The sequence below is a fragment of the Marmota flaviventris genome, chromosome 12, assembly GCF_047511675.1.
Source record: "Marmota flaviventris isolate mMarFla1 chromosome 12, mMarFla1.hap1, whole genome shotgun sequence".
Classification (NCBI taxonomy): domain Eukaryota; kingdom Metazoa; phylum Chordata; class Mammalia; order Rodentia; family Sciuridae; genus Marmota; species Marmota flaviventris.
Genome location: NC_092509.1, coordinates 14,033,841 through 14,322,198, shown reverse-complemented (window position 1 = coordinate 14,322,198; position 288,358 = coordinate 14,033,841). Strand labels below are relative to the sequence as shown.

The window sequence follows — 288,358 nt, the reverse complement described above, 5'->3', positions numbered from 1 at the left end:
CTGAGCAGTTGGAAATGGAGGAAAGGGTGCACCAAACAGGAGGAATAATCCTCAAAGGGACTCAGAAAGAGACAGTTTTCTTTGCCATCATCCTTACAAAAGGATCGCCTTTCCATAGAGTTCACGGTGCGCCTATGACTATCCAGTCCAAGAAGGAGCACTATACTGACCCCTCACAGCCCAAGTCCAAGAAGGAGCACCATGCTGACCCCTCATGGCCTGCTGTGCTCCTGTTCAGGGCTGCTGCAGCAAACATCCACAGCCTGGGCCTGTTACACCACGAGAGCTGTCCTCTCACAAGGTTGGAGGCCAGACACCTGAAATCGAGGTGTCAGCAGGGCCATGCCTCCCCCAAAGGCTCAGATGCCCTTCGTCTCGGCCAGCTCCCCGAGCTCTGATAGTCCTTGGTTGATGGCAGCAGAGCTTCACTCTCTGCCTTTTCACCTGATCGCCACCTGACTTTTGTGTGTCTCCCTGAGTCCTCTCCTCAGAAGGACCCCAGTAGTTGGACTGAGAGTCCCCCAAAGTCCAGAATGCATTACTACAAAAACCTTAGCTAATTACACCTACAAAGACCAAATAAGGTCACATTCTGAGGTTCCAGGTGGACTTGAATCTGGGGTCTGGAGAGCACTCTGCCACCTGCCACTCCTAAAATTCTGAAAATGTACAAATAGCATCCAAGGAATTTAGAGTTTTACTTTAAAATTGCACATGCACACATACACACACACACACACACACACACACACACACATTCCTACATTTCAGTGAAGTTTGTCATATTTTCCAACCATCCCCTTATTGAATAAGCACTTTCTGAACGTTTGCCATTGCTCTAGATGGAGGAGTGTGGGCCCTTCAGTAATCTAAGCATTGCTACGACTTCACACTGACTTTGTCTCTCCTTTCCAAAGGAAGGAGAGTTTCTTCCAGGCTGGGGTTGTTTTCACGCCTTCGGTTTTAAATTGAAACACTCGTAAAGGGCACTGACATTGTCCCTGGAGCGTGTGGAGTAATATTTCTATGGTCACTCTGGCAACCGCAGAGGCAAGAGTGGCAGGAGGCGAGGAGCAGAAGGGCTGGCACCGACACCAGGAGGTGGAAGGAGCCCCTCTGTGGCAAGCTGGCTCGGGGCCCATTGGGATAGGGCCCAAGTGCAGCCACTGCCCAGAAAATGGTCTGCATCCGTGGCCGGACTCATCATCGCAGGACTGAAGGACATGCACAGATTACTCTCTCCAAAACCCATGCTAACCTAAGGGCAGTAGGGTTAGGGACTAGCTCTAAAAAGAAAATGCTTATATAGGGCCAGACCTCTCCTCAGCACACAAGGGCATGAGCTAGCATGAGCTAGGACTCATGGACGCCCAGCACGGGTGTGACCAAGTCTGCCCCTGCCAGAGTGCCACAAGGACTTGATTTTGCCAGTGATTCCAGATTCGAGGTCCATGCTGAGCTGGGTCCTATTGCCTCTGCCAACTCCCTTTAGTGCCATGACCTGCCCATCATCATTCAGCACACAGCTGTTGAGGACCCACTGTGTGCTCAGTACTGAGCCCATATGATGTGGACTCTGATCCAGGCTAAGACACCATGCAAATGAGACACATAAACTTATGTGATTCACACATTTCCCCTCCTGAATCTTAAAAAGAGAAAGGTAATTGTGGGAAAAGAAGAAAATCCAAAGTCCTGCAAGGATCCCCAGGTCCTGGTGGTGGAGTGGGAGCCAGGCTCCGGCAGCCCTGGATCTGAGCCTCAGCCTGAGCCTGCAGCTAGGCAACTCTGCAGGTTGACCTTCACAGGGGACTTATGTTACCCACCGTGTTCTCTCATTTGTAAAAAGGAGGGGGGATTCCTGCCTCATGGGTTCCTCGTGAATTCAATGACAAAATGTGTGAAGAGCGCTACGGTAGTACGTGGCATATCACCGACGCTCAGCAATGGGCACTGCCACGTTGCTGTCACCATAGGTCCAGGTTCAACCGGGTCATAACTTGGGACACAGGCCTGAGGCATCGTGGCTGGGGACACCAAGAGGCTGCAGAAGCTCATGTCTGAGGCCCAGGCCTCCTGGTGATGCCACCATCTCAGGGACAGAGGAGGCACAGTAGCCTGGCCACCCAGGGCAGGGAGAGCCTGAACACCTGGCCGTCCACTGAGACATGCCTGATGAGGCAACAACTCTAACCACTTAGCATGGGATTGACTAGGTCCCAACTTCTCTACTACACACCTCGTTTCAGAGTGGGGACCACCGTCTGGGGAAGGCCAGGACTTGGAAAAGTCAAACCTACTGCATGATACTTTCTAACATCAGGAGAAGGTTAGGTCCAGGAAAGAACTGCTACCTGTGGACACTAGGTTTCCCTGGAGCCCTGGGGCCTCCTCCTGTGTCATCTTAGAGAGCATGCATCTTAGTACAGCCTTGGTCCACCCGCCCTGGGTGGGTTCATCAGGAAATCAAAGCTGGGTTGGGCCTTCAGGAGAACCACCTGGGCCCAGTGGTGGAAACCAGTGAGACCAAGAGCATTGTGGTGCTCGGCCGGCTGCAAGGTGACAAATCAGCTTGGTGAGTGAGAAGCCGTTTTACCCCTGTTAGATTAGTCACCCAATTAAAATTACTTTCCAGATTAGGCTCTATTTATATACCAAGGAACTAAATATGGAACTGCATGACTCCACAAGCATTCCAAAATACTCCACACACACTACAACATGAATTACGAGCCAGACCAGACTGCCTCAACTTTCAGACAATCATAACCAGAAGGAAGACAATATCAACATTTAAATGCTTCCAACCATAATCAGAGCCAGAAGACAGTTTTCGATTTATCAATCCTATTAAAAAAAAAAAAAAAACACCTCAAATCTTTGTCTGTATATGAAGTGATTGCAAATGTGGTCAAATTGGTTATAAAAACAACTAAAACCACATTGGCTTTATTTTGTTTCCAGCAAGAAGATGTAGCGCTGACTTTCTCTGACTAATGAACCTGTCATGTTGTCTGGACAAACATAGAAACTGTCACAGAATTAGGACATCAGTGCAGTGACTCTAGAACAATGGTTTAACAGAGAGAGAATTGGAGACTTGGGTCCTGGTCATCTGGCAGAGCAGGGCTGGGCATTTGCTACAGCCCAGCTCCAAATGAGAGGCTTGGGAAGGGAGGAGGCTGCTTCTTCCCTCAGCAGTTTAGCATCCGGTTGGTGTCGCCGAATTAAAACCAACAGCATAGGGGGCCCAGGTGACGGTTTACAAGAGGTTGACGTCAAGAATGAGGAAAAAGTAAAATCTTCAGGACGTGGGGCAGCCTGGGAGGGCAGAAGCTGGGCTAGCCTTAGGCTGTCAGGAAGCTGTGGATCAGGAAAGAGGAAAGTGTGGCCCTGGTGATGAGCAAGCTGTGGGGAGGGTGGACACTTGCCTCCTGGCTGGTGAGACCCGAGGTCAGGAGTAGGTGGAGAAGTGGGTGAGGCAGGCCAGAGAGTTGAGCCTAATGTGACAGTGATCCTCTTCACCCAGGGTTTCATCCACACCTACTGTGTGTCGCGCATGACAGGGCCTAGGATGACATCTCAGCAGCACAGAGCTGGGACTGAAGAAGCCCCAAAGAGTGAGGCCTCAGCTAGGAGGACAGTTAACCAGAAACCAAGCCACAGGAGTCTGAGCTGGGGAGGAAGTGGTGACAACAGGGAAGAGGAGCCTGGTGTCACAAAAGACATGGGAGATCACACCCAGAAATGCCAGACCCAGAATCCAAGTGGCTCAGAAAGGAGCAGGTTCCCAGCCCAGGTGAGGGGGAGCCTGTGGGACCACAGACAGACGGACAGACTGATCTACTTGTCATACGAGGGTGGCAACGATTCCCTGCCTACATTTTAGGACTGTGATGACATCACGTGAGACATTGTTTTTGAACTTATTTAAAATAGGTCCCCAACATAGAATTAGCCAACTTCCCCCGTCTGCCCACTAGTGGGCTGCTGCTGTCCCTCTGCCACGCTCTTCAGCTCATCAGTATTCATTTCAGGCATCTAGTCATTTTCCAACTCCAGATTATACCGTTTTTAGAACTATTATCCCCAAACGCCTGCACTTCAGCCTGGTGCTGACTCTTCTTGGCGTCTTGGCCGTGGTGGCTGGGCACGCACGCTCTCCATTTGCAGTGTTCTCTCTCCACCTTGTGGGTTCCTGATCCCGACAAGGGCCTCTCCAGGGCTGATTGGCTGGGTCGAGTTGTTCTGTCTGCCTCGGCCACTTGCTGCAGGATGAAGATAACCACAGGATGGACGCTGCCCGCACCCCCGCAGCACTTCCACCTTCCCAGCATACAGGCCTCAGCTGGTGAGAGGCGGGGCCTCCTATTCATTTTGTAGACCTATTTTGCATAGACAAATTGATTTTCTGCAACTGGATTTTTGATGCTGAGTTACAGTCCTGTGGCTGTACTTTCAAGAGACAGGAAAACAAAATGGACCAGAAAAAAAGGAGTAGAGAGAGGAGGAAGAACCAAAGTCCTGTGCGTAAGAACCAAGGCCCGTCCCCTCTGCCCCCTCTGCCCTGGTCCCTCAGCCCTCCGCAGCCCTTTTAGCAGCCTCTGTCCTGAAGCTGAGGTGAGGCTTGTAAAGGAGAGGATGGAGGAGGACCGGGGCATCCCACAAGCTTCTCCCTGCCACCTCAAGCCGTGCTCTCTCCCCACCCGTTTACAATGAAGCTGTAGCTTTTGCTCAGCTGCTTCAGCCCTTAGAAAGGGATTCAGTGAACCCCTGCGGCATTGTGGAGTTTCAGCAGGAACTCAAGGACTTAACAGGCCCTTTCAATTCTCTCTCTTCTCTGGCATCCAGAAGTCCCAGAGGGACATCCCAGCTTCAGAAAGACTGAGACTTGTGCCTGAGGCGGAAAACCCAAGTTCCACCTTGGAGCTACAGTCAGAAAACACACACACATTGCTTGATGAAGTGCATGGGGTAGAAATTCAAGTATTTTCAGAGCAATTCATATTAGAAAACATTTGTACTTTTCCTCAATTTTCATCCTTTTCTTTCATGGCAGTTAGTATCTGAAACATTTGCTACCTCTGAGCTACAATGTTCAGCTCCCAACAATAAGGACCAGCAACATGTGCTCACATAGATCCATTAGAGGAGTCACCTAAAGTCATCTAAAGTCACCAAACAACATTAGTCACCCACATGGGGATAACTGGCATCACTAGCACCGTTGGTCATTACACTGCCTGTGCCTTGCACACAGCCAAACATCCACTACTTTTTGTATCCTTCTCAAAATAATACATTTGAAATTGCTGTGAAGATTCTAAAGCATTAATAACTGTGCAAAGACAGTTCCAGCACTTTCCTCTGTTATATACTGCAAACATAGTTATTAATCATCTTCTAACCTGCTCTGCCGAAGTCTGGCTGGGCAAAATAACCAGGGGGTGGGGGTGGGGTGACAAGCAACTTGTGAAGGTTGATACAGCGGGAGCCTCTTTATTACGGAACAGAGAAGTATATATACCCAACTAATTACACACAGCTTAACTTAATTAACATAAACTAGATACAGCAGTCAACCAATAAGGAATCCTCATCATCTTAATGATTACACACAGCTTAACTTGATTGACATAATCTAGACACAGCAGTCAATCATTAAGGAATCTCCATCATCTTCATGGCTGGCTGGCATTACTTCTCAAACCACTCCTCTTGGCAAAGTGCCAGGAGCCATCTTGACTTGTCTGTGGCCCTCATCACTGCTCGTAAAATTGAAAATATACAACACAGTATAGAAAAGAAGAATTAACTGGAACTGTAAAGCAGCTTGGAAACCAAGACAGCCGTCCAAAGGATGGGAGAAAATGCCATCAACAACAGCTCACAATTTCGGTTTGGCATTAGCAAAGGGAAGCTGGCTGGGAGCTAAAGGTGCTGGGGCTGGGGCGGAGCTCCGCAGGAAGGTGTGTGCCGGCAGCCCTGGGTTTGATACCCAGCACGGAAAAAAGAAAAGAGAAAGGAGCCAAATGTTCTGACAGGTTTGAATTTCTTTACATGTATCTCTCTTTGGCAATAAGCCAAAAGCAACTCTGTGTGTGTGTGTGTGTGTGTGTGTGTGTGTGTGTGTGGTGTTGTGTATTCAGTTAATATTGATTGGACATTTAGTTTGTAAAAGAAGCACTGGGGGCCTGGGGAGTGGCTCAGTGGTAGAGTATTTGCCTAGCATGCATAAGACCTGGGTTCAATCCTCAGCACCTCAAAAAATAAATAAATAAATAAAAATAAAAAGAAGCCCTAGAATAATGAACAAAATGGACAGAATCCTGCCTTCACAAACTTATATGCTAGTTAATATTACATGAACTAATTATAAAAATCACCTGCTTATCTACACATGGGCTCAAAGTATATGTTATGTACATATATGTGCATTGTATTACAGTTTCTGCTGTCTTCCCATCTGCAATGACATCTTAATAGCACAATAGTTACAATCTATTGCTTCCTGTTATTTTCTGCTTCCATAAACCCTTTCTACTCATTCTCAGTGGGGACTCAAATAAGGCTGTAAGTTACCCAAAAAGAAAACTTTCAAAAATGAATTCTTTGCTTCTTGAGGCTCAAGATGGTGAACAAATGGGACATACATAATTACTGCTCTTCCTTCTCCAGGCTCCATTTAATTGATGGAGAAAAAAAGATACAAATAGAATAAACCTGAAATAGTACAACAAATGGGAGAAGCTGGCTATCAGTTAAGCAGTTTTAAAACAAATTCTGGAATGTGGAAAACGAGACATTTTAACAGAAAAAGAAAAATAATAAAACAGAGTAGAGGAAGCGATCTTCCAAAACTTGCATGAGAAGTGAGGTGGAGATGCTGGAGAGGGACTCCGCCAAGGCTAGAGACACAAGGCGGGCAGGAGGAAGAATCAGAAGTAAGGGTGGGGGGTTATCTCTCAGGTCAGGCTAGAGTCTGCTATCGTAACATAAGCCCAGATCCCAGTGTTTTGTCCCCATGGATGGTGATCTGAGAGCTCCACTCTGCACCATTCCTGGCCGGGCACTCAGGGTGACAGGTTAGCTGGTAGTGAAACATTACCAGCTATGTGCCCAGGAGAACAAGAGGGCCACCCTGCAGCAGCCAGTGGCTCCCTTTCATTAATCAAAGCAAGTCACATAGTCACGTCTAACTCAAAGGACGGGTGGTATATATGTACAAAGCCAACTACAATATGGTGTGCTTCTGAGTATGCTGGAGAATGTCATGGAGAGTACTGGTGTTCACCCTTAGGTTCCCTTTCCCTTCTTCAGCATTTAGCTATGCTTCATGCTTGAATCACAAACCGCTCCTCACCCCACAGCATGTCAGTGGAACAAACGATGGAGTTCTTAGCCAGTGGAATGTGGTAGAAGCACCATTTCCAGGCTTGCCCATGAGCTTCCCTTAAATTCTTTCTTCCCTCTGAGGAGCAAAATTGAAGGGCTCTGATGCTCTGGAAGTTGATGTTACAACAAAATGGAAAGAGCAGAAACTCTTAAGTCATTGCTGGAAGAAGAGTCCCCATAGGGAACAAACCAGCCAAGAAGAGCGATTCTGGATTCCAGTGAGAGAGAGAGATAGTTTGCGTTAAGCCATTGAGATCTGGGAGCTGTTTGTTATAGCAGCTAGATTTTATTAAACTTAGTAAACCAGAATGTTAGAACACAAAATCCAGTTGACCTTGAGATTCTGAACCATTCCACTTTGAGGCACAGGATTAGTGACATAAAATACATTGCTTTCTCTATGGGTTCAATTACACTATTTATTTCTACAGTGAGTAACAATTATATAACCATATTATAAATGTTTCTTTTTGAATCAACTAGAAGCAAAGTACAAAAGATAAAAATATTAATTGTGGTTTATGGAACAAAATGTAAATGTGAAAGCTCTTGACAATTTATTCATGCGCTCAGATGCCATTTGCCTTGCACCTACTGGGTGTTGCTACCTTTCTCAGTCCTGGGGATGCTCTAATGAGTAGTATTGTAAGGGTAAAAGAAATTGAAGTTAAAGCATAAAGGTTAAAGGGTAAAAGACCGGGCGTTGTAAAGTTTCTAAGCTGCAAGGTCTGAGTTAAAGTGTAAAGGATTAGGTATTGTTAGGTTTCTATGCTACCTGCAAAACCTGAAATTTCTGTAGCTGTTAAGACAATGCTTAGAACTGCCCAGTAAATATTTCCCCTGACTACTTGGTTGTTTAATAACTGAAGGGCTCTGTGTAACTGGTCACGTAGTCCTTTAGGCCCTAAAACCAATCAGTTTGAATGCGTACCCCGTTTAGAACTGACCTATCACCCCCGCCCAACCTGTTCCCGCCAATGAATGAACTAATCATGTTTAGGAGTTGTTGCTTGATTTTCCCGTGGTGTATGATGATTTGTTAAAGGAGACTGTGATGTATGTAAAATCCCCGCCCTCCCAAAAAAAGTGTTCTTAAGCAGTGCTCAGCCCCTGCTCGGGGCTCTGGGCTGCTTTCCCTTCTTGAGTGGGCACGGAGCCCCAGCATGCTGGTTCAATAAATCCCCCTTCTGCCAATTGCATGAGTGGTCACTTGGTGGTCTCTTTCTCCGACGTTTCGCGGGACCCTTACAGTATCAAGCTAGAACTAAAACTGGAGCTGAGAGATGAGCTGAGAGCTCTTCTCACACCAGGAGGAAGTGGATGCTGTCTAAAGCAGATGGAACGAGGACCAGAGGTTCATGGGTATTCATGTAAACCAGCAAAATTCCTGCAAGTCACAAATGTGTAAACAGGATTAAGAGAAGGAGATAAGAGAGAGCATAAGTGGAAAAATTACCCTCTGCGACACCTAGGAGCCAACAGGTTCTGTCAAAGGTCAACCGCTTTGGAATTCTAGGCAGAATGTTTAAAGTGAAGGACACCAATAGTGGGAGAACTGAACAAGCAAAGGCGACAGTGATTTTCCCTGAGCAGCAGGTCGAAGGGTGGATGGGGATGCTGTACTTTGCCATTTCCCTTCAGCATATGGACGCATTATGTGGATTAAACAAAGCAACAGCAAAGAACTTTTCTGGTGCCTGTCAGGATAAAACCTGCATAATTGACAGGATTTTGATTCCATCTTGCAACAAAGATCATTCAAGTCCACTCGAGGAGGTCTGATGAGAGACATAGGGCAGCTTCCCGGGACAGAAGAACTTCCCTGGTTGATCAGCTCCTTAGCTGAAACATTGGCAGGTGCTCCCCTGTTAGGGTCTGTAAACAAGTCAAGATGGCGCCTGGCATTTTGCCAGAGGGAGTGGTTTGTGAAATAACGCCAGTGAGCCATTAAGTGTGGAGATTCCTTATTGGTTGACTGCTGTATCTAGTTTATGTTAATTAAGATAAGCTGTATGTAATGTATATATACCCCTCCTGTCCTACAATAAACGGCTCCCACTCCTTCTGTATCAATGTACACAAGTTGCTCGTCACACCCCGGTTATTTTGCTGCAGCCGGACTGCGGCACTCCCCCAAAGCAAAACTGCCTTGAAAGCCTGCTGAAGGATCCCTTTGCCCATCCACTCCCCTCCTGGGACAGCCACGGACATGGTAATGGAGCAGGATCCCTGGGGAGTACATGGACAGCTTGGGCATAGCAGGTGTCAAGGGACAGTCCTTCAAAGTTCACACATTTGTGGGGAGAAAACAGTCAAGGCCAACAGCAAAACAAGACATTAAAATGCTAATTCAAACATCATTAATGCTGATTTTTAAGACATGTCCCAAGGCAGAAAAGAAAATTAAGCTGTTGGTTTCTGTATTGGAAGTTCTGAGGCTACAGTGTGGCGAAAGCTATCTATTGTAACAAAACGCCCCAAACTTGGCAGCTTCCTAAAGCAACCACCATTCCACTGGGTCTCACAATCTGTGAGGCATGATTTGGGGCAGAGCTCATCCAGTTATACAAATCTCCTGTCCACGTGGCACTGACGGAGGCCACCCAGGGTGTGCAGGTGACAGATGACAGGCTCCGAAATGGCTTCCTACACATCTAGGGCTTTGGTGGGGACTGTGGGGAAAATGGGCTCATCTAGGACCAAGAGCCAAGCCCTGACACATCTCCACGTGATGGACTTCTCACAGGGCAGCTGGGGACTGTCAGAAAACAGGACACTCCAACCCATCAGAGAGCATAGCTGGGGCCTGGAGGTGGGCTGAGATTCATGCCTAAAGTTCTATCCAAATGTGGGACCCCAACCAAGAAGAAGAATGGATTGGCAAGAGCAAGACAAAGGGCGTAAGCTGAACTGCAGAGCCAAATGGGTGGGAGTGGGGGTTTTAAAAAACTATTATTGTAGGGCAGGGGGCTGGGGCTCAGTAGAGCACACGCCTCACACATGTGAGGCCCTGGGTTCGATCCTCAGCACCACATAAAAATAAATAAATATATTGTGTCTATCTACAACTAAAAAAATATTTTAAGAAAACTATTATTGTAATAAAATGTACGTGGCGTTGAATTAGCCATTTTAACTACTCTAAGTGCACGGTTCAGGGGCCTTGAGTATGTAATTGCTATGCACCCATCTCTAGAACTAGTTCATTCTCCCCAGCTGACACTCCTTACTCGTTAGACACCATCCCCCATCCTCCCCTCCCTCCCAGCCCTGGGCAATTGTGCTTCTGTGTCCTGTCTCTATGCATTTGACTCTTGAGACGCCATGCAAGTGGGTCGTATGCTATTTGCTCCTTTGTGCCTAGCTTATCTCACTTAGCCTACTGCCCTCCAGGTTCGCCATATCAGAATGCCCTCCCTTTTGAAAGTCTGAATGATGTTCAGCGTGTCCATGAGGAGTTTTGCTTGCCTATCCCTCCGTTGACAGATGCTTGGGTGGCTTCTGCCTCTTGGCTATTGTGAATACTACATTATGAAAATGGGCATTCGAATCCATGTTAGAGCCCCTCTTTCCCCAGAAGTGAGAGTTTTTAGGACCAGAAATTGGAAAACATGGGTGAAAAACTGCAGAGCAGATAAATTAGACCTGGTCTGGAAGAATCCCCAAGAAAGAACATCGATATCTGCAGCTGCCTGCTAGACGTTCCCAGGGCAGGCTCCTGAGGGCAACCTCATATGTGTCCAGGGAATGGGCACAGTAAGCAATCTGCTCTCTTCCTTAACACATCTATAATATTTCTCCCAGTTCCTTTATGACCAAAGATAGACATTCAAGAACCATCTGGCTGAGATGAGCAAGTGCGATCTGTGGCTAGAGCCTCAGACTCATTCATCGTTCAAGATGTGTTTTCTGAGTGTACCTCTATGTACCAGATATTGTGCTAGGTGCTTGGGACACACTGTGAACAAATCAGAGGGCACCCCTGTCCTCATAAGGCCCTCATCCCAGTGATGGGAGATAGAAAGTAAGAAATAGGCCCCATGGTAGGTGAGTTATGGGATGTTATACATCGGCTCATCTGATAAATAAGTTCATCCATTTATTTAACTGTTCTGCTATATTTACTGGACACCTGCCATAAACAGGCACAGCAACAGAGCTCCACACAGCTCTGCAGAGCTGAGCCAGCCAGCACGCTCCACATGGACTCCATGTGGGTTGCGTTCTACTTCCCAGCACTGGTGTTTATAATGCGGAAAATGTGAAATAAAGATATGAGCCCAAGGAGACTAGAAGATATGGACATTCTATTGTAAAATCAATTAGGACCTCTGCAAGCCCTACTAGCAGAGAATTTGCCATCACAATCCAGGATAAAATAGACACAGGGCCGTGCTCCAGGCATCCTTGTATAACTTCAGATCTAATCCTCAGTTATGTTGCAATTAAAGACTAACAAGCAAGCATTCCCAAAAGCCTGACAAACTCACTAGATTCTAAAAGTGTGTCTATATAAATTTAGCATCTCAAGGGTGACAACTCTCTCTTACACATTTTACTTCAGAATATTCTTAATATCTGATTAGAAAGCATAGCCATAAAATTGCATGAGAACTTATATGTCAAATGGTGAGAAATATTCTTTTGCCTACAAATCTCATTTGACATTCTTTCAAGAAGGGTCTACAGTTCAAAGCTGCAAAAAGAAAGAAAAAAAAGAAACATTTACAAATTACCAAGAAATTCAAAAGCAGAAGCAAAGGCCCACCACTGGGTTTGGCTAGTAAGTATATTTATCCTCCAGTCAAGCAACCTGCGGTGGCAGGGCTTTGGGGCCACCTCTACCCTCCCCTTGGACATTCTCAATTCTCAAATCCAATGTCAAATCCAATGTCAGGATTGGGGTTAGTGGCTACCTGCAGGAGCACAGCCTGACCCAGGATCCAGAGCAGAAACTGAACCAGGCTCACAGGGCCAGTATCACACATCCTCATCTGCATACCTGCTCCCCTCTTGGGGACCAGCCACTCTTTTGTGTCCTCCAGTGGCAAGATGCCACCATTTGCATTACCACTGGGTTGAGTCTGGACTTGCTTGCTTGAGAAAACAAGGACACATTAAATCTCTAAAGGAACTCAGATGACCTCTAAAGATCATTTTGGGACTTTCTCAGCTCTATCAGAAGGACTGGAAATGAAGCACTGGTCTTTCCACACTCAGAAGGTCTGTCACAGACCCCCTTCCCTGGTTCATACACCAGTTCCTACATATGTAATCAACTTCTTTAAGAATGCCAAAGCCTGGGACCCCAGGGAAGACAAATCCAGGGTCATCTTTATATTCCTACGTTTCCTGCCCATTAGACACCCACTTACTCCTGAGTGCCTGGCTCTGGATGGGACCCTGTCTCTCCAGAGCATTCACAAGCCTCTGGCAAGAGAGACACCAGCAAGTCTGTGGCAGTGTGACACGTGCTTTGTTTCTCAAATTTAGAGAGGTATGACAGTGACGCATGTTGCTATCTCTGTGGCCCTTTGGAAAGGTTGAAAATGACCTCATGGCAGAAGACAGCTCTACTCACCAGAGGAAACCAATAGAAGTTCAATTACAACTGCACCCTTTACTACAGGACAAAGCCATAGGGCCCCACCTTGGACTCCAGCATTTCCCTGATGGGAGATGATGACCATGTTCCCATCTCAGGAAGGACAGCTCTGAATTTCTCTCTCTCTCTCTCTCTCTCTCTCTCTCTCTCTCTCTCTCTCTCCATCCTTCTCCCCAAATTCCTCTCAGCCACACTGTCACACAGAAGGGACAGCTGTGGCCCCTCCCCAGGCACCCACGGGGGCTGCGGGACTGACAGGAAGGGGGAATTCTACAGACATCTAAAAAGCATCAGAGCAGCTGCTGTTCAGCCTGCTCTGGTTGTGGAAGCACCAATGGATGAGGAACATGAAAAATTAATTAGGAGAACATGAGTGCCTGAGCTTCCTTCATCCCCAGACCAAACCAAATCAATACAAAATGCAAAAACCTAATTGTGCACAACCCATGGACTGCCAGACAGCCACTAAAATGGCAGACTATTTGCAACGGGAAGACCCCTAAAGTTCCCCAAATCATAGAGTCTATAAGATTTACCCCCAAGCACAGCGGGTCCCTGGCAGGGCCGGTGGTTCGCACCTGTCTCTGTTGACCTCTTGAGTCAGAACCTAGAATCATTCCCGGCCTCACAAGCGATGGAGAGGAAGGTCAAGGGGATTTTAGGTGGCAGAGAAGCCCTAACCCCCTTCCCTAAAACTAAACCTTCACTGGGAGTGAACAGAGAAGAATGTCCCTGGGCTCACCCGCGGCCTTGACCTGCCTTGACCTGCCTTGACCCCAGGCCCCCTCTGTGCCTGTAGAGTAGCTGCAGAAACAAGAACTTGAATCCCGAGAGCATTCCTGGTGGCCAGCGAGGGCTGCAGGGAGCCACGATGCAGCTGCCACCGGCCTGACAGGGCCAGAAGCCCTGTGCGTGGTGGGCAGCGGGGCTGGTCCAGGGCCCGCCTGGGTTAACTAACTCTCGGATGAGGTAGTGGTGACACAGCACCTCTGGGCTGGAGCAGCGTTCTGAGCCAGAGTCAGGTGGCTTGTTTAGTCCTATTGTTCAGACCGTTTTGTTTCAATCCCTGCTGGGAGTTTACAGTGCTCTTCTCAGGCTTTTTATTTCACTGGTCGTGTTAGCTTCCTCCTTCCCAAAGCTGTGAGTTTGGAGAAAACTCTTTCTGGTGTTGGAAGATCAAGCTCAGTGTTAGGAAAACCTTGGTGCACCCAGCCCAGCCCTGTGCCCCTTCTGGTCGCATGAGAAGTCACTGAGTGACTCAGCATATCAGTCACACATAGGGGACATGGGGACACTGGCGTGTGAAAGTCCAACAGCCAGGGAGGGGAGAGAAGGCCACCCTGCATAGGTGCTGCCTCCACATCAGGGTGACGAGGAGCCCATCCCTCCTTGCCAGCTCTGACAAAGCTCATGAGCACAGTCCTGTCAGCAGGTAGGGGCGAGAGAAGACATGGAGCAGCTAGTCAACCACGTGAGGGGCAGGGTACCCGTGTGACCATGCTCTGCGTCCCCATTCCAGGAGGCGGGACAGGGGTCATCTAACTGGTGCGACTGACTTGGCCACCCCAAAGCCATCACAGCAGAGAGAAGGACATCAAAGATCACAGAGGCGCCTCACAGTCTGGATTCTCATGATATTCTGTTCCCAAAACCTCTGCCTAGCCAAGGTCTGGTCACCGGACAGAATGAACTCTGAGTTAATTAGCTTGAGTTTTATGTTGGTAAAATTTTCCAAGGTGAGGAGAAGGAATGAAGAAAACCACCTGTGTGAGTGACATCTGCAAGGCATGTGAGTGGGTGCCTGCACTCATGTGCCTCAAGCAGTGACCACCCAACCAACGGGCTCTGGGTGGCAGAAGCATTGCTTCAGATGTACAAAAGCACCTGCCCCTGTTCTGGGCCCCACTCCTGCACCTGTTAGAGCACCCTGAGGTGCTGCTTCCACTCCATGTGCTGGCTCCAGGGACACCTCCCCCCCTCCAGGCCCCTGCCAGCTGAGGGCTCCAGTGGAGATTGGTGAGCCTGGAACACCCGTGCCTGTTCTGGTGAGCTTGCTGCTCCTACAGCAGAGAGCCGTGGCCCAGAGACTCCATAATGGCCTAGATGTTAGACTTACCTCCCACCAAAAAGGGCATTGGAACTGATGCTATCAAGTCCTCAGCCCTGTCCCCACCAGACACCAAAGATCAAACCTCCCCTCAGCATCACTGGACTCCTATTACTAATGCAAGCTGGTCCTCCACTCCCCCAGCCCTCCCAGGGGGCCTTTGGCAATTGGAGGAAAGTCAGCAGAAAACCCCATCTCTCAGCTTCTCTGAACTGTCCCTTGGCCTCTTGCTCTGGATGTAAGCTCTACGTTTCATTCTCTGCAACAGAGACTGATGTAGCCACCTTGAGAAGGGCCCCCTAGACCCCTTATAAAAGGGCTCTATCACTCTTACCCCAAGACTCTTAATCATGTACCCTGTTTTATGTTCATCCCAGCACTTACTATGTGAAGTTGTCTTGATTTTACATGTGCTGATTTATTTGCTCTTTATTTCACCATGTAGTACAAAAGCATCATGAAAGGATCCTATATGTCAGAGTCAAAGTTATAGCCCTATCTTATAGCCCAGAACAGAGTATAGCCCATAGTGAAGTGGCACCCCCTTTCTCTACAGAAAAACCCTCTTCACCATGGCTGATTTTAGGACTATCAGCAAAAGAGTCTCTGCGAAAGAGTTCAATGTAGATAAACTTCCTATTTTCGTGTCTCCTTATTTACTTGGCCACTGGCCGAGAAGATACCAGCACTCCAGGTGCTGGACACTCCCATACTAGTTTTTCACAAACATATCCAGTATAGTACTTTGTAGAACTGTGCAAACAAGGCCTCTGGCCTTGAGCTGGGCTTCACAGAGATGTATACATTTTTAAGATAAGTTACAATTGGGCTCCATGGTAACAGCTGGCAGGGGGAGGAAAGAAAGGGGAGAAGCTCTCCCCTTATCAGGTGTTGTCCTTGAAGAGTTAACTTGCCCAGAACAGTGAAAGAAAAAGCTGCTTTTATGTGAACTTCTGCAGACTGTGAACTTCTGAGCCCCTCCCCTTATATGCTGGATATAAAACTCTGAAACTACCTGAACTTGGGGTTCAGGGGATTAATTGATTACAGCAAAAGCTGTGCCCTCTGAACCTGGCTGCAGCCAAATAAAACTGTTTCCTGCTATCTTCAGTGCCTTGCCTCGGTTGTCCCTACAACAATAGTACATGCTTAATAAATATTTGCTGAATTGAAAGTAGCAATATACAAAATCAGCACATAAAAATCAACAGCTTTCTATATACCCATAATGAATCCACTGAGGAAAAAATAAGGAAAACAATTCTATTCACAATAGCTTCAAAAAATAAAAATAAATACCTAGGAATAAACCTAACCAAAGAGGTAAAAGACCTCTACAATGAAAATTATAGAACACTGAAGAAAAAACTTGGAAAAAAAAAACCTAGAATATAGAAAGAGTGCCCATGTTCATGGATAGGCAGATATTATTAATAGTGTTAAAATCACCTTGTTAGGAAAAACAATCTACAGATTCAACAAAATCTCCATCAAAATATCAATGATCTTCTTCACAGAACTAGGAAAAACAATCCTAAAATTCCTATGGAGGAACTAAAGACCCAAAGACCCAGAATAGCCAACCCCCACCTTTTTTTTTTTTTTTTGGCACTCGGTATCAAACCTAGGGCTTTATATGTGCTAGGCAAGTATTCAACCACTGAGCCACATGCACAATCCAAACAGACATTTCTCAAAAGAAAAAGTACAAATAACCAACAACAATATGAAAAAAAATGTTCAATATCTTTAGCCATCAGAAAATGCAAATCAAAACTACACTGAGATTCCATGTCACTCCAGTTAGAATGGCAACCGTCAACAATGCAAATAACAATAAATGCTGGTGAGGATATGAGGAAACAGGAACTCTTGTTGGTAGGAATGTAAATTAGCTACTATGGAACTCAATATAGAGGTCATTCAAAAAGCTAATAATAGAATACCCTATGATTAAGCTATCCCACTCTTTAGTATTTACCCCAAAGAATTAAAGTCAGAATACTTCAGAGATACATGCATACCCATGTTTATTCCACACAATTCACAATAGCCAAGTTATGGAATCAGCCCAGATGTTTAATGGTTGGAACTGGAGACCATAACTGTGAGCTAAATAAGTCAGACTCAGAAAGAAAGTATGTTTCCCCTCATATGTGGAAGGTGGAAGGGAGAAAGGGGCACTGGGGTAGAGGAAAGGAATCAAAGGGAGGGAGGTGAGGAGGTGGAGAAGTAGGGGGACTGAAATTGATCCCATCACCTTTTTCTGAACATGCAAGTGTATCACAAGGAGACCCACCAGTCTGTAGATATAGGCACCAATTTTTTTAAATGTGAAAAAAAAATGCTGAATTAGACAAATGGAGGTGCTCTCCAGAGTGCACTGTGATGTCATGGGGCATGCAGGGGGACTTCTGGAGGAAGATGACCTGGAATGGCAGAGGAGAAGGGAGAAGAATCCTAGAAGGCAAAAGGCAGCAATACAGAGGCCGCAGGTGAAGACGGGCACTGGAGACTGCCGCGTGGAGAGGGCAGTGTGACTCTACACACTTACTTGTGTTCCCACCAATAATAATAGTGAAAGAACCTTTTAGAACACAAGAAAAGAGGATGGGGGAAGACAGTAGCCTGAAAGCCACTGGGAAAGTGGTAAGTCATTAGCAGACCCAAGGAAGCTGGATCCTAAGCCAGTACCTCAGAAAGCCAAGGATCCACCCAGCTTGCACCAGAGACTCCCCGCAGGCTCAGGAACCTGTGGCAGTCATTACTTCTGGAAGATGTGGGATGGATGGGAAGATCTAAACTGTGCTAAGTTGTCCTGAGATCTGCCCCTGACACCCTACAACCAGAGGCTGGGTGCACCCCCATCACAGTGAAGGACTAAATGTTGGTTCTCTGAGGAGGGTCCCTGGAGGTCACAGGCCCACCTGGAAGTGAGGACAGCACTCTGATAGCGACAGGATTAAGTGGACTCTCGTATAAATGTATTTATAGATGTCAGGAGCCCCCCAGCTCAGCTTCCAGAATGCTGGAATTGAGCCCCATCTCTCCAGGCAGGGAGTCAGACACACACCCATACAAGACACTTGAGGCCACTGACATAGTTACCAATGTGGTAGTCCAGCTGCAGTCCCCACAGTGAATCTCACAAAACCACGAGCTCCCAAGTCCACTCAGTACCCCACTCTGAAATCTAAGCAGACCATCCAGCACCACAGACATTTGGGAAAGCCCCTAACATAGGTGCTAGGAGCCAAAATAACAAGAAGTAAAAAAGATATTTGAAAGAAATGAAGGCCATGCAAGAAGAAAACAGAGAAAATTCTCTTTAATGTTATCATAAAAAAAAAGATATTGCTTCCATAAGACAGGAGGCTTCCAAGAAGGAACACTCAAAAACAAAAAACTCAGAAATTAAAAACATGGGAGATTTAGCAGAAGTAATGAAAGATAAAGTCGAGGCAGCCTCTCAGAAGGGGAAGGAGATTATAGGAGAAAAATGATAAGAAAATTTGAGCACCAATTTAGGAAGCCTAACACTCAAAGCATAGTTGATATGAAGGAAGAAGAGAGAAAGGGGAAGAAATTATCAACAAAAGAACACAATTTCCTAGCATTGAAGAACCTGAGCTTCCTTTCGAAAAGGCCCGAGAGGCACTCAGGATGTTGTCATAGATTTCAGAATACCAGGAACAAACAATGACACAGAAATCTAAATGACACCAGAAACTAGATGTGATGTCAAAATGTCTCCAGATTGAGAAGGCAATATTATGTCCAACAGGGAACGCTATATCCTGTCAATTCGCCGATCCACTGGCAGGGCAGGATAAATGCTTGGATGTTAAGATGTGCAAAGCCTTAAAATTTACCTGTCATGAACCAAGGGAAACTTCAACTACCAGAGGAAGCCCCATATTCCAACAAAACAATGAAATCAACAAAAGAAAAAGGCAACAGCTACAGGAAACAGGAACTCAACAGGTTGATAAAGAAGCCAGATCCATGGTAACACTGGGCACCTGGCATTGAAGACAGACTGGAGCCCTTTAGAAAGAAGACAAAGTCATGAAAACCTGTTGGTTCTGAACGTACTGGGGAAAGACCAAGAGGCTGGCATGGAGTGTGAACTAGCACGTCCACGGAGAAGAACTAGCAAGCAAACAAGATGACCACTTAGACCAGAGAAAGCAAAGCCATCTTCAGGAAAGGTGAATATGGTGGTAGGATCTGAGGTCTCTGGCAATTCTGCAGACAGTTCCTGGGGCAGAGGGGGTAGAATCCGGAATCCCCTCCACAATGGAGCCTAAGAAAGCTGAGTGCTGGGACCCTGTGACACGAAGGCTCACTGCTGCTGACCTCCCAGGACAGCAGGGCCAGAAGAGCACTGTTAGGCAGAAGAGCACTGTTAAGCTCGTGTGTTCCAGCGTGACATTCCACCAGCCACACTCCACGGAGTTGGCCAAGCAGAGCTGGACTGAGAGGCTGGCAGGTGTCCCCCTTATGGCATAGAATGTCCTTGTTAAAGAGAGCCACGTGGGAAATTTAAATTTCCCACGCTTGGTTAGATGACTCTCCTAAGGACCTGCAGCCTTTGGATTGCAGAGGATTCTATAGGCAAGGATGACTGACACCTTCACTGTTGTTGCACCTCCCAAGAAAATATCACCTGCCTTCACGAAACTCTGGTGCCCCTTGAAAAGTGACAGGGAAGCGGCAGAGCCAGGTGATAGCTAAAAGCCTCGGCTTCCTCACCGGGCCCAGGGAGACGCGCTGTGAGGGAAGGTACCCTTGGCTCTGTGGGACTGGGTGGACCCAGTAGAGGCCCTTCCTTTCCTTGTCCCAGTGATTCCTGCTGCAGGGTGTCTGTCCTCTGGGGTGCGGTGGAATGGCAGCACTGATTCCACACTCCGTGGGATCAGCTGTGGACGCTCCCACGCTGGGGGAGGCAGGTGTTTCCTGAGGAGAGAGCTCTGCCTCCACCACCAGCTCAAGACAGCTGCTGTCCTCTGCAGCACAAGAAGGGATCTGCTAGGTTTCCTTGCCTTCATTGTTTCAATGTCCTCATGAGACACACTTTACAGATCACACAAGTCAACCTCTTGAGGCACACAGGTTAATGGATTTTAATACATTCCCAGAGTCGTGCTGTCAGCACAATTTGACGACATGTTCATCACCTCAAAAAAAAAAAAAAACACACACACACACACACAGGGGCTGGGGATGTGGCTCAGCAGAACACTTGCCTACCATGCTCAAAGCTCTGGGTTCCATCCCAAGAACCACAGAAATAAACAAACAAACAATCACAGGGTAACCAACCTAAAAGAAAACAGCAACACAGACTTAGTGCTTGTTCCCCTATTCCACCCACCCTCGGACCTAAACAACCACTAACCCACTTTCTGTCTCCATAGACTCTCCCATTCTGAACTTCCATAGAAATGAAGTCACATGTCCTCCTGTCTTTCGTCCCTAGCTTATTTCATGATTTTTCAAAGGTCATTCATGCTACAGCACGTGTCAGGACTTCACTCCTTTTTATGGTCATGTAACGTTCTGTGGTCTGAAAACACTGCATTTTGCTTATCCATCTGTCTGCGCCTGGACGTGTGGGCTGTTTTCACCTTTGCCTATTAGGACAATGGTCACCGAGAAGGTTTATACACACGTTTGTTTGCATGCGAATCTGGAGTCCTGATACTTTGGTGGGCAGGGCCTGGGCTGGCCTCAGCACCTTCTGTCCTCCTGTGGGAGGAGGAGAGAGCCTATGAATGCACTCCTTCTAGGTCACCCGTCAAGTCCATCTGTGTAGTTAATATTTTCCCCACTTTCCTAAAGCACCCGACAGCTTCACCAGCTAGCGGATCTTCTCCCTCTGGCCCCACAGCACAACGGCATGTGTTGTGAGGATCGGAGCAGCAGGGCTGTTTTTGCCCCATTTCCCGCCGGCCAGGCAGAAGGGACCAGCTCCCAGGACCACCCAACCCTTGTGGTCTATTTCCTGGACCACATCCAGCACCAGGCATTGTGGATCTCCTTCTCCAGGAAGCTGACCTGGGTGGAGTCTAGCAGGCAGGAGAGTTGCTAGGGCAGGTCCTGGAGCCAGCTGCTGTGTGAGGCAGGGGACAAAGCAGGACCAGGCAGAGAAAGAAGTTGAGACATGATGTCAAGCTAGCGTCAAACTCAGACGACCTATGGGAAACTCTGAGCTCGTTTGGCCCATGTTGGTCCATGTTGGTCCATGTTGGTCCAACTGGTCAGGCCTCTGAACCCCTGCTGTGATCAGTCACTGCGTGGGGCCACACAGGAAGGTGTGACAATGACCAAGGCCACAGATGCCGCTGAGGCTGTGGTCCTCCCAGAAGCTGGGGCCACAAATCCTTCTTCAGGGGTCCTCTGTGGTGCACCTCCAGCTCTAGCCCAGTACTTTACTAAAAGGTGTCTCTGGAACATTTTTGGAAGCAGAAACTCTCTACCCATCCTGGGTCCTCTCCATGGGAAGGATGATGTTTCACCTCTGGGCTTCCTTAGCTGGGCTTGATGACCGCCTAGGCCAGGGCCTCTGCATGTCCAGCACTCCCCTCTGACCATGGATACCTTTCCTTCTTCAAAGCACTGACTGCTTGAATCTGAGTACAGAAGCCAACACTAAACTGCCAAGGCCAGAGCTAAGCACGGGGAGCACGAGGTTGGAGGAAAAAATGGAAGGGCAACTTTGTCTCAGGAAAGCTGCGGCCTTTGGAGGGAGACGAGATATATTAGCTGGTGGTGCTGATGCCCACCAACACCACACCACCCCTTGTCAGTTTTCTTCTGCTACTCATAATCCCAGAGTGTGATCTCTCACGCGCACACATGCACGCCACATGTGTGTATTTTTAGCTTCATATCTCAAAGCATTTGTCAACCTAACATTCAGGCGCCAGCCACCTGCAATCACAACCTCGTAGCTGCAGAAATGCAGCCTACTGTGAAACAGCAGCTTCTCAGCAGCCCAGAGCAGTGCCACAGAGGAGCCCAGGACAGGACCCAAAGCCAAGGGACATAGCAGGTGAAGCAGCAGGTGGGACTCTAAGGAGCAGGAGTGAGAAGCAACAGCAGACACTGAGCTCAGAAGAAGCATCATGGCCTCATCTCTGTGCCCACCATGCTCTGGTCTCTTACCTGACCCCAGTGCCTGAACCCTGAAATAGAAGCCCCTTGGATCCAGACATCAGGGAATGAAAATGCTTCACAGAAACACACATCCCCAGCCATCCTACGCCAACAGTAAAATCTTCAGTCGTCTAACACTGAGGTGACTTCGGTATTGCAGTCGTCTGGACGTCATCTACAGGATTCAAGAGGGTGTGTGTAGGTTCCATGCAAGCCCTCTCCTTCTGCAGAAGATGTGAGCATCAGCAGATTCTGGTATGGGGGATAGTGGGTCCTGGAGCCAACTCCTGGTGGATGCTGAGGACAACTGTACCTCTTTTGAAACAAAAGAGTAAATGTCAAAAACCTCAGATGCTGTTCTCCCATTTTGATCTAAATATTGCGCGCACGCGCGCACACACACACACACACACACATATACACACACACACTGGAACAATAAAGGAAGGAAGATCATTCAGAACATCATCCAGTCAGCTGTCTTTGTTGGTCCTTATTTGTTCTCAGTCCTTGTTCATAGAACCCAACACACTGAATGAAGAGTCATATCAGACTTATGATTTTTCTCCTCTGCATTTTCCACTTTATTCAGAGGCATCTTTTTCTTGCAGCAGCTGCTCGGCTCCACCCTGCACATGGAGGGTAAGCTGGAAGCAGGGACTCACCTGTGCCTGGCTTGCTGCAGGCATTCAGTGAACTCTTGTTTAGCAGACCACAGTCTTCATCATTATATCTTAACAGCTGCTTCCATTGCCTTGCGTAGATGGTCCTGTGGCTGCTGTTGTGTGCTTAGGTTACCTTCAACTCCTTGCTTACACAGGTTTAATCAAATTACAGCCCTCTCCGTATCCAGCGTGCCTTCCTGCCCTTTAGTTACCTGCCTACTAAGAAATCTCAAGAGTGGGGTCTATGGTTTAAGTGGTTTTCCATTTTTATGCTTCTGGATATGTATTTCCAAACTACTTTGTAGAGAGAGATTTTTCAACATAGACTGCTACTAGCAATGCCTGGGTGCATGATCAGCAGCCCAAGTCGACTAATGGGGGTGGAGACCAGACGCAGGGAGCAGGCAACATGCTGTGACAAGAGGACCACAGTTTGTAAATCCCAGGAGCTCATGCTGCCTCCCACCCTCTGTGCCCTGTGCCCGTGTGCTCCCAGGGCTCTGTAAAGCTGTCCCCTCCCTCTCACTTGGTCTAAATCATTAAGAGAAAGCTCATGGCTGGATCCCATCTAGAAACCTGTTCTGACGGAAAGTTGGACAGCGGAGATGCCTCTTGGAGCTCTCGGATTCCACGTGGGCTGAGCTCAGCCTTCACACATCTGTAGCCTCCATCTGTTCCTCGGCTGTGGGACACCATCCTCTGTCTGGGCCCTGCTTAGTTTGCACAGACACGTCTGTGCAAGAATTTTACTTGGCCACCCACTCCCCCTCCACAGCTGCCTGTGCTCAGCCTACAGCACCCATCACCCTCTCTCCATCTGCTGGGAGCACATGGGGCATCGCACAGAGAAGAAATGCAGACCAAACTCATAGCGCGGCTCCGTCTATGAGTTGCCAGTAGTCCTGCAGGTGCCCGCTGGAAAGAAGAGTAGAAAAGATACTGGGCTCCCATGTCAGAAGCCCTTGCTCTACTTCCAGCTCTGAGAAGCTGCAGGGCCATGGTGACTCCCTCACCAGCCACAGTCCACAGTTCCCCTCTCTGTGCAGGAAGGACAGCCATCCCGGCATCTCTCACATGGTAATGGTAAGAAGGGGCTGGAACCGTGTGCAAGAACATGGCACACTGTGAAGTGTCGTGAGATGCCAAGGCCGTCGTCACCACCTGGGCACTGAGCCAACTCTAAAGTGCACAGAGCACCTGGTGGCAGGTGTCACTGTCTGACTGCACAGTGGCTACTCCATGCCATACTCCTTCCTTGCTAGAGGAACCCCAGTTGTGTTCAGGTGGCAAGTGGCTTTGTGTCCAGCATGCCAGAGCTGAAGGAGCGGTGGAAATTCCACCTCTTCCTAGCTACTATGAGGCTGGCCGGATGACCTGCTCAGGCTGCTGAGGGGGCGCTGTGGAGCCTGGCAGCTGGCCTCCTGGGAAATCCTCCCCCTCATAGAGGAGAACTGCCTGCTCCTTTCTGCTTGCCTGGTCCCTGTGAGGACCCATTGCCAATGAGGAAGCCAGGAGCAGCCCAGGTTGCTGACCCAGGGCTGCTCGGGTGAACCTGCAGCACTGCCCTTCTTAATGACAGGAATGCAAGACTGGCATCCACGACTTGACAGATCATGTCATTTCTGAGCATCACTCCCTTTTGAAGTACCTCTTGATGGCTTCCAGGCTTGGGCAATTAAGAATGAATGCTCGGGGCTGGGGATGTGGCTCAAGCGGTAGCGCGCTCGCCTGGCATGCGTGTGGCCCGGGTTCGATCCTCAGCACCACATACAAACAAAGATGTTGTGCCCGCCGAAAACTAAAATAAATAAATAAATATTTAAAAAAAAAAAAAGAGTGAATGCTCATAAAAAGTCACATGAAGGGTTTTGTATGGGCAGTCAAATTATTTGAGTTAATAATTAGGAGGGCAATTCTTGGATTTTATGGGGTGACCATTTTCATCTTTGCAAGAAACTGTCACTCTGCCTTCCAAAGTGGTTGTTCTGTGTTTCATTCTCACCAGCAGCAAATGAATTTCTGTTTCTCTGCATCCTCATTAGCATTTGGTATTGTTGGGAATTTTTCATTTTGGCCATTTTAATAGGTAAGCAGTAGTATCACATTACTGTTGTAATTTATAATTCCCTAATGAAAAACAAGGCTGAGAATCTTCTCATGTGCTTATTTGACAGTTGTAGATCTTCTCTTAAAGGTGTCCATTCAAATGTTTCGCTCACTTTTTGTTGAATTATTTTCTTAATGTTGAGTTTTCAGTAATTTGTATATTTTGTATGCCAGTTATTTATCACATATATTTTACAAGTATATTCTCCCATCTTCAAATCCTCCCAATAGTATTTTTTTCAGAGCAGAAGTTTTAACTTTTTTAAAAGGTGCAATTTAGCTAGGGTTGGTGGCACATGCCTGTAATCTCAGTGACTCGGGAAGCTGAGGCAAGAGGGAGGCTTGCAAGTTCAAAGCCAACCTCAGCAACTTAGCAAGGCCCTAAGCAATTTAGTGGGACCCTGTCTCAAAATAAAAAAGCAGAACAGGCTGGGTGTTGCTCAGTGGTTAAGCACTCCTATATTCAATCCCTGGTACAAAAAAAAAGTACAACTTGGAATTTGGCATATTAGCCCTACTAAATAGAATATAGTATCTTTTATATGGTAGAAACCAAAAAGGAAACTTTCTATTGACTCCCTTTTTACGCTTTCTGGTAAGTAGCGGGGGGTACGTGCATTTATAGATCATTTCTAGCTAACGACCAACCCATCTCTACCTATATTCAGTCTCTTTATTTTACTAAAAAAAGACATTATGGCCTCTTAAAGAGAGAAAAAAAATCACTATTCTGTATTCAGCTGTATTTACATATTACATTTCTATATTTTTTGTTTACATGGTAAAAAAAATCCCATAATAAACAATGTTGTGATGTAAAACAAAAAATGTAATTTATCAATTTGTTTCTTTCATGGGTTGAGTTTTTAGTGTATGCAAAAACTCATCCCCAGGGTTGGGGATGTAGCTCAGTGGTGGAGCTCTGGCCTAGCACACACAAGGCCCCGGATTTAATCCCTAGTACCACAAATAATAATAATTTGTTTAAAGTTTTTTAAAGTTCTTTTAAAAAACAAACAAAAACAACCTCAATTCAAAACTCAAAGTCATTAGGTCTTCTCCTCCTTTCTTGCATTTTGCATTTAGGTTTATGATAGATTCACAGTTGACTAGTGTGAAAACTGGAAGGTCTTTGTTTGGGTTTTTGTCACAGGTGGTGGTTCTGACTTGATTTGTTGGAAGGATTACCCTTCTCCATAGATACTTTGTTGCAGATGAGCTAACTGTGTTCTTGTGGTTCTATTTCTGGCTTTGGTATTCTGTTCTGTAGATCTGTCACTTCTTGCCCTGATGCCACACAGCCTGATCCCTGTTGTTGATAGAAAGTCATGAATGTGGGTGGTACTCATCCTCAACTTTGTCCTCCATCAAGACCACATTGGCCTCCTGGGCTTCTGCCTCTTTATATACATTTTAGAACTAGTGTGTTGATATCCATGAAATTACTTACTAGAATTTTGGCTGGGGTTGTACAGAATCTATGGCTCAATTTGGGAAGAACTGATATTTTGACAATATTGAGTCTTCCAATTCATGAACACAGAATATCGCTCCAGTTAATTTTATGTATATGTATATGTATATGTATATGTATATGTGTATATATATATATAATTATATACACATACACACATGTATTTATATATATATATATATTTTTTTTTTTTCCTTAAACAACAGAGCACGAGGTACAAAGAAGCAGCCACTGAGATGGTGACTCAGAAGAGGTAATGGGCAAATCCCCTTTTCAAATACAATTTAGGAAAAATACCTTCAAAATAGGGAAGAGGCAGACCTCAATGTAAACAATGCACAAATAAAGAACCAGGAGTTCTTTTGATATTCAGACAAACATTTACTCTATTAACAGGATTACTTCAGCCTCAAAACAAAAGCTCTCTCTTTTTTTTTAAAGAATTTAGAGCACATAAACAGTTGTCTAAAGTACATAAAGAGCCAGGAGCATAAATGTAAGTTCTCTTTTTAAAAGGGAGAAAACGGAAACCTCATTTACTTATCATTAGTTAGGCCAGTGATCCATGACTGTGTTCAGCTACAACCTAATTTATTTCAGCAAACTAGGGCGTGGCTGCCACTGACAGAATAGGAAGAAAATGGAAGCAGTTCTTGTTATATTTGGGTCAGAATAGAGTTTAGTCTCAATTTTCTAGGTCATGTAGGTAAAAGTGGTGCTTGGGACTGAAGGACCAGCAATGCTGTGTTTCTCTGCTCTCCACGACAGAAGTGCACACAAGCACAGCCCACATCCACTTCAGCAGGAATGGTGAAAGGTCTTGGTTATTCACTCACTGACTTAATCAACAAGTCTGTGTTGTGCACCGTGCTCCAGGCACTAGGCACAGAGGGGAGACGTGTCTTGAAGAACAGTGAACAGCATAGGGGCAGAGATGAGAGGTTCTGTTTCCAGGGGCAGGAAGGTTCAGGAGGGCGACATGAGAGCAAACACAAATCCAAAGGGGCTCCGCGTGAGCTTCTGGAGGAAAACAACTCCAGACAGGAAGGCAGGTGCAGAGGCGGAGCATCCTTGAGGTTTCTGAGGAAGAGGAAGGCTGGGAGTGGAGGGGCAGGAGGCCTGGGGACATCAGCTCAGAGGGGACACCCAGACCCTGGAGGGCTTTGAGCCGGAGAGCAAACTGATCTGATTTCCTTTTGTTAAACATCTATTTTTTTTCTTTTTATTGTAGAATAAAATGAAGGTCAAGGAAAAAAAAAAAAACACAAAAGAATCGTATACCTTTGAATTGTTCTAAGCAAGTACTTTTGCCTACCACCAAGGCCAAGTTCAAGGCTTGCCAGCCATTATCCAAGCCCCTCCAAGCTACCTGTCCCCATCACACCTGTCCTCTGGAGAAGTTTCCCTGCTGATCACCTCCTCCTTCGTGGGCGCCTCACGGAGGTGTGCAGTCTGACCCTCCTGCTGACGCCGGCCACCTGACATGTGTGGACAGTGAAGTCAGAGGTCCAGGGGAGAAGCAGCAGACCCGGGAGGAGGCTCGTGCTGCCCGGGGAGGTGATGTCTAAATTTCTAGAGGTGAAAGAGGAATGGGATTGGAGAATCTTGGAAGGCAGAGGCAACGGGGTTTGCAAGTGGCTTCAGCAGGAGAGCGCATCAGAATGCAGAGTCACCCACGAGGTGTGCTGGCTTCCATAGCACAAGTAGACCCAGAAAGCAGGTGTCCAACTTCCTCTACTTCCACAGCCTGCGCCGTGTGGCTGCCGACCAGGAACAGGACACACCCAGACATGCCCACTATTTCTTAGTTATCTTATTTCCTTTGTTTCTCATGATAAATATCCATTTTTAAAATGTTTAGAAATCTACATGTCCATTTTTGAAAATTTAGAAAATAGAGAATAAGAAGAAAGATGGAAAGAAAATTAAATAAGGACCACTTTTCCCCACAGGCCAGCACAAGCCCTCTGGCACTCAGTGTGGGCTACAGCAGGCATTGGCAAATCTCCACTCACAGGGTCACCACCAGGATCGTGGTACACATTCACCCTGAGTTTCATTTTCCCTTATAGCAACCAGACATTATCTTCATTTAGTCCTCCATATGTTGCAACTTTGCTTGGACTCATCTCTCTCTCTGTCTTCCTCAGCTCCGGCCACCATGGACCACAACAGACCGGAGGCTTAGACAACAGCAATGGCTGAACAACAGGATGGGAGCCCAAGGCCAAGGTGTCACCAGGGCCCCTTTGCTGGGAGGCCTTTCCTTGGCTGCTTTCTGGCTGTGTCCTCATGTGTCCTTTCTTCTGTGCACTCAAGGACAAAGAACGCTCTGGTGTCTTTCTCCTCCTATAAGGACACCAATCTATCTGATTAAGTCCCCACCCTTACAACATCATTTAACCTGAATTATCTCCCTCAAGGCCTATCTTCAAATACAGTCCTCCTGGAGCATCAGGACTCCAACTATGAATTTTGACAGGGTGTGGGGTGGGGAGGCAGGACACTTTTCAGTCTATACGCTCTCCCAAGGTATTCACAGACTAGAAAACTTATTATATTCTCATTGATCAGCTTAAAATACAATACCGATACAAACCTAATAAATTTTCTTTTCCACTCAGTCTTGAAACAGAGGGAATGTCATCATCTCATGGGAGAACAGGTCAGTGCTCTTGAAAGTGCCATGGACCCCCAGATTCACCTACTATGTGTTGACTTCCGGACCAAAGAATATTTACTTATTCACTAAGAGCTGGGGTTTTGATATGTTGGCCAGGACAGTCCTGAACTTCTGAGCTCAAGTGATCCTCCTGCCTCAGCCTCCCTATGGGCTGGGAATGCAGGTGCACGCCCCCACCCCAGCTCAAGAATCTGGTTTTAATAACATGGTATTAGCACCAAAACAGACATGGAGACCAATGGGACAGAATAGAAGACACAGGGACAAACCTACATGAATACAGTTGTCTCATAGTAGACAAAGGCATCATAAATAGACATTGGAAAAAAGATAGTCTGTCTTCAACAAATGGTGCTGGGAAAACTGGAAATTCATGTATAGCAAAATGAAATTGAACCTGCATGAAACTCAACTCGGAGTGGATCAAGAACGTAGGCATTAGACAAGAGACCCTGTACCATTTGAAGAAAATGTAGATCCATCTCTTCATCATGTCAGCTTAGGAATCGACTTCCTCAACAAGACTCCTAAAGCACAAGAAATAATCAAGAATTGATAATTGGGATGGCATCAAGATAAAGAGCTTCTTCACAGCAAAGAAACAAACAATCAAGAACACGAACAGACAGCCTATACGATGGGAGAAAATCTTTGCCACCTACACCTCAGAGAGAGTATTAATCTCCAGGATATATAAAGAACTCAAAAAACTTAATACCAAAAAATAAGTAACCCAATCAATAAGTGGGCAAAGGAACTGAAAAGACACTTCACAGAAAAAATACACTCGGTCAACAAATATATGAAAAAATGTCCAACATCTCTAGCAATTACAGAAATGCAAATCAAAACTACACTGAGATTCCATCTAACTCCAGTCAGAATGATAATTATCAGGAATACAAGTACACTAAAGAAAGAAGTTGAAGAAGACCTTAGAAGATGGAAAGATTTCCCATGCTCTTGGATAGGCAGAATTAATATTGTCAAAATGGCCATACTACCAAAACTGTTATATAGATTTAATGCAATTACTATTAAAATCCCAATGACATTCTTCAGAGAACTAGAAAAAGCAATGAAACTAGAATGAAATTCATTTGGAAAAATAAGAGATCCAGAATAGCCAAAGCAATCCTCAGTAAAAACAGTGATACCAGAGCCACAGTAACAAAAACAGCATGGTATTGGCACCAAAATAGACATGTAGACCAATGGTACAAAATAGAAGGTACAGAGACAAACCCTGTAAATACAGTTATCTCATACTAGACAAAAGTGCCAAAAGCATACATTGGAGGAAAGATAGCCTATTCAACAAATGGTGCTGGGAAAACTGGAAATCCACACGTAGCAAAATGAAATTAATCCTCTATCTCTCACCCTGCACAAAAATCAACTCAAAGTAAATCAAAGACCCTAGAACAGAGACCTTATTCCTAACAGATGAAAAAGTAGGCCCAAATCTTCATCATGTGGGCTTCACACCTGACTTCCTTAACAGGACTCTTAAAGCACAAAAAGTAAAATTAAGAATCAATAAATGAAACTGATCCAAGCTAAAAAGTTTCTTCTCAGAAAAGGAAACAATCAGTAATGTGAAAAGAGAGCCTACAGAATGGGAAAAAATCTTTACCACGCGTATCTCAGATAGAGCACTAATCTCCAGGGTATATAAAGAACTCAAAAAATTTAACACCAAAAAAAAAAAAAAAAAAAAAAAAAAACCAAGTAACCCAATCAATAAATGGGCTAAGGAACTGAACAGACACTTTACAGAAAAAATACAATTGATCAACAAACATATGGAAAAATGTTCATCTTTAGAAATTAGAGAAATGCAAATCAAAACTAAGATTTCATCTCGCTCTAGTCAGAACAGCAATTATCAAGAATACAAGCAATAATAAGTGTTGGCGAGGATGTGGGGGAAAAGGTACACTCATATATTGCTGGTGGGACTGCAAATTGGTGCAAAAACTATAGAAAGCAGTAGGGAGATTCCTCAGAAAACTTGGAATAGAACCACCATTTGACTCAGCTGTCCCACTCCTCAGTTTATACCCAAAGGACTTAAAATCAGCATACTACAGTGACTCAGCCACATAATTGTTTATAACAGTTCAATTCACAATAGCCAAACTATGGAACCAACCTAGATGCCTTTCAACAGATGAACAGATAAAGAAAATGTGGTACATATGCACAATGGAATATTACTCAGCCATAAAAAATGACATTGTGGCATTTTCTGGTAAATGGATGGAACTGCAGACTATAGTGCTAATAAGCCAACCCCCCCCCCCCAAAAAAAAAAAACAAAAACGGAAAGTTCTCTTTGACACACACAATAAGGGCACACAGTAAGAGCAGGAGGAAGAATAAAAGTTCAGTGGACTAGACAAAGGGGAACAAAGTGAAGGGAGGGAGATGAGAATAGGAAAGAGAATAGAACAAACTAGGCATCACTTTCCTATGTTCATATATGAACACATGACCAGTGAAACTGCACACATGTACGACAATGCAATGTTGCAATTAGAATGTTACGCCGCATGTATGTAAAATATGTCAAAATACACTTGACTGTCACGTGCATCTAAAAAAGAACAACAACAACCAAAAAAAGAATCTGGTTTTAAAATGCACCCAAATAAGTCTTCCTCTTTCATTTCTCCCTATATAACAAATTTACATAAAAAGCACTTATCTTTAAAATGAGAAATTTAGGAGGGAAATTTTAAAAAACTATATCCTGATAAGCAGTAATAGCAGCTTCCCATCCAACAGCATGTGCGTGTGGGTGGCTCAGGTTGACATCTCTCCTCTGTGCTGCGGTAGAAGCATCGTCCAATAACTAAAGCTGAACGTGAGCCCAGCACCCGGCTCTGCCAGGTGACCTTTATACTGGCAGGACAGAGGAAGAGCCAGAAACCAAACCACGTAGTTTCACCCCAGCCCTCAACCACAGGATATTGACGAACAATTTCCCAGTGAATGAATCCTTCTTTTCTAGTCTTTATCATTTTATTCTGACTTAAGAGGAATTGGATGCTCTCTTTCTGATAAAGAACAGTGGTGCTTATAGAGTGGCCACAGTGGTTCTGAGCAGCTCTGTGGATGTGGGCTTCCACATTGCTCAGGGATTTGGGAAATCAGATCAGAGGAGCTCAAACCCTCAACGTGTAAGAGCACCAAGTCAAGAGCTCTGAGGGCAATGCTATAAAATATATCCGGATGGGCCATGCACACTTGCTAAACCAAGCGATGGCTTTCACAGGAAGGCAGTGTTCTCTACACGTAGCCCAAAAGTCCAGTCTATGGAACTCCACAGATCTGAATGGCTTACCTGGGCTCTGCCACTTATCAGCAGGGAGCCCCAGACTAGATGACTCAGTCCCTCCAAGTTTCAGTTTTCTCCTCTGTAAAATGAGGAGCTTCAAGTTCATGAGCTGGGAACCTGCCTGTAAAGTGCTTAGCACAGTGGTGTGCTAAGATGCGATTATTCTAACCTTACCATTACTGTTGCTCATCTCCTGCCGTTCCCTTTAATCCGTGCTCAGTGGCAATGGTTGAAGCTGGCTTGTCCTTCAGCATCTGCAGGGGCCATAGGTCAACACAAGACTACTAGATCTTTTAGTCTTTCTACAATGCAGTCTATTTCCAGCACTGCTTAGCTACGTCCTTCTTGGCCAGCCCCAGTAACCCACACAAGCCCTCTGGGTTGTGCCTCCATGCCCTGAAAAGAGTCTCTGTTGGTGAGTCTGATCCTTTGGGAGGGTTAAACTGGTGCAGAATGGAGACTGGACTTGCAGGGAAGATATCTGGGCCCTGTGGAGAGATCTTCTCTGAGTCTTAGAAAGGACAGGCAGCGGAGTTCTCTTAAATAGCAGAGATCTGGGCCGACCAAAGCTAAATGCCAAGACTCGGAAATTTCCTTAATAGATCTGTGCCCTCCCTTTGAAACGGACCATATGTTTTTGGGACAGTGTTGCATCTCAATAGCACAAAAGCAGGCTGAAAACCTGATCTTTATGGCAGGCCAAAAATTGCTCCTGGAAGAACCCATGTCAAATCCCTGGGACCTGTGAATGTCACCTTATTTGGGAAAAGGGGGTTTTCCCACCTCTGGCCATAAAAGAATATATTTTATTTCTAACCCTAACTAGGTGTTCAATGTAACAATTAATCATCATCTATGAATTCTCAACATATATCAGGCATATGAAGGGCACGGAGAGATGAAGCTAAGTTTTCTATGGTGTAGACATCAGTGAGTAATCCATTTCTCCATCTTTCTCTAGAAATCACTATCTTACACTATGAAACTGTGGAAGGATCAGAAACTGCTTTTGTTTGGAGAGATGGGCACATGTGGCATTGGCTTGGCCACTGGAGTCTGTGGCTAAGAGTGGGTGAGAGGTAAGGCCCAGAGGCGCCCAAGGTAGAATTCAAGGAGTCACTTCTTCTGCAGGGCTGACGGTGCTCTCCCTCAGGCCCCGTGGTCAAGACTTGGTCCCCAAGGCAGCATCGTGGAAGGTGGCAAAACCTCTCAGAGGTGGTCCTACTGGGACTTCTTTAGGCCATTGAGGATATGTCCTGAAGGGGACCATGGACTCTGCCTCTTCCTGGCTCTATCTCTTTTGCTTCCTGGTTTGTGACATAAGTTTATCCCATATATTCTTTTCCAATTGTTCGAAAAAGTTCCATTTTTCTCTACTGGGTCACTTTGCAATTAGAGCAAATTAAGATCTGGACTCCATGAAGCCAGAGAGAGAGCTATAAGGTACAAAACTAAAGAGATCCACATTCAGTTGTGTGAGTCCTGAGAGAGTTCATCAGTGTTCCTCCACTTTTACTAAATGCCCAAGACAGTTAACATGCAAACACAAGTACCTTGTCTTATCTCTCAGTGTTGGAGTTTCCCATCTGAGGAGCCATTGCTTTTAGGCCCATGGTAAGCGGCGCGCTATGGCTGAGGTCTATGTGGACAGGGTTTTTGCAGGTGTGGTTAGTTGAGGGTTCAGATGAATAGAATGGAGTATGCTGCCTTACGAAAACCTAGACTTCTAAAAATACAGCAAAGTGTCCCTTCATGGCTTCATTATTGTGGAATCAGTCCTCACCCGCTGCGTCTGCTGGTTCTAGGAATTGGTTGCTCTTCGCCTCATCTACCCGCCTGCATGGCTGCTGAATCCCCAAGGGAAGGATAGGAATGGGGAGGTGCTCTCTGCACTTCCCTTAGGGCAGTGTGCACCTTCTCAGAAGATCCATGTCTTGGAGAAATCAAGAACAGCTCCTCCTGCCCCAGAGGGCCAGGCTTCCCACGGGGCAGCCATGGGCACACAGCTGGAAAGCCACTTTGCAGCCCATCTGGGTTCCAAATCCTCATAGACCATGATCCACCAGCACCTCCCTCTCCAACTCAGTGCAGCCTGGAGAGAGCACTGGGAGTTAAGGAGCTTGTGCCCGATTCAAAATCTGGGCAAAACCTTCCTAATTTGCTAATTTATCACTGTCCGCCCGCACTCTCCCCATCAAGGATGCATTCCACACAGAGCTTACAACTAGATTAGTTTTTGTGGTTTTCTCCCCTCCTTGTTCACTGTCCAATGACCCCACCTGAGCCAACCTTCCCTAGTCAGTGGTGAGCATCCTACGGAGTTGGTGCTTCCTACATCACCTCTGCTGCCATTTCCCTTCCCAGAGTTTTTCAAGTTCACCTAGACCAGGCCAGCCTTTGCAGCAACCTCATTAAACCAGGCTGAAAATCCCTTTCTCACTTGAATTCCTTTGAACCAACAGGCTGTCATCTCAGTCCTCATAGCTGACTGGCTTTCCTGATGGGAAGATCATCACGCACGTCCAAGCCATCCTCTCTCCCCAGAGCTCTTCAGCAGATCTCACCATGAGATCAGGAAACCTAATCGCCTGCTCATTGACAGGCTTTAACCCTTGTCCGACCACAGGATGTAGAAAAGGACAGATTGCTCGGGCACACTTTTCCTCCTGTAAGTGGAGAGCTCTTAGAATTAACATGGGGAAAGTTGATACAGGTAAAAGGACAGGCATGTCAGATCCATGTGACTGTTTCCTCCCTCATCGTCCCCTGACCCAGAGGTCACCAGTAGAGAGCTCTACAATAAAGGCAGCAGAGAACAAAGACAGCCACTGACTTGTAACCAATACCATTTTTACAAGATGACTGTGCTTCGTAGATTTTGCTAAGGATGTGGGGTTGGGCAGGACTCTCCACTGTGATCCAGTTTACCAGGTAACCTAGGGTAGGATGTTAGATAGCTTTTCTCCAGAGCTCTCCCACTCTTCCCACCATTGGGGATCCCTCCTGTTCAGGTTGAAGCACCCTCCCAAGCCCCCTCCTTAACACCTCCCACCAGCTCTCTTGGTCAGAGAGGTCTCTGGGTCTGTCTCTTAACCAATAACACTCTGAGGGTAAGCTTTCCACTGGCCCAGAGGTTGATCATGCTGCTCTGCTAAACAACATCTCCTCCCCTTGCTCAGGTAAGGGTGTCTCCACTACATGGTCTCTGAGGAGGGGACCTCAGCAGACACCGGATTTGTGAGTTCCCTGATGGTGGACTTCCCAGCCTCCAGAACCATGAGAAACTAATCTCTGCAGTCTGATTCACTCAGTCTGTAGCACCCTTACGTGGCTACTTCCCATGTCCACACTGGCCTCCCTCCTGCTTCCTAGATCTCAGGCTGTCTCTGCAGGCTAGCTCCACCTGCAGGCCACTCTTGTCCCACAATTCCCGTGGCTGGTCCCATCCCTCTCTTCCAGCTTCTGCTCAGTGTCAACCTCCACAGGGTGGTCCTCCCTGGGTGAAACAGCAAGCCCCAGCCCAGCCCGTGAGTCCTGGCTCAGCTTTGCTTTCCTTCCGACATCACACTATACTTCCACATATCCTGTGTTGCCCGCCTCCTCCCCTCACACACGAGCTTCCTGAAAGCAGATATGTTCGAGCTGTTGCTGGGGCCAGAGTCTGGAACAGCCCCTGCAGGATGGAAGGAGGGAAGGTTATGGAAAAGCTTAGGGTCAGGAGTAGCCATGATAACTGTGAAGAGGAAGTTTGGCTGGGAGGGTAGGCTTGCCTTATAAGGTGGGAAGACATTAGAAAGCTCTAATAATCCATCTATAATGTTACGAATTCCCATTCAAAGTCCCCCTGGGGAACAGCTTCAATCCAAAACAGGCAGTAAACCAAGCAAGTTGAACACAGAGGAAAATAAGGCTCGGAGCCACAAGAGACCAGAGAAAACCAAGCAGAGGGCCCAGGGTCCCCAGGGGAGGAAGGCAACCAGAATCCATGGAACAGGGATGCATGGAGAACCCAGGATGATGGCTGGCAGCCCCTGGAAACTGAAAGAGGCTGGACATCCAGGAGAGGGGCTTCTCAAGCAGGTCAGATGGCAAGGACAACTCCTGTGGGTAAATGCGTCAGCAGGAGATTCGGATGGCTGTCTGTGGAGGTATGAGATTGGACTCCTGAAAAATACTTAGGAAAAAAAAAAAAAGCAAATGATCAAAAAGCATTCAAAATGATGGTTAACTGCACGAAAAGGTTTGCTAGAAAAGCCATCCCACAGCCTACATCAATGGTTCACATTTGAAGAGTCAGGCCGCTGCAGTACTGAACAACGCTTTAGGCAAAGTACGCCCAGAGCATATTTTATGATCTATTCATTCAAGATTATTCCATAAGCATCTACAGCACGCCGAGCACCTTGGCTCTTGGATTAAAAAATAATAAAATGCAGAAGCATGCACTCTCCTGATGAAAAAGGAATTAAGTGTGATACAAAATAAAACAAAGACACAGGTATCACAGGTGCTGGTAAGTGGAGAAAGAAATCAAGGCACCAGGGCCCTTAGTGATGGGGGAAGGCAGCCTCTGACTGGCTTTCCTGTGGGGACTGAGGTCCACAGGGACACGTGAGCCTCAGCGCTGTGATGGAGGAGCCTGTGGGGGTCGTGGAGGGGAGAAGTGGGATGAGCCAGAACTCTGGGCTCCCCTCCTCACTTTCTGTGCATGGAGAGGCAGTAGCCACGGAAGCTCAGCCCCAGGACGAGGGGCTCAGGGCTCACAGCACCCTTGGGCAGGGTGCTCAGAGCTCCAGTGCCTTCTTGATTCTTGTTTTTTGGTCCATAATTTATTACGGATGTTATTACTGCCTTTATCACTTTAAGGAATCAAATATACTGAATTTTAGCTCTTTCAGAAATTGGCTCTATTATTTGAAGTGCTTTTAGAATTAATTTTCCTATTTGTTCAGGGTTTTGGCTATTTTTAATTAGTTTGGCTTTTGTACTTTGGAATTGTAACACACAGGCTCATCTTCAGCAGGGGGCTGGGGAGGTGATCCCTCTCCCTTGCTTACACCTGGTTACTTTAAATTGCACCCACCCACTTCAAACCAGGCCTCAATGAGTGACTATAACTCCCCACTTCAAACCAAGGCTTATATGGGTGTCTCTGGGTCCTCTTTGGGCAGTACTGCAGATCAGCACAGCCAGAGGCTTGACACAGAGTCCCTCCAGGTCATCCCAGGACAGAGCTGATGCAGGACAGGTGCCTCAGGAGAAGTGACAACTCTGGTTCTGTGAAGAACTGAACAACTCAAGGCTGCCTCTGCCACATAATGGCTTCAGAGCCAGGATCCTAGAGCCCCCGATTTAGTCCACCCACCTCAGTGTGTTTGAGAGCACAAAGGTATTATTTATCTTATTTGGGGCACTACTTAAATCGTTGTATGTTGTTTCATGTTTGGGGTCTCCGTTAACTTTATAATGAATGTAAGAATGTATCATGGCTTGGGTTTAATGGAACTGCGTTTCCCACGAGTATGATGCCCTCCAAGGGGTGATTCAGACAGGACCTAACTCCCTCTGTCTGTGGCTCTGCCGTTTTCAGCACAAGGACCCTGGGGAGCTACTTCTACTCCAGTCCATTGGTGAAAACTAGCCACCTAGCTCCACCCAGAGGCAAGGTCACCAAGAGGCGAAGCTGTGGAGGAAGTGGTGGGACCCTGTCTGCCCCTGCTACCCCTGGTGAGTGTGAGCTGGAGCAAGGATGGTTTAACACACCAGTGCACAGCACGCTGGCCAGAAGGGTCTGCCTTTAGGTCTCAACACACCCCTCCACTGCCCCATGGAAGTGGCTGTGTACCAGGATCACCAGGAGTCTCTGTCATACAAGAACTGGCACTTTTCTGTCCCATGCTAACTGGCCTCCCAGCAGCTCTCAACCCAGAGGCCCCCACTCTTCTTGAAATGCCATCCTTTTGGCCTCTGTGAAGTTCTGTTCTCCTGGGTTTTTTCCCACACTGTTGGCAATCATTGCTGCGTAGGTGACCCCTGAAGATCCATTTCCTGATCCCGTATCTGTGGATGTGCTACCTTATGGCAAAAGGGCCTGTGCATGGGTGATGGAATTGAGGATTCTGATATGAGGGACTGTCCTGGATTGTCTGGGTGGCCCTAATTGCAATCCACGAGTCCCCCAAAGAGGCAGCCAAGGGGATCTGACTGCAGAAGGAGGAGGCGGCAAGGGCAGCCTGAGCAGGATGTACGCTGCTGGCCCTGAAGAGCGGGGAGGGCCCAAGCCAAGGACTGCAGCCCCAGAAGCTGGCAGGGACAGGGACATGCATTCACCCCAGAGCCTCGGCGGGCACAGCTCTGCCCGCACCTCCACGGCAGCCCACTGACCTCCACGGCTGTAGCTTTGTTGTGTTGAGCAGTTTGCTAATTGACCCAGTATGGCAAAACTAAGCGTAACGTGGTCATTTGTTACAGAGCAATAAGAAACAAATATACAAACCAACATCCTCATCTGGAAATCTAAAACCCCACATGCTCCAAAATCTGAAACTTCTTTAGCACCAACATGACCCCACAAGTGGAAGAGTCCACACATGACCTCATGTGATGAGGCAAAACACAGGCACACTCAAAATATGGTACTAACCTACCCTCAGGCCATATGTCTGAGGCGCCAGCGAACACAACTGAATTTCATATTTACACTTGGTTCCATACCCAAGGTGTCTCTTTTTGCATGTGCAAATATTCCAAAATCTGGAAAATTCCAATCCAATATATGCATTTTGGGTGAGGAGTACTCGGTCTGCACGTGCCTGGTACCTGTGGGCTCCTCTTCCCTGTAAGGCTTGTAAACTCTGAAGCACCATCATGCCCAGGACCAGTACCCCCTGTCCTGGCGAGCTGCAGTTTCCCTCTCCTCCTGGAGGACTGGCATCTGCTCAGACCTGTGGTCACTGTTCCCCTCCTATCCAGCCCAGCCCCAGGAGACCCTGGCTTGTTTTGGACAGCAGAATCTCACTTTCCCTTTGGGACCTTCTCTCTCTCTCTCTCCCTACTTTCAGCTCTTCCTGCTGATGGCAAGGTCCTCTTCCTTCCTGAGAACACCCCTGATATCTGCTGCCCTCTTCCAACAGCTGCTGCTGTGCACAGCAGGGAAGGTGTCCCTGGCAGACCAGCAGCTGCAAGAACTAGGGAAAGACCAGCTCCCTCACTGGAGGCCAGCCTTCCCTGGGCTGCACTTCAGGGGTGCAACTCCACTGCAGGCAGAGGGGACGCTGCCCTGGGCTGGCCTGATGGACCCTACTGGCAAAGGCCATAGCAGGCTCTGGGTGCAGGGCCATCTCCAGCAGGCTGCTGGCAGTGTGTCCACACAAACAGACAGACAGACAGCAACCATTGGGGAGAGGCTAGGAGCTGCTGAGAGCCAGGAGCAAAGCCATCCCTGTGCAAGGGCCAGGGTTGGGGCACAGTCCTTCAAGTCTCTCCACGCACAAAACCCCTGCGCGTGTGTGGGTGTGAGGATGAAAGGACATCCCCTCCAGTCGCCAAGATAAATGTATTTGGTGTTTGTAAAGCATTTTTGTTTCTAAGAGCTCCAGCAGTTTTTAAATTCAAATTCACCTTGTTAAGACATCAGCACCTCCCCACAAACCTACTTGCTACAAGCAAGGGGATAACGAAAGATGCCTCTGTCCTTCCCAGGCAGAAGATGCATCCTGCTACCATTTGAAGGAGTCCAGTCCCTTCCCAGGGGACAGGGGCAGCTCCCCACACCCTCCTAGGAACGCTGCTGCTACCTGCTGGGCTGCTCTCTCTGTTTTCTGCCAACGACATACTCCATATTCCAGCCAGGAGTCTGAATTACCCCAAGCAGGAGCCCTGCTCTTTTACAGAAAGCTAAAAAGCCCATTTCTCTCTTTCTTCCCCACAGAAGCACAGCAGGTCATTTATCTCTCTGTAACTCCCCACAACGGGAGCAATACTGGCTTCAGGCCAGAGGCGGCTGCCCTTTGAGGCTATGCCCCCAGATGGGGGTGTTGGCAGTGTGTCTTTCCTGGGAGCCAGGGCACCCCTCCCTGTGCTGCTCCACAGGTGGCCAGGCCAGAGGCTAAATTCACCAGGCAGAGCTGAAGCAGCTGCCATATGAGGAACTATTTTAAAAATACCAGTGTTCCTTAGAGGCAAGAAGGTGAAACTGGCTGATTTCTTTGAAATCCAAAAAGAGAATGAAAATGTGGTCCTTCTCCTGAGAGCCAGACATTCAGGGGCCGAGCAGGTGGATGCCTACATGTTGGTACCTGAAGGGTGCCAGAAGGTCCCAGCCAAAAATACCCCACAGATCCAACTGATGACCAAATGCTAAATCCTCCACATGGGATTTAGCTTCTCTCCCTTCGCATCCTCTTTACAAATGCAGAGGATTTCAGGAGGGGACCCTTCATCATCCTGTCCTTGTTTGAGGCTGAGCTGTGGCCCTCCAGATCTCACATGTTGAAGCCCTAACCACCCATACCTCAGACCGTGATGTTGTTGGAGATAAGGTCTCAGAGATAATTAAGTTAAAATGAGCCCCTGAGCATGGCTCCCATCCAATCTGACTGGTGCTCTTATAAGAAGGGGAGGTCAGGACACAGATGCACACCAATGGATACTCACGTGAGGAAAGGGTGAGGAGAAACGAAAGACATGGACCTCAAAGGAAGCCTACCTGCTGGCACCTTGGTCTTGGACGTCCAGCAGTCGGATCCATGAAAACATAAATGTGTCATTCCCCACATCTGCGGTGTATTCTTAGGGTGGCTGGCAAAGGCTTCCTCCACGGAGGAAGTAGTTTACGCAATGCTCTGCTCTTTGCCAATGGATTGGAATAGAAAAGGGGATAGATGCTTCCCAAAAAAAGGAGAGATACAGAGAGGATTCTCAAAGAACAAGGAAGCAGATTATTAAAAGAGAATAAAATTATGGCATTTGCAGGTAAAATCATGGATGCAGCTGGAGAATATTATGCTAAACAAAGTAAGCCAGTTCCAAAAAACTAAAGGCCGAATGTTTTCTCTGATTAGTGGATGCTGATCTATGATGGGGGTGGGGCATGAGACGAATGGAGGAACTTTGGATTGGGCAAAGGGGAGGGTGGGGAGGGGTTACAGGGGTAGGAAAGATGGTGGAATGAGGTGGACATCACCACCCTAGGTACATGTATGATTGCACAAATGGTGCGTCTCTACACCGTGTACAACCAGAGAATTGAAATGTTGTGCTCCATTTGTGTATGATGAATTGAAATGCATTCTGCTGTCACATGCAACTAAGTAGAACCGATAAAAAATTAATAAATTAATTGATTTTTAAACAAAGAATAATGGAGCTGACTGAGCGCATGGATGTGTGATGATGGTTTAGACTGGAGGGGGACACAGTGAAAGGAAGGAAGAAGGTCCCCATGCCACTAACATCTGCTATTTGTGTAGGATCCCAGGGTTCCTAAGTGCCATCATGCAGCATTTTGTCCTGAAAACGGTGTTTGAGGGAGACACTGTCTTCAATTCGTAGAGGGAGAAAACAGAGTCTCAGAAGAACTGTGAGTTGCTCAAGGCCACCCCAGAGCCAGACCCCAAGCCCAAGCCATAGACTCCCACTGAAGGTGAACATCTTTGGCTTCCCCAGCGGGCTGTGGCTGATCCTGTGATCTCACTCGGCTCCTCCACTGTGCAGCCCTGGACCTTGCTAGCAACAAAAGACCAAACCACCCCTTGACCCAATGGTTTTATGTCACAACCTGCTATCACAACTGCCACCCCACAGGAAGTCAGGACCATGTCTTGGTCTCTTTCTAACCCTCATGACATCTGATACAAAGCTTTGCTCAGACAAGCAGAATATTTGTTGATTTTACAATATGACCCCGTCTGTTTAGTTCCTGCAGAATGATGTGGATTAATCCAAAGTACACACAAGGATTTCTTCCTGATATCCTTCCAACACCTTGGCCAAATTCCCAAGGTGTCCCCTGTTGCCCATCTGGCCAGTCTTATGTTCTTCAGGAACATAGGTGACTGCTTCCCAAGCCCCTGAATCCACGCCAGTGAGGCTCCTCACAGTCCCAGGACCTGAGGGCTCTTCAGTGCAGGGCCCGAGAGCAGGAACAGCAAAGCCGTTCACTCAGGTCAGTGTCTGCACTGTACAAAGAGCTGAATGCAGTTTGATAAGTCACTCAGGTGTGTTGTCACACAGCCAGCATCAACCATGATCAACCGAGGACCACAGTGTGGGTAGAAGCAAATCCCACCCCTTCTCACACCCACCACTGGCCCAGCCATCTGCTCTGACCCAGACACCCAGTTCTGAGTTGTGCCCTGGACTCTCCCTCGTGCCCCTCACTCAGCAAGGCCAGGGTGGGCTCCGTGGTCCTGCACCCATAGGAGCCTGTGCCAGCTTAGGCTGTGCTCCACCCATCTGGGAGCTCTTGATGCTTCTTGAACCCGGGGCCCCACAGAGCACGAGTAACAGGCAGCCTCATTGCTTTTCTGTCTCAGGGCAGCTGCATGGGCTGCCAGGAACTCTCAGGCTCCCTGTGTGTGATTTATAACAACAGTCCGGGATTCCTTCAAGGGGTTGAGGGATGAACCAGGTGGGGACACTAACCTGAACACAGGGCCTCCTCAACAAGCAGGGCCTGCTGGTGCTGCCACTGTCCAAGGCTGTCCCTAAACCAAAGTCATGATTGAGGCCACCATCAACACTGACATCTGACAGGGGTTGGGAAGAGCAGCAATGGGCAGTGGAGTGTCTCACCGTCGTAAGAGAGCTGGGGTCTGGAGCCAGAAAGTCCTGTCCAAATCTGCTGCAAGGCAGGAGCAGAGCTCAGGCCTTAGGGAGCAGGTGCCAGCAAACGTAGCCAGGTCCCGGCCAGCGAGGCTGTGGCCAGGAGTAGGACCCTCTCCCAGCTGGGACTCAGGCCCCAGCCAGTTCCAGCAGAAGAAGAGGGCACAGAGCTGGGGCATTGTGTCTGCCAAGCAAGGCCGAGCACCTCCAGATGCCACTCCTTCTGACACCCATACAATTCCATTTGCTGCAACAGCTGGTAGCAGGGAGAGCCCAGTGAACAGAGCCCACTTCACAGGTGAAAGGCCTCACGTGGAATCTAGAACTTTCATCAAAAGCATCTCTGTAGCTCTGGCTCTATCTACTCTTATCTGCTACTGTATAGTTTTGCCAAAATCCTAGAATTTAAGATGGTGTGGCTCATCCTGGGTGTTATACTGAGATTTCTTCCCCAGCTGGGGAAGCAAAAGTCCTTTCTCTTCCCCACCCTCTCCCCCTTCTCCTGCCCATATTGATCTTGTTGGTGATGGACGCTTAGCTTCTGGGCCTGAATGCAAATCCCCCATGACTCAGAAGGCTCAGGCCCCACAGAGTCCTGTGCTGACCACAACCACACACCTCCGCCAGAGCAGCAGATTTGAAATCTCTTCTCTGCCGCCTTGCTGGGACTTGCTGCTTGACTATTCCAGCTCTGTGTAGATAAAACACCCACCACCTGAGGTGGAGGAATTGCCTGGGGCATGCATTATATTCTGGATTCTTTCTGGAGGTTAGCCTAAATGACCTCGGAGATCCCTGCCAGAATCTAGTATAAATAACCCCAAAGCAGATGGATAAAAATTCTACCTGGAAACTGTCTGAGATCTAAAACCTCTAATCTATGCAGACACATGCAAATTGTGAGTAAGTCTAATAATAAGATTGAATCGGGGCCACCAGACAGTGACTTCCCTGCTCCTCGACGCTATATTCAAGCTGTTTTTTCAGGACTCAATGCTGAACACGAGTAGGTCTGACCTAAAATGATCCTGAGAGTCTGGTGGAACCACAAACCCCATGAGCAGAACCTGAGGAAGAAAACTATGCCTCTCCACCTGGAGCAGGAGCTGCAGGATGAGCCAGATTAACGGGAGGCAGAGTGACCTGATTCGCAATTTTCCACGGTCTCACCTGGACTGCAAACTACACCAGGTGCGGACTGTTCCACCAAGATGCCCAGCTACACGGCCATCTCCATTTCCTCCTTCAGTTCCTTCACTACTGGGGGATCTGGGAGAGATTTGAGTGTGCCTTCTGTCTATTTGTAGGTCAACCTGCAATAAAGCGCTCTCTCTCTCTCTCTCTCTCATGCAAAAAACCAGCCATGGTACTGGTTTCTGTGTATGCTGGGCCACAAGCCCTGGCCTGGGGTCAAGATGACCATAGCTGGTGTCTATTAAGCACTAACTATGTGCCAGGCACTGTCTTCCTGTACCATCTCATTCAGTGCTCACAAGGACTCCCTGCCAAAAATGGCCCTTAACATTCCTGTCAGTGGCTCGTGGTATAATGCCAGATTCGTGGGACCCCAGTAGACCTCCAGAAGCCGAATCCGATGCAATCACACAAGAGTCTTTATTGCAAGCTCGAGCCTGGACTCAAAACTGTTCCCGACGCAGCAGTCCCAGGGAGTAAGTCCTGGTCCTTTGTCCAGTGAGATTTTATAGGTTTTGGGGGGATACTCTATGCGTCACAACATCACACAGCAAATCATTCCATATCCATACCGCAGGAAAATCAAACAATAACTCTTAACATTGATTAGCACATTCACTGGCGGGAACAAGTTGGGTAGGGGTGATTGGTTAGTACAAGAGGGGGATTCGTTTGAACTGACTGGTTTAAGCCACGAGGGGTGTATGTGCTAAACTACATGGTTTCCCAACATGTTATCAACCACCATAAACTACTGGGGGAAGCAGGAAGCAGACCTGGCATGGGTGGGAGTGGTGGGTCAACTGCAGGAACTCTCATTTGGTATCTCTGATATTTTCCCTGTCTCATGCTGATTGGTGGTTGCTAGGGGGTTGCTATGAGTCTTCACCTAGCCTGAGTCAAGGACACCTGGCGCCACAGACCTCTCCTGCTATTTGCAGACAAACAATCCAGCAGAGTGGGTATGTGCTTAGGAGTGCTTTGTGGGTTTTTCCCAGGACAAGGGTCATGCCCCCTTCCTTAGGACAGGCCTTGAGGTAGAAGCTAGTTTCTCAAAAATGGAGTCACATCAGTTTCTCAGTGGCAGTCACAGGGCTAGTCAGAGAGGGAGCTGGGTTCTGACCACTTCACTCCAGGATGTGCTCAGGACGACGTGGGTAGTGAAGCCTGGTTCCCAGGCCGCGGTGTGGCTGTGCACAGTGACAAGCACCAGGCGTGGGTAGGCGGTGGAGCCCACAGATTTCTGTACCTTGATTCCTGCAGTTGACCCACCACTCCCACCCGTGCCAGGTCTGCTTCCTGACCTTGACTGCACTTAGGGCTGGAATTCTTCCCAGTCCTCTGGAAGCCCGCTGCTCACCAGACCCTCTGCAGTCGGAGGAACAGCAGAGGCGAGGTGGGAGGCCTGGTTCCCAGCAGCCCCAGCAGCACTTCTGTGAGAACGTGCCTGCCTCCTCCTCACATGTGGTGACGGCCCACGTGTTACAAGCTCTGGGAGGGTGACACCTGGCCAGCTCTGCTTTCCGTTTCCCAAATCTGCTGAGCCCCTGTGTGTGGAATCAGATCTCACTGCCTGCACAAAGCCAGCAAATGACTTTCTGAGTAGCATCAGACAGAGACAGGGAAGCACCTGTCCCATCTGCCCTGAGCTGTGGGGAGAGCGGCCCTCAGCTCAGCACCCACAGGCCAACGTCCCTCCCTCAATCTGCAGACACCGTCCTTGCCCAAGGTCTCTCTCTCCAGAAGACTCTGCCTGCCAGGCTCCCACCTCGCTGATCCATCACTCACTCCAATGCCGCAATCAGCCTCCTTGCAGAGGCTGGCTACAGCTCAGGTCTTCCCAGAACCCACAGGAGCGGGGCATTCAGTGGCACACCTTGGCATCACATTCTAAGACCTGCAGAACCCGCTCCAAATTTACCCTCCAGCCTCCTCGCCTACTTATGGTTCTGGAAACTATGTGTGAAGCCAACATTTATTGAGCTTTCTGCCGAGCCAGAGACTCTGCCACCTGCTGGGGAATGGTCCTAAGCAGGACCCAGCCTGCCAGTGTTCCCCCAGGCAGTGCCACCAGGACTGTGCCCGGGGCTCTCTCCACTTGGAAGGCCTGCTCCTTCTCCAGCCTGCTAAGATAATCCCCACCCCAATTGGATGTCTCCTTGCTGTGATATTGCCCTGATCCCCCAGGACCCTCCTGAGTTTCAGTGCCGGCCTCACTAACTTGTTGTCTTAACTTTCCAGGATCTCGGTTTCCTCATCCTGAAAAGTGAGGATAATGATTATAAAACACTTGATGTGTCGTAGAGGCACCAAGTGAGGTTTCGTGGTCACTGTGGGGTGGGGAGGGCATTTCAGCCTTAGGCTGCTAATTACACCCAACTCTTCTTTCTCCTCCTTCTCTTGGTTTCCTCCCGTCAATTTCTCATTTCTTAAATCAGGGATGGTCATTTATCTTTGCATTCTAGAGTCACCAGGCAGACAGCTTTGACCACAGCCCATGTGTGATAAATATTGTTTTAGTCAAGTTCGATTGCTACACCACCATAGGGATATTGGGAAATTTAAGGTTGTTTTACTCATTCTGCTGCCTTACAAGCGGGACTTTCTTAATTCTCTACAGATGAGAATCTGGCACACTAACAACCTTTTGGGCTTGCTGATTTATTAAAAAACAAACAAACCAACAAACTTGAAAGAGACTAAAAGATTATTCCCGGCAAGGATGAGAAAGAGATGCCATTTTGTGTACCAACCCAAATCAATTAATAATGCCTTTCCCCAGTGCTGGGAGTGCTATATTCCATTAGTAATGTCTGCTCTGTGCATGAGTTAGGTAGCTGGTAAAGTGTGTCTTGCATTTGCCGCTCCCTACATGGTCCATTGCTGTCTTTTGTATGAGAGAAAAAGAGTGCTGGGCTCAAGGACACAGTGAGTGGCAGCGTACAAATGGGAAGTCAGACAATCTGAATGCTGGTTCTGTACTTTTTGGAGAGATAAATTAGGTAGAGAAGAAGAGAGTCCAATTGTGAGCCTCTGTTCCGTGTGATTTAACTGTCCCTGCTCATCACCCCATGGTTTGGGAATGGTGTCTTTGGAGCACAGCTCATGAGTGGCAATTCCCTAGGGGAGAAGTTGCCCCTTCCAACATTGGGCATATCTTCCTCTCAGGAGCACCAGATGGTGTCTGCCCAAATCCAGGGGATGGAGGGCTGAGTCCTGGGCTGCTTCAGAAGAGGGGACATCTTGAACAAGTTCCACAAAGTTTAACCTTGAACAAAACAAGAATAGATGCCTGGTATACCCCGGGGGCAGGGGATAGCCTCTTCCTCCTAATGTTGAATTTGTGACTTTAATTCAAAATGGATGCACTAAAGGCTTTCCCTGGGGGAGGAGAGAAAATTCTGCAAGATAAAACAGAATTTTCAAATAAGTTGAAATTTCTGAAGAATTCAGAATGCATAGCTTGTGTCAATAGAATTCAGACTCAATTGTGTGCAGGCTAAAATCAGGTGGGAGGAAGCCGGGGATAGAGAGACAGAGAGACACTCCAAAAAGCACCAAGGGGCAGGATCCACTGAGCCAGACAGCTCCTCTCGGGAATGACTCCCCCAGCGTCGAGCTGTGCAGGCCCATCACGGAGACACCGCACAGCACAGCCCACCAACAACGCAGCCTCACATCCACTGGAAGAGGGAACCTGGCTGAGAACGCTCACAGCAGATCCTGGCTCGCAGGGAAACAGATTGGTACGATGGCAGCCAATACCCTCTCTCCTTACTGGTAAAACCAAAAGGTGAATGACTTCCCTGAGACCACTCTGCCAGTTAGACAGAGCCACCCATAAACTCCAGAGCTTCCATTCAAAATCTTACACGTCCTGGGATTACAGGTTTTCCACGGAAACTGGGATAGAACATTGGAAGAAAGTATCCAAAGCCCGTTATTCGTTCTGAATATTTACATCAATTTACATCTGAATGTTTACACTATGTACATCTCCTGAGTTAATTCCATTGGTTGTTATCCTTTCCCTTAATACAGCCAAATGATTTTCATGGCTCTGGAGAACGCTCCTGGCTGCCCTGCCTTTCAGATCTGGAGAAAATCAGTACCGTGGCTGACCCGCCAGGTGCCAAGCAGTTGACCCTCCGGGTGCCGAGGGCCGCCTACCTTGTCTCCTAAAACATCACCATTTGGGGCTGGAGCTGTGGCTTAGCGGTAGAGTGCTTGCCTAGCATGCATGAGGCACTGGGTTTGATCCTCAGCACCACATAAATGGAAAATAAAGATATTGTGTCTACCTAAAATTAAAAAATAAATATTTTTTTTAAAAATCACCATTTATTTTTCTTGTTTGTTTGTTTATATTTATTTTTTAGTTGTAGTTGAACACAATACCTTTATTTTATTTATTTTTACATGCTGCTGAGGATCCAACCCAGTGCCTCATGCATGCTAGGCAAGCACTCTACCGCTGAGCCACAACCCTAACCCCCACCATTTGCTTTTAAGAAACTGATTTTTTGAGTTTCAGTTACTGATTAATGGCGGAGCTGGCATTCAAAGCCAGCTACCTGTCTCCAGATCCTGTGGGTTTCTGAATCTGCCCGAGCTGCTGTAACAAAAATACCATCAACTGGGGCTTAAACCTCACAAGTGTTTCTCACAGTTCTGAAGGCTGGAAGAGGTGCCTGCAGGGCGGCTTCTGGTCAGAACTCTCTTCCTGGCTGGCAGATGGCCACCTTCTCCCTGTGTCCTTACATAACAGAAGGACCAGAGAGCTCTTGGGGGTCCCCTGTAAAGGACACTAGCCCCATTATAGGAGCTCCACCCTCATGACTCAACCCCCTCCACAAAGTCCCCACTCCTAAGCCCATGGTGTTAGGGGTTAGGATTCCAACACATGGATTTGGGGACATGAATCTGTAGTCCAGCTGTTTGAGGTTAACTTTGTATAACCTCAAGTAGCTCCAAATACTCATGGAGCTAGAGAACGTTTATGGTGTTGCTTCAGAAAAAGGTGGAGGTGGAGAGGGAGGCAAAGTCACATACCCCTGGTACTAGGGACCCTTGAATCATCCTCCTGGGTGCTGCAGCCCTGGCGCTATATGTGGTGTGTGGGAAGCTCCTGGCTGGCCTCTCCCCTGATGGACTGGCCCTGACTCTGGGATGCTGGTTAATTCTACATGTCAACTTAGCTAGGCCATGGTACCCAGATATTTGGTCAAAGTATAGTCCGGATGTCACTGTGAAGGTGTTCTTTTTACATGAGCCCAGCAGTCAAATCAGCAGACTGAGTTAGTATAAGGTAGGTGGGACTCATCCCATCAGTTGATGGTCTCCAAAGACTGAGTTCCCTAAGGGAAGAGGGAATTCTGCCAGGATATTGCCTTTGGACTCAGGCTGCAACATCAACTCTTCCCTGGATCTCCAACCTGGGAAAATTTTGGATTTGTCAGGCTTCACAATTGCTTGAGCCAGTTTCCCAATTCCTTAACACACACACACACACACCACACCCTAGAGATTCTGTTCCTTAGGAGGACCCTGACACACATGGGGACCCCTAAAGCACCCTTGGGTCTGGGAAACCAGATGCCTCAGCAGCACTCCCGCCTGGGCCTCTTTTTCCCCAGGCCCAGCCCTGAGCTCCATCTGGCCTTCTTTGGTTGGAGTGGGGTATGGGGCCCGAGAGCCACCTCTCTCCAAACCAGAGCCTGTCCCTGCCTTGGCTGTGAGTTGGGGCCATGCAAAAGCACAGGACGCAGGGTGGACAGCCCCTCGCCTTCCAACCTGAAGCTCTCGGTACTGGAGGAGCGGGGATCATGCCCAGGGCCGCCACACCTGAGCTTGCGCCCCCTTGGCGAGCAGAGGAGAGTGAAGAAGCCCGTGCAGCAGGGTGTGTGGTCAGCTTACCCAAGAGACATAACTGTACCCAATCTCCACTGTGTAGAACTTTCTGGCTACCAAGGAAGGAACTCCAGTGTCCACGTGGGTGGCTGGCATGAAGCTCCAAGTGCCAAAAAATGGCACCAGCGAGAGCAAGAGACCAGGGAGGCATGAACTGGAAGGAGCCAGGGCTGGGTGGGCATGGTGGGTGCTTGCACTGACCCTTGGCTAGGTGTCTTGTGGCTGCCTGGCGTTTGCCCGCTTCCTTTTTGTCTTAAAGTTACCTTGGCATCCTGGGAGTCAGGACAAGGCCAGGGTTCCCATCCGGAGCCACCTATTGGACAGCATTGTGAAAAGCTCCATCTTCCCCCTGGGTTGCAGACTCTATTCTCTTTTCAACCTCTTGTGGATACCTTTATAGATTAATCTGTATCTATTTGGTTGAACTGCATTAAATTGCCAATATCAAAACCATTAAAAGAAAAAAAACAATCATTCTATGTGGTTCTACTGACCCAGCCTCCCCTGATGCCTGTCAGGATCCCTAACACATTTTTTATTTCCTTCAGTTATACATATTTTCAACACCCACTTCTTTCCCCTTCATATATCACATTGATGTCATCTGCAAATTTAGGTCCATATTTAAAATAAAAGCCTTTAAACAATAAAAAACAATTTACTTACTTTATCTCACTAGTACACCTTGTATAACACTCCTTGCTCCTGGATTCTTGTGCCTTCTAGCTAGGATGCATCCTTTAGTAATTTCTCAGGCAGAGGCTGTGAGTGAGAAACTCCTAATGATCTTACATGACTTAAAATATCTATTTCACCCACACTCTGTAATGATCATGTGGCTAGATATGATAGGTTTATATTTTCCCCTTGAAACTTTAGATATCTCTCCCTTGTGTTCTGACTTCCAACTTTGCCAAGGAATAAACCGTTGCTTTTGCAAAAGTATATTTTCTGTTTCTGACACAGCCAAATAGTCTTTTTTCAAAACTATGTGTTCTTGTTTCACAACTACTTATTCTTATTTATGGATATGACATCCCTCTCTATTTCTTTGAGAATTTTAGGCTTGATTTTTAAAAATCTTGTTCTAATTGTTTTATTAACTTCATACCCTAAAGTGTGAATTCATTTGTTATCTCCCTTGTGTGGGACTTGTTTTCCTCAAGCATTTGGTGATTTTCACTTTTACTCTCATTTCTGTGGTGGAGAATCCCACAGCCTGCTCCAGAGAGGAAGACCTTATCCACTGCTGCCCCAGCCTGCCCTGATTTTAGCAGAGAAGAACAGATGGCTGTGTTCATGGGGCTCTGTTTTCCCTTCACCCCAGGCTCCCACAGTCACCTTTCCTATTTGGAGAGCAGAACCCTGCTTCATCAGGGGAAGAAAATGGCCTTTTGTCTTGGACAATGGACAAAGCTGTGAAGAAGTTCCCTGTGGCTTGAGCTGTGTCAGTCTTGAGAGCAACTGTTCGGATTACGGGTCTCACTGTGCAGAGCTGAGCCCTGGAAACAGGTGCCATTGTGTGTATGCACGTGTGAGCACTTGCACGTGTATGGGATGCAGACTTTCTAGCTGGTCCACCAGCTGAGCTTCCCTACATTTTCTCTTGAATATTTTCCAAGTTTCCACATCACTGTAGAACCTCTTTCTTGTATTGGGGTGTGTTATGATTTAGATGTGAGATGTCCCCCAAAAGTTCAAGCGTGCAACAGTGCAAGAAAACTTAGACGTGAAATGATTGGGTTATGAGAGACTTAACCCAATCAGTGCAATAGGAAGTAATTGGGTGGAGACTGTAGGCAGGTAGGGTGTGGCTGGAGGAGGTGGCTCGTTGGGGGTAGTGCCTTTAGTATATATTTTGTCTGTAGAGGGTAGACTCTCTGCTTACTGGTGCCATATTCCTGCTGCTCTCCTCCACCACACCCTTCCACCATCATGTTCTGCCTCACCTTGGGCCCAGAGCAATGGAGCTGGTTGTCTATGGACTGAGACCTCTGAAACTGTGAGCCCCCAAATAAACTTTTCCTCCTCTAAAATTGTTCTTATTCGATTTTCTGGACACAGTAGCAACAAAGAGGACTTTTTCAAAAGATGGTTGATTGTTTTTCAAAATATGTTTTCTGTTATTTCTATGGATTTGACATGGATATGAAGAAGTGCAGCTTGTGCCTCAGGATCCTTGGGAAACACCCTGAATTCTTGGGAAGATATGAGTTAATCAGCACGCAGCACAACACCTGACAGGCATCGGTGAGAACCATTACTGAGTGCTGTTAATACACATGACTCAGAGCTGATTTCAGCACAGTTTACAGTATGCATGAGCCCATTGCCATCCCCACCTGAAGCACTTCTGGAGTAAAACATGGTCATTTGTTGTTGTTGTTGTTGTTGTAGTTGTTGTTGTTGAGAGAGGTTTGTATTTCCCAGCCTGGCCCCCAGCTCCAGGGCCACCAGAGCCTCCTGCCTCAGCTACCCAGCAGCTGGGACATGGGCAGATGCCACCACATGCAGCTAAACATGGCCACTTCTGTAATAGGACCAAGCCCCATCTCATCACCTACCACATCAAGACAAGTCGTATTTCTCTCCTTCCACAGCTTGACAGAAAGCAGGGACTGGGCTGCAAGTCTGAGCTCCCGCCTTCCACCAGCCATGGGCTCCTGTGCTGGCCGCCATGTTGGCTCCATCGCAGTTGCCAAGGCTTAGGAGAGGGGAGCTGCCCACATACTGCTCTGCAGAGGGTCCTGGAAGCTGGAACTTTCCTGTGCACCCCCCTTCAAGTCCACACATTTTGTACTGAAGTGTGCAACATAAAGTTGGCTCTTCGCTTAAATAAAAATGTCTGGTTGTTTTTAAAAAAAGGAAAGAGAAAGATTCAAAATGGAGGAAGGGAAGGAGTTGGGGAGAACAAAAAGAAAGAAGAGAGGGAAGGAGGGAGAGAGGGAGGAAAGGGGCAGCCATTTCTGTCTCCCTTCTCTTTTGAATTCCTCTCCAGACACATTCGTTGGCAGCTCTGCCAGCTGTTAAAAGCATCTGCATTGGCAGCAGGCTCCAAGGAGAAGATCAAATCTCCGTTCCTCCACGGAGAACTCCACTGGCAACAGACTTAAGCAGTGGCTTCACCTGAGAGAGGAGAGACAGCAGCCCACACCTCCCATCTCCCCAGGGAGCTCTAAGAAGCAGCTGCGTCCTGTTTCTCGGCCTTGACAACACTTCCTACTCCTTCCGCCTACAGGAATGTTCTGGAGAGAGACATTAGTACAGCAGAGTAACTACCTCCCCTCCCTTGCTCCACCTCACACAGCAGAATCCAGACAGATGCATTTGTTAATGCTCTTGGCAGGCGCAAGAAAGCCCTAGGGACAGAGGGGAACAGGCACCCTGCCCTCAAGCAAGATAGTGTAGCTCTCCAAAGCTAAGAATACACAGCCAATTCCTAGGAAGACTGATAAATTTGGTATATTTGCACTCAGAAGTCTAAATTTATACAGTAAATGTAATAAAGAATGGTCAGCTCCAAAGCTTATTTCATTTCCCTTCCTCCTTCCCTCCCTCCCTCCCTTCCTTCCTTCCTTTCCCTCTTCTTTCTTTTGCAGTACTAGGGATCAAACCCAGGTCCTCAAGTACACCAGGCAAGTGCTCTACCACTGAGTTATAACCCTTCCCCAAGTTCCAAATTTTCAGCCAGCAATGGGATACCATTTTGTTTGTGTAGAATTTTGTTTGGGAAACTCAGAATTCATTTTCCCATGAAATAAATGTTATAAATACATAGCAAAAACATGGATGTGTTTAAAATTGTTGACCCTGGAATCCACTTCAAGGAATGTGCCCCAGGGGACCAATTCAGTGGGAAAAAGAACCAAAGATATCCAATGATGTGTTGTGGTCAAGCCCAAGAACTAAGTATTAATTGTGTCACAGGGAAAATAGTTTTAAAAATTTAAGATAGAGGGCTGGGGATGTGGCTCAAGCGGTAGCGTGCTTGCCTGGCATGCGTGCGGCCCGGGTTCGATCCTCAGCACCACATACAAAAAAAAAAAACAAAGATGTTGTGTCTGCCGAGAACTAAAAAATAAATATTAAAAAATAATAAATATTCTCTCTCTCTCTCTCTCTCTCTCTCTCTCTTTAAAAAAAATTTAAGAGCGATTACTGCATTATAACACTAGGCAGATATCAAAAATGGTCATTGTTATGGTTGAGATCTGGAATGTCCCCCAAAGTCTTATCATGTGTGCAGGCTTGGTCCTCAGTAGCAGTGTCCAGAGGTGGGGTTTTTAGGAAATGATTGGGCCTAGCCCTCATGGGCCTTAACCTTATTAGTGGGTTAATCCCTTAATGGATTAATAATTTGAATGGACTAATGGGAGGTGGTGGGAACTGTAGGCAGGTAGGCCATGGTGGGAGGAAGTAGGTCCTGGGGGCAGCCCTGATGGACTATATCTTGCCCTTCTTCGCATGTGTGAGTGTGTGGGGGTGTCCTTCTCTCCCCCTCTCTCTCTTCCCCAGCTGATAGGCATTGAGCAACTTTCCTCCACCACACCCTTCCGCCATGCTGTTCTGCCTCACCTCAGTCCTGGAGCAAAGAAGCTAGCCTCCATGGGTGGACACCTCTGTAACTCTGAGCCAAAGTATATCTTTCTTTCTTAAGTTGTTTTTCCTCAGGTATTTGGTACAGTGACAAAAAAATAAATAAAAATAAAAAAGTAAAAAAGCTGACTAACACAGTTATGATGCCAATGTATGCCAATGGCACAGTATGGAAAGCGTTTGTGATATAATATTGGATGAGGGACTCAGATGATAGGTTTGGCAGGTGCTCCACACAACCCCAAGGAAATCCCATGAGTGTGGGCATGCCAAAGGGCATTGTAGAAAAATGAAATTAATTGTACTAAAAGAGTAGAAATATGAGTAAAAGTGTTTTTTGATGGTGCTGTATTATTTTTAAAATAAAAATGGAAACATAAAACAAGGGAAATGTTAGATCTCTACATTAATGCATACAAGCCCTTTTAGCTCATATGCAGTTGATCTAAGTTCTGATAGTTTCCCCCTGAAATTCCAGGGCCTGAAACAAGCTCCGCAGAAGGAGAATTAAAGACAGAGATGGGGCAGGGAGAGAAGAAAGGACGGGGAAGGAGGGAAGGTGGGTGAAGACCGCCGAGCACCTCATCTTCCATCTGTGTGAGACATTTTGTCTAAATCTGGTCTTAACTTTCAGAGCTTCCTGAATCAATTCCTACCCTGAATTACATTTTTTTCTGACATGATATCTACCCCCCTCCAGTCTGAACACCAGGGACTCTGCAATTAATATTATCATTAACCATGAGCTACAGGTTTCAATAAATACTCTACCAAATGCAGCTTGGCAAACCGATGAGCAAGAAGCTGGTTTCTTCCCTCCAGAGCTCACTGCCTTTGGCCCTCAGTTTATCAGAACAGAGATGATCTGGAAGTACTTTATTTCCTTCCTGATTGCCTGGCCTCTTCCTAGTTGGTTCCAACCATCCTTCTCCTGGAGTCAGGCACAAGTTGGAGGAGGCAGGTGGATGTTGGGAAGATTACGAACATCACAGAAAAATGCAAAGAGAAAGATGTACTCAACATTCAGCTTTGGACAGGTGAGGCAGAATCAGCACCAGGATGCAGGCTTAGCAAGGAGTTTCCAAGCCCCCCTCTCTCTTCTCTCCCATCATCTTTACCACAAGCCCAGGTGACACAGGTTACAGATCACTCCCATCACAAGGGGACAGTGACCCTTTGTTCATGCCGCATGGTAGAGGCAACTATGAGCTGAAGTCCTCTACAGCCTGAGGAGTTGAATTCTGCCTACTCATCCACATGTTGTAGTGCTGACCTCTACACATTCTGAGTGCCTCAGAACATGGCCTCATCTGGGGACAGGGTGACTAAGAGGTGATTATGTTAAAATGAGGCCATTAGGGTGAACCTTCGTCCAATACAGCTGGTGTCTGTGTAACAAAGGGAAATTTAGACACAACCAGCCCTAAGGAGAATCCAGTGTGGCCGGGAAGAGCTGTGACATGAGGAATTGGTCCTGGAGCAGGTTCTGTGCTGCAGCCCCATCTCTCAGCCACAGCCATTAATTCAGAAAACCGGGGGGGAGTGGGAAAGGGAGGATGAAGAAAACACAGGCAGACACACATAGAGAGAGAAAGCTGGGACCAGGTGGGACACTGTCCTCTGATGGAGGAACGGTGACCCAGAGCTAGCTCAGCACATTTATTGTGTGTGGGAAAGTTTCAGCAAAGCAAGCAGACTGAAGGACACAGCACTGGCAAGACATGAGGGTCATCTTGTTATGCTCAGAATTTCCTATGCCTGAGCTCAAGGTCCTGACTGATACAGCTCTTCACTTTTGCATGGAGCCTCTTGGGCCGGTGTCATCATATCATCTTGACTTGCACTTTGCACAGGAAGTTCCCAGCATGATGAAGCCATAAAGCAGTCAGGGGACCGTGATTCAAATCGCCACTCTGCACAGTTCTTCCCAACCTCAGAAGGTGCAGCCCTGCCCGCACCTTGAGGGTACACAACCGTCAGTTCCTCTTCGAGGTACAGGGAAGGGAGCCTGCTGTCCCTCTCCTCCCTTGGGACTCTGGAAGGAAGCCACTGCAACAGCCCTCCCTGAACAAACCTGGATGCCTCTGTAGAAGTCCCCTTGGCCACATGAGGAGGGCCATGAGCAGGCTGTGGTGTATCCCCTCAGCTCCAGTGGGTCTCTGTGTGATGCCCAGTGATCTGAAGGCTGCAGGGAGCTGGCAAACCAGAGGAGGTCGCCGGAGCAGGGCTGAGGTGGCTTTGGCAGGCTGCAGTGGGTACTCAGGTCCAGACCAGTGGGAGTCCCAGCTGGGCTTCAGAAGGGATGTGGTACACAGGCTGGCGTCCAGGAAGAGAGGCCCACTTCCAAGTTGCACACCGGCGGGTTGCAACTGCAAATGCCAACAGTGTGGGCAGTCCCAAACAGTCAAGGGAGGTCGACCCCAAAGACCACAGCAAGCTCTGCATCCCCCCTCTTCCCCATGGCAGGAGATGCATGCAGAGCAGAGCAGGTCCAGCCTGCTCCTGAGCCATCTTCAGGAGGGAGGGTGCAGAGGTGGGGAGGCGATGGGCTAAGCAACTGAGTCTGAGACCTAGCACTTCTGGTCAAGAGCAGCAAGGCACAACCAAAGTGTCAGATCAGAGTGAACTTTGAACATTCAGTTGACTTTTCCACATCAACAAGTTGTACCATGTGTTTAAATTCTACAGCATCTACCGGACGTACTGCAGGATCACGGGAGCTCAGGGCCGCAGGGGCAGCAGAAGAGGGAGCATTCACCATGAGGGCCACTATTTCAGTAAATGACTTCCAAACCCCTCAGGGCTCCTCTGTGTTTTCTAGAATCTATTGGACATGTCCCCAAATCCCCACAACTGGTGGTGTCACTAGCTTCAGGAAATGCAGCTTCACAGCCTGAGGGTTGCTAATGAGTCCCCAGCCCCATGGTTCCTCAGAAAACACAACCATTCCTGGTCTGTCAGCTGCAGCAGCTCATGGAAAGTGACAGAGTTGAGTGAAAAGTCACCAGAGAAATGCTAACGTGGGCAGAGGAGAGCTGGCAGGGCTAGGGAAGGGTGTGCTGGACAGAGCTGCCCTTTCCACATGGCCTGTGAGGCAGGACTGCTCCATCTTCCTTGGGGTGAGAAAGCCACCACCCACCACCACCACGGAAGAAAAAGCCACCAGCCAAGGCCCCTAGAGGTGTGGGTTGCTGGCTGTGACTTTAAACTGTCACTGTGAACTAGCGGTTCCTTAGATGTGAAATGCATTGACAGATGGCCCACCATCGCTAAAGGAGCCCCAGGAATCACAAACTGTCACAAAGACCTTTCCATCAAGGGCTGTCAAAGGACAGAATTCCAACAGCTTCATTTGAAAATCTTAATTGGCTTTATTTTTCAACTTTAGAACCAGACACCACCTACTCCATGAAGTAGGAGCCGAGCAGACAGAGGGCTGGACAGGAAATGAAGATCATCAGTGGACACAGTGAATCCCAGGAGGAGGGCTGACCACTCCAAAGCCACTTTCCTTGTCATTTGGGGACAGGCAGACAGTACAGAGAAGTAAGCCATTAATATCAAGCCATTTCAGGTTTCTTCTTCCTTGTGTGAGGTTAAGGCAGAGGGGTCTCTGCCGAAGTGCCAGCTGAAGTTGGACTGTCTAGGCAATGTGACTGTTTTCTCTGATTCCTTCTGGCTTCTTGGGAGGTCCAATAAACAGCTCGGTCCCAGTTGCTGGTGTGGAATGCTGGCATGGGTGACTCCATTTTTATTTTTACTCTCTTCGGTTAAGACCAAACAATGGTCTCCTGTAATGTGCACCTAGCAGGATCATCAAGACCTGCGTCCCTCTCCTCCTTTGGGACTCTGGAAGGAAGTCCCATCTCCTATCAAAAGAGGAGCCTTCGACATGATGCAGGCAGTCTTGGAATGACAGAGTGTAAAGTGTCTCTCTTAGTGACATAAAAGGACCAAATTGAGGTGACAGTAGCTTCTCTTTCTAGTTGCTGGAATTCTCCCAAATGTTAGGTCCCTTCGGGGGCAGAGGAATGATACTAAGACAAACACTGAGGAACTGGGCCGCAAACATGTACCCATTCCTGTTACACATTCACGTGTCCCTTCACAACATTTATTGAACCCTGGTTACGTGCTGGATATCATCTAGGTGTTGAAGACCCAACCATTAAAAACAAGTGCTGGGGGGCTGGGGCTGGGGCTCAGTGGTAGCACACTTGCTTGGCATATGTGAAGCACTGGGTTCGATTCTCAGCACCACATCTAAATAAATAAAGTTCTATCTGAAAGGAAAGTGACCACAACACTCAGAGCAACCAAAAGATCTTTATTGCAGCAGTGCAACAAAGAGAAAGGAAAGAGAGAGAGAGAAAAGAGAAGAGATGAACAGGGAGAGAGCAAGAGCAAGAGAGAGACAGAGAGCGCGCGTAAGAAAGATAAAGAGCAAGAGAGAGAGAGAAAGAGAGAAAGAGCAAGAGAGAGAGCAAGAGAGAGGGGGGCCTGGCAGGAGGGAGTTTTTATAGCCCAAATCTAATGGGGCCTCTGGGTCTGCAAGCTGCCTTGTTGGCCCAAGGGGGGGTTAAGTGTTCAGCCTTAAGCAGGGTTGAATGTTCAGACTTGAGGCAAACAGGTGATAGAGGACCAGATAGAGGGGGGTTTGAGTGCGTGGGCTATCTTGCAGCCAACATCTGTTCAGCCTGCCCTGCAGACAACACAGTTCAGCCTGCTCCGTACCCAACACTATCAACAACTAAAAAATTAAAAAAAAAAAAGAAAGAAAGAAAAGAAAAGAAAACATATTCTGGCCTATTGACTGACTCTCTGCCGGAGGAGACAGACCACAAGTTAACATGTAAGATGAGGTGTGGGTAGTGGTGTGTGACCTGGAGGAAGCGGTTTGGGGGAAGCAAGGAGTTGCAGGTAACTCCAAGAGATGACTTGTAAGGAGGAGCAGCATCGGGTTGGGAGGGTGAAGGTTGGATTTACTTGTCAACTGGACAGACGTGAGGGGCTCAGATTGAACATCATATCGGGTGTGTGTAGAGGAGTTGGTATATGGACAGCATTCGAGGTGGCAGTTGTGGTAAGGTACATTGACTTCTCCAGTGTGGGAGGGCTTCCTGCAATCCTCTGAGGGACTAAACAGAAGCGGAAGTGAGTGGAACTCCTGCTCCCTCCCTGCCCAATGGTTTGGGCCAGGATGTCCATGTGTCCTCCCTCTGTGCTCCTGGTCCTCAGGCCTCTGGACTGAACTGTGTGTGCCCGTGTACAGTGGTCTGGGTCTCCTGGTGGCAGCCAGCAGGCTGTGGGACTCCTGGACCTCTATCATCAAACATCAAGCGAGAGAGCTGCTCATGGGCAATCTCTTCCTAGATCGTTGGTTCCATTCCTCTGGAGAACCCCTCCGTGGCGAGCAAGCCATGGACACTGTGAGGAGAACATTCCAGCAGAGGGAGCAGCGTACTGTCAGAGAAGCAAAGAGCCAGGCCCAGGAGGCTGGAGCAGAGACAGCAGGTGGGAGCTGGGCACAAGCAGGTACTCCGACCACACGGGCCACACACTGCAGCCATGATGAGGTCTTGGACTTTGTCCCAGATGAGAGAAGCTGCCAAAGGGCTCTGGACTGGGGAGCAATAAGACCATTTTAAAAGGTGTGTTGTGAATGCCATGCGGAGAGCAGGCTGTGGGGCAGCAGTGGACACATTAGGAGGTCATCACGGTGACAGGAACACAGGAGGCAGGCAGGACGAGCAACAGTCAGGTTTGGGACGTATGTGCTGGAAGAGGTGACTGTATCTCCTGATGAATGGAACGTGGGTGAAGAGAAAGAAGGGGTCAAGGACGGGGGTCTGTGCAGACAGACGGATGTGAGGGCCTTGGTGCCTCACAGTGTCACTGTGCCCCGCTCCCCACAAGTTTTCTTCCGTCATCCACCCCTTCATTCCCTTCCACTTTCCGTCCTGTTCACTTGCTCTTTTCCTGCACATCTCCCTCCCCAGAACTGGAGTGAACACAGCTGCCCACCTGTCCCCCCACCACTGGGCGCCTCCTCTGGTGTCCTCAAGGTCACTTAGAAGATTTTCTCTCTCTGATGAGATCCAAATGTTGGGGTTTGGAAGAATCTCAGTCAACATTGTACACGGGCGCACACAAACACACACCTCCCCAGAGTGTTCCAGACTTGCTCCGGGTCCTCTCAGCCTTTGAGGAGGCTCCTCTCCAGTGTTAGTGGGTACAGCTGAGGACAGGGTAGACCAGGATCCCGAGCACCCCTGCCCCACCCCTGTGATGGACCTTTTGATTTCCTTTCTCGCCCCTCCGTTTGCTCCTGTCTCCAGGTTAGCACTAGACAGGAGCAAGAGAGAATCATGTCTCCTTCCATTTCCAAAACAAGCCTTGAACTTGGAAATGAAGACAAGGATTTTTTTCCCCCTAAATCAAGGACATAGCTGAACTGTTTTGTGAAGTGTCACTCCACTGGCTGATCTCAGGGCACCAGATGAGCTTCCTGTCCCTATCCCAGAGGCTTAGGTCAGTCTGTGGTACCTAGCAGTGGGGGCTGTGCCAGTGTTATTAATGGTTACCTGACTCTGTCCCCTCACAAGGTCTCAGACAGGAAAGTCAGGTTCCCAGGTGTCAGCTGTAGCTGCGGGTTGGATATGTAATTGGTCATGTGGCTGAAGAGGCACTGAGTGACTAGGATGGGAACTGACTTATGAGCCTGGGCTTCCAGGCTCACTGGGCCTGGAGTTTCATACTCTGAGTCTGGAAAATGTCCTTGTTGCTGCTCTGGTAATGCTGAGCCTCGTTGACAATGACAGCCACTTTTGTCACTCTGTGAAGGACGCAAGACATGAGAGCTCCATCCACAGAGCCTTGAGCTCAAGGAATCCACTCAATGCAGGGACACTAAGCCAGCAATTGGGATGCTTCCTGACTCTCCCTGGACGTGTCCCGTGATGTCGGGCCCACTAGTGTCAGGGAGCTGTTTGCTGTGGCTCTGCCGGGTCTGAGCCAAACGGAATGACCCACAGAAATATCTCCCTTTTGGGGTTTCTGGTGAGAGACCACATGACCCATGGGGAGACTGGAAAGACACCCATCCAAGAGTCTGTCCCCTCCAAGGGAGGTCTCTCCACTACAGCTTGTTCCTTCACAGAGGAGAGATTGGCACCCTTACTCACTACTGTGCATGAGGGACCATTCTGTGCCAGACATTGTACCACACCCTGGGATGCACCAGGAGCTTTCATCTAGCATATTATATTTTAATGATTCTGAATTAGGTTAAAGAGTATCAGTTATCCATAGCTTTCATTAGTTACACATTAATTTATTCTATAAAAATTTATTGACTAGAAGTTACAGTCTAGTAGGGAGAAAAACCCAGATAAATCATTTTAACAGGACGCCACCAGTTCCCTGAGAGAGCACAGGCTCCTTCCTTGATCCTGCTTAAGGCAACTGGCCAAGGAAATCTTTCAGAGGTATTGAGGCAAAAAACTAAAAGTGCAAGAAGGACCTGGTATTTTCTCCTCTGTGCAAGGCTAGCCAGGCATGTGACAGCTGATTGACGACAGGGGTCCTTGGACAACACCTGTAATCATTCTTAAGCACTCAGGAGGCATGGCTAATGAGAGGTCTTGCAGTACCAGCTTAATGAGTTGAAACGATTAAAGTGTAATTAGCACATTTATTAGGTTAATACGAGTCAATGCTTCTAAAGCCCCTCAAACAAATTTAATCTCTAAGATAAATTACGCCCTTCCCACAAGCTCCTTCAAACTATTAACGTGCCTTTTTTTGTATAAAAATAAACATCATCTCCCAAATAGTTCTAATCATGGTGGATCTCAAGTAGGCTAAAAGTAACGAAGTTTTATTGTAAATTATTCTCTGAGCTTTTCTGAAAATCACAAGGAAAGAGGAGGAAGAACAGCTCTCCAGCTGAGATCGAATTCTAATTGATCCCGAATGAGGATGTGTTTCTGGTAAAAGCAACAGTTTCCTGGCCAGAAGTCCCGCCTGGTGCAGGGCATGGGCAGCCCAGGCTGTGCATTCCCCTCATTGTCACTCTTGGGCCTCCATCTATCAGGCGAAGCACAGAATCGATAGCTAGGTGCCTGGTAGGAGTTTTTAAGGTTATCACTCCCAATCCTTCACTTGATGGATGCAAAACGTCTATTGAATTGACTGGGAGTTGAAAAGTTGCCTTCTGTTGCAGGTTTGATGAGTTACCATTTTCTGCCAGATAAAGAAGTTTCTACAAAGCAAGAAAAATTACTTTTCTGGGATCTGCTCTTGCTCTATAGAAACAGAAACGTAGCTAAGAGGCTTAAAGTGAAAACAGCAGACAATTCAGGCTTCACCAGGCACTGTGGTGACTTTTGACAGAGAATGCCTGTGTTCTGTGCATGTATTTTTAAATCCACTATGTCTTCTTGTAGAAAAGGGTGTTTAAAAGGCACTCATTGGATCCTATTAAACCAAAACAAAACCTAATAACACATAGGGTACAGTCTTAGAATAATGTTAATGAGAACAGACATATTTCTAAAGATTTAACTACCAAGGTTCTGATTTACTTTACAATGAATCCCCGTGTTTCTGGATTCTGGGACTTTTTAATTTTTTTTCCCCCAGGTTAAAAAAAGAGAAAACAGGGCTGGGGTTGTGGCTCAGCAGTAAAGCACCCGCCTTGCACGTGTGAGACCCTGGATTCAATCCTGAGCACCACATAAAAATAAATAAACAAAATAAAGATATTGTGCCCATGTATAACTAAAGAAATATATATATATATATATATATATATATATATATTAAAAAAGAGAGAGAAAACAAAGAACAGTGGCTTTGGCAGTAGTCTCCTCCTTCCATATGTGTAACTACTTCGCCAACAGCAAGAAACATAATAATAGCAGTGTTAAAACTGCTAAGCTAAATCACTGCCAAAAGCAACCTCCTAGCTAGGGCCTGATCATAAGGTGACTCCCCCACCCCCTGGTAAAATGTGCACATGGTGCAATGCAGGGACCTGGGTGTGCCATCCTCAAAGGCTGGGTAGATACATACCTCACAGAATCCTCACCCTGCCCTTGTGCCTTCCTTTCACCCCCAGTCCCATTGGATACCCCGATTCTCATTTCTACACCATAGAGTACTGCAGCCTTGGACTTCAGATGAACGGGACCACAAACCTGTGTGTTTTTCTGTCTCTGGGCTCTGGGCTCTGCGGCTCAGAGGAACGTTTTGTAAGGGTAAAAGAAATTGAAGTTAAAGCGTAAAAGTTAAAGGGTAAAAGACCGGGTGTTGTAAAAGTTTCTAAGCTGCAAGGTCTGAGTTAAAATGTAAAGGAGGTATTGTTAGGTTTCTATGTTACCTGCAAAACCTGAAATTTCTGTAGCTGTTAAGACAATGCTTAGAACCGCCCAGTAAACATTTCCCCTGATTGTCTGGTTGTTTAATAACTGAAGGGGTCTGTGTGGTTGCACGCAGGCCTTGCAGGGCCTGAACCAATCAGTTTGAATGTGTACTCTCCTTAGGAATGACCTATCACTCCAGCCTGACCTGTTCCCGCCAATGAATGAACTAATCATGTTTAGGAGTTGTTGTTCAATTTTCCCGCGCCTCATGATGATTTGTTCTGATGTATACAAAGCCCTCCGCCCTCCCCAAAAAGTGTACTTAAGCAGTGCTCAGCCCCTGCTCGGGGCTCTGGGCTGCTTTCCCTTCTTGAGTGGGCATGGAGCCCCAGCATGCTGGTTCAATAAATCCCCCTTCTGCCAATTGCATGAGTGGTCACTTGGTGGTCTCTTTCTCCGACGTTTCGCGGGACCCTTACATTTTCTGATATTTATCCACACCGTGTATCCATCCACAGTTCATTCTTTTTATTGCTGACCAGTACTCCATAGTCTCAATAGTTCACATTCTGTATGTTCATGTTCCTGTTGATGGACATTGGTGAAGCCAGATTTAAAGTTAGGTAGTCAGTGTAGTTAGGTAAATCGTGTCTAATATCATATCGAGTGAAATCTAAAATGGAGGCCATGCTGATAATGATTCCTGAAATGCAGGACAACTTATGGAATGTTAATGAAGTCCCGGAAAGGCCCTAGGCCAAAGTCCACCCCAAAGAAATGTTAATGGAACCCAGGAAACAGCCCCCAACAGATTTGGAGATATCCCATCCCAAAGAAGTGATAATGAAGTCCTTCCTGCCCAGATTACTTGTTTGGCCCACCTGTGTCCCAACACTTCCCCCAAAACTATAAAAAGGGGAGACAACCGCACTTCCACGATTCCACCTCTTGGGTCCCCTTCTTCCTCCAGGAGAAGTCTTTTCTGCTGTCCTTTAATAAACTTCTAATTTCTACTCTGACTTTGCCTCGGCGTGCTCTCTGGTGTTATTCTTCAACATTGGGGAAGCAAGGACTCGTCCCGGTCAACAGCGGTAACATTGGTTTTATTTTTGTTTTCATTGTGCTAAGAACACATAATGTAAGATCCATATCTATCACAATTTTAAGGGTGCAAAGCGATATCCTTAATGGTAAGCACAAGTTCTCCAGAACTTAAGCTCACCCTGCCGCAGTCTGGCTGGGCACAAATCACGAGCCACTGAAGCAGGAACAAACTTTATTTCTGAACTCCACCAGCACACTCCACACACGCTCCCGGGAAAAATGCCGAACGCCAGGCCACAGGCCACTTGGCTCCTCCCGGGACACACTACTCCAACAGGAAATCCCTCCTCCGAATTCCCTCCTACCGCACTTCCCCAACCAATGGGAACTCTCCTGGAGTCCCGCAGAGCTCCAAAATAGCAGGCCTAGGCAGACAGCAGGGGTCTAATCTCCAATTGAATGCGCATCTTAACATAATCATTATCATCTCAATGGCTTGCTGGAGTCACCTTTCAACCAAAAATGCCATGCGTCATTCCTACTTGGCTATGGCTCTCAGCACACCCTGTAAATTCCTGCCCCTAGAAAAGCCTCCACCTCCACTCTCCCCTCAGCCTCTGGCAACAACTGTTTTCTCCTCTCTGCTTCTATGAGATTGGATTCCATGCCCCGGAGATACTGCAGGTTTGGTTCTAAACCACAGCAAACAGTGGGAAAAGTAAATCACATGAATTATTTTGTTTCCTGGTGCATACAGTAGTCTATCAGGTGTGCAATAATATGATGTCAAACAGTACTTAACTTCATTGAGAAGTACCTTATTGCTAAATAATGCTAACGACCAGCTGAGCCTTCAGAATCCTCTCCTTTCTGCTGCAGAAAGTGAAGGGCACCACATTCATTGTTCCTTTTTCAAAAGATTTCTGTAGCATGCAATGCTGTTGGATAGCATTTTACTCAGAGTAGAACTTTTTTCCCAACTAGAGTCACGCCAGGGGCAGTGCCTGTGTCCCAGCTACCTGGGAGACTGAGGCTGAAAGATGGCTTGAGTTGGGGCTGTAGGGCACCATGCCCATCCAAAGTTCACATGAAGCATCAGTGGGACTGTGCCTGGGAACAGCCACTGCTCTCCAGCCTGGGCCACAGGGAGACCCCCATCTCTCCAAAAAATGGAGTCAGTCCTCTTAAACCTTGCTGCACCTTTTCAATTAAGTTCACCCAGTGCTCTCAATTCTTCATTGCTAATTCATCAGTATTCATAGCATCTTCACCTGGAATGGATTCCATCTCAAGAAACTACTTTCTCTGCTCACCTTTAAGGAGCAGCTTCCCACTGTTCAGGTTTGATCCCGAGGCTGCTGCAGTTTGGTGGTATCTTCCAGTCCCAGTTCTCTTGTTATTTGCCCCACACCTGCAGTTGCTCCCCTGGCTCGGATCTTGAACACCCCTCAAAGTCATCCATGAGGGTTGCAATCAGCTTCTCCCAAACTCCTGTTCATATTTTTACCTCCTCCCACGAATCATGAATGTGCTTACTGGCATCGAAAATGGTGAATCCTTTCCAGAAGATTTCCAATTGATTTTGCCCAGACCCACCAGAGGAATCGCTATTTATAGCGGCTGTGGCCTTATGAAGTACATTTCTCAAATGGTAAGACTTGAAAACTGAAATTACTTCTTGATCCAGGAGCTGCAGAACGGATATGTTCGCAGGCACAAAAACCACATTAACCTCAAGTGTTCTCCACCAGAGTGCTCGGGTGACGGGGTGCGCTGTGAATGAGTAGTAATAGCTTGAAAGGAATCTTTTTTCTGAGCAGTACATTTCAACAGTGGGTTTAAATATTCAGCAAGATGTGTTGTCACCATAGTTAGATGCGTTCCTCCATAGTTCACAGGCAGAGTGGACCAGTGGGATTCTCCAGCGCCTGGGGACTCTCAGGACGGTGAGCGAGCACTGGCTTCCACTTGAAGTTAACTGCCACATCAGCCCCTAACAGAGGCTCAGCCTGTCCTCTGAGGATGAAGATACGAAAGCAAGGCACTGACTTCTCTCTTGCTTCCAAGGTCCAGGATGGCATCCTACTCTCATAGTGAGCTTTTCCCCTACACTGAAAACCTGTCCTTGAGTGCAGCACCTTCCTCGGTCACCTCAGCTGCATCTCCCAGGGAACTGGCTGCAGCCTCGGGGTCAGCACCTGGTGTTCCACCTGCACCTGTATCTTAAGGACACAGCTTCTTACCTCAAATGAAGGCACCTCTGCTGGCTTCCACCATGTCTTCTGCCGCCTCCTCACCTCTCTGGGCCTTCCTAGACTGAGGAGAGAGGACCTTGCCCTGGGTAGGCTGGGGGGATGTTCCACCGAGCCTTTCCCACCAAGCTTAACACTCCCACCCTTGGATTTAAAGTAAGAGGCATGTGACTCTTCTGTCATTTTCACACTTAGAAGCCACTGTAGGATTATTAACTGGCCCAACTGCAATATTGTTGTGTCTCAGAGAATAGAGAAGCCAGAGGGGGGCGGGGGGGAGAGAGAGAGAGAACAGCCCCTTGGCAGAACAGTGGGAACATACAGTTATTGCTGCCTAAAGCACAATTTTGGTTCTCCAAATCGGTTGTGATAGTATCATCAAAGATCGCTGATCACAGATCACACAGGAGACACAGCCACGCAGGGAGAGTCTCAAGTACTGTGAGAATCGCCAAGACACGACACAGAGGCACAAAGAGAGCCGTTTGTTGGAAAAGGGCGCCAACAGCTCTACTTGATGCAGTGAGGTCACAGACTTCAGCATGTAGAACCACGATTTCTGGGAAGCACAACAAAGCCAGGTGTGTCTGTGTGCCCTGCTGGGGCTGGCTAACTCCTCTTGGCATACTGTCCCTCTGGCCTCGTCCACGTGGCCACACTTGCCAAGATTTCCTTCTTTTGACAAACATTTTTTTCCTCTGGTTTGGTTATTGTGAATATAGTGTGGGGGTATGGATTGGTGCAACCATTGTGGGAAACTATCCAAAAGTTTTTATAAGGTTAAGATGCACCTTTTCTGTGTATAAGATAGTGTTCTACTGCTAGGTGAACATACATTCTTATGGAGAAGCTTGTATAAGAAAGTTTATAGTAGCTTTATTCAAATTTGGGAAAATATATCAATGAGCCCAGATAGATTTCAATATCCAGTTCTCAAAGGAACTCTGCAGCTGGGTGTGGTGGCACACACCTGTGATTCCAGCAGCTCAGGAGCCTGAGACAGGAGGATCACAAGTTCAAGACCAGCCTGCACAATTTACAAGGCCCTAAGCAACTTAATGAGACCCTGTCTTCAAATAAAAAACAAAAAAAGGCAGGGGATGTAACTCAGTGGTAGAGCACCCCTGGGTTAAATCCCTGGTATCCTCACCCCTCAAAAATGGAATCCTCACAGTGGCACGTGCCTGTAATCCCAGCAACTGGGGAGGCTGAGGCAGGAGGATTGTGGGTTCAAACCCAGCCTCAGCAACAGCAAGGTGCTTAGCAACTCAGTGAGACTGTGTTTCTAAATAAAATACAAAATAGGGATGTGTCTCAGTGATTGAGTGCCCCTGAGTTCAGTCCCTAGTACAAGCACCTCCCCCACCCCCCGAAAAAGGAATCCCACTCTTTGCTCTTTGTCATTAACATCCATCTCTGTGTTAAATCCAACAAGTGTACTGCCATCTGTATGACTGTGTGTGTTGTCTTTTTCTCCCCTCTTTATCTGCATCTTGATGATTTTGCCTCTGTCTATGGCTTTGGATCAAGTCCTCACATTCCAGAGAAGGACCACCTTATTTTCCAGGAAGCAGATGAAGTGGTAGCTGATCAGAGATTCTACCTACATCGACACTCCCCACACCTGGGGTGTAGCTCTCATAGGAGTCCCAACTGAGATTCTGCAGTGCTGGCCACCATCCTGACACTGTGCACAGGACCTGCTCTGCCCTTGGTGTATAAATTCACAGAAAAACAAGAATGGGTAACAACAGAAAAGGGTGTTGGAGCAGTGGGAATCGGGAGTTTGCCCAGGAGCTCTGGGAGATGTTGTCTACTGTAGTCTGCCTAGACTTGGGACAAAATTGAAAAAGCAAGATGAGTTTGGTGTTTTGGAGAAAGTGAAAGCTGCCAGTGAACTTTATTCTCTTTATCAGAAGTAACTAAAATCAATAAAGTTCTTTTAGCATATCCTTGTCAATAAATTTTGTTATGAAGAGGCTGGCTGATCAAGTTGGCACTTCAACTTAGTTGAACAAATAAATGCAGAAATACTTAAAATCCTTTGAGGGGTAAAGATGGAATCCCTAAATAAATTAGTATGAAATAACCTTAAAAATCAAGAATTCACAAATGTCTTAAGGGAAAAAGAGCAGTCAGGCACTGTTGATCTAGGCCTCCTTTATTCCCAGGGTCTTAACGCCAAGCTCTGAAGACTATCAGCCCTGAACTCCAGTTTCTGTCATTCTGTTCTGCAAGATTTCCAAAACTTCAGCTGGTATCCCTACTTACTAACAATAGCTTCCTAACTCTACCTGGAACTTCATTTTCCCCATCCTACTACCAAGAACTGGCAAACAGTTGGAAGGAAGAAGACAGCATGATACTGGCTTCCTCCACATGGAGTTCTTCTCTAAGGATCATGGCTCAGTGGGTCCCGTTTGCCTCAGTAATTCTGCCATGCTTTCAGTTATTTTTTAAAAAAATGACTTTTCTAGTTTTTGTTTTTTTTAATGGAAACTTTAGTCTACTGTAACCTAATTCAGCCTAGCAAGAAATACAAATTATGGCTCAATTATTTTTTTTCTTACCTTATTACATTGGCTAGGACCATGAGTTTGATATTTAAATAATTTGATTTTCATTTTAATGGAAATGTTTGCAAGGTTTTTCATTAAGATTGATGTTTTGTGTAAATTTTTTCAAAGAAATCAAGGATATTATCTACTATTCTTAGTTTTCTACAATTTTTGTCATTAAAAAGCATTGAATTTCATCAAATGCTTTTTCTGCATCTATTAATATGAGCAATGATTTTTCTTCTTTCATCTTTTAATATCATCAAATATATCTCTGTATATGTGTGTATCTATATTTGTGTGTGTGTGCACGTGTGTTTCCTGGATGTTAAACTATCTTGTCATCAATGGAATAAATCCATATTGATTTTGGTGCACTATCATTAATATATACATGATTAGATTGTTATCATTTTGCTCAGAATTACATCTTTGTTAAGGTTGCAACTAATATTTTTATTTTCTTGTGCTGGGTTTGTCTGATTTTGCCATCAAGATTAAATTAAGAAAAAAAAATGAGCTGTGGAGTACTTTCTCTTTTCTAATTCTCTAGAAGAGTATTTCTAAAGTTAAAATGACTTCTTCTTTGAAAACTTGTTACAATTGCCCATAAAATAGCATCTGAACTTGATGTTGTCTATACTGGACAAACCCCCAAAATGTAAAATTTTAAACTACTGTTTCAATTATCTCCTTACAGATACTAGGCCATTCAGCCTTACTATTTCTGTTTTGAGACAGTTTCAGTAGGTTATATTTTTTCTGAGAACTTGTACATTTTGTCTAATTTTCCAAATGTATCAGTATGGAACATTTATAATACTCCCTTGTTTTCTTTTAATTTTGGTTGTTTCTGTAGTCATATCCCTTTCTCAGTTCTAAATATTACTATTTTTTCTTTCATCAATCTCACCAGCAAATTGACATTTTATTAGTCTCTTCCAAGAACTAAATTTTGGCTTTGTTGATGATTTCTAAAATATGTTGTTTTTAAAATTAAAGCTGGGATTGTGGCTCAGTGGTAGAGCACTCGCCTAGCACAGGCGCTAAAAATAAAGGCATTGTGTAGTGTCCATCTACAAAAAAGATTCTCTCTCTCTCTTTCTTTCTTAAAAAAATAAAAATAAAAATAAAATAAAATTAATTTATGCTCCTACTTTGATGCTCTCTCTCCTTGAAAAGTTTTTGGACTTATTCTATTGTTTCCTTTTCTCTAAATTCTCCATATTGACACTTAACCTTTCTTCCTTTGTAAGATAAATGTTTAAAGCCATATATGTCTTCCTAAGTACCACTCACAGATAACTATATTAGCGATCACACCTTTCCTCATTCCAGGAAGGATTTGATGAGGCCCAAGAAGATTTAAAAATGAGAATGAGGAGATTCTTCAAAGACAGCAGTGATGAACAAATAATGGTGCTATAAGTAGATATGCCACATTTTCTTTCTCCATTCATCACAGGTCCTTTGGATTGTTTCCACTTTGAGCTCCTGCAGATTAGGCTGCCGTGAGCAGGGGTGACGGAGCTGCCTGTTGTGGGCGTCTTCTGCCTGTTGTGGGCGTCTTTTCCCTTCTCTCGGCTGCAGGCCTAGGAGTGCAGTTGCTGGGCCACTGGGGAGCTCCTTGTCTAACTGGTTTCTACAGCGGCTGCCTTAGGTTCCTTCCCAGCAGAAGTGTGTGGGGCTCCTGCTAGTGCCTCCTCAAGCACATCTGTCCCCTTTTCTGGGCTAGTTCTTCTGGTGTTCTAGCAAGGTAACCATTGCCTAACCCAGGTCACAAAGACCTACGCCTGTTTCTGACAGTTTTCTGGTTCTCATTTCTACATTTAGGTGTTTGATCTATTTTTGGCTGAATTTTAGGTACGGTGTAAGGTAGGGATTCAATTCGATCCAGTTGTCCCAGCACCATGAGTTGAAGAAACTGTTCCTACTCCTAATTGAACAGCCGTGGCACCTCTGTAGAAAGTCAAACTGACCGTAAGTGTGACGGTTTGTTTCTGGCTCTTAATTTTATTCCACTGATCTATACATTCATCTTTATCTGAGAAAGCATTAATTAATTGTAAGACACAAAGTTATTGGTTTTTATGCACCAAGTATCACTTCTCAGCTTTCTTAAATTGAAAACTGTAGAAGATACAAATAGAAAAATAATAAAAATAGGAGAATTTAAAATCTTCTAATAGTGCAAGACCAATCAAGTAGATAAAAATTAATAAATACAGAGAAAACATAAACAATAATCAATAAGAGATTCCATAGGTACATATCAAACTCTGAACCTAGTAACAGAGAATACACTTCCATTTCAAGCACTCATGGAATCCTCAACAAAACTGACTACAGGTCACAAAAAAAAACCCTTAACTTTTTGGTTCACAGTGGAATAATAAAATATTGTGAATTTAAAAAATAACAATGACAAAAGCAGTATATCTCAGAATCTGAGACACCAGTAAAGCAATTATCAGAGAAAAGGTCTTGCATTAAGTATTTAACAGGAAATATTTTATAAAATGAATTAAATTCCAAGTAAAAAAGTTAGAAAAATATCATAAAGGAAAACTAAAGAAATCAGAAGTACTTGAAACTCTAAACAGCAATTAATGGAAAAACAATAGAACAACAAATCAAAAACTGAATCTTTTGAAACTCAACAAAGTAGACAAAAAGCAATAGCATACAAACATATAAATCTATTTCTGACAAGAGAAAATAATCAACAAACAGAAAAGTAAGAAAAAAATATAAGCAAACTTTGCCTAACCTTCTACAAGTAATTTGAAAAACCTAGATGAAAAGTATCATTTTTAAAGGTACATTTTTTAAAAAAAAATTGGTTTCAATAGATACATGAATTCTTTTTAAAATTTTGATGGACCTTTATTTTATTCACTTATTTATATGTGGTGCTGAGAATTGAACGCATTGAACCCAGTGCCTCACACCTACTAGGTAAGCGCTCTGCCACTGAGCCACAACCCAGCCCAGATACGTGAATTCTTAATAGACTTATTGCCATAGAAAAATTAAATTGTACAAGAGCTTCCCCCCCCCCTCTCTCTCTCTCTCTCTCCCTCTCTCTCTCTCTCTCTCTCTCTCTATATATATATATATATATATATATATACATATATATGTAAAAACAACAAAATGGTTATAATGAATGTGTGCGCCCCCACAATTTTTACCTTTAAATTCTAATGCCCAACATGATAGCATTAGAAAGTAAGGCCTTTGGGAGGTGACTAGGCCGTGCCCTTATTAAAGGGACTCCAGGGAGCTCTCCCTCACCTGCTTTTCACCAACGAGAACACAAAAAGAAGTGGGCAGTGTGCAACCTAGAAGAGGGCCTCACCAGAACCTGACCACACGGGCAGCCTGATTCAGACCCCTTCTCCAGAACAGTTAGAATTACATTCCGGTTGTTCATAAGTCCCTCTGTCTTTAATACTTTCGTGTAGCATTCCAAACTAAGACACACACGCACACAAAGCCCTCAATGGTTTCTCAAAGAACTTCTACCAAGTCTTCAAAGTTCAGAAATTCCCTATTAGGCTTAAGCTACTGTAACACAGAAAAGTATTCTGTTTCACCAATCAAGTATGATAGTGATACACAATCCCAAAGAAGACTATGCCAAAAAGGAAAACTACAGAACAGTTTACTTATGCATGTTGAAGAAATGCTCTGAAATAAAACTAGTAAATACAGAAGGGTTTCAGCATCAGGGGTATTCAAGGATTTGCAAATTAAAGCTACAATGATACATCCAAAAACTGCAATTAAAGAAATAAAAAGGAAAGACAGAAGGGAAATCCATAGATTAAAAAAGATGCAAGACACACAGGTCAATTGCAACATATGGGCCTTATTTGTATGCCAACTCAACAACTGACTGTAAGACAGTTCATAAGAGTCAATCATTTTTAAATTTGAGATAACATAATGAAGGTATGATTGTGTTTTCATTTTTAAAATGATTCCTTTTCTTTTAGTGGTACATACTGAAAAATGTACACATGAACTAATATGTCTGAGAGTTGCTACAGAACAATGTAGAGTCCGTGGGAATAAAGATGAAGACAGATTTCACTATGTTCTGACAACTATTGAAACTAAGTACATTCATTTGCTCGGGCTGCCAGAGCAAAATACTATGGGCTTAAAGGCTTAACCAACAGAAATTTATTGTCTCACAGTTATGGAGTCAAGTTCTGGCTCACTGTGTTGGCAGTTTAGTTTCTTCTACGACTGTCCCCCTTGGTTAACAGATGGCCACCATCTCCCTGTGTCTCCACATGGTCTTCCTTCTGTGTCTGTGTCCTAATCTCTTTTTTTCTTTTTTAATTTTTTAAATATATTTTTTCAGTTGCAGATGGACACAATACCTCTATTTTGTTTATTTTTATGTGGTGCTGAGGATCAAACCCAGCGCCCTACATGTGCTAGGCAAGTGCTCTACCACTGAGCTACAACTCCAGCCCCCTAATCTCTTTTTATAATGACACTCATCATATCAGATTAGGGTCCATTCATCTGACCTCATTTTACTTCAATTACTTCTTAAAAGACAATCTCCAAATATAGCCACATTCTGAGGTACTGGGAGCTAGGACTCATCTTGTGAACAAGGGGGACACCACATAACCCCTCACGCTGGGCAGTGAGGACAGTGGATTTATTATTCTATTCACTCTATTTTTGTGTAAGTTTGAGATTTTTCCATATAGAAAGTTTTAACATTTTTTAAATTAGAAAATCAATGGAAGAGAAAAATAAGCCTTAGCTCAGTGTAAACTACTGAAATAGCTCTAGATAGAAACTTAAACACTTACCTTTTATTTTCAGTCAATGATATGATAACCCATACCAACTAGCAGACCATCTTTTACCTGACTAAGGCACTTCCATGTCCAATGGCTAAGAAACCAAAGACCACATCTAATGAAACACACAGTCAGACCCTCCACAGTGTTGGGCGTAGATAGAACTTGACTCTTGCTTACATACAATATTGCTGGTTAGGTTTAATCCTTCCCAACATGGCAGACCTACTTGGCTAGAACAATGATAAATGTGACTTTAATAACCTATATCATGGCTTAGCTGAAATGTTTGAAGGACACATGGTTTTCATGCTAGGGTCAGCCACACACTTATGTACCAAAGTTATAACTGTTGGCTTTCAGCTTTTTCAGTTCCCTTATGAACTTTCTTTTTAAGATGCTTCCAAGAGAATAGTCAGGATAGGCTCATCACCTGCATAAATGTGTAGAGGGACACCCGCTGAACCCACCACATCACAGACTGAGAATACCCAGTTCATGAAGACAAAATAGGATAAAAGTCTCATCAACTCAATGAAAGAAAAGTGGTTAATCACCACAGTCAGAATTTCGAGACAGACTTCCATTTTTAGCAATATGGCAAATTGTTTACCTGGGAACTTTTCTATCAAAAGAAATGGGAATGATGGAAAAAATATAACAAATGTCCTTGTAAGTATATGACCAAGAATGCAAAAAAAAAAAAAAAAAAAAAAAAAACCCAAAGGGAAGCCTCTAGGGACAAATCTAGGAAGAAACTGAAGAGCAGAGGTTCCAGCTGCCCTGCAGAAGCTTGAGGGACTTGATAATCAAGGGGTGGTCATTTCCATAATCATGTCAAGGAGGAAGATGAGGCAGGTGTTCTTGTCTAGAGTCAGGCCCTCACAGGCTTACAATCTCAGCAAAGGCTGAACTAAGAATATAAGCCACTCATTGGCAGAGGTGACAAGAGAGCTTTCTGGTCTCACCCGGAGCGCCAGTTGTCTTGAATCAACACTACTCTGAGAAGTCTAACCATGTGCCTTTCCTCTCCTGTGTCTGCTGCTCAAATTTGTACTGCCTCTGTGGTTCTCAAATCTCCACACTGAAACATTCACATAAAAACGTCACTGCGAGCTGGCAATACCTTTGGTATACCTGAGAGAAATGTGTAGAGGGACACACCTTGAACCCAAGCCTACAAGATTCCACAGATAAAATACCACTGACGCCAGCTCATGAGGTACAATCACAGGATACACAAGAAAAGCCAAGAATTGAACCCATTGGGACAGGACCGAACCATCTGAAATCCAAAGATTTTTAATGACTTGCCGAAACCTCACATGGCAGTTAGTGCTGGAGCCACACCCAGAGCACAGGTCCCATGAGGTGCTCGCAAGCTAATTTTTCTCTTCCAGCCATCTGCCTTTTTGCACATGGGGCTTCTTTCTCCTGATAATCTAAGGGAAAACTGGATCAACTGTCTTTAAAATCCACATTCTAGCATTGGAAAATGAACCTATTTACCCCCAAATAAGCAAGTGGATTCTGCTACTGTGGTTCTTCAAGGCTTCTGCACTCTCACCTGCGGTCTCGAGATCCTCTGGCTCTGAGAGAATGTGCCTCCAGCCCTGGCACCCTCTAGGAAGGTGGTTGGATTCAACACACCAAAAATTGTAAATGCAATGCTCCTCTGAGAAGTTCATTCTGAGGAAATCTTCAGACACAGGAACAAGGGTCCGGAGTCCAGCTATCCTCACGTTATTACAACCCACCATGGGGAACATGGGAGATGCCCCGTGTTTCATGAGAAGGTCTGGTTACATACAGCGCGGGTTTTGAATAGACCGTCATACTGTACAGGCATTTAAAAAACATCTTTGAAGGCTTTTCTATAAAGCTGAGTGAAAATGAGTTAAAAGACGCACAACCACAATGAGATGCCACTTCACGTCCACTAGGATGGCTATCACCAAAAAGGCAGAAAATAGGAATCCCTGTGAGGACGGGGGACTGGAACCCTGTGCACTGCTGGGGCGGGGGTGTAAAATGATGCAGCAGTTGTGGGAAAGGGCGTGCATGCTCCTCAAATGCTTGGACAGAAATGCCACATGGCCCAGCCATTCTTCCAGGTGGGCACCCCAACACTGGGTGAGCGTGGACTCCAGCAAGTCTCTACCCTCCCATTCCACAGCAGCATGAGAGATGGCAGGGAGCTGTTGTGTAGGGGTGAGGCGTGTCCACTGGGGAGGATGAGCAAGTTTGGCAGGTGGATATTATAGTTGGTGGTGATAGTTGTAAATGATGTAAAATTCACAACATTGTGAACACCCTTAATATCACAGAACTCTACACTTAAAAAAAAATGGTTAAAATGGTTTAAGGTTTATTGTGTGTGTTTTACCACAATAAAATATATATACATGGATATACACACATATAGTGCAAAACAATCAGTCATCTTTCTCATGGAATGTGGGTAAGTAGGTTTATAACAAACTGACAGGTCTGTGGTACGTTTACTTCCTGCTAAGTAACAACTTGTCACAAACATGGTTGCTTAAAACAACACGTATGTATGCTCTTAAGGTTCTGGAAAAATGAGTCATAGATCAAGGTGTCAGCAGGGCTGCCCTCTCTTGAGTGCTCTGGGGAGAATCTGTCCCCATGCTTTTAGAAACTTCTAGAAGTTTCCTGTGCTCCTTGGCTTACAGCACAGCATCTTGCTCCAGATGTGGCAACAAGGCCTCCTTCTGCCTCCACTCTCCTCTGAGAACACACTTGTGATTGTATGTCGGCCCCACTGGAAGCCCCACATAAGCTCCCTCTTGAAGATTTTTTAGTTAATCACATCTTTTACCATATAAGATAATGTTCTGTAGATCCGAATCCCTTTGAGAACCTGCCCGTGCATGGGTGGGACAAAAGAAGGAATGAAGGACAATGAAATGAAATATAATAAAACATTGAGTAGCTGTGTGGATTATAGAACTATAGAATTATCCCTCCAAATACTTTTATGTAGTTTACATTTTTTTTGCAGTAAGAAAATTTTATAATGGGAAAAGCAACATATTTGAATGGAGATCAGTGATGTACATACAGTTTAATGTAGCTGATGTGCATTTCCAGGTATGTGATGAGTGCCCCCTAAGCCACAAGCAGTTCTGGTTAATTCTCCTAGGGACCAGTGGGAATCCACTGGGAAGATGTGAGTTCTACAGCAGGCATGTTGCTTACAGTTGTACAACCAAAACCCACAGCCCACTTAAGACTCTGCTCAGGAATGAGCCCAAATTAAAATCTCTATACAGAAGGTTAACATAACAAAAACCGCAACACTAGAGTCACCACAGGGTCCTGGGCAAAGCCCAACAAGCACCTTGTCTTCGTTGGTGGCACAGCCCTGATTCCAGGATTGGCTCACCTACAGAATTCACAGCTCCCTCTGGAAAATCTCCAGCCTCTTTAAAGTTGATCTCCTGTCCCTAAGCTTTCCTTGTGATACTGGTATTCATAATCAGATCTATTCACTGACTCGAGGATCCCCTCGCCTTCAGGTAAGGCTGTTAGTTCCCAAACATCTAAGCATCTTCTCTCCCCATACTAGTCAAGATTCTGAAACATACAAAGAAGGTGGAAAAGATAGTTCCAGCCCTTTTGAATATCCCACAATCTAATCCGGGAGCTAATACATACACCTATGCAAAACAATCAAGTACCCTCAAAAACTCAATATGGGGACCAAGGAAGGGCCAGAACAACAAACAGAAGGGCCACGAGGACAGCTCACTGCTGTGGGAGCAGACTGGAGCTGACTTGGACTACTGCTGCTGCTAGGACATGAACGCCCCTACTGGGTAAACTGTAAATGAGAGAACTTTGTTTGGCTAGTGGTTCTGGAGACCAAGAAGCCGGAAATCAAGGGCCACATCCGAGGAGGGCCTCTGTGCTACCTCAAAATGTGGCATAGCAAGCATACGTGAAACACAGGGAGGCAATCGACCCCACTGGTCCTTCTAACCAGGAACCTGCTGCCACGTCATCAACCCCACTCACTCGGTAACAGCAGTCATCCATGAGGACAGGGCCACTTCTAAACACTGTCACAGAGGCAATCACAGTCACCATGGGATTTGGGGAGACATGCAGACCATAGCAGGTGGTTAAAGGCCTCTCTTTGGGGGCAGCTGAGGTACAGCACTGTGGCTTAATGTAGATTTTATGCATCAAAAACATCCCTTAATGACTGAGGGGAAGGTCATTTTCAAGTGAGTCAGGAGAATTTCTTTTTTACTTATGTTAAAGTGAAATTGCTGATTTCTTAGAAGTTGCACTTATGCTCAGAGAGCAAATTTTTAGAAAAGAATGAAGGAGGACAAAGAGGAGAATCATGACTTAAAGCAGTGGCAGGAAGGCAAGCTGCATCTACACATCTTTAGAGAGCCATGTGTTCAATCAGTGGCTTCTTTTGGAAGGCAGATGTTCACCAGGAAATAGTCTTTCAGAAGTGCAGCCTGTTAATCTACAGGGGGAGATGTCTGGGCACTTGCATTCCCAGAGGTTGTGATGCACTAAGGGGAGGACACACCATTGCTCTGATTTGTGCTCATCAAACTACACTGCACTGTATTTATGCTCACCAGTTGGAGACCAAGACTTCACAACAGGAGCCTTTGGGGCCATTCCATACCCAAACTATAACAGGAGGCCAAGAGAGGCCCTCTGCTTTGAAGTCCACAATTGAGGATGAGTTTAGACCCTAGCAACCCAAGGGACAGGAGGGAGTCCAGTCACTACAAACTGCAGAGAATGGTACTCTCTGGGAGGGCAAGAAATTTTACTCTCTGGCTGTCCTTATGGACCCAGCCCTAGCACAGGGTCTGGCCTGATAAATATCTGATGAACACTTAAATGAGTAGATATGAATGCACACATTCCATATAATAGCGAATATTCAAGTTCCTGGGGATCTCAGCCAAACCAAAGTAGAGGGAATTTGCTCCGCTAGCATTTCCTGTCTCTGATACCATGACCACTGCTCATGTTCACTGGAAAATTAGTTTAAAAGGTACATGTAGATGTTTTTTTCCTATTGCTGGAAATCTTGGTCCAGCCCTGATAACAAGATACCCATCAAATCTATAAGATAATAGATTTTCTAATTTTTAACTCCAAGAAGTAATAGAAATGTTCATAATATCAGAACAACTGGCACCGACACACCTTACCCCCTGGAATAAGCCCATGCATCCTCTGCCTGCAGAAGGCATGCTTTATCCCTCTAATGCTGTCAGGGGGAAAAAAAAAACTTGGGTGAAGTCCTTTCCACCCTCTCCCCATATTTAGTGTTGTCATGACTCCACTTCTCTTTCCTCCTTTCATCACCCCTCAAAACATGACCATAAATGTTTGCTACTCTTATTACCAAACTCTTTACAAATAAAATCTATTCTTGTTCTCACCATCCAAAAATCTGTTTCCCCACCCTCCAACCCCACATACTTTGAGTAAAAATTAAAAGGTGACATCCAAAACCAAACCTCCCTTCACTTGGTAAAACCCAATAATTACTGTCTTAAATCAGATAAGAGTGCTAATCTGATACAAACCATCCCAAATTAGCACTTTCCTTCCCCCTCAATGCCAACGGCATTAAATGACTCAACTTTGCCATGCACCGTCGCTCCAGCTGCCAGAGTCTGTGCTGACACACACTCCCTCGCTTGGAACCCCTCTCCTCTGGTATCTTTTCACCCACTCTGACAAGCCATCTTCTGTACTTGGGCATCCCTCTCCCTGGGTTAGATAAGGTCAGGCTGGGCTCTTTTGCCACATGGTGGTAAGCAGTTGAAGATCTCTGCAGTCTGGCATAACGGGGAAGAATTTTAATCTATATGCCACTTCATGGATAGGAAATATTTGTCAAATTTAGGTGGCCAAACTTCAAATGCAATAATTCACATGGTAAAATGTACTTAATACTGAGGTTGCGTTGAATTTTAAGGAGTCTTTGATGATTTGGAAGGTACAACAAGAATACTGCAATACTTGAGTCATTGTGATGACTATTGACCATCAATGAATTATATAGGTTTTAGGTGGACTGAGTTGTTCCCATGCATTGGCCAATTTAGATCCCTGAATTGCCTGGAAAAGCTCCAGAGCACTGGTTGGCTTCCTGATCAGCCCTCCAAAATGATTTCACCCACTGAATAAATATTTATGCTCCTATTCTGTGCCTGGCAGGATTGCTAACTTTAGGTTCTGGTACTAACTATTGCATGTGATGTTCCTCCTAAGTACTGTAGCAAGTGGAAAGGGACCATGCCTCCCTGTTTCTTAGCTTTTGGGTAAAATTTTGTTTTCCCCAATTGATGGTCAATTTTAATCAATGGAGAAGTTCCATAGGGTCTTTCTCTTGGTTAATCTGAGCTGTTGTGTGATAATGCACAGGGTATGAAGACTAAGTGGGCTTCTAAATCATATGCAGGTTTTTTGTTTGTTTACATTTTCCTAATTACAAGAAAATGTAATTCACTTCTGTTAAGCTGAGATGGAATAAATAACATATAATATACATGCTCCTCCTTCCATTGTCCAATTCAACAAGTAGAGTACGTGATTGGTAAAAGAGCCACTGATTGGTGGTTTTTTAATTTTGACTCCTAAATTTATTCAAGATTTAATTCATCTAAAAGCTTAGTGGAGAGATGAGATCTGCAGACCCAAAACTAGTCCCAGCTCTGCTGGTGACCAAGCCATCACTGAAATTCACTGCACATACTTCAGCTTTCCCAGAGATTTTTAAATGGATGTTAGGACTTGCCTAGAGCAACTGAAGGAGCACTCAGATGACGGGAGAAAACACTTCATGTAAGATCAGCACTGAAATATGTCTTGGAACAATTGCTCTTTTCCTCACCACTGCATTATTTTTAAAATAACCAAGCATGTTGACACTAAGATGTTTTTCCCTGGCATTCTTCAACACAATTAAAAAAAATGTTAGGCTAAAATATTTTTAACAAATAATGTTTAGCACTACTTTCATTGAAAACACAGATAAGACAATTTTATGTGATTGAAGATAGGTGAGTACTGTGATTCTTTCAAATAATCTGAAATGCAATGTTGCTTTTCTTGAGTTGCTCTCTGGGTGAAAGAACAAATGAACTAAAGAAATTCAAAAGTTCCTTGCTCAGCCGTTGCCCATACCTGCCTGGCAAGTCACTCTGTGGATTTGCATCATGGAAGACAGACTGACAAACATCATTTGCATGTTTGTGTTTTATTTCTTTCATTTCATAGAATATATAATCTCAAATCCAAAATCATTTAACCCAAGATCCTTTCTTCAGCAAGAACTGGTTTGCTTGTTTTTTGAGTGTCTTAACAGGCTAGAGTGTCACCCTTATCCAAGGCTTGGCTTTCTACAGCTTCAGTTATTATGGCAACAGTGGTCTAAAACTATTAAATGGAAAATTCTAGAAACAAACAATTCATCAGTTTTGTGCTCTATGTCATTTTAGGTGACATGATGAAGACTCACATTGTGCCCACTCTGTCCTCCATGGACACACATGACCCCTTTGTCCATTGTATCCATGCTGTATATGCTACCACCTGTTAGCTGCTTAGTAGCTGTCCTGGTTATCAGATTGTTACTGTATTACAGTGCCTGTGCTCAACTAGCCCTTATTTTACTTAGTAGTGGCCCCAAAGAGTAAGAGTAGTGATGCTGGCAATTCAGATAAGTCAAAGAGAAGCTGTAAAGTTCCTTTAGGTGAAAAGATTAAAGTTTTGAACTTAAGGGGGAGAACAAACCAATAACTAATAAGAACAAATCTTCTGTGAAACTGTGACAGAAGAAAAGGATATTTGTGCTAGCTCTGCTTCTGCACCTCAAATGGCAAAAGATACTGCCACAGTATAAGAGCCTGGCTAAGATGGGAAAGCACTGCATTCGTAGATGTATGTGTAAAAAAAAAACCAGTGCATTAAGATTTGGTACTATCAAAGGTGGGGATGGATATCCTAAAAAATCAAAGGGAAATCAGTAGGGGAAAAGGACCAAGGGGTGGGAGGGGGAAGGAGGAAAGCAATGGGAGTGATATTGGCCAAATTACACATATCCCATCAATATTACAACTGTAATGCACTCAAAAAAAAGATCTAGTACTATCTGTGGTGTCAGGCATCCATGGAGTCCTGGAGTGTGTCCCCAGGGATAAGGGGGCTACTGCATTAACACTTAAAAGTTAAAGTTGAGGAAAATCTTTAAAATTACATTTGAAGAATGGCAAACGTAAATAGAATTAGACAATCTGCCAACCTTCCTTGTGCACCTGAACCAGCACTATTTTAAGACACTATAAACAAAAACACGGATAAGGTTCCAAACCTGCCTGCCTCTTCTCCTTTTCACCAAAACCTGATTTCTGGGAGCTATTGGCAGGTGCACAAATGCACCCGTCTCTGATCCAACTACTGTCCATTCTGGCTAAAATACTTTTCCTTTCTTCAAAAAACACATCTGACATACAAACACACCAGACTTAGGAATCTTGTTTCACTTTGCTTTTATTTTTTACAATATACTTACTGCATCTTTTCAATATAGCATATTTCAGATGTACAGAACTGACAGTTATAAAGCGAAACTGTATATAGCACACACCCAGGCCCTCCCACCCAAGGACTAGAATGTTATTCATTTGACCTTAACCTGCCAGTGTTTCTAACTGAAATGCAATGTTGCTTTTCTTTACCGAGTTGCTCTCTGGGTAAAAGAACAAATGGAACTACAGAAATTCAAAAGTTCCTTGCTCAGCTGCTGCCCATACCTGGCAGGTCACTCTGTGGATTTACATCACAGAAGACAGACAGTCTCCATTTATTGATCCTCCTGAGCTAAATTTTGGTTTATCACTGTTACCTTTTTTAATAGTACAGTTTTGTATGCATGCTCATACAATATATTCTTTGGTTTTGCTTATTTTTGAGCTCTATGATAATTGTATCTTACTATAAGTAGTGTCATGGAAATTGTTTTTTCCATTAACATTTTGAGATTCATTCTTATTACCAGGTATAACTACAGATCATTCACTTTCATTACAGATAGTATCACTTAGAGTAAATATACGTAATTTATGATATCCTCTACAGATGTTTCACTTTTTTTAGTTACAAACTATTACACGTTACTATGAACATTCTTGCACATTCCTGCATATACTAAAGGGCAAGACATTGTTGAACATGACTGCGAGGTGAAAGCTAGATCACAGATCTGCAAACATTCATGTCAGCAAGTGTAACTGTTTTCTACAGGAATGGTGACTTGCACAACGTGTGCGTTTCACAGATCTTCTCTAACCCCTCCTATGATCAGGCCCGATTTTTGCAAATCTTAAGGATATACAATGGAATTAAGACTGTGGTCTTAATTCATACTTGCCGAATCAGTAATGCTAGGGACATCTTCCTATTCATTTATAAGCCCCATGCGAAATGCCTTTTTAAGTTTCTTCTATTTTTTCAAAATACAAACTATATAACTAATCTTTTGTTAGTTATTTGTATTGTGAATACGTCTTTCTCAAGTTCTGGTCTGTTTCTTCACTTATTTGCTTAATATAGCCCTTGGTTTGGTTGAATTGATTTAATCATCTTTTAGGGTTACTGCCTGTGCCTCAAGAGATTTGTTCCTGCCTTATGGAGGGTTTCATGTGAAGTTTAAAACTGCTGCTGTCTGCACTTTGCACATCTGGAATCGGCTGTTGGGCAAGAGGGGAAGCAGCACTAACTCTCCTTCTTTCCCAGATGGACAGCCACACTCTAGCACTGTACTTCTTAAGCTGGCCCTCCTATCCTCACTCGTTGGCCACACCATTCCTGCTGGGCCACCAAGGCCAACACAACATATCCATGGACTGGTTTCTAGGCTCTCATTCCACTGCTCAGAAAGTCACCTCTGCACCACATAACACTCTATGATAAAACTTGATGTACTGTAAAACAAATCCCCTAACCCTCTTCATCTTCAGAAGCATCTGGCCCTCTTAACCCTTTGCTATTCTACATAAGTTTAAATATTTGCTTATGTTTAACATAACCTTTGTTTGATTTTCTATTGGAAACAGTATTGAATCTACACTCAGTTTGGGAAGCTTTAGTATCTTTATAGTCTTTAATTGCCCATTCTCTGTGAACAAACAGTTCTTCATTTGTTCTTTTTTAAAATATTTTTTAGTTATACATGGACACAATATCTTTATTTATTTTAATGTGGTGCTGAGGCTCAAACCCAGTACCTCACACATGCAAGACAAAGTGCTCCACCACTGAGCTACAACCCCAGCCCTTATTTGTTCTTTTGATACTTCTTTAGCCTTTAAACTGTTTTTAATTAATTAATTTATTTATTTACTTACTTACTTTTTTATTTATTTATTGTACCAGGGATTGGACCCAGGGGTACTTAACCACTGAGCCACATCATCCTTAGTCTCTTTTTATTAAGACAGGGTCTCACTAGCTTTGAACTTGTGATCCTCCTACCTTAGCCTCCTGAGCTGCTGGGATTACAGGAGTGCAACACTGTGCCCAGCTCTTTATTCTTCAAATGCTAAACCAGGACTCAATCACTGTGTTCCTGAATAAATCTACCACCATCCAACTCAAGTAGGATAAGTGCATCTTTAAGTGCAAAGTTCTGAGAAAAGATTATGGGTAAGCCTCAGGCTTGTGGCTTAGGCAGAAGCATCTCTCCCCATCAGTGAATGTGCTGGGATTAAGACGAGAGGCATCAAAGACAGGGTTTGGGACACAGGGTGAGACCCAAGTATGTCCTTGGGAAGGAGCTGAGCATCACCATGTCCATCAGCATAGGGAAGTCTGGATGGAGAGAACTGCAGCTATCGACTGGACAGCCTCCCCTCTCAGATAGCACTGCCTGAGAGGCCACTGCTGACCAACTGCTGGGGACATGAGAGTTTCAGTGGGCAGAGAGTTATGAAAAGGGCTGATAAATTATCATAAATATAGAGGGTTAACCAGAGAAGGAATGTCAAGGGGGAACCAGTGTAGAGAAATTTTTTGAAAAACTGGTCAATACTGTCTAAAACCAAAGAAGAGAAAACCTGTTGGAAAGGCCTCTGGGACTAATAATCACAAGGTCCCTAGTGGCAGGAGTAATGAGAAAGCACAGGGCAGGGGTTTGTGTATGTGTGTGCACTACACAGAGAACATGAGGAGAAGATGACTGGAAGGGGCGAGGCACCCTAGGTCTGCTGACGGCATGCCTGACTGTTCTCCATGAGTTCACTGTATGAAGGGTGGCGGCTAGCAGAATGGCTCAAAGGAGAAATAGTATTTAAGACCTGAGCTCAACCACCAGCCTCCTGCAAACCAGCCTCCTCAGTAACAGCAGAACCAGCAGCAAAATGGGGACAATTCTTTAGAGGGAAAAGTTAACATGGAGCCTTGGTGAATGTGGAGGTGCTAAGCGCGTGGTTCTCGTCAGTCCCAGATGCTGACAATGGAAGAGGTTGTGGGTTGAGTAAGCCACACAGGGAAGACCTGAGTCTAGAATATCACTAAACTCCCTGCCTTTAAAGTCCTGCTTCTCTGGCACCTGAGATAAACCCAGGAGGGTGCCTTCAGGTTGTATTTTATATTCTTAATGATCACAGTAGGTACTTGAACTTACAAAATTTTTGTCTTTAGAAACAGATTTTTCATGGGATTAAACTGATATCACATTCAAGAAAGCCACTCTATCTCAAACCAGCTGAGAGAAGATATGGCAAGTATTTAACAATCAGGAGACTCTTAGTAACTATTCAGATAAAATACATTAAGATATTTGAAGGAGGTTTCTTTTTCCCACAGAAGAATGTCCCAGAGCCTAAATAATATACCTGCTATGGAACAGGAAGTAAGTCCTCCAACTAGGTGGCTCAGGACACCAAGTGCTATTCTCAATCTGAAACAAGTTAAGCGTACCTAAAGAAAGTACACAATCACCTTCACTTCAGGGGTAAGCGATGCTGGAAATGTATGTTGCTCTGCAATAAACACATACATGCTATGGATGCTATGCAGAATTATTACCCAAGTCTTTTTATTTTCCCCCTTTCACCTCCAACAAACCTGAACATACCACTGCTTTAGGGGCATGGCCTGCTGATATGCAGTGAGATAAGGGAGGATGTTTGGCTCACAATGAGTGAGTCCCAGTGGAGCACATAACATAGGAGGCAGATTCTCTTTCCCAGTCAAATGAGGTCTGAACCCCTGATCTAGCAGGTTCAGTCCAGTCATTACCATGCACATTTCCCCATTCTTTTGCCCTCTGTTAACCTCTTGTTCTCTTTCCAGGAGCACCTGCTACATGATGAGTCTGGGGGCTACCTACAGAACTCCACAGAAGTTACCATTTATTAAGAACTTGCTGTGTGCCAGATGTCATGTGAACTGTCCCACATGTGTCATCTCCTTTAGTCTTCATCTCATGTCAGTGAGACAAAAACCACTCTTTATTCTCACTTTACAGATGAGAAAGCAGTATTGGAAAGCCTAAGTAATTTACTTATATCACACAGCAATTAAGTAGCCAAAGCTGAAATTTGAGTCCACGTATATCTGACTTTGAAGTCCATGCTCTTACCATTTCCCCTAAAATGACCCAGAACAAGTCAATAAGCTATTTCTAAACTGTATGATTTTCGAGTTGGATCAGTATAGAAAAAGAAGAATTGAATGACATCAGACTGTCCACAGTCCAACTCTGCAAAGGTCACTGCAGCTGAGCTAAGAATCTGCTCAATTCTGAAGACAACTAAAAGACATGAACCACCCTTAACTGCCACTCCTTCTCCATTTCCTTTTATCCCCCCTCAGGGAAGAGATTAGGAAATTGTGGGAGCACAAAAAAGCTTGGAGAGCGTGACTGCACTCAGCCACACCAGGGCAAACAGCTCAATATTTCTGACAGGCGAGCAGTGAGATGCCTTTGCCAAAAGGAGTTCTGCAGCCATTTAGCTGAGCCTTAGAAAATGAGGTCTTTCCAAGAGAGCAGAGATACTCCCTTTCCTGTCAGAGTCTGCTGTTGGGACCATTTAGATTAAAACACCCCATTTCTCACAGTGGCACTCTGCTCCAAGGTTACATTTCTCTATTTCTCTATTCCAACCAGGCTGCAGGCTTCTTTTCTAGGAGAATTAAGTTCCCTCCTAGATCCAAGGTAAAATGGAGAAGAAGCAGGCTGACTTGCTTTGAAATGCAAAAGACCTGTCTTCACTTGTCCAGTCCCCAGGTACTAGGGACACCATGAGAGCCATGGAACCTCACTGCTACTCATTCAAGGTACCTAAAAACAGTGATGTCTTCCAGAAATCCCCGGAAGCCCCATTCCTCCATAGCGTCTCCAGGATAGTTTCTAAAGCTAGAAGCAGGGCCGTGCTGACCAGATGCATTCAGGCCTTTGTTGTTAAAAGGCACTTTGGATTATCTTTCTTTGGGGTCAGCAAGCATACAGAAGGTTAAGAGGAGGAGGGCGGGCAGGAGGAAAAGTTAGTCTGTATCATATCCCAAGATGGGTCCAAGCCATTTCTCCACGTCAGCCACAGTCATGTTCTTCCTCACAGCATAATCTTCAACCTGCAAAAGATAGAAGCACCCAAGTAAATCCAAGTGTTAAAGACTTTCTGAACTAAAGTTTCCTCAGGTTTTGTCAAAAAACATTAAGTACCTCCCATTTCTTATCTTAGTAGCAATCTACTAAGTTAAATGCAGATAGATATTTATCTGTCTACCTAGCTGCCTTCATCTCTGGGCAGAAAACAGTACTTAATAAATACCCGCTGTATGGAAGCAGGCTGTGTATGCTCCTGGTAGAGGGAGGGCTGGAATGAGGTAATGGGCTAAGATCAAATTCAGACATTAATGGGGAAAATATCGTCATTCCCTTCCCTTCCTTTATTCTCATTCACATGTAAAATAAAATAGGTTCTAGAGTTCCATTTAGAACAACAGGCATCCAAGGAAACCACATACTTACCTGATCCTTGGAAATTTTCCCCACAGCAAAATATCTGGACTGCAGATTGGAGAAGTAGAGGCCCGACACCGAAGAGGCGGGTGCCATTGCCAAAGACTCTGTCAACCTGATGCCTAGAGAGAGCAATGCAGGAAAACGCTCATTCACTGGGGGCCTCATGCGGGGTACTCAGTAGACTGGATGGCACTCAGTAGACTCGCTGAACACATAAATGAAAGTAAACTTATACCTTCTAGGTAGACACATGGCCCAGCAAGAAAGCTGTGACCAGAAGGGTCTAGCAAATTCCTACCGGACAGAAAAACAAAGTCAGAACATACAAGAGACTGGGAAGAGACTCTCTGTACTCTTCCCCTGTTACCAAAGATCAGTGCAGAGGCCGCGACCTGCTGCTAAGCCTGGGGAAGACAGAGCCATCTGACAGCTCCACATAGCTCCAGGGGCCAGGAACACGAGCAATGACTGACAGCTGGTGCCAGTGAGGAATAAGCTCACAACAGCACAAAAAAGAAGCGATACTTTCTCCTGGGGTCTGGGAACCCAAAAGGACTCCCAAGGCTATCTATTCTAAGCTACTCAGGTTATGGACATGGAAAGAGAACAACTCAAAGGTCAAGTGCCTTGCCATAGCTGGCTTGTGGAAAATAGGACCCAAATCCAGATCCCAGGACTGCTTGCATTTTGCAGTTTCTCACTTCAACCTGGATTCCTTTAGCTCTGCCAGCTTGGCAACATGCCTTTCATTATTCCCACTGAAAACTGCGAACTCTGGGGCTGGGGATGTGGCTCAAGCGGTAGCGCACTCGCCTGGCATGCGTGCGGCCTGGGTTCGATCCTCAGCACCACATACAAACAAAGATGTTGTGTCCGCTGAAAACTAAAAACAAAATAAAAATATCAAAAAATTCTCTCTTTCTCTCTCTCTCACTCTTTCTTAAAAAAAAAAAAAAAAAAACTGTGAACTCTGTCTCAGTCTTGTCAACCACGTGATCTGTGGTAAGGGCTAGAACCTGCATAAGGATGGGGCAATGCACAGCCACAGAACCATGGCAGATTCTACCCTGGGCCAGGGACGCTGACACTGGGTGCCCAGGGCTCCATCTCAAGAGGACATGTGCCAACTTTCCATTTTAACTATGAGAATCAAAACACAGATAAAACATGAGTGAATTATGAATACAGAAGAGCATAAATGTTCATCCCAGCATGATAGGAAAGAGGAGGGAGCTGGGAACTCTGAAAGGCTGGTGTCCAGAGATACCACCAGCAAACAATATGGGCCTGAAGCAGATAAAACCACCAACAGGACATCATCTGTGGGTTGCTAAGGAGGGATGAAAGACACTATCACACCAGCAAGAGAGACCTGGGGCAAGAGGGGAATGGGCCAGCAAGGGGTGGGAGAAGACATCTCATCCATGATGGGTCAAGAGAAAATAATTTAAATTGATCAGTCTATAAAGGTGATATAAAAAGACAATACAGTAGTATGAAAATAAAATACAATGAATAGCTAAAAGTGAGAAAGGGAGGAATAAGAGTTGATTTCATCATAACTCTTCTATTTTTAAAAAATCTCTAACCATAGATGCCATTACCCTGGTAAAAAGCGTAACTGAGTGAGGAAAGACAGGCAATCACCCTTCCACACACACACCTGTGCACTGCTCGATGTCGGCCAGTCTCCACATGGTGAGTTTCTCAGTGTGGTCAGGCTGGCTGGGGTAGCCGGGAGCTGGCCGGATCCCCTCATACCGGAGCTTGCGCAGATCTGGGACGCTTAGCTGCTCACTGCTGCAGTAGGCCCAGAATTCTCTGCGAACCCTCTCATGCAGCTCCTCTGCAAAGGCCTAGGAACCAGAGCAGAGGCACGCTCAGGCAGTGGCTGGAGCGTGTAGCATGCCAGCAACCTCCCTCCCGGTCAAAGCCACATGGAACAGCCTCCCTCGGCAGGCCCACAACCCAGGTGAAGTTGCCAAGAGGGGACAGGCTGCGTTCTTGAGACTTTATCCTTTCATTAGCTACTCTGCTGCTCTACAGCAACCTGAACCTGGACTCGGAGTGTCATGTTTAATGATCTGAGAATTCCAAGATTTTTAATACTAATATTCTCTGAAGGTCAGTCTATAGTACCACTCCCAGAAAGAGCAGCAGAGACCACACAGCTGCGTTCCTCCATGGCTCACCACAGGGAAAGGGGGCAGGCTCTCCCCACAGCCTTGGCTGCCCTATCCCATATAACAAGATGAAGAATCTATAGAAGATACGAACATCAGAAGGGGTTCTAAAACAAACATGTTTTGTTTTGCAGCAGCAGGGGGTATCAGGGATCAAACTCAGAGGCACTAAACCTCTGAGCCCCATCCCCAGCCCTATTTTGTATTTTATTTAGAGACAGGGTCTCACTGAGGTGCTTCGTGCCTCATGGTTGCTGAGGCTGGCTTTGCACACGCAATCCTCCTGCCTCAGCCTCCCCAGCCACTAGGATTACAGATGTGCGCCACCACACCTAATCTGGTTTTTAATTCTGGGGGGTTTTCAGAAAAACATCACACCACAGCAAGCAAAAGAGGCATCAGACATAAGGCAAGAGGTCAAGGTTCTAAGGCAATGGCTAACTACAGCACCACTGAAGGTTTTCCTTTGCCTGAAGGACGATACGTGAAAACTACTTAAGGATTCGTGATTTCTAAAACATGTTGTAATGTTAAAGCCAGCACAGCATATAAATCAAGGAAAAAAAGAGTGGTTTTAATAGTGGTATCTTTCTGATACTGTTGTGGTTATCTCACCCAGCTGGACTCCACTTCAGTGCCCAGTACACCACCGTTGCCTTACCTCTGCCAGCCGATCCCCCAGAGCCTTGACCATGATGCTGCTGTAGTCATCGCCCTGGTCCTCATAGGCCTTGCTCAGCTCTTCCACCCCAAAACATGCAACAGCAAACAGGCCCAGATAGTCCCGGATCCCAGAATGCAGAGGAGCGATGAAGTCCGAGAGGCACTGGTACGAGTCTGTGCTGGCAGAGTCCTTCTCAGCCTTAAAACCCAAGCAGCAGGAATAGAGGTTATTAGCATGGATCTGGCACCAGGACTGGCACAGAGGAAAGCAACTGGGGATCTTCAAATAATTAAGCTTCGTAGCACAGGGATGTTACCTATTTTGCTCACTATTAAACCTGTGGCACTTAGAACAGTACCTGACATAGTGAGTATTCAATGAATATTTGATGAATAAACAAATTGCTGTGGTTTGAGTGTATGCCTCAAAAAGTTCATGTGTGTAATTCCTCAAAGTGGCAATGTAGGGAGATGGGGCCTGGTGGGAGGTATCTGGATTCTTATAAATGTACTACTATCTTTCTTACAGGAATGGTAAACTATGGCTGGTAAACTATGGCTCAACCATCTTTTCTTTTGTGTGTGTGTGTGTGTGTGTGTGTATGTGTGTGTGTGTGTGTGTTGTGCCCTCTCCCCATTTCTGCCACGTTATGAAGCAGTACATGACCTTTACCAGAAGTGGCTACATAGCTTGAACTTCCCAGCCTCCAAAATATAAACAGAAATAATTTTTTTCTTAATAAATTATCAGTCTCATGTATTCTGTCATAGCAACAGAAAATGGAATAGGACACAAGTAAAATAAGATTTTAAAAACCCACTTATTTGTTCACTCACACACTGACTGCACTGTGCTAGGAACCAGAATCTTAAACAAGCATACAAAAAAAAAAAAAAAAAAGTCCCCCCACTTCTTGTTTTGTTTTATTGCTGGACTGGACTGGAGATTGAACCCAGGGCCCTCTACACTGAGCTACATCCCCAACCCTACTTATGTTAATGCAAGGTCTTACCAAATTGCAGAGGCTAGCCTCAAACTTCCAATATTCCTACTTCAGCTTCCTGAATAATGTGCACATGCCACTGCACCCAGCTTGTCCTCAATGTATTTTTAATCCAGATCAACATTAAGTCCTGGTGCTATGTTTGCATGGGGACCACTATATGTATAAGCTCCACAAACATCATCAGATGTGGTTCAGCAAACTATTAGGGTCAACATTATATTGGCCATGCGCTGTCTGCCACAGGGGACACTGCAGGAGACAGCTGGGTCACCCCAGGACAGTCTGAAACCAAAGAGCTCAGTTGGGTTTGCTTGTGACTCTCCTCATAGCCCAGGTGCCTATCCTTGCCCATTTTCCACTCTCACCTGATGACTGACTCTCCCAGGTATTAAGGTGACAACTAAGGTCTTATGAACATTACATAGTCAATAAATAACTGAAGAGACAAACAGGTTGCAACGAATATTAACTAACATTAACCACACGCTCGCTAGATGCCATCCTTTATATGAACTGCTAATTTAACTCTCTAAACAGCCTAGGGAAGTGACACTACTGGCTCCACCTCACAGGTAAGACATCTGAGGCTCAGAGAACTTGGTCAACCAGCCCAGGCTCAGAAGAGTCAGGGCCAGGGGCCGGGTACCAACCCTCCCTTGGTACCATCCACAGATGCTCCTGTATACGTGGTATAGCTTGTGACTGATCAATTAATCCATGAGTAGCCACTCAGAAGCTTCACAAGCTATCTGCCAGCCATGAAAGCAAGTACAGCCTGACCCTGGGCAGAAAATCAGCCAGTGCTGCAGGCAAGATGGTGACTAAACTCCTCAGCAGGGGCCGGGGTTGTGGCTCAGGAAGCCATGCTTCCTGTCCACCTGCAGACGCTTCTGCTGGTGCCCAAGAGGCCTTGCCAGGTCTACCCGTGCTGCGCCTTCTCCTGCCATCCTCACAGGTGCTGTGGGCCTGGGCCCATGGAGGATGAGGTGGAGCAGATGCTATCATTTATACAAAGCTCAGATTTAATTCACAGTAATGTTGTAGTTTAGTGACTGAACCCAAAAGTAACAGCAGTGTGTTCACTGTCCCTGCGCCCTTCGTACCTGTTGCCTCAACCCATGAAAGGTGGCTATGGGCTCCGCAGCCTGAGGCACCACACCCTCTGCATACAGATGGATGTCGTCCTGGACACTCTGCGCTGGCCAGAACCCAACCACACCCCTGGCCTGGAGCTTTCTTTGACCAATCAGTGCGTTCAGCATACTCTGGGCATCATCATATACCTTTCTGGCCTCTTCACCTATTAGAAAAATACAGAAAGAATTCACTTAAAGATGCCAACAGTAACCAGTAAGGAATGCTTGTTTTAAAAACCACTACCCCTGGGCCGGTTTCCCCTTCACCTATCCTCACTCCCCTCTAAGCCTTCTGGTATTGGCCACCAGCACAGCTGAAAGGAAGCAGCCGGGGCTGATGGTTCCCGTGAAACACAGCTCCCAGTCTGCCTCCCCCAGCTCAAGCCACTTGCATTTTTCCATTTCACAAAAAGCTGAGAGCCAAAGCTATGGCAGCCCAAAGCAGTCTATCAGAGGGCAAGAAAAGCAGGCTGAATCCCAGGCTCCCTGATATTTCTGTGCCCCCATGACTCCCCTGGTTCCACAGTGATCTTAAGGCGTGGGACAGGGTAAGGAGGGAGGAGTGGCTCCAAATGCTCCTATGTGGCCTCAGTGCTGTGCCTGCACAGGGGAGCCAGGCCCCAGAACACCCTCCCTTGGTTTCTGCATCTGTAACACTGAGGTCCCAGGCCCATGCTGGGGCCAGTCCTACAGCCCCATGACTGCTTACCTGTGAGGCTGAGGGGCAGCACAGTGAGAAGCCCCTGCCAACCATCACCCTCCTGGCTACCTGGGAGCTGCTGAGTCTCAGCATCTTAACACATGTGCCCAGGACCTCTCCAACAAACTGGCAAAGGCTGGCTTCTCAACTCTTCCCAAAACTCACCTCATATTTCTGAGTCCACCCTCACTGAGTCTCACTCTGATCTGGCCATTTCCTAACCCTGACTGGCTCTGCACTGTGAGCCCTTGTGTCGAGGGTAGGTTTGGGGGTGAGGCTAGTTGTGAGAACTGGGGCTAAATTTATCAACTCACCCATTCTCTAGTTTATCACCCCCAATCCCTCTCTGCTCCCTAATGCTCTGGGCACAGTGGGCTCCTGGCAGTTCCCCACACAGGACACCTGTCTGAGCCTTCTCAGATCTGCCTCCTCTGCCTGGAATGCCCTTTACTTCAGTGCCACCTCACATCCCCAGGCCCAGCCTCAGTAAATCCCACTTCCAAAAAACAGTTCGAATACTGCCTCATCCAGGAAGCCTGGTCTGAGCTCCCCATCTGAGCTCTAGCTCTTCCTGGGTCTGCAGGACCCGCAGGAGTAGTGTAGCACTTCCAGTATTCTCAGCTGTCCCAGTGAGTCAGGTACTGGATGGCAGGATTAACTGTCTCCTTCTGTTTATCCCTAGTGCCCAGCACAGAGTCCAGCATGTAAAAGATGTCAATAAACATTTATCGACAGGGTGAATAAATGAAACACCAAATTTAGTCTCTGTAATAGGACTGACCACGCAATTTAAAAACCATCTGAAAGTTAAGCAGGTTAACAAAATGAAAGCAGCTACACTCTGCATAATTCAAATACATGGCTTACCAAATACTCCTGCCTTCAAAGTCATAATACTACATCTTAAATATCAGGCAGTAACACAGGACCTACTGAACTAACCTACTGTTTTGTCGTTAAATATCTTGGGAAAGCCTCGATTCGGGTACTTGCCACGGAGCTGCCAGACATCAAAGAAAGGCTTCCAGTCAATGTAGTCCACCAGCTTCTGCAGGTCATAGTCTTCAAAGACCCGGGTCCCGATAAACATGGGTTTCACTACAGGAGGGAAACACAGCGGGCAACTCTGGTTCAGGCTGAGTCCCTTGCGCGGGCGCAGAGCCTAGAGGCCTGTTTCCCTGAGCCTCACTCTGTGGGCTTCCACGCTCTGCCTCCTGCCAGTCACCCGTAGGAGTTTTCATACAAAGAGGGGAACTTTAAATTACCCTGGGGAAGGAGTCATTCTGCACTAAACCTTAAATAAAACAATTCTTCCCATGCTAGTTCCACCACCCTGGAAACACTGCCCTCAGCCCTCCATTCCCACCCCAGGAAAAAGGAGGATTTGTGTCAATTTACCCTTATACAAATGAAAACAATACAAAATAAAGACCACCAGGGGTGGGGTACAGCCCACTGGTAGAGGGCTTGCCTAGTATGTGCAAGGCCCTGGGTTTCATTCTCAGGTCCACAAAGTAAATAATAAACAAAGGCCACAGAAAAACAAAGATAGTAAGCTACTTGTATATAAAGTCTGCAACGATGAAACAAGTCAGTACTGCCTGCTAACACATATGCACAAAGTATAAGGACATGTACAGAAATGAAATCCCAAATTCAGCATTGTGGTTATTTCCACAGGGGAGGAAGGGACACAGGGCACTATGTCCTATTTATACAGGACAATCTCTTCTTATAAACACCCATTATGTCAGTTTGTTTGGTAACAAGTCATACAGTCCCCTTAGGGGTTGCATGACTACTACCCCCATTCTCCTGATTACAGTGGCCTCTTTCCAGGGAGGCAGGGAAAAACTTCTGCTGCAGAGTCAGAGGACAGGCTTACTCTCGATCAACCTGGTCACCCAGAGATCAAGAGTTGCCCCAAACTCTACCACCCAGGCCCTTGAGAGGAAACTTTCCTTTCTTCCTGTAGCTCCTGAAACGCTACGCTGTCCTCACAACATTTCTGGGGTTATCTTAGGGCCCCACATTTTGGACAGCAGGTCAGAGCCCTGTAAAATGGCCACTTGGAGAGTGTCCCTATTGCTGTCAGGAACAATGGGACCTCCAGGGACTATTTCTATCAAAGCATGTTTGGAATGCCTGACAGACCTGCCCTAGGGCTATTAGCCCCACTTCGCAGTGAGACAAAAGGCAAAATGTTACAGCAGGGACTACACAGCAATGGATCTGTTTGCTCCAAGGTTCTTACATGTCTCACATTAGCCTCACAGGACTTCCTTTCTACACCCTGGAAACTGTCAGATATGGAAGACAGACACTCAAGGTCACTCAGAGAAACAGCCAGCAGCGAGCTGGCATTGAGAACCCCCCTCCTCCCAATCTGGCATTCTTTCCACCAAACTACACTCAGCAGGAATGAAATTAGAACCAAGCACACCTACATTTCCAATTTAATCCTCTCAACTCTGCTGAGCATGTGTACAACACAGATGTCATGAGCACTGAAAGCTGATCTGAGATATTACTTGGAACTATGACTTCAACTAACACAAGCCCTGCTCACCCTGCCTAGGTTTGCATTTGTAGCTCAAGCCTCTCTAAGCCTGTCAAACACCTCATACATTCTATTCCCTTGGGAACACCTATGTGAGCAAGAAGGTAGCTAGGAAAAAAACAAAAGGAAGAAACCAAATGAAACAGAAAGAAAGGGAAGCATCCAGATAAATACAAGGTGAGCAAGAAATAGGGGCTGAAGCTTTGCTGCACTGTTTCAAGACCTGAGAGTATAAGGAGTTTTCTATTTCAGACCTTCCCCGCCTGTCCTTGGGCCTGCTCAAGACACAGGTCAGGCTGAGGGACAACCACTCAAGCACAGCTCAGAGAAGGCACAGTCCTGCAGCTCCCTGAACACTTAAGAGACAAATCCAAACTGGAATCCTAGGAACCTTTCAATTATTCCCTGAAACTCAGTTTCTTCTTCAAAATGGAGTCCACACCCATGCTCACTACAGAGCTGTCTGAACTTCACCTCAGGACAGTGTCTAGCAGACGACAGGTTTTCCTTAAATACTGCCTGTTTACTTTCTTGTCAGTCACCAGGGCCACTTGTTATTATGCACAACTGAGAGTCACTAGCTGCTGGTTTCATTCTGTAGCCACAAAATTGCAAACATCTCCTCAGCATATTGTCAGTTATCACACCCAGCTATCTCCACACAGACCTGGGTGAGGTTCCATCAACCAGTCAATATGGAAACCATTTTTTCTGGCTTGACTTAAGGGTAAGTATTTCCTCTCCTGTTGGGGGAAAAAATAAAGTTATTTAGGCTGAGACTCTTACTTCTTCCACATCTATTATAAACACATGACCAAGAAAGTACAGAATCTTTGCAAGAAAATGAATGCCATTTAGTGAAAATCCTTATCCTAAAAAGGTTCTCCTCTTCTATCCAACATGGCTTCAGACACTGGAACAGGAGCAGAAAAAACTAATAACTTTCTCTTAGCTACGGATATGTAATTATAAGGCTACCCTGCAGCCCCAACAGTCTTGCATGCCAGTGCCTTCAGAATACCTGAGGCCTATCATCAACCACCCAGGGGACCAGAAGGTAAAACCAAGGAACTGTCACTGTGGACAAACCTAAGGGGAAAGAAAAAGCCACTCACAGTGAGCCAGGCTTGCTGGCAACTCAAAAACCAATCCACGTCCTTTCTTCATGCAGTCTGTTAACTGATTCACTTCCCTAACAACTCCCAATGCCACTCCCCCAACCAAAATCCCAGAAGCAAATAACCAGGAGGAAATACCCCAAAGATTTCAAAAGAGTAATTATAGATTCCCTGACAGAGGGCAGGACAGTTACTGACACAGTTCTGCACAGTCAGGGTGAGTTCATCAGGGAAAGAGACTCAGGAAGGTCCTGACTAACACCTCCATTTTCCTTCACTATTCCCTCACAGCAGAGCTCTATGGGTAGTGTGCAGCTCCTATTTGCTGGCAGGTATGAGCTCATATTAATTCATTCTCATAACTCTGGCATCTAGCACAGCACCGACCACCTGTGGGGGACCCAGCACATGTTTGCCTCAATAGATTAAGGTTCATTTTAATATAACCAAAAGTGCTTGGGAACTTAAGACAATAGAGAACTCTGATTTGAATTACAAAGCAGGACTTCTCTGAAAGGACCCTAACTAAGCCTTTTCCTTCCTTAAAGTAAAGGAAGATCACCACAAGATCACCTTATTGCCCAAACAAATAAAATCCTGTTTCTGTCATTTACCTTGAGATTCTCATAATGGTCCTGTCTAATATCTTCATATTCTTCCATGATTTCTTCGAAGAATTCATCTTTTAGATTTTCATCTAACAGTTGAGAACACTAAAATGCAAAATAAAGTCAGTAACCAGAGAACAGCAAACAATAAAAACTCTGGAGACACCTCCCTAAGAAAGGCTCCCCTAACAACGTTCTCTCTCACTTGGCCAACTGTGTTCACTCCTGCCCAGGTGTGCAGTACCAGGTGAACTCAGTGAGCTTTAGGTACAAAATCCTGTACATGCCAAAGAAAGTCCTAATCCTGGACTCCTCCCCTGTAGATAAGCTCTAAGCCCCTGGGATATCCTGCCTGATAAGAGTGTCATTGTATACCTGGGCTTTGGGCCTTGCCAGAGTTGATACCAACAATATCATTTATGGTGAGGGTTGTGGTTCAGGCTGTATCTGTTTGACCTTAGAAGGGTTGAAGACTAAGCTGCTAAGACCAGACACGTGGGCATATGTGACAAGTCAGCAAGGTCTGAGTAAGCGTCCTCATTGGCAATGCTCCTTGAAAGCTGACACACATCACTAGCGGAAGAGTTAAGTGCTGTCTGCATGACTCCCTGGGAGACAAACTGAAACTTGTGCCTGTCACCTGCAACACACCTTCTATGCCTTCTGCCTTTGCACATTTTAAGCTATATCTTTCTATGGCAACCACTGTGATCATGAGTATACAGTGTTTCTGAGACCTCCAAGTCCTTTTGGTGAATCACTGAATTTGAAGGTGATCTTAGGGATCGGGAGACAGTGGGTTCAGTACCTTCTTCAGTGCTTCAAATACACCCAGATCACCCACAGGCTTTTAATACCTGGTCACATCTACTCCCCTTATAGAAGTAGATTCCTTGAGAACCAAGAGCATGTCAACCACCTCTGCACCCCTGATGCCTCACTTACATCTGGAGCATACAAGGTATGCCCTTATGATGTGTTTAAGAATGAGGCTAACCTTCATGCTCAACTGGGAGCTTTTACTAAGATATGAAAGAAAAATGATAATCTAAGAAAATGTGAAATTACTCATTAAATTATAAAACCAAGATAAGCTAAAAATTATTTGTGATTATGACTATCAAGCTAATAGAAGACTAGCTTTCACCATAGCTCAAAATAACATTACAAAGAAAGAAGAACTGCTAATGATTATATCAGTAGAAAACGACAGCACTATCCCTCCCTCATTCTCTAGCAGGATTTTCTCACACACAAAAAGACAAGGAAGTTCAGCACCTTCATCTAAAATTACACAACTTAAGACTGGATGATGGCTGATGTGCCTCCCAGTTTAAAAGTCTGTAAACTATGGGATTCCCTAAGTATCTCTATTAACAATCCCATCACCTATGGGATAGCTAAAAAAAAAAAAAAAAATCACTTCGTTAAGAAATATAATCAGAAAAGACCATTGTGGCAGGCCTAAAAAATAGTTTCCCAAATGAAGTATTTCACTGCCTTACACAAACTCACCCCCGCAGAGTTCTCACTTAGGAAACCCAGTGAGGCAAATGAAAACAAGAGAGCGATGCACACCTCAGCTCCCCAAGTACAAGGAACCAACATCTTAACAGTGCTGCATTCTGCTAAATCATGTACCCTGAGACCCATCTCTGGATTTTTCTAACATGCAGAGCATTTATAATCCCCTGGCACAGGTGCTAGCTGGTAGCCAGAATCTACTACTACAGTTTGCTGGCACCTTCCATATTTCAGAGAACCCCCTGCTCCCAGTGGCCCTTCCTGCCCAGTATGACTTATTGACTAAAGAAACAAGCTCAGCCAGGCATAGTGGCACACCCCTAAAATAATCTTAGCGACTCAGAAATGTGGGGCAAGAGGAACACAAGTTCAAGGCCAGCCTGGGCAACTTAAAACAAAAAAGGATTAGGGATGTAAGCTCAGTAGTATAGTACCCTTGGATTCAATCCTTACTTGAAAGAAAGGAAGAAAGGAAGGGAGGGAGGGAAGGGTGATGGAGGAAGGGGGAGGCACATAAGGGAAGGAAAAAGTTCATAGCCAACGTGCTGCTAATCTAGCAATCTGAGGTCTATCAGATGTTTCATGCTAACCACTAAGACATATCACAACTTTTATTTACCTCCATTTGTTTTTTACTTTTTATGGTAATACTTGTACAATGAAAGAAAGTAAGTTGAAATTTTTAAATATAATTTAAAAAGAACTAACTTTACCCTTCTTAAAGAAAGGAAAGAAAGCAAAGGGAATCCTCAGGCCTGACTGTAATATTTGCTACATCTTTAAATCTTTCAAATGCACAAGATAGCTACTAAAGCATGGTGCTGTCCAACGTTCAACCTATCACTGGCTCCTAGAAAGAGTCACTAACAGTTATCCAAATGACCTACCATAGGACATATGTTGAGTCACCTGGAAGAGTGGTCAATTCGTTGTACATGAGGAGAGCTAAGCATAGCTGGAAACCCCAGCCCAGGGAGTGCACTGCCATGAATACAAGGCCTGCCCACTCCTTATCTCCCCTGCCTGGCTCCCAGCAAGGCCTTGTTTGAAGGAGTCTGTCCTCCAGACCTAGACTCAAGGGCCAACACCCCCCAACACACACCCACCTGCAGGGCAAGCACTGAGCATTCAAGCTGGTCCAACAGCCTTATCCCCAGATGGAAAATGTTCAGCACCATTCACAGTACTTGCAAATAGCCAACAGAGCTTAAAAATGTGAACACTGGTCATTAAACTGGATTTAATATAAACTCTGAAGAAACATGATCCGAAATTAAGACACAAACATTGTTTTTAAAATTGAGTTTTAAAACTATAGATTATTTGCACATTTTTCTATGTCAATGAAAAACTTTTTAAAAGGGCAATTTTATGATTTCAGCCTGATTTAATTTTATCCTTTTAAATAAAAAGTTGTTGAATATTTAATGAAAACAGGTTTAATTTAGGACAGTATAAGGAGGATTGCATTCAGTCAGTTCCACACCTGCCATCTGATGGGTATGTGGCCTCAAGAATTACTAATCCCTTTCTTCCCATTTTCTCTTCTCTAAAATGGATAATAAAAGTATCTCCCTTCTGAGCCCACTCTGGAGATTAAATAACCTCTGTGAAGCACTTACTTCATCACCTGGTAGTCCACAAACTTTCAATAATAGCAATTACTGTATAATTTCCATGTAAAAAAAAATTCACAGATCTGAATTTTTTCAGATTCATAGGAATTCCTTCAGAAGATGGCTCAGGAAACGTGGGCACCCTGGTCCAGGTTGCATGATACCACTGGAAGTCCTCCCAAACCACCAGGCCTCCTTGGTGGCATTTCTCCCCTGCCAAGTGTGAAGACTGGCCTACACTGGCAATTGTCAAACCCTGCTCTCCTGATGAGAAACAGGAGTGGGGTGAAGGTCAGAAGGGTTACTTGGCTCTTTTCTGTACCACACTGAGTTTCTAGGTCAAACATCACTTATTGGCAAGAATTCTACGGCTCAGAATGAACTTGGAAACTAGTCGGCCACATGGTCTCAGATGCCCTCCAACTGTTGTTTCCTATTATTCAGTAAACACAATGAAACAGGTAATAAGATGGGATCTCTTATTCACTGAAGGAGAAAAGCAGGGAAAGACACTTACACAAGCTGTTTATTATATTTGCTAAGAAAGACAATCTATTATTCTGTGATTTTAATACCTAGTCAATGTTTTTCTGTCCTTGCTTCGGTCAACTGACCCATTCTTGAGTGTTCTTCTATCTGGAAAAAGGTCATTCTTAAAATCCTACATTCTGCTTAACTCTGGCAGTGGTCAAGGCGTGTCTATTCATGTGTGTAAACTGGAAAATTCTGTCTGTCAGCGCAGCTGTATAGGTCACAGGAGTCTTGGTGCCATCCCTCTCTATCTGCTGCTCGGCTGTCTTTGAGAACACAGGACATGCTCACCAGGACCTCCTTCCAAAGCAGCAGATGCTCGAGTGGCACACCGTAAGCCCTAGACTGTTTCTTTAGCAGAACTGGGCAAAAATAAAAGGTCCTGGGCACTCCCCTGGCTCTTACTGCTTCCTTTGTCCTCTCTTTGAAACATACGTGAAATGAAAAGGAAAGCCCGACACGTACCACCACCACACTCTTGGATGCATCCAGGACGTGGATCACAGGTGCGCTGTATCTTGGAGCTATTTTAACTGCTGTGTGGGTTCTGAAAAGAAGGGTCAGGAAGAAAAGCACATCCATCAGTACTGATAGTTCCTACACAACTCCTGTTCAGAACCATTAGAGATAATGTCTTTCAACAGTGTTTTCCAGAGAAAGATTTCAAGGTACTTACTTACAAATATTTAATTTCAAATTTTCCTTGTGAAACAAGAATGACTTTTTCCTATCCTAAGATGGGGAGAAATGACATGAATGAATAGGCTCAGGTTACAAAGAAGTCTGTGACCAAATGAAAAAGACCTTGTCCTCAGCTTCTGCCAACAAGGGCCGAGCCCCTGGCCTGGCTCTTCGTCAGCCTGTGTGAACCAAAAAGCAGCAGTCCCAGGCCACTGCATTTTGATGTCATCAAGGTCGAGCTACCTCCCTTTCTTCAAACGAGCCAGGCATCCAGCCAAGGTACCTGCAGAACCAGGAACCAGGCAAAGGACACAAGACACACTGCCTAGCTGCTGCCACCTCTGTGTGACCAGCATCAATACCCCATGGTCCCAGTCCCACCTGTAGTTGTAGTAAGGAACCCTACTCCCAAAATTCAACACAAAATAAACAAATGTACAAGCAACAAATTTTGTACTAAGATTGATTCAGCCCCAAATCCCTGCTGTCAAACTTGAAAATGTTGGTACTGGGAAACAACAATTAATCCTTAAAATTACCTAATTAACTAAAATGCAAAACAAATTGCTCTCTGATTGCTTGATGTTTAGCACAGGCTGCATATTTGCTGTTTCATTCTAGAATACACTAAATTCATATGAGAATTGGAAACACATGTAGCCTCCCTAGCCTCCCTACAGAGCTTGCAGAGGCTAGGAACCCATCAGATGGTGGCAGCCGCACCCTGGAGCTTCCTGCTCTTCCCTGGTACCCTGAAGCAGCACACTCACCCAAGTCAGGAGGTTTCACATTCTTTTCCTCAATTAAAGTGCATTTTTGTTTGGAATGTTGTCCAGAATATGCTATTATATGAGAAAGAAACCAACTAATAGAACACAAAATTTATGCAATTCCATTTTTAAAAAACACAAATACCACAGTCAACCTGCCCCAACCAACCAACCAGATAGCTAAGATTCTGAGTACTGAGAAAACTACAAAGGGGCACACACCAAGTGTCCACACAAGGAAAAGGTGGGAATGAAGGGGCAGGGAGAGACTGGATTTTACTTCACAGCCTCTTTAATTGTTGACATGTTCTCATGAGGGGATTACTGGAGTAATTTTTAAAGACCTGGAGAGTATTATTATATTAAAGGTGTAATAAGTATACATATTTTTATAGGCTTCTCTGGGAAGGCACTCAGCACCCATGCACAGTGAGACAGGACCAACAATCCCACACCTGTTCTTGCTTTCTAAGAACATCTCCATTTGTAAATGAGAAGCAAAAAACTAAAGCCTTAGGCCACAAGAATTGAACTATACGAACTATACGGGGGTCCCTTCCAGCACAAGCCGGCTGTTGCAACATTGCTTTTGTGCTAGGAGGCAGGGCACAGGGCAGCGGAGGCAGCCAAACCCTGGAATGAACTCCACAGCCTCCTGTGTCTTAGTCTTGTGCCTAAGGGTGCACTCAGGCAACAAAGGTTTGAAGACATCTTGAGTATTCTGCCAAGGGGAGGATTTTCAAACAGTAGAAAAAGTTATTTTTAAAAAGCTGCTCCAGTTTCAAAACAGACTACAACTGAGACTAACCTTGCTTCCTCCCCTTCAGTTGGCAAGCTCCCTGAATGCATGGAAATACTTCTCTACATTCTGCTTGACATACGTATCCTGCAAGAAAGTGTTACTTTAAGCCTGGTAACACTCAGACAGACTTTTCCTTAGAGAAAACAAGTACGACTTTTAAGTTTTAAGCATCCAAGGGTCCTCAGTCAATTTGAGCCCACTCTCTCTTTGATGAGCTTCTGGACAGAGAATAAACCCTGAATTCTACTATTAATAAATAAAAAAAAGCAAAGTGCTGCTTTCCAACATAAAAATGGCAAGGCTACATGATCGAAGGCATGACATTTGAACTTGCTTAGCCACTAAGAGTACTTCCTGTTTCCTTATAAAATAATTTGACATCAATTCCACTTTTTTTCCCCACAAGCTTCTCTACCTAGAAGAAGCCGTCCTTCTAAAGCCTGACAAGATGCAAAACACCAGAATCTCCCTGCCCCTTCTGCCCCTTCCTGCACACCAAGAGCACAGTACTAGAAGCTAAGGTGGACTCTCAAATTCTGTCTCTGCCAAATCATTCAAGACTACCAGGATCCAACAGGTCTTCTCCAATGTTTGCAAATGTTTAAAATTCAATGACAAAAATGAGAAAATAAAGACAAGGAGATTAAGATGGGATGGAGTGATATTAGCATATAAATCTATTCCATAAAATCCTAAACACACATCTAAATTCTAAGCTTCTATATGGTCAGTGCACAGAGAAAAATAAAAGCACTTATGTGTGATTTAGCACATGACTTTCTAGCAATTAAACACACATACACACACACTCGGAAAATTATCTCTACCTTAGAGCAATGTGACTTCCTCTTGAATTCTCCAAGCTACACAAACAATAATTGAAAAAGACATTTTGCAGTAATTAGCTAAAATTTTGTTAAAATGTGAAAGCTAACTGCCACAACATATACCCTTTGGAAGTCCTGCTTTTAAGAGGACCAGATTTGCAATAAGTTTTCTATTCTTTTTATAACAACAGGTTAAAAAGACTACTCCAAGTATATTTCCACTCATCTTTGACCCCAAATGAGTAACCGCCTTTCAGCCTCTGGACAGCCTTAACCCCCAGTCAAGTGTCTAGTTCTGTTCATGCTACCATAAGCCACTGGGGCTTAGAAAAGCTGTGAACTTATATCTCTTCAGAGATCTGTCCTAGTAAAAATCTGCAAGTCCTGGGGCTGGGATTGTGGCTCAGTGGTAGATCGCTCGTCTAGCAAGTGCGAGGTCCTGGGTTCGATCTCAACACCACATAAAAATAAAATAAATACAATAAAGATATTGTGTCCAGTTACAGCTAAAAAATAAATTAAAAAAAAAATCTGTAAGTCTTGAGCTATTATCTATACAACTGCAGCTAGCAAAGGCAAGAACTAACCCTGATAAGCCCTCAACAGGTCTGAGGAAGAAATAACCAGGGGTCTGCGAGAGGCTTCTGAGACATTCAGGCTCCTGAATGCTCTGTAGGCCAAGCAGCCTAAGAGAAAATGATTCTATTCAGACATCAATGGCATTAACTGTAAATGAAAATAATGAAAAATCAGATCTCATAAACATTAAAAACTTTTATGATCCAAAGACTCCACTAAAACAGCAAAAGGCAAGCAAGATTGGAAGAATCTACTTGCTGTATTTCTGATAAAGGGCTTATAGCCTAAAACAGTATGAATAAGGCAGAATATCCAACTTAAAAAAAAAAAAAAAACTTAAAGAGTATATGTTCAATATACACAGAAAGGGTGTGTTAGCATCACTAATCAGCAAAGAAATGTAAATGAAAAACATATCAAGAATTACTGCCTGGAAATAGTCAATGAAGATGGTTGTACACTGTCCTGGGATCTAGTTCTTCTCTTCTGGGCAGAAGCACACACAGATATACTAAAACTCAGTTGCAAAAATGTTACAGCAGCATTGTTTGTGAGAACTCCAAACTGGAAAAACCCAAACGTCTATGAACAGAGGCATGGATGTCTGAATCATAGTACATGATACAATGAAATGGGGGCAAAAAACCTCTAAAACTGGGTTGGGGGTTGTGGCTCAGTGGCAGAGCACTTGCTTTGCACAGGTGAGGCACTGGGTTTGATCCTCAGCACCACATAAAAATAAATGAACAAAATAAAGATATTGTGTCCATGTATAACTAAAAAAATTCCCTAAAATTATTTTAACAACAATGTTGGGCCTTCATACACAGTACTGTTCCATTTTATATAAAGTAAAAATGCAGGCAAAACCAACCTACAGGGATAGAAGGCAGAAGAGTGGTTACCTCTGTTGCAAAAGATGCCAGGATAAGTAACCCAGTGAGGCTGCTAGGTACCAATGACATTCTATTTCTTGATTTGGAGGTGGTTACATAGATGGATTCGCTTTTGCAAACACTCATCAAGTCACACACCTGTATGACTTGCATACATTCTGTGTGATTGTTACACTTCAGTAGAAGTGCTTATTCAAACAGGAGAGCTCAGTGAAGCCAGACTCCAGGTCTGTGACCTGATCCACAGTCACTATTCAGATGGGAAGATGAACTGGGAATTTTCCATGGAAGCTCAAGGATGCTACATGAGAACCTTCTTTTCAAAGGTTGCTCCAGGCCCACAATGGAGAACAGGAATGTCTCCCAGACTTTTATATTCCAAATAAAGTTCCAGAGACTTCAAAGAACATGGAAGAGAAGAAAACCAGAAAAGAGAGTTTATGGAGAAACAAGGCACTAGAAAGTTGGAAGAAACCTTGTGAGGTCATGATATCCAGCTTTCTACCTTCAAATATTGGCAGACAATTAGAATAGATAGTGAATGATTTCCCATGTCACCATTTGTGCATCAGGATATAACTGTAAAGAGCCACCAATGATTCTAATTTTGCCATCAATGATGAATCCCAAGAAGCCAGTCCTGTTGTTCTGAAGGTTTTTTCATAATAAAACAGACTATTGATCAAGTTCTAATCCATACAAGTATCAAATTCCTGATATTAAGCTTCTAAGAAGTTATTATAAAGAAATTTTAATTTTGAAACCATTGTCATATCAATATAAGTGGCAATGCCCTTTAATACATCTGCCCAATTAAGTATTTATCCCATTTTACAACTATGGTTTTAAAGGTCTTTCATCCTCATCACAGTCCAGAGATCCCCTCACTGTTCTTGTGCTCAGCTTTCATTCATTACACAAGACCAAGCTCATCAAAACCCCAGTTAGCGATGGCTGGTCATATTCTTTGACAATAATTCTGCCACTTAGTCTAGCAGATAAATCATCTGTGGCAAAACAAACCCAGTTTTCTAATGTGAACAATGACTATCAAACTATAGAATCTTTCAAATACGAAGAGTCCTTAATTGAACAAAAGACACTGTGGCTACCCATAAAAATGATCCACTCATATTATACATGGTATGATGGTTAATTTTATGTGTAAACTTGGAAGGCCATAGTATCCAGTCTCCACTCAGACCACAGTCTAAATGTTGCTGTGGACGTATTTTTTAGATATGATGAACATTTTACTCAGTAGATCCTGAGTTAAGCAAGTTACCATTCATAATGTGCATGGGTCTTATTGATTCGGTAGAAGGCTTTCATATAAAGAACTAAGGAACCTCTCTACTTTCTGCCCCTTCTCCACAAAGAAGAAATTCTGCCTTGTCTATCTTCAGACTCAAACCTGCAACATAACTCTTGCCTGGGTCTTCAGCCTGCAGATTTCAGACTTACCAACTTCCACAGTCACATGGGCCAATTCCTTGAAATACACTTCTCGCTCTTTCTAAGGATCTCTTGAATACTTATGACAGACCACAATTATATTTTTGTACCAGAAAAACAAACTGCATACATCAAGTTTAATGCTGCAGCTTGATGTAAACAGTTGTGCAACATAAGGAATGTTGCAAAAAAGTCTCCTATCCAAAATTAACACATCTCTGAATAAATCACACAATCAAGACCCCAAGAAAATACAGTCCATGCAACCAAATGTAAATTTTTCCTCTTTACATCTTTTATCCTAAAAGTTCTCCTTTCATAGATAACTCTCCAAAATACCCTTTGGTTCTTTCTAGCTAGAAGAATTTTCTAACTCTAAACCACTAGAAGATTAGAGTTTCTTCAATAATTATAAAAACTGTCTCTCTTTAAGACAGAGAGTGGGCAGAAGTTCAAGCAACAACTTTATGCCAAAAAAACACAGTTTGGGCATCCAATTTGATTTCAAGAGAGGTAACAGTTCATTACAATTCTCAGAAACTGAATGTGAAGTGAGAGAATTAAGGAAAAGATAACTGTAATCCAAAGGAACCCCAAAAAAGCAAGGGGTAGGGAGTCTCAAAGTTTCCTATTCATAATGTGCTCTAAAATTGTTCAGGCTCATCAAAGTAAAGACCAGAGAGTTTATGTAATAAGGAGTCAATGTACATGCTTCAGGGGAAAAAAACAGGTTTTAACACTGTTTATGAACACATATTTAGCAAAACTCAAGGCATAAAGCTCATTATTAGGACTTACCTAGAAGTGGTTGCTCCTCCAATCAACAATGGAATCTTTATAGCTAACCTCTCCATTTCCTTGGCAACAAAAATCATTTCATCTAGGGAAGGAGTGATGAGTCCTGACAGGCCAATTATGTCTATGATTTTTAAAAAGAAAGGGAAAAAAAGGACAATGAGGAGGATAAGAGAAAAAAAGGAAAAGTATTAAGACCCATTTTAAAAACTTTATAATACAGACCACAAGACCTAACATGAACTGCCAGTTTCTAATTCTAAGACACCTTTTCTTTCTGGGGGATTTTAATGTATTATTTGCTTTTGGTAGCAAATAAGATTTATAACTTGAAGTATTTGCCACAGTTTTAGGAAGCCATACAACAGAAGATTTTATTTACTTGGTGATTTTTCAGATTCAAACAACACAGTGTTTTATAAAAACAACTATATCCAGAAAAAAAAAATAAAATAAAATCCAAGTGTTTGCTTTTAAGAAGCTGGTCTCCATTCCATTTCCAGAGATCAGAAGCAGCTGCCCGGTTGCTCACACACCTCTATCAACTCCCAGTGCAGATGGCCAACCCAGCAGCCCCTTGCAGAAGCTGGACTTGACAGTTTGCATGTCTCTTAGACCCCACATGGAGTGAGCTTTACTACACTGACACACAGACTCTTGGGGAAGTGACACTGAGAGTAATCCCCAAAGGACAGTTGCACAGTACCTGCTTTGTGGTCAAGAGCAGCTTTCAGTATCTTATCGCAGGGAGTCATGACTCCTAAATCAATCACTCTGAGGCACAGAAGTGAGTTGGGGGGGGCGGGGCGGGGAAAAACAGTAACAACCCATTAGAGACAAAGCTGCATGAGCATTTTCATTTCAGGCATTAACACTGTTCTAACATAAAATGGAATCACACTGAAATGATCACTAAGCACTGACAATCACCACCACAACTATCACGGGTCAGGCACTATGCTAAGTCTTTTTAATACAGCTTTCCTGAAATATAATTCCCATTTCATGGAATTGGCCCATTTAAAGCATACAATTCAGCTGGGCAAGGTAGTGCATGCCTCTAGACCCAGCTGCTCAGGAGGCTGGGGCAGGAGGATCAGTTGAGGCCACAAGTTTGAGACCAGCCTAGGTAACACAGAAGACCCCAGCTTAACCACAAAAAAATAAAAATTAACAAATTCAACAGTTTATGGCATATTATTTTTTAACCCTGGTAAGACATATGTAACTTTCCACTGGAATTGGTAAGTGCACAATTCAGGAGGATTAATTTCAGTTACAGTGTTGTTCAACTATTAACACTATTTTTCCAAAAGCATTTCATCAGCCTACATAAAAACACTGTAACCATTAAGCAATGACTCCCTCTTCCTCTCCTTACCCTCCCTGGCAGCCTCTACTCTGCTTCCTGTCTCTATGAATTTATCTAATCTGGGTATTTCCTATAAGTGGAACCACACACTACTTGTCCCACTGTGTTTGGCTTATTTCACTCAGCACTGTGTCTTCAGGGTTCATCCACATCTCATGTATATCAGAATTTTATTCTCTTTTAGGCTGAATACTATTCCATTGTATGGACATGCCACAGGCTATGGTTTGGGTCTAGGATGTTCCCCAAAGGCCCATATGTTAAAGGTCCATGTTATAGGGAAGTGGTAGAAACTTCAGGAGGTGGGGATTAATGAGAGGACTTCTGGTCATTCAGAGCACACCTTAAAAGGGTAGTTGGATTCTAGCCCCTTTCTCTTTCTCTTTTTTTATTCTTTGCCTGTATCCATGAGATGAATGGCTTTGGTCCAACATCCACTTCCCATCATGATGTTCTGCTTCAGTACAGGCCCAAAAGCAACAGTATCAACCAATCATGGGCTGACACCTCCAAACCTGTGAGCCAAAATTTGTTATAGGAGCAGAAAGGTGACTCATGCACATTTTGTTTACCCACTCATCTGCTGACAGACATCTGGGTTGTTTCCACTATGCTAAGACCTTTGCAAAGTAATCTAATTTAACCCTCACAGACCCTCTATGATGAAACCCCTACTGTGGGAAAGGATCTGGTAAGTTAAGCAAGTTGTCCAGTCACACAACTGATTTAGCAAGAGAGCTGGAAGAGTTAGGATCTAAATTAGCAAAACTCATTATCTAATTCATTTAAGCCAATAGAAAATGCTGGTAAGTTCCTCAGCAAACAGCTGTTGAATAGGAAAGCCAGTGGGGAGGGGAATAGAGAAGAGGCCAGTCCCTGCACACAGAGCTGTCTTGGGAAAAGCTAGAGACTTAAGGCAAGGAAGAGAGGGGGATTCAGGAAGCAGGCCTCCTTCTTCTTCTCGGGGTGGCCGTACAAAACTCAAAGGGTGGGCACACCTGAGTGGGGGACGGACACCGGACAGAGAACGGTGGAAATATGCTGAGGGGACCGAACAGGACCAGAGGGTTTGATTTCCACAGGAGTGCCTCCTGGAATCCAGAAGGAGGAGTGTCTGCCCTAGGAAATGCCGCAGGTACTATCATCCTATTTTACACAGAGAACACCTACAATGTTAGTCTTTTTTATCATTTAATTTTATTATATTGTTAAAAACATTTAAAAATTACATTATTTTCATTTATTTAATTATATCAACAATTCTTAAAATTCAGTAGTAAAAGGTTCACATTTTTAAAAGTGTGAGTATGAATTTCTACATGATATGTCACCAGCTGGCAACGATGGGTGTTGGACACTGGGTAGGAAGGAGGCCTGCTTCTTACTGTGTACTGTTGGATTTTCAGCTTGTTCCCATAGTACTTTTTTTTTTTTAATACTTTTTTTCTTTTCTTTAAATAAGTTAGCACACATGGAGCCCTCAGTAGAAACTTAAGACAGTTTCAAATCAAGAACTAACTATATTCAGCTTCGTTAGTTCTAACCTGGTAGCAAATGCAAGGGGCATGAATAATGGACAACCTTGGAGGCCACAGATAGCCAGCGGCAGCACATTTCTTTTTTAATATAGTGAAGGCAGTCTCGTAACCAGATATATTGTTATACAATGAGTAAACGCAGAATCCTGCATGTAAAACTAGGCACAAGAGTACACTGCCTCTAACTCCAGACAAAAAGGCCTGCACTTCAAAGCTGAGTTTTTCAACATTGCATGTGTTTTCAAAATCCAATTAAAACCCACCAGCATGATGCCAGCGCTACCTTGCTGTCACTGCTCACTCTTCTGTCAGGAGCATCTCACCAATCACCGTTCATTCCCTCGCCTCTACCACAACCTCCCACTCCCATCCCAACACCTTGTCTTTCTTGACTCTCCCAGGGTTCTCCTCTGGCTCAGAGCCACACCCCAGTCTGTAGCCCCTCCTATGCACATTATCGCATTATGCCACTTGGGAGACTGAAGAGAATAAAAATGAAAGAAGTCATGAAAAATGTTGATTTTATAATCTAACCTTCTTTGTAAATGCTCATAACATAGCTATAAGCATTTAATTTGAGCTTCTAATTCAAAAAAATATTTAAGCTATTCTAAATGCTTTAGCAATGTCATCCATTACTACTTAAGAACATACAGAATTTAGAAAATAAATGTTATGAGATAAAAAATCACAAAAATAAACCTACATAGCAAGATACAGAATCAACACAGGTGCCCACTGATGGATGAATATATATATAATAGAATACTATTTATATAATTTATGTAATATATATTTATAAAATAATATTTATATAACGAAATATATAAGGTAATATTATTCAGTCATAAAAAATGAACGAAATCCTGTCATTTGTGGCAAAATAGATGAAATTGGAGGACACTATATTAAGGGAAATAAGCCAGACACACAAAGATGTTCTCTCTCATATGTGTTAGCTTAAAAACTTGATGTCACAAGTATAAGAGAGTAGAATAGCTATTGGTAGAGACTAAGAAGAGCAGGGGAGGAAGGAGAGGAGGAGGCTGGATAACAGGTACCAAAACACAGCTGGGAGGAATAATTTCCGGCTCTACAGCACAGGAGGGTGACTACAATTTACAGTAACCTACTATATATTTTACAAAGAACCAGAAAAGGAGCTGAGAGGTTCCAAACATACAGAAATACTAATCACACTGATTTGATCACTGCACACTGTACACAGGTAACACACTGCATACATGCAGCACATTGCTTACATGAACTGAAATAGCACATCATATTTCATTTTTATGTACAATTATTATGTGTTTATTAAAAAGAAAAAAGTAAAAAAAAAAAAATCTGCATTTGCCCTCTTCAAAGTCACCTGACACTTGCTGTCACTTCCCCCTGCAATTCACACATTCCACCAACAGAGGGAAGTACCTGCACCAGTCTTTACCTTCCCCACTGTTTCCCACCTGCCCTTAGCAGAATCTGTGACCATTTCTAGTTTGTTAAAACAACAAAACAAATTCTTGCAAAACTCCCTTTCAAAATACAACAAATTAAAAGCATCTAAGTAATTACTGATGAGCATTTGTACAGACAAAACCACCCTATAAAACTCCATTCAGTCAGGTCTCATACAATCTCTGCTCTGAAATCTGACAGCTTATTGAGAGAAAAAAGGGAAAATGCTGACTGCCATGGGGAGCCCCATGTTCTGGCCCTCAGGGCCTATGTTATGATGCCCATTCACAAGAAGCCTCTTGGCTATGTCCACCTGCCCAAATAGCTTTTCCTATTCTTTTTGTCCTCACTGAATGCATAATAGATAACTACTAATTTATTGCATTTGAAAAACTGTGTTCACCGTGGACAATTTGAAAACAGAGTAGACAAAAAATAAATAAATGAAAAAATAAACCTCTAACATCTACTACTGCTCCTTACCCTCCTCCCTCAATAATTACCCTGTTGAAACACTTCCCTTCTTGAAGGGATGAAGAGGTGAGGTCTAAGCTTACCTGAAATTATTGCAGCCAAGGACCACTCCAACTATGTTCTTGCCTATGTCATGCACATCACCTTTCACAGTGGCTAGCACAATGGTGCCTTGATAAGGGTCCTGAAAGCAAGCAATACAGTGAGCATGACTGGAGTTCCCCAGAGCAGACCACGTAATTCTCGAGAGCTAGGCAGGTGCCAACCCAGAAAGGGATTAATACAATTACCTCAAATACGAGCCTGAGACCCAAATACTGCACTAGGCAAGCAGAGCGCTGTAAGCTCAAGCAGTTCAAATGAGCCCATCTGGAGGGTCAGCACAAGGGCTTCAACCAAGATTGTGTACTCTCAAGAACAGCTCAAGTTCAAACAGAACAATCTCACAGCTAAAGACCACATCCTTCACCCCAAAACTATCTGACAAATGTTTACTGTCAACATTTAGAGGGGGGGTAGAAAAGAGAAGATGTTCATTGCAATGCCCCCCCAGAATCTGAAAATAACCACACTGGCCCAGTGCAGAGGGTGTTAGGGGTAACTTTCTGCTTCTTCCACATAGTCGTTATGTACGCTGCCAGCACATCGCATACTCTCCAAGGGAAAAAACAAGGAATGGTAAGCAAGGCAATGGGCGTTTTTATAAACACCATGTCTGTCTGAGCTGCATCAACTGAAGAATTAAAAATCCCAAGAGTCAAAGCTGCCTGAGCTTCACTGGGAACCAAAGTTAAAAGGCTTAATGATTTACTCTGGTGGTGCAATCAGCAAAAATTAAAATGAATTCAGTAGTGGTATCAAGGACACTATTAGTAGAGAGAGAATATTTGTTTGTTCAAAAAAAATCATCCAAACCAACCATTAGCCCACTACCTAAAAAACAAGAGTAGGTCTTCGTAGATGCAGTGTCAGCATAAAACTTGGTACAAAGTAAATATCAGTTAACGAAGGATTGTCTTGATTGAAAAATTACATCTGTATTAAAAATTTCATAAAGCTACATTAAAAGGAAAACCCTAAGTTATCTTGAAGCTTGGTAAAAAAGAGGGACAGATGTTAGATCATTTCTCTACTTTATCTTCAGTGATAAACAGCAAGCTAGCCTAACTGCCTAATCCCCTACCCCACCCCAACAGAAGTCTCCCAGGCCCACTCCTTAAAGGGCCCACAGGCCTGAAAAAAACAACTTGCCTCTTCTTCTACTGTACAATTAAGCACTCTGTTTTCTTCTCTTTCTTTTTCCATAAAGGGGATAAGGTGGCCAACAGCCTTCTTCATGACCCGAGCTGACTTTATAACCTGGGAAAAAGCAGAGCTGGTTATCTGACTGACTACTGCAACGACAGCCATTGCAAACCACATGGCTTCTGATGGCACCTGTGAAACCCCAGCACAAGCTCAGAACACACACTTTAACCTCAGGCTAGCTACACTGGACTCTGCTTCTGACAGTGAGCAGAATGAGAAATAAGCTCCCTGAGGGAAAAGCCAGTGAAGGAGGCAGAGCAGGAGGAAAACAAGGCTAGAAACCAAACACTGAAACTTCCATCTTCTTGAACTTCTGCCTGTTAGCTTTTCTCTGGCTAGAAGGCCTCTGTTGCTTATCTTTCAGGGTTAAAGTTCCCCCGCCATGTACTCATTCTCAGCCTTCTCTTCTCTACACTCAACTCCCTTAAAATTGAGCCTCAAACAAGACAAGTCCCTTTCCGTCCTTCATCGCCTCAGGCTCCTAACCTAGATGGATAGCAAGTGTTTATTAACTCATGAGCTAGCAGCTGCTGCAATTCAAAATAAAGAATGGTGTTCTTACTTGAAATCTATCATTTAACATAACTATTTAAAACAGTAATATTTTTTCAAAGTATGCATTATTTAAGATGAACACTTGCTGGTCAAATCAAATCTATCTTGAGTCTTACTTTACTTCTGAGAGTAAAAGTGGGTACAGAAAATCAGAACAAAGACTATGAAGCTAGCAATTTCCAGATGATTTCTAGCTTCCATACCACTCTAAAGACAGGTTTCTCAAAACACATCTGGGCAAGGACTGGTCCAAATCAAAACCTGAACAGAGTAACCAAACTCACTATTCACTAAGACAAGGAAGAGATTCAACTGTGAACATGTCTCCCTATTTTTGCCAACCTGAGGTAGAAACATTTTTCCAGCTCCAAAAAGATCACCAACAACTTTCATGCCATTCATCAGGGGTCCTTCGATAATATTCAGAGGTCGGGGATATTTTTCCTGGTTTAACCTGGCTTCCTCAGTATCCTGGATAATATATTTTTCAATGCCCTTCAGAAAAAAAAAAAAAAGTTGGGGAGAGAATAAAGGGAAAAAATGGGTTAAGTCCAAACAACCAACAGAAAATGAATCATAGACATGCTTAAGAGTGAGAGTTCTGAAATCAAACTGTGTAAGTTCAGATCCTGGCTCCCAGCACCCACTCAGGCCATTTATTAAGCTTCAGTTTCCTAAGAGTGCCACAATATCCTGTTCATATGTTTTGAGAATTATTACATTAAATAACCCATGTTAAGTGCTTAGCTGGCTTTCTTGATACAAAATGTGCTATTAATGAGAAGGTGGGCTAATAAGTAGATTTATAACTCAGATGTTTGTATTCTTATATTTTAACAGATTATACTTTAATAATATCTCTGCCAAATCAGTGTTTTCTCACTACTTGGCTGGAAGATGAATGAGGGTGAGTGAGATTCTCAGGTGAAATTCAAAAAGAGGAGGCTCCCCAATCTAGGCTTGAACAAGCCCTCCTCCAGGGTCTCCAACTCACAGATCTTGGATGTAGCTGAACTAGTTCCACAAACTAAAATATGTGAATCACAAAAGGCAAGAGTTGAATTTTAGTCGCCCCCCCCCACCGGCCTCCAAAAATAGAACTCTGAAATTCTCCAGACTCACAAATGGGAAAACTGAAGCCAAGAGATTATTTATCTCACCAAAATCCCAAACATCCACAGAAGAATCAGTACTGACTTATTGGACATACTAAAAACAACCTGGTCAGGGTAGGGTTCTCAACCTCAGTACTACTGACCTTGGGCTGGAATAGTCTTTGTTGTGGAGGGCTGTGGTGTGTACCACAGGACACTGAGCAGCATCCCTGATCACTGGATTCCAGTGACATCTCGCACCCCCACCCTGACAACCACACATACCTTTAGACAGTGCCAAATGTGCTATCATATAATGCAGAGCAGGAGGGCCACCCAGGTTGAGAATCGGCAACCAGGAGTCCATGGCCTCTCTTGCTCCAGCTGCTGTCGCCACCAACCCTCCCACAATGGCATCAGACAGCAGTGACAAGCTATCAGCTGGCCAGTGCAGGTTCCCGAACTCACCTTCACAAGAGCATACTCAAGCCGTTCTTCAATGGGACTGTTCCTCCACTCATCAGTCTGAATGACCTTCTTCCCTCCTTTGCCATGAGTCTGAAATGAATTGAAATTTGGACGAAAAAATAGATGCAGGAGGCCACTTATTTGAACCATTTGGCAGCAACTAATAAACTGTCTTACTCTTTTACATTCCCAGCTCCCAGCAGAGTGCCCAGCATGCATTATGACACTGACCAACCATAGTACCAAGTCTGGTGAGAAGCACATGCAGCTCTTCCTCCTCTTTCAATTTTCACCTGAATTCTCATTCCCTGTGGCAAGCTTCCCTAACCACCTCCATCTTTGGGGTCCATGCCACCTCAACATCCTCATAGCACTCTGTGCCTCCCCTACGACAGCACCTACCACACTGGATTAAGATCACCTCTGTACATTTTCTGCAGGTCTCAGTGAACATCAGCTGAATGCATTAATGCTGAACAAAAACTGATGTTGCTAGAGCAATGCTTGTGCAGGATAGTAGAGGCAAAGTCACAGAAGGCCAGAAATTCATGCTTGGAGTTTGGACTTAACCTCCAGGGCAACTGTGTGGTGGGACAGGAGATACTTATCACAGCTCTGCAGCTGCAGGGTCATATTCAAAATAGTGTTTTTAAGGGAAACTCAGAAGGGGCCTAGCCTGAGTCTGATAACAGGAAAGGCCAATAAAAACAAACATGAAGATATCAAGTTACCAGTACAAATAAAAGAAGGAAAGATCTAGGGAGAAAACCAAGATATAGGACCAGAGTGGTAACTGGAATAACAACAATAGGAGTCTTTCATGGAGAAAAATCTAAAGAATAATTAAAAAAGAAAAAGTACTTCTTAAGCTCAAATTCCCCTCACTGGTACATGAAAAGACTATTTGTTTTACCAGCCATACAACCAGACAATTCCTGCCTAAGGGATGGAATTGCTGGGTTAAGACAAAGCAGTCTATTCCAAATACTTTGGGTGCTGGGAATATGAGTGATTTTATTCTCTCCTTTTGCTTACCTGTATTTTGTAAATTTTCTAGAAGTAATATCTGTCACTTGCTATAAGAAAAATATATTTCACACTTCAAAATAAATACTTAGAAATTTAAGTTCCAGTGCACACCTGTAATCCTAGCAACACGGGAGGCTGAAGTAGGAAAATCAGGGGTTCAAAGCCAGCCTCAGCAGTTTAGCAAAGCCCTACACAACTTAGCCAGACCCTGTCTCAAAATAAAAAATATAAAGTGCTGCTGGGGATGTGGCTCAGTAGTTGAGTGCCCCTGGTTTCAATCCCCAGTACCAAAAAAAGAAATTTAGGTTCAGAATGCTGAAGCAGCCTAGGAACGGTCCATTTCTCTTTCCTTACCCTAACTACAATACCTTCTCTAGAATGTTCATTGATCCGAAGACATGATTAGGTATGTGCTTCTATTCTACAATGAAGGTCCAATAATTGTGAGTAATAAATTCAAAGAAAGAAAAAAGCCATATTAGACACTTTTCTCTCTACCTGGGCAAAATGTAAGAGCTTCTCAGTGGCTTCAGGGTCTTTATTCCAGATGAGATCTTCACAGAGCTGAAGAAGTTCCTTGTGGATATCATCATATACTGGGAGGTTTCCTGCATTCACTATCCCCATATCCATACCAAACTAAAGGCAATAAAAAGAAAAGTGAGGATTTCCAGTGATGCCCTAAATTAGGAACCAGAAAGAAAACATTTTAGGCCATAGTCTCAGTCACAAATACTTGACTCTGCATTGGTTCCCAAAAGCAGCCTTAGATAAAATACAAGTGAATGCTGCATTTAGGGGGTACCCTAAACAAACCTCCTTTACAGAAACTGATCACAGGCCAGTTAGTCTGAGGGCCACAGTGGACAAACCTTGCCCTAGTGAAACCTGGTTTCAGGGGTACGCAGGCCTTTAATCATACCTTGATTGCGTGGTAAAGGAAAACCCCATGCATTGCTTCTCGGATGGCGTCCATTCCTCGGAAGGAGAAGGACAAGTTGGAAAGACCTCCACTTATTCTGACTCCTGGTAAAGTTTCCTGGCAAAAATTTTAAAATGTGAAAACAGTGTCTATTTTGCCCAAAGCAGCAATCACAGTTCTTAAGCTTTATATACGAGTGGAAAATAAACAACGTGAACTCCAAAGTAACACAGAGCTTGCTGTAATCAGACACAGGCCCAAGTTTGCTGTATTATGGTGCTGTAAAGGCACAGCTTCATCAGTGTCCCCCATTAGACTTTAGTCTCCCTAAGGGAAAATATAAAATTCTACTTTATCTCTGTGTACTTCAGTAATGACCCTGATAGGGTATAATATATAATGAGTATTCCATAAAATACTTGCTGGATAAATGATAGAGAAGAAAGTGGTGGAGAGAGAGTATGTTTGTGTGCAAGCAAGCAAGCACGCAAGCAAGCAAGCAAGCACACACACACACACACTCAGTTCCCCATTCACTGAAAGCACAAACTACCTGAAGGTATTTGTAACTAAATGAACAAACGCTGTTGTTCATTATAAACTTGACCAATTATAAAAGGACAAAAGGCAACTGAGGTTCCTGCTGCATCTATGACAATATCAAGCATCATCAGGCATGTGCAACAACAGGATCTCTGATTTATTGTTGGCTCAAGGACAAACTGGCTCAAGCACCGAGGAAGACGGCTTACTATTATCTAGTACTATGACCCAACCACTCGGCTTCTGGGGTATATGCTAAAGAAACTTGGGCATGTGTGCCCAATATATGTATAGAAGAATGTTCACAGCAGCATTGCTCATGAGGCCCAGAAGCTGGAAACAAACCAGTTCTCCCTCTATGGTAGAATAGTTAATTATGGCATAATGACACAATGGAATATTATACATTAATTGAATGAACAAATGACAGTTACAGCAATGCAGATGAAACTTTTTTTTTTTTTTAGTTGTAGATGGACACAATAACTTTATTTTATTGATTTATTTTTATGTGGTGATGAGGATCGAATCCAGTGCTAGGCAAGCACTCTACCACTGAACCACAACCCCAGCCCCTCCATGAATCTTTAAAATAAGTTTGAATAAAGAAAAAAGTCATAAATATCTTATGATTCCCTTCAAGCTAAAAAACAGGCAAAATTAAACTATATTGTTTAGATATTCAGTTGGTTCTCATAGTTCTGTTCTATAAAGTCACTGTAAACTCTGAAATAGGACTTGTTGTTGTTTGACTTCATAATGGCTGCCAATCTTACTGGAGTGAGATGGTATCTTAGGGTGGTTTTGATTTGCATTTCTCTGACCGCTAGAGATGGTGAGCATTTTTTCATGTACTTGTTGATTGATTGTATGTCCTCCTCTGAGAAGTGTCTGTTCAGGTCCTCAGCCCATTTGTTGATTGGGTTATTTGTTTTCTTATTGTTTAATTTTTTGAGTTCTTTGTATACTCTGGATATTAGGGCTCTATCTGAAGTGTGAGGAGTAAAAATTTGTTCCCAGGATGTAGGCTCCCTATTTACCTCTCTTATTGTTTCTCTTGCTGAGAAAAAACTTTTTAGTTTGAGTAAGTCCCATTTGTTAGACAAGTGCTGGCGAGGATGTGGGGGAAAGGGTACACTTGTACATTGCTGGTGGGACTGCAAATTGGTGAGGCCAATTTGGAAAGCAGTATGGAGATTCCTTGGAAAGCTGGGAATGGTACCACCATTTGACCCAGCTATTCCCCTTCTCGGACTATTCCCTAAAGACCTTAAAAGAGCGTATTATAGGGATACTGCTACATCGATGTTCATAGCAGCACAATTCACAATAGCTAGACTGTGGAACCAACCTAGATGCCATTCAATAGATGAATGGATAAAAAAAAGGTGGCATTTATACACAAAGGAGTATTACTTTGCACTAAAAAATGACAAAATCATGGAATTTGCAGGGAAATGGATGGCATTAGAGCAGATTATGCTAAGTGAAGCTAGCCAATCCCTAAAAAACAAATGCCAAATGTCTTCTTTGATATAAGGAGAACAACTAAGAACAGAGCAGGGAGGAAGAGCATGAGAAGAAGATTAACATGAAACAGGGACGAGAGGTGGGAGGGAAAGGGAGAGAGAAGGGAAACTGCATGGAAATGAAAGGAGACCGTCATTGTTATACAAAATTACATATAACAGGAAGTGAGGGGAAAGGGAAAAAAAAAACAAGGGGAAGAAATGAATTACAGTAGATGGGGTAGAGAGAGAAGATGGGAGGGGAGGGGAGGGGAGAGGAGGGGAGGGGAGGGGAGGGGGGATAGTAGAGGATAGGAAAGGCAACAGACACTAGTATGGCAGTATGTAAAAAAGTGGATGTGTAACCAATGTGATTCTGCAATCTGTATACGGGGTAAAAATGGGAGTTCATAACCCACTTGAATCAAATGTATGAAATATGATATGTCAAGAACTATGTAACGTTTTGAATAATAAAAGTTAAAAAAAAAAAACTTTGAAATAGGGAATACTGACGCCCTGCTCCAAGAGAAATACCATCAATGCTGGGCACATCATAGCCTTCCTGCATTCATGAATGCTAGCCACGCCAACATATGCCTTAAGGCCATCTTAAAAAGCAAAACCACCATCCAGACACAGTGGCACACACCTGTGATCCCAGCAACTCAAGAGGCCAAGGCAAAGGATCACTGGTTTGAAGCTAGTCTCAGTAACTTAGCAAGACCCTGTATCAAAATGAAAGAATAAAAGGGGCTGAAAATGTAAGTCATGTAGAATACCCTGGATTCACTCCAAGTGCCATCAAAACAAAGGTTAGAAAAAAAAACCCTAAATAACATGGCTAAATCAGGATGATGACTATGACATGAAATTCAGAATGAGGTATACCCAGAAAAGGAGAAACATACAAGCATCAGTGTGTTACACTGTGAAACTATGAGGTGTGTCCCACTTCATAATTTAAACAGCATTACAAAAAAATTTTAAAGTCTCTAACTTGAGGAAAAACAATTTACTACACAATGAGAATGTCAACATCCCCATCCAAAAATATGTGATAGCTCTAACCATTCACTAGACCCCTGTGATAAATTTGAGATGTCTTGGACCGAAAAGAGAAAATGACCCTTACTTACTTTAATGACTCTAGTTGCATGGATAAAATTCACAGCATACAAGTTGTGTTCTTCCATTCCAGTACCAATGGTAAGGATGTTGGGGTCAAAGATGATGTCATTTGGATTAAAGCCCAGTTTTCTCACAAGTAAATGGTAGGCTCGAGTGCATATACTGATTTTGACATCTGTTTCTGTCGCCTGGGGAAAGGAGAATATATGAAATATAAAAAATAAAAACAAAGTGTCATCCATGAAAAAAGTACATTTCACTTGTTGAAAGCACTCAAGTGTCAACATATGGATTTCACAGAAATACAAATGCCAAGCGGCCTCTAAATATTTACCAAATTATTTCATATTTCAGTGGGGGAATCTGTTTGAAAAAAAAATATATATATATACACATATATATTTAATTTGAAATGGGTCTTGCTAAGTTGTCCCAGCTGAACTTGAACTTAGTGTTCTCTTGCCTCAGTCTCCAGGGTGGCTCAGAATGAAGGAATGCACCACTGTGCCTGGTTCCCTTTGTATTTTTATCAACATGACAGGTAAGATTTTTTTCTGCAAAAATCAAATTTTATATGCATATAAATGGCATATTTACTAAAGAGGCTTCTTAAAAACACACATGATAAAAATGCAAACACTACTAAAAGACAGACTAAAAATAAGTGTCCCTCCTTCTTCTGACCTCTCTGCAAGTCCTTTCACCCCAGCAGCACTGCCATGGCTTTCCTGAATTTTCCACCTTAACAGTATATGCTGATCTGAGGAAGCATGTTTATTCCCCATCCCCCACTACAGCACTGACTTGTTAGCATGTGCCTCAGCTTACAGATATGAATGAGGACCACCCATCACAGAAGTCCCTAGGACTCCAGCAAGGCTCACTCCCCACGGCTTCCCTTCCCCTTACCAGCTTCCCTTCCCCTTGCTGTCAGGCTCTGCCTCCAGCCAAAGCTCATCATGCCCCTCCTCCACTACACTCTCTCACCCTGCTCCTCCCATAGGCCTAACCCCTCCAACCCGGTGCTCCTGAGCCCTGGCATGTACTGCTGCCACTGCTCCAGATACCCCAGACATGGTTTTGTGCTTCAACATCTCTCAGGAATCTGATTAAAGGCTCCTTTCAGAAGTTGCTTTAATCACCCTCCATAAACCAGCCCCACCATCCCTCCTTCCTCCTCCTTTCTTCAGAGCAGGTCTTTTCAGAATCTGTACTAATTTGGTAACTTTTTTGTTATTTTTGGTTAATACTTATTATTAAATTGCCAGCCTGTCTCCTGACAGCTAGAATGTCAGTCTGCTGTATCCCCAGTACCCAGAGCAGTACCTGTCAGAGGATCAGTATCACTTGTTGAATGAATATATGAGGGAATGAATGCTGCTTTTACTCAAAGCATGTCTGAACTTTGTCATAGAAGCTGTCTTTGGGTCAAACTTGCAACTTCAACACTCAGCACACTCACCAAATTATGTCTTGAATTTCTGGCTACATGAAAAATGAAATATGCTCTGAGAAAAAAAAATATATACATATAGGAATCTACCTTACCCGCAGTTTCACTCTCCACTATTTCAGTTACCTGTGGTCCACTATGGTCCAAAAATATTAAGTAGAAAACTCCAGAAACAATTTTTTTCTTTTGTGTAGTTGTAGATGGACAGAATGCCTTTATTTTATTTTTATGTGGTGCTAGGATCGAACCCAGTGCCTCATGCATGCTAGGCAAGCACTCTACCACTAAGCCACAGCCACAGCCCAGATCTTAAGTTTTAAAATCGCATTCCACCCTGAGTAGGTTGATGAAATCTTGAACCAACCTACAACTGTCCTGCTCCACCCGCCCTAGGACATGAATCTTATCTGTCAGCATATACTTGCAGTACACATTATCTGTTCCTTGGCCCTATGTAGAAGCTAGGTCGATTATCAGACCTACTATAGCAGGATCACAGTGCTTATGTTCAAGTAACTCTTATTTTACTTGCTAATGGTCACAAAGCATGAGGGAACAAATTGCTGGCAATTTGGAAATGCCAAAGGGAAGCCTTAAAATGCTTCCTTAGAACAAAATCTTTACCAAATGCACCTCCGATAAAGCATCCTCCCAGAAAGCATTAATCTCTAGGATAAAGAACTCAAGAAACTTAACATCAAAAAAAAAAAAAAAAAATCAATATAGTCCTTACCTGAACAGACACTTCACAGAAGAAGAAATACAATTGATCAACAAATATATGAAAAAGTGTTCAACATCTCTAGCAATTAGAGAGATGCAAATCAAAACTATTGTAAGATTCCATCTCACTCCTGTCAGAATGGCAATCATCAAGAATACAGGCATCAGTAAATGTTGGCGAGGATGTGGAGAAAAGGTACACTCATACATTGCTGGTGGGACTGCAAATTGGTGCGACCGCTATCGATGCAAATTTTCAGACAAACGATCTAATGAAGTGCACTCAAAATATTAAATTTATACACACCCTTTGGCTCACTTCTATGAACTGATCCTAAGAAAATCATTTTCTACAAGTGAAAGTGCTGCATAAATTAGGATATTCACTGGCCATTGTTCACACTACTAAAAAATTAGTTCAATAGACTAATTAAGGCATATACTGAAATATAATGCAACCATGGAATTATAATCCATACTTACTAAAATGGGAAGATGTTCACATTCTGTCAAGTTGGGGAATGAGATGCCGAATGGCAGAGGCAATCTTGTTTATATCTACTTTTCCATTTGCCAGAACCTCTTCTACTCATTCCCCCATGGCCTCCTGGACTTCTCCCTCATTTTATTTGGGTTTTCAAACATTTCCTCCACAGAGGAACCTTAGGAGACCACCAGCCTCAGCAACTTCGAGAGGTGCTAAGCAACTCAGTGAGACCCTGTCTCTAAATAAAATACAAAATAGGGCTGGGGAAGTCGCTCAGTGGTTGAGTGCCCACTGCCTCCCCAGTACCAAAAAAAAAAAAAATTATTTTTCATCTTTTGTACAAGAAGAGTTAACACTTCTGTTAAAAATGATTTTATTACAAAAATTTTAAAAAGGCAGAAAGAAAAAGTACACCATTTATTAACTGCTAATGTGTTCCCATATAAAACTATGCCTACCCCAAAGCTATCATCGGGTTATTTATTTATTTATTTATTTATTTAGAGAATTTTTTTTTAATATTTATTTTTCAGTTTTCAATGGATACAACATCTTTATTTTATTTTTATGTGGTGCTGAGGATCAAACCCAGGGCCCTGCAATGCCAGGCAAGCGCATTACCGCTTGAGCCACATCCCCAGCCCAGATTATTTATTTTCTGTTCATACTATTTATTAAATAAAATTGGGATCATCTCCCTCCCCCCACCCCCGCCCATGGTTCTGTCAACTCATTCTTTTTAAATGCTGCAAAATTTAAGCATTCGCCTAGTAATGGTTATTTAGAGTGTTCTCAGTTTTTGGCTATCATAATGCTAAAATGAATGTGAACACATAGCCTTACATACTGAACTTATTACAAGATTTCCAAGACAGGATTAATCGAAAGGGATGGATTTTTCAATTTCTTTAGTTACTGAACAGATACCAACATGCTTATGAAAGTTATGTGAGGTATAAAACATAACAATGTAATGATCACCCAGTGAAACCACAGTTGTATTTGAAGCTTCCCATATGCCCCACCCTGATTCCATGGCAGGGATATTTTATGAGAGCTATCATTTATCAATCCTATTGTTTTTATTTTGATAAAGAAAATGAACATTATTACTTTTTAAAAAACAGTATCAGTATCTTACTGGCTATTTGTACTCCTTTTCCTATAAATTGCTTGTTTTTTTTGTCCATTCTACGAACTTCCCAGTCAACCTAGTTTTGATGTCTGATCTATAGAAATTCTTTGCATATTAGTGACATCAGCCCATACTATTACTCATGTCACAAATAGTACCATGTCTTTGCCATATAATAAAGTTTTATATTTTTATGTAAATATTTTTCCTTTCTGGCCTTTTGAGTTAATGGTATTTTCTGCAACACTAGTTACAATTTTCCTATATGTTCTTTAGAACTTTTTACATTTAAATATTATCAGTGTAGACTTTAGTGTATGGTGGGGATGGGGCTACTGCTGAGGTGGTGGGACCTTCATGAATGGTGAGATCATAAGAATTATTCACAAATGGATTAATGTTCTTTATAGGAATGGGTTCCTTACAGTGAGAGTGGGTCTGTTATAAAGATAAATTCCACTCTCTTGCTCTCTCTCACCCTCTCTGACCTTCTGCTAGGGGATGACGCAGCAAGAAGACCCTTACCAGATGTAGTCCCAAAATCTTAGACTTCTTGCATCCAGAACCATAAGCCAAATAAACTTCTATTGTTTATAAATTATCAAGTCTGTGATAGTATGTTAGAGCAGCACAAAATGTATTAAAACAGGACTCTGACTTTATTTTCTTCCAAATGCATAACCAGTTGTCCCAGTAGTGTTTACTGAATAATTCAACCTTTCTCCACTGATGTAATGACTTTGTTCTATACCAAACCTTCACATATATAAATGTATGCATGCATCTGTGTGTGGATATAGACATATGTATTGTGTACATGCATGTGCATAAAGCTACTTCAGAATTCATTTTCTCCCACTGCTATCTAACCTGGATGACACAGTACAGCTAGGTAGACAGAAATCTCTCACCTGTCCTTCTTCATCGAAAGCCATAATCACCACAGCAGCTCCAAACTTCTTAATCTTCCTGGCCTTCTCCAAGAAGTCCTCCTCTCCCTCCTTCAGACTAATGCTGTTGACGATGCACTTCCCCTGGCAGCACTTTAACCCAGCTTCAATCACAGCAAAATTGGAAGAGTCAATGCACAAGGGCACCTAAGAGAAAGGCAAAAAAAAAATCATAATGTATGGAAAAGACAGACAGGATTTTAGTACTTGTTCTTAAAGCCCAACATTCTTGGAGTAATTTCAACATACAAGAGACTACATGCATGAGCCAGGACTTTACAATTCAAAGACCAGAATGGAATCAGTAAGATCATTTTCCTGGTTTCAGCCCTAGTTCACACTTTCAAGTGCCTTAACCCTGAGGCAAATACCTCAAGTGAGATTCAGACATCCCTGGTTGAACTGAGGGATTAAGGTTTAGTCTTATGCCCTTTGGAAACAGCCCTGTAGCCAAGTTATTCTATTTCAGTTTTCCCTTTAGATAATCAAGTTCCTCAGTGAGGAGAAAATGAGTTTTAACATTAGAAAGTAAAAGTAGATCCAATACTCAACAAATGCATTTAACTAAAATAAAGGACAATAGTGAAATGTACAGAGAACAGGTTTCTTTCTCATTAGTGCCTCTGTATCAAGGAAAGGAAGGATTTAAAGGAAGGATTCAATGGGTATAAATAAATGAATCATGGAGGCTGATCTAGGCCCCATTGTTTAATTAAGGCATTCAATAAATAACTTAAGTGACTACTATGTCAGACCTCACACAATGTTAAGACACACAGGTCCCTAGCTTCACCAAGGCTATAAAGATAAATGATTAAATAGTAATTTCTTAAGAGCAGTAAATGCTACAACAAAATAGAAGCACAAAGTACTTTGAAAGGGTATTTCAAGGGCACAAATCTGCCTGAGGCAGTAAGGAATGAAGAGGGAGAATTCAAGGTACATGTTTCAATAGAGTTGTAAGAAATTCCCTAAATCACACCTCCAAAGACAACAAGAAAAAAACAAGCACTCTGCCAATTTTCTCTTTCTTAGCATGCAAGTAATGTGGAGTTTTCTAGAAAAAGGGTCAAATGCAATGAAATACCAGACCAATGTTTTAAGAAATTCAGTGACAGCATAGTGTCCCGACCCTACTGGTGAAAACACGCTACTAGAGCATTTTTATGCTATACTATAACTGACCAAAACTTGGCCTCCAATAAATTTTAGTAATAGGTCAAAAACAAGAAAAAAGAAAAATTACTATAATGATTGGAGCACTAAGTAACAGTCTCTTAAGTCATGAGAGTCCTTCACAGCTGACAAGACACTGTCATCATTATAATTCACAGACCAGCCAGAGCAGACGAGACAGCCCACTTATGGAAACCAGGGCCAACCACAGCTCATAGGGTGCCTGAACCCTGAGGGCATCCAGCTTTCCTGCCACTAGCAAGCAGATAAACCACTGGCTCCACCTGAGTCTGACTGACTTTCAACAGGCCCCTGAGTTTCTTTGCTCCTTAAATTCTCAAAAGGTCTATTAAACCCAGAAAAGTGGCAAAACTTTTTAGTAAGGGTTTTTTTTTTTTGGTTTGTTTGGGTATTGGGGATTGATCTCAGGGCCCCTCAACCACTGAGCCACATCCCAGTCCTATTTTGTATTTTATTTAGAGACAGGGTCTCACTGAGTTGCTTAGGGCCTTATTAAGTTGCTAAAGCTAGTTCTGAACTTGTGATCCTCCTGTCTCAAACCGCTGGGATTACAGGCGTGCGCCACCTCACTCAGCCTAGTAAGGAGTTTTTGTTTTTGCTTTTTGTTTTGGATTTTTTTTTTTTTTTTTTTTTGGTGGTACTGGGAGTAGAACCCTAGGGGTACTCTACCACTGAACTACATCCCAAAGTTTTTATTATTTGACATAGGGTCTCACTAAATTGCCAGGGATGGACACAAAACTTGACACTCCTGCCTCAGCCAGAGTTACTGGATTATAAACAGGTGCTATGGCGCCCAACTCATTTTTTAGGTTTTATTTTTATTTATTTACTTTTGGTATTGAGGAATGAACCCAGGGGCACCAAACTACATCCCCAGCCTTTTTTTTTTATATTAAGAGAGCCTCACTAAGTTGTTGAGGCTAGCCTTGAACTTGTAATCCTTCTGCCTCAGACTCCTGAGTTGCTGGGATTATAGGTGTGCACCACTGTGCCCAGTATAACATCCAGTTCTTTAGTAGAAGTTTTAATATACAAATTAAAGATTATAATTCAATACTTGCCACAAGACTTATAACCTAAGCATTTGCTGAAGTAAAAAAAAAAAAAAAAAATCACAACAGTCCAACCTGAATTTTTTTTTTCCTTTTCTTTTTTTGGTACCGGGAATTAACCCCAAGGATTCTTCACCAATGAGCCACATCCCCCAATACTTTTTATTTTGATACAGGATCCTACAAGTTGCTGAGGCTGACCTTGAACTTAGGATCCTCCAGCCCCAGCCTCCCAAGTCACTGGGATTACAGGCATGCCCAAAACACACAACTCTAAAAGCACCAGGAAGTAAATAGGGGTATAGCTCTGTGGTTGAGTTCTGGGCTAAATTCCCGGCACCAAAAAACAAATCAAAACAAAACAAAAGCACCAGAAGGTTTCTTTTACAAAATAACTTCAAAAATCACTTCTCATCACAGACTTAATAGCAGAGAAATTAGGTAAGATTTTTAGTTTTTAGAACCCCTCTAAAGTTTTTTAAAAGACTGATGCTAAAATTAACACTCACTTTTTTTTTGGAAAGGGGGGTACTGGAAGTTTAACCCAAAGGAGCTTTACCACTGAGTTAAATCCCCAGCCCATTTTATTTCTGATTTTGCGACAGGGTCTCACTAAGTTGTTTAGGGCCTTGCTAATTTGCTGAAGCTGGCCTTGAAACTACAACCCTCCTGCCTCATGGGCTGGATTACAGGTGTGAATCATCATGTAGATCTTAATTTTAACCTTTTAAAGAACAAGTGTAAAGGCTGACATAATCCCTTGATTAACTACTTTTATACTTTTGTTTTAATCTGATAAGCCTAACAAGGTCTCTTCCCGATAAGGAGCACTTATTGAACTCCACTGCCCATGGCAAGCAAGGAACAAGTGATGTGGCAGGAATGGGTGGGGACATCCTTCCAAGATTCAGAAAGTGGGTCCTAGGTTCGCCCAGAAATCTAATACTCATCAGTTCTCAAGACCAATCCCAGAAGCCTAGGAAATAGCCAAGCTAAAGCTATATCTCTCTCCAAAATCTGGCTTATGCTGGACATGGTGGTGCAAGCTTACAATTCTAGCAGTTCAGGCAGCTGAGGCAGGAAGATCACAAGTTCAAGGCCAGCCGAAGCTACTGAGCAAGGCCTTAAGGAACTTAGTGAGACCTTGTCTCAAAATAAAAAAATAAAAGGGGCTGGAGATGTGGCTCAATGATAAAGCATCCCTGGGTTCAATCCCAGGTACAGTAAAGAAAAAAAAAAATCTGGTTTGTGTCAAAAAGGTTACAGTTAGTCAAGAAAGTTGACAATCAAATGGGATGCTGAGGCAGGAGGATTATGAGTTCAAAGCCAGTTTTAGCAACTTAGCAAGGCACCAAGCAACTCACTGAGACACTGTCTCTAAATAAAATACAAAAAGGGCCGAGGGATGTGGCTCAAAGATTAAGTGCCCTGAGTTCAATGCCTGATACCAAAAAAAAAGAAAGAAAGCTGACAACCAGAAACCACTGTGCTTTAAATGTGGGAAAATAGAAAAGCAGATCATGAGTAGACAGATCAAGGGGACAACTGACAAAGCTAAGTGAATGACACACTGAGTCAGCCAAAACCCCTCAAATACAAACTTTGCACAACCTTGGCAATGTCGGGCTCAGAAGCGATCAAGTTGCAAAATCTAGTCATTGCACTCGGACCATCTAGCATGCCATCATCCATGTTGATATCCAGCACCTGGGCTCCCATTTCCACTTGCAATTTGGCAATACTCAGGGCTTCCTGAGGAGGAATGCAAAAGGAAGCATCATTAGAAGAGAGTGACTCAGAGAATGCTAACAAAAGTGATCCCCCACCATCCCCCAAGTATCGTTTCCAACCACTCTAGATTAACCAGCCTGGTTCCCTGTCCTTCTCCCTAGCTCTCTCCACAGATGAACCTGTCTCACAGGCCTTTTCCTTCATATTACCTCACTAAGAATCCACCAAAGCTGTTTTCCCACCATAAAAAATATAAAATCCTCAGCTTGTGGTCAAGGCCCTCTGAGCTAGCCCTGCCTTTTTACTCAGCCAAAACAATCCCCTTCTCTTCCACATTTGTTTAGAACCAGCTTAAGCTCCATTTCCTTTAAGAAAGTTCCTAGGAGAAATCATCCAAAACTCACGTCACTCTTCAGTATTTGCCAAAACATGAAAAGTATTAATAGGAGGCTGTTACTTGGAGTTGCATGAAAAAAACTATGATAAGTGTATTTTAGCATGTCTTTATACTGAAATGCTTATCAAATCCTTTCATATATGAGTAAACATTACACCCTTCAATAAAAGAATATGATATGCAGAATTTCCCACTAATGATCATATGGAGTATCTTGCAGGATCAATGTTCCAAAGAACACACTTTGGGAAACACTGCTCACTTCACAATGACCTGGTGTCTCTCAATATCATCATCATGTGGTTTATTACATTATCATTTCCTCATGCCTTCACAAGTACTAGTTTAAGTTTTCATATAGTTTGAAGCCTCTGGAAACCAAGAAAGGCCTTATATATCTCCTCTTAAAATGCTGGAAAAAATACACGATTGGTAATACTGAGACTTTTTTGTTATTATTTAAATCTTCAATATACATGTCACAGTGTGATAAAATAAGGAGAAAAATCAATAGTAGATACTGATATTGTCCTGATTTTCCTAAGTCCAAGAAAATCAAATAGGAATTTTAATCAGTCTCTGTGCACAACAGGCATGATACCCTCTGGCACATGCCACAATGAAATGCCATTCACAGCGAAGCAAGGCAGCACAGAGAAAAAGGATCACCAATCCATTTGGCAAATCATAAAATATTTTTCAGTATCAGTAATGATTTAAATAGTATAAAGAATAAGAAGTATAGCTGACAATCCCCATTCTAGAAGGAGTTACATCTAGAAGGAGTTAGTTGAGAGTATGTGACACAGTCACATAAAAACCTACCAGGCACTGCCATACAGTGTAGGAAAGTACAAGTTCCCTATGGACTGAACCGAGGAAGCCATCTGAGAGGGGAAGTCCTCCGCTGGCCACTGGGGGATGGATTTGAGGAGACAGAAGGTAAGTGACAGAGGTCAAAAGACCTGGAAAACAGAGATGCCAATACCTCACCCCTCTACTTCATCGATCACAGAATAACCACTTGAAGGACCAACCCTCCCATTCAAGCTCAGAGAGAAAAAGTGGTTTGTTTATAAAAAAGCCTAAGATGATCAAGAAGCCAGGACTGAAACTCCTCTCAGGTCAGTGCTCTCTCCACTAAGCCAAAGAGCCTTGAGGGATCACTGAGTCCTGGAAAACTAGACTAATGGGCACTCGTGCCACCCATCATCTCCTGCTTTTACTGCATCCCTCTCCTCTTTCCACTACGCAGAGTAGTGAAGGGACTGGGCTCAATGGACTGGGTTCTATCACTTACTTGCTAAAAGACAGGAATAACAGCAGTGCTCATTCATGGGGCTATGAAGAATAAACATGTAATGATAGAAAGCATTTAGCACAGAGACTGGCACAAAGAAAAACTTTATTAAAAAAGTATTATTAAGCCAAGCGCAGTGGCACATGCCTGAATCCCAGCGGTTCAGGAGGCTAAGGCAGGAGGATCACAAGTTCAAAGCCAGCCTCAGCAATGGTGAGGTACTAAGCAACTCAGTGAGACCCTGTCTCTAAATAATAATACAAAATAGGGCTGGGGATGGGGCTCAGTGGTCAAGTGCCCCTGAGTTGCTTCTTCTAAAGTGCTCCCTACAATCAGTGACAAATTCATCAAATGCAAGAGTTGAAGAGAACACCATAGAAAGGGCAGAAGAATCAAAACATGAGTCAAAACACTGCCAAATGCAGCATACTACATGATTAGGAGGAGACATCAGCACTTCAGAAGGAGCAAACAAGAGCTAAGATCCTGCAGCAGAAGCAAGCAGAACATGAGGAAGGGAAGCACCATGCACAAGTGTAGGATAGGAGGCTGGCCTCCAGAGTGTGAACTTCAACACATGCGGAAAGTTGCCACACAGAACTATGAACTGGGGAGGATAACCATGAGAGAAGCATATGGCAGCAGTAAGCAGTGACAAGAATGAAGGGAAGGGGACCAATCAGTTAGAAACCAGGTAACCAGGCCCCTCCCTGGGGAGGAAGACACAGCTTTGGGGAATGCTGTGAAGTGGTAATTGGCAAGTCCATAAAGGAAGATTAATGGACCATTTCTGTGTGATGTAAACTAAATCTGCTCTGATACTAATTTCTGAAAGATCTCTTTCTAAAGGTTGCAAAATCTTAAGAGTGAGAAAAGCTGAATAATAAAATTAACCAACATTAATGCTCAGACCAAATTCCTCTATTTTTAACATCATATTTGCAAAAGAAAAAGAAAACCTATTCATATGTCTCAGGCAGGCTCCATGAGGATTGAATTTTGCACAACCACAATAGGATTGAGGTTAACATGGTTAAAATGATCACATAAACTTTCTAAGGCAAGAACCTGTGTCTTTTCTTTATCTGTTTTAATCTACAGCTAAAAGGATCAATAATACCCTCATCTATCAGCATTTTATGAGGTCAGGAGAAATTGAATAGAAACTTTCTTGGCTTTCCTTTTTCCTAGAAGAATTTGTGAGAAAGAGGCTAGAGTTGTGGCTCAGTGGTAGAGCATTTGCCTAGCATATGTGAGGCTCTGCGTTCGATTCTCAACTCTGCATTTAAATAAATGAATAAAATAAAGATCCACCAACATCTAAAAAAATATTTAAAACAATTTGTGAGAACACAAAATGAGAGAACATTCCCAAACATATGAACTTACTTCATGATTAACAGAAATAGCTAGAGCCTGAATTGCTCCCATCTCGACCCTCTTTATGCCCAAATGCAGTACTTTTTGACAAATACTGTAACAGTAGCTTTGATTTTTCCTCCCCCTACTCCCACCTGCTACAAACACCCATTACCATCCTCTCACACTTCCTAGCAGTTCTGCTAACAGCACTACCAAGGGCAGAAGGATGTTCATTGACATGCTGACTAGCCAGAGGTAGGGCAGGTGCCTCCAGGTCTCATGAGGATGCTCACTTCATAGTTTCCTGCCATGATGAGTTTAGCAAACTTCTTGGATCCTGCCACGTTACAGCGCTCTCCAATGTTAACAAAGTTGGTGTATGGTCCAATCCTGAAGGGCTCTAGACCTTAAAAGGAGAAGCATTTTTGAAAAACACCTGAAATTACATACAGATGACATGAGACAGACATAATTATTTTCAGTGAGAAAGAAGTCACTGTGCCAAAACCATTTGAGCAGTTGGACAGGAGATCCAATGTGGAAACAGGACCACAACCTTCTTAAAGGAGAGTCAAATGCCTACAGAGTGTTTCAGAGTTGTATGCCATAATTATCCCTAATGAGCTGAACCATACTGTTTCTGAGAAAGAAGTTTTATCATCATATCCATATTTAATCAAGAGTAAGGGGCAAAAGCCAAGCAAAAAAAGTTAGAATCAAGGGTTATTTCAGGATTTGTGAGAGGTCAAAATGAAGAGCATTCTCAAACATTTAAACTTACTTCATGATTAACAGAAATAGCTAGAACTTACATTGCTACCATCTCATACCTCTTGATGGCCCAAAAGCACCTAGCTTCAATTTTTTGAAGACTCATCCTCTCACTATTCCTGACTACTGCAAACATGTTACCAGTTACCCATCTTCTTACACTTCCTAGCAGTTCTGCTAATAGCACTACCAACGGCTATTATCCCAGCATCTCAGAAGGCAAAGGCAGAAAGATCACAAATTCAAACCTGGCCTGGGCAATTTGCAAGACCCTATCTCAAAACAAAATTTAAAAAGGGACAGGGATGTAGCTCAGAAGTGCTCCTGGGTTTAATCTCCAGTAAAACACACACACACACACACACACACACATTATGCCCAATGGTACAGTCAGATAGACTGAAGCTGGAGAGAACAAGCTCTCTTAATTTCAACATTGTGTGTATGCTTGTAACCAGAAAGGCTAAATCAAGCTGTGCAGAAGGACCCAGGTGGCAACCTGGAAGACAGACACCACTGTGGTCGGTCCACCAGTAATGAGCTGACCCAGTGCAGGCCAGCTGGGCTTTGACATCTATTTCCTTATCTCCTAACAAGTGATAGCATTTCCCTTGACTCAGGCCAACTGAGGGACACATATCAGTCAATATACATAGATACATTACACTGAGGTAAATTGCCCTACAGAAAAGACTGTGAACTCTTTTGTTCTGCTCATCACTTTTAAAATACTAAGCAATGCAGTCTCATTGAAGGGTTGTAGGCAAGCTCTGGGGGCAGAGAGCCCTGAATTCAATCCACTGACCTGATTGAACCTCAGGCAACTTCCCACACAGTCTCTGAGCTTATAAAATAGGCAGTGAAGTACTTGCCTTACACAATTGAAACTGGGTAACAGTGATGAGCACAAAATTAGCACCTGCAATAAGAGCTATCATTAAGAAAATGGTTTTCAAGTTCTGTGCAAATCATCAATTGAGGAAGAAACAGATATGAGGGAGAGGAAAATAATAAACTAGATGATTACAAAGGAGCTGGGTAATTATAAAACCATTCCAGACTGTTTGTTATGTTCTTAGAAGAAAATCGCTTTCCATAATTTCAGCTTATGATTTCCCATCCTGTTTGTAATGATCCCCAAGCTAGGCTCAGGGGCCCCTGATCTTTATGTTGACCAGAAGTTTGGAGGACAGGCAAACAGGGCTGCCAACTTTCATACGCTGAAGAGTTCTCATGTGACCTCCCTAACAGCATTTCACACAAAACCTTTGCTTCTGCATGAATGTGAAGGATCTAATACAAAAACAGACCTCTCAATTTTGTAATTTAGAAAAGACTGAGTTAAAAAGCACATTTGATGTCATTCTTAAAGTCTATCTGAAGGTGACTGTTAAAAAAATTTAGAAACAGTGCATAAAATTCAAATGGGGAAAAAGGATTATAATTTTTACACATAAATTCTAAAAATAACCACATGTAAATGACTGTCTGATTCTGACTCTGGCAGAGCTTGGATTCTGTTTGAGAGCTTAGCTGAAGTGATGCAGTCTTCAGTTAAGGTGAAACAAACTTTCCAGCCACACCTCCTTCTGTCAAAGCCACCATCAGAAATCATAAACTCTACTTTTGCCCTCATCCTCTGTCATTTGAAGCACACAGAGAAAAAAAGGGCTAAACTGTAGAGGTATCCTTATCGACAAAACTTCATAGCAGTTCTGCTAATAGCACTACCAACGACTATTATCCCAGCTTCTCAGAAGACAAAGGCAGAAAGATCACTGGGGCTACTTCTGTGCATATGGTCTCACTGAAAAAAAAGCCAATATTACTCTTGTTGTTACCTGTATTTTTATATCATGCCTTTCAGGACAACAAAAGCAACAAAAATATTTCAATAAAGAGATGCTAAATTATAAAATACTACAAAGTATAATTCTTCTTTGTGTTATGCATAGTTTCTCTTTAAAAAAAAAGAACACTTTTTTGGATTAAACTTACCATCTAATACTCCAAGAAAGGACTGAGTCATAAATATGAAATTCAACGTTATTTTAATAGTTCAGAGGAGGATTCTTTTTACTAATATTCCTCATTTGAATATTAAAATACATGCTGAAAAAGAGGTTGTCTACCTCACAGGATTTCTTAGAACCAAACAATATGAACACATGACTCTTCCCAAGTGCTGATCACATGGCAAATAAAAATTACAACAATAAAATTTTCCAGGAAGATGTTGCTGCTGTTACCAAACATCAGCCTTGGCAGTTTGGAATTTTGAGTCAACTAGTACCATTGTAAGGCTGTGGCCAGGAGTATGTTTTAGCACAGTGTACAGTAGAGACAGGACCACAGAGTTCTCAGGGTAACCAAGGGCACTCCTGGGCCTTTATTCACTTTTACCCTGAAGGGATGTTCTGCCACCCAACCCCCAGAAATATAAAGCATTCCTCACTAGAATTCATTTAAGCACCAAGAAAAACAGGCACTCTTCTTTGACCTAATAAACAAATTTCTTGGTGAAACAATTCTGTTATTCTACCACTCAGAATAAACATACTAAATACAGCCTACAAATGGTTACTAAAATCATAATCACCACACCTTCATTACTTACCAGATAGTAACATATGTCCTTCAAAAACAGTGGCAGGTGGAACTCTAGGCTTGCAATTTTTCACAGCTTCAGCAATTTCCCTAAGTTAAAAGAGAAAACACTATATTCATTAACTCAGAATAAAATAAATTAAACTAATTTCCAACTATGAAATCAAGACTATTAACACAACTATGCACATAATAATATACCTACTTCCAAATGTGCAGCACAATTATGCCCTTTAGTTCTCTCAGTCCACAGAAAATTAATCTGTGACCCTTCACTTCTATGTGCCTGCCCAGCTGGCTATGAACTGGCTGTGCTGTTTCTGTTCTCAGAGGCATGAACCTGGAGCTGCATGAGGGTTTGTAAGAAAAAAATTGTAAACTTCCTCTCCCATCTCCAAACTCACAGATGTCCTTTACTCCAGCAAACCTACACACAAAACATGTCCTTGCTGCCTAGTCAACAGTTTAACAACAACAAAAGGAAGTCTTCAGTTTTGATGAGAAGGTGTACACAGGAGTGGAGAGAATGAGGTCCTGTGGATCCATTTTTACGATACCACACACATAGCAGGGAGTGCACATACTATTAACACTTCAAATAATTACTCCTCAAAATTTGTTTTAGCTGGCCGGGTGCAGTGGTGCATACCTGTAATCCCAGCAGCTCCGGAGGCTGAGGCAGGAGGATCACAAGTTCAAAGCCAGCCTTACCAATGGCCAGGTGCTAAGCAACTCAGTGAGAGCCTGTCTCTAAATACAAAAATGAAACTGGAGATGTGGCTCAATGGTTGAGTGCCCCTGAGTTCAATCCCTGGTATGGGGGTGGGGGTGGGGCAATTTGTTTTAGCTATTGCATTCTTTAACCTTATTTGCTTCTACTGAATCATGTCTTTTTTGTTTTATTTTGTTTTGTTTTGGTATTGGGGACTGAACCAAAGAGGTGCTTTACCACTAAGCTATATCCCTGTCCTTTTTATTTTTTGTTTTGAGACAGGGTCTCACTAAGTTCCTTAGGGCCTTGCTAAGAAGCCCTCACTTTACTGCCCCCTAAATTAATATGTAGATGTCTAAATAAACACATCAAATATATATAGACATATATTAATATACAGATGTAAATATACAGACATTCAGAGAGACATTTAAAACAACTCTATTTAAAGAGTAAATGAACTAAAAAACAGAAAGAAATTGTCTGTGATTCAATGATAACCCACATCAAACTACTACTGGGTTAAAAAAATTGGGGCTATTGGTGTAGCTCAGCAGAAAAGCACATGGTTAGCATGCAGGAGGCCCTGGTTTTAATCACACACAAACACACACACACACACACAAACACAAATCATATTTATTACGAGCTTATCATAGAAGTCAAACAAAGCACATAACTACTAGGCACAGTACATTATATGCATGAAAACAGACTTTAAACAGTGAGATGACTGGCTCAACATATGATCATTCACTACTCCAAAGGAAAACAAACAGTGCAAACTATGTTCTATTTCACTGAAATCCAATGTGCTATATGGCATAAAATGCTAAGTAAGTAAACATACACGTGGCCTTGCTCCCATATCACTCCCTTTCTTAACACACTCACTGCCTGGAGCCAGGCGGAGGTGCTTCTCTTGAACAAGACACTTGTTGCCTTACTGCCTTTTCCTTCCATGAAGGAATCTAATGGAGATATGTACTTTCCACAAGAAATACAAGCTGCCTCTCTTTCAGCATTCAAAGACTGTTTAAGGGTATGTTTTGACATCTGGGATTGGTTCTATGATATTCCTGAGGAACACATGGGGGATAGGTAAAATAAGAATAACAAAATTTTGAAAAATCTGGCAACTATTGTATAGGCACATGGAAGCTAATTTTTTTTATTTCTTTATTTTTATTTTAGAATTTTTTCACAATAGTAAGGCCTAGTACTTTGCTAAAGCTGCCTTAACAATGTACCACAGACCAGGTGACTTAAACAACAGACAGTTATCTTCCCACAATTTGAAGGATAGGAGGCTCTGATCAGGGTTGGTTTATCCTGAGGCCTCTTCCCATAGCTTGAAGATGAATGTGTTTTACTTGTGTCTTCACATGGTCTTCCCTTTGCATGTGCATCTGTGTCCTCTTATTTATAAGGTCACCAACCAAACTGGATCATGAACAGACCCACTCCTTTCACCTTAAGTGACTATCAAAAAGCCCTTTCTTCAAACACAATCACATTCTGAGCTACTGAAGATAGGACTTCAATACACAAATTTGGGGTATATAAATTTAATTGAAAAAACTTAAAATATTTAAAGGTGATTATTACCTGATATGATCTGGTGTTGAACCACAGCATCCGCCAACAATATTGACCAAGCCATCCACTGCAAAGTCCTGCATTCAGGAAAAGTTTCTAAATTCTAAATTCACCAAGACCAATTAAGCATGAAAGCCTTTACTTTCTACATTCCCTGAATCACTAAGATTGTACCAAAGCAACAGCTAAACATATTTAACTTTAGATACAAAATTTTCACAATCCCTAGATATAAAAATAAAGTGGAAAATAATTCAGGTATGATGAAATCCCTTATGCCATTTAAAGTACAATGGGAAATTTATTTGCCTCTCTATGGAAATTAAAGATTTTCTTTACACATAAGCTAAGTTGAATGAGTGCAAGCTAGATTATGCATTTTCAAATAATACATAAAATGAATATCAGCTTTTAAATTTAATTTTTAAATTTTTAAATAAAAAATTCAGTTGCTCTGTCACACTGGCCACATTTCAACTATTCCAATAAGCACATGTGATTGTGCCTCCATACTGGACAGCATGGCCCTGGAGTTAGACCAGAGGCTGGTGCATGAAGAGCCCAGTAAGTAACATAGGAAGTTAAGAACCTGAGAAGTCGAAAGAGTGCTAGAAAGAGCACCCACACACTGAAATCGTAAGAATTGAGTCAGAAATAGTTTAATAGAAAATGTCAGTAAGCCAGGAGCTAAACACTCAAAGAATGATAGAAAAGAGGTATGGGGGTTAGTAGATGGGTACAATAGTTTATAGTACAGTCTCATGATTCAAAGATGCCAAGGGAGACAAGAATGATGCTAGAGGAGCTGTGGTTGTAGCTCAGTGGTAGAGCACTTGTCTAGCATGTGTGAGGCATTGGGTTTAATCCTCAGCAAACATTAATTTTTTTAAAAAAAGGTATTATGTCCATGTACAACTATTAAAAAAAGGGGGGGATGGTAGAGATGAGAATGGGGAACCAGGAGGACACCTACTCCACCCAGCAGTTTTAGGGACATAAGGGGAAAAATTCATTACTTGGGAAGGTTGAAGAGGAAGCAACATCTCAGAGAAGAATCAAGCCTCTATCAGTTTGGAGTGGCCTGCACCGGGACTTTTCAAAGAGTCACCAGTGCCAATCAACAATAAGGATGCTAACAGTTGGTCCTTCCCTATACCTCCACCACCTTAATTCAGAGTAGTTATGCTTTCATTATTAATGCCCTGGGATTTCTCTAGAGGGAAAATCCGCTTCTAAATATTCTAAAACCAAAATTCTATCTCTTTTTTTAAAAACCAAGTTAAAGAGGACCCCTGACCTTGAGGTGCATGGCCATCATAGTAGGTGTTTCATCATAGTCACCAAAAGTGTTGGGAAGACCTGAGAAAGGACATTTCAACCATTATTGAAAACTACCCTAACAAAAGTTACAAAATTTTATATTGATAATTATATTTTGCTTACCTGTAAAAGCAAGGAACACATAATATTTACCCAGTAAACACAGATTCCACACACAGAAAAAAAGGTCTAAGAATGTAGCTCAGTGGTAGAGCATTTGACTAGCATGAGCATTTTACTAGCTCTGAGTTCAATCTAGTACAACCAAAAGAAAAAGGAAAAAAAAAGTCTAAAAACCAAAAACAACCAGTCTCCTTTCAAATAAATTTTCCCAAGTTAAGACTTTATCCTCTCCTATCCAATTTCCTGTTTTATTTATTATCCTCTTCCATTTATCTTACTCTTGGTGGGAAATACAATTTATTATGCATTTTAAGATGTACATATTTGGAGACAGAAGGCTGCAAAATTATTTTTAGCCCTAAGTAGCTGAGCAGCTCTCAAAAATATTCACAGGGAAATCTGGCTAACCCAGATCAGATCACCAATATTTAACTGGATCGTTTGAGAATTATCTACAAATGCCATTGGAATTTTTACACTCAGGAAACTCTAAGTACATCTTTTAGAGAGAAAAGAGGAAACAACAAAGACTCTTCTGCTGCTCATCCACTAAGAGTGAAGAAGAGAAGGGCTCCCTGTCCTCATTTCCGGCAATCTAGTTGGCCACGTCCACATGCAAGCACTGTCACCAAAGGCAAGGTGCTGGTAGCTTATATGACCAGGCTCACTCCCCAAAGTTCTGTCCTACTGTGAGGCTTCAGGCTGGGCCAAACTCTTCCTTCAGATCGTGAGGGAAACACTGGTCTAGACCCAAATACTATTCATTTGGAAAATAAATCTCTATTGAGCAGCAACTCTATACCAAGACCTATGAAACAACCTCTTCTAATAATATCTACCATGCCTGTGTACATGGATCTCCCTTTGAAAAACACACCTGCATTGGGATAACAGAGAACATACGCTGTCGTACATTTTCCAATCGTTTCAATAAAAGGTCTCATTTCAGCTGCACCCAGAGCACAATTTAATCCAATGCTGAAAAACAAAAAGAAGATATTAAAAGCATCATCTTTCATTCAGTGTATTTATACATATAAAAGTTATGATAAAGAAGAATAAACCAAGCGGACAATAAATCTCCAAATTCAAAGCACTTTATTCAGCTACAAAGCCATCTCACTGAGGTTCCATGCAGCATGGAATACTTTTGCCCATAACTCCACCTTCAGATATTTACAGTTAAAGTACCCTGTCTATGGATATGACTCCTTAAATTAGTTTACAGAATGTCTAGTGGCATACTATGGGACAGAAATGCCAGAAAAGTACCATTACTAATAAAAATGCAACCTCAAAATAATACTGAAGGAAGGATAAAATGTACATCTTACAGGTAGGAGAAACATGAAATGGGAGGAAAAAAACTACCCCATCCTAGAACTCCAGAAAAGCAGAACTTAGTCCCTGCTTCACAAGTAGAGTCCCTGCTACCCTAGAGTCAGGCCCCTGTGGCCTTCTGGAATTCAGATAACAACTATGAAGCTATTGGACCATGTGATAATTTTGTTTTCATATTTTGCCTTTTTTCTTTGTTATGATTCCTAAGTACAATGTGGTACACTTGGTTGGATCCTAGAATAGAAAAAGGGTATTAGTAAAAAAAAAAAAATCTTTAAATCCAAATAAAGTTTGGAGTTTGGTTAATAAATAGTACGAAACTCTTATTAGTTTTCACAAAGTATCTTAGTTATGTAAGATGCTAATATTAGGGAAAACCAGATGAAGACTATACTAGAATTCCCCCTATTCTATCTTTTCTATAAGTCTGAAATTATTTCAATATAAAAAAAACCCTTATTTAACAATAAATACTCAGGGGAAAGGAAAAAAAAAACCCATCGGCTAACTAACAATATAAGGGAACTTCCTCAACTTAATATAGAATATCCATTTTAAAAGCTCCAAATAACATCTGGTTAATGATGAGAATACAGAAGATGTTGCCCCCTAAGATCAAGAACAATGCTATGGGCTGGCATTGTAGCTCAGTGGAAAAGCACTTGCCTAGCATGTGTGAGGCACTCTCAGTACCACATAAAAATAAATAAATATCTGCTCACAGCTAAAAAAAAATTAAAAAAAAAAAAGAACAATGCTATAATGTCCACTTTCATCTCCTAGTCATCTTTGTACTGGAAACCCTAATACAATAAAAGAAGCAAAATAGAAGATATACAGAATGACAGACTGGAAAAGAAGAAGTAAAATTGTCTTTGTTCACAGACTGTATAACTGTTTTTGTAGAATTTCCCAATCACTAAAAATTCCTATAACTGATAAGCAAATACACTAATGCTACAAAATAGAAAGTATACCAAAATCAATTGTTTACCTATATACCAACAATGAGCAACTATAATTTGAAATAAAAAACAAAACCATTCACATCAGCACCAAAATAAATTAAATACTTAGGTATATATCTAATAAAATACATATAACATCTCAAAGAGGAAAACTGTAAAATTTTAGTGAAGGAAATAAAACAGATTAAAATCAATGGAAATATACATTTATGGAGCTGGGATATATAGCTCAGTGGTAGAGCACTTGCCTAGGATGCCTGAGGCCCTGGGTTCAATCACCAGCATTAAAAAAAAAAAGATACTACATATATAAATAAGAAGATTCAACACTGTGAAGATGTCAATTCTCTCAACTTGATCTATATTTACACTATCCCATTCAAAATCCCGGCAAGTTATTTTATGGATATCAACGAACTGATTCTAATTTATACACAGAGGCAAAAGACCCAGCCCAAAAGCTGAAGGATAACAGCAGAGAACTTACACTACCTGTCTTCAAAACTGACTAAAAAGCCTAAGTAATCAGGACAGGGTGGTGTTGGTGAAAGAAAAGACAAAGAGGTCAATGGAACAGACTAGAACGCCTAGAAATAATCTCATACAAAAAGTATCAACTGATCTTTTTAAAATTTTTTTTAGTTGTTGATAGACCTCTATTTTATTCATTTATTATTTATATGTGGTGCTGAGATTTGAACCCAGTGCCTCAACATGCTAGACAAGTACTCTGTTACTGAGCCACAACCCCAGCCCTCAACCGATCTTTGACAAAGGAGCAAAGGCAACACAAAAAAGAAATCAGTCTTTTCAAGAAGTGGAGCTGGAACAACTGAACATCCATTTTTTAAAAAACTGAATCTTGGACTGGGACTGGGGCTCAGCAACAGTGCATTTACCTGGCATGTGTGAAGCACTGGGTTCATTTCACAGCACTACATGTAAATAAATAAAATAAATTCTATCAACAATTAAAAAAATAAAAAATACTCAATCTTGCCAGGCACCATGGCACACATCTGAATTTTCACAACTCAGGATGCTGAGGCAGGAGTATCACAAATTTGAACCCAGACTGGCTTAACAAGACCCTCAGCAACATAGTGAGACCTTGTTTCAAAACTGAAAGAAGAAAAAAGGGGGCGCTGGGGACATTGCTTAGTGGTTAAGTACCCTAGGTTCAATCCCTGGTACAAAAAAAAAAAAAAAAAATTAGAATTCTGGAAGATAATAACAGAGAAAATCTAGGTGATCATGGGTTTGGCAAAGAGTATTCAGATAAAACATCAAAAGCAGAATACATAACAGAAAAAAAACTTTAAGCTGAACTTCCCTAAAATTAAAAACTGCTCAGTAGTTAGAAGACCCTATGTTAAGAGCATGAAAAGATGGCCATGTGTGGTGGCACATACCTGTAATGCCAGCAACTCGGGAGGCAGAGGTAGAAAGAACTGCAAGTTCAAGACCAGTTTCAGCAACTTAGCAAGACCTTGACCCAAAATCAAAAGTAAAAAGAATGGGATGTAACTCAGTGGTACAGTACCCCTGGATTCAATTCCCAGTACCACAAAAGAAAAAACAAAAAAAAAGGTGGGGGGTTGTGGCTTAGTGGTACAGCGCTCGCCTAGCACAAGTAAGGCACTAGGTTTGATCCTCAGCACCACATAAAAAAAAAAAATAAATAAATAAAGGCATTGTGTCCACCTACAACTACCAAAAAAAAAAAAAAAAGGTATTAAGGACTAAGGACTGGTATTCAAAATACATAAAGAACTTTTGAAACATTAAAAAAAAAATCTGAATCCAAAACTGCACAAAAAAATCAAACCAACAACTCACCAAGGAAAACAAAGATGGAAAATAAGCACATAATGTTGCTCCACATCCTATGTAATTAGGGATTGAAAATTAAAATGAAATACCACTATACACCTATTAGAATGACTAAAATCCAGAAGAGTAACAACAAATGCTGGTAAGGATGTAGAGCAACAGTAACTCTCACTCAGTGCTGGTGGGAATTCACAAAAGTACAGCCATGCTGGGCCTGATGGCACCCACCTGGAATCCCCGCTACTCGAGAAGCTGAGGCAAGAGAATCACAAGTTTAAGGTCAGCCTTGTCAACTTAGTGAGAGCTTATCTTAAAAAAAAAAAAAAAAAAAGGTTGTGGATCTAGCTGGGTGCTACAGTACCCCTGGGTTCAATTCTCAGTACTACCAAAAAACAAACAAACAAAAAATGGTTTCAGTTTCTTACAAAACTAAACATGACCCAGCAATCATGTTCCTTGTTATTTATCCGAATGAACTGAAAACTTAATATCTACACAAAAACCTGCAAATTAATATTCACAGCAGCTTTGTTCACTTTTAACCGAAACTTGGAAGCAACCAAGATGCCCTTCACTACAAATAAAACCACACATTTAGTAACAGAATATTACTCAGCACTAAAAAGCAATGAAAATACATGGGGGGAAGCTCAAATACACATTGCTGAGTGAAAAGAGCCAATCCAAAGAGCTTATATACTATATGATTACAATTATATTCCATTCCAAAAAAGACAAAACTATAGGACAATCAGAAGACTAGCTGCCAACAGACAAGAAAAAGGGATAAATTACACAAAGCTCAGGAGATTTTTAGTGAATGAAACTAGTCTATATGACACTGTAACGGTAAACATACATTTCAAGATTCATGGCATGGGGCTGAGTTTGAGGCTCAGAGGTAGAATGCTCGCTCGCCTACCATGCATGAGGCACTGGGTTCAATCCTCAGCACCACATAAAAATGAAAAAATAAAAATATTGTATCCACCTAAAAAAACTAAAAAAATAATATTAAAAAAAAAAAAAAAGGTTCATAGCATGTAGGGGGATCCAAGATGGCAGACTGGAGAGAGGGTGCATTTCTTGTCGCTCCATGATGAGAGATTCAAGCAGAGGAAATACAACTTCTCTACAAGGCAGACTTCGCTGCCCACTGATCCCCTGCTGTTTATCCCACATTCGTCTGCGGCAATCACCCACCAACTACCAGCATATCGCCACCCTTCTGAGCACAGATCTCTTGCTGACTGCTGCCTATCGTCCACCATTTGCCCATTTGCCCACCTCTTGCCTGCCCATTGCCCAACCTCCAACAATCCACCCGCGGATCACCCGCCTTTAGCCTGCAGACTGCCCGTTGCCTACTGCAGCCTGGAAATGCACTGTCAGAGTAGCAACAAGTTTGCTTTGGCATGGCTACCACCATCTTGAGATGCCAGTCAGGGCCTGCAGGTTTGCAACTGCCACCACCACCATCTCAGGGCATGGCCGCCTCAGTCTGTAGACACCAGCCAGGGCCTGGGGATATACTGTGGGGTATCTGCAGGTCTGGTTGCACCTGACCCTCAAACAACATAGTGAGACCCTGTTTCAAAACTGAAAGAAGAAAAAAGGGGGCGCTTGGGACATTGCTCAGTGGTTAAGTACCCTAGGTTCTTAATGGTATGCTAGTGGCCACCATCTGGCTGCCTCTTTGCAGGGTCACTCCTTTGTGTGAGCACATCCCTGGTGGTCTCTCTGCAAGATGAAACGTCATTAAGATCTTGAGACTGCAGCAAGGCAGAGCCTGGGGAAGCCAAAGCCCAGCTCCATCAGATTGCAGCTGAGTTTGTGTGGGCCAGTCTGGGTCTAGCAAGCCTGTGGAACACCATAGACTAGGGAAAGTTCCCCGGGGAAACTCAGAGTGAAGAAACTGGAGAAAACGGGGCTGTCTCCAGCTTAGTGAGTCCTGAAGTGCACAGGGATGGAAGGGGCCTGCTACAATGGGTGGGAAGACTGGAAGAGGGTGTGAAGGCATCTTGCCATCAGCTCACCCCACCCAACCTGCCACCCAACCACTCCAGCACCCACTGGACTAGAGTTACCATCAAACTTCTGACAACCCCACTTATCAGCAGAGAAGGGAAGCTGAGAAAATCTGTGAAAGCCAATGGAAGCTATCATTCAATTTCCCACTGAGACTTTACTTTTTTTTTTTTTGGTCTTTTGCCCTCTCTCTCACATTTCTACCATTTTTGAATTCTAATATTTTTCGTGCATCAATTTACTGAGGAATGGGATGTCTGAATAGTACATTACGATTTTGTTGTATATACTTAAATTTTTACCTTCTTTTTTTAAATCTGTATATATTTTTTCTTGTCTGTCTCCCTGGATTCTCTCTCTCACTTCTCTTTTACTAACAGCCAACCTCTATGAATTCCTCCCTCACTTTTTCTATGAAATTTTCCCTCTATCTTCTCTCCTTCTCCCTCATAAACATCACATCTTGTGTTCCCTCACTGTCCATCATTAGAAATGGTAAAGCCTTTTAGCAAACTGTTTATATTGTAGACAATAACTAAACACATCATTTCTTTTTATTGCAACAAAAATGTAGACGCCTTAATAAGAGCTAATTTGGTTTAAAGATATATATTGTTTGCATTTGGTGCTATTAATATTGGCTCCCCTTTAAAGGTGGGGTACTGGAAGACTCAGGGACACTATAGACTACAGGGTACAAACTGTACTGCCTCAGATCCATCTGCTAAATGGGAAGACACACAAACAACATGAAAAAACAAGGGAACAAAGCGCCTCAAACAAACCAACATGTTCCAACAACAGAATCCATAAACAAAACAGTAGAAGAAATGTCAGAGAAGAAGTTTAGAGGATACATAGTTAGGCTGATCTTCAAAATAAAGAATGGAATCAGAGACAAAATACAGGAAATGAAAGATCACTTCAATAAACAGGCAGAGATTATAAAAAGGAATCAAGCAGAAATCCTCAAAATGAAGGAAACAAAAAACTAAATTAAAATTCAATGGAAAGTATCACCAACAGACCAGACCACTTAGAAGACAGAACCTCAACCAATAAAGACAAAATATATGCTCTTGAAAATAAAGTCAACCACACAGAGAAGATGGTAAGAAACCATGAACAGAACTTCCAAGAAATATGGGATAACATGAAAAAATCAAATTTAAGATTTATTGGAATAGATGAAGGCATGAAGATACAAACCAAAGGAATGCACAATCTTTTTAAAGACACAATATCAGAAAATTTCCAAATCTAAGGAATGAAATTTGCAGCAAACCCACACCATGGCACATTACATACAGAATAAGGATAAAATTGTAAAGGCTGCAAGAGAAAAAAATCAAATTACAAGTAGGGGGAAACCAATTCAAATTTCAGCTGATTTCTCAACCCAGACCCTCAATACCAGGGATAACATATATCAAGCTCTAAAAGAAATGGATGCCAACTAGGAATTTTATATCTAGCAAAATTAAGCTTCAGATTTGTAGATGAAATAAAAACCTTCCATGATAAACAAAAGTTAAAACAATACACAACTAGAAAACCTGCACTACAGAACATTCTCAGCAAAATATTCCATGAGGAAGAAATGAAAACCAGCAAAAGGAAGAGCTACATTAAAAGAAAGGTTGATAAAGGAGAAACTAAGTCAAGCTAAAAAACAAAAATAAACCAAAATGAACAGGAATACAAATCATATCTCAATAATAACCCTGAATGTTAATGGCCTAAACTCAAAAATCAAAAGACATAGACTAGCAGATTGGATTAAAAAACAAGACCCCAATTCTGTCTTCAAGAAATTCACCTCCTAGGAAAAGAAATCCACAGACTGAAAGTGAAAGGATAGGAAAAAAACTTATCACTCACATGGACTACATAAACAAGCAGGGGTTTCCATCCTCATATCAGAGTGGAATTCAAAACAAAGCTAGTCAGAACGGATAAAGAAGGACATTTCATACTACTTAAGAAAATCATACATCAACAAGATGTAACAGCTATAAATATTTATGCCTCAAACAATGGAACATCTATGTACAGCAAAAAAACCCTTCTCAATTTCAAGAATCAAATAGACCACAACACAATAATACTGGGTGACTTTAACATACCTCTCCACTGGATAGATCTTCCAAACAAAAACTAAACAAAGAAACTACACAGCTAAATAGTACAATGCTTTAGACTTAATGGACATATATGTAGGGCATGACTTGCTGCCCGCTTCCTGGTCTTGGGGCAGCACATGTGGCTAGGATGGCTCCTGACGATCAGCCAGGAGGCGGTGCTGTGGGTGGTGATGAAAAAGGCGGACCACCTCCAGGATAGGTCCAGGACTCTTCTGCCCTCGTAGACAGCTCGTGCCTTCCCTTACTATGGGATGGGTGTACACGTGAACTCACTCCACCCCTCTGACCTTTATCCTGATTGGCTCCTGTGCAGTACATAAGTTGTGTGTGCTTCCTCAATAAACGAGATCCTGCTTTGACTCCTCTCCCTGGCGCATCTGATTGTCCTCCAGCGAGGGAGGGCTGGGTGCGGGCTGCCAGTTGAGCTTTACCTCTCTTGGCTCATCTTGGTTGAGGCATGCTTTCCCCGCTTTTCCTGGTGGTCAGGAGAAGGAGGGGGGCAGGGGGGGGGCTAAAAACCACAACACATATATAGAGTCTTTCATCCACCATTGAGTGAATACACCTTCTCAGCAGTGCACAGATGCTTCTCTAAAAGAGACCATATGTTGTGCCACAAAGCAACCCTCAGAAAATACAGAAAAATACAGATACTACCCCGCATTCTATCAGATGATAATGGAATAAAATTAGAAATCAATGATAAAATAAAAAAGTAGAAGCTACTCCAACACCTGGAGACTAAATGATGTGCTATTGAATGATGCATGGATAACAGAAGACACCAGGGAGAAGATAAAAAAGTTCTTAGAGATAAATGAGAACACCAATACAACATTATCAAAATCTCTGTGACGCTATGAAGGCAGTGCTAAAAGGAAAGTTCATTGCATTGAGCTTATTCTTTAAAAGAATAAAAAGTCTACAAATAAATGACCTAATGTTACATCTCAAAGCCCTAGAGAAAAAAGAATAAAACAACACCAAAAGAAGAAGACAGGAAATAATAGAGCTGAAATCAATGAAACTGAAACAAAAGAAACTGAAAAAATTGACAAAACAAAAAATTCTTTGAAAAAAAAAAAAACAAATAAAATTGATAAACCCTTAGCCATGCTAACAGAGGAGAGAGAAAAACTCAAATTACTAAAATTCATGATGAAAAAGGAAATATCACAATGGGCACTATTGAAATACAGAAGATAATTAGAAACTATTTTGAAAATTTATACTCCAGAAATTTGTAATGTTTTGAACAACCAACAATAAAAAATTAAAAAAAAAAAAAAAAAACAAATAGTTTCATCTGGTATACTGGGAAAAAAAAAAAAAAAGAAAAGAAAATTTATACTCCAGTAAAACAGAAAACTTAAAAACACTGATAAATTTCTGGAGACAAATGATCTACCCAAACTCAATCAGGAAGACATACACAATTCAAACATATCAATTTCAAACAATTAAATAAAAGATGCCATCAAAAGCTTACCAACAAAGAAAAGCCCAGTACCAAACAGATTCTTAGCTGAGTTCTACAAGACCATCAAAGAAGAACTAATACCAATACTCTTCAAATTAGTGAGGGAAACCTTCTAAACTCATTCTATGAGGCTAGTATCACCCTGATAACAAAACCAGACAAAGACACATCAAGGAAAGAAAACTTCAGACCAATGTCCATGATAAACATAGAAGCAAAAATTCTCAATAAAATTCTGGAAAATCACATACAAAAATATATTAAAAAGATAGTGCAGGCTGGGGTTGCAACTCAGTAGAAAAGCACTTGCCTAACATGTGTGAGGCAAAGGGTTCGATTCTCAGCATTATGTATAAATAAATAAAATAAAGGCCCATTGACAACTAATAAAATATTTTTTAAAAATGTGCACCATAATCAAGTGGGGTTCATCCCAGAGATGCAAGGTTGGTTTAACATACAGGAATCAATAAACATAATACATCACATCAAAAGACTTAAAGACAAGAATCATATGATTATCTCAATAGATGCAGAGAAAGAATTTGACAAAATACAGCACCTCTTCATGTGCAAACACTAGAAAAACTAGGGATAGTAGGAACACACCTCAACATTGTAAAAGCTATCTATGCTAAACCCAAGGCCAACACCATTCTAAATGGAGAAAACTGAAAGCATTCCCTGTAAAAACTGGAAAAAGACAGGGATGCCCTCTTTCACCACTTCCATTCAACACAGTCCTGGAAAATCTAGCCAAAGCAATCAGGCAGACAAAAGAAATTAAAGGGATACAAATAGGAAAAGAAGAACTCAAACTATCACTATTTGCTAACAATAGGATTCTATATTTAGAAGATTCCAAAAATTCCACCAGAAAACTCTAGGACTAATAAATGAACTCAGGAAAGTAGCAGGAATAAAAATCAATACCCATAAAATCAAATGCATATCTATACATAAGTGATAATCCACCACAAAAGAAATTTAAAAAACTATCCCATTCACAATAGCCTCAAAAAAATAAAATACTTGGGAGTCAATCTAAGAAGAGAGGTGAAAGACCTCTACAGTGAACTACAGAACACTAAAGAAAGAAATTGAAGAAGATCTTAGAAGATAAAAGATCTCCCATGGGGCTGGGGTTGTGGCTCAGCAGTAGAGTGCTCACCTAGCAGGTGTAAGGCACTGAGTTTGATCCTCAACACCACATAAAAATAAATAAAGGTATTGTGTCCAATTACAACTAAAAACAAAAACAAAAAAATCCCCCATGCTCTTGAATAGGCAGAATTAATATTGTCAAAATGGCCATACTACCAAAACTGATATACAGATTTAATGCAATTCCTATTAAAATCCCAATGATATTCTTCATAGAACTAGAAAAAGCAATCATGAAATTCATTTGGAAAAATAAGAGGCCCAGAATAGACAAAGTAATCCTCAGTAAGAACAGTGAAGCAGGAGGCATCACAATACCAGACCTTAAACTATACTACAGAGCCACAGTAACAAAAACAGCATGGTATTGGCAACAAAATAGACATGTAGACCAATGGTACAAAATAGAATGCCCAGAGACAAACCCTGTGAATACAATTATCTCATACTAGACAAAGGCACCAAAAACATACATTAGAGAAAAGATAGTCTATACAACAAATGGTGCTGGGAAAACGGAAATCCACATGTAGCAAATGAAATTAATCCTCTATCTCTCACCCTGCACAAAAATCAACTCAAAGTGAATAAAAAACACTAGAACAGAGACCTTATGCCTAACAGAAGAAAAAGTAGGACAAAGTCTTCATCATGTTGGCTTCACACCTGACTTCCTTAACAGGACTCTTACAGTGCAAAAAGTAAAATTAAGAATCAATAAATGGGACTGATTCCAACTAAAAAGTTTCTTCTCAGCAAAGGAAACAATCAATAATGTGAAAACAGAGCCTAAAGAATGAGAAAAAAATCTTTACCACACGCACCTCAGATAGAGCACTAATCTCCTGGAAATATAAGGGACACAGAACTCAAAAAATTTAACACCAAAAAACACCCCAAATAACCCGATCAATAAATGGGCAAAAGAACTAACTGAACAGACGCTTCACAGAAGAAGAAATATGATAGGTCAACAAATACATGGAAGAATGTTCATCATCTCTAGCAATTAGAGAAATGCAAATCAAAACTACTCTAAGATCTCATCTCACTCCAGTTGGAATGGCAATTATCAAGAATACAAGCAATAATAACTGATGGCAAGGATGTGAGGAAAAAGGTACATTCATACATTGCTGGTGAGACTGCAAATTGGTGCAAACATTGTAGAAAGCAGTGTGGAGATTCCTCAGAAAACTTGGAATGGAACCACACTTTGACCTAGCTGTCCCACTCCTCGGTTTATACCCAAAGACTTAAAAATCAGCATACTACAATGACACAGCCACATCAATGTTTATAGCAGCCTAATTCACAATAGCTAAACTATGGAAACAACTTAGATGCCCTTCAACATATGAATGGATAAAGAAAATGTGATACATATTGGAATATTACTCAGCCTTAAAGAATAAAATTATGGCATTTGCAGGTACATGATGGAACTAGAGAACATCATGCTAAGTGAAATAAGCCAATCCCCAAAAAAACCAAAAGCCAAATGTTTTGTCTGATAAGAGGATACTTATCCATAGTGGGGAAGAATGAAGGAACTTTAAATTGTGTGGAGGAGAGGGGTGGGGCCTTTTCCCATCCTACAGGGATAGGAAAAACATACAATGAGACAGACATTATTATCCTATAAACATGTATGATTACACTACTGGAGTAACTCTGCACCATGTACAGCCAGAGGAATGAGAAGTTGCGCTCCATTTGGGTACAATGTGTCAAAATGCATTCTACTGTCATATATAACTAATTAGAACAAATCAAAAAAAAAAAAAAATAGAAGGGAGATCAGTAGAATAGAAGGAGATAAGGGGTGGGAGGGGAGAGAAAAGGGAGATCCTGGGGAGTGAAACTGATCCAATTATATTGTTTTGTTGTGTGTATGTATGAACCTAACAAATCCCACTGTTATGTATAATTATAATCCACCAAAAAAAAGGGGGGAAATGAATATTCCCAGAAAAAAAATGAAAACAAAAACAAAAACATTCATAGCATGTAAACACCAAGAATGAACTCTAATATAGACTATGGCCTTCAGTTAATATCTTGATATTGGTTCATATCTTAACATACCATACTGTACCAAGGCAAGATATTAATAACAGAACACTGGGGGTTTTCAAGAGCCAGGGAGGAAGTGTATGAGGGCTTTCTGTACTTTTCTGCTCAAATTTTCAATTGCTAGGTCCAGCCAGGCATGAAGGTACACACCTATAATCTCAGTGACTCAGAAGGTTGAAGCAAAAGGATCACAAGTTGGAAGCCAGCATGAGCAACTTAGTGAGACCATGTCTCAAAAAATTAAAAAAACAAAAAGGACTGGGGGTTAAGCTTAATGGTAGAGCATCCCTGAGTTCAATCCCAGTCCAAAAAAAAAAAAAAAATGCTAAGTTCCATGCATGACTAACAACCCTTGAACAGACCTATTTAGTCTAGCTGTTTTACCAGTCCCATTTGGCAATTTAATATTTTCTTTCATCTTACAATTCTATCACCTGGATTCAACACCATGTAAAAAGCAAAATGTATGTATGTGTGTATGTGTGTGTATGTGTACACATATATATTTAAGCACTGTTATCATTAAAATGTATGTTTGACTTTTTCCCAAACTTAATTCCAAACTTTTTTTTTTTTTTTTTTTTTTGGTACCAGGAATTGAACCCAAGGCCTTATGCATGCTAGACAAATGCTCTACAACTGAACTAAATCCCTAGCCCTTTTTATATTTTATTTTGAGATAGGATCTTGCTAAATTTCCCAGGCTGGGCTTGAACTTGTGATCTTCTTGTCCTGGCCTTCCAAGAAGCTGGGATTACAGGCGGATGCCATTGCATCCAGCACAAATTTGTCTATTCAACAGTTAGTTCTTCATCTGTTGAATGATGGGAATAATTCCATCAATTCAGAAACTCAAGTTTTCAGAGTTATGTTGAAATTCAAATGAAACATCATATATAGAATCATTTTGTAAACTATACATCTACAAAACTGACATGAACTCATTCTGATGTATCTATCCTGCCCCTCTGTGCTTAGCAAACTCTAATTCACATTTTCCAACATAGCTCAAATAACACCTTCTCTACAGAGCCATCTCTCTATGTATAGCAAGATTTTCTTCACATTTTTGTACAGTGCTTTGTATTTTATCTTTCAACTTACAAAATTTACTTCTCCAAGTGTGGATTATTTCACAAATGCCAATATTCAAGGCACAAAGAAGGATTTCAATAAGTACTGTATTGGTAATACAGGGTTCTGTCTGCTTGTTCTTTGTTAATAGGTAGTTTGTGATAACCATGAGTCAGTGAGTAATAGTTCCTTACATATGGACTTTTTCACATTGAAGGCTGCCTTCTAAATACCCCTTCAGTCTATAAGATTGATAAAAGATAAAAATCTGAGCTTCCCACCTTACTCCAAGTTAGGATTCTTCTGATTGCCCCATAAATACGGAGGAGATATTACCCTTAAATTTGCAAAGCATTGCCCCAAAAATGTAACTGACTGATAAAAGTGTACCTAGCCAAGCACAGTCTTAACTACAAGGGGGCACCTACAGATGAAAAGGCATTTGGCTGCCTAGAGGTAGGACAGCTTTCCCAGTCCCTCAAGTGACCCATTTTGGCAGTTCTGAAGCCCTTGAGAAAAAGTCTGAAAGTATCTAAGGAGAGGCAACACATCACAGTAGTAGTACAAGGGAATTATGGGGAAGTAATTCCCACCCAAGTCATATGTGTAACTATTAGAAAAGATCTGCCAAAGAAGAAAGGAGTCAAGGAAGGGAGTCACTCACCAGAGTGGGTCTACATGAGTCACACTGATGACAAATGCCTCTCCGGTCTGTCCAGAAAGAGTCCGCCCACTTTTATCAACAATTGTCCCTGAAATCTGAATTAACAAAGGAAACAAAGTCAACAATATAGATTCAGGTAAAGAATATAATCCCCAAAATAAAATAAAATGAATAGACCAGTATTCCTTATTCTTTTACAAGGAAGAGAAATGTGAAACTCAAATTCAGCACTTTCCAAAAGGATCAGAACTGATGTATGCCAAGTGACCAGGGGAGGAGGCAGAAAGCCACAGAAACAGAAAAGGGAAAGTCAATGAGGCAAAAATCAATGCCCCAACAGCAGAAGTCGTCACATATCCACCTGGGTGTGGTGGCACATGCTGTTAATTCCAGTTGCTTGGGAGGTTGAGGCAGGATTAAAAGTTCAAGACCAGTCTGGGCAAGTCCGTGAGACCCTGTCTAAAAAATTTTTTAAAAAGGGTGGGGAGTGGGGTTGGGGATTTAGCTCAGCAGCAGAGTGCTTGCCTAGCATGCACAACGCCCTGAGTTCAGTCCTAGGCCTGGAAAAAAAAAGCAGGGCTGGGAGTATAGTTCAGTGGCAAAGTATTTGCTTAGCACTTGTGGGGCTCTCAGTTTAATCCCCAATATTAGGAAAAAAAGAAAAAAAATATATCACACATCCATGTCAGTCCCATTGGAGGAGTTTCCCCAGAGATACCAGGTTATCCCAGCCTTCTGCTGTTAAATACTTGATTTATCTAACACCCCTGTTTTGATTCTGTCATATGCTCACCGAGCAGGACTCTCAGAGGCCTGCCTTGAGTTAATGCCTTGGAGTCTAATATCATCAATGCTGGGTACTTGGCATTCAGCATGCAAGCCCATCCTTCCTTGGCCCTAATGAGACTGGGTCTTTAAGTCTTTGGCTTTAAGGGGGCTTCTTGTGAGCCGCCCACCTGCAATGAGTTGGTAGTGTAGGAAGGAGGTGAACAGAGGAAGTTAAACTAAATGGTTTCCAAAAGATAACGTCAATCATTCTATTTTGGGGAGGGGAGGGCGGCTAGGGGTTATATTCAAAATGACAATTATTAATAAAAGACAAGAATATGTCATGCAAAATATTTTAGAACTTACAAAGATAGGCCGGGGAGCATAATTCTCTTCAAAAAGTTTCTGGAGTGCAAACAAGGCTGCCTGTCAGGGGGAAAAGAAAAAACATCTTTACTGCCAGGAGAATAATGTATCCAAGATCAGTATGACTGTCTGATAAGATGACACCCTATCCCAAGGCCTCTTCAGATGTGACACATTCAGAACTCTCTGGGAAAACAAAAAGTGCCTTCCTTATAATGCCCAACGACAGGGACCCTTTCTGACCAGTGTGCTTCAGTGAAAAAACCATGTTTTTTTGTGGTGAGCTTGGACTGGGTTGTAAAGCTATGAAGCCAGTGTTACCCTGTGCTCGCCAGTCAATATTTTAAGTTGCCAACAATGGATCTGTCCTTTCTTTCTATAATTCCTGAATTAAAGATGTACACATTTTCACAATTAATTTCTGAAATTAGAATGTAACCTGTAGTTAATGTGCACCTTCCCCATGATGGTGTTTTTTTTTTTTTTTTTTCATAGAAAGTTATTAAATCAACAATATTTAAGTTTCCTCTTTACAATTAGAAAAATCAATTTAAAAAATCTTATGGAAAACAAGCATGAGAAAAGTTCTGTAAAAAAGGTAGAGTTAATGAAAACAAACTAAGCCCACTCAGACATATTCTGATGCTATGATAAACAGCGTGGTACTGTCACATCAGCAGACAGATTTCTGAAAAAGACTAAACCCAAACTAACTTGAGAATTTTGGGTAAGAGTGACATTCCACATCATTCCTATTACTGGGAAACAATAAGATGTTTAATAAATAGTGTTACGAAAAACAAGTAACTTTAGTTTAAAAAAAAGTAGATCTTAACCCTATTTCTTATTCCAAAATAAATTCCAGAGGCATCATAAGAAAAACCTCTATAATCACAAGTATGCCACAAATCAAAATGACACTGAGATTTCATCTCACACTAGTCATAATGGCAGTCATAGAGAATACAAACATTAATAAATGCTGGAGAGGATGCGAAGAAAAAGGAGCACTTTTTTACTGTTGGTGGGACTGTAAATTAGTACAACACTATGAAAATCAGTACGGAGGCTCCTCAATAGACTAGGCATGGAAATACCATATGACCCAGCTATACCACTTCTTGATATTTATCCTGAAAATTTAAAGTCATCTTACTGCAGTGATACAAGCATACCCATGCCTATAGCAACACAATTCACAATAAGCAAACTATGGAAGCTGCCAAGGTATCCATCAATGGATGAATGGATAAAGAAAATGTGGTATATATACACAACGGAGTTTTACTCAGCCATAAAGAAGAATAAAATCATGTCATTTGCAGGAAATTGGATGGAACTAGAGACCATCATGTTAAGCAAAATATGTCAAACTTAGAAGGTTAACAGTAGAATGTATTTTCTCACACAGAGGATACAGAAGAAAAAGGAAAAGAAAGGCAGGAATGAATTTCCTAAAAATCAAAGAAAGATCAGTAGAGGAAGGGATCAAAGGGTAGGAAGTGGGGCGGGGTAATGCTGGGGAGTGATATTAGCCAATTATTACCTTGTGTGAATGTACAAATAAGTAACAACAAAGCTCATCAATATGTACTATAATACATCAATAAAATAATGTGAGGGAGGGGCTGGGGTTGTGGCTCAGCAGTCGAGTGCTTGCCTAGCATGTGCAAGGCCCTGGATTCGATCCTCAGCACCACATAAAGATAAATAAATAAAGGTATTGTGTTCAACTACTTCTTTAAAAAAACAAATAAATTTTTTTTTTTTAATGTGGGGGAAAAAGGTGATAAGTTGCCAGACACAGTGGCACACACCTGTAATCCCAGCAACTATGGAGGCTGAGACAAGTTCAAGACCAGCCTTAGCAACTTAGTGAGACCCTGTCTCAAAAAATAAAAAAATAGAAAGGGCTGGGGATACAGCTCAGTGGTTGAGCATACCTGGGTTTAATCCCGGGTACCAAAAAAATAAAAATAAAAATAAAGCATATAAGTATCTCTACTTAATTAGATAGTGGAGCATTTCCTCTGTATCTATGATCATTTATAAATCAACACCCATAAATCAAATGCACTTCTGTATATCAGTGACAAATTCTCAAAAAGGGAAATGAAGAAAACTACTCTATTTATAATAGCCTCAAAAAATAAAATAAAATACTTGGGTATCAACTTAATGAAAGAGGTGAAAGATCTATATAATAAAAATTACAGAACCCTAAAGAAAGAAATCAAAGAAGACCTTAGAACATAAAAAGAGTTATCTTGTTCTTGAATAGGGAGAATTAATATTATCAAAATGACCATACTACCAAAAGCACTACACAGATTTAATGCAATTCCGATCAAAATCCCAATGACATTCCTCATAGAAATAGAAAAAGTGTGAAATCCATCTGGAAAAATAAAAGACCCAGAATAGCTAAAGCTATCCTTAACAGGAAGAGTGAAGCAGGTGGCATCACTATACCAGATCTCTAAACTATACTACAGAGCAATAGTAATAAAAACAGCATGGTATTGGCACCAAAACAGACTGGTAGACCAATGGTATACAATAGAGGACTCAGAGACTAACCCACAAAATTATAATCATCTTATTTAGACAAAGGTGCCAAAAATATGCACTGGAGAAAAGACAGACTCTTCAACAAACAGTGCTGGGAAAACTGGAAATCCATATGCAACAAAATGAAATTAAACCCCTCTCTCCCCATGCACAAAACTCAACTCAAAATGGATCAAGGACATAGGAATAAAACCAGAGAACCTGCGTCTAACAGAAGAAAAAGTAGGCCCTAATCTCCATCATGTGGAATTAGGCCCCAACTTCCTTAATAAGACTCCTTTGGTGCAAGAATTAAAATCAAGAATCAATAAATGGGGGGGCTGGGGATGTGGCTCAAGCGGTAATGCGCTCGCCTGGCATGCGCGGGGCGCTGGGTTCAATCCTCAGCACCACATAAAAATAAAATAAAGATGTTGTGTCCACTGAAAACTGAAAAATAAACATTAAAAACTTTCTCTCTCTCCTCTCTCTCTTTAAAAAAAAAAAATAATCAATAAATGGGATGGATTCAAACTAAAAAATTTCTTCTCAGCAAAAGAAACAATCTGTGAGGTGAATAGAGAACCTACATCTTGAGAGCAAATCTTACCCCTTACACATCAGATAGAGCACTAATCTCTAGGGTATATAAAGAACTCAAAAAGCTAAGCACCAAAAAACAAATAACCCAATCAATAAATGGGCTAAGGACCTGAACAGAAACTTCTCAGAAGATGATATACAATCCATCAACAAATATGTGAAAAATGTTCATCACTGCCAGCAATTACAGAAATGCAAATCAAAACCACTCTAAGAGCTCATCTCACTCCAGTCAGAATGGCAGCTATTAAGAATACAAACAACAATAAGTGTTGGTGAGGATGTGGGGAAAAAGGTACACTCATATACTGCTGGTGGAACTGCAAACTGGTGCAGCCAATATGGAAAGCAGTATGGAGATTCCTTGGAAAATTGGGAATGGAACCACCATTTGACCCAGCTATCCCTTTCCTCGGTCTACACCCAAAGGACTTAAACAGCATACTACAGGGACATAGCCACATCAATGTTTATAGCAGTACAATTCACAATAGCTAAACTGTGGAACCAACCTAGATGCTCTTCAATAGATGAATGAATAAAAAAAAAAAAAAATGTGGCATATATACACAATGGAATATTACTCAGCAATAAAAGAGGATAAAATCATGGCATTTGCAGATAAAGGGATGGAGTTAGAGAAGATAATGCTAAAAAGTTAGCCAAAAAACAAATGCCAAATGTTTTATCTAATATAAGGAGGCTGATTCATAGTGGGATAGGAAGGGGGAGCATGGGAGGATTAGATGAATTTTAGATAGGGTAGAGAGGTGGGAGGAGAAGTGAGGGGGCATGGGAATGTGGTGGAATGTGATGGACATTATTATCCAAAGTACATGTATGAAGACACAATTTGTTGTGAATATACTTGTATACAACCAGAGATATGAAAAATTGTGCTCTATATGTGTAATACGAATTGTAATGCATTCTGCTGTCATATATAAATTTTAAAAATTAATTTAAAAAAAAAGAAAACTGATTGGAATTCTCAAGCTAAAATTATGGTTCTACTATGGGCTGGTTCACTGCTGAGACAAAACAGTACTGATGATGTAAGCCCATGGGCCATTATTAGGATTATAGCTTCTATAAACATCATGGTGTCTGGATGAGGCTGGCTACAATAACAATGCTACATGACTGACAGATGACTAACCAATTAATGATTTCAGGTCCATTTGTTATAAGCAGATGTAGCTTATTATAATTATTCCTTATTGATAATATTAGGAATGGGTACACTATAAATTCTGTAATAAGACAGAGGAAACATAATTCAAATTATTCCATAACCACTTAATTTTAGTAGTATAGCTATAAGAACTATGTATCTTGACAATTAGGACTTGATAAAATTGTAAAGTACTAGGGGAGGAGGACCATTTTTCCTTCTTTTTTTTCCCACACCAGGGATTGAATCCAGACCCCTTAACCTGGAGCAACATCCCCAATCCTTTGTTTTATGTTTTTTGGGCTTTTTTAAAAAGAGCCTTGCTAAGTTGCTGAGGCTGGCTTTGTACTTGAAATCCCACTGTCTCAGCCTCCCAAACCACTGAGATTACAGGCATGTGCCACCACACCCAGCCCATTTTTTCCTTCATAATCTTTGAATAAGAAATGTTCCTATTAAGTACAGCCTCCTCACCCAAAAAGGAAAAAATATCTGTAAACTATAGAAAATTAAAATTCTCCTACATTATTAAAATCAACAACTTCACAATAATTTCACCATCACTACTACTTTTTTTTTGGTGCTGGGGATTGAACTCAGGGATACTCGACCACTGAGCCACATCCCCAGCCCTATTTTTTTTTTTTTTTTGGGGGGGGGGGGCGGGGGACAGGATCTCACTGAGTTACTTAGTGTCTCGAAGTTGGTGAGGCTGGCTTTGAACTCTCAATTCTCCTGTCTCAGCCTCCCAAGCTGCTGGGATTACAGGCATGCACCACCAAGCACAGCAATGATTTTTTTGTTTTGTTTGTAGTGTTGGTGATTGAACCCAGGGCCTTGTGCATGTGAAGCAAGCACTCTACCAACTGAGGTATGCCCCCAGCTCACCATCACTACTACTAATAAAATCAAAAATCAAGCCACAAACTAGAAGATGGTATTTGCTACTCATGATTGACAAGGCCTGATTGCCTCAGTAAAAAACCCAATAAAAAAGACTAAAAATCCAATAAAAAAAAAAAAAAAAAGAGTACAGGACATAAATCATAGAAAAGGAAATATTAATGACTCTTAAAGTAAAGAAAAATGCTCAGTTTCAATTATAGTAAGAAAAATACAAATTAAACTACAGTGAGAAAATATTTTTCATGTGTCAAGCTGGAAAAGTTCAAAACATTTAACAATACATGGTATTAAAGAGGCTATAATAAAACTAGCACTACTGTAAGTGCTCGCTAATGGGAATATAAATGAGTACAATCTCAGAAGAGGAAAATTTGACACTTAAGTAAAAATATTTATATAATGTTTTTTTTGTATTGGGGATTAAACCCAGGGGCACTTTATCCCAGCCCTTTTTATTTTTTATTTTGAGACAGGTCTCATTAAGTTGCTTAGGGCCTCACTAAGTTGCTGAAGTGGGCCTCAAACTTGTGATCTTCCTGCCTCAGCCTCACAAGTTGCTGGGATAACAGGCATGCACCACCACGCCCAGTTTTTGCTTATGCTTTTGACTTAACAGTTTCACTTGTAGAAATTTATCCTACAGATGCACTGTGCAAACACATACATATAAGGACATTTACTTTTCACTCTATACAATTATGTGTTATACATATGTAAAAAACAAAACATAAATGCACACACACATACATGCATGCTTGTATCTGTATAGAAATTCTGTCAAGACCCCCAAACTGGTAATAGCAGGTATTTCCAGGAGGAAACCTAGATATCCTCCCTTCTAGTCCTGGGTATCTACTTTTCATCCCATGTATTTATATACCTTTTGAGTTCATAATCATGAGCATGCAAACATCACATATGCATATATGCACACATATCAATTATGTATGCAAATATTTTCATAATGACGGCTGGGGTTGTGGCTCAGTGGTAGAGTGCTCAAATAGCACATGTGAGGCCCTTGGCACCACATAAAAAAATAAATTAATTAATTAAAGGTATTGCATCTAACTACAACTAAAAAAATGAAATATTTTTTTAAAATTTCATAATGAGAAAAACATTTTAAATGCTAAAAAAACCTGTTCTTTTGAAATTGTAATGGTCATTATCTTCTTACTATATTAAGAAATACATCATGGGGCTAGGGCTGTGGCTCAGTGGTAGCGCGCTCGCCTAACATGCATGAGGCACTGGGTTCGATCCTCAGCACCACATAAATGTAAAACAAAGATATTGTGTCCACCTAAAAAAAAAAAAAAAGAGATTCATCATACCCTCTACCCCCACCTTTTCCCTTTTTCTACCTTAACTCACCTTGGCATTAGCAGTATCAAAAATAGTTTCAATGAGTAAGATATCAACCCCACCATCCAGAAGTCCTCTGGCCTGCTCTTGGTATGCTTCAACAAGCTCATCAAATGCTGCAAAAAAGTAAGTCACACCCATCACATCAGTCACCAACATCCTCTGAATTGCACTCAGGTAAAGTGACTTCAGGGCTAGCACACTGAACCACTGCTGGCTTATAATGCATCCGTTGAAAACAACAAACTTTTTTTCCTTCAGTACTGGGTATTGAACCCAGGGATGCTTGACCACTGACCTACATCCCATACATTTTTTTTTTTTTTTTGAGACAGGATCTCAATAAGTTGCCAAGGATAGCCTCAAACTTGTGATCCTCCTGCCTCAGCCTCTGGAGTTGATGGAATCATAGATGAGTGCCATATGGCTGGCTAAAACACAATGTCTATAAGAAACCAAATAAAAAAATAACACAGTGATAAAAAAAAAGAAAATTTAAAAAGAAATATGGCAGTGACAGAAAGAAAACAAGCAAACTGAACACACCTGTTTCTGAATACTTGCCACATGACTTCCCTTCCCATGGATAAGCTAGGAGTGAGTAGGAAGGTGTATCAATTTCCTGAACCATGTACTTTATTCTCAACTCTTTAAAATACATTTTTTCTCAAAGACATTTTTTTTTTTGGTCTCAGGGATTGAACCCAGGACACTTAACCACTGAACCACATCCCCAGCCCTTCTCATTTTTTATTTTGAGACAGGGCCTCACTAAGTTGCTGAGGCTACCTTCCAACTTTAGATCCTCCTCCCTCAGCCTCCAGAACCACCAGGATTACAGACATGTGCCACCATGTCCAACCCTAAAAATCATTCTAATTAATCAATTAAGAGAGATCTTTGGAGGGTAAGAAACATAATCTGGATACAACACAAGTTGACTTGAAGTCTCACACTCTGTGGTAAAAGGCTACACTCCTGTAATTTTCACTCAATCCTTTAGATCAACTCTTTCAGAGAGGCAACCTCTCTGATGGGCAATTTTGATATCAAACAAAATTTTACTCCCAGGTAAAATATTTGCTAGAAATGTACTGTGCTGTCTATATTCACCTGAGATGTAGTTATCTCTCTCCCCATTTTATCTCCCAACCAAAACAGAAAAAAATACTTAGGTGTTCTATGAGAGAAGCCTAAGTAGCAAAGTTATGCTTGCTGTGTTTATGTATACCAGTACAGGAAGAGGAGAGGTTAGCTCCCCACTGTCATGTCTAGACCAGAGAGACCATCAATCACATACACATAATGAAGTAACACAACATGCAAAGTGCTGTAACAAAAACCAACAAACTGTAATTGTGTGAAATTGTCATCTATACAAAATGCATTACCATATATGGTATTGTTAGTATTCAGCCTGAAAGTTTAATTCTTTTTGTTTTTTGTAGTCTTGATGCTTAGACACTGACTTAGATTCCTGAGTTTCGGGTCAAATCAGAATAAAGTACATTTACATATACTAGTTTTTAATTTTTTAATACTAGTACATTTAGATAGTTTGTATTACTTTAAATTAAATGGCAATATACTGGGTCTTTTATAATATACCAAGAGCTGGTATTCAGATGTTCTCTACTTTTCACTTTGAAACTTTCTTAAAATTGGTTTTGTTTCAACAGATGATAAAGAACAACTAACAAATCACCATATACATCTGAGAGCAAGCTCAAATAATAAGAGCAGTTCACTTTTTATTTAGATATCCACCGTATTTCAAAACACTATACTGTAAACCCTTTTCATAGATAAAAATCACAATATCCCTGAAGTAAATCCTGTTACTGTCCCCACTTTACATATTACTAAAGCACAAGGGTACTTTTTCAAGGTCCCTGATTATGTGTCATAAATACTCACTGATGTTCCTAAAATCTGGTCTTTCCACAGATGGAGACACAGAGAGTGTCTTATTAGTTGGACCCAGAGCTCCTGCCACAAACCTCTTGATTCCTTTGGGAAAAGAAAAACAAGAATAAATTCTCTTAACTCAAATTTTTTTGTTGTAAACTAACAGACTATAAGACTCCTCGTAGAACACAGGGCTTTGCCCACAACTCAAAATCTAAAAAGCTCTCAAAGCCCAAATTTTTTTTCTTAATTGAATTGACAACAAACCTGCCTTCTACTGAAGTAATAAACAGCTGTTTATAGTCTTTTTTGCCTTTTAGTGCACTTGTTCACAGATTCTGCTAATACATGTTTGGTTATGGGGGATGCCCAGACTCCCTGGGAAAATCATGAACTATAGGGGATATTTAAATATTCTCACCAAGCCAATCAAAACAACTAAATCCTCACATATGCAACCTCAAAGTCTTTCTATAAGTAATCCTTTTCTACCACCTCACTATGTTTGGACAAATTGTCTCCCCATTCTTAAGAAACCTTGAAGAGGGGCTGAAGTTGCAACTCAGTGGTAGAACACTTGCCTAGCATGTTTGAAGCACTGGGTTTGATTCTCAGCACTGCAAATAAGTAAATAAAGATCCATCAACAACTAAAAATATCAATTAAAAAATATAATAAAAAAAGAAATCTTGAAGATCCTGATGTTAACCTGAAATGTTTAAGTCAAAATTAACAATTATAAAATTGAAATTCAAGTATGAAGCAGATTTAATACTGCTTTAACAATTCTTTAATAACCCTGCCTCTGGGCCACATGGAGATGTTGTTCATATCTGCATATCACACCACTCACTGCCTCTGGTGACTGTAGCCACTCAATGACGTGGGCTGTGCTGTAGGACTAAACTGGAGAAGACTACAACTAGTTAATAACCCAGCTTATGAGCAGGCTACAGGCCCAAATACTTTTTATCTTCTGCAAAGATGAGCAATAATATAGTGTGAGAAAAATGTCCTTATCTCTCCCTGCTTCAGCTGGTTCAGTATCCTCTGACCTGTTCACACATTACTGTGGATTTAAACATTATCTCTTAGCAACAGAGTTCCTATTAAGTTGATTGGTTTTCATTAGTATGCTTACCTAACTTCCTAACAATTCTGCATTATATATTTCCTATTGGCAATAATTTCACATTTCCAAATCCTAAAGGGCTCCATTTATTTCCTCTATTCCATCTCTCTCTTAAAATTCTCCCACCAGCCATTGTTCTGAGGGCAACCTGTAGGAGGTTAGTTATTTCAGAACACTTTTCAAGTCTCAGTAAGACTGAATCTAAGGACTCTTCTGTGTGCTGCAGTGCCTTCAAGGTCATTAGCAGGATAAAGTGGAAAATGCTACAAAGGCTTCCCTTTGCTTAAATATTAAATAAGCCAGCCCTGGGAGCAGGGTGGCTTTAGAGTGATGATATCAAATGTCCTAATGATAACAAAAATAATCAAATCAGCCAGCTATACCTTTAAGAACCTGATGAGGGGTTTCCATTATAGCTCTTTCACAGGAAAGTAATGGGCCTAGCTACAAAGTCAGGCTATAAACAATGTCAGGGTTTAAAAAAAAAAAAAAAACCGAGTCCAAGGCCCCCAGAAATCGCATGGCAGCAGAGATGGTGAATAAACTTCATTATGAAACTGCAGAGAAGCAACCTACAAACAAATTAAAATACAGTATCTACAACTGCTCATAGCCAAAGGTCATGTAAGGAAAACTGCAGTAAGAACAACACATTATAGCCAAGAACACTGAAGCAATCGTTGTACAAGAAAGAAAGAAGAGCATCCTTTACCTGTCTGTAGAGTTATCTCTTCAGCAGCTTTTCTGGCCACACCTGCAGAGCACTTGTTCATCCGGTAGGCCTAACACATCAACCACTAACGTTAGTTTGTCCTGCTTTTCCTCCATGCAATAAATAAAGCATCTATATAGCCATCTAATACCTAGTTGTATTCAGAAAATAAATGCAAAGTGAATTAACATGAGATCAAAGTGAAAACTTAGCCAAGAAGGCTATCAGTTATCCTAGCCTCAAAAGGTAGTAGGGAATGGCAAGTCCTTGGGAACTTCTTCTAAAAGGATCTTCTCCCAAACCATAAGCCAGTGGTAAAAAAAAAAAAAAAAAAAAAAAAAAAACCACTGGACACCTGGCATGCCACAGAATAACTGGTATAGTTATATATTCTGCAAATTACAAAAAACAATAATGGGGAAAACACAGACTTGGACCTAGGTTCTAGGTCTAGCACTGTCACTGCCTGGCCAGACAATCCCACAGCAACTTTCCCTGGTCCTGATTTCCTTCACTGTAAAATGGCTGAATGAGTAGTTCTAAACTTTCTGCAGATTATTAGCCTCTTAAGAATTTGATAAAGGGGTCTGGGGTTGTGGCTCAATGGTAGAATGCTTGCCTAGCATGTATGAGGCACTGGGTTCAATTCTTAGCACTGCATATAAATACATTTAAAAAAAAATAAAGGTCCATTGACAACTAAAAACTATTTTTAAAAAAATAGAATTTGATAAAGGACCATGAACCATCTTATGGGAAAATAAGCACATACACACACAGTGTGACCTGCAAGTTAAGGAAGTATGGGTCTCTTCAAGAGCCCTTCCACATGCCAGGTCCTGGATTGTGAACTTCATGATCTCTTCCAACTCTTAAGATCCATGTGCCTTAGATCCTCACATCAGATAATTAAGAAACCATAATATCCTAAGTGTGGTTGGCAAAGTACGGCTCATAGGCAATCTAGGCCCTATTTTTATAAATAAAGTTTTTCTGGAATGCAATCCGTAACTATTTATTTACATATTATCTATAGGTGCACACAATGATTATGACTTTACCAAAAGCAACTGCAAAACAAGCATCATTTTTATTTGATTGTTACTTGTCCATAAAAGAAACGATTTAGAAAATGAATGGGTTGCTTTGCTCATAAGCAGAAGAGTTTCAAACTATTTTCCATGTATCACCACAAACAACAAACGAGCCATTAGCTTCACCCTGCAGCTTCAAATGGTTTTCTTACTAACAACTACCAACATAGCAAAAGCTCATAAGCTTCTCAAGTTGGAGGAAAAGTGAAGTTCTTACCAAGTGTTCAAGGCCATAGTCAGCCTGGGCAACACTAGTGCTGCTAAAAGTATTTGTTTCGATGATATCTGCTCCAGCCAGCAAGTATTCCTGCAACAACACAATCATATCAATCTCAGTTCAGAGTCCCTGTCCCCCAAAAATAAACACATCCTTTCATCTCCATCACTGCACTGCCAACCACCTTTTGACTACTTACCAAGGGTAAGACAGTGCGTCAGAAACTAGAGTCACAGGAAGGTATAAGGATTTCACAAAAAGGCATGTGTTTCAAGAAATAAGCACAGAACTTCCATTCAGATGAAGTTAACACACTAAGGTTATATAAATTCTGTCAAGTTCCTTCAACTCTCAGTCCCAGTCTCCTCATCTGAAAGTACTATAACCCTCTTCTTCAGTCAGTGAAGCTATATAATACAAGGTAACACTTCACATGTCTGGCACATCTTGGGCACTCAACAAACATCAATTCTGACCTCTTACCTTCTCCTTGCTTCAGCACCCCCTGATCCCCACTGAAAACTGTACCATCAGTGAGATCTCAAATTCAGACCCTTTTTTTAGTCCACATCTCCTATTCCCTCTGGCCCAGACCTACACCCTTACTGGAACCTTAAGGACTCTAATACCATACAGTTTGTTCTCTCTGTTTGAAACCCATCTTCCTGATTTCACTCCTTGGATACGAATTCAATCTCAATCTAATGCCCTGGAATCTCTCAATCCCCCTGATTTTCGAACAATGAGTAAATTCAATCCTTCCTGAGCTGATGAACAATGTTTGCAAAAAAGCTAGGCAATGAAAAATAACATAAACACAAATGTAACAACAATAAGTCACAAACATCCTAAATACTGTCAACAAGAAGACAGCTAAATAAATTATACAATCATTTTATTACCAGCCATATGACAGCTAAAAAAATAAAGCTTTTAAAAAAATCTCCATATCCTATATATGAAGATCTTTCAAAGTATTGTTTAGCAGAAAAAACAAAATAAAGCTAAGCATGGTGGCTCACACATTTAATTCTAGCAACTTGGGAAGCTAAGGCAAGAAGATCACAGATTTGAGGTCAGCCTAAGCAAATTAGGGAGAATCTGTCTCAAAAAAAAAAAAAAGGGCTGGGGATGTAGTTCAGTAGTAGACAGAATTCCCTTGGGTTCAATCCCCACTATCAAAAAAAAAAAAAGAAAAAGAAAAAGAAAACCAAAACAGAATAATATGTAAAGATGATACTACTAAAACATATGTGTACTAACAGTTCCTACACATACATAAATAAATGTTTAAACATATAACACAAGGATCTGAAAAGACAGAGAGCAACTAAGAGTGGTCATCTCTGGGGGAAAAAAAATAGCAATGTGGAGTAGTTGATGGGAATTTATTCTTATCATTAGATTTTGTTTTATAAGAATAAATTTTAAAATTTAATTTTTTAACAAAGAATAAGAAAAATGAAAAACAACCTTAATGCCTATGAATAACAGATTAATTAAGCAAAGAACAGGTTATTATGAAATTATAAAGCCATGTTTTAGAACATTTAATGCTAATGTATATAAGTAAAAGCTACAAATTATAAAATAGTATGAAGCAATAAAATTTAACTTAATTTTTAAAAATCCAAGTGCAGAAAACTATACAAAATGTTATTGGGGTTTTTTGTTTGGTTTGGTATCAGGGTTCAAACCACAGGGTACTATACCACCAAGCTACTACCCCAGCCCGTTTGAGACATGGTCTTACTAAATTACTAAGGGCTTCAAGTTGCTAAAGCTGGCCTTGACCTTGCAATCCTCCTGCCTCAGCCTCCCAAGTCACTGGAACTACAAGCCTGCACTATCATTCCTCACTAGAAAACTAGATGAAAAATCAACTAGAATATGTGAACGGTAGTTATGTCTTGAGATTTTGTAATGGGTGAGGGCCTGCTTCCTGGTTCACAGAGGACAGCTTCTCACTGTGCCCTCACATGGAAGAGGTGAACGAGCTCCCTCTATTAAAAGGGTGCCTCTTACCACCATCACATTGGGCATTAGGTTTTAACAGGTGACTCTTAGGTGTACACCAATATTTACAACATAGCTGCCCTTATAAGACACAGACTTTGCTTTCACTTTCTGCTCTCCACCATGTGAGGACACAATGAGAAGATGGTTATCTGTGAATAGGAAGAGGGCCCATAGCAGGCACCAAATCTGCTGGCACTTCAATCCCAAAAACTGTAAAAAAAAAAAAAGAATACCGTTGTTTAAGCCATCCAGTCTAACTTATCACAGCCGCCCAAATCAACTAAGATACCATCTTTTGAGATTTCTTCTTAAGAGCTGTGTCAGTGACTTAAACAAGGTAGTGAACCCTTAATTTGTCCAGAATTTTAGGGTTCTTTACTGGGTTTGCCTCAAAAGCATAAAACCAACTACTTCTTATCTGCTTATCCCAAATACTAAACACTAAACACACTTTTATTTTATATCCCACACCAGCTTTCTTAATAAATCATCTTTCTTCTGTATTCTCCAGAGCACACAGGAGTGTTCTGACTCAGTACATGAAACAGTTTGAGTGAACGTTAAGAAGCTGGAAAAATTACCTTATGGATTTGGTAAATGATATCAGGTTGAGTTATACTTAAAATGTCATTGTTGCCTTTCAGTGGTTTGGCATGGTCTTTAAATTCTTGACCTTGGAACTTTTCTTCACTTAGCTTGTACCGCTGGATCATGGTCCCCATTCCACCATCAAGCACCATAATCCTCTTCTTCAGAATGGCTTCAATCTCATCCCGAAGTGTTTTCTTCATACCTCCATACAGAAAGTAAAATCTGACTTTAAAGAATGAAAGATAACCCAGGCACGGTGGCACATGCCTATAATCCCAGCAGCTCAGGAGGCTGAGGCAGGAGGATCGTCAGTTCAAAGCCAGCCTCAACAACAGCGAGGCAATAAGCAACTCAATGAGACCATGTCTCTAAATAAAATACCAAAAAGAAAAGGGTTGGGGATGTGATGCTCAGTGGTTGAGTGCCCCTGAGTTCAATCCCCAGTACCCACCCTACCACCCCCAAAAAAGAATGAAAGATAAACCAGGTGTGGTGGTGAATGCCTGTAATCCCAGGAGGCTGAGGCAGGAGAATCCCAAGTTCAAGCCCAGGAATTTAGCAAGATCCTGTCTCAAAATTAAAAAAATAATAATAATAATAACCTTTTTAATTTTTTGTGTTGGTGGTGGTAGATGAACACAATATCTTTATTTTATTTATTGTTATGTGGTGCTGAGGATTAAACCCAGTGCCTCACACATGCTAGGCAAGTGCTCTACCACTGAGCTACAATCCCAGCCCCTCAAAATAAAAAACTTTAGGGTTAGGGATGGTGTGGTAAAGCCCCACTGGATTCAATGCCCAGTCCCACAAAAATAAATAATAAGTAAAAATACTTGGGAATCAACCTAACAAAAGAGGTGAAAGACTTATACAATGAAAACTACAGAACCCTAAAGAGAGAAATAGAAGAAGATCTTAGAAGATGGAAAAATATACCCTGTTCATGGATAGGCAGAACTAACATCATCAAAATGGTGATATTACCAAAAGTTCTCTATAGGTTTAATGCAATGCCAATCAAAATCCCAACGGCATTTCTTGTAGAAATAGAGAAAGCAATCATGAAATTCATATGGAAAAATAAACGACCCAGAATAGCAAAAACAATGCTAAGCAGGAAGTGTGAATCAGGCGGTATAGCAATACCAGACTTCAAACTATACTACAGAGCAATAGTAACAAAAACAGCATGGTACTGGTACCAAAACAGGCGGGTGGACCAATGGTACAGAATAGAGGACACAGAAACCAATCCACAAAACTACAACTATCTTATATTTGATAAAGGGGCTAAAAGCATGCAATGGAGGAAGGATAGCATCTTCAACAAATGGTGCTGGGAAAACTGGAAATCCATATGCAACAAAATGAAACTGAATCCCTTTCTCTCGCCATGCACAAAAGTGAATTCAAAATGGATCAAGGAGCTTGATATCAAATCAGAGACACGCCGTCTGATAGAAGAAAAAGTTGGCTACGATCTACATACTGTGGGGTCGGGCTCCAAATTCCTCAATAGGACACCCATAGCACAAAAGTTAATAACTAGAATCAACAAATGGGACTTACTCAAACTAAAAAGTTTTTTCTCAGCAAAAGAAACAATAAGAGAGGTAAATAGAGAGCCTACATCCTGGGAACAAATCTTTACTCCTCACACTTCAGATAGAGCCCTAATATCCAGAGTATACAAAGAACTCCAAAAATTAGACAATAAGAGAACAAACAACCCAATCAACAAATGGGCCAAGGACCTGAACAGACACTTCTCAGAGGAGGACATACAATCAATCAACAAGTACATGAAAAAATGCTCACCATCTCTAGCAGTCAGAGAAATGCAAATCAAAACCACCCTAAGATACCATCTCACTCCAGTTAGATTGGCAGCCATTATGAAGTCAAACAACAACAAGTGCTGGCGAGGATGTGGGGAAAAGGGTACACTTGTACATTGCTGGTGGGACTGCAAATTGGTGCAGCCAATTTGGAAAGCAGTATGGAGATTTCTTGGAAAGCTGGGAATGGAGCCACCATTTGACCCAGCTATTCCCCTTCTCGGTCTATTCCCTAAAGACCTAAAAAGAGCATGCTACAGGGACACTGCTACATCGATGTTCATAGCAGCACAATTCACAATAGCAAGACTGTGGAACCAACCTAGATGCCCTTCAATAGATGAATGGATAAAAAAAATGTTGCATTTATACACAATGGAGTATTACTCTGCATTAAAAAATGACAAAATCATAGAATTTACAGGGAAATGGATGGCATTAGAGCAGATTATGCTAAGTGAAGCTAGCCAATCCCTAAAAAACAAATGCCGAATGTCTTCTTTGATATAAGGAGAGTAACTAAGAACAGAGTAGGGTCGAAGAGCATGAGAAGAAGATTAACATTAAACAGGGACGAGAGGTGGGAGGGAAAGGGAGAGAGAAGGGAAACTGCATGGAAATGGAAGGAGACCCTCAGAGTTATACAAAAGTACATACAAGAGGAAGTGAGGGGAAAGGGAAAAATAATACAAGGGGGACAAATGAATGTCAGTAGAGGGGGCAGAGAGAGAAGAGGGGAGGGGAGGGGAGGGGAGGGGTGATAGTAGAGGATAGGAAAGGCAGCAGAACACAACAGACACTAGTATGGCAATATGTAATTCAATGGATGCATAACTGATGTGATTCTGCAATCTGTATATGGGGTAAAAATGGGAGCTCATAACCCACTTGAATCAAAGTGTGAAATATGATATATCAAGAACTATGTAATGTTTTGAACAACCAACAATAAAAAATTAAAAAAAAAGAAGTGGAAAAAAAAAATATATATATAATTGTGTATGTGTGAGAGAGTGTGTAGACAAAAGTAGGAAAAAAATTTAGAAAAGTTAGTGTTAAAAATAAGTCCAAATATAAAAATAAAGAGTAAAAGGAAAAAAAGATGTGGAGGAAGAATTCAGGGTAGTTTATAATTCACAATAGGGAGGAGTATGTGAAGCTCATAAAAGATGCACTCATAATTCTACAGCATTAGGTGAAGCACCAAACGAAGAAGAAAGTAGGCTGGTTCTATTTCAGTTGTGAAACAGTCTCCACTTAAAACTCACAGGGTCTCATTTCAGGGTGAATTCAGCTACACTGTTTTAAAAAAGGAATTTCAGTTGGATATATTATAGATTAAAGTGTTATTGCCATTTAATTGTCTGTCCTGAGTATTGGCTTCTTTCTGCCAGATTGATGTTCATTTCCAAACCTGAAAATATGTCATTCCTGTCTCAACAGCAACAGGCTTCTACATTAATCACATACTTATTTTTCCTTTAGGGATGTAAGATTTCCCACTGAGAGAAAATCAGCCCTCCTCCTAAGAGTTGTTGGTCTAAGTGTCCACTGTTCTTGTTCTTCAGTATTCCAAGCTCAGCTTTTCCAGTGGAAGGTTATCTTTCACTGGTGTCTAATTAGCATTCTAACTCACCAGTTTCTAACCTTCTTTTAAATTCTTAAGTCCCCTGAACAACTTTCCCTTGGCAGAGTGACCATTCATTGGAAGCTGCTCTTCTATGAAGAACTACCACCAACAGAAAGTAATAATTTATCTGCAATTAGGTCTAGAACACTCTGTACATTTCAGGACTAACCAGGTCCTAAACAGAACAGATTCTTCCAAATTCCTTTCACAGTAAATATAGGAATATAGTATTGTTCTCCCACTGAACTGGTTCTAACACTGTCTCAGAAATATTTTTATGCTTAATGTATGTATGTGATATAGATTACTACTGCAGAGCAGAGAGTCCTAAGAAGTGTCCTTGGGGGCTGGGTTGTAGCATAGTAGTAGAACACTTGCCTTGAATACATGAGGCACTGGGTTCGATCCTGGCACCATATAAAAATAAATAAATAAAGATATTGTGTCCATCTACAAGCAAAAAAAAAAAAAAGAAAGAAAGAAAGAAATGTCTTTGGCTAGTAAGCCCAAGAGATCACACAGTATTTTATGATCTAGCCAATGCATTTTATTAGGTTTCTTTTTTCTGTCATTAACATTTTATTTTTTAGATAATATTCTGAGTTACAGCAAGTGTTCCAAAAAAACAAACAAACATGGAATTAACTGGTTACAGGACCAATCGGATGTTGAGGTGGGTAAGTCAGACAGCACCACCTTTAAGAACTATCCTAAAGAATGACAAGATGAAATCATTAACTAATAAACCCCTAATAATGTTAGTAATAAATTGCAGTATCAGGAATACATCTCTGGAGATACAATGACCTCACATAGGCCTAATTTTCTTAGGACTTCCCTTTCCACTGTGATAAACAGGAAGGAAAAAACATTCTTATTTTCTGCACCATAAGTAAGTGATCCCAACGCTTTCTTGCCTTTATTCTATTAAAGATCATCTTACTTCTGCCCTTCGAATCCCTCCCAAGATACTTTTATTTTTGGATTCCTATTTTCCTTGGTTTGCACTTACTTGCTACAAAGGCATCTCTTTGCTTGTGCAGTATTCCATTTTTTAAATACTTTATTTCCCCATTTGATTTTAATAATCCAGAAAGGATTAAGCTGATACCAACACACTGAATCATTCATTCATTCTTTCATTAATCATTCATCAACTGAATTCCAAATAACATGTACAGTACCAAGCAAGGATGAAACTAAGAATTCTTTAAAAGGCTGTGGTTGAAATCTTCACACAGTAAGTATCTGCTAGTCTATCAGACTCCTCCCCCAGGGGATACAACCATGGTCTGAAGTCACAGACAGTTAGCCTTAAGGCCCAACCTTGAGATTCAGGAATTCCCAGTTCTTCAATTAAACAGCTTCATTAAGATTCAACATTATGGGCTGTATTTGTAGCTCAGTGGTACAACACTTGCCCAGCATGTGTGAGGCACTAGGTTCAATTATCAGCACCACATAAGAATAAATAAATAAAGGTACTGTGTCCATGTACGACTGTGTGTGTGTGTGTGTGTGTGTGTGTACATTATTAAAGAAAAATAAAGCAGAAGAAAAAAAGAAAAGATTGGACACAAGTAAGTGGCTAAGGGTTTTAGGAAGTTAAAACTCAACTGGAATCCTAACATACAGAGAAGCAGGAATACATGAAAGGTGTTTTCTAGCCCACAGTCCTGACTCAGAGCTCTTTAAGGGCCCTATGCTTGGTTAAACTTGAGGGTGCTCAATAGCAGAAGACAATAAAGTGAGGGGACTGGGCTAGATCCACCCAACAATTTTTCTGTCATTTTCTATATTAAAACAAAACAAAACACTCACTATTCAAAGTATTCTAAATACTCAGAGACATACTGCTGCTGCTATTACCTACATTCAGCTTAAGGAGTAATACTATTTCCTTTTTTAAAATAAATGAGGAAGAAGCCCAAAGCCATGAGTAAGAGATTATTCAAATAACCTTGATACCCTTTTCAGAAAGATCTTTCTGTTTTGTTTTTGGTATCAGGGACTGAACCCAGGTGCATTTTACACTGTACTACATTCCCAACCTTAATTATTTTTTATTTGAGACAGTGCTGCTTAGTTGCTGAAGGTCTCACTAAATTGCTGAGACTGGCCTTGAACTTGCAATCCTCTTGCCAAGTTGCTGAGATTAAAAGACTGCCAGCTGGAGACAGGTCTAATTTTAAAGCATCAGTGCTGTGCTTCTCAGTCACAGTTCCATTCGTTTCAACGACATTTCTACTAGGTCCATTTATGATGCCGAAGTCATCAGCTACCCTCGGATAAACTTCCTTCTGGATTATTCATTCGGTACTCCTCCTCCTTCTGGAGCTGAACATCCTCACATCATAAGACAGTTACTTTTCTGTCCTTCTTACTAATTCTCTTGTTTCTACATCTCCTACCACACATTTCTATAATGTTTCTGCCCACAAATTATGAGACCCAGAGTTCCTTTCAAGACTGAAACTGCGGTCTGTTCTTGTGCATGTCTAGCATTTTCTCATTGCTGACCCCAGAGCCAGCAACATCAGGATACTTCAGAGTGCCACTCCCTGCCCTGAGTCCTGGAGTGGGCCCTAAGGGGCTATTTAAACCACTGGGAGCCCCTCGTCTCAGATCTGCAACACCAGCCAATACTTAAATGTATAAAACAGACGAAGTGGCTCGCGCCTACGTTCCTAGTGACTCGGAGGCTGAGGCCAGAGGATCGCAAATTCATAAGCCAGCCTCAGCAGGAGGGCCCGGGGTCCAACACCCAGCCCCGCAAAAAAAAAAAAAAAAGAGACAGGAAAGCCGAGACGGACGGCAAGCCTGGCCCTGTGGGCCTGGGGTTCCCGCGGCGGCTCTGGCCTCCCTGGAGCCCGCCGAGGTTCACGCGCACGTGAGAGCCAAGTTGGCGGCGCTCTTGGGCACGGCGGGCGGCCTAAGCCGCGGCGTAAGGCCCTGCCCAGGGCGGGCATGGGCGCAGAGGCTCGCGGCGTGAGGCCGCCGGAGCGAGGCGCCGCGCCTTACCGGGTTGAGGCGGGTCCTGCAGCGCGGGACACATGTCGCCGAGCCCCCTCCGCGGGCCCGCGGACCCGCGGGGCAGCCGCGCTCTCCACAGGTGGCAGCCGCGGGCGATGCCGGCCAGCGGGCGAGCCAGGCCCGGTATCCTCACGCGGCCGCAGACCGGTATGGGACACGTGCCGCCTTCGCGTCACCAGCCGCCCTCGGTGCCAGCGCGGTCGCAGCGGGGTCGCGGGAGGGCGCGGAAGCGGCTCGGCCGGCCACAGCTCCCAGAGAGCTTCCTCCGAGCCGCTACTCAGCTCGCGCCATCCAGAGCGCGGGAGGACCCGCCCCCTCCGGCCGGCGATTGGCCCGCACGCTCCCCTAGCAGGGCTATTGGCCGCCGGCCTCAACCAATCATGGAGCCTTCGCCCCGCTGCCGTCTGGGAGACGCAATCCCGGCCCGGCTCAGGCCCCGCGAGGCCTGGCGCATGCCTGCATCTGGACCAGGTTCAAGTCGTGGCGCCAAGTCGCGCTGACCTGTAGGAGCTGAGAGGTGGCTAAAGCCAAGAACTTGTAGTCTGAAGACCAACTCCAGTTCCGTTTCGGCGGTGTGGGGCAACACGCTAAACCACACTCAGTAGAAGTGCTAGGGCGGTGTAATTACTGTTTTATGGATCTAGGATTAAATGAAATCCTGTGGACGCACTGTGAAAACTCTGAAGCACATATATGCATAATGATTGTCACTTATTGACATTTATTGAGTGTGTATATATATATAAAATCAAGCTTCGGGATACACACTTGGATTGCAGAAACACAAGGTACACCACTCCCCAACTCTGACTTGCAGGAGGAATGCACAAGTACTAAAAGATAACTGAACATGAAAAAAGAACTATATAAAATGTCTCAAAAGAGGGGCTGAGGTTGTGGCTCAGCGGTAGAGTGCTCGCCTAGCATGCATAAGGCACCAGGTTCGATCCTCAGCATCACATAAAAATAAATAAAATAAAGGTATTGTGTCCAACTGCAACTAAAAAATAAATATATGTTTTTAAATGTTTCAAAAGAGCTGCATTCTCTAAGAGTGTTGAGGGGAAACTTCAAAGAAGCAGCTGGGTCTTGAAAGAGACTCTTTATGCCAGCTAAATCCATTCCAGCCCGGGGAAAAATTGTCTTGAAATACACAGCACTTTAGAGAATGTGAATGAGGGACAGCTCTGTAAAGCTGATGTTGGTAGATGAGAGAAAAAGCAAATTAATCTAGAAAAATAAAATTGAGACCAAATTACGAAGACTTGTGTTTTAAAAAAGGCATAAAGTCACATGCCATTCTGTTTTATTGTATGTAATTATGCCTCAATTTTTAAAATCTAAAAAATTATGTGTGTAGCATCCTTACCAAAGGTGGTCATAGGAGAAGGAGGGAAATGGAGTGGATGGGATAGAATGGGATAGAGATAAGATAGTCCTGAAAAGCCAAAGACTTTTTTTTAAGATTATAAAGACCAATCTTCAAATTATCATCTATAACCTAAAGTTCATTAATAAGCATTATTGTTTGGATATGAGATGTCCCCAAAGCTCCTGTATTAATGCAAGAATATAAAGAAGCTAAATGGTTGGATTATGAGAGTTTTAACCTAATTCATCCTTCTTAGGTTTGGGGTTTTATGGGGTATTTTTGTTTGTTTTAGGTGCCAGGGATTGAACCCAGGCACACTTAAACACTGAGCCACATCCCCAGCCCTTTTTAAAATTTATTTTTAGACTGGGTCTTGCTAAGTTGTTGAGGCTGGCTTTGAACTCCCAGTCCTCCTGCCTTGGCCTCTCAAGAGGCTGAGATTACAGGTGTGTGTCACCACACCCTGCCATCCTTCATAGTTTGAGTGGACTGAGAGTGCTCACTGTAAACAGGTGGGATATGGCTGGAGGAGGTATATTGGAGGGGTGTATCCTGGAAGGATTCCTCTTTCTTGCTGCCCCTTCCCCCTCTCTGCTTCCTGGCCTTCTTGAAGGACACAGCCAGCTCTCCACCATCTTGCCTTTCCACCTTGATGTTCTGCCTCACCTTGGCCCAGAGCAATAGAACAGCCAACATGAACTACAACTCTGAAAACATCAGCCAAAATGAAATTTTTCTCCTCTAAGATGGTCTTCTTGGGTATTTTGGTCACAGAGACTCAAAGCTGATTAAAAATCTCCTAGTAGATACTCCGGAACTGTGTAGCAGTCTCTGCTTCTAACAAGTTATCAAAAAATTACTGTCTCAGCTAAAAATAAGTCCAGTATTTTCTTGATTTCATCAAAGAGTAAGACAAATTAATACAGAATGCTTGGTGACTTCCTAGTACAAAAACTCACAGCTCAAAGAAAAGTTCCAAAAATACTTTTATAGAACAAATTGTGTGGCCCTCAAAGATACGTTGAAGTCCTAACCCCACTGCTTGAGATTGTGACCTTATTTGGAAATGGGGTTGTTGCAGATATAATCAGAACAGTACAGTAAGGTCATACTAGAGTAGGGTAGACCCTTAAACCAATAGGACCAGTGTCCTTACAAGAAGAAGTGAGAGACACACAATGAGAAAACAGCCACCTGTTCACAGAAATCGGAGTAATACATCCACAAACCAAAGCACGTAAGGACTGCTGTGAACCCCAGAAGCTAGGAAAGACAAGGAAGGACACTCCCTGTAGGTTTCAAAGTGCAGCCCTGCGTATACCTTGTCCTTCAGACTTCTGGCTTGCAGAACTATCAGATAATAAATTTCAATTATTTTAAGCCACTTGTTTTGTGTTACTTCGTTAAGTTGCCTTAGGAAACCAATAGAAGTACATCTGTAGATAGGATGGGATTACTGAAGCAAAGCCTGAGGTCTCTATCTCTGTAGATGACAACCTACTATCTTTGGTGACAAGCTGGCTAGTCCACCCTGTCTCCACCTCTCCCTCATTAATAACTTCAACTCAATCCCACTGTTTAGAGGTTAGGCACAAACAACTCCTGGGTGAGTTGAGTGTCCTTGCCCAGTGCATGACTCTTAATAGAAAGAAGTATGGTCATCACCACTGTGTGTCCAGTTCTTATGGTATCCAGTAACAAATTGGCCCTCCAGCACCACACACTATCCTGTGGGCTTGGTCTGTAGATCAACTCATTAGGTCACCCCTTGTGTTCTGTTAATCAAGGTCCTGAGAATGTGAACCGAGATCTAGAACAAAGCGTTGCTACCCACGGGTCTGTCCACGTGGCCACTGGCTTTTCAGAAAAGATCTCTGACTTTGCCAGAAGGTGAGCCCTGCTACCTCCATCCCTCAAATTCTTTCATCAGCTAAAAATTTAGTTCCCCCCTCCCCAGAATCACATAGACCAGCAACCATTATTAACCACACAAATTGTACAAGATAAGCTGAATTTGTCCCTCGAATCAGTGCTGGGCAGTAAGAAAGAATGGAAAGAGAATTTGTACCTATTTTATTATAACCAAGAGCCCTGGGGGGATCCCTCTTGCTTTACTGCTGCAGTGAGACGACTACCATTTCCCTTTCAAATATCTGACACCTGGAGGCATAGAGGGCTCAGTTTGGGTCTCTATTCCTCAGACTCCAACAGCATGCTTTATTTTCAAAACACAGTTCATCTTTCACTCAGCTAATTATGGCAGCACCTGGAGAAAATTAAACGCAAAATAGATTTTAGCTAATTACATGATAATGGTAGCTACAAATTGAACTCTTTAACTGTTATGTGCCATCTTTTTACTTAATCTTATTTAACCCTTTTTGTAACACAGAGTTCATCTATTTTCCCCATCGTTTTCAGGGATAAAAACTGGTACTTAAATGTTAGCAAGAAAAGAAAGGGGAAGGAATTGTGGAGGGATGAGGCCAGATGCCAGTACCCAGGGCAGCAGGTTAACAGTTAAGGAAGCAAAAATATATTTCCAAGTACAGAAAATATCGATATTCAAGATGGAAGTAGAGCATTGTGCAAGGGTTCAATGCAAAGATTTTTTTTTTTAATTTTTCAAAAAATCCAAGCACGGTGTGGAGGATTTTACATTCTTTCCCACAACTTCTATGGTTTTGTTTTATTTTGTTTTAATCAAAACACACTGCAAATTTTTGGCATTCTTTGCATATAGAATGACCCACATTAACTCAAATTTTAACTCCCAATAGTCTTATATTTACTGAAAACCTAGGAAGAAAACCATCTTGAACTGTTTCTATACATCGACGGCTTCCAAAAACACATTTAATAGACCTAAACATGTTACGTTTCCATAGAACTTGAGATTCTCATTTGCAAGTTTCACGTAAGCCTTGAGTTGAACTGTTCTACCTGCAATAGCTCAGTCTCGAAGGGCATTTTTAAATCCCTTTGTTTTCTCTTCAGTCTCAGGCAAGTTTGAGAATTGACCCTCAGATAACCAGTTTGTGAGAAAAGATAGCTGAAGAGACATATGGACAGATGACCAAAAACCTCAATTCAGACAAAACAAGATAGAACAAACTTATATTACAGAAAAAAAATGAGGGTAAAAAGGCAGGAGAAATGATTGTCAAAAATTGTCACCATTATTTCTGAGAATGGGGGAATCCTTTTTTTTTTTTTTTTTTTTGGTCAGGTTTTATGGATTTTTTGTTTGTTTGTTTGTTTTGCCTAAGTACAAATATTTTTATTTAATGGACAAAAACATGGTATTTAATTAGTTTAAAATGGGAAGTGAACCAATAACACTTCAAAATCTTTTTTTTTTTTTTTGGTTCTGGCTATAGCCCCATTCCTTTTTATTTATTTATTTTTTAAATTTTGAGACAGGGCCTCACTAAATTGCTTAAGGCCTCATTACATTACTAAGGCTGTCCTCCTGCCTCAGCCTCCTGAGTCTCTGGGACTACAGACAGGCACAAGGAGCCAGGGGCTATTGTTTGCCTTTCAAGAACAAGTTTTAAAATAGAAGTGATTTATAAGAATTAAGTGACCTAGGCTCAGACCATGTCTGGACAGCCACAGGGAAGGACCTCCTTGAGATGGGAGGGAAAAACCGGAGGAGGGAAATGGGGAGGTGGGAAAGAAAGGTGAGGGAAGGAGGCAGGGAAATGAGAAAAAATAATAATAATAAAGTGAACTACCCAGTGTTGTTTTCCAGCCCTTCCTGGCAGAAGGGCTCCAATTAATATGATCAAGTCAAAACCTGGAATTTCTGTTGTATTTGGCACATAATTCAATCATGAAAAGAAACGTTCTTGGTATAGGTGTAAAGATCCAATTGTTTAGCCAGGTGCAGTGGTGCACGCCTGTAATTCCAGCAGCTCAGGAGGCTGTAGCAGGAGGATCACAAGTTCAAGGCAAGAATCAGCAAGTTAGTGAGGCCCTAAGCAACTTAGCAAGACCCTGTCTCAAAATTTAAAAAATTAAATAAAATTAAAAAGGCTGAGGATGTGTCTCAGTGGTAAAGCATCCCTGGGTTTAATCCCCAGTAACAAAACATCTATTTCTTGTAATTCTATGAATTATTCTGGTTATGGATGTATTCGTTTAACAAACATTTATTGGATCCATTAAAATGTGCCATAATAGTGCACAGAGGCTAACATGGGGGAAAACAAAGTCTATTGCTTGTCTCCCACAGAGTGGGTGAGTCAGACAACATTCAAATATTGTTGTTTGTGTTATTACAGAGGTTAGTTAGCAGGAAGGAGGATCACTGTCAGCTAATTGCTGTTATCCTTGTTTTATAGATAAGTCGGCCAAAGGAAGTTCAACAATGGCCCCAGGTCACACTTCTAACACTATTACAGCTGAGGCTGAAACTAGGGAGGTGGTTTCAACACTCAGGAGCCTCCTGGGAGAAACAGTTGGAAGATCTTCCTCAGAAAATCAGGCACACCCAGGGGCCTCTCACTGCAGTTGTTGCTCAGACTCATCGGCTTCAGTTTACAGAGTAAATTGATAACATGTTGCTGACCCTTATATTTAAGCAAATCCTTTTCAGGAATGTTCTCCATGGACGAAACCCTGCAACTTTACGCTACTTTTTCAATAGGAGATATGCCTCATTGGCTTATATATGGAATACCCCCAACAGCAACCTGCAGGTCAGCACAAGGCCTCCCTGCACTTCATGAGTCAGAGACTTTGGTGCCACAGGTGGCCTCTTGCCTTGCAGACTGCAGTTTCTCTAAAGAGACCATTTTTGTGTTTAAGAACCTCCAGCTTGTTTAAATTTCACTGGAGGGAGCATTGTTGTTGGACGTGACAGATGAGGCAGGGCACGGAAGACAGCAGGTAACAGTTTTTATTTGGCTGCAGCCGGGTTCAGAGGGTACAGCTTTCGCTGTAATCAATTAATCCTCTGAACCCCGAGTTCAGGTAGTTTCATAACTTTATACCCAGCATGTAAGGAGAGGGGTTCAAACACTCACATAAAAGCAGCTTTTTCTTTCACTGTTCTGGGCAAGTTAACTCTTCAAGGACAGCACCTGAGAAGGGGAGAGCTGCTTCTTCTCCCCTTTCTTTCCTCCCCTGCCAGCTGTTACCATGGAGCCCAATTGGTAACTTCTCTTTATCTTAGAAATGTAGACATCTCTGTGAAGCCCAGCTGAAGGCCAGAGGCCTTGTTAAATAATCTTTTTTTTTTTTTTAAATCACATTTTGCACTTGCAAACAGACTTCTACAAACTACTATACTGGATAAATGTTTGTGAAAAACCACTAAAGGGGCGTTCAGCACCTGGAGTGCTGATTTCTTCCAGGCCAGTGGCCAAGTAATAGAGCAACAGGATAACAGGAAGTTTACCTACACTGAACTCTTTTGTAGAGACTCTTTTGCTGATAGTCCTAAAATTAACTATGGAGAAGCTTAGTTAAGATTCTCTGTGGAAGAGGGGGTACCACTACATTGTGAGCTTGTGGGCAGATGAAGTGTTATAATTTAAGGAGCCTAACTATATGAGCCAGATGTGATGGCCCAAGCCTGTAAACCCCAGTGATTGGGGAGGCCGAGGCAGGAGGATGGAAAGTTCAAAGTCAGCTTTGGCAACTTGGTGAGGCTCTAAGCAACTTAGTCAGCTCCTGTCTCAGAATAAAAAATAAAAAGGGTTGGGAATGAAACTCAGTGGTAAAATGCCTCTGGGTTCAATCTCTAGTACCCTGCCCCCCACCAAAAAAGAAAAAGCAGCAGCTCAATTGTATTAGATGATTTTAGGCCCCTTTGACAGCCATTTATCACCAGCTTCTGCATCTGCTTTCATGTTTTTATAACGACTGGATAAAGTTTAAAATGTATCATAGGCTCCACAGACTTTGGCCTGTATTAAGTCTTACAGCTCAGAATGAGGCAGAGCCTGAATCCTGCAAGAAATGTACCTGATTTATCAAAAATACCTGGATCCCCTGTTAAGATTTCCCCACTTTTGTGTAGCTCGCCTGCCTGATGATCCTGCCTACTTTCCTGGGACTATAAAAGGCTCACGTAAACATTTAAGGAAAGAACCGAGTCACTGGGAACCATGTCCTTGAGGAACTTGCCTTGTTGACCTGAATCTGTGTTGCCTTGGAAGAAGCAGTCAGTTTTCCATCCACAGTACTTTTTGTTTTCACATTCCAATCTATCCACAAAACACCCATGTACCTGTGATATCAAACATCCCATCATAAAACAGGGTTTGTGTGAGATGATTTTGCCCCACACCAGGCTAATGTATTCTGAGCCTTTAAGGTAGGTGGAGCCATGATGTTGGGTAGGTTAGGAATATTAAGTACACTGTCAACCTTTGATGTCTTAATCCCAGGATGGGTTTGTTAGACCATCGCCCCATAGTAAGCTGAGGAGATAACTTCTCATTTCATGATAACATCATTTTCCTTTAGCTCATTATATTTGTGATAGTTGACTTAACATTATTAATCAATAATTTCAATGTCCAGACTTCTTCAAGAATGGTTTCTGTCAAATTCTTTATTTCTTGTGAATGGGTCATACTTCATCCTTTTGTGGGGGGATGCTAAGGATTTGATCAGGGGGCTTTCCCACTGAGCCACATTCCCAGCCCTTTGGAAACAGTGCCTAAGTTGCTGAGGCTGGTCTTGAACTTGTGATCCTCCTGCATAGGCTGGGATTGTAGGTTTGTGCCACTGCACCCAGCTTCTAATTCCTTAAGGGAGGTAAATCGTACATCAAATGAGTTTTTAAATATGAAGGAAATTTTAAGCGAGGAAGTTTGTTTGCATTAACCAAGACACCTGGTTATTCTTTGAAATAATAAAAAGAGATTCTTTTTTCATTTACAAATTTAGTTTAATTAATAACTCAGCATCAGAAATAAAAATGACTTCGAAAATGAGAATATAGACATGTTTATTGTTTTTCAGTTTATTTCCTTTCTTTACTTATTGGCAGATAATATGTTGATCCATTTTCGTTGCTGAATGTTGTGAAGAAGTTAGAAATTCAGGATGAGTAACTCACACCTTTCTTAAAATACATACAAGTCTCCCTGGTGGCAGCCTAAAGGAGAGTGACTCCCAGTTTCTCCCTGATGTTTATGGATGAGATATAGCACCTGCTTGAGATGAACCAGAGTCCAAAGCTGACCTGCACGCCACCCCAAAAGCACACACATAAACCAAAGGATCAAATAATCCAGGAATTTGGAAACAACCACCTACTTAATAATGAAACAAATCAATGAAATGCATAAAAGTCTAAGGTTCTAAATGGGCCAGTGTGATGAAAGTACCCGGTTACCCGACAGTTGTGAAAAGAAAGGATCACATTTTCCCATTTCCAGTCGAGGGTAGAAAGCTGAAAATCAGAGGAAACAGACTTGCTGATGGGCACCCTCCAGCTCCAGGACACTTTAGCTGCTGTTTGCAATGTTTTTATTTGTCTATAACTCATTTCATGATTATTAAAGATCCAGATATAACAAGAATCCCTGCCTTACTCTCCACGAGCTGTTACCACAGCGGGTCACAGCACACTGCAGCTCAAGCAGAAAAGTGCACCAACATGAGGAAGGACGTAGACTGCAGGTGGCATCCTGAGCCACAGAAGCCTGACAGAGACAAGGCCACAGACAAAGCCACACTCAGGGCTTGCTGGGAGGCCCTGTCCACACTGGTACTGGACAGCCGGCAGACGGGCAAACCTCAGGAGGCCACCTGAGAGCTAAGGAGAGGTTCTGCAGAGAGAGAAACGGCCTCCTGCCAAGTCTGGCTCCACTAAGGGGCCAAGGAGTGGCCTAAGGCAGGCCTGCTGGGGACCAGAAGGCACCCCGGGTGTCTCTTGTTGACAAGCAAGAGAGCTTACCTAAGGCTGCCTCTGGGGAACCTCTAGGAGCAAGCTCTGGAAAAGGCATGGGAATCTGGAAGCAACAGAGTTCTAAAAGCCTCATTCTACCTAATGGCTCCACCTCCGTCTCTGGCCGAACTGAGCTCCTCATTTTCTCAGGCCCTTCTCTGGGGAACAAGTATGCATCAGAACCCATCAATCAGGCTCTCTATTCCTGAAGAGTGAAGAGCTTCAGAACTTTATTACTGAAGATCTCCCGACTAGTCTGTGTCTTTCCCTGGCTCGTCATCTCCTAACATTTAATTCCACTGAAGAGATGACAGTATCACTTATACTTATGTAGAGCTAATCTTTGGGTAAGTGAGAAAATAAAACACTAAGAGCCCAAATATAGTCTCCTAGGGAGAATCACATATGCAAATTAGATATGAAGAATTCTTTTAAAAAATATCAAACAGCCAGGCACAGTGGTGCACACCTATAATCCCAGAAGCTAGGAAGGCTGAGGCAGGAGGATCATGAGTTCAAAGCCAGCCTTAGCAACTTAGCAAGGCCGAAAGCAATTTAGTGACAGCATGTCTCTAAATAAAATACAAAACAGGGTTGGGGATGTGGCTCAATGGTGCCCATTGGTTCAATCCCCAGTAACAAAAAAATAATAATTATCAAACATTTACCAATTTGAGATTCCCCCTCCCCATCAACTTAGATATTTGGGATTTTCATTTCTTCACTTTTCTTCTATCCCTAGATCTTGCTAATTTCAAAGTACTCAAGTAATTTGCTTTACTTAATCAAAGAAACAAACTAATTTGATACTTTATTACATTTAGCTAAGGATTCAGAAATAAAGAGACCTACTTACAAAGCACACTGTCATACACTATCGAAACTCCATTTCAGCCATGTTACCATCCTGACAAAGACCGAGATGCTTGTATATTCTCTTAACTTATAAAGTTTGTCAAAGTTTCCAGGAAACAAACTATGACTTCAGCTTTTATTGTGTTCTGATGGGATCAATGATTACAAAACCCAGGCATCACAGATCACTCTCCCCATAAAGTGCAGAAGAGAACGCAGTGTAATCCAGCGCACCAGGCACGCTGCCAGGGCCAGAGTAGGGAGGCATCCTCTTGATGCAGTACTGGGCCTGATCTGGGGGCAGCTCTCGACGAAGCTCCTCCGCCAGGATGTATGGCTGGAAAACACACACAAGTGTTTGCAAAGCCAGTCAAAGAAACACTGGAACATAAGCAGTTTCACTACTTTCAATACAACATTTCTTACATTTGTCATCTAAATTTCTTAATAGGTAAAGGTATAGTTGGGTTACATTATACACTGATGAGAATGCAGGGCTATTTCACATGGTGGAATTGGTATTAAAAACAAAAATGTATATATATGTGCTTTTAGAAAATGGAGTCATTTTCCCACTCAGTATATTTTTACTTAAAAACTGAAAATATATTGCCACTGGAGAAAACATCTCCACAATATGATATTGACACATTTAATGATGGGGCTCCTTTTTAAAATGTCAAATATCCATGGAGAAATAGGACAAATTCTGGTAAAGACGACTGACAAGTAAGATAATATCATAGTATGACTTATTTTTTTTTAACTTTTATTTTTTAGTTTTCGGTGGACACAATATCTTTATTTTATTTTTATATGGTGCTGAGGATCGAACCCAGTGCCCCGCGCAAGCCATGTGAGCGCGCTACCCTTGAGCCACATCCCCAGCCCTCATAACAGGAGCTTCCCTGGGGGTTGGTCACACATGGTTTACTACTTCCTAAATCCTTTGCACTCTCCCTCCGCATGCTTTAAACAAACTTCTTATTTTTGAGATAGCTGATCCTGTCTGATTTTTATGGTAATAAACATGGCTGTACTGATGTGTTTTAATATCCTAACTTTCTTGTAGGACTCTTTTTCCCCTCTCAACCAGATCAGAGAGTAAAATAATCCTATCCCAGACTGAATTTATGTATCCTAAGAAATTTTTATTGTTTGAGGGGTGGTATTCAAAAGCTCTGAACTTTCAGTTAAATTCTTGCTTAGTTTTAGGCATGTGTCATGAGAGTCTTGCCCAAAAGTCTTGCAACTTTTCTCTGGGGGATGGGCATGAAGTCAGGGTCCCTGGCCCTTAGTGGAAGAGCTTAACAGTTCTGTAATACCTGAACTACAATAGTTTCTTCTTTCTGAATCACACCTATTAAACCAGAATGCACAATGGGGTTGAACCATTAACCATAAACCTTAACATACACATACATCTACCAAATGCACACTATTGCTCCCATAACACTAGCATGAGGCCTGAGCACAAATGACAGGCAGGGAAGATCTGTGTTTCCTCTGAGGTCACCTCTGTGCTGCTTTCCACATTCAGTGCTAATATACCAGGGGTACTGGTATTAGAATGTTAAAGTGAAAGGAAATCCATCAATACAGACCTTATCAGAAGCCAGAATTCTGAAGGAGGCAATGACCTGCTCAGCAGTGTCTGTGTCAGCTGTCTCTCTAGTCATGAAGTCAATGAAGGACTGGAAGGTGACAGTGCCTTGTCCATTGGGATCAACCAGGGTCATAATTCGGGCAAATTCAGCTTCACCCTGAGGCCAAGGGCAAAGAGGTAATAAATTCCTTTGTGTTTGAAACCTTAATCTGCAATTCCTTTCAGTCTCTGGAAGGGATTCCCTTTAGGGTGACTGAGGTTTATTGTCATCAAATACATAAAGGTTGCTGTAGCACCAAGCTAGAATATCAATGCCCTTCCTCTCTGTGACCCATTTGCATTCCTTGGTCATAATACAAATGTCAAAGAGTAACTTGGAGCAGATTGATTCTTTTTTCAGGTTACAAGAAAGAAGAGATGTTGCTAAACAGGAAGGCAGTTCAGAGATGGTGCTCGTGATCTTATTTTAAACTTTGGGAGGGAAGCAAAGCAAGTCATGTTTAAAATATGTATTAATGGGCAACACAGAAGTATGAGTATATTGGAACCATTACAACTCCAATACACTCATACTTTAAAATATTTTTTTTGATATTTAGGACTGAACCCAGGGGCACTTTAACACTGAGCTACATCCCCAGCCCCCCCACATCTTTTTTTCAAAGATGCAGTCTGAGTTGCTGAGGCTGTCCTGGAACTTGCAATCCTCCTCTGCTTAGCCCCCCAGCCAGCTGTAATTACAGGTGTGTGCCACCACGCTCAACTAGGATGCAAATTATATCAATAACCCTGTTAAAAATCATAAAGGAAGCCCAGACTCTTGATTTCTTTATTAGGAAAAAAAATCTGACCAATTTCTGGAAAAAATGTGTGTGTTTGACTCTGTAAAATTATTTTTACATAGCAACAGGGAAACCTTAAAAAATATTCTTCTGTGTAATGAAAATTAACAACCCTAAATGTTCTACCTTACATTTAAGTGTGTCATTTTCTATAATACAAACTCAAACTCAATAAAATCAGATCTTAGCACAATTTCAACTTCTGTCTTACCAAGTCATAACCCATGGAAATGAGGCAGGCTCTGAAGTCCTCATGGTCCATCAAGCCATTCTTCCTCTGTTGGCAAAAGCAAGCAACAGTAAAGTGGGAATTAGAAGTGATATGAGCAGCTCTGCTCGGCCAAGTGAGCAAAATCAAGTAAGGGAAGGGCCACTTTGAACTCTGCCAAGATCACAATGGTCATCACTGACTTAAAGGAAAGATGGATCTGACAATACAAGGATATTATCAATAATTATTTAAAAGGAATGGGGGCTGAGTGGCAATAAAAACTAGACAAAAATGAGACCACAGGGTCAAGAAGGTAGCAAAGGAACTGGATGGGAGCTCAGTGCTTCCCCCTACTGATGACAGAACACTGCAAATGTTCTGAGACATGCTCTCAATGGCCCTGGTGAGTCATCAGTTGTAAAATTTTCCCAAGATGAGAGCGTTTTTCTGAACTGAAACAACTGGAAAGTCAATAGGCCCTTGGGCCAGGATGCAGTAGCTATTCCATGTTGCAAATTCGGCTTCTGAAAATTCAATGAGGGTGTGCAGGAAGCAGTGTGCAATACTGTCCCTCATAACAATAGTTTTCCCAGCTGAGGAAGGCCAGTCACAAGGGTGAACCCAGTGCATCAGAAATGGGGGTCAATGCAAAGCCCTGGATGTGATGAGAAGCGCACAGCTGCACTGGAGATGTGTTTCAGGGTTCTGGGGGTGGGGCAGCTAACATGAAGCATCAGCATCAAGTAAAGACATCACCTTTACTGGCCAAACCACTTATTCAATCGGGTATTTTCTGGTGCTTCTGTCCACCAAGGAAGCAGTCAGTCCCCAAAACTAATGTCAGGTCCTCTTCCTTCCAAGAACAGAAAGTCACAGGCCTGTTCTTAGGCCTACATGCCTGGCCCCCCACTGCCCGACCTGCTCAGGACTGCCCTGCAGCCCTCCTCACTGACATGTCCTCCACCAATGTCTCTGCCTCTCCTCCTCTGGCTCTTGCATCTCCTTGAAACACAACACTTCCCTAAGATCAGCCTTTCTCTTTTCTTCCTCCCTGAACTATATCTTGACAGAGATGACTGTTTCATGGTGACTCATAACCTTCAGTTCTGAACCCTAGAACTGGATTTCTCCTGCCCAGGGGACCTCACTGCTGCAAAGGCTCAGGAGCACCCCTTTCTCCATGTCCTCAGACTAAATTTCCATGTTGTTTAACCTTTTCCCCCTCCCTCAGGCCCAAATCCCATCAAGTTCTGTCAGACATCTGTTTCCTCCTCAGACCTGCCCTTGTCTTCATCTTTACCTCCTATCTGTCCACCCAGGAGCTCCTGTTTCCCTTCCCTCCTGTTGCCCTCTGCTTGCTTTCTCTCCCACCCTCACTTCAGCCTGTCTTACATCTGAGAGGTGCGGTCAGGCAGTTTCTCTGAAGCACAGATCTGGTCAGGTCACACCTGTGCTCTACAACCTTCAATGGCTCTCTTCCATCTAGGGAAGAATCCCTCCATGCACATTCTCTGCGCCTCAACATTCCCAGATTACTGTTACTTGAGAAGATGAAGCAAAATGCACTGTATCCCTGACAGCTCTCCCACACTCCAAACTCTGCTTCCTTATTTCTAAGACATGACCTCCTTAGTGTTAACACAGCCAAACCTTTAAACTTGGCAAATTCTACAAGGCTCTCCTTTGGACTTTTTGTTGTAAAAGACTGTCTTATTACCTTGGATTTAAATCAATGTGCAACCCAAATGAGCAAGAAATGTCCTTCAGCAAGCCCAGCAGATCTGAGCAGGGATGATGGTAAAATTCTCCCCTCCATGGAGAAAAATGACTTGGACTTCAATGATTGAAATCAGATCAGAGTTGAAGAACGGTTCTGAACTAGAAAGTGGTGCTCAAGCCCAACAAATGTCATCCTCCATCTCTGCACAGAATTCTTTACTTGTGCCTTTCAGCTCCCTTATCAGAAATCCAGTGTCTGTACTCTTCCTAGACCCAGCTTAGGCTGGCCTGGCCAGCAGACATTTAAAAAATCATTTACTGGAATTTGCAAACCATCAATAGGGCCCAATACAAAGTAATAGGATGTTCTTTTTTAAGCTACCCTTAGCAATTGGAATGTGGCCTTATGTTTAACTACATAATTAGTAAAGGGAATTTTCTCATAATTTTACTCAATATTATTAAAATAAAGATACTAGATAATATTTTACAAGCAGTACGTAACTTTTCATATACTTTACTGTGAATGTTATCACCATTTTGTGGGTCCATTTTTCTTATCGTGAGTCAATTTTGTTAATCAATCATTAGATGTTTTACGTAGTTACTAGGAAAAGTACATCAGAGTTTTGCAACCAAATCTTTACAAAATGACTAAAATACAACAACCACACCTTGTTAAGGACATACTTTCAGTAAGAACAAATGGGACTCTGATATCCACTACAAATGCATTCATTGACAGCTGCAAGACATGGTTCACAGCCTGCACTTCAGGTCACGGGAGCAACGTCAGCTGTGCATACCTTCTTTTGGTGGCTACTTTCCTGTGGCATTACTCAACCAGTTTCCCTGTAAACTTTTTGGGGTGTTAAGACTTAAGGTAATAGCATGCATATTATTTCAGACTCATTGTTTGGTGTCCACAGAACTGCCTTTCAAATAAGCAGAGTGCAGTACCCTGTCGAAGTGGTTGAAGGAGGCTCTGAACTCATTCATCTGCTCCTGGGTGATGCCCTTCGCATCCCTCGTCAGGATCTGGGTCTCCACCTCGTTGATGGTTCTGGCAATGGTGGTCAGCAGCAGCTCCCATCCAACACGGATGTGCTACCAAGGGAAAAAGGCAATGATAAATTCTCAGTTTTTCTAGCAATATCAACCTTGCCTCTTCGTTTTCACAACAGGAGAGCTGACCCAAAAGGAGGGCCTGCTATAGACATTCCTATACTTTTTAAATTTTTTTTATTTGTTTTAATTAGTTACACATGACAGTACAATGATCTTGACATATCATACATTTGAATCAGATGGGGTATAACTTCTCATTTTTCTGAGTGTACAGGTTGCAGAATCACATTGGTCATGCAGTCACGTATATACATACAGCAATACAAGTGTCTATTTTATTCTGCTGCCCTTCCTATCCCCCCGTCCCCTCCCCTCCGCTCCCATCACTTCTCTCTACCCAATCTAATGTGACACACTTTTTTTTCCCCTCACATCATCATACATGTATTCTGTATAACGATGAGGGTCTCCTTCCAACTTCTGTGCAGTTCCCCTTCTCCCTCCCTTTCCCTCCCATCTCTCTTCTCTATTTAGTGGTAATCTTCTTCTCATGTTCTTCCTCCCTACCCCATTTTGAGTCACCCCCCTTATATCAGAGAAGACATTCGGCATTTGTTTTTTAGGGATTGGCTAACTTCACTTAGCATAATCTGCTCTAATGCCATCCATTTCCCTGCAAATGCCATGATCTTGTTATTTTTTAGTGCTGAGTAATATTCCATTGTGTATAAATGCCACATTTTTTTTTTATCCATTCATCCACTGAAGGGCATCTAGGTTGGTTCCACAGTCTAGCTATTGTGAATTGTGCTGCTATAACCATTGATGTGGCTATGTCCCTGTACTATGCTGTTTTTAGGTCTTTTGGGTATAGTCCGAGAAGGGGAATAACTGGGTCAAATGGTGGTTCCATTCCCAGCTTTCCAAGGAATCTCCATACTGCTTTCCAAATTGGCTGCACCAATTTGCAGTCTCACCAGCAATGTATGAGTGTACCTTTTTCCCTGCATCCTCACCAGCACTTGTTGTTGTTTGACTTCATAATGGCGGTCATTCTTACTGGAGTGAGATGGTATCTTAGAGTAGTTTTAATTTGCATTTCTCTGATTGCTAAAGATAGTGAGCATTTTTTCATGTATTTGTTGATTGAATGTATACCCTCTTCTGAGAAGTGTCTGCTCAGGTCCTTGGCCCATTTGTTGATTGGGTTATTTTATTTTATTTTTTTTGCTGATGATATGATCCTATACCTAGCAGACCCAAAAGGTTCTACCAAGAAACTTCTAGAACTAGTAAATGAATTCAGCAAAGTGGCAGGATATAAAATCAATACCCATAAATCAAAGGCATTCCTGTATATCAGTGACAAATCCTCTGAAATGGAAATGAGGAAAACTACCCCATTCACAATATCCTTAAAAAAAAAATACTTGGGAATCAACTTAACAAAAGAGGTGAAAGATCTATACAATGAAAACTACAGAACCCTAAAGAGAGAGAGAAGAAGACCTTAGAAGATGGAAAGATATACCTTGCTCATGGATAGGCAAAATTAATATTATTAAAATGGCCATATTACCAAAAGCACTTTACAGATTCAATGTGATTCCTATCAAAATCCCAAGGGCATTCCTTGCAGAAATAAAAAAAGCAATCAAGAAATTCATCTGGAAAAATAAGAGACCCAGAATAGCTAAAGCAATTCTAAGCAGGAAGAGTGAAACAGGTGGTATCGTTATACCAGATTTTAAACTATACTACAGAGCAACAGTAACAAAAACAGCATGGTCCTGGCACCAAAACAGGCTGGTAGACCAATGGTACAGAATAGAGGACACAGAGACCAACCCACAAAATTACAACTACCTTATGTTAGACAAAGGTGATAAAAGCATTCAATGGAGAAAGGATAGCATCTTCAACAAATGGTGCTGGGGAAACTGGAAATCCATAGGCAACAAAATGAAATTGAATCCCTTTCTCTCACCATGCACAAAAGTTAACTCAAAATGGATCAAGGAGCTAGGAATCAAACCAGAGACTCTGCGTCTAATAGAAGAAAAAGTTGGCCCTAATCTCCATCACGTGGGGTCAGGCCCCAAATTCCTTAATAAGACACCTATAGCACAAGAGTTAAAACCAAGAATCAACATATGGGATGAATTCAAACTAAAAAGTTTTTTCTCAGCAAGAGAAATAATATGTGAAGTGAATAGGGAGCCTACATCCTGGGAACAAATTTTTTACCCCTCACACATCAGATAGAGCTCTAATCTCTAGGGTATACAAAGAACTAAAAAAGTTAAACAACAAAAAAAAAACAAATAACCCAATTGACATTCCTATACTTTAGAAAAAATTCTACCCTAGTCTATAGTGGGAAGTACTCAGAAGTGAGATCAGGGTTTCACCATTCACAGACCACTCTTCCGTGAATGTTCTGAAAACGTGAAGCACGTCCGAGTCTTTGCTGTTCTCCTTAGGTTGGGGGTTTAAAGGCCAAAAACTGAGAAAGGGCTTCATCGTTATTTTTAATGATACAATAAATATCTATCAGTGACAACTGGAACTCTGTGGATTAGACTGACAGTGAATAGCCTATTTGTCATTGAAGCTATCTTTCCATTTATCAAGAAGCAGGATGAGCCCTGAGTTATACCTGCTGGCTCCCAGGGAGACCAAATTGGGCCAAATTGTAGATGTGGCAGTAGTCTAATTTCTGGTACTCTCCCCAAAGAGGCATAATGACTTCATTGTGTTGAGTAATAATGCTGTTAACTATGAACTCACACTTGATGTAGTGCACAGAGTCTTTTCATACAGCAATTAGAAAGGCTTACCACCCTCTGATGTTCACACTTGGAGAATTCAGCAGGAACAAAGCACAGAAGTGAACCCAGAGCACACCAGCCACTGAGAGCAGCAAGAGTAGCCCACCGCCTGGTGCTTACCTCCATTGTGTAGTTGGTGTGCTTGTTGTCAAAGACCAAGGCCTCTTGGATGAGCTGGTGGTCTCCTTCCAGCTTGTCTATGTTGTTCTTGTAGTTGATGATATTGTGCTCATACTGCTTCAGCTGGTTCATCTGGTCTTCCAGTGCCCCTGTGATCTGGATGGAGCTCCGGGCAATCTCCTAGGGAAGGCACGTGGGCGAGACAGGGAGAGGTGAGCAGAGCTAGGAAGTAGTGCTGTGAGAGTCATCGGTCATGACTGCACAAGATGCCACACCATATCAGGCAGCAGCCCAAGTCACTTGATGTCCCCAGACACAGTGGGAGAGGGACAGGGTCACAGGATAGAACAAAGTCTGGTTCTGATCTACCTGGAGAATGGGAAAAGGTCTCCCAGAATCTATATGGAACAGCAAAGGCAGGAAGACGTGAGCCCTGACCATCATCTTGTACTGGGAGCAAAACTTCCTGGGCCAGTAACCTGGTTCTTCGGTGGGGGGTGGGGGGGGAGCCAACTGCCTGGGGAGAGCTACCATGCAGATGGTGACACCCTCCAGCACGAGAATTTCTTACAGTTTTAGATATTCTTTCCTTTGGGAAAAAGTTAACATTTTATCACCAAAAGAGAGATAGAGAAATGTCTCCTGGCTGCTCTTGGTGATGAAATGAACCCAGACCTCAACACCATTCACAGACCACTCTTCCGTGAATGTTCTGAAAACGTGAAGCACGTCTGAGTCTGCTGTTCTCCTTAGGTTGGGGGTTTAAAGGCCAAAAACTGAGAAAGGGCTTCATCGTTATTTTTAATGACACAATAAATATCTATCAGTGAGAATGTCCTTGCCCCCTTCATTGGGCACCCACCAAGCTCCCACGTGTGCCAGGCACCCAGAGTCCACAACAGCCCCAGGACTGGAAAGATACAGCCCCATATAAAAACAGAATAAATGGGGCAACCAGAATCCACAGCCAGGAGGCACCACTCTGTCACTAAGGGACTGGCTGCCAGGCCTATGGACAGCCGGAGAAGGGTGTGACCTACCTCCATCTTGTTCTGGATCCAGGGACCAATGGCATTGGCCTGGGCAGCAAATTGGCGCCTCAGGCGCTCATTAGCATGCTGGCGAGCCAGCTCCTCTTGCAGGGATTGATCTCTGATGGGCACCAGCTGCTTCACCTGTCAGGGCCCAAGGACAAAGGGTGAATAGCCAGCTCTGGTCTCCTAGGAATGGCCACAGGATAGCAGTCCAAGGAGTTGGTGGGAGTGGAGAGAGAGAGAAGGCGGGGAAGATAGAAGAGGAGGAAAGGGGAAGTGGGGTAAGGGTGAAGAGAGGGAAGAGAAGTGGGATAGGGGTGAGGAGAGGGAGCGGAAGTGGGGTAGGGGACAAGAGAGGGAGGAGAAGTGGGGTAGGGGACAAGAGGAAGGGGAGTGAGGTGGGGGACATGAGAGGGAGGGGAAGTGGGGCAGGAGTGAGGAGAGGGAGGGGAAGTGGGGTGGGAGGAGGAGAGGGAGGGGAAGTAGAGTAAGGGAGAGGAGGGGGAGAAGTGGGAGTCCCTCCTGTGGGGGGACTAGCTGTGACTGCACCTGGTGCCACCAAGGCTTGTAGAGTACAGGGTGTGTAAGAGCCTCTATCAGGCACACCACCATCCCTCCTCCCAGGAGAGCTCCTCCTGTGGCACCCATGCCACAGAGCCAGGTCTACAATGTAGCAGATTTGTGAACTTGGATGAGGGGGTAACTGCTATCTTTATTTTCATTCTCTCTGATTCAAAGTTAGCAATTTTTTCCATTACGCAGGTGTGCAGCAAATCCACAGCATGCCTTGCCATCCCTGAGACATCACAGCAGAAATCCCAGAGGTTCAGGCACCAGCTACTGCTGCCTCTGATAAATCATGTGCTCTCAGCTCTACTCCAAGATCATCAGCAGATATGAGGTCTTGATTTTAACGTATTAGTAAAGAGGCACGTGCATTACTATATCCCAACTTCAAAAATATTTTAATAACTATATCTCAGTGTAATTCACTTCCTTCATAGTCCTACATATTCTATGAATGTGTAAACATCATCATCTAGGTATCCTCAGGCTCCCCAGCCTGCTGAAGCTCTCCATGACCCATGTGATCACAGAAGCCCTGCTTGGCCAAGGTCTACTTCCAGAGAAGAGTGGCACCTGGCCTGCACACTTGTGAGTCACTTTTTAAGGCTATGCCTCAGTGCTCTCGGAAAAGGCAGGAAAACTACTGCAGAAATCTTTTTTTGTGTCATCTACAAAACTGCTGTTGAAGGCAATATTTGCCAGAGTCCCTTTTATGAAAATTCATATGGCCAACTGCCCTATAAATTACTGAGGGGAAAAAAGTACATCTCACTTTAAGAAATTATATACATCCTTTTGTTGTTGTTAAAGGGAACTACTCAGCTCAGTTTCCCTTTTCTCTTTTCTTGGCCAGAAGACCAGAACTAACTTCAAAGCTCTTATGCAGACAACTGGGGATGTGGTTCAGTGGTCGAGTGCTTGCCTAGTATACAGTAGGCCCTGGGTTTTATCTCCAGTGCAGTGGATGGGGGTGGGGAACACACACAATAAAAACCTCTCATGCAATGACTGTCTCTGACATGAATACTGGCCTCCTTTCCATGCCGTTTCTGTCCCCTCTTTGGCACTGCTTGTAACTAACCCTTGCTTCTCTTTAAAATGAGACCAAAAGGCCAGGCACAGTGCTGTACATGTGTGATCCCATCAACTTAGGAAGCTGAGGCAGGAGGACTGCAAGTTCAAGGCTAGCCTCAGCAACTCAGGGGACCCTGTCTCAAAATAAAAAAATAAAAAGGGCTGGAGATGTCACTCAGTGATAAAGCATCCCTGGGTTCAATCCCCAGTACAAAAAGAAAAAGAAACAAAAGGGCTCAAAATGAGCCCACTTTGACTATAAACTTGTGAATAGTTTCTCCAAACTCAAAGAGCAACAAAAGTTAGTAGCAATATTTTGTCCCTCAAATGTATTTTTGTAAGTGACTTTTTAAAAAAAATATTTTCGTTGCAGATGAACACAATACCTTTATTTTGTTTATTTGGTTTTCTGAATGTAGTGCTAGGGATCAAACCCAGTGTCTAACGTGTGCTAAGCAAGCACTCTACCACTGAGCCACAAACCCCAGCCCTCTAAGTGACTCTTTTAAATTTAAAACTCACACATTTGGTATATAATTCAGTCTAAAAATTCTATAATGAAATACTATGGGCAAGCTGATTTCCCCAAATTCAGCTGGCATTTTAGGAACCATTTCCCTAATAGCATTAGTATCACAATCTACTAATTTTGCCAAAATCTATAAGATTTTCCTTACATAAAGTAATCTCAACTTTCTTTTCCAAGAACCACAAAGGCTACCAACTGGCATTCAGAGTGTGAAATTCTGGGACGAAGGAAAATCCGGCCTATGAGGCCAGATGGCAGTCACCCTAGTGCCCCAGGTGCTCCCCTCTCCCCTCAACCCCAGCTTCAAGATGCCGCCTACCTTGTCCCACTTGGTGCGGATCTCATCCATGGTGACGGTGCTGTACGGGTTGCTTGAGCTGATCCTGATGTTGTAGCTCTGAATCACCTTCTCTACCTCGTTCTGGATGGCCATGATGGACTGCCGCTCCCCATCTGCCTCGGGCAGCGTAGCCTTGAACTGCTCATGGGCAGTGATCAAACTCTGCACCAGGGAACAAGGGAGAAAACCCAGATTACCCTCAGTTTCACAGGCCTTGATGTTCACATACAGGAGTGTCTGTATGTTACCTGAAGGCACCTCTGGAGAAAAACAAAGCCTGCATGTTTTACAAAAGCTCTGCCTAGAAAAAACAATTCTTCTTCAAAAAAATCACCTTTGCCTTCATTATGTCTGGGCCCTGCTACTGTTGAGGTCTTACTGTCTGCTGAAAAAGAGAACTTAGCTGCCCTTTCTAGCAACAGCTGTTCTTCTCAGCCCTGTACTCATCACTTGCTACCTCATTTATAACTAAAGACAACAGCAGAACATCTGCTCCTCAAAAAGAGAAGCCCTCAGAACCCAGCTCTTCCCCAGAAAGCTCCATACAACCTCCACAAATCAAACACGTTCCTTCATGATAATGTGTCAGATGAGAGACTGTGAGTCCCATGGTCCACATCCTTGCTGCCTGTGGCCCAGGATGAACCTACTGCATATTTTAGTCCTGCAGCACATCAGCTGCCAACAGGCTCTTACTAAACAGTGTGACGCCTTAGGCAGAAGTAGCAGTCTTGCCTACTCCAAAGAAAGACAAAAGATTTTAGCCATTCACCTCTGCTTTGCAATGTGCATAGAAACACCAACAAAGTCCCTTTCAGATGCTGCAACATTCAAAGAAAACACCTGCTCCTTGACTCCCAATGAGACCTCATCCCCGTAAGCCCTCAGAGGCTGAAAATACCCTAAACTGAAAACACATTTAGCACACTAACCCACCTGCCATCATCACCTAGCCCACCACACATTGTAGAGAGTCTGTGGTTTCCTCTTGTGATGGCGGGCAGACCAGGAACTGGCCCTGCCCAGTATCACAAGAGGACACTCTGCCTATCACCAGTCCAGGAAAAGTGGGAAAGTCACCATGTAAAGCCTGGCTTCTACAGAACGTAGGTCACTTCTGCAATGTCATAAAGCTGAAAGACCCTACACTGAGCCATCTGAAGTCAGGGGCTGAGTGAAACTCCCCTGATACTGGGGGACCACTCTTCTAGCCTGCTCCTTGGCAGCGAGGTGGGAGTGCAAACCCGACCTTCTATATTTCCATTCTGCTGATGACATTCCTATTTTACAGAAAAAGATTTACAAAAGTATTCTTTTTATATTCTATTATGTTAAATTCACTGTATGATGGTCTCTAAATAAATTGGAACCTGGCTGTTTGAAAGTAGTTTCCTCCCTACCATCATCACTTAGAAGACTTATTTACAACTTTGAAGCTCCAGAAGACTATGTGGACTGGAGGGAGGAAGAAGGTGCTGGTTTGGGATTTCTTATGTTTTATGATCTGGCAAAACTCTGTAGGTCTAAACATATGGCAATAATATACACATTTGTAAAGTAGTTAACTCAGCAGTCAGTAGACTCATAGCTTCCCATGAGCAACTCTAAGAGCAGAGATGTCCAAGTTGCTCAAGGATTCAGCATTTTTTTTAAAAAAGGCAAACCCTTTGAGATGCATCCAACATTACCTGATGACAACTGTTTGCAGCAAAAAGGCAAACAAACTAAGGTTCAAAGGGCAACTTATTTGGGCTTTCCAGCACATGCTTTTTATTTAAAAAAAAGTAATATATATATAAAATTATACATATATGAATAAATAACAGGGCTGGGTGCAGCCCACTGCTAAAGCACATGCTGGCATGTGTGAAACCCTGAGTTCAATCTCTAGAGCCAAAAATAAATAGATAAACAGATGACTCAGTAAATAAATAAGACCACCTCTAATGCAGGCAGAGTCGAGTCTGGCTACCTGTATCTCCTCGATGCTGTGCACAATAAACATGTCTTGCAGGTCTTCCATAGCACCCTCCATCCAGTTGTTGAAAGGAGCAGCCCTCTTGGCGAACTCCAGGTGTAGCTGATCAATTGTTTCCAGCAATTTCTCTGTTCTCTGAAGATCAGTTAAATAGAAGGGAGTGTTAGATTAAATTGAAAAAAAAAAATCCTGATGTACAGAGAAATGTAAACACATATCCCAAAACAATAAAGTGTTAGCTGACACTTAGCATATGTCTATAAAAGGTTAACCAAGGCTCAAATGATTAGGCTGAGCCCCACGGGCCTTGCGAAGGATTTAATGACACCCAGAGCAGTCTTGGTTTTAAAGCGCCTGAAGTACTCTGCTAGATATTAGATTCTGGAAAACTGAGAATCCATATACAGTATTCCTAACTTGCTTTCAGCTAAAGCAGGTCTTGGTAAATTAGAGGCTTGATTCTCCAACTGTGGGGTAGCAGGAAACTCAAGACACCTTCTGCATTATGTCGTCTACAAGGTACAAGAAAGCTATGTGACTCTCTCAAAGTCACCTACAGAGGGAGGAGAGAAGGAACTAGCTTGGCGATCTCCTTATTTGGAATACAATGCTCACCTCTGTGGGTTTATGAGAGCACGAGGCTTCCAGCATCAGAGAGAGATGGTGTGCTGTTCTCCACAGCAGAGCTGACGGGGAGCAGACAGAGAGCATGCTGTACCTGGGGGTCTCCCACTGTCAGATTCACCTTCTCTCCTACTCTAAAATGTTCGCACTGTGTCTGTTGTGCTTGGTCCTTCCTCCCCCTATTTTCTATGCAAATGTGTAACAGCCAGCTGGCACTTGGAAGCTTGAGTCCACACGTTTATATTTCATTAGAGTCAAGGGGAAAAGCTTGGGACCTGGAAACGGCCTCTTTCCCTCAGGTCCCAGGAGTCCTTTCATGGTAAAAGACTATTAGGTACCCTTAAACCCACTACCTACTGTCTTCTAGATGCACTCTGATTCTGTGTCTCATCAATTTTTCCTTGAATATCCATTACCACTTTCCCTCTGCACATCTCAAATTGGGTTCTTCCTGATTTCCTGACTGTCAATTTACACATACAGAAGGACTTTTGGAAATTTACTATAATTACTACTTGAGACCAAGTGGGCTTATACCATCATCCCTATACTTCTTAAAAACTTCAAAAGAACACACAGTGCTACCAACCTCCCATGTTCCTATCTCCCACTTTGTGTATTCCCTTCAGAGGCTCCATTCACCAAATGATCTGTTTAGATTTAAATACACAAGGCCACAGAGATGCAGAGAATACCAGCGACTTAATTAAAGAGACTCCATTAAAAGACTTCATGTCTACAGGTGCTTTTAAGACTTCACCTCCAAGGCCTCTCTCCTCTTCTGAGTGAGGGTCCCCAATCTGTCCCACTGGTCACAAATTTTCTGGCAACGATCATTGACATTCACAGCATCATGATAATCCAGTTCACTAGGAAGAGTGAAAATAAAGATTAGTTTTCCCAGTTGATATGAGGGGAAATGGGGCTCAAAACAGACAAGGACGTTTTAAATAAAAAGATCTGGCAAGAGAATTGACAGGGCATTTCAGGGTTTTATTGACTATCCCCATTAGTCTTAGAAAAATTATAAGAATTAGTAAAACTTTTATGTCGGTCAACAAATTTCTAAACTGAAAGAACGCTGTCCCCTTAATGCCTCTGGTTAGCCTTCTCCCTCCTTGTTCTCTCTGAGACCCTCTGGAAGCATGATTTTTAAATGGAAACTGTAAGTGAAGCCAACTCTCTGCCCTGAGGACAGTCCTGCAGGCCACTGCAGCCACAGTGACCATAACAGTGAGTCAAGGGGGAGGGAGGTGTGGGCTTGCACTGGGTGTCCTTGGTTCCTCTGGAAGGGCACAAGCTCACTACCAAGTATAGCATCCTGTACTGGAGAGTACTGTGACTTTATCTAGCACACAGGGACTTCTAAAAGAGGGCAGGACAGAGCCCTTCCGCATAGGGACCACAAGGTTCTTGCCACTAATCCAACAAGCCAGAACAAAATGATTTCTTGCTAAATGCTAACCATTCCTGGCCAGATCCACCCATGGACCCCTTATGGGGATCACTGTGAGGTGAAGAACTTTCTGAAAAAAGGCTTGACTAGAAGGTCAACCTCACGTCTCCAGGAATAGGAAGTTTCGATCTTCTACAAAACCTAATCAGCCATTAATTAAGATAAAAGCAAGAATCATGGAAATGTAAAGACATTCAGGAGGCTTCCTCAAGAGAATAGGAAGAGACAGCTTTGCGAAGCCCCCCTTTCCTTGCCCCATCCATTTCCGTCAGGCTTAAGTCTTATTTTTTTTTTTTTGACCTTATATGAAGGCAGTAGTTGTTCATTGCTGTTTTTCCTGCTCACTCAACCTACTGTTTCTGCTACTGAGCGGAGGAGATGCCTGTGCTTGCTATCTCAAGGTTCTTCAGTGTTCACCTGACTGTTCCTCTGGTAGACAGAAGTTTTCTGTCACCTTGTTAAAACCTGTCCAGTTCTCAAGAGCAACCAGCTTTCCACAAACATGCTCTCTTCTCTATACTGAAGCTAAGATTCTTGTGCTGATTTCTTTTTCTTTTTTTGGTACTCAGGATTGAACCCAGGATCACTTAACCATGGGGTCACATCCTCAGGCTTTTTTTTTTTTTTTAAGTGTTTTGAGACAGGGTCTTGCTAAGTCCTTAGGGCCTTGTTAAGTTGCTGAGGTTGGTCTTGAACTTGCAGTGCTACTGCCTTTGCCTCCTGAGTCAAAGGGATTATAGGCATGTGCCACTGCACCAGGCATGCCAATTTCTTATGACCAAAAAAAAAAAAAAAAAACAAAAACAAACAAAAACCACCACCCCCATACACACACATACATGCACGCACACAAAACAAGAAAAACACACCAGCAGTGGGCACATCCCTGAAAATAAAAACAAAGGCAGCAATGGCTCTTCAAAATGCAAATATTGGGGCTGGGGATAGCTCAGTGGTAGAGTGTTTTCCTAGCATGTTCAAGGCCCTGGGTTCAATCCCCGGCACTTGAAAAAAAAAAAAATAGAAGAAAGACTTCTCCAACATGAGAAATGAGCCAGGCATAGTGGTGCATGCCTGTAATCCCAGTGACTCCAGAGGCTGAGACAGAAGGATCTCAAGTTCAAGACCAGCCTTAGCAAATTAGCAAGATCCTGTCTCAAAGTAAAAAATAAAAAGGACTGGGGATGTGACTCAGTGGTTAAGCATCTCTGGGTTCAATCCCCTTTGCCCAAAACAAACAAACAAACAAACAGACCAAAATTGGAAACAAAAACCAAAGGCTGCTTCTACATATCCCCAATGGAGATTCTAGTGCTCACCCCTCCAGTATTATCGTTAGGGTCTCTCCTCGATAATCTACATGCACCTGCTGCAAGTGTATCTGCTTTTTAGGAGTCAGGATTTGCATAATTATACACACTATTTTTGTGTACTTTAAGAACTGCAAAAAACTGACTTATTACTTTAAGATAGGCAAAAAAGATAAAAACATTACTAGCAATATAATGGACACAGACCAGTTCAGTATGTGGTTCATCTCAACTATGTCAGGAAACAGGCACTAGGGTACCAGGAATAATAATAATATGAAATTACTTCTTAAATTTTATGGGCAACACTTAGAACAGCTCTAATTACTCATGGGAACTATTATAGAGCATTAAATAGCCTGAGTTTCTTTTCATCCCTTATTTTATTGGTAACTATTAATGAGCAATCAGAGCCAACATGGAAGCAGCATGAGCTGTAAGACTATGTAAAGGCCACAACTTAGAGTAGAGACAGGATATGAAGTCCACAGAAAATGAAGTGCTTTTATGGAGCTGATATGACAAGGCTGAAGAATAGTGTTCTCTTTTAAAAAAAGGCCCCACCTGTCAATCAAGTTTGCTCTAGTCAAAGTGAGGAACCTGGGTGTTTTAAAATGTAACATACTGAAATCAATTTTTATTATGTAGTTTTTAAAGCTATTATTATGTGTTAGGCTCTTAAAGTCCTGCAAATGTATCAGTGATTATAATGAAGGGGAAAAAAGGAAGGACCGAGAACCTCCACCTAGTGCTCAACCCCACCTGGCCTCAGTCTCCACACCAGCTCTTGCCATAAAATGAAAAGCAGAGTAGACAGTTGCTCCAGGGCCCAGATAGTGGCTCCTTTTGTGCTGTTCTCTGCACAGGCAGGTCCTCCTCTTGGGTGGGGAAAGGGTGAGGCTGCCCTGCCCCACCTTCGGAGCCTAGGCCTCTGCCCTGCTTTCCCCAGCTGTAGGGGGCTGGGGTGCTGCTGGATGGGAGGCAGGGATTCTTCCACAACCAATGAACCTAAGTCAAATCTGTTTCTACATTTAGAGAAACAAGAATCCTGCCCCAGGGTGCTCTGGCCTGGCTCTGGATCTATTAGAGAAGAGGAAGGCAGGCCTCCCTTGCCCTCTCCCAGGGGTCCCCAAGACCCATGCCCTGGGCTTCAGTACGCACTTGAGCTCCTGTGCAATGGCCGCGATCTGCTCCACGCGGTCCTGATGGGCCGCCAGGTCACTCTCAAAGGCCTCGTGCTTCCGCAGCAAGGCCCGCACTTCTGTCAGGGATGCAGACTCATAATCCTTCTGCAGCAAGATCTGCTCTTTGCCTGCAAAGGTGGCATCAAGCAAGTGTGAGTACCCTGCAGCCTCCCAGTGGCTTCCTCGCAATGGACAAGCACCCCGAGAGCACCGAGTTTCCAAAGAGGTAAGAGGAGGTGCCAAGCATGGCAGGACTGAGGCAGGAGGCATTCAGCACCCCAGCCCCTCCAGGTGCCCACAGCCCACGGTGCCCCAGGCGTGGGGGCACACTGAGGGCGTTTCACAAAAGAAAGCTGTGCTCTTCATTACTGAGTAGCGGACACTGCCCCTCCAGAGCTCAGCTCAGCTCAGTGAACCATGGCTCCCAGGAGCTACTGGGTGGCTGACTGTGACACCCAGGCTCTGTTCTCCGCCACAAGTGCCACCCCACCACGGTGCTTTCTTCTTGAAAGCTTTACTTCTGTGGTCAAATGTGGCCTGGGTTTTGTTGTCCTGAAATTAAACATTACAGATTTTCCTTCCTGAACCTCCACTTGTCTTAACTCCAGCAACTGCTGTGGTTGAAGAACTGGATCCACACTTATTCCCTGGCTAATGACCTGTAAGCATTTAATTCCAGAAGCTGGATATATAGCTGAGTGGTGGGGCACTTGCCTCCCATGTGTGAGGCCCTGGATTCAACCTCCAACATTACAGGGGGAAAAAGAATTTCATTGGATAAAGACTGAAATAGAAAGCAAATATTTAATGATGAAAACACAGCACTTATGGTGTGTCCAACACTGATTGAATATGAATTCATATTCATAAATATGAATTCACCAAATCTTCATGAAACCCTTCAAGGGAGATGTTACTGCTGTTCCCATTCTGAAGAGGACACTGGGGCACTGAGAGATCACGCACTTGTCCAGGGCACAAAGCTGCCACTGTCAGGGAGGGGCACCCCTACCTATCACGTCCTTGCTGTGTAACATCAAAACTCAAGCAAAACAGCACAGGGCAGCAGAGAATGACGGGACATCTCCCCCACCTCTCTCAAAACAGACTATTACAGGGTGGAGTGAAGGTTCTGTTCCCCTCCTTCAGCAGGAATGACCACTTAGTCCAGCAGACACATCACCCTGGCTACAGGTTCAGGTCCATTTGTAAGGCCTGAAGGAAGCAGATGAACGCAAGGGCAACGAGGAAGTCAGACCACAGAAGACCACCCTGGCTTTCCTCCTTCCCTGTTATATTTTCTAGGTAGAATGCTTGATGGCATTTGATACACATCTCGTGGCAGAGGCTGGGCTGAGGCTGTCTGATCCACAGTTAGGCAACAGACAGCTACTGTGGAGCCAGATAGGAGAGGAGGAGGCCAGCCTCCTACACTGAGCCAGCCTCCTACACTCAGAGGCTTGATTAGAACACACAGCTTCACGCTTTCCTCTTGAGAAACATAGCACTAGGACCAGGGCAAAGGGGAGGACACCTGCCTGTGGCATCGCAGATGCTGGCGACAATTAGTAACGATGCCTCTTGGCTCTGCGCAGCTGGACCCTGACCTCCCAGAGCTGAGTGTGGGCCTTGTGCACTCACCATAGGCCTGTGTTTTGTGGGTGGAGGCCTTCTGCCTCCTGGCTCTGCGCAGCTGGACCCTAACCTTGTGCACTCACCGTAGGCCCAGGTTTCGTGGGTGGAGGCCTTCTGCCTGAACTTCTCAGCCAGGTGCTCCAAGCGCTCCAGCCTCCGGATCTCATTGAGCAGCCATTCCTCATAACCCTTCTCGGCTTGCTCCAGCCTCTGCCAAGCTCCAGCGATGTCCTGGTGACACAAGGACAGGCAAGGCAAGGTTGTTATGCATGGGCCTCCTGGGCCTTCCCTGGGCATCCTCCAGTGCCCGTCTGGCAGTACTCCCTTTGTTTCCTTTTCCTTCCCCACCATTCAATTATCTTGGTTTCCAAATGTCTTCATCATCACAAGGACCTTTCAAAATACAGCTGCTCTCCTGTGCCAAGCCCACACTTCTCCAGGTATGGACAGAGGCACTCAGGGCTTAAGTTTTCTGGCTACAAAATGAAGCCTCAAAGCCATCCTGAGGTCAGGCTTAGGTGGATATCTAAGGGAGGAGAGGGTACGTGATCCTGCCGGTAGATCTATGGGGGCAGATGTGGTAAGGTTGGAGAAGGGAGGAAAGAAAGGCCATTCCTGGTATATCTGCTGAAGGCCTGCTCTTTGCAGGACACCATTCATGGGCTGAGTCAACAACTGTACGACGGCAGGTGAAAAACATCAAGAATGACAAGGTGGCAGAGTGCGTGCCTCTGATCCCAGCAGCTTGTGAGGCTGAGGCAGGAGGATCGCAGGTTCAACACCAACTCAGCAACTTAGCAAGACCCTGTCTCAAGATTCAAGAAGTCAAGGCCTCCTTCTCAGCAGCCCACCAGGGTAGGGACCCAGGCCAAAATCCTTTAGGAAAACATGAGGCTTCCCGTGTTCCCAGGTCAACCCCAGCTACTCACCGACACCATCTTCCCCTCGGAGGGCATGAAGGCAGGCCGGTTGCTGATCCGCAGCTTGGTCTGCAGGGTGTTGAAGTTGATCTCCAGCTGGCACTTCTCCTGCACCTTGGGGGGCTTGTGCTTCCGACGATAATCCCGGAAGTCCTCCAGCTTTTTCTGCATGGCCTGCATGGTTTTCTCAGGAGTCCGGTTCTCCAACCAGGGGATCGTGCGCCGAATCCATTCCAAAAGCTGCTCCCAAACACAAAAACACTGCTGAAAACACCAGCAAACTGCTCCCAGTTAAAAAAAAAAAAGAGGTGCCTGATCATTTGGAGTAGGTTAAACTAATGCTCCCCAAACTACTGAAGGGTGGTCACAGTGCCCTGCCCTGAAGGCAGGGAGGGCAGCCCTGCGCATGGCATTGAGAAAGACTCCTGGAGTCCACTAAGGGCCACTGGTGAGTAGTGACCCACCCCAACAACACCAAACACAGGTCGAAACTTAAAAGTCAGCACGCAAAGTCATGTTTAACAAAAAATGTGACAGTTACAATAAACTCAGGGACCGGACATTAGCAGACAAATGCTGGATGGAGCTTCCAAATTAAAAGGAAGAAAGAAAGAAAAAACCTGACATGGAGGAAATGTAGTGTTATAAACTCAGCAAAGAACTGAGTCTAAATCAAAATGCATTTAAAAAAAATAAGCTTGAATCTAATGACTCTAATGAGTTTGTTTACTAGACAAATGTACCGTAAGCGTGGGGCTGACTCAGTGCCAGTGCCTATTTTAACATCCAGCTTTTAAGTAAACCAGTCAGAGATCAGTGAGAATGGTGGTGCATCCCCGGCTCCTGCACACCCCTTCACAGGCCTGGAAACAACCCACAGGAGGCCCGTCGTCCCCCCAGGCCTGCTGATAGTCAGGGAAATGCCAGCAGACTAGAATAAAGCAGTGTAAGTGGGGAGACTGCTGCAGTCCAAGGTCTCAGGAGCATAAATGAAAGACCAAGTAAGAAAAGGGAGGATTTCATTACTGAGAACCGACTGTCCTTCTGTTCTGGTCATAAATGAAACCTGAATTTCATTGCAGTTTTAAACAATGCTGTCCAATTGGATTTTTCCATAGTAAACTATGAATAACAAAGAAAGAAAAAAAACAAAACAAAAAATATATATTTCCTCCCCTCAGTAATATAAAAATATAAACTCAGTATCACTAGATTAGATTACCATAAACTATTAATTGGGACAATTTACTCCAAGAGTCCTGATAATTTTCCCTGCATAGGGAAAATTAAGGTAAATTAAGTCAAGAGCAAAAATTATCTGGGCTTGAACATGTGCCACTGTATTGGAGTCTATTCTCGGAGGGGGTGCCTGTGGGCCTTGCCCAGCCCAAGGGAGAAAAAACTCCTGGGCAGGCAGGACATGCCTCCTTGCAACCTGTGCTATGATGAGGACAAGAGATCAACAGGGATAGTGCTTCTCTAACCAAGGGTCTGGCAGAAGAGCTGTGGACAGGCATCCCTGGACCTCGGGTGCAGACCCTGTGGGGAGGGCGCTCTGTTCTGGATGCCCTGGGTACATGGCAGATACACAGGCTGGGCCACCTCCTCACAGCGGGTCATACAAGTTCTGTTCAGGGGCCATTACATGGAGCAAGGCTCCTGAACACGATCCGCATCCTGTGTGATGTCAGGAGGAACACAAGTCCCGCAGTGTCATCTGGGGATCTGACCCATAGAGCAGAGCCCAAGGAAGGGTGCACTTCACTAGCTGGGAACACACGGACCAGCTCTGTGCTCTGGGGCTGTCTGCAGCGGGACCTGTGTGGCTACAGGATAACCCTCCTTTCAGATGCAGCACATCTTCTGCCTTCCTTCTATCTGAGGTGGAAAGTGCAAAGACCATGGACGCTCCACTACCCACTCTGCGCCTCACCCCCTGGATGGGTGTGGACAGAACGGGGCCACCAGTTTCCTTTACCTCACTTGCTAGCCTCTCATATTCTTCCATCAGCCTCTCATTCTCTTGATTCACAGCAAGAACCTTACATATCCTGTTAGCCGCTGTCTCAGCCTGCAAAACACAAGAGGTAAACGGAACGGCTCCAGCGACAGGGTGCACACACACAGGCCAACAGGGCCAGGCTGAGGGCGAGGAGGGGTGACGTACTGAAAAAGGCACAGAGTGGGTGAGGGCAGGATAGGACAGAGGGCACAGCTTTCTGACACTGAATCATTTCACACTGTTTTTAAATTTTCACAGAGACTTACACAGCAGGCTGGATATACTGTGTGCAACAACGGGGAGATGACATTAGTCCAAGACACAGGCTTTGTAAGACATCAAGCAAGTTAGTAACAGACATGTGTGGGTCAAGGAGACCAAATCTTGGGTCCCTGAATGTCTGTCCACCTGAACACTCCTCAACACTGATCTCATGGCAATAGAGCAGAGATGTCCTGAATGACACTGGACTTCAGAAATCAAAGCAAGAGTGACTGGCCCTAAGCACACAGACACAGTGCTGCACTGAATGCACCCAAGGTATCTTCCGAAAAGGGTATGCAGAACTTTCTAGATAGGGTCCTCACACAGAGCTGAGCTTGCTTTAGGGTTTTGTTTAATTTACTGTTTAACCTGAGGAGTCACTGTAATCCTCTGTTGTCATTTGTGGTCATGGCCTCAAACCACAACCATGTGGTGGATGGAGAAGAGGAACATGCTCAAGGATGCTTCCAGGCCCATAGCCTTCCACCAGCCTGGCCTCTGAAGCCCTCTGGGCCTAACCACAGGCAGATTTCAGTTATGACTGCTTCCCAATGATCACTTTTAAATGAAAGGGACTGCAGGAAGACACACACCATCCACCCCGTCTATCGGAATTCCACATAATGTAAAGGGTGAGCAGCAGGAACTGGTGAAGCTGCAGAAGCTGAAGAACATTCTCCCAGTGTCTGGGCTGTTTACTGGAGGAATTTGACTTTTCTTTTTTTGAGGCTACAGCACTTGTATCCCTTTCACTGTTCACTAAACAAAAGATTAATCTTGACAGATATGAGAACAAATCACTGAGCCATGAAGGCGATTTTCAGGCAGATGATCAAGGGAAGGCATTACCTCTCTTGTCAACCCCCACTGCCTGATGCATGTGGCTTGGTCTTCAAGGCACTTCTTTTATTCCTAAAGTCCAAATGTTTCTACAATTGACTAATGAGATAAACAAAAGATCTCAGAAGGAAAAAATATAGACTAAAAACCCTTCCATAACTGTGTAAAGTTAAAGCATTACAAAGTATTTGCAGCTTGGAACTTGCTGTGTTAGGTTGTTCGGTGACACTAAGAAAGAGTCCAAGTCAGATGTGAAGCACGCACACACACACACGCCAGGCACACACGGAGCAGCCAGCCAGCAGTGCACGGGATCAAGTACCTGCTCCGCTCCTGCGAAAGCATGGTAGAAGCAGGAGACGTAAGTCATGATGGCTCTTTCGTCAGGTTTGGGAGTGTTCACAATGTCTGAGGGGGAGAAAATAACACAGGACACACACACAGGCGAAGAGGAGAAACCAGGGTGAACACAGGGAAGAGCAAACCAGGTCACATGGCCTGTTTTCTATGCATTTCACAGGCCCGGGATCCTGACTGGGAAGATTGCACAGCACTGAGATTTCTCCTGACAGAATGATCTAAACCCACAGTTTTTTTGAACAATCAACTGGAGATTTGTGCTCCCTATCCTGATGGGCTTTTAAAGGGTGTTCAGTGCATGACCACGGAACCAGCTGCTGCATCAGAATGTCACCCTTTTCTGGAGACTCCTCTTGACAAGCTGCTTGGAGAGTGCACGTCACTCTGAAAGATGCTCAAGATACTAGTAGACTGTTCTGGACTCCCCCATCCTCACCATCAGAGTGGCCGGCATTCTCTGCTCTGAAAATCACCCAAAGAGAGGGCTTGGTGCTCACCCTCCACACACACTTACCGCACGCCACTCAGAGAGACACCAAGAGTGACAACACATTTAGAGAGAAGGGCAGGCACGGCCATGCTCCTGAGTGTCCACTACCCTCTGCACTAGCTGAAGACCAATCAGAATAGATGACCACGCAAGTACACCCCTTCCTGCTCCACCCTGGCAGCACAGTGCTTAACCTTGCTCATGAACTCTAATCAGTCAATGACAGAATGAAGCTAACACAATTCCCTGTGATCCCCTAGAGCAAAGACTTGTCACTGGGTTCACCCAGGCCATTAACAGGAGGAACATGGAATTGTATGACTGTGTGGAATCCTCAGGAAAACAAACACAAATGGCGTGCCACTGCGTGAACAGTAAGTTTCAAGAAAACTAGACTACAAAAGACAAACACCAGCTTCCTCAGAACAAGATGGGTCTCTTTACTCAGAAGAAAGGGAAAAAACAGGAAAATGAGAGGAAAAAAATCCAGACATAGGAGATGAAGGTGAGTGGTGACCTGTGTTGGCGGCCTCACCTCTGCACACCAGCAAAAGCATGGCAGTAACAGGGAGCATGAGTCGCTGAGGCCCTCTCCTCGGGTCTGGTAGTGTGTGCTGACTCTGCATGGAGAAAAGGTGTTAGCTGTGGATGTTCTAGTCCCACAGCTTCTGCCCAGTGCTTCCTCAGAGAGGCAGGGATTCTCCCCTACCCCACACTGGGGCTGTTTAAATCTCGGCTCAAGTCCAAGAAGTTACGTTACAAAGTCACCACTCCGTGCACTTCCAAGAACTGCCGTAGGAAACGAAGGAGCTGCCCAGAGAAGGCACTGCCAGCCCAGAAGAGCCTCAACTAGCAAGAAAGTCATGTCCGTGGCCAGAACGAGGCCTCCAGAACTTCAGTGCACTCACAGGGACATCCTGTCACTACACACAAGGCCCAGGGTCACCAGGCCCCTGCCAGGTCTACAAGGAGCCAAACCCAGGGTTCACCTCAAATAGGTTCATGGTGAAAAGTAGGGAAATAACTTTCACAACCTCTTAAAATTATGCTAAAGAGTTCAGATGAGAAGAATTCACTTTTCTCTACAGGTACAGTTCCTGGCTAAATAGGCCAATTAACCACTTGAAAATCCCTTCCCGGGTTCAGAGACCAACACAAGCAACAAAACGTAAGGCAACAGTGGCAGTGGAAAGTCAAGGTCTTCCAAGAGGCACTAACGAGCTGAGAGGAGGAGACCTGGACCTGCCATTGCATGGAAGAGCCCCATGGGTCAAAGCAAAAAACGAAGGGCACCGCGTGGGGTCTTTCCATCTATCAGATTTTAGCAGAGTACACTCTGTACCCAGGCCTCTGCACCCTTCCACACTGCTGGCCTGCAGAGACCCTGAGTAATACTCCGTAAGGACAATAACGCAGGAGCGTTCTTCTGATCCATTAGAAAGGAAAGGTGGAAAAAAGGAATGAAAGATGATGAGGAAAAAGACTACAGTGGCACCTTTCCCATCAGCCACAAGGGACACATGAAGTGGACAGATACCCAGGCCAGGAGCCAGAGACCAAGACAAGAAGCAAGAGAGAGTGTGGGCAGGCCCAGAGCAAGGGCAGTGCCAGACCCAACAACTGGTCAGTGATGAGCAGAACTGAGACCTGCCTCAATTCAGAGTGCCAGGGAGGCATCATTGAGCCAGAAGGTGGCTTTGCTGATGTGTCCTGGCTATTACCTCAGGAATTCCAGGTAATTATTCTCACAGGAGAAGCCAAAGGAGAAACCACACAAAGAGGAACTTATTTTGGAGAGGGCAGAGGGACAAAGAGCAGAAAGAAATCTGCTGTCTTACTTCATTGTTATATTGACTCTCTTCTCTACCTCTGAAGAATTTTAGAAAAACCAAGTAAAATTCTGAAAAGTGCATTCAAGTGTTAGCACCAGAAATGAGTTTAATAAGTGGGCAACAGTGAAGTCCTGATTGAAAGACCACAATCATGGGTTGAAGTATGTCACCCCAAAAGACATGCTGAAGACCTACCCTCCAGCATCACAAACGTGACCTTGTTTGGAAGGAGAGTCTCTGCAGATGGGATCCAAGGAAGGTAAGAGCATGCTGCAGCTGGGAGGGCCTGACTCCAACAAGTGTCCTTATACAAGGACAGACACAGGAGAAGGCCATGTTAAGACCAAGGCAGGGACTGGGCTGACATTGCCACAAGCCAAGGACTGTCTGGGGATCCCACCAACACCTTGATTTCAGACTTACAGACTCCAGAGTTATTAATAGGAAGAATCTCTCCTTGTTTTAAGCCACTCAGTTTGTGGTTACTTCTTGTAGCAGCCCTAACAATCACCAAAATAAGGAAAAATGGAAGGCTGCTATTAACTATAATCAAGTTCCTTACTTTTCCAAAGCAATGGACCATTAGGGAATAAAATAATAACAACAAAGTGAAATCTGAGTATGACTCTGTGGCTTGAACTTCTCCCTCGCCTCCAGGTACCCAGCAGAGGGCCTTTCTCATTCTAAGAGCCTGGTCAGTGTCTTCTGAGCAGTAGGTGACCCGCGGATGGACAAAATGAAGTTTCCTCAAGTTTGTTCTGGAAAGAGGTGCCACAGGCACAGCTTACATGAACTCACCATGTACAGAAGTTGTCCCAGATTCAATAAAACAATTTAGTTTAGTTAAAAATGAGATGTGAAGGTCTGGCTGGTAAACTGATGGCTGAATGCTCCATACTTAGTTCTGCAACTTCTAGTTAGTTACAAGGAAGGGTTCCCCCTGCCCCACTTATGTCACAGAGAGATTTATTTGCTAAACTTATCTCTATGTGGTTAAGGAAAATGCATTATGTTGTTGGAAAAAAATAAATGCAGAAAGTCTTTTTTTAAAAATGATAAACCAAAGCATTCTGTTTTCTGAGCTAAAGCTGAACTTTGTGCCAAATCCTTTCACTGTAATTATGCTGGCTTGTTTTTGAGCAGGGTTTAAATACATACATATGAACAAGTTAAATGTAAAACTCTAATACTCATGTGTCTAGGAAGAGAAGTCTGTCAGGAATCACAAGAACTTTAATGTAACTTAGCAAAAGCTCTGCAAGGTCCCTTGCAGAGCCATTGCACTAGAATCCAGGGGTCCTCTAGAACTCAGCGGACACACTCCCAGCTCACCTTCAGCATCCAGCATCTTGGGGATGTCCAAGTGCTTCTCCGCGATCTCCATGGCCAGGTTAATGTTTCCTATGGGGTCATCCTGCACAAAACAACACAGCCAGCTCTTTAAAATACTGAAGCAGAACTCAGGGACAGCGCCTCTTCTCCCCTCACCTTGGGGAGGGCTGCACCACCCACACATGACCCTACCCTACAGGACTGTCCCTCTCGCCTTTCCCCCACTGCCTTGAACACAGCAAGAAACAGCGAAGTCACAGAAACCACAGGACCCATGCACACTGCACTGCACACTGCGCAAGCACAAGGGACAGGCTGTCAGGAATCTCCCCACTGAGAAGAATGAATGGCACTTCAGAGCATGTGTTCCAGCCTGCGAGCCACACAATTTCCATCTTGCTCAAAGGAACCATGGAAGACACATCTTCCAGATCTGCAGAGTCGTCTTGGAGAAAGTTTATTCTAACAGGTTGGTTTGAAAAATTAGAGAAGGGGTGGGGGTGAGAGCGGAATGCAGAGGGGTGAGGGCGGAGGGGTGACTGGTGGAGGGCAGAGGGGTGAGGGCTGCAGGAGGTGGAGCTGGCTGAGACTCTAAGTTCACAAAAGAGGCTACAGGCAGCTGTGAAGAACAAAAATCATGTTTTCATTAAGTCAAATCCTAAAAAAAGTACAAAATCTTAAAAACTGTGAATTTGTGAAGACATGTTTTCTAAAGACTACATATATCTTTCATTGTGAAATTGGTTAAATATGTATTACAAAACAAATTTAATCTCAGGTGTAGAACTGAAACACTAAAAAACTAAAAGACTTGAGGTATTGTTCTGATCTATTAAGGAATTAACTTATATGTCTGAAATGGATGGGGGTAAAATAGAAAAATCAAAATGAAAAGTAGTGCTGTTACCCAATTACGCAAGAATGATTGTCATCAATTTTAACAGCAAAGCTGTTTGAACATTTTAGGAACTGTGACGCTTTGCGATGAGCACAATCATTTAAATAGGATAATTGAAAAGTGCGAGTTTAAAAACACATATCAGCTTCCGGGTCCCATACAATAGATCAATATTTTAGGCAAAAAAGTAAGTTAACTAAGTATGGTTTTAATACAGTGTGTAAGTACTTGACTGACAGCAGATCCATGTAGTGAATTTCACCATCGTATTGTATGGATGTGCTTATGAAGCCAACTAGAGCATACAAGTTTCTTTCTTTTTCCAAAAATTATTTAAGACTTAAGGTTTTGACACCAAAAACAGAGTAATGACTCTGAGACTGTAAAATCTGTCTCATCTGGACTGTAACATAAAGAGAGAACATGCAGCAGTTGAGTAGTTAGCTCAGCTATTGTCCAAATGGCCCCAGGCCATTTGAGTTTCCTAAGAGCACCAACTTTAGAGTAAGGCATGAAGAAAAGTGTGTGATTGTATCTACACACATACATGTGAGTACACATATGCATACATATCTAACAGGCTCTGATCTCACACCATGTAAAGGATTAGCTGCCGTCATTTACTATCACTTTCCATCCATTGCAAATAGCCAATCACCACAGGTCTATGGACCTTTCGTAACAAACACTAACCATTATAAAATGCTAGTTTATAATGAGCCTATCTAGTACAACTGAGTCTAGTACAGTTTCTTCATTTTGCTAATGCAACAGAGATTTATGGGAAAAATGTACATTGTCCATATGATTAAAATGTGTCAAGGGAACTTGGGGTAATATGCACATTGAGGAGCTGGGGGAAGCTCCATTTTCCACTACAGCACTGTAGTCTGAATCCAGGATGTAAGTGAACTCCCCATGTGCTTCCCTGAGTCCATGGAGATAGGCTGGGGTAAGGGTGGGTGGGCAAGCAATAACTAACAAGATGTGGGAAGCAAGGACCCTTCCGACGACCATCTGTGCCACACAGGTGAGTACAGCATGCAGCAGGGCAGATTCCACACCCAAACACAAGCACCCAGCTAAGCACACCAGCACCCAGGGAGACATGGGCTGGGACTTCCGCTGGGAGTGGCCAGCAGGGGTGGCCACGCTAGCCCCCAGTAGTTACTTCTAAAGCAGCACACACCATGCATCTGGACAGGGCCTTGACTTCTTTTAGCATTGCTAGTCACACTGCAAACTGTTATTAAAGAATGATTTAGAAAAGGAACCTACAACTTAGACACACTAAACTTTAGGCTCAAAGAGAGAATTAGTTTTCTAAGTCCAATTGTCTAAAACAAGCAAAACGAAACAAAACAAAAATCCCAAAACTTTTCTAACTAATATCATGTATCAATAGTGAGATAGGAAGTATCCTTTGTGCAAGAAACAAGTTAATTAATTGAGTAAATATTCCTGCCACTAAATTCTCAGAAGGCAAAGGGAATTTTAAAAGGCTTGGAGTATTTGAAAGTCCCTTGCCAAAAGAAATATATATTTATGGGCTTCAATGCTCGTTTTTATACTCCAGGAACATAAAATCTTTAAGAAACATGGATGACACCTTCCCAGGAAGTCCAACCAATCATCAGCTGTATTTTGGTGGGGGCCTGGAGGCCTGGCCTGGCTTTTGGTGTCGTCCTCCATGGCAGATGAGCATGCTCCTGGCTGCTGTCCACGGCCTCCCATGAAGGCTAGCTGGGAGGGCATGCTTGTCCAGGGAGAGTTTTGTGGCAGCACTGGGTCTGTTCTAGTTAGTGCTGATGTGCTCATTCTCAGAACCACATGCTGAGCAAAAGGGAGGGGACACTGCATGCTGGGCCAACCCAGAATGACCTTGTTAAGCTTTGAGTAGTCAATGAGGTCAGGCCGGTGTCTGTGGATGAGGGCACAGAGTCCAAGGCCATCTTTCCAGCTTCACAACCAACATGGGGGAGAAGAGGAACATGGTTAAAGGAGAAAAAGCAACAAGCAGGCTCCGCTCAGCAAGATGCTGGCCTTCCCTCCGACTGAATACACCGAAGGGACCTTCCCCTTGACCCTACCCAGCAGGTTGGTGGTCCCTTGCACGCCCATCTTCTTCCTGGGGGCAGTAAACACTGCCACCTCTTGGTCCTCTCCTTTCCGTTTTCAATGACAAGGACTTGCCAGGGTCCTGCCTTGTTTCCATGGCACAGACCATGGCAGGAGGATGATGCCTTTGTGCTGTGCCTGCCCTTCCTGTCCCAGATTTCCTCCTCTCCTCATTCTCCACTTTGGTCCTTACCCTTGGGCTGCCAAATAAAAACCCCTGAGAAACTCTACTCCGAACATGCCCAGGGACCTTCCCACTGAGTTCAGGGACACTTCAAAAGCCACCATTTGTTCCTGTGCATTTCTTTCTTTCCTTTATTTTCTAAGGCAAAGGCATGTAGGCAAGGGGACACACAAGGAACAGGGCGGATTTTGATTTCCAGGCTATTTCCCATAGACACCAGCACTGATCACTCCTTAGCCAATGCCAAGCTTGGCATGTGCAGGTGACAGCAGGGTCGGTGAAGTCTGGCAAGGTACAGAGCTCTGTGCCTAAAAGTTTGGGAGTGGAAGGAGACTCTGGTGGGAGCCTCCAGGCCTTGTTGCTGAAGGGCTTGTGACAACCTAGGGTCAGTGGAAAACAAGCAAGAAGGTGAGTGGAAGCAAGTCTGGGGCTCTGGCAAAAGGCCCCAGCCCTGCCTGGCTCCTATCATCTGCCAAACAGCATCCAATGGGGACATGGCAGCATTTCCCCTTCTGTGCTCCGAAGGCCTGGGTGGCTCAGTGCTCGTACCAGGCATGCACTCTCAAGATATCTGTTGAGCTATAAGAACCTCCCAATCAGTCCTTGTGGCCCATCTTGGTCCTTCCTCTCTCCCACTATCCACAGACCCATTTGTATTTGAGAGTAACCCCACTCTGAAGGGTAAGTATACAACCAAATCTCCATGTCCACGTGATGACAAATATGCAAGAGACAGAAGACCACAGCAAGCATGAATCCTGATCACAGGTTATGTCAGCACTTCACTCATCTCATTCCCTGTGATTTTTCAGAAGTGATTTTCCTTCTTCTTTTGAATCTTGGAGGAGCAAAGCTGATGACAAGGCCTGAGGGATCAGGGTGCACCAAGTCTACCAGGGTCTCACCTGTCACTGACAAGTGACTACCAATCCTACTGCCTTCTCCCAGCAGCAGGTGAAGCCAAACTGAAGCGCATTCTCGTGCCCCAAATTCCTGCACTGCTGGCCCTTTGGTTGTAAACAAGGCTGCCTTTTGAGCATCCCACACCTCCACTGAACCTTTTCCCCTGGGAGATCCTGAGCATCAAGAGTTCTATACCATGGTTTTCCTCCATACACAAACTCCAGGCAGGAGGAGGGAAACCCCAAAGTAAACAAACATGGTTTCTCCCAGCCGCAGTGGATTCCAGTGAGCAGGGAAAGATCTCGAGGCCCTGTGCTTACCTGGTGTGGAAGTTCTGAATGTTCACATTTCTATAAGGAGCTGTTTTCCTCTGACACCAAAGCAGCAGCCCTTCTTTGGCAGATGTTTCTGTAACAACAGCCAAGAAAAAAAAATGTCCATAGGAAGGACTCATTGTTTAGTTCACCCAGCTCCTACTTGCTTTTGTAAGAGACCTTCCAGGAGGCCATTCACCAACAAAGCAGTTCTTCTCCCAGTCTCTGCTAGCAGATGAAGCTGGAACCCCAATCCTAGGGACAAGCTTCTGAAGACTTGTAACAGTCTTCAAAAGGACAATGCAAGAGTGACCAAAGATTATAGCATAAAAAAACACCAAAGCCAGACTTCAGGGTGACTGATAACCTACCCTCTTTAAAATTAAATTAAGATAATTGAAAAAATATGTGGGGTTCCTGCTAGGTGAGATGACAAGCAGGCTCCGCTCAGCAAGATGCTAGCCTTCCCTCCGACTGAATACACAGAGGGGACCTTCCCCTTGACCCTACCCAGCAGGTTGGTGGTCCCTTGCACACCGGGGATGTCAATTACTCTGGACTGGAGACTGTCCAATGTGAAAAGGCAGGTTGTGGAGACTAGGATGCCGCAGGCCAACCCCTGCTTCTCAAGTGACTGCATCCTTTAAATACCAGGAAAGCTAGATGTGGGAACAATCTTTGGGGAAGGGAGTCTGATGGGGCCACCTAAATCTCTGCATTGGCTGAATGTTTATGCATACAATTCCAAAAAGCATAAATAAATGAAGCAATCTGAAACGCAACTCCCACAAACTTACAGAACAACTAACCTATCCGTCTCGTTTATAATCCATGCTCTTAGGTAAAGGGAATTCTCAGAGACCACTATGTTTTAAATTTACTCCCAGTGATTTTATAATCCAGAGTGTTACTGGTAAATGTCCAGTTTGGTCACTTGAGTTTTGACTAAGTTATAAAACCTGTCAGGACCCATGGCAGCCATGATGATGTGCTGATGACCACCTGAGGGCACAACAGGACAGGCCACTGGTTCACCAGCAGCACTCCCTGCATGAGCCACGCTTGCCCACTGTGACACCCAAGCCACTTCCCCACAGCAGCTCCAGGAAGTGACGATGAGGGGGAGATGGGAGTGGAGAAGGCCCCAGCCTCACCAACCTCAGGACCACACAGCGAGCGTGTGCCTCACCACGCCTCCACCCTGCCCTTCATGCCCAGAACTCCAGGAGGCTGGAGTTCCTCAGCCACCCCTGCTGCGTCCCTTGCCCTGCCAGGCATCCCCAGCAATCTCTGGCACTTCTGCTGTGGACGAGTGCTGGCATCTTCCGACCCCTACCTCTCCTTTACTTTCTTGGAAGAGGCCACCCATCATTCTGTTGAAAAAAACCGGCTCCCTCCAAAATTTAGTTCTAATAACAGTATCTTTTTCTATCTAAAATATATCATTAAAAACAAAGATGATTTTCCACAGACTTACTGAAATTAAAAATTACTTCATAAAACTAAGACAAATAAAATGTTAGCAAACCAATATTACGCGCTGTGTTGTATACTGAAGAACATCTCCTGGAAGGGACTTAGGTACTCCGCTCATGAAATGACTACTTTTTATTTTTATTTTAATTTATTTATTTATTTATTGGTACCAAGATTGAACCCAGGGGCACTTGACCACTGAGCCACATCCCCACCCTATATTTTTTTTTTTTTTTTTTTTTTTTTGAGACAGGGTCTTGCTAGGTTTCAGGGACTAGCTTTGAACTCATGATCCTCCTGCCTCAGCCTCCCAAGCTGCTGGGATTATAGGCATGCACCACAGCACCCAGCATGAAATGACTACTTTTTAATGTTCAATTCTTAATCTTGTGAAGAGCATATTACTGTATTCTTTTATTTTAGCATTTTATAAAAAACTGATTTGTAATCTCAGCAGCTCAGGGGGCTGAGGCAGAAGTATTGCAAATTCAAAGTCACCTCAGCAATTTAGTGAGGCCCTAAGCAACTTAAGTGAGGACCCATCTCAAAATAAAAAAATAAAAAGAGCTGGGGATGTGGTTCAGTGGTTGAGTGTCCCTGGATTCAATCCCTGGTGCCAAAGACACAAAAAAACCCCTGTGATTTGACTATATTATTTGGGGCATGTAAATAATTATTTTGGGAAAATTCTAGTGGAACATACCATTCACCTGAAATAAAATTAAGTTTTAAATTCATATTATAATGAGTTTAAAATTGGTAATCAATCAGAAAAAAATCTGAGGTTAAATTCACCCTAAAATATTTGGTGAAAAAGAATTTGCGGCTGGGCACAGTTGCACATGGCTGTAATCCCAGTGGCTTGGGAGGCTGAGGCAGGAAGATGGCAAGTTCAAAGCCAGCCTCAGCAATGCGAGGTACTAAGCAACTCAGTGAACCCCATCTCTAAATAAAATACAAAATAGGGCTGGGGATGAGGCTCAGCAGTCGAATGCATACCCTCTCCCATCAAACAAACAAACAAACAAAAAAGAATTTGCGAGCCCAGATATTCCAACAGTGTGAACAAGATGTTTAAAAATAATAATTGGTTTTTAGAGTAGGTTCAACTGTTTAAACATTTAAATTTTAAAAGTATATAATACCTGACAAAATTATCACCAAATAATGTTTTTTAATAAAGCAAAAACTTTTAGGAAATGTCTTGTTTTCATCAGCGAAGGAATATACTTTATGATAAAATACCTCATGTAGAAGTTTTCAAATTCAGGCTATTTATCAACCCTGGCTGGTGGTCATTCCTGAACCTGAATTGAGGTTTTATTGTCATTATATCCTAGTTTGATTTTAGATGACATAAATGGGTCTCTGGTGCTAAAAAGAAATAATCTAAGTGAATTAAAATTGCCTTAAGGACAAGCACTGCAGGCATCAGGTCACTGGGAAACTGCTGGTTCTTAAGGTTTGTTTGTTTTTTGTTTTTTTTTTAAGTCTTTGTAAGTCTGGGTTGGGCAGAATGGCAGACAATGCCTCCCTCACCACCAGGCCCCTGGTTCTCGGTGAGATCACAGAGCTGGGGGTACAACCACACTCTGCCATCATATATGTTGTGGTTTAAAGGCTAAAAAGGCTAAGTGCTAATTTTAGGAATCTCAGTTTGACACTTGATTTTTCTTTTTTTTTTTTTTCATATTAATCATAACTTTTTAAATTAACAAGTAGTGAATAGGACACTTTAAGATACTGTTTACTACATACTGAAATAAACATCTGTTGTAAATTCAGAAACCCAAACATTTACAGTAAAATGTGCTTACACATAAATATGACCAAATTTATTTAAAGCCCTGTTAGATAGGTCCTAAATACATGCAATTACCATGTAAAAACAAGACCATGAGTTGATGTAAAAAAAATGACAAAAATCACTAAGTCACCAAAACTAGAAAGGAAATAATGAAATGGAAACTGAGAAAAGACAGTTAATAAAACACAAGAAACCTAACAAAGCAGCTTTAAAAATAATACTAATCTTTCCATTTTCAAAAGTTCTTAATCAAGTAATTCCCCAAATTGCCATTTATAAAATGACATTCTAAAAATCTATACTTGGAATTTCAAAACATCCCAATTCAGAAAGCTTTGATTACTGTTTCTCCCCAGCCCCCAACTTCAAATAATGCAGTAAAAGCACGGATGTTAGGAAGAAAATATTCCAAGGGAATGGTATAATTTTTAGAAAAACGAACTTACTGCTTCCAGAACCTTTTGATTAAGACCCAGAGTCGGCATTAACAACAATCATTTTTTTTCCTATTTTCATTCATTATTTTCCAAGGTCATATTAGAGATGAATAAATTCTTTGAGCCCATGACTGAAAGATCAACAAACCTGGTTTTATTATGACACCGTATTTTTGTCATTGGTACTGCACAAAATTATATACAAAGAAATATATACAAAAATGTTCAAGTATTAGTTAAATTTCAATTCAAGTCTTCTCTTTCAAAAAGCTACATTTAACATATTTCATAAAGATAGCACAAATTAGTCATTTCAAATAATCTTTTCCAATTACTTTTGGTTTATGTGTGTGTGTATATGTGTGACACTTGATTTTTCAACAATAATCAATTTATCAAGTTCTTTGAGAGGGTAAGATACTAAAGATTTCAACCTTCCGTGGCAGTACCAAGGATTAAGATGATATTATAACGATAAATGGCTCTTAGGCCAAAGACAGTGACAATAGGTTTTATTCAAAGAAAGAAAGGGGGAGGGGTAAAGTGAGAGAGGGAAGGAGAGAAGAAGATAACAAATACAACTGTAATTTTTTTTTCACCTAAAAAAATAGTGTTAACAGGTATAAGCTTGAAGAACTCTGCCACCAGGGACTGGGAGTGTGGCCCAGTGATAGAGCCCTAGCTTAGTATGTGCAAGACACTGGGGTCAATCCCCAGCACACACACACACACACAAAAAAACCAAGCAGAACTCTGCCATCATTGTGATTTTACTAGAATAGTAAAAAAAAGATCAACAAATGCTCATTTAAAAAAAATTCTGCAATGAACATGTGCTCATCTTTTTCCAAAATGATTCCACCCCCCTGAGCAGAACAGTACTGCCAGGGTCTTTCCCCACACAAATATAAAACTGACGAAAATGCAACATACATGCCCTTCATTCACCCATGTGACTATTGAATGTCACTGTATCCTATTTGAATTTTAATCTGCAACCTGGATTCCCACCATACAGGTCTAGACTTTTAGCCACATTTTTTTTCTAGCCACAGTTTACCTTCAACTGAAATGTCCTGAATGGCAAAGCGAAGGATGATGGTCCAGATCATACCCAGGGTCATCTTCACATTGCCGTCAACAATCTCTGCAGGTGAGAAGAAAGTCAACAAGAGAACCCATTCAGGACACAGCTCAATCCTTCAGAGCTAAAGGGAAACATTCATATGGAAAAACCAGCATATGCTTTATAAGCATCACAGTGTTTCTGATCATAAAAGTGGTATTCATTCCCAAGTGTCTCCAGTTTAAATGAATTCTGTGTTAATAATAAATACAAAGCTTGCATACGTTATCATGAAAAACCCTCAGGAGTTTCCAAAGCTTTACAACTATACAAACTAAGGTTTAAAAATCATCAAATTCAGGGAATACAGCCTCATCTCCACCAGATCCTTCTTCTAGGCTGTGTGTAATGAGGTGCTGCCAGTCCTAGCTCCTGCTGGACTCTGTAGATTCCCAGTCTCCCAATGAGAACCAGGAGGCCACGTCCTTCCTAGTAATTAGTTCTCATTATGAGTAATAGGGATGTGTAGATTCTTTCTCACTCCTGTAATGGGTTTGAAGAAGATGTGATGCTATATTTGACTCTAACACTGTGGGAGGGAAGAGAGAATTCACACTGAGGTCAGTGGCAGGAAGGGCCCAGGCCCTCTCACCTTCAGCCCCGATGGACACCAGTTTCACCCCTTTGCTGGCTATGTAATCCAAAGCCTTATTGACGTTCGCAATCTTGTGGAACCGCATTTTGCCCCGGTCAGGTTTGGGCAGCCTTTCCCCTGTAGGATGAAGGGAGCACAATGGGGCCAGAGTTACCCTTGGTGCAGAATGAAGATGCCCAAACTCAGAGCCCTGAGGATCATTTGAGCCCAGGGCCTTAAGACCAGCCTGGGCAACATAGTGAGGCCCCATCTCAAAAAACAAACAAAAAACCCCAAGATGCCAAAATGCAGAGTCCAGGCATTCCTTAAGCAGAAATGATCACTTGAGTGTGTGTGACACTTTCCCAGTTTCTCTAAATTACAGGGTAGAGGAAATGCTGGCCCAAAGCTAAGTAGACCAGCAGGGAGTCGTATAGTATTAAGGATCTGCTGGAAGAGTCTTGTTTGGCCTATAAGCCAACCTTCACATGTGTAAAGAGAGAGGCCGATTCGTGTCCCTAGAGCATTCGCAGTTGCTGGCTAGCTGTTAGAGGAAGTTGGGTGGCCTAGTTCAAATCTCAGAGGTGGCTGCCAGGACTCGCCTTAGACACCTGGTTATGAAGATATATAGACCAGGGCAGACTTGCCATCCTCCTTCCCAGTCACACCACTCCAAGGGTGCTCCATCTAATCCAAGTCTAGACCAGCCAAGTGAAACTAGGCAACCAGATGCACGGGATCTCAACCCACACGTTCAGAGCCATGCTAACATACATATGGGTGTTCTGGCTAGGACATGACTTCTGGAATGCATGCTAGCTGGACTAGAAGGGAGAGGGCAGTCACATAAATGTCATTTTTCTTCTCTTACTTTATTTCAAGGAGGATTGCATAAACATTATTTTAATCAGTCCATTTTAAACAGAATTCTCTCCTTTTTTTGAACAACAACAACAAAAAATTACTTCAGGCAGATTGCTCTTTGGAAAGGTTCCTTTGCCAGAATACCATGTTCTTGGCCAGCCAAGTTCAAAGGAAACTTCTGCTGTGATCATCTTTTAAAAGAGATGCTTACCTAGTGACTGCACATTAAAGTATAGGACTGGGGTGTGTACACCAACCTGAGATGACTTCCAAAAGCAGCATGAGCTTGAGGCCATTCCTGAAGTCCTCCTCGATATTTTCAATCTGAGTGCCGGCTTTCCGCAGGTGGGAGTTGCACCAGGCTGTGAAGGTCTGCAACGAAAATCAGACACAGCTGAGCACAGGCCACCAGCAGACCCCTCCTTGTGGATGACATTCCACATCCGCCACACCTCAGAGGGCCCAAGAGTCTGCAGGGTCCAGGCCTTTCACAAAACAAAGAATTTATTGAAAAGAACTAGAAACCCAAGAGTAAGATTTTAGTAAAATTTCTTCCTTATGGACAACAACTCATTTATTTGCTATTCCAACTTGAGGATTTTCTGCCTCAGGTCAAAAAGGCCCCTGTTTATACCTACACCTTCACCTTGAAAAATCTCTTTCTTTGTAAGAAAGGGACTAAATTGGGATGTGCTTTATTCCTTGTATACAGCAAAAATAAGCTTGCTTGCAGAATAGATGCATAAATAATATTGAAGTAATGTTCAAATGCTTTTCTTTAGAGCAGACGGTAAGCAACATTGTGCGACAGAAAGGAGAGGGGAGGAGATAACCATAGTCACTAATTATGAACAAACAGTTTATCTTGGATAAACAATAGTTTAAAGCTCTTAACTCAATTAAATGAATTTGTAGTACAGCTTATCATTTAAAAAGTAACAGTACTCCTTCTAGGAGCATATCCCAGGCCTGAGCTAGATCCCAGACTTCAAACATGACTAGAAGAGCCCTGCCCGAGAAGGGCTTCCAGTCCAGTCATGTTAACAATTACCAGGGTAATCTGCAGCAGAAAATGGACTATATATTGGGGGCATCCAAAGTCATTCTGTTTATTTTTCAGTTTCTTTTAACTTGGCTTCAACTTGTGTACTATTTCCTGCCAAAACCAGATTAGGAATGCTTCTAGCAGCTGCTGGCTAAGAATGCAAACTGTCCCCTTGTCTCCTGACAGCTGCTAGGCACAGGAACAAAGTGCCTGGCACACTAAGCTTGGGGGAAGAAGGGAGGGAAAATAAATAGGGTTCTCTGCTCAAGAAGAGAAAAATCAACCTCTTAAAAAACAGGCTGCTTCCAAGTAAGATAAGGAAAAAGTCAAAAGTGTTCACAAAAATGACTTTCCTAGGTAATAAAGAGGTTTTCAAATCTAATAGTCATTCATTTCAAGAAATATGTGGTAATGTTCAATTCAAGGGCAAAAAGAAAATGTAGGCATTTTCTTGAGTTTATAGTAATAAACTTTGCCCTGAGAGCCTAATGGAGTGAGTTTCCTGAGACACATCAGAGCTTTAATTGGGTCTAAGCAAGGGAGATGCTCCAGATTCACCCCCAATCAATGTGGCAGGCGCTCACAAGTGGCTATGCAAATTTTAATTAATTAAAATGAAATTAAATTAAAAATGTAGCCCCATGTTGCACAAGCCATCTTTCAAGCCTTCAAGGGTCGCTTGTGGGGGTAGTTTAGCTATAGAATATTCCCACCATCACAGAAAATTCTACTGGACAGCACTGTTCTAGAGAGCAAAGGCTATTTTCTGAAGATAAGATTACTGTAAGCCTCCACCACTTATTTGTTTAAATACTAATTTTATGCATTTACTTTCTGCATAGATAAAACATTTTATTGGTTCAAATCTCAAGTGGAACAGAAGGGTATTAAAAGTGAAAATCCTTCCTCTCACCCTTGTTCCCCAGCAACCTAGTGCCCCAGAGAGAGCAAAGGGCACCCATTGCTTCTATAGCCTTCCTATGCTATCTGTGCACATACACGTTTTGAGTCCCTTCAAATATAGTATTGCATCTTGTTTTTATCCACTTAAAAGTATGGTGTGGAGACTGTTCCATTATCAGTACAGATGGCTCCTATCTGCAGCTGCCTCGTATCCCACACTACTGTTAACACATTTCATGTAACAGGCTCCCTATGGATGGACACCTGCATTATTTCCAGATCACCGAGTTCTTACAGTGGAAAAACAGGCTCTGTTTTCCATAAGCAAAACTACTTACTGGGTGTTTTTTGTTTGTTTTATGAATTGACAATATCGAGACTGATTATATACCTGGTCTTATGGGAAAGGCAAGAGGATAGCAGGTTGTAATAAAAAGGAAGTTATTAGCAGAAATAAAATACAATGAATGAACATGCACAGTTGCTTTTACTTAGATTCTACTTTAAAAGCAGCTAAGATTGCTGGTGAAAATCACCATACTTTATTTAAGTCTCTTTGAAATAATCATATCAGAGGCTCTTCTGGCCACAACCCCAGCACTGCTCACAAAATCAACACCGGTTTCTTGACCTGCACAACAGAATTTTGTGGAAGTCTGTCTGCCACTACCTTTTATAGGTAGCAACAATGAAGGAAATTCGTCATGGGTAATTATTCAGTTGTACAAATCCAGAGAATAAATTCAGTCTAAAAGGTCACTTGATTTAATTAAGCATAATGAAGTTCCCCACCTTAACAACTTCTCCTGAATGCCCACAAAGGTGGTGACTAACCAACTTATACACAGGATAAGGACTCTAGCTGCTCTGAGATAACTGCTTGCAAAGAGGCCTGTGCACTCTGAAAAGGAATCCTAAGTTTACTAGAAGGTTTAATTTTCATATCCTATTTACAGTTTTAATTACCTTGGCCTAGAGGGGCTGTTGCTATACATTTCCCCACCTGAAGGTTCAGTGAAAAGCCTTTGGACTTGGAGGAGACAGAAACAACAGTGGCAACAAGACCACACATCACCTGAAAGCTTCTTTGGGGACTTACTTGCTGTTTGAATAGCATCTTTAATTCCATGAAAATGCAAATGAGAACGAACATGTGTCCACAGAATTGGGGGGCAGTCTCCGTGATTCAAACCACACTGCCATTTTCTTAAGGGAATTGGTGCTCTATGGACGAGGAAAGAGGCCAATGTCTCCCCAGCCCAGAGTCCAACCCAGAAGCTGCCCAGGTGCATGGGAGACCTTCCAACATCCTCCCTTGCTTTCCAACTCAGACCTTCCTCGGCTTCTCTAGTCCCCCTTCCTCTGCACCTACTGAGAAATGCAAATGCCATTAGCAACTCAAAAGTGTAAGCATAAGAATGTTTCAGAAACACACAAAAAGGACCAAGAAGGGGAACCATCTATCCCCAGCAAGGAAAGACAGGTGTTTCTAGTCCCTCCCAAGAAACTAAGACAAAGCTGAGGAAAGAGTCTTCAAGTCACAGAGAGCAAAGAAGTGCAGTGGCAGACACTGTCTCACTGTGTATGCCCGTCAGACAACTGGAGCAGACAGAAGGATCTCCTTCCTAAACATAAGAAATCACAACCCCGAGTCACTGGCCTCCACAGCCTATACAGCCTTGCCTAAATGCAGACAGCAGCCCTCCAGGCACAGGGAGAAAAGTGGAGCCAAGGTCAAGACTATGCTATGGTGATTTTAATAGTTCGCTCTCATTTGAGAAGACAGAAGGAAGCCCAGGCCATCAGCAGCCTCTGCCTCTGTTGTATTCCTTACTGTGCTCTAGAATCCCAGAAAATGTTCCTCAAACCCCACACCCCCACATATGTAGTGATTGAGAAGGACATCAGCTGAAGGCGTTTCCCAAAATATTCACTAGCAAGAACTGCCAGCCCCAGTCAATGGCAGGAGAGGCCATTCCATCTTCCACGAAGGACTTACAAGCAAAGTCCTTAATCCATGGACACTAGGAGACCACTGCTTTCTCAAAGTGAAACTATTTAACAGGACAATCAGCACATGTGCTTAAAGTAAAAAGAACACTGTGTCCTTACTGAGCCAGCTGGGATCAGCCTGTAGTTCAGCTTCTGTGCATTCACACTGGGTCTCTTTTTATGTTAATTAAACCATTGGCAACCCACCTATTCCACAGGGAAAAGGTGCAAAAGATATTTAAGAAAAATGTGTTACACTTGTGATGATTTGTATTATTCCTTTCTGATCACACATGTGCACAATTTCACCTGAAAGAGATTACCTGGGTACAGAGACAAAAGATCAGCTCTAAGGTTGACCATGGTCCTCCGAAAGTTCTGGTTCACCTACTTCTGTCTGCAGGAAGGCTCTAACCCTGGAATGATTCTGAATAATCGTCACCATTCCATGTTCTCTAAGTAAAAATTTTGGCAACATGTCTAAAAGTGTCCTTTCTTCTTCTTTAGCCAGGTTTTTCTTTAATAATAATTACATATAATATTCTGATCACATTTCCTAAGCTGAAAACATTTCATCTTTTCTGAATGAGATGAACTGGGGTCAGTAGCACAAAGGCCAGGGAAAGACAGCCTGAAGAACCTGACAATCACAAAACTGCACCATCCATCAGGTCAAAACGCTGGGGGCTGTAAAGTGATCTGTGATTTTGAGGTGCATATCATTTACTTTCCACAGGGAATCAAGCAGCCCACTCAGCGGTTCTGAGCCTTCCCTGACTGACATTCCTCCTGGCCTGCAGCCTGTGGCGTGGGACCACGGGGTTCCTGAGAGGGAGAAGGAAGAACAGCCTGGCGCAGCCTGCCCTTGTGGCTCAGAACTCAAAGTCTATTTCTGACTCTGACACCATGAAATGATTTGTCCTCCGGATGCTGATACTCTGGTGGCTATTAAAAAAAAAAAGGCGGGGGGGGGGGGACACAGTTGTTGCCAGGATTAGCATTGTGAAATCATTCAACAGGTTACCAAGAGGAGAAGAAATACAGAAGTCAGCTGGTCAATACAACCCAGGGCCCGAAGACCTCTCACAAACATCTATTAGAAACCACAATTCTATTAAACCGATTTCCTCAAAAATGCTCCTTTTACTTTTCTATTTTTAACAACCACTGTAATAGGGTCTCCTTTTCTACTTCACAAATTCTCAATTTGCCAGGATCACTTCTAATCACTTTCCTGGTTCATTATAAATATTGCAAAGTAAGGGGGTTCTGGAAAGCCGCCCATGTATTCAGAATCTTCAGTGAAGGTCAGAGAGGAAGGTCAGAGATGCTTCTCCAAAGTAAATGTGTTTTCAACCTTATCATTAAGAAAGGAGAAGACTGCCCTCCCAGACACAGGTGGCCTAACCCCCTGAGTGGGGAGAAGCTCCTGATTTCCACATGGCTACCAGCAGAGCTGCCTGGATAACCATAAAACTCCACAACCCTCTGCCCACCACAAAGGCCCTACCTGTGCACATATGACACAAGGAACGGCAGGGGTGATCCCCATAGATGCTGCACTGCTAATCCCAACCAACAGGCCCATCTAGAGTGACATCAGAAACCAACAGTAGAGCCTCAAACTTAAACGCTCAGACACCCTACCATCTTAGAACACATCCAGCACAGTGTTTCTGCTGGTCTCTACTCAAACATCCAGGAAGTCTCTGGACCCAGAAGCAACTCACAATGATGACAAAACATTTACCATAATGAAGATGGAATTCCAAACCTTCGAGGCTTCAGGTGCCCAGGTATGTGTGAATACACCTTTCAACTATTCACATAAAATCTTAAAAATTTAATCAAAGAAAGGCATATCCAAATTGTAGGAGGATCCTGCATGCACTACAATCAATTCCCAGGGTGTTCTTGGACTCTAACATTCTCATAACTTACATTACCAGGCATCTAGCTACACTGCAGGCAGCCCACAAATCTCTGCTTAATCTCTAAAGATCTTGTTAGATAACATGGACTGAGACAGCTCAGTTTATACAGTGGCCCTTAAATCTGCAGTCAGGCCTTGAGACCAGCTTAGTATGGAGTGTGCATGTCAGTACATCTCCTGTTGACCTACTCTACCAGCTTGCTCACCAGTATGATGAATTATAAGACTTAGAAACACAAAAGAACAGTGAGCAGTAATGGCAACTCAAAGAAACTTAAGGTGCTATGGGCTTTAAACAGAAAGAGAATCAAGTCACCCCAGAACTTTATTTAGGTAGGACAAGATCACTTAGAAAAATGCAGACAACCTCTAGGCACCATGTAAGCCTACTTGAGCATGGGACACAGCCCACCTTCAATCACTTTGCTCATCAGCACAATCCAGACGATGATGCTGCAGAGACACAAAGGAGATACAAAAAGGTCCAGATCCAAGAAGCCAGAATGCTGCCAGGTGTTTATCGTCTTTAGACTTATCACCAGTGTACATGCCACTGTTGAGAACACACACACCATTTGTACAACATAACCTCCTCTGGATAAAAGGTGCTCAGAACATGAGATTTTGCTGGGGGAGCAGGGTGTATGTGTAAAAACATCTTGCCCATACTTAAAAAAAAAAAAAAAAACTTTATTACTAAGTGACAATCAGGACTTGGTTTATAACATACCAGGTACAAAGAGCCTTAGGAGGAGCCCTGTACAAAGGCAAGTCCTACAGCACTCCGCTGCAAAAGGAAGGCCCACAACTGGCTATCCAGACTGTCAGATGCCTGCACGCACCCACATCATGAAAATGAACACAGTAGTCTCTACGGGTGCCTTGTTCTCCCCTACATCACCCAGAGAACCCAGCTCCCAGCAGGGGCATTTAAATTCACACAACACACACAGCTAGGACCTGTTCCAATTTTCTGTAGTTCACAGTTTAAACTGTGATGATCTCAGTCATAAACAAAAACTTTGATGGTTAAAAAACAAACAAACAAACAAACCCAAATGCTGCTTTTAACTTGAATTCCAATGCTAATGACAAAGACAAATTTAATTAACCAAAAACAAGGTAAGCGAAAAAAGAGGCAGTCTTTTTGTCCTACTGATTTAACTCCAACAAACTGCATCTGCAAGCAGGACTCAGGATTTCCTTCTATCAATGCCTAAGAATACCTAACAATCTCAAACCAAAGGGATAGGAAAGCCCACAACAGTCCAGAGCTTCCAGAGGCCCCATCCCTACTACCACAGGAACATCCTAAGAAATGTTCCTCAAAATGACCCACATAAGCAGGCCGGGGTCTTTGTTTTGCGTTCTGGACAGTGCCTGGAACACAGTAGCATCAAGATCCTACTTGCTGGACTTTCTGGGAGAGATGAAAGAGGACAGCAATCAAAAAAAATTTTTAACCAAAAAGGAAAAAAAAAAAAAAAAGACCAATAAGCTAAAAATGGGTTATCTATTCAAATTCTAGTTGTTTAAAAAAATTATTATTATCATGTCAAACTTGAACTGCTGAATCCTTAAATGTTAAGAAAGACTGTAAGCTTGCCAAAAAGAGAAATACCTTGCAAAAATAATAGGCAACCTCCCTGCTGAGGGCGTCTAAAAATAGAGTGGAGCTAATGGATGATGCTTTAAGTGGGCAGGTTAAAGATGGCTCTCCCAGCACTTGGGATGACACTCTTACCAGGCCAGATTTGAATCACAAATTCTGAGCCATCAACTTCAGCATTCCACTGCTGGCCTCCTGAGATGGTCTAGGTGTAGACCACACATTGCTCAGAACAGAGAGAGACAAGGGCTCAGAGGGTGGGGGTGGGCGTTAGGGGTCCACAAAGCCTAGTCTAGGCCAGATAATTTTGGTTTGAGGAATGACCTCTGATATGTGGACTCATCCCCAAAACTTCCATAAAGGACAGAACAAATTAAAGCTCTGGAATCTGGAAAGAACAGCCAAGGAGGCTATACAGAAGGGAAGATGTACTGCTCTCTAAGTCACAGGTAACTTACAGCAGTACAGACCACCTCTGAACAGACATGCAGTGAACCCCTCCAGGAGGGGACAACCCTCTCTCTTCCGCAGAAAGTTTACACATCAGGACATTCACTTTAATATTCCTGACCTCTAAATGGGTCTATTCTCTGGATACTCTTCTCACTAACTGTAAGTTCTCGTTAGTTTTCTCACTAATGAGTTAAGTACCAGCTTTAACACTATTCACCCTTATATTTGTATGAGAGCAGCAATCATACTTTTGAGAATCATCTTCTAAGGGAGTGGGAATAGGAAAGACAGTAGAATGAATCAGACATCACTTTCCTATGTCCATGTAGGAATACCCAAGCAGAGGAATGCCACATGTGTACAGCCACAGGAATGGGAGTTATATTCCATGTATGTTAATATGTCAAATCCAGTCTACTGTCATGTATAACTAAAAAGAATAAAAGAAAAAAAATCATCTTCTAATACTTACAGAGTCTTTCTTCTAAGGGGAGGTCAACATTCGAATTAAGCTAAAATTAATTCACTATATTCCAGTCTAAATTTTACCAATTTTGATGAAGAAGATAGTGATACACAAGAATGATCCACAGAACTAACTGAAGCCTAGCACTTAACTTACATTACAGCTTGCCTCCCATCCTGTGGAACCAACAACTGTCCTGGGTCGCACCTTACCACATTCCTTTTCAGTGTCAAACTCTCCATTTAAAACTGAGCATGTGTCCCTGTGTTCCCTCTGATTCAGATCACCATAAATAATAATACATTTGGGTTGATTTTTTAGCATTTTTCTCTATTTCACAAAGATTGTACATTTATCAAGAAACTAAAATATTTCCATCTGTTAATTTTCTCCCTGTTCAAAAAAAAATTCCTATAAACATTTAATACCACTTACAGGAGACCTTATTACTCATTCTCCTGATTCTTATTTTTCAGCTGCAATTACTCATCTCTACCTCTCTACAATCTATCAAGGATGTCAAACACTTTTGAGATGTGGATATCCGATGCTAGTTTCCATGCAAGACAACTCTGCTTCAATGCCAAGGAGAGTTTGTAAATCCTCAAAACAAGGAAAAAAGCCACTATGGCACTCTCTCTTCTAAAGGAGAGTTCCCAAATATCTTGGTGAAACCCTCTTTAACTGTCAAGTCCAAAAGAGTAAAGATAAGAAATATGTAGATTCTTCTCAAAAGACTGGAAGCATATGTTAAACTAACCAAATCAAATGTCTTCAGAATCAAAGTCTAAGTCATTCTTGCTCTAGAAGGTAAAAAAGGAAAAGAAAAAAGTAATAAGCTCAAAGAACCACAGGAAAACTACTGGTGCCTGGTCACCGGAGCTTAAAGAATGCAGAGCCTGGCTTTGCCACTAGCTGGGTGTTCTGCCAGCTCACACCTGCCTCCCCTAAGCAGGCACAAAGGACATGGAGAATTCCTCTGGGGACTTTCTGGTAAGCAACCATATTAAGGCTCCCAGCAAAGAGCCCTCCATATGATTGATCCTGGGCTGTGCTTCCCAAAATAACCTGTTCCCTTGGAGCCTGGGTAATTATGCACAAGACATGGCTCAGTGACAGGGCACACCCCACTGCTGCTCAGAGTTGGGCTTCGGTATTGTACTTTCCTCACTCTCCTCTTGAGCGTGAATCATGTTTAAGGAAAAGCACACAGTTCCCCCTCAGGCCGTCCAGCAACCAGGGAAGCAGTTTGTACAGCAAATAAATATTGTTTAATTCAAGTTCACCCTACCGTTACTATTTTCGGGGACCTAAATAAATGGCTGCCTACAAAGAGGGAAGGATGCGTTCACTTAGAAGGAAGCAGCTCTCGTAATACACCCTATTTCCTGCATTACACCAGTCAGGTGCACTGGCTCTCTCCTCACACGGGGAGAACTCTGTGAACATATGGCAAACCAGGGAAGCTGGGCATTCCCAAAGTTCCTGCAGACTCCACAGGAGAGGGAACAAGGCCGGGCTTCCCCAGCAAGAAGGCTCATGCTGCCTGGAGAGTGTTCATGAAAACACAGATCCTACATACCTCGTGTCCTGGGCCACTCCAGCAGTTACAGTATAAAACACAAATGTGTGCTTATATACTATGGCACAAAGCAGTTTGGTGGGCATATCGCCAACTCTGCTTTTCCCTTTAACAATTTCTTCTCTACATATTCATTCCTTATGCAGCCATTTAAAAATTATCTCAGGGTTGTGGGTGTGATTCAACAGCAGAACACCTGCCTGTCAGGCATGAGGCTCTGGGTTCAACTCCGAGCACCAAAGGAGGGAAAAAAATAATTGAGGAAGGTCCATAAAACTTGTTGGCCTAGATTCACAACCTTGTCTCCTCTGTGGTCTTCTGCAATTTTGCTAGCTAGCTCCTAACTGTGGACAGGGACTACTTAAACTGGACATGATCCAGCAAACTTAGCTTTCTGAAGCTTATCACTCAATGAAATGCTAAAGATTTTTAAAGTTTCATATTAAAACCCCTACATCAACATCACATTTTAAAATCCTAATGCAGAAGTGACACACTGTCTGAGAACCAGGACCACAGAAGAGAAATCCTTCTGCGTCTCTAACATCCAGTTACAGCAAGAGAGCCACTGACACAGTTTTCATACGAGGCATCTCTGACACAGTTTTCCCTGCCTCCCTACCCAGTCCTTAAAGGACCCTAAGGGCAACTGTGGCTTAAGGGAAAACACCTCATTAAATATGATTTTATCAAACAGCAAATATACTTATCATTTCACCCCCAGATTTTCAAGTGCATGTACACAGAAATAAACTCTTCTAATTTGGCAAAAAGCCTGAAACTGTTAGAACATAGCTAGAGACCTAACTTGGGTAAGGGGCTCAGATACTGAAATATTTACATTTACTTTGCACATCTGAAAAAGTGCAAAGTAAGTATCCTTAATGTCTGGCACAAATTAATATCACATGGTGTGAAATGTGAGTATATTTATAAAACCTTAAAAATAAAAAATATACATATAAAATATCAAAATTATAACAGAAACCCATATTTAGAGGGTGACCTGGGCCCCAGGAGGCCTCCAGCAAGATGCGTGGTCCCATCTCTCTCCAGCCCCTGGGCTCATCCCCCACAGCAGTCTGTAAGGCTCGGTCTATATTATAAGACTCATGAATTAGGACATTCAAAAATACCTGGTATGGGCTGGGGTTGTAGCTCAGTGGCAGAGATCTTGCCTCACATACGTGAGGCACTGGGTTCGTTCCTTAGCATAAAAATAAGTAAACAAAAATAAAGATATTTTGCCAATATATAACTAAAATAAATAAATAGATAAAATTGTCTCATTTCTATTAAAAAAAAACACCTGGTATGTATACTTGAAATCTCACTTCACCAATATCTACATTTTTTGAAGTTCAGTACTTCAATACAAGACAATACTTTGAGAAAGGGCATCACTACTCTCTGTATGCATTACCTGGGTGCCAGCATTGACCTTCCATAAGGCTGCCTTGTATCGCTCCTTGGAACAGGTGACCTCAGTTTGTAGTCATCACTGGGTCACTTCTGAGAGTCAGAAAGTTGCTATGTAAAATCCTTTGGGACAACAGCCACAAACAGGATTGTTCTGAGCAAACCAGGACATGGGGTCCTTCAACCTCATTTCATCTCATAAAGAACAGGGTCCTGAGAGACGACGTTCCTTGCACAAAGCCATGGGACGGTTGTGCTGCTTCTCATGCAGTTTTTCATCTTTCAGGATCAGAAGGAATCTTGTAAGGAAAAAGATGGCTCAGAACTGCTGCACATATGTCCCCATCTCTTTTCTGGGGCCACTCTGACACACACGTGTCTAAGAGGGTGAGGGCCTGTTTTGTGTGTAATCACAATCTCCAGAAGCAGTCTTAACCAGATGAAAAATAACCACTCATGCAGAACCGTTTCCACACCTGTCCTGTTTCCTCTCCAGAGATGGAGGAGGAAAATGATGCAGAGGTACCAATTCAGCATCCTCAGACATTGTTCCCACCTGAACAAAGTCTCAAATTCAGGATCTCCTCAAAACAGGATCAAGAGTGGTCAGAGGTGCTAAGAGGACTGATCCTCAAGCCTGACAGAGGGTGGGATGGGATCAGCGGGTCCATCTTCTCAGTCCTCTTAACATGCAGCACATGCCCTGAGAGTACCGACGCCCAGGGTGCACAGAGTCAACCTCCACATCCACAGGATGTTAAAAGGCCTGGCTTTTGCCCAAGTGTTTTATTAGCACGGCTCTACCCTCTTTTTCTACTGACTCTGAAATTCACCAGAATCAGACAATAGGGTTACTATCCTTAAAAAGGTCTCTTTCAAAGTACTGGTGATTCCTGAAAGGCAGGTCTTGGAAATCTCAACTTTTAGGAATTAAAATGTAAGTCAAAGGCATGAAAAATCACTAGAATGGGACGGACAGGGCCAGTGCCCGGGTGGGGAAGGGAGCATCCGTGCAGAAGGAAGCGCAGGCCCTAGGGAGGAGCCAGGCTTTTCAAACTCAGGGTAGCGAGTCCCCAGTGCTGCACTTTTTCATGGAAAGCGTCTATTAGCCACAAAGGCTCTGTTCCTTTCACAATCTGGCAGCCCCAGCTCCCCAAACCAAGCTCCTCACCAGTTTCCTTCAGAGGGATTTCTTCCTTTCTCTTAGCTTTTGTGGGTGCTTGAACATTTCCATAATGAGAAGTTAAATAAAAGCAAAGCAAAATTTTTTTGAATGTAAACTGAGTTCCTGCTGCTGCCACATCCCTACTGGCTAGGCTACATCCCCACAGAGCTCTATCTGGTGGCACTCCTGCAGCCTGGCAGGGGGCCTGTGGGGGCAATGCTGGTCTGTGCCCTCACCTGAGAAGTCAACACAGACACCGGGCCTCTTGACTCTGGCTTCCTTCAGAACTGAGTAGGACATACAGCAGCTAACTCCACTGATGTGCTCTACATGGCTGTCCCCGACACTCTGCCTGGGTGGCTTCTCTGTGGCCCCTGCCGCCTCCTCTGGCATTTCTGGTGGACAAAGCAACCCTTAGAGCTCCAGCTGGAGGAAACCTTTGAATGAAAGTATGCACCAAGCCTCAAAGCCCAGGATTTTCATTCCCTCAGATGTTTCCAGCTGACAAGTTGAGAAATTAAAAATTCAGGGATACACAGAAACTTCCACAAAAGCAGGACAGTTCTGATAAGTAAAAAAGTAGGAATAATGGATTCCAGGCCTCTACTCTGGGCTATTGGTTATGAATCTGAGTAGAAAGTAACAAACAGCCCTGAGTTCAATTCCTAGTACCAATCCCCACACATACAAAAAGAAAGTAGCAAACAGAAGGTTAGTGGTTCAAAGCCTGGCCCCTGGAGCAAGCAGCCTGGATCTGAAGTCCAGTTCCATCACAGACCAAAAATAAGCAATAAAATAATGAACATCTTATTTTATAAAACTTCAATTGTGATTTGGAGCCTTTCAAAATTTAGACAAATCCTCTGCATTTTCCAGCTACCACTTCCCAACATCAACCGCCACTGGGCAAGTTACTTAGCATTCCTAGCTAAAAAATGAAGATGACAAGGCTTATCTTTCACAATTATTTTGAAAATCAAGCAATGCATTGGGTTAAAATAGTGCCTGGAAATTCTCAGTAACAGTTGCTTCTCTGCTTTACACAGTGAATGGTTTGGGATACTGGGGATGATATGCCAAAATCCCTCCCACACATATCTTTTGAAAATCCACTGGCGAAAATCCTACATTAAAATATCACTTTTACTGTCTGAGTGGAATTTTTCGTGTATTGGTGTTACATTGAGGGGCGAGAAATCCTTCTACTCCCAAATTTAACATAAAAAGCCAAAGTATGCAATAGAAAAATCAGTCGCCCCATATTTCATAAAATTGCAATAACAAGAGAGAAATATTACAGTATCTAAAATGTAAAATACAGTTTGCGTATTTCCCAGTGACATCTTTCCCTGCAGACTCTACCTCCCCTCAAAAATGTGTTTGCTTCCAAATTAAAAAAAAAATCACTCACTCTCTAAGGGTAAATATCTAAGCTGATTATAATTCTGTATGTCTTTCACTGTTTTCATGACTGATATTCTCAAATACCCTTCAATAACTGTTTTTTTAAAAACCTTGAAGCAAGACACCTAAATGAGAACAATAATTATTTCCTTAATTTCACATATGATAAAATGGAAGAAGGAAAATCTATCTTGGAGCTTAATTCTACCCTGGGAATAGTTAAGATGAAACATTTGATTTCTCTAGTAATCCTACAAACTTGCAGTGACATCTTCCTCAATAAAGCCTATCACTGGCCATTCCAAGTGCAGAAGGATATTATGTCACAGATTCAAGCACATCACCCTAAATAACTCCTTACAGCTTTTTGCTTCCTTTGAAGGTATAAGTTGCCTATTGAGCTAAAATACACCCCATTCCACAATGCCAAAGCCCCTGGGCTTCTGTTCCAGCGACTAATGTAACTCAAATGCCAGATCCAGGCTGACTGGCAAAGTTCTAACAAAATACCAAGGCAAGACTTCTCCAGAAAGAAAACCAAAGACATTCCTGACAGCTCAATTGGTTCCAAGATGTCTAATACATGCATGTTTTCATCCAGAAAAGCAAGGCTTCCACATTCAGTTAATGTCACTGCTTCCTCCAGAGTCCTCTATTTTTAGCTCACTCTGGTACCTTCCTGGTAAATTCTCTTCCATTTTTCCCTCCTGTAGGTAGCATCAACCTCTAAACACACACAGATAACATCTTTACCTAAGTCTCTAGCTTGACCTTCCTCCAGAGTATTTCCATTGGGTATCACGCCCTCCATTCAAATCCCTCATTTTTAACCAATCCCCACACTCTCCTGTTTCCCCCAAATGAATACCAAAGGCATTGGAAATAAGGATAAAAACTAATCAGAATTCAGTTGTACAGTCTGGATGTTTTGTGGTATTGGTTGAGGACTTTGAATATACTCCCACAATAGTGGTAAAGTGGTTTTATTGGGTTAAACTATAAGAAATTGCAATTTGGGAAGTTGAAATAGCATGGAGAATTTCATATGGTTGCACCTTATATAAAATATCTCCAAATTCTAATCAAGAGCAATGATATTGCATACCCTTTAAATAATTATCATTTTCACATCTTGTTTGACTAGCATGAAGCAACCTGAATACTCTTGAAGAGGGCTGGGAATATAACTAAGTAGTAAAGCAACTGGCTATTGTATGGGTGGCCCTGAGTTCAGTTCTCCCCAGTACTGCAAAAACAAACCATCCTTATGACTGAGAAGATGGATTTCTTGATTAACCTTTGCCATCTCAATCACAATTATCTGTGCAAAATTCAACTGTAGCTTCATATTAAATATTGCTCCCATTTGCCCAAAATAATCTCACATTCACCAATTTGTCCATTTGGTTCTCAAAAACACACACCAAAAAAAAAAAAGAGAGAGAGAGAGAGAGAGAGAGAGAGAGAGAGAGAGGGAGAGAGAGCGCTTTAGCAAGCTAGAATGCCTTTTAACAAAAAAGTCGTAATGGACACCAAGAATAATCTACTTTCAATGTACAATCATTGTGGAGATTATGACTAATACATTTATCCCCTGGCAAAATCAAACAAAACAGGTTGACTCTGGGGTCCAGGGTGGGTATGTATTAATGCTGCGCATGCGAAAACTTCCCCAGGATGGTACACTCACCCTCCACGACTGTGGAGCATACCATATCTTCAAAATTTGTTCATGTTTTTATATACGAAAGCACAATTTTAAATTTATATTTATCTGAATCATAAATGAATTCTGAATTTTAAATAGGTAAAGATTTTCAATATGGAAAAAACCAGTCATTTTAAATCAAATTTAGGTTACCAGAACTTTTTGAATAAATATAACGACATATTTTATTATAATTTAAATAAATCTGCATGTATGATATTTTTCAGTTCCAAGAACTTTAAATTCCAACTTTTTTTAAAAAAATAAATGAGCAGCTTGTCTCTGAAGGCTCAGTATTAAAACAATCAAGTCAGAGAATTTTATTACTGTGAAAACTTGAGAAAAATAAGAAAACATTTCTTTAAAGCATCATACAACAAGTATAAGATGGAGTTAATACATTTATAGCTCAAGGAGTTATAAAGTCTATAAATAAAACCTAATTGTTTAATATTTAACTTTAAAAACTAATCATACTGAATTTTTTCCAGAAAGGTGATTCATAAATCAGTCAACTAATGTGAATGAGAAGCACCAGGACCACAGAGCACTATGGTTCCCAGCCTGGCAGGCCCAGGAGCACAGCGACAAGGGGCTGTGTCCTGAGAGACAGGCCTCCAAAGGAGGGGTACAGAGTGAGAAGCCCCTAGGGTGAGGAGCCAGAGCTGTGCACAAAGCAAGCTGGTAGGGGGAGCAAGGGTGAGAGGCAGCCTGCAGGGTAAGACCTTGAAAAACCTGCAGGAAAGGCTCAGCAGACAGGGGTAAGCATAGCTGGTCTCAGGCTCCAGGACAGGTCAGAACTCTCCCTGAGGCAGTGAAGAACCACAGAGGTGCCTTAAGCAGGGCCCAGCTTGAGTCTTCTCAAAATCGTTCTTGCCAGTGTGGAGGAGAAAGGGCTGAAGACAGGCAGGATTACCAGGAGAGTGGCAGAACAGGAGACCACCAGGCATGGACAGAGAATACAGAAGGCCTGGCAGCACACATAGGAGGAAGGCAGGTCCAGGACTTGGGGAGGCCATGGCTGGCCCCTGTGGGAGAGAGGCAGGTGTCAAGGGCACTTCCGGGTCTCTGGCTGGATGCCTGGGAGGACTTTCCCATTCTTCTCCAGAGGTCCAGCAGGAGGGGCACCCTGGAGCCCTACTTCCTCCTCTCTGTGCTTCTCACCTTCCCCAAACTTGAACTTGGGTCAGCTCTCTAAGGGCCAGTATGGTGTCAATTCTCTTGCATGGCCCCTTGAAAAACCACAATAAAGGCCTGCATGAACAACTGTGCTTGCTGTGCCCATTTATATGTCACTCCTCCACAGGACTGCAGGTAAAAATACCTCCTGGTTTCCCACTTAGAAATGTGGGGTGGTAGAGGGGGTAGAGAGAGAAGAGGGGAGGGGGGATAGTAGAGGATAGGAAAGGCAGCAGAACACAACAGACACTAGTATGGCAATATGTAAATCAATGGATGTGTAACTGATGTAATTCTGCAATCTGTATATGGGGTAAAAATGGGAGTTCATAACCCACTTGAATCAAAGTGTGAAATATGATATATCAAGAAATTTTTAATGTTTTGAACAACCAACAATAAAAAATTTTAAAAAATTAAAAAAAAAAAAGAAATGTGGGGTGGGTGCGTCTGGGTGTATGTGAACAAAAACTCTCCTCAGCCTTCTCAGAAAGACCCAACCCTTGCACGTTAGATGCTCCTTCCTTTGCAATATGTCTAGCAGAGCACCTAGCAAGCTTTCCCCTCATCTTCATTTTCTGTTCTTTCTGGAAGAATCAGTGCTGTTCCCAGGGAAACACAGCGAGTTCTGACTGTCCTCCAGCGATCCCGCAGGAACTCCTCTGCACATCAGGGTGGCTCCCGCCCACTGCAGGCTGCGCCTGGCCTGTAGGTGTCTCCCAGCTGTGGTGGCTGAATGTGGGACTTTTGACAGTTTTCTGAGGCTGCGTCAATTAAGGTTTCCAGCCTAGGTCCAACCCCTCCCTCTCTCATGGGAGATCTTATTTTGGATTCAAGAATCTTACTTGGTGAATCTGATGAAAACAGCAGGGCCTACCCCAGGACCCATCACAGTGCCCTGGACAGGACGCAAGGACAGAGTGATTCTTTCTCATCGCAACCGGTGATTCTCCAGGACACCATGTCTAACAGTCCTCGGGGTGAGCATGGAGGTTTCCTGAGGCTTGAATGAGATTCTGCTTCTACCTTCTGCATTCTCTGTCCAGGCCTAGTGTTCTCCTGTTCTGCCACTCTCCCAGTAATCCTGCCTGTCTTCAGCCCTTTCTCCTCCACACTGGCAAGAACGATTTTGAGAAGACTCAAGCTGGGCCCTGGTATTTGCCTGCTTAAGGCACCTCTGTGGTTCTTCACTGCCTCAGGGAGGGTTCTGACCTGTCCTGGAGCCTGAGACCAGCTATGCTTGCCCCTGTCTGCTGAGCCTTTCCTGCAGGTTCTTCAAGGTCTTACCCTGCAGGCTGCCCCTCACCCTTGCTCCCCCACTTTGCCTTCTGCACAGCTCTGCTTCTACCTCTTCCTCTGCCCTTCTCTCATCAAGAACTTTGTCTGCCCATGAAAACCTCTCTCAACCTGCAGCCCTGCCTTCACATGCTTGGGACTCTGCCTCCTCAGCATGGTAGCGCATTTCCTGCACCTGGTGATTATGTGTTCTGTAAATACTGAGCTTCCCCTCTGGACGAAATCTCTTGGCGGATCAGCAGACACTGCTGCTTGTCAGTACCACCATCTTGAGTGCTGGGCCAGGAGCTCTACCAGAAGGACCACGTCAGCCTGACCAGATCCATCAACGGCTTACTGTGGAACAACATGTGCTTATCTGATCCTTCCACAATCCCTCGGATCACTCTCAAATGGACACCTTCCTTGTCACCACGCCTACTGTCCCCTCCTTCTAATCCTCACAGTGTGCCCATGGACCTACAGTGGTTCCCCAGCTTCAGGTCCTTCCCATGCAGACTGATCCTGAAACAGCAAGCTCCTGAAAGCATGGCTCCTCCCAGCTCCAAAGACCTCTGCACAGCCGGCAGAAGGAGTCTGTGCCACCCTGGCATCCCAGGCCCACTGTAACCCAGCTCTGTCTTCTCTCTAAATTTGACTCTGCATCTTTGGCTTCACGAAGCCTGTCTGCTCTTCACACTTCCTCAAACTCATCAGGAGCCACAGACAATCCAAGAATACAGACCTACACCCCTGTAAGCACAGAAAGAGGTGGCTTCGGCGACCCAAGTCAGTCCATGTGGCCCCTGGGTTACTTCCCTCTACACGCCTCTGCACTTGTTGCGTATCTGAGTGAGGTGTCCTCATCACTGCTAAAGGGGTACATAAACGTGCTGTATTCCACCAACCAATCCCTGCCTGCCTCCAAACACAACAGGTTTCTCACACTTTTTCTCTAACCAAGAAGGCAGTTCCTCCTCCTGCTCCACTCAGCCAACAGTGCTCACTCGAGGAGGCCTGTTCAGACCTACACCCCTGTAAGCACTTCCTCATTGTTCACCCATGATGATTCTCCTTGTTCGACCTCCTATCATTTTTATTCTTTAGACAATCCAGTGCTTAATATTAAACAATTTCTTATGTTGTAAGTTTTTGATATGTAAATCCAATCTTCAAAGGTACATGGAAGAAGGGAGGGCTAGAAAGTGATTTTTTTTTTTTAATGGAAAGAGTTTCAGTTTGGGATGATGGAAAAAGTTCTGGAAACAGACAGTATGATACAATAATATGAAGGTACATAATGCCACTGAATTGTGCACTTAAAAATGGTTAAAAAATGGTAAAATGTTTTATACATTTTACCCCAATAAAAAGTACACTGCAGTCACTAAGGACCAATCTTTTACTTCATTGTCTCTCACAAACCCAAGTGAAGACCTTATTATTATTAGATCATTTGACAAAATAACAACTATTGCTGCACACAAGGTAATAATGTTTGAACATTGATGGATTTATGTAGTGTATAAAGCCCCTTCAATATAAATCAGTTCATCCACTGGATCAAGACAAAACCCTATGAGATAAGAAAGACAGGGTTCTACCTTTGTTTCCTAGCTGCTCAAATCAATAATCAAATGTAGAGGGACTCAGCTGTGATCACAGAGGACTAGTCAGAGCTGAGAGGCTTGGGGATTTCATGAGAATCATCTGGATCTTGTGAATCAACAGCTTGTTGTTGATCTAGCTACACAACATGAATCTTTTCTCCCAGTTAAAACTCAGGCAAGAGCATGCATTACTAGCTGAGAGCAGCCTCAACCATGCCCCTTTAAGGGGCAGTCACCAGCTCTGTGTGACCCTGTGGGCAGCTCTTCCTGCATATACACACTGCCTGAGCCAATGCAGCTGGGAAGGCCAGCCAGTCAGGAAGCTGCCCCAAGGAGAATGGGCCACTTCAACGGGGAAGGTGCAAAACTTGAACCTCTGGGGGCACTATGAAGATCAGTCAGAACTCAGAAAAGTTTATCATGGGGCCATATACAGATTAAGATGTAAGGACCCTTTAGGTATGGAAACAATGTCTCCTTTCATTTCCTGCTTGGTTAAGAACATGTACATCAGCACTGCTGCTCTGACAAGGCACCTCCTGTACAGGCTTCCATGGAGGCAAAGACAGTGCTCCCTCATCCAGGGGAAGTTTATTTCTAGACTTCAATGCTCCAGAAGCCAGCGGTCCACCCTGGAGACAGCCTAAGTTACCTGAAATTGATATCCCTAAACTGCATCCTGTAGGGCAGAAGATTCTACTTCCAGTAGTAAGTTCAGCATTTCAGTCTTTTTTACTACTTAAAGTGCTGCCCCCTTGTCACTGCAGGCACCCTTCCCCTGTCCGTGAGCTGTACGAAAGAAAAGACAATTATCTTTATAAGCACTGTAAACAGCCCTGCCGCGTGCACTCAGCAGCCCCTGACAGATGAGGTGGGCACTCAGGATGCCTCTGTCTACATGTACTAAGTCCAGCATCCTCTGGAGGACCTTTTGTGAACAGCACAACACTTTTACAAGTCCTTCTGCAGCAAGGCATTCCATATCAGGGAGCAAGGATTACCATAGTCCGCCAGACTCTCTGAACTGTGGGTATAATTAGGTACTGTATCCATTAGAGCCTACGGACGTCATCAAGTGCCACCAGCATTTGTTGACAGATCGCATACCCAGCATATCACTAAATGGCAAGTGTGGAGAAGGTAGCCCACAATAGAAACAATGGCATCTTGTGCTCTCCATGTTCCAACAGTGTGTCTCATAGGACATAAATAGAGGCCACCGCTCTGGCAGTGTTGAGCTCCTGGTTCCACATTATTCCACTGACTTGAGCTGGTTCTATACCAAAAGTGGAGAGAAAGTCTCCTGTGGATCTGTTCAAGTCTAACAAAGTTCCCCTACCCTAGCATCTACAATATTTTATCTACCTTAAAAATGAGCTTTTTAAAACTTTCCAGAATTATTTTGCACTGAGATCAGCAAGTATGTTTGCTTTTTCATAACACACTTTACTTCAAGTGCTACACACTAACAACAAAGTCACACAGGAATCCCAAACCTAAACAAAATAACAATGCCATTATATCCAAAAATACTGTAAATATATTAAAATTAAATACAGCAAAAGACACTTCAATGTGACCTTTGGATATGGATATTACCTGTCTCTCACAATCATACTATCTAAAAAAATCAACAGAAACCTCTGGAATCAAACTGCTACTGTAAAAAATGACAGCCTGTCCTGTTCCTTAGCTATTTTGCTATTTCCAGTAAGAAAAGCCATCTTTGAAATAATATAGGAGCTGTTTTTTTAATCCATGAAAAAAATGCATTAAAAATTGGGAAACTTAAAAAGAAAGCAATGCATACACTGTTAAAACTTCTTAACTCTTGCTGACTTTTGATGCATGGTTGTACCCAGACAACAGTCCAAAATCCTCAGGCCATGTGTTGCCCTCAGAATGCACCCTTTAAAACTGTGGAAAGCTAGAAACTTAGTTGCTCTTTTCAGACTCAACTTCTATTTACCCTTCTGTCTCTTGTTTCCACAGGATAGTAAAAGGCTTATGAAACTAAGACAGAAACTGAAAGATAGCTAAACAGGAGCTTTACAATAATAATGGTAAAGGCTATTTTCAGAGAGAAGGTAGACAAGAGAAATCGTGTTATAAAAGTAGGGCTTGGCTATTTGATAATTATCCAAATATGGGACTACTCTCTTTCCAGCTGTCTGTGGGGGGAGAAGGGCAGGCTTCATGTTTTCTACCATCATGTATTCATATCATACCATCAACCACAGTAGCTGCTACAGAAATTGCCAGGCACCTGTGGTCAACACAGATTATCCTCTTAAAAAGCATGCCCTTAAGAAGAAAAACCACCTTGTCCTGTACCCAGAAAAATAGGAGAAGAAAGCACAGGACACTTGGCTTTGGCCATGATGCTGTTATCATAAGGCTGGGTTAGCAGGTCTCTGACCTCATGCCTGACCAGCCAGGCTCTGTGGCCAGCCAAAGAGGAGGCAAGGTTTAGCCCTTTGGTGCGCACCCACTATTTGTTCTCATCAAGAGGATCAAGAAGAAACGTTGAAATGGTGGAATGTTCCATTGGGCCCCAGAGAGCACCAACCAGGATGGGCAGGGAGCGCTTGGAAACTGGCTGACTCCTTCATCCCTGTGTGCTTACCTCAATGAACTATAAATAGAGTGTGAATAATTTTTACTTGACTGCTGAACTCTAGTGTTCTATAACATCCCTCTCCAATGAGGCCCAAACACTAAATGACTGTCCCTGACTCTTCAGGGGTAGCCCTGTGAAAGCTGGGACCAAGGTGCTGTTCCTCTGGCCCTGTTACTGGGAAGAGACTGGCTTGAGGTGAATGGACACAACAGTATAGTATAACCCTGTGGCCAAGTAAAGTATAACCCTGCGGCCAAGGTCACAGACTCAAGGCGGTGAAGGAGTCAGCAGCAGACCTGGGACTCTGATTCTAGACTGATGCAGGCTGGTGTGAGAAACACACAAAGCACTGTTCTTCCGTCAACGTTTTTCAGTTTGCCACTCTTATGTCATTTACACACACACGTTTCTGTTTCTTTCTCTCTTTACACACACACACACACACACACACACGCACGTGTCCAGTGCCCTGTCTGTCCCTCCTTTCTGATGGCGAGCGGGGCTGCAAGGACACAGGACAAGTCACCACTTCCATAGGGCGCCCTCTGGCCTGCTGACCTTCCTCTGCTGCTTCTCCCAGGCGGGGTCCAGCAGCAGGTCGCGGTCCCATTCCTCCTCCTGGATCATGTACTCATCGTCGTCGTAGACGTAGTTGTACTGCACGCCGGGCTCTATCTGGTTCATGGCGATCGGGGCTGGGGCTGCGGCGCGGCGAGGGGGCGCGGGTTTCGACAGGTGGTCGGAGGGACGCTCGGAGGCGGGAGGCGACCTTACGGCTGCTCTGGGCGGCTTGGCAGGGCGCTGGGTCTCAGCACAAGCACCAGCTCGGGCTGGGAGCAGCTGCGCGCCGCTTAATAGCCGCGCGGCGGGTCACGTGCCGCCAGCGGTCCCGCCCCACTGCGCACGTGCCGCCGGCGGCCCCGCCCCGCCCGCCCGCCCTCTACGCACGTGCCGCCGGCGGCCCCGCCCCGCCCAGCCGCGCACGTGCCGCCGGCCGAAGCAGCTCCGCTGACCCAGTGTAACCGCTTCCCAGCGTCGCTCCTGAGGCGCCCCGCGAGCCTCCGGCCCACGCTGCCACCCTCTCCTGCTCCTTTCTGGCTCATGGCAGGTGGCCTGCGGGCGCCTGAGCCGGCCCCCCGGGGTGGGTTTGAGTGGGCCTGGGTCTCCGAATACGCCGGGCAGTTCTCTGTGTGTCACTTGCATTGTCACGTTTTCTATGCATTTCTACGCATTCGTTGGATCCCTCTATCCCCCTCTCCTGCACACACACACACCCTAAAGTTCAAAAGCTACAGAATCTTTCTCTCTTCCAGCCCTCACCTGAGGAATTCAAGGCAGAGGAATTGCACGGACCGCAGCCAAGGGCAAGAGGCGTCCGCTTTCACCTGCCAGCCATAAATTTAGAGAACTGACAGCGGAGGACAGCAGCCCGCTTCCCCTTACAGTTCCATCTGTCCCCCTGTGCTGCCGCACGTACGTCTTCTATCTGGCTGGTGCTGTTCAGCTGTTTCCCACCAGTAACGCCTGTGAAGGAAGCAAAACAGGACCCTGGGACACGCGGAAAATTTAAGTCAATGATATATTAAGCACCTACTGTGAACCAGATACCGCAGTAAGTGTCTGGCTACATAGGCGAGTTGATAGGGCCTCCAGTTAAATTTATATCTGAATTGAATAATAGTTGCCCACAGATGCTACAGGGTTGATTGTGGTTCTTGGCTGCTCATTTGTTAACATGTTTCAAGATGAAAATATGCCTGGAATTATGTTCCTTATAAATTTTACTTCATATAGCTTTATTATCTGGAGCTTTGTGCAAAAATACTTTGACAATTAGCAAATATATTATACATTGCATTAAAATTTTTAAAAACAGCTGGGCATGGTGTGACACACCTCTAATCCTAGCGACTGGGGAGGCTGAGGCAGGAGGATGGCAGCCTCAGAAACTTACTCAGAGCCTATTTCAAAATAAAAAGGACTGGGGATATGGCTCAACGAGTGCCCCTGGGTTCAATACCCAATACCAAAAAATAAAAATAACTTCAAAAACATTCTTACTAGGCTGCAAACTCCAGGCAGGCAAGGATATTGTCTTGTTAACAGGTAGCAAGCCCCAGCAACTACAAGTGTATCTGCTATATAGCAGGAGGTCAAAGGAAGAAATATTCCTGGAAACTGGTTGGAGTAAGTATCCCTGGAAACAGTGACAGAGCTAATTTGCTTGGTTTTAAATGTACATTTTCAACTTTATATTTTGGATTAAAATTATAATCTCTGAACAAGTTTATCAATAAATCTTAATTATTAGAAATTGGATTAACAGTTGCAGAGTACTACAGTGTTAATCTTACTCTTCAAAAATTATAGGGACTTCAGATTCCAGATAAAATGGAATAAATTGCACTAAATTTATCATCCTGCCTGAAATAACTGAAATCTGGGGGGGAAACACATGAAGCAAAAATTTTTAAGACTTTTTCATCAAGCAAGAAAAGATGATGACCCATGAAAAGAGGAAATGAACAACACAGGTGCTAGGATTGCCCCAACTTCTACCTGGAGAAAATTTTCAAAATGCACTATAACAAAGAAGAGCCCAGTCGTAGCTCAGTGGTCTCTCTAAATTGAGGAGAGGCAGCTAAGGGTTATAAGACCAATTACAGGAAAAAAGAAAGTTGCAAAACAGAGACAATCCTATAGATTTATAGGACATCCCTCTGGAATCTGATCAGTGAATGCCTGAGAGGAAAAAGCACTAGAATGAATGATTATTGGAGCTCATAAAGGGCCAAAAATAATAATTCCTGTTATTATTATTATTATTATTATTATTATTATTCTATTAGCCAGAAACGTCAACCTCACAATTCACCAAATAGCAGACAGAGTACTCAGAAGTAGAAGGAAATTAACTCTTAATTAAATGTTGCAGTGTTTCCCTGAAAAAACCCAAAAGTAAGACCTAAAAGGATCAAACCAAGGACCATGTAACCATGTCCCCAAACACTCAAGAGTATCTGTAGTAATATAAAAATATTCAATATTCAACAAGGTAAAATCTTCAAGTTCTGCCAAAATATTTTGCAGAATTTCTGCAAAAATATTTTATCCATGATATATTAAGAAGGTGTGTGAAGGAGCAAGAAAGTATGATTCAAGATGAGGAAAACAATTGATTAATCAAAACAATCAAAATTGATGCAGATGATTGAATTAGTAGAAAGGAACAGTAATCGGTAAATTATTACTGTAATCCACATATTTCAGAAGCTGGAGGAGGGAAATCATGCAAAGTAGAGACATGGAAGATATTTGTTTTTTTTTTTAAATCTTGAATCAAATTATCTAGAGATGAAAACTATAGTATCTGAGATTTAAAATATGTTAAATGTGTTTAGCTGCTAGTTAAACATTGTATAAGAAAAGATAAGTGAACTTGAAGACATAGCAACAGAAAACTTAGGAAAAAAAGAGACTTGAAAAATGAGTAGAGGAGGAGCTGGGTTTTTGTGGCTCAGTGGTAGAGCGCTTGCCTGGCGTGTGTAAGACACTAGGTTCCATTCTCAGTACCACATATAATAAATGAACAAAATAAAGGCCCATTTAGAAAAAAGTAAAGGAATATCTTTTTAAAAAATGAGTAGGGGATCAGTGAGACTTGAGAAAACATCAAGCAATTTAACATCTTTCAGGAGTTCCTGAACTGGGAGAACAGAAAAGAAAAAGAAGTATGTGAGAAATTAAGAGCTAAAGTCAGGAAATTAGTAAAGGGACTTCCACCTCTGGCCAAAATGGAAATGGGTATCATTCTTCTTTCTGAAACTACAACAAATGACAAAGTATATGAAACTGATGTTTCAAGACGCTGGGCATCAGGCAATGAAGGGCAGTAATGCTGAATGATACAGGTGAATCAGGTAAGCCTGGTCAGTGGTTGCCTCAGTTTACAGCCTTGAGTTTGCTACCCCACCACAGCATTGAGATAGAATCTGGTCTCTGCAAATTCAAGAGCTGAAGCTGAAAACATGGGTATCAGAGTGGATAGGGCCAGAGACAGAAAGCTGGAGATCTTTTGAGTGCCCCATCTGTGGATTTAGCAGAATGCTGATCAGAGCATGGTTGTAAGGAGTGCACCCAAGGCCAAGGAAAGAACCATCTGAAAGGGTTCGAGGGCCACATAGTTGCCTGCTCCCAAGAGTTAGGCTGGAAAAACTCAATATTTCACAGAGTATTTGGTAGGATATTTGGAATAATAATAATAATCTTGCCTCATTAGTGCAGAATAATTAGCCCTAGTGCTTCAAAACTGGCTTAACACATCATAAAAGCAATACACAAAGGGATAAACTTGTTTCCAAGTGACTACATCATAAAACAAAACTCAAGATGATCTGCAGCATTGTAAAATCAACCAGCATTTGACAAGTTGAAAATCGTGGTATCCAGCATCCATTCCGCAGATCACCAAGCATACAAAATGGCCTGAAAACACATCCACGATAAAAAGAACAGCAATCTATAGAAACTGACCTAGGGCTGACACAGATGTCAAAGTTAGCAGACAAGGACATTAAAACGGGTAATATAACTATATTCTTTGTGTTCAAAGACTTAATAAAGGCATGAAAAATATTTTTAGAACAAAATGTAAATATGAAAACTGAGATAAAGAATACACTGAATACATCAAGGGAAGATTAGATACCACAGAAGAAAAAATAAATGAACTGGAAGGCATAGCCATAAAGGCCATCTAAAAGGAAATAGAAAAAAAATTATCCAAAAGAATGAAAAGAGCTTTAGCAAATTTGCTGGAGGGGCAACTACCACAGACCTGAGTGTCCCTGCAGAGTCTTACTGTTATACCAAAACTGCTAGGACCCCATCAGTGTTTTACTCAGGCCATTTCTCAGGGTGTGTTTGCCATAAGCAGCCTTGGCAGGTAATCATATCTACTCCCAAAGAAAAGCTCTGCTTTTGTTTGCTATGTCATAAAGCTTCAAACTTAGCATTCCTCTTCTGCAGTTAAGGCCACAATGTGTTCAGGTTTCCATTATGGGCCCTTCATATAACCCCTAAAGGGGGTTATGGAGAACCAACATCAGTCTGACATGAAAAGCAGATGAAGACATCAACAAGAAAAAAAACTACAGGTAAATATCCTACATGAAAATAGTTACAAAAATTCTTAACAAGGTTTAACAAATTGGATACATGATGGTCAAATAGATTTATTGGTTTACTATAAAAATTAATTAATTTAACTTACCTTATTAGTGGACTAAAAAAGAAGGACCATATGATCATCTCAATAGATACAGGACAAAAAGGAATTTGACAAAACCCAACACCATTATAGAGAAAACTCAGCAAACTGGAATAGAAGGGAACTTCTGGAACCTAATAAAGGGTATCTACAAAACTCCACAGCTAACATCATGCTTAAGGTTGAAAGCTGGATGCTCCCCCCCCCCCCCCCCCCCCCGCCCATAGTTACAGTCAGGAACAGAATAGTTATGTCTGTTCCCATTGTCTGGAGGGTCTAGCTAGGTCCAGCAGCCAAGGACAAGAACAGTCATTCATTTGAAGGCTGAGAGGCTGAGGCAGGATGATTGTGAATTCAGATCCAGCCTCAGCAACTCAGCAAGGCCCTAAGTAACTCAGTGAGAACCTGTCTCTAAGTAATAAATATTAAAAAGGGCTGGCGATGTGGTTCAGTGGTTAAGTGTCACTGGGTTCAATTCCTGCTTCCAAAAAAAATAAAATCATTCACACTGGGAAGGAAGGGGTAAAACTGTGTTCACTCACAGACATTATCACCAATATAGAAGATCTGATGGAATCTTCAAAAAAGCTATTAGAACTAATTAACAAACATGTTTATTAAAGTTGTAGGATACAGAGTTGATGTACAAAAGTCAAGGCTCAAATGTCTTCACCAGCAAAGTCTGCCAAATATTTAAAGAAATAACTCACTTACACTACAGTACACTATACCTACACAATTACTTCCAGAAAATGGAAGGAACACTTCCCAACACATCTTGAGAGGCCTGTATTACCTTGAAACCCAAAGCCAAGGACAGTATTCAACTAGAAAACTACAGATCAACTTCCCTGATTAACAGAGATGCAAAAACCCACAACAAAATATTAGCAAATTGAACCCAGGAAGGTTTAAAAAGAATAAAAATATTTGCTACTCATCCAACGAAGAACATATTCAAAATACATAAACAACTCTCTAAATGCAACAGTAGTCAACCCAAAAAAGAGATGGAAAAGGGCTGGGGTTGTAGTTTGGTGGTAGAGCGCTTGGCTCACACTCATGAGGCTCTGGATTCTACCCTAAGCACCACATTAAAAATTGAATAAATAGATAAAAATAAAGATATATATAAAACAAGAAAACATCATGTTCTCATAAAAAAAAGAGATGGGGAAAAGAATTGAACAGAGAGAATACACAATAGCAAACAAGCATATGAAAGATACTCCACATAATTAGTCACTGGGAAAACACAAATGAAAACCACCGGGAGATACCACCACCTACCTATAAACATTTTTCAAATCTATGGCTGAGGTTGTGGCTCAGTGATAGAACCCTTGCCTAGCATTCTTAGCACCGTAAACAAATAAAGGTCTGTCAACAACTAACTAACTAACCATATATATATATATATATATATATATATATATATATATATATATATATATATATAATTAAATCTAGAAATATGAACATATCCGGTGTTGGCAAGGATTTGGAGCAACTGGAATTTGCATGCATTGTTGGTGGGAATATAAAATGATACAATCATTTTGGAAATCAGTTTGGCATTTTCTTTATGAGTTGGACACATGCTTGCATATGATTCATTCATTCCACTTAAGTTGCTTATCTGAGAGAAAAAAATAGCCTATGTCTGTATCAAAACTTGTACATCAATGCTCACACTAGCTGTTTTTGTAATAACCAAAAATTAGAAATAGTCCAAATGTCTATCAGTGAGCGAATGGATTAAAAAATTGTGGATTTGTTAATAGAATACTATTCAGCAATAATAAAGAATGAGCTATCTGAAAATAATTATGCTGAGTATACTAAAGCAGATATTTTAAAAATTCATACCTTAAGTTTCCACGTACATAAATTCTAGAAAATTCAAGCAAATCTACCCTGACAGAGTGCAGATTTGAGATTGCCTGGGAACTGGAAGAGTTTGGACTTAGGCAGGAAGTATTACTGTGTGGCATAAGAAAATGTTTGCAGTGATAAATTCATTATTTTGATTGTGGTGATGATTTCACAGATTAATACATAAACAACAAATCATCCTTTTAAATATGTATAGTTCGTTTTATGCAATTATATCTCAGTGAAGTTGTTTAAAATTAACTGTGTATTTCTGTTAGCCTAACAATTTGGACTGGGTCAATACTCATAGATGGTGATTCTTTCATATATTTTGCAAGTTTTGATTTTTAACATTCTACCCATGTGGAGCCCTTGAAGGCCTTGTCCTCTAACACAGGTGCTGATGATTTCAGTCAGAAGTGACTCATCACCATATTCCAAAAACCTTTGCTAACTGTATGCAAATAACAAATACTGCCTTGAATTATAAACACTTGTTTATCATTTCACTTAGTAAATTATACAGTCCCGAAAGGAAAGTACTGTTTGGAATCTCCACAACTGTACTATTTGGAATCTCCACAACATTTGGTACAAAAAAATTGCATAATAGATGTTCATAATTGTTTTTAAAACTAATTAAGGTAGTAACATACTATATTATTTACTTTGTACCAGGCGCTATGGGAAATGCTTTGAATGCTAACTAATTCAATCTCTCAGCATTTTTATGTTTGAACTAGTATAATCACCCCGATTTACACACAGGAAATTATGTAGCTTGTGACTTAGATTAATTAATTTGCCCAAATCATACACCCAATAGTTGATGTGATGGCACTTTTGACTGTCAACTTGATTGGCCTGAGGGGTACCTAGAAAATCAGTGAAGCAAACTTCTTGGTGTGCCTGTGAGAGCACTTCAGAGAAGATTGGCAGGTGGGTCAGCCAACTGAACTGAGAGAAGCCCACACTGGATGTGGATGGCACCATCTAACAGGCTAGGGGCCCCGATGAGGCAAAAATCAGAAGATGGGGGAAGCTCACAAGTACGCATGTTGATCCTTCTCAGCAGGTACTTCTTTTTGCTGTGGCTATCACCTGTGGACATTAGACTCCAGATTCTTCAACCTTTGAACAAAGACCAGCAGCTCTTTAGGATGCTCCCAGGCCTTCAGCCTCAGACTGGGGCTGCAACATTGGTCTCTCCTGTTCTGACATTTCCAGCTTCTTGGACAAAGAAGCTCTCACTTTCCCTGACTCCCCAGCCTGCAGACTGTCATTATGAGGCTACTCAGTCTCTGAGCATGAAAGCCCATTCAATTCATTCCCTCTTGTAATCACATACAGTCTGTTGGTTCTGTTTCCCTGGGGAACCCTGACTAACACAAATGGTAAAACCCAAATTGAACCCAACCTGTTGTTAACTGCTACTAAGAAATTAGGGGCCTATCTGAGGTCAATAGTGAGTAGCAGAGGCATAGTAAGAATAATATCTTACTATCTCTCTTGCCACAGTAAACTATGCAGGCCTTTCTTCAGGTCAACCCGTTAAACTCGCACCCAGACATTTTTTCGCCTCAAGTAAAGAAAACTCACCTGGCTTCAGAATCAGAATCTCCTCACATCTCTGAAATCTCCTTGGCATGCCGTTCCTGTCAGCCTTGCTGGGTCCCTGCAGGCCTCCTCTTCCACTGTGTGTGTGCAAGCCCTCCTTGCAGCTTTCGGGGTTCAAGAAGCCCCCTCTGCCCCACTCCGCAACCACGGTGCTGTATAGGTCATTCTTGTCCTCAAGAGAAAATTTAATTTTAAGAACTATTGATTATTTAAGGAATAAAAATTTATGGTGTAAATCTCTTGTTCTTTCTTCTTCCTTGAGATACACATATTTAGGGTGTTTCAGTATATATTAACAACTTTCAGATTTGGGAAAACTGAGGAATTTAAGAGCTATCAAATGTTACCTAGTCCCAGTTCCCATCCAGTGTACCAGCATAAGAATCAACTGAAGAACACTATTTTAAAAACTTGCTTCCCTACATTATTTCTAGACCTCTGATGTAGCTGCCATGACCATAACCATCATTTTTCAGTCCCAGAATGCTGGCTGAGTCACAAAGGGACTCATAGGAAGGTGGATTTACTGCAGCATAAATTTCAGACACCTGCACAGACCTCTCCAGGACTCTTTTCAAATTTGGAATGTATAATTTTGTATTCTTTATTCTTTTTTTTTTTAGAAAGAGAGAGAGAGAGAATTTTAATATTTATTTTTTAGTTTTCGGCGGACACAACATCTTTGTTTGTACATGGTGCTGAGGATCGAACCCCGGCCGCATGCATGCCAGGCGAGCGCGCTACCGCTTGAGCCACATCCCCAGCCCTATTCTTTATTCTTAAATAAAGTCCACCAAATTGAATAATCTGAAGGTCCCTCAGCTCATCCTAGGTTTGGAAGAAGCTATGTGCTTGTGAGTAGTCTCAGGAGCCTTCAGCCCAGAGAAATGCAATCATATTCAAACATTTTAAGAGAATCAACAGTACAGACTTTCTTTTCCATCATGTTGTGATACTGTTTTCCACAGTCTCCCCCTAACAGCATCTATCAAGAGCCCTCTACTTGGTAAATACCATGGTAATCAGGTAACTCAAATCATCTCCTTCAATCCAGGCAGCCATGTAGGAGGGAGGAGCTGTGATTCCCATTTTAAAAGTGAAGGACACTGAGACAGAAGAAATTATTTCATATGTCCAAGGTCACACAACTGAAATATGAAGTGGAGAACTGCAGAACCCTCAAGGGCTACGTCATATTGCCTTCTCAATTTCTTCACTGGACCTGTTTATATATGTAGATAATAATTCTAAAAGGCGAGTTCCAGGCAACCCTCTGGACAGCATTTGTCACTATCAACATTTTAATTGTTCCCTTTGACCCAGAAATTCTGCTTTATGAATATACCCAACAAACATGGGAAATGTCCACATGTGATGGGATGAGGAGGAGGCCATGGAGCACCTCTCAATTTAGATGCCCACAACTTAGAAGTGAAAAGCAAATTTCAAAAGTGATTTCTTTTGTGTAAGAAAATTATACCTGTCTATAACATGATTGTATTTGGAAGAAAACATTCCAAACAGTTCTGCAAGCCTTGAGGAATAGGTAGGGGGTAGAAAGATGGGAGCACTTCCTCTATTTATTTCATACAATTTTGTACTATTTGGTTTTTTTTCAGTGAGTACATGTCACTTTTATAATAAATGGCAACATTTATTACCCCAGTTGTGTTCCCTCCTGCTCAGTGAACAGCACATCCCCAACAAAGGAACATCACATCCAATGATGAAGCCGAAGAAGTTTACATTTGACTTTTCGTCCACCCACAGTAGCTTCTGTTGAACTCACTGCCAGCTAAGACATCTAGGTGTTTCACTCGGCATCAAAAAGCAGTGTGGGTAAAGGAACAAAAGATTAAATTCCATCCAATTATTGTTCCTTTTCATTAGGAACAGACTTAAAACAGGAAATCCTTGGCATTTTCAACACTCCCTCTTGCACCAACCCACCTTCTCTTTTCTATTGATGATGTTTACAGTTTTCTCAAGTTGCCACTCTGTTCAGAGCCTCTTTTAAAAATGAAAGTACAGGTGGGTGGTGTGCAGATGCAGCTATTCACTGTGCTCGGAGGTATTTCAGTTAGTTTTGCCTATTAAACAAATGTACATTTAAAGCATAATACTGCTTCCTAACCCTACATGTAACCAATATTAACACTGTGAATCCTTTCAGAACTTTCCTATGCATATTCACAAGACCATATTTTAAACTTAAATGTGATCAAACAATATGAACTATTGCACAACTTCCTTTTTTAATGGAACATGGTAGCTGGGATATCTCTCTACATCGCTTCAGGCAGATCATTCTTGGAAAGCCAGCATTGTCTCAATAATACTGATTGAGCTTTTTGACCATTGGCCTTTGTGAGTATGTAGGAGAGGCAGGGAATACATAATGACAGACAAGGGAAAGTGGGGAAGGATATGGGTCCCCCTGAAATTTCTGAATGCAAAGAGAATCAGAAGTTACCTGCTCAAAACTTATGCTCTGAACTCTCCACTAACTAGAAAGTCATTTAGACTGCTGAGTCTCCACTGGGGATACAGATGTGGTTTCTGAAGGTGACCTTCACAACACAACCCAGCCAGCCGCTAGGCTGCAGCCCTCTGGCAGCTATTGCATCTCCTCCAACTGAGATGGTTCCTCTGTTCCCGGTTTTTCACTCAGCTATCATCTGCCCTGCAGAGCAATCCTTTCATGTTTCCTCTCCTACCTGACTGTTTTCCAGGCTGTCCAGTTTGGTAAACTTGAATCTTCAGGCAAGTCCTTGCTGGACTTACCCTCTAGTGTCTGTCTGCTCCAGTCCTCTAGGATTGTCCCAGGAGAGCACTCCAGCACTCCTGTGAGGCTTGAGAGGCTCAGTGGCATGCAGGGTTAACTTGCCCCCATATAAATATCCAGTTGTACAATGTTTTTTCAGGTGATGTCTGAGATGAGATTAGTGAATTTAAGTTGAGTTTCTAGGTAGAGATTTAATTTGGACCTTGGAAATTGAAAAACATTGGTAGGTGGAAAGGAGGAAGTTAGAAGATAAGGGATAGAGCATCATGCTAGCAGAGAGGCTAGGGAGGTGGGCAGAGACTTTACACACTGTGACATGTCACTCAAGAAGAGGACACATCCTGAGAATCGTGTCTGTAGGCAGTCTCACTGTGTGTATGGAGCGCACTTACACAAACTGGATGGTCTAGGGCAATCTCTTAACATGGCCTCCACGTGTGACTGAGAGACATAGTAAGCATAAATGTATGAGTCTGCTGTTGGCAGAACATGGCACATGCCTTTATGGTAAGATTATAGGTAGAGGGAGCATACTGCAGAAAAATGAGAGCAAATGTGGAGTAGGAAATATATAACCGGTAACTTAGTCAGATGTTGTTCTCAGGTAGTACGATGAGCAGCTAATTGTATGAGCTATGCTTTTATACAACTTGAAGCACAGTTGATTTGTTAATACCAGTGTCCCCACTTGTAAGTAATGTGTCTAGCTAAGATGTTACAATGGTTACAACATCCGAGGCAATAGAAAATTTTCAGCTCTGTTCTAATCTTACGGGACCACTGTCATATATGTGGTCTGTCATTGACAAGAATGTCATGCAATGCAAACTCTGTAATTTTGACTAGAACATGGGTAGTGGCTGGAAAAGTTCCTTAAAAACATCTTTAATGCCATTAATATGCTGTGATTCCTTGGAGTATCAGTGCCTGAATTGCAGATGACAGAACTAGTATGGAATTGCTAATAATAGTATCTACCACATTTTGAGGGCATGATATTAGCTAGGCATGCACTAATGCCCACTAATGCTAGATCACATTATCCCCAGAATCTAGAGCAATACCTGGCACATAGTGGACCATTAAAAGATAATTATCAAGTCTATGAGTAAATCAGTCCGTAATTAGTAAATGTCGCAATCAGAATTCAAACATAGATCTATCTGATTTCAAACTTGGCCACTGTGTTAATCTGCTTCTCTCAAAGGCAGTAATCTCAGTCTGTCCCTTTTTAGCTGGTTGGTTCTGATCCAAGTTAATCACATATTCTCTAGTGCAATTCTTGAATTTAATCTAATTATTCTCTCCAAGAGAACCTAAGGCAAAATAATGTGCCAGACCCATGCTTGCAGGAAATTAAGTTATTCTTGAAAGAAGGACCTCACCCAACTGCTCCAATTTAGGTTTGTTCCTATAGAACAAAAGAGAAATTTCTAGAATTTTTTTCTGTGTCAGTTCTGTTTTAGCATAGCAGTATAGACAAGGCAAGTCACAGAGGAGTGATAGAATGACACATACCAACATCATTCATTCCTTCTTTTATTTTTTACTTTTTGGGTACTGGGTATTGAACTCAGGAGCACTTGACCACCAAGCCACATTCCCATCCTTATTGTTTTGTATTTTTATAGACAGGGTCTCACTGAGTTGCTTAGCTCCTTGCTTTTGCTAAGGCTGGTTTTGAACTCATGATCCTTTTGCTTCATCCTCCTGAGCTGCTGGGATTACAGGCGTGTGCCACTGTGCCCAGCTCACTTCTTTATTAAGCAAATATTTTTTGAGCATATTCTAACTGCCAAGCACAATGGTCAGCACTGGGGATGCTGAATAGAAAGTAAACTGATTCCATCTTCTTCGAGGAGCTCAGAGGCTCTTGCGGAATCACACAAACGAAGAACTCCAGTAGCATACCTTAACAGGTGTCATGGAGGTAGGTACAAATAGGAAGGGCAGAGCAAGCCAGGAGGGGTTTGAGCTGAGTTGTGAAAGGTGAAGCTCCTGTTTCCCAGGTTAGTAAGCTGGCAACAGTGTTTAGAAAAAAGGAACAATATATGCAAAGGCTTGGAGGCTAGATGGCGCCTTGAGCGTGAAAATCTAATGTGAGGTGGTGGGATGGGCAAGGCAGAAAATCAGACTGCACATGGGAACACGGGGGCTGCTGCAGACCCTGAGGGGGGCCCTGCACAGCACCCTGGACAGTGAGGATTTGCTCCATAGGTTGGGAAGGACTCCTGAGGGATTTTCTTAGGCAGGTATTATTGAAGCACGTTAGAAGTGCCTTCCAGCAGCAAAGGATAAGGAGGGAGCTGGCATAGTGACCAAAGAGATGTGGACGTAAGGGACATTTGGAAGGTGGAAAAAGATGTTTTTTGTTTTAAGTTTATTTATTTTAGTTAGGTATCTATAACAGCAAAATACATTTTGATTTTTGTATACAATTTCAGCCCAACTTTTCATTTCTCTGTACATGATGTAGTGTCGCACCATATATGCAGTCATACATGTACCTAGGGTAATGATGTCCATCCCATTCCACATCTTTCCTGCCCCATGCCTGCTCCTCTCCTCTCCCTCCCCTTTGCCCAAAGTTCCTCCATTTTTTCCATGCCCCCTACCCCCCATTATGGATCAGCATCCACTTATCAGAGACAACATTTGGCCTTTGTTTTTTTGGGATTGGCTTACTTCGCTTAGCATGATATTCTCCAACTCCATCCATTTACCTGCAAATGCCATAATTTTATTTTCTTTTAATGCTAAGTAATATTCCATTGTGTATACATACCACAGTTTCTTTATCTATTCATCTATTGAAGGACATCTAGGTTGCTTCCACCGTTTAGCTATTGTGAATTGAGCTGCTATAAACATTGATGTGGCTGCATTACTGTAGTATGCTAATTTTAAGTCCTTTGGGTATAGACTGAGGAGTGGGATAGCTGGGTCAAATGTGGTTCCATTCCAAGTTTTCTTAGGAATCTCCATACTGCTTTCCAGAGTGGTTACACCAATTTGTAGTCCCACCAGTAACGTATGAGTGCACCTTTTTCCCCACATCCTCGCCAACACTTAGGAAGAGGATGTTTTAATCGATTAGATGCAGGCAGAGAGAGGAACCGAGGCTTCCTGCTGGGTTCCTGATGGGCCAGAAGTGGATACAGGGTCCCTGAGACCACAGAGGAAAGGTGACTTAGAGAAATGCAGAGAGGGTCAGGGAGATGGTGAGCGCAAGCAGAGGATATCTGCAGAGCTGGCTCTGGAGCCAGGGAGGCATCTGGCTGGAAGAAGAGGGTGGGACACATCAGCCCTGGTGAAGCCTTGCCTGCTCATTAATATTTGCTAGTGGGCTGCCCACATACATTCAGACAGGTGAGGCCATACCTGGAGGGCACACTGTTACTGGGGGAGACTGAAGATGGCTATTGTCTGCTCAAATTGTCACCAGCATACTCAGAGCCCAGTAGCTTGCCTTTGCCAGAAAGCCTGCAATCTTGCTATTCTGGTTTAGTCTTCTTTTTCTTTATTTTGTATATGGCATTGAGTAATATGCTTTCGTGTCCTTCTTTTCTGAATGGTCATACGTATATGCCTGCTTCCTAGAAAGTTATAAAATTGTTAGGAAAATTTTACTTCCTTTGTCCAAGAAAAATCTCCAAACACATCTTTCAAAGATCAGTTACACTATGAGGGTCTCTGTTCCAATCCCTCATAATGAACCCAGAGAGTCTCTAGAGAAAAGCTGGGCAGTGGTGGAAGCATAAAAACAGACTGAAGGGCTGTCGAAGTTCCCTCCTGGGAGAGCCGGCAACGAGACAGGACAAGATGAGGTTTGTAGTTGTCCACTGGTCACGGAAAATAAGACAAGCTTCAAATCCTGCCTTTAATTTAGTCCCTAAGGCACCTAGATTTAAACTGAGTTATAAGGAAAAAGGCTGCAGAATTTTCTCACTTGACAGAATCCAAGAGCTGGAGGACTCTCTTCTAAGAGTGCGCAGGGTGTGTTCCTACTGGAACATCTATTTTAAACACTGCTTTGTGCTCAGGTTAATTTCCTTAGGTCTGAAGTTCCATAGCAGCACTGGGACTTCTTTCATCCTCTTCTCTTCTCCAGTGTCAGAAGCAAAGGGGACAGAACATACAGAGAGTATTAGAGGAACTTAGTGATGATGTCCAGCTCTCTCATGTGAAAGATAAGGACACTGAGGCCGAGAAGAAGAGCCTGCCCTAGCTCTAATCACCACTGTGTCCAAAGAGGCAGGTGCTGTGGCAGGAAAGAATGGGCATTAGGAGCAGGTTGACCCAGGTTCTGGTGCCACTTAGTTATGAGTCCTCAGGCAGCTTTTGGTCCATCTCTGAGCTAGATTTCCATACACATAGAAAATAAAAGGCCTGGACTGGGAAATCTCTAATGACACTTCAAGTTCTAGCATCCTGCAAGTGTTTTTTTTTTTCTTGTTGTTTGTTTGTTTTTAAGGATCAAAGTCAATATTACCTGTTCCTTAATCCAGGGTGTTTTAAACCACTCTTTACTCCCCCAACACTACAAACCTTTGGTAACAATCTATGAAACCCTCCCTATTTCAACAGCTTCACCTGGGAATGTGGACACAGCAGAGCCTCAGGAGCTCACACATCTGAATCTGCATTTTCAGAAGATCACATTAAAACTTGAGAAGTGTTTAAAAGGTTTGTGCTTATAGCATTGATCATAAAAACTTTAATTAGATTAAACAGTTAATGTGCTTAAACTTTTAAAAAAAATAAATTAGGGGTTGGGGATGTGGCTCAGTGGTAGAGCACATGCCTTGCATGCATGAGGCACTAGGTTCCATCCTCAGCACCACATAAAAATAAATAAATAAATATATGTGCCCATTTAACTAAAGAAATATTATATATATATATATATATATATATATATATATATATATATATATATATAAATTAGATGCATATAAATGCAAATTACTTATTGTAAGCATCACATTTGCATCTCCCTTCAAAAGGACCTGAGAATTTGGAGGCAAGGCCTAGAATAATCACTTATTACCTGTGTGGCACTGTACAGATTATTCTCCAAGCTTCTTTTTCCCCAGCAGTAAAGTATGAATAACTTCTGCCTTGCATACTTTCATCAGGGATGTTATGAAATAAATTATGAAAAGAAATAATCTATCCAGAGATTCTTTGTGTTTGGTACCATAGAAAAGCAACTTTTAAAAAACAGGATAGTACTGACTCCATAGATATTAGAACAGAGTACCTTTGGGAAGTTGATAGCATGTTTTTATATATATATATATATAGAGAGAGAGAGGCAACTGCCTACGTAATGAGGTTTATGAGATAATGAAAGGGCCTCTTCTATCTCCTTCACCATCCAGCACCTCAGGAGGCTGAGGAAGAAGGATCCTAAGTTCAAATCCAGCCTTAGCAACTTAGCAAGTCCCTAAGCAATTCAGCAAGATCCTGTCTCTAAATAAAATATTTTTTAAAAAGGGCTGGAGATATGGGCCCATGGTTAAGCTCCCCTGGGTTAAATCCCCAGAAAAAAAAATAGATGACATATTTAAAAACATCTTCATAAAGGTATTGACCCAAATATAAGCTAATTTACTAATGATAAAGTTAAAAATGCCCAGAAGACAAAAACTATGAAAGAAGAAGCTGGGAGAAATGAAAGAAGGAGCTAGGAGAAGTAATACAAACATTAAAAGCCAAATTTCAACTTTAGAGTGTGAATAACAGTAAACAGACTTAATGGAGAAATTCTAATACAAGACACTCCCTCAAAAAGCCAAACCCCAAAGGACCAAGCAAGAAGGGAATGGTGAACTTGAATGACTGGTGGAAGGCCAAAAAATGTTCTGTCTTAAATCTTGTTGATAATTGAAAAGAAAAAAAATTCTTCCCTAAGAATTTCTAAGTATAAAACTGACTCTCATATTAGTAGGACTTGCAGTCCAAAAATTATACTTTCAAACATCTCAAATGAAATATTTAGTTTAAAATAGTCATCAGAAAAAAACACAGTGAACCTGAAGGCTTAACAAGAGAGATTATAAATATAAGATAATAATATAAAAAATAAAAATGGAGAAAAAAATTTAACATGAGTAAAGAACATGAGTAATTGGTAGAATATCAAACAGCTTAATGTACCAACTAACCAGAATCTCTGAAGAAGAGGAGTTAGAAAAAAAGCACAGAAAAAATACTTGAAAAAAATAGTGACTGAAATTTTCCCCAATTTGATGATGATCCATAGAGCCAGTATACTCTGTGAGCCCAAAGCACAAGAAATATGAAGAAAACTACACCAAAGTGCTCAAAACCAGTGAGAAAGAGAAAATCTTAAAAGTAATGGGTGGGGGTGGGGGTGACGTGCTATAGATACAGAAAGAAAAGGTTATCAACAGATAACGATCACAGCAGATATTTTTCCCTAAGCCCAAAGGTAGTGGAATAACATCTTAAAGTTTGAAAAAACTTTGTAAATCTAGACTTTTATACCCAGTGAAAATATCTTTTACAATAAAGATATTCACCTTTTCAGACATACAAAAGCTGAAAGAATTCATCACCAGCAAGAAATATTAAAAATAGTCCTTTAAGCAGAAAGGAAATACCAGATAGATATATGAATCTACACAAAGGAATAAAAGACACAAGAAATGGTAACAACAAAGACAAACATAGGATTTTTTTCTTATTATTGAATCCGTTTTTGTTTGTTTTCAGTGATGAGTGATCTGCCATTGAACTCATTCTCCAACCCCTAAAATTTATTTTTAAAAGAATTAAGAGTTTAGGGGCTGGGGTTGTGGCTCAGCGGTAGAGCACTTGCCTAGCAAGTGGGAGGTGCTGGGTTCAATCCTAAGCATCACATAAAAATAAATAAAATAAAGATTTAAAAAAAAGAATTAACAGTTTAGAAAAATAAGGATAATGTAATATGAGGTTTATAGCATGTCATAAAATATATGACAGTAATAGTACCAGGTTCAAAAAGGGAAAAATGGAAGTATATGTTGTAAAGTTTGTATACTCCATGTGAAGTGGTAATATCTGACCCGAAGATAGACTGAGGTGAATTAAAGATATATACTAATTGTCCCAAATCAACATTTAAGATAACAAGTCAAGGAATTAGAGCTAAAACAAATAATGGAGACAAATTGGAATTTTTTTAAAAAAAATTTCATCAAAAAGAAGGCAGGAAAAGTAGAAAAGTGAACAAAGAATGAATGGAACAAAAAAATAAGGGGACGACAGACTTCAACCTAATCACATTAAGAATCACGGATGTAAATGGTCTAAAATCTCCACTTAGAAGGCAGAGATTATCAGACCAAGTTAAGAAGCAAGCCCCAAATACATGCTATTTACAAGAAATGCACTTTTTATATAAAGTCACAAAAAGATGAAAAGTAAAGGTGATGTCAAGAACTGAAGAACCTAAGTTTTTACCCCATCTGCAAGTTAGTAATGGAGACGGCTCCAGCCTCCTGGTGCCGGTGGGAGACAGGAGGCCCCTGGTCTGAGACAAAGGACTTTTCTTAACCACATCAATAGCAGAAGCCAGAGAATCAGCATTTTCACACTGGTTTCCTGAGTCTCAAATGTCAGATTCTATGAATAGTAGGAGGATAATCAAGGAATATTATGAAAAACTGATGTCAAAGAATGTGACAGCTTAGATAAAATGGACAAATTCCTCAAAAATATTACTAAATTTCACTCAAGAAGAACTGTATGTCCTGAATAGTTTCATTGAAGAAGGTATTATTTATGATTTTCCCACAAAGTAATTCCTTTTTTATTATTTATTTTTTTTAGGTGTAGATGGACACAACACAATGCCTTTATTTTTACGTGGTGCTGAGGATCGAACCTGGGTCCCGCCCATGCTAGGCGAGCGCTCTACCGCTGAGCCACAATACTAGCCCCTAATTCCTTTTTAAAAAAATATTTATTTTTAATTGTAGTTGGGCACAATGCCTTTGTTTTATTTATTTATTTTATGTGGTGCTGAGAATCGAACCCAGGGCTTCACACGGGCTAGGCAAGGGCTCTACCGCTGAGCCACAACCCTAGCACCCCCACAAAGTAATTCCTTTATTCAGATGGCTTAGCTGATGGATTCTATCAATTAATAGACTCTTCTACAAACTCTTCCAGAAAATTGTCGAGGAAGGGGATACTTCTCAGCACTTCTGTAAAGCCAACATTACTCTGATACCAAAATCAGACACAATCGTTACCAAAAAGAAAATAAAACTGCATGAAAAAAATGCTCTCATGGACTTAGATACAGAAATTCTAAAATAAATGTTAGCATATCAAATAAAAAAGATTATGAATCATGACCAGATAGGGTTTATCCCAAGAATACAAGGCTACTTTAATATTCAAAAACAATCATGTAATATGCCATATTGAAACATGAATAAAGAACAACTATATATTTATTTTGATAGTTGTAGAAAAAAATTAAAAATCCATTCCTGACCAAAAAAAAATCAGTAAATTAGGAATATAAAGGAACTTCCTCAACCTGCCAAGATAAAATGACATGACACACTTTAGTGAAATACTGAATCCTGCCAACTAAGGTCAGGAAAAGGACAGGATTTCACTCTCATTCATTCTATTCAACCTTATACTGGAGAATATAGCCACCATAATAAAGCCATAAAAATAAATAGAACTCATCAAGATTGTAAAGAAAGAAGTAACAGTGTTCTTATTACGAACTATTTGATTCTTTAGAGAATCTGATGCAATCACAAAAGAAAGCTACTTGAACTAATAAATGAGTTTTAAAGATTGCAGGATACAAGGGATGGGGTTGTGACTCAGTGGTAGAGCACTTGCCTAGCACTTGCAAGGCCCTGGGTTCGATCCTCAGCACCACATAAAAATAAATAAAATAAAGGTATTGTATCCAACTACAACTAAAAAATAAATATGAAAAAAAGATTGCAGGATACAAGATTAATGTACAAAAATCTGTTGTATTTCTACATCCCAGCAATGAACAATCAGAAAAATGTATGACAATAATGGTGGATAAGTCAGAAGCCAGTCCAGTGAGCTTAAATTCCTTGTATTGTTCAGGAGGAGGATAAAGATATCATGTAACTTTTAAAGTTGATAAAGTATATGTTGTCTTCTCTGTTTTCTGTTGCTTTAACAGAATATTTGATGGGGGAATTTATAAAGGAAAGGAGTTCACAGGGCTCATAGTTCTGGGAGCTGGGAAGTCCAAGACTGGGTGGTTGCATCTGGTGAAGACTTCATGCTGTATCAGAACATGGTGGAAACACAGAATGACCAGTGAGAACATGCTAGGAGGCCAAACAGGGGAGGTGGCCTTACTTGGAGCAACCTGCCTCACAGCAGTCACTCCCACATGAGTGAGAAGTCACTCACCACCTTTAGAATTAACTCGGTCCCAGGAGAAAGGCATTAATCTCTCTTAGTGACCTAGTCGCCTCTCAAAGACCCCAACTCCCAACACTGCAACAAAAGCAATCAAGTTTTAATATGAGTTTGGAAGGGACAAAGAGTTAGCAAGCCATAGCATGCGTCATATTGGATCCCCATGGAGTTGCTAGAAGAATAGAAAATGTGCCTTTCAAAGAGGTAAAGGGGAAATTGGGTTTAGAAAAAAAAATACTTCCTTTATAAAATAGCAAGGAAGAAAGGAGGGAAGCAGAAAAGAGGGCTTATTAAAGCAAATTTAAACATTGGGGGGAAGAATTCAGAAGAGAGGGGGCTGAGTGATGATTTGGAGAAGTGGGAATTCGAGGTGAGGTCTTAGAGCAAGGAGGGGACGGGACACTGGGGAGCAGGAAAGATGGGAAGTGTTTAGCTTGTGGCTTTGGTGTCATCTGGAGGTCTTGAGAGCCATCAAGTAAGGAAAGGACATCTGCTGAGGGTAAGAGAGGAAAGGGACTGGAGGCATGGGGGGAGGGGGAGAAGTTCTACCAGGGAAAGCAGCAAGTGCTGCAAATGGGAGGAGAGGCCAAGCCAGCCCCTCAGGTGTGCCCAGTTTCCGGAAGCCTGCTTCTGGGTGGTAGAGACATCAGAACAGCAGCTCAGCCCAATTAGAAATGATGGGATGGAAACTGAAACCTCCCACTGCAGCTTTGCTTCACAAGCTATCCAATCTCCCTATTTTGCAAATATTCTTGTCAAATTAAATCATAGAATTCTGGCTGCTTGGTATCTGAGAGCTCAGAGGCAATTGGAGATGATTTTTACAGATGAAAAAAAAAAACCAGAAATATTCTTCCCCAGACCTCTGCTTTATCACTTTTATTTGAAAAGAGGACTGCAGTAACACTGGATGATTAGCAGTTAACATTTCTGCAGGATTTCTTTCCTTTTTAAAAAATACTTTATTGTGATAAAATACATGATATATAAATGTACTATTTTTAACCATTTTAAGCATACAGTGCAGTGACATTGAATAGCTTCACGTTGCTGCATAAGCATTGCGCCATCCTCTGGAACTTTCTCATCTCCCCAAATGAAACTCCATCCCCATTGAACAGGATTCATTCTTAACCCAATCCCTCAGCAGCTCCCATACACATAATGAAGGGTCTTGGGACCCCTCAAAGTGCCCCACAGTTATTTTTGGAAACTCTAAAGAGGAGATTCTTATGTGCACACATAAATATGTTATATACATAAAAGTTTTAAAAAACATAATTCGATTCATTTTTAATTTAGTATTTATTTTTTAAAGCAATTTTAGATTCACAGAAGAAAATCTAACCGAAAGTGCAGAGAATTCCTATATCCCCCCACCTACATCCCTCCCAACAGTTCCTGCTCTGTTACCATCTTGAATGTATTTGTTACTATTGATGTGCTAATATTTACATTAAGGTGCACACTTTAGACTGTATAGCTCTATGGGTTTTGGACACTGTGTAATGATGTGGATCCATCACTGTAGTCTCCTACTAAATAGTTTCAATGTCCTAAAATTCCCTGGTGTTCTTATCATTCTCCCCTGCCTCCTCCAAACCTCGAGAAACCACCAATCTTTCTACTTGGTCCATAGTTTTGCCTTTCTGGAATGTCATGTAATCAAAATCATTCAACATGTAGCCTTTTAAAATTGGCTTCTTCTGGCTTAGTGATATGCATTTAAGCTTTCTCTATGTCTTTTCCTGACTTGATAGCTCATTTATTTTTAGCACTACACATAATACTCCATTGTCTGGCTAGACCACAGTTTATTTATCCATTCACCTACTGAAGGACATCTTGGTTGCTTCCAAGTTTGGCAACTATAAATAAAGTTGCTGTAAACATTCATGTGCAGATTTTTTGTGTAAACATATTTTCAATTCATTTGGGTAAAATACCAAGGAGCACTATTGCTGAATCATATGGTGAGAATATGTGTAGTTCCATAGGAAGATGGTACAGAATAGAAGACACAAGACACAACCCACACAGTACAGTCATCCAATCCTTGACAAAGGTGTCAAAACACATTGGAGAAAAGAGAGCCTTTTAAACAAATGGTGCTGGGACAACTGGTTATCCATATGCACAAAATAAAACTAGACCCTTATCTCTCACCTTGCATAAAATCAACTCAAATGGATTAAAGACCTTGAAATTAGACCAGAAACTGCAACTCCTAGGAGAAAATGTAGGGTCAACACTTCAGCTGTCAGGCCCAGGCAATGACTTTCTCAATAGACTCCTTAAAGCTCTGGAAATAATGTCAAGAGTTAATAAATGGGAAGGCATCATATTAAAAAGCTTCTGCACAGCAGGGAAACAATTAGGAATGTGAAGAGAGAACTCACAGAATGGTAGAAAATCTTTGCTAGCTGTTCTTCTGACAGAGGATTAATATCTAGAATATATAAAGAGCTCCAAAACTTTACACACACACACAAAAAAAATCAAATAACCCTAGGGGCTGGGGTTGTGGCTCAGTGGTAGAGCACTTGCCTAGCAAGTGTGAGGCACTGGGTTGGATTCTCAGCACCACATAAAAATAAAATAAATGTCCATCAACAATTCAAAAATATTTTTTAAAAAAATCAAATAGCCCAGTTAATAAATGGGCAAACAAATTAAACAAATACTTCTCAAAAAAAAAAAAAAAGAAATATAAATGGCCAAAAAATAAATAAATAAATGTTCAACATTATTAGCAATTAGGGAAATGCAAATCAAATTGCATTGAAATGTTATCTCATACCAGTCAGAATGGCAGTCATCAAGGATACAAATAATAATAAATGCTGGAGAGGATGTGAAGAAAAGAGTCTCCTCAAAAGACTAGGCATGGAACCACCATATGACTCAGCTATTCTACTTGGCATTTCCCCTGAAGAATTGTAAAGTCATCTTACTACAGGGATACATGCATGATTATAGCAGCACAATTTACAATAGCTAAACTATGGAGCCAGCCCAGGTGTCCATCAATGGAGGAATGGATTTTTTTAAAAGTGGTATATACACACAATGGAATTTTATTCAGCCATAAAGAAAAATGAAATTATGGCTGTTGCAGGAAAATGGATGGAACTAGAGACCATCATGTTAAGCAAAGTCAGTCAAATTTGGAAGGTTAAGAGTCAAATGTTTTCTCTCACAGGCAGAAGCTAGAGAGAAAAAAGGAAAAGAAAGGTGGGGGCGGATCTCCTAAAAAATCAAAGGAAGATCAGTAGAGGAAAGGGACCAAGAGATGGGAAGAGGGGAGGAAGGGGGAAGTGCCAGGGAGTGATATTAGCCAAATTATGGAATTATATTGTGTGTACATATGAGTATGTAACAACAAATCTCTGCAACATGTACAACTATAATTCACCAGTAAAATATATGGAAAAAAAAAGAATATGCATAGTTCATAGGAAACCAAACGACCTTCTCAACGGGGTGAGCCGACTTGCACTCCCACAGGCTGTAATGGAGAGCTGCTGATGCTCCACACCCTCACCAGCATTTGGTGGCCTTTGGACTTAGTCACTGTTCAGAGGTGTGCAGTGGCCTCTTGTTGCTTTAATTTTAAATCTCAAAGACACACGATGTGGGGCAACTTTCCATATGCTTCTTGAAGTGTCTGTTCAGAACTTTTTAAAATTGAGTTGTTTTCTCATTGTTGAATTCTAAGAAATCTTCATTTATTTGGGTTCCAGTTCTTATAAGATGAACATTTTACAAATATTTTCTCCTAGTTTGTGACTCATACTTTCATTTCTTAACAGTGTGTCCTTCAGAGAACAAAAAGTATTTACATTTTATGAAGTCAAACATAATTTTTTTCCTTGCATGGATTATATTTTTGGTATTGTTTCTAAAAACTAATAACCAAACCCAAGGTTACCTAGATTTTCTCCGATGTTATATTCTAGGAATTTTACAGTTCTGTTATATATATTTACATCTATGATACATTCTATTTTCTTTTTTGACTAATATTCTCCACAATATCCTACTTTAAGGGTCGTATTCATGATATTTTTCCATTTGCATTCTAAGTTGTGCTCTGGAAATTGGGATTTCTTTTTACTTTTCTGTCCACTTTTACTTTTATGTTTTCCTGTTTCTTTCCCATTGTTATTTCTTATATGACAACCTTTTATAACCTCTGTATTACTTGGATACATGCAGTAACTTCTTTAATCATGAGCATATTAAACCATTAGTAAGTTACTACAGATTTCTCATTTACAGACGGGAATAACTCAGGCCCTACGAGAAACTCAGTAGGTATCACTCAACCCCACTAAACCAGCACAGCTGAAAAGCTGTGAAGACTCATAAAAGGTCCTAAAATGGAGCATTCGAAGAAAGCACAGTGTTCTAAGTGAGTTTGCGCTGGTATTATGCTATTAGGGAGGCTGCGCTTGGCCTTTGCAGCCTAACACATATGGTGACAGGTGGAGAAACTACAAATAGCCCTGGCCTAAGAATGGAAAAAATGATAAGCTGGGCCAAGGCCTTCCAAGTGACTTAATGACAAGAATGCAAGGGGCAGACCTGAGGAGACAGAGCAGCGGGTCACAGGCCTCCCGAAGGACCTGCAAAGGGCTCTGGGCGGTGCACCACCTCATGCTGGCCCCACTGAGACTAGATAGTAAACCTTGAGGGATCCATATTTCCACCCAGTGTGTCTCGTAAATACCAACTTCCTACCATAGTCCCCACTGTTTTATGAACAGAACCTCTGTGTGTCTTGTGTTTTTTGTTTTGTTTTGGGAGGTATTGGGGATTGAACCCAGGGGATCACACGTGCTAGGTAGGTGTTCACCACCGCTCTATACCCCCTGCCATAGGAGCCTTTGGAAGGGCTCATTTCCTGGGACCATCAAGCCCTTCAGCTTGGCCTGGGGGTTGGTGCAGTTGTGACAGCTTGGCCCACCTGTCAGGGGTCTCATGTTACCTGAAGGCCACGCAGGGGGATTTAGGAGCTCTGGGTTTTAATCCCACTCCACTTGTGGACTCACTGAACACTTCTGGCATTTCGATTTCCTCATCCTTAAAATTGGGACATGAGCTGGCTTTACCAGGAAGGTGACTGAGTAACTGACAAAAGACAGACCATGTGCTGTTGTCTGCTCAGCAGAAGAGAAGGGCTGACCAGAATTCCAGGCCTCCCTCCACCTAACCCAGCCCTATTTCCTCGTGATAAGGACATCCTCATCAGCTTAGGCCACAAGAGTCCTAAAACTGCTTCTAAGCTGAAATCCAGCCTGCTAGTCCTTGCCTGAGGCAGCATTCCCAAAACAGGACTGAGGCAGACTCGGAGGAGGTGGGAAACTGGGCATTTCTATCAAGTTCCCAGATGTGGCTGATGTTCCTTTCCAGGAGACCACGCCTGGAGACCCTGCAGCAGCTTATGGAGGAGAAAACTGGCTGAGGGAGATGGCCAGGCCCAAGCTGTCACCTGGGGTCCAGCCTGGGCAGGTCCACAACTCCTCCAAGTTTCTAGGCTTGGTTTAATGCTTCGCTGTCACCAACAACTTGCGATTCTGAAGTTTTGAAGAGGACTCTCTTCAGCTTCATTTTGCTTTGGGCCCTGTGAATGATGTAGCTGGTCCAGTTTGTAGTGGTGTAGTTTCTCTTTTTCTTACCTTCTTTCTTTCTTTTTTTTTTTTTTTCAATTTACTTTTTTAAGTACTAGGATTTAACCAGGGGCACTTGGCCACTGAGCCACATCCCCAGATTTTTTTTTTTTTTTTTTTTTTTTTTTTTTTTTTGAGACAGGGCCTCACTAAGTTGCTTAGGGCCTTGCTCAGTTGCTGAAGCTGCCTGTGAACTTTTGATCCTCCCGCCTCAGCCTCCCAAGTCAGGAGGATTACAGGCTTGTGCCACCACGCTTGCTGGTTTTGGTTTTTCAAATAAACTTTGGGTGAATGAGTAAATGTCATCTTCAAAAGGAATGTTAAAACTACGGAGAACTTCCAAGCTACTTCTACACACACACACACACAAAAAAAAAAAAAAAAAAAAACAGGCTCATTGGGAAGTTGTTCTTTAGGCTCCTGGTGTCTTGCCTGTCTGCGATCCCCTGGGGAAAAGGCTGGTTGGTGTGTTTAAGTAGCCAGGCCAAGTTAGGCAGTGAGGCCCAGCCTCCTCCTCTTCCAGCACCTCTCTTTCTACTTTTGCCATCTGTGCTCTGCCCCCTTTTCTGTAGTCTTCTGCACTCCTAGTGAGCCGAATTTCCCACACCACCCTTGGCAAAAATGCTGGAGCAGGCTCTCCCAGGATTTCTGGCTGGAATGTCTGCATGTTAAAGGATGCAGTGTTATTATGTATCCACACACCATTTTTGAGGATGGAGAACTTCACCATTTTTTAAGACTTTTGTTTGTTTGTTTTTAGTTGTAGATGGGCTCAACACCTTTATTTTATATGTTTTTGAGGTGCTGAGGATGGAACCCAGTGCCCCATGAATGGGAGACAAGCATTTCACCACTAAGCCACAAGCCCAGCCTAGAACTTTCACCTTTTGAATCACAGATGCAGAGCTTTGCCTACCTAGCTTCTCTCTGTTGCCCCACAATTTTGCCCCCAAGAGGGACCCTTAGGTGCTTCACCTGAAATCATATCAAGGACTCCAGGGCACACAAGCTGCTGTGAGCAGGGTCAAGGCAAGGGACTCTGACCAGCCAAAGTGAGACATCCACATCTTTTTTTAGGCTGGGATTTCCTACCCTGGCACACCTCTTGGGCTCCTTTTCCTTTCTCTCAGAGCTGATAATAGCATGAGGGTTTTATATAGCCCAGTGGTAGTGAGTACGACAGTGCAGGGAAATATAGAGCCAAAATCCATTTATATTGCTTCCCTGAGGTAACCGGCATTTAGCTTTTATAGAAACAGACAATCCAGGCGAGTTTTTCCAAGAGGGCCTAAAGAACAGGAGATGGAGAGAGACATTGCTTGCATTAACATTTTATCAGACATACCAAAAAAGACTCTGGGTCACAAGGACATGCTCACGGCCTGGGGGATTCCCATTTTAGTAAAGATTGTCTGGAATGATGAGAGGCTAGCAGACTAGAGGTGACAGGTACTAACTAGCTTTATCTCCCATGAAGAAGCCACACTAAAAACAAGCAATTTAGCCCTCTTCCCCCACAATCCCACTGTTTGTATCCAGGGAGACTGTGCGAATCAGAAAAGGGACCCCCTTTCTTGGGATGCTTGGCAGCCATCAGCCAGAGCACTGACATCGTCATCAAAGTCCTGATACCCTCTAAGTGAGTGGTATTTGTTGGCTTGTGCTGACTTGACCAGCTGGTCTCTAAGGACCCAAGGGATGGGGACAGATGTGTCTTTTACCTACTGTCTCCTTGGAGGGAGCAGCTGCAGATCACTATCAAGAACAAAGAGGTATTGCTTGTTGACCTTGGTGTGGCTAGGGAATAAGAACTCAAAGGGCAAAAAATAGGGGAAATGACGTAAAGTTGAAAAAATCATATCCACTAAATTATCATTTTCTGGATATTAAGAAACACTGTTCTTTGAATTTGGTAGCAGAATACTGACATTTACCTTGTGAGGCAATAGGGTTTGTGCAGAAGCATAGTTTGAGATCCACTTCAGCAAGTGGATTCTACATGATATCTGAGGGGGGTATGAGGAACTTTCCAGAAGAAGGTAATCAAAAATAAAAACCACAATCACAATTCAGTCCAACAAAATCTAAGAGAATTAAAATGTATTTCTGTGTACCTGTATCTGGGGTAAACATTACCCTAGCCAATAATATATCACTTAGGTTTCTCCTTGGAGTTTCCTAGGTGATAGGAGCATTCTTTGTCTTAGTGATATGACACTTGATGGGCTCCTAGGTGGGGGATGGTCACCAGAAAACTAAAAGCTTGAGTGGAGCTTAGAATTTTCACCCCCTACCCACCTCTACCATGCTCAGGACAGGGACTGGTGCTGCAGATAGAGGAAATAACTGATTGTGCCAGTGAGATGAAGTCTCCATATAAATCCCTGCGCTGTTGGGTTTGAAGAGCTTTGGGGTTGGTGCACACATGAAGGTGCTGGTGGTGTCGTGTCTTGAGAGGGTGTGAAGGACCTCCAAACCTCACTCTAGGCATCCATGTGGCTGCCTCTGAGTTGGATCATAAACTAGTAATCTAGTAAACAAACCCTTTTCTTGAGTCTATGAGCCACTCTACCAAATGATAAAACATAGGAGGGCATCTTGGGAACCCTTAATTTATAGCCAGCAAGTCAGAAGTAAATGGCACAACCTAACTTTACAACCAGCATCTAAAGTGGGGGTCAGTGTCTTGTGGGACAGAGCCCTTAATTCCAGCTAGTGTCAGAACAGAGTGAAATTGCAGGGCACCCACCTGGTACCCATGGAGATCTGGATGAGTGCTTGTAGGGGACAAAACCCTGGGCATTTGGTCTCAGAAGTGTTCTGTGGAAGAGTGTGGAGAAGTGCGATTTCCCAGGTGCTCAAGCTGAAACAGGCATCAAAGCCAAAATCAGGCTTCATCACAGCCAAAGTGAGAGTTCTGCAAACTGTGCTTGTTGCCAAAGCATCCATGCTCAGTTTGGGTCAAAGCAACATCTGCTATTTTCAGAAGAACAGAGACAAGACTCTCAATCCTAAAATCACATTGCTTTGGTTGGTCACATCTGCATTGGCTGCTTGGGGACCAAATAAAAGATTAATTTCTGAGTCCTGATGGCAATTGATAACTGAAAACATGTTTTCTCAGGCAACTTCCTATAGTGATGTTTTGTAATGTCAGGGAACTAAATCGTTGTCTTCCCGCATCTCCTGCTGGTTTTATACTGCTCTTACATTCAGACTGGAGGCTTAGCTCAGACCCCTGGAAGGATGTCACCTCCATTCTGGGTCCCATCTATGCCAGGCAGCTCTGCCCTTGTCTCTGTCAGCTAAGCCAAAAGGAGAAGAGAAATATTTTTCATTTAGCTTTTCAGGACATGATTACTCATCTTAACACATTGCTGGATTTGCAATGAAAATTACAATTCTATATTTCCATGTGAAAGAACCGCTAATGACTATTCAGCTGGGTTTTCAGAAACCAACTTCAAATATCTGAGTATAAAATTGAGAAAGGAAAGGAGAGTGAATAATGAAGCCAAAGAAAATGTAGCATGAAGGATGCCTTTTTACCATCATCCTAATCCAGTCATTTATCAATAGGGTGACCAGAAAATGCAACGTCCAATCATCAGGAACATGTTAGCTGAAAGTGAAAAGAGAGCACTTTAATTGCTTTGTTGGGGACAACCTCCCTACAGGTTGGGGAGACAAAGAACCCCCAAATGTTTTATCTTCCATGCATGCTAAAAGCTGGTTGGGAAGAGAAGGCACTTAGAAAAAGGAAAACGTGGATTGGCAAAGCGAAGGCCATTCCACAGGTGAAGCAGCAGAATCCAGGGAGGTGGATTGGTCAGCTGCCCAGTGCTGGGGAAAAGTGCCTGGAGGACAGAGCCAAGCACTGGGCATCTGGTCTCAGTCCACGGCAGCACTACACCTGGAAGAGGGCGACAGGGTCGCAGAATCCAGGAAGGAGATGGAGTGCTGGGAACAAGCCCACAGCCTGGCTAGAACACAACTGAGTGGAGGATGGGAAATGATAGAAAGCGCAGTTTAGGTGAAATGATGAAAACGCTGAACCGGTGAAGCTGGATCTCCTGAATGCAGGCTGCAGGATAATGTGAGCCAAAGTTGTGATGTATGCAAAGTCAGGTCTCAGGAGGACTTACCATGGGGCACTGGAGCAGGAGGAGAGGAGCACAGACAGGCTGCAGGACTTCAACATCAAGTGCTGCAGGAGGGGGAGAGTAAGACGGCAGATTTTGTAGTGCAGAGAACTTCATAAGAGTCATGGGGGGTGAGAAGACACAAGTGTGAGCCTGTATTAACGGAAGTGAAATACTATTAATAAAAATAGAGAAGCTAGCGGCTTGGGAGGCTGAGACAGGAGGATCACAAGTTCAAAGCCAGCCTCAGCAAAAGTGAAGCGCTAAACAACTTAGTGAGACCCTGTCTCTAAATAATAAAGTACAAAATAGGGCTAGGGATGTGGCTCAGTGGTCAAGAGCCCCTGAGTTCAACTCCTAGTACATACACGCACACAAGCACCCACACCCTGCCAAATAGGGAGGCTCAGAGGAGAGCACCCTAACATTACATCTGAGAGATCTGTCTATACTAGGACACAGAGATACACAGCATTCTTTTAAATTGCTACATAGCATTCCATAGCATAGTTATACCAAACTTATTTTTATTTAACTTAATTTGATCTTTACCCTTTCATCAACCATTATGTTTACAACTATAAATGAAAATCCTGTGTTTATACATCGTCACCTGCTAAATGTCAGAGAAAGACACATAATTCTATAACTAGGATGCTGTATATTTGGTGTGGAAACAGAAAATCAGAAGGCATCTACACAGTCTGACTCGGTAAATCGAAATTTCCCATTCCAAGAACATTTATTGAATAATTTATATGTGCAAATCACAGGTGATGGTGCTGTAGGCTTAACCTCAAAGAATTTTAACCTCAAAGAGTTAAATAGAGGAGATACACATGTTGCAAAATAGCATTTAAAAAGAAGGAAAAAAATAAAGAAGGAAAAACTACACCAGAGGCATGAGCAAAATGCTAGATAGTGCCAAAGGTGGAGGGACCAATTCTGGCGCAGAAGATAGATTGTAAATAACCTTGCAGGTTACAGATCGGCTTTTCATCCTCTAAGCTCAAGTACACATAGTAGTTGAGCCATTTAGGAAATGCATATCGACTGTGGGTTTTTCCAGAAATATCAGCTGATGTTTGAGGCATGTGCTGTGCACTAGCACGGTGGAAAGTGCTCTGCTTACATTACCTCATTTAATCAGGTAATAGAAAGCAGGTTGAGAAGGAAGGTATTCAGTGTGCTCACTCACTCATTCTCGTACATTCTAGTCACCCTAACAGGTACTTCTCTATCACTGTATTTTAACTGATACCATGAATACAGGAAAAATACTACTAATTTAATACATGTAATTATACTCATATGGTAACTGCAGTATTTTCTAATTAGACAGATACCAAATAACCTAGCAAAAACGCTTTTGTGATCACGTACTAATTGTGAGTGCATTCCTAACACAGTGCCATGTACTGCTGATGATATTTAAGACAGGATTGGGCTGCACATCAGGTACTCCCTGCTGCTGCAGTCACTTTCTCTTGCCCTCTTCTTGTTCTCATCCTCTTCCCCCCGCCTGCTCCTCCTCCATTCTCTTCCCCTTTCCTTCTTCCTCTTCTGCATGTTCTTAAATAAAATAAAATAAGTCCCATGATTCCCATTATGCATGGTAATCTTTGTAGAGAAAAGAGTACTCCTTTAGGTTTAGGGTTTAGTTTTTAGTCTGTCTCTTTTATGTGAGCCTGAAAGAAACCCTATTATCTTTTTCCTTTGTCCAGTGATGTTTTCTTTCTATAATATTCCTGTTCACAACACCAACTCACATGTAAAAGACAGCTCTACCCAGGGTCCAGATGAACTCAGGTTAGGATTGAGGAGACCCCTGAGAGTCCTAAAGCTGTGGTAGCCCGAAGCTCAGTGGGTCCCGCCCTCCATGAGGCATCACCATGTGCTTCATGTGCTGGCCATGGAGCTGGTCCGGCCAGATCCTCCATGGAAGCCAGCCAGCTTCATGAGCTCCCTTGCCCTGACCCTGACCCACCTGCTCTGTGCATGCTGGGAAGGGAGAGTGAGCCCAAGTGCAGAGCAGGTCGGGCCTGGTGAGGGCAGGCTGCAGCACCAGGGCAGCTCCTGCTCAGATGCCTCACAGTGGGTGGCAAGGGTGAGGTCTGCGCCAGGCTGTGTGTGCCCTCTGACCCTCAGGCTGTGCTCTTGCCACAGAGATTCATTTGCCTTTTTCCCCCGAGAAGCAATGAGACAGAAAGAGAGACTGAGAGAGAGCGTGTGTGCAGGCAATGGGGCCGGTAGTTTTGCATCCCAGTGTGTGTATGACTTCCTGCCTCAATTCCCCGGCTCAGGAAAGGGAGTCTTGTGGGCATGAGGTGTGCCTACCCAGCCTGGCTGCTTAACATGCAGCTATGTCTGGGAACCAAAGCCAGGAATAAGTTTTTCAGAAAATAAATGAAAACAATGAGTATATATCATATAGATTTTATCTGAAAGAAAGACTGGTAATTAGAAATTGAGGGTTGGGACCATAGTTCAGTAGTAGAGCACTTAGAAACCCTGAGTTCAATCCCTAGCACGAAAGAAAGAAAGAATTGTCTGAAAGAGGAAACAAAAGTGGGCGAGTGACCCAGGCGGGGTGACGCACGCCTGCAATCCCAGAGGCTCTGGAGGCTGAGGCAGGAGGATCGCAAGTTCAAAGCCAGCTTCAGCAAATAAGCAAGGCCCTAATCAACTCAGTGAGACCCTGTCTCTAAATAAAACACAAAATAGGGCTGGGGATGTGGCTCAGTGATGGCGTGCCCCTGAGTTCAATCTCTGGTAACCGCCCCCTCAAAAAAATGGGTGAGTGAAATTGAGAAAGAAGTCATCACTTGTACTCCCCATCCTGTGCTTCCAACCTGGGTCATAGAGGTGGAAGCAGGGTCTGGAGAAAGTCATGCTGTGGTCTCCAACTGCATGCCCCATCCCCAGTATACACCCACCTTCTCCATACCCCTCCCTGCTTATGTCATCCTGGGGAAGCAAAGTTAAAGCAGACCCCAAGGCAGTCACCAGGGAAAATAAGGCTCAGAGGAAGTGTGCACCTGAAGAATGTGCAGGACTGTATAGGGACGGGGCATCCTGCTCCACCCCAGGAGTCCAGCGAAGGCCGAAGGCCAGACTTGCAGCAGCTGTGGAGATAGCTCGTGGCTGGATGCCTCTGGTTTGGGAGATGAGCCTAACACACATCGTTTCTTTAGAATGATCCCCTCAGAAGTGGCCGTCTCTTCCCTGCTCCTCCTCTTTACAGATGGGCCAGGGCTGGCTTGGCCAGATAGAGACCGGAGGACTCTGGGGAGTTGTAAGGCTCCCAGGGACAAGACCGAGGCCAGGAGTTTCCATCTGAGTTGACAGGAGATGCAGCAGAAGGAGCAGGTGAAGCCCCACTCAGACCCAGGGAGCTGAGTCTGAATCAGAACCACAGGTCCAGGAAAGCAGCTGTGGCCCCACTGGGACCAGAGGTTTGGCTGTCTTGGCAGCACCGTATGGGGATGTCGCGTGCCCAGATGGCTGCTGGGGGAGGGATGGGGCCGTTAGGCTGGATCTAAATGTCCCTCAAAGGTCCACGTGTTAAAGCTTGGTCCCAAGCTGGGGCTACTGGGAGGTGATGGAACCTTTAAGAGGTGGAGCCTAAAGGGAGGTCTTTAGGTCACGGGGGGTATGCCCTCAAGGGGGACAGTGGGACCCAGTCCCTCTCTGCTGTGCCCTGCTCCCTAGCATGTCTTGAACACTCTGCTCCAGCACGCACTCCTCACTCTTGCCCTCTGGACCCTGCCAGACACCTAAAGCCATGGATGCACCCAATCTTGGGCTGGACTCTTTAGAACCACAGACAGGATAAACCTTTTCTCTCTGTAAGCTGATTATCTCGGGTATTTGTGGCAGTAACAAGCTGATCATCACAGGTCCTTTCTTTTCTTGGGTCCATTAGTCCGTCTCTGATGCCCAACTAGTGCTGCTCTTGCCAGAGTCAGGGACAGGCCCCTTAGCCTCTAGCTGTCACCTGTGACCAATTCTCAAACAAAGCTCATGCTCACATTCCATAAGTACAGGTTTTTGGTGGGTGTGCTGTCTTTTGTCCTTGTTTATTTTCAGCACAGAGCAGTCTCTAAGTATACTTAGGAAAACTTGCAGCCAGGTACAGAGGCACGCACCTGTAATCCCAGCTCCTCGGGAGGCCAAGGCAGGAGGATTGCAAATTTGAGACCCTGTATCAAGATAAAATGAAAAGGCCTGGAGATGTGGGCTCAGAGGTGGAGCACCTGCCTGGCGTGTGCAAGACCCTGGTTCTATCCCAGTGCCACAGTGAATGGAAGGGAGGAAAATCTGCATAATAAAACACCTTTCTCCAACCATCTGCCCAACCATCCTCCAGCCACAGAGATGGCTCTTCACTGCACACACCACTACATGGTGCAATTCCCATCTCGGCACCAGAGCTTCTCAGGTAACTGTATCTATTAGCAATGTTTCTTTGGATGCTGACAATAGAAAGCTAAACTAACAGTAGCTTAAACTAGGTTTATTTTTCTGATGTAACAAAAAGAATACAGAGGCTTTACAATAAAGGCCAGTTTCCCCACTCCTTCATCCTAAAGGCCATATGCTTCGTCCCTCATGGTCCCAATGTTGCTGCTGCAGCTCCAGGTATTTAGAGGTAAGAGAAGAGGAAGGGATGATGGCAGCATGTTCGCTCCTGCCCTCACCTTTTGTAAAGAAGTGAAAACTTTCTCAGAAATAACCCCATCCACATCTTTTTATGTCTCCTTAGTAGAACTGAGAAACATGGCCACTGCTGGCTGCAAGGGAGGCCAGGAAAGCAAATGTGTACAGTTTGTTTTCCTTAGCTTCTGTGGTGGGAGGAAGATGAAGAAAAAGGGGGTTGAGAGAGGCTACTGAATTCCACAGTTCCCTGTAAGGACACCAGGGCATCAGAAATGGTGACCCCTCTGGGTCATGGACAGAGCCTCTGACTGGTTGCTCTGACCTCCAGCTCATCCTCAGTCTGCCTTAGACAGGCACTACATTAGCTGTTCTCAACATTTTTGGTTTTAAGATACCCCTCCCTTTTTTTAATACTGGGAATTGAACCCAGAAGCACTTAACCACTGATCCACATCCCTCACTCTTTTTTATATTTTATTTGGAGACAGAATCTTACTGAATTGCTTTAGGGCTGGGCCAAGATGCTGAGGCTGGCTTTGAACTTGTGATCCTCCTGCCTCAGCGTCCTGAGCCACTGGGATTAGAGGTGTGCCTTACTGCACCTGGCTTAAGACCCCTTTTTGTAGAACTATAAAGAGAACTTATCTCTGTGAGTTATTATCTATCAACAATTACCATATTAGAAATTAAAACTGAGAAATTTTTGAGATGTTATTGTAATTCATTTTCAAATAAAAACAACAAATCCATTGCATGCTTCCATAAATTTAACATACTTTTTAAATTAAATATAACTCTATTAAAAAAAAATTAGTGAGTGCCCTGACATTGCTTGGCAGTTTTGCACGTCCCTTTATTCCCCATCTCAATGGAAGACAGCTGGATTCTGCTGTCTGCTCCTATAGTCAGCTTCATTTTCACATAACAAACAGCCCTGCCTGGGAAAACTTGGCAGTACACTGGTGAAGAATGAAACTGGCAAAGACAAACAATGGCTCAGTGCTGTCATAAAGATGATTCGGGTCTGCAGAAGTCAGAGCACTTGGAGAACCACTGCTGTATAAATAAGGCCCATTGTTGGGAAGCCCCAAGCTAGCCATCCTAGACTGTCTGCCACGTCCCCATTTCCAATTGAGTGTCACCTCATATTTGCCTAACTAAATGGCCAATTCAAGTATCAGTCTCAGAGCTAAGAAATAACTCCACCACCGTCATGTGTCATTCTCCATAACGGCACAGAAAGCTGCCAGGAATTTTAAAATACAGGCTTGCTTGGGGGTCCCCTTATAAGGTCATGGCTCAAACAAACAATTCCTGTGTTTCATCTCTTCTGCAAGAAGGGACCTCCCTCCAGGGCTCACAGGTGGAGGTATGTGTGAAGGGGCCATCTGAGTGGTGGGCAGTAGAGTGACGTCTTGACTTCCACTCCGGCTCCAGGCCCCACAGTCTTTGTCTGTGCTGTCATCCAGCACCATTAAGGACATGAAAATTCACACGCTAAGTTGTCAGCAATGCCGTGGGTCAGAGCTAAGGTTTGCTGTCACCCACTGTCAGCATTTAATTATGCCACCTCCTTCCCAGATGCATCCAGTCTATCAGCTCCCTGATAAATGTGAGAAAGTTCACTGGGCAGCATCGGGATGGTGGCCAAGGCTTTGTGACAACTCCCTGTCTGATCTTCCCTGGGTGCTTTGTAGGTCCCCTTGGAAATATCAGGAGCTCTCTGAGCAAGCGGCAGAAGCCAGTGAGGCCTTCCTGTGGGATTCTGGGATGGGATATAGAAACACGGGGACCCTTTCCAAGCTATACCTGCTGGTTCCTTCCTCACCCCCTGGAGGCAGCCCTCCCCCACTCCCAGCCTGGTTGAAAATCAGATCTCAGTTGTTAGGCAAGAGCTTTATTCAGTTTAAATTTAGCATGTGAGGTTGTGGATAACCCTATCTCTGTTCCTGAGAAACAACTGTTTACTATTCCAACACTCCAGAGCCTGGCAACCGGCTCACGGAGGGCTGGCAACTGGGAGCTCTCAGGCTCCTCTGCAGCTGCTCCTGAGTCCCCTGCCCTCAGCCCCCTCCCCACCAGCCTGGTGTCGAAGTTCCAAGGGCTGCAGGACCTGGTACTTCACAAGACCAAAAAAGGCAGCCAGGACCTATTTTTGATGACCCTGAGGATTATTAAGAAGGGAAATTCCATGAAGTCCACAGAGCTCTTAAAAAGTATTCTGTTCCACTTCTTTCTTTCCTCGTCCCTCGGGTTCTATTTCTGTATTTTCCCCTTGATGTTTATGGGACTGACTGGAATTGAATAGCCACGCGATGATAAGGATAGTCCCAAAGAGGTGTTCCTGGGTAGAAAACCGGTACTACACTCCCCACCTCCACCAATCAGAGGGCAATCTGAATGGAATCATGGGGGTTCAGGGGAATTGGAGCTCTTGATATTCAGAAGGGAGAAGTTTTATTCTATTATCACTCACTCTTGGGAAAATGTGATGTGGGTCAAAGCTACACAAGTCTTATGGCCAAATTTGTCACTGAATACTGAGAAACTGCCTTGCTCATGTTTTCTGTTGGATCCTTTTGCCACAAGCAAAGCCCTCTGCTTAGACGCTCTTCTAAGTCATACACTCGGCACGTGATGCCTGGTGCTGGGGGGGGGGCGGTCACTGGACAGTAGGGACCAACAGTAACGTTATCTCCACAAGTGACATTACGGACATGCCATGCCGCGTGATCCCCACAGCTAAAATGAGACTCCAGAGCTGGAGGGAATGGAAAGTGATGACGTGGGCCACCCCAAGGGTGTTGTGACCTCAGAGGATGGGGCAGCCAGGCTGCAGAAGCTGAGTGGTCCGGATCTGAGTACCTATGATGACATCATGGCTCAGAGTGTCACGAAGTCACGTGGGGCTT

General features: G+C 42.9%; 2 protein-coding genes and 1 long non-coding RNA gene across 8 annotated transcripts; all 3 read right to left on the bottom strand.

Annotated features, from left to right (window-relative positions):
- Nucleotides 1-83,661: 83,661 nt before the first annotated feature.
- Mtr (5-methyltetrahydrofolate-homocysteine methyltransferase) lies at nucleotides 83,662-178,918 on the bottom strand. 2 transcript variants are annotated; one of them, XM_027948028.2, is made up of 33 exons: nucleotides 178,604-178,918; nucleotides 172,102-172,313; nucleotides 169,502-169,591; nucleotides 168,191-168,260; nucleotides 166,356-166,448; nucleotides 164,448-164,554; nucleotides 157,838-157,897; nucleotides 156,704-156,798; nucleotides 142,809-142,909; nucleotides 141,786-141,847; nucleotides 140,498-140,565; nucleotides 138,188-138,267; nucleotides 135,093-135,205; nucleotides 131,621-131,761; nucleotides 127,719-127,904; nucleotides 123,018-123,197; nucleotides 119,828-119,944; nucleotides 119,404-119,544; nucleotides 117,877-117,966; nucleotides 116,657-116,809; nucleotides 115,703-115,810; nucleotides 114,535-114,635; nucleotides 110,316-110,383; nucleotides 109,613-109,733; nucleotides 103,270-103,351; nucleotides 99,140-99,238; nucleotides 98,075-98,150; nucleotides 95,790-95,945; nucleotides 94,115-94,311; nucleotides 92,003-92,203; nucleotides 90,822-91,014; nucleotides 89,165-89,277; nucleotides 83,662-88,764 (listed from the first exon to the last, which is right to left on the bottom strand). In XM_027948028.2, exons 1-33 carry the CDS (start codon nucleotides 178,635-178,637, stop codon nucleotides 88,678-88,680), a joined length of 3,795 nt encoding a protein of 1,264 aa, XP_027803829.2. In that variant the 5' UTR covers nucleotides 178,638-178,918; the 3' UTR covers nucleotides 83,662-88,677. The 2 variants fall into 2 exon arrangements, with proteins under 2 accessions (XP_027803829.2, XP_071475959.1); XM_071619858.1 differs by lacking the exon at nucleotides 172,102-172,313.
- Nucleotides 178,919-186,934: 8,016 nt separating this feature from the next.
- On the bottom strand, nucleotides 186,935-250,837 carry Actn2 (actinin alpha 2). Of its 3 annotated transcripts, XM_027948042.2 has the most exons (21): nucleotides 250,542-250,837; nucleotides 227,878-227,992; nucleotides 226,775-226,894; nucleotides 226,117-226,203; nucleotides 221,343-221,430; nucleotides 219,699-219,777; nucleotides 216,920-217,001; nucleotides 213,228-213,313; nucleotides 211,778-211,870; nucleotides 209,809-210,039; nucleotides 208,963-209,110; nucleotides 207,222-207,372; nucleotides 204,055-204,163; nucleotides 202,665-202,805; nucleotides 200,672-200,854; nucleotides 198,189-198,323; nucleotides 197,149-197,328; nucleotides 194,090-194,236; nucleotides 191,411-191,476; nucleotides 190,356-190,514; nucleotides 186,935-189,088 (listed from the first exon to the last, which is right to left on the bottom strand). In XM_027948042.2, exons 1-21 carry the CDS (start codon nucleotides 250,665-250,667, stop codon nucleotides 188,930-188,932), a joined length of 2,685 nt encoding a protein of 894 aa, XP_027803843.1. In that variant the 5' UTR covers nucleotides 250,668-250,837; the 3' UTR covers nucleotides 186,935-188,929. The 3 variants fall into 3 exon arrangements, with proteins under 3 accessions (XP_027803843.1, XP_071475957.1, XP_071475958.1); XM_071619856.1 differs by lacking the exons at nucleotides 219,699-219,777; nucleotides 226,117-226,203; nucleotides 226,775-226,894; nucleotides 227,878-227,992; nucleotides 250,542-250,837 and having other exon boundaries at nucleotides 188,874-189,088; nucleotides 221,343-221,420; XM_071619857.1 differs by lacking the exons at nucleotides 213,228-213,313; nucleotides 219,699-219,777; nucleotides 221,343-221,430; ... (2 more) ...; nucleotides 227,878-227,992; nucleotides 250,542-250,837 and having other exon boundaries at nucleotides 188,874-189,088; nucleotides 216,920-217,004.
- Nucleotides 250,838-277,838: 27,001 nt separating this feature from the next.
- Nucleotides 277,839-281,420, bottom strand: LOC114102480 (uncharacterized). 3 transcript variants are annotated; one of them, XR_011709302.1, is made up of 3 exons: nucleotides 280,791-281,420; nucleotides 279,395-280,267; nucleotides 277,839-277,933 (listed from the first exon to the last, which is right to left on the bottom strand). It is a non-coding gene; the product is annotated as an uncharacterized lncRNA (long non-coding RNA). The 3 variants fall into 3 exon arrangements; XR_011709303.1 differs by having other exon boundaries at nucleotides 277,839-279,508; nucleotides 280,195-280,267; XR_011709301.1 differs by having other exon boundaries at nucleotides 277,839-280,267.
- Between the last annotated feature and the right edge of the window lie 6,938 nt (nucleotides 281,421-288,358).

What these genes read in the sequence shown, in the direction of transcription:
- Mtr (XM_027948028.2), bottom strand. Translation starts at nt 178,637, where the DNA reads ATGTGTCCCGCGCTGCAGGACCCGCCTCAACCCG. An exon ending in TGCTCTTGACCACAAAGCAG is followed by an intron (nt 109,734 to 110,315) that starts GTACTGTGCAAC and finishes TAAAAATCATAG; the next exon opens with ACATAATTGGCCTGTCAGGA. An exon ending in TTCATGGGTTGAGGCAACAG is followed by an intron (nt 92,204 to 94,114) that starts GTACGAAGGGCG and finishes TTGGGTTTTAAG; the next exon opens with GCTGAGAAGGACTCTGCCAG.
- Actn2 (XM_027948042.2), bottom strand. Translation starts at nt 250,667, where the DNA reads ATGAACCAGATAGAGCCCGGCGTGCAGTACAACTACGTCTACGACGAC. An exon ending in ATTCAGAACTTCCACACCAG is followed by an intron (nt 219,778 to 221,342) that starts GTAAGCACAGGG and finishes TTGGTTGTGAAG; the next exon opens with CTGGAAAGATGGCCTTGGAC. An exon ending in TCCGCACCAAGTGGGACAAG is followed by an intron (nt 198,324 to 200,671) that starts GTAGGCGGCATC and finishes GGGCCCTGACAG; the next exon opens with GTGAAGCAGCTGGTGCCCAT.